The 206,308-nt window shown below is 45.0% G+C and overlaps 1 protein-coding gene across 1 annotated transcript; it reads left to right on the forward strand.

Annotated features, from left to right (window-relative positions):
- The first annotated feature begins 618 nt into the window (after positions 1 to 618).
- Positions 619 to 175,829, forward strand: CASR (calcium sensing receptor). The gene is made up of 7 exons (XM_073310598.2): positions 619 to 786; positions 71,411 to 71,861; positions 102,049 to 102,355; positions 108,561 to 109,442; positions 150,589 to 150,819; positions 159,735 to 159,858; positions 172,548 to 175,829. Exons 2-7 carry the CDS (start codon positions 71,662 to 71,664, stop codon positions 173,948 to 173,950), a joined length of 3,147 nt encoding a protein of 1,048 aa, XP_073166699.1. The 5' UTR covers positions 619 to 786; positions 71,411 to 71,661; the 3' UTR covers positions 173,951 to 175,829.
- The last annotated feature ends 30,479 nt before the right edge of the window (positions 175,830 to 206,308 follow it).

Genomic DNA, 206,308 nt, shown 5'->3' on the forward strand with positions numbered 1-206,308 from the left:
TTATGCCACCTGGCTCCAGTCAGGGGCCTAGGGAGGGGGACGCCCTCGTTGCACTGCTCCTGAGTTCATGTTCTCACGAGTGGGTATCGGGGTCAGTGGTCCTTGCCCCTCCTCCCCTCCCCCCCCACCCCCCAGGCGCCGATGCTGGTAACACGTGCAGAGCCGGTATATCAGTATATTGCATGTGGAGTGTGAGTCCAGTATATTCCTGCTATAGGATGGTTGCATGGGTGTGCTGTGGCAGCTAAGATTTGTGTATGTGCACCTGCGTAGTAGGTGTATTTGCCTGTCTGAACTTGTGCGTGTGAGGAGCTGGGGAGAGTGATTTATTTGTACACTGGGATGTACACACAACACAGTACGTGTGTGGAGCAGGTGCCTCTGTGCGTGCAGGTGTGTGTGTGTGTGTGTGGGGGGGGGTGTAAGTCCACCTATCTTCAGGCGCGTGTCCATGTGGAGCATGTGCCTGGGTGAGTGCCCGCGTGCTCGGGGAAGGGAGCAGAGAGCGGGGAGTGGGAGCTGACCAGGGGCTTCTCCCTCCTCCCTCCCCGCTGGCTCCCGCGAGGCTGCAAGTGCCGCTGCTGCCGCTGGGGGGACCTGCGGGAGATGCTGCCGCTGCTGCCGCCCTGGCCGGCGCCGGAGGAGGGGTAGGAGCGGGGGGCAGACCGAGCAGCTGGAGCATCTCCGCAGCCGCAGCGCGCAAGCTGCTGCCTCCCCTCCGGCCGGGCACCGAGCTGGGCGCCGCCGAGGCAGCGAGCCGACCCCAAGGCAGGCGCGGGGCAGGAGGTGAGCGGGGCTAGGGCGGGGCCGGGAGCCCGGGGGCGCTGCTGCCGCCCGACTGCAAGCAGCGGGTGCCCCAGAGGGGGGACGCGCCGCTTCCGCGGCCGCTCGGGGCTCCCAGCTGGTCCGGCTCGGCTCTCCCGGCAGGCAGGCAGGCAGGCCGGCCGGACCGCCAGGGGCCGCGCTCCCCCCGCGGGGTGGACGGCAGCCTGGGGCAGCCCGCCCTGCTCCTCGCAAGGTCAGCGCGGGATCGGGGCCGCTGACTGGACATGGCCTTGGCGCCCCTTCCCGCGAGCTGCCTTCGCCCGCGGGGAGGGAGGTGAGTTCGCTGAGCAGCCCGGCAAAGGCTGAGGAGCGAGGGCGGGCGGACGGGCACCGGGCGGCGTGGTGCGCCAGTGGCTGCGGGAGAGCGTGCTTGGAAGTGAGGCGCGAGCAAACACCCCCGCTAAGTCCAGAGCTGCTGCCGGTGCAGGGCACCGCTTCCCCCCAATTCGGCTCCGAGCTCCCCTGGGCCAGGGGCACTGGTTTTTAGTGCAGGTTCTGTGGTGCTCGCATCAGCCCAGGACTTAATTCACCTGCTTTTCTTGCGGAGCAAAGGAGCTGGCGGCTGATACGTTTTGGTGGATTTGGAAGGTTTTCACCAATGGGGACAAAAAGTGGGAAGCACAGTGTGAAGCGTACGGTTTTGCACAAAGCCGATTCCAGGTCTAAACGATGTTCATGCCTCTGGTTATATGTACCGGGGTTAAGTGCCAGCCTACGATGCATGGCTAGAAGGAACATGTTGTTGTAGCATAAAATTCCGCTGCTGGGCTTTTCTGGTGCCTCTCTAGAGTCGTCCTTGGATACTTCGGAAAATGGGCGTTTTAGAGCATTTTGAAAGGGGTAATGGTAATAAGGCAAATGATTAATGTGCCATTGAAATAATAGGAATTAAATGGCGAACTATTGCCCAATACTGTAGTCCTTACTCAGGCAAAACTTCCATTAAGGACTGATTTTAAAACCTGTGAATTTGGCCCTAAACTATTTTGTAAATATAGGTGTCCAAGTGAAAGAAAATTCATTGGCAAGCAGTACTATTCATAAACGTTTTCTCAAAGTGGAGGTTTATGGAGAAATTAGTGGAGCTAAGACAATTACCTAAAAATAAAACTATTTAGTCACATAGAAATCACACAGGCTGCAAAAAATTGTCTCAAATATGCTTCATGGAAAATGAATAATAAAAATGGTGTCTCAGAAAATGTACCAAAAGAATCTGCCTGGTAGATTATGATACCATTAGAAGAGATTTCATCCTAAGTATAAGGAAACATTTTGTGAACTAACATATCTTGCTTTGATGTTTTCATTTTGAGCTCAATTTTCATAGAATGTTATTGTAAAATAATCTTGACATTTTTACTTTGATTTTATAAAATATTTTTCTATTTTACTTTTTCTATTGTAGAGAGTATTTCTTGAGGTGGATCCTCCAATTACATGCTCACAGGTTAAACACTCCTTAATTTCCTTGAGTCAGACTCTCTGGTCTGCTAAATCAATTTTGCACTGCCTACTTCACTCATATTGCACAAAGTGAGCTTAATCCTGCTGGAGATTCATCTTGGAGAATTTCCCCTGTATAGAGGCAATCTCTGCCAATGTAGAGACTCTGTTTCCTCTTACACCAGCCCTATCACCTGCCAGAAGAGTAGGAGGGGCAAGTCTGAGGAAATAGGGAGTGTGGCTGGGAGATGGTTTGTTGTGGCTGAGTCCCTGCCTCCCTGAGGTACCTACTGCCAACAACATAAAGCTGCTACCCAGTATTTTTAATTTATGCCAGGGCTCGGCCACGAAGAATCATCTCGCAGCAATCACCTGCCTATCCCACTGCTCCTTCCACTGCACCCAACCTCTGTTCAGATACAGAATTGAGCCCTTAGTCTAAATAAGAAATGCAAGTTTATGCCTTAAGGACGTAGAATCCAGTTCTGCTCCTATTGAATTCAATGGGAGTTCTGTCATTGACTTCAGTGGGACCAGGACTGGGTTCACATGTGTTTTGATTAGATTTATTGAAGTGGTAAAATGTGAGTAATGTGATTATTAAAATTATTTGTAATTGGGCTAAATGACTAGATAGTAAAGTGACTGGGTAGTTGTGCAGCTTAAAGAAATGTTTTAGTAACTGATGTTTAATGGAATAAACTAAAAGCTGTTGCAGTGGTTGTGCAGTGTAGATTAGTGAAAAACAGATCCGTTTAAAGCAAATTGATGGGTGACAAAGAGGATTAGTAATGAGCTACAGAACTAGCTGTTCACCTCTATGTCATCTCTCTCAGTCCGTCTCAGGTATGTAGTGACTTGTGTTTGGTGGCCTCTATGAAGTGACTTTGTTTCAGCTCACTTCCAAGTGGATAGGTGGCCTCATCATAAAAACTGCCACCACACTGTCATCTCAGCAGTCTCCACATGGAGGCCAAGGACTGAATGGACTATGAAGATGGAATGTCTACACTGCAATGTAAGCCCAGGGTTAGTAGTAAAACTTGAGTTAGCACACCCTGGGTTTGTTAAACTAGGGCTTGGGCATCTACACTCATTTGTAACCTAGGTTAGGAATTGTTGATCCCTAGGTCCCAACCTGGGGCATCTGCGTTTACACTGCATTATGCAAGCCCGAGTCTAACCACCCATATCCCAGACTTCCTAGTGCCCTTTCAAAATGTGGCCGCTCTAGCCATTTGTTCCTGATGCAATGTGGAAAAACGTGACTGTCCACCAAACTTGACTCTCTAAAGGACAAAGAAAGTTGGCCCGTGGGATTGTGGAATACTTTTTGCAGACTCCCAGAGCACGAGTCCAGTGGGGCTGTGTCTACACTACAAAACAATAGGTCTTGAACCCTGGGCTTGACTCAGGCTCGGACCCTCCACCCCAGGGGGTCCTGGAACTCTGGGTTAGCATGATTTGTGTGTAGACTGAAGCAGGGTTAGGGTTGAGCCTGACTTCACTTTCCCTTCTAGAAAGGGCAGAGGCATGTTGTTGGGGCAGTCTGTGAAGCTGTTGCCTAAGCTGTACTTTACGTTGTGCTGTAAATATGGGTGTGTCTACACAGCAACACCCCCCCAACCCCCCGCCACTCCTTGCAGCAAAGGTCTAAGGCTGGATCAACTGACCTGGGCTCATGGGGCTTGCTGGCTGTGTGGGTCTAAAAATAGCAGAAAAGGCATTTGGGCTTGGGCTGGAGCCTGGGCTCTGAGACTCTTCACCTTCACCGGGCTTCAGAGTGTGAGCTTCTGCCCAAGCCTGGATGTCTACACTGCTATTTTTAGCCCCTTAGCATGAGCCCTGCAAGCCTGAGTCAGTTGACCCAGGCTCTGAGACTCATTGCCATGGGTCATTTTGTGCTGAGCAGACGTACTATAAGGGGAGAACTTCAGACTCCATGTCTATCAATCTGGTGCGTTTTGCACAGTTTTCAAACCTCAGTGCTTTTAAAAATAATTAATATTTTTATGATTGTTTTATTAAATCAACATCAAACCTGTCAGTGAGACTTTGTGTTGCTTGGGAAAATGACAAAGCCTAGACTGGCCATCAGTAAACTCCCGCTTTATCTGCATGTGTACTGCTGGTTGCAAACAGCTCCTACTGCATAAGTTGATATGCCTCTCAGTCACTTATTAACCGCAGGAGTGAGGAATGCTTTACCTGCGCTAATTGCTGCTGAGCATTGTAAGATCGTTGTCCACCCAACTGTCCATTAATACAGTGGAGCGCTGACAGAACTGGTAGCTTTAGTGTTACTTTTTTGTACCTGTCACATCCGGAGCTATTTCAAGTGTGAATGCCACATTTCTGCAGAGTCAAGGAAACCTTGCCTGCTGAACTTGTTAGCATGCAAAATACACTGGATTGTTGTAATCCGTTCCCATGTGGCTATAATACACGTGATCTAGAAGTTAAGGCAGCAGACTGGGATTCTGACCTTAGGAAGCCACTTCTCCTCAGTTTGCCCCGCTGTAAAATGGGGATGCCAATATCTACTCCCTGGCGTTCTGTCTTGAGGATTAATTGAGGTTTGTAAGGCCCTAGTGAAATCCCCAGGCGAAAGGCTCTATATACAAAGTACTATTATTACTATTGGCTGTGGGGACAGTTTTTCAAATGCTCTTTCAAACGTGCATCTTTGACTTGGTCAGAAGCAGCTCCCAATCCACTCCACACTGAGGTGCTCACATTTGCACATTTGAAAGTCTGACCTGTTATTGCCTAAGGCTTTGGTTCCACTACAGCGCTTACAGTGGCGCAGCTGTATCGATGCAGCGTTGCTGCTGTCATGCTGTGAGCGCAGATGCTCTAAGCCGAGGGGAGCGGTAGCTGTGTCAGCGGGAGAAGCCGACATAGCACAGTCCACACCAGCACTTAGGTTGTTGTAACTTTACGTTGCTCGGAGGGGTGGCTTATTCATGTCCCTGAGTGACATCACTTATATTGACTTAAGCTGTACTGTATACATAGCCACAGAAAGTGTCTTGGAATTGCCAAGTTAAAAGATGCTGTCCAGGCTGGGAAGCTCAAAATTTGAACTTTTAAAAAGATATCACTCTGGAATTCCTCATGATTATAATCACCTAGCCTCATGTCTACTGTAGAGTCAAATTTGGGGACAGGTCCTGACATCTCCAGTTCCTCTTCTCTGGCATCTTCAGGGGCCGTCAACGGACTGCTGTGACCCTTATGGCCAGTTAACTGACCACTCCCCCGTTCTGCAGTCTTCAAGAGGGAGCAGCAAATAGACCCACTGCCTCTGAAAACTTCCTCTACCCTTTGTCTGTCTTATCTATTTCGATTGTAAGTTCTCTGGAGCATGGACTGTCTCTTACTATGTGTTTATATAAGCAGCTAGCTCAGTGGAGCCCTGATTTCCATAAGTTCTAGGTGCTATTGTCATACAAATAAATAATGGATCTGAAAGGTGCTTCTCTGGTCCCACTATTGACTTTTTAAACACTGTTTATACCACTGAGGCCTATTAAAATGCACTGCACAGAATGGGAATCCATGTGAAGAGGGAGCCAACTGTAAACTGAATGAAGTAGGCAGTGCTCAAGGTTTCATACTACATCCAGTGTTGTTTAAAACATTTATTAATGATCTGGAAATGAAGGTGAGTAGTAAGGTGATAACATTTGCAAATGATTCAAAACTATTTAAGCTACTCTTGTCCGTACAAGAATGTGAGTAACTTCAGAGGGCCAGACCAAGCTAGGTGAATGGTGAGCAACACAATGGCAACTGAAGTTCAGTGTTGATAAGTACAAAGCATTGCACATGAAAGGAAAAATATAAACGACTCATATAGCTTAACAGGTTTCTAAATTAACAGTTTCAACTGAAGAAGAATATCTGGGCACCACCATGGTCCCATCAAAAAAGACATCTGCCTAATGTTCACCTGTGATCAAAAAGCAAACAAGATGTTATCATGCATAAGGAATGGGATGGAGAATAATATGAAAAGTATGATAACACCACTAAATAAATCTATGGTTCACACTCATTTGAGAGACCATGTTCAGCACAAGTCACTCCCTCACAAAACAAAATACTGCAGACTTAGAAGTGATTCAGACAGGGGTGATGGAAATGGTGAGAGGCATGGAAAACCTCTCATGTGAAGAGAGATTGAAAAGATTGGGGTTGTTCACTTTAGAGAAGAGATGAATAAGAGGAGGAGCCATGATAAAAGTATAATAAGAGTAAGTATAATGAATGCTAAACAAGGTGGATTGAGAGTGTCTGTTCTCTGTATTGTAACACACGAACAAGGGGATGCTTAATAAAATTGAAAGGCAGCAAATTCAGAATTGATAGAAATAGTTTGTCATACAAGACTGTGGAACACATTGCCACAAGATGCTGTTGATTAGCAAGATTTATAGAGGAACTGGACATTTATATGGATAACAAGAATATCCAGAGTTGTTATAGTTAATAATTCTTTAAAAAGGGTTTTAGAAGGCAGATAAAACTTAACGATTCAGGGTTTTACCCAATTTTAACTATTAGTGGCTAGCATGAAGACTTAAAGGAGACAAATTATCCCACATCTGTCTACTGTAGAGTTTCTTGCACCTTCTTCTGCAATATCTGGTTCTGATCGTTGTGGGAGACAGGATACTGGACTACATGGATTGATAGAGCCATAGATTTCATGGCCAGAAGGGACCACTGTGATCATCCAGTCTGACCTTCTATAACACAGACCATAGAACTTCCCCCAAGTAATTCCCAGAACATATTTTAAAAAAAATCTGATCTTGATTTAAAAATTGTCAGTGATGGAGAATCCACCATGACTCTTGGTAAGTTGTTCCAGTGGTTAATTACCCTCACTGTTAACATTTATACCTTATTTCCAGTATGAATTTGTCTTGGATCATGTTATACCTTTCTCTGTAAGATTGAAGACCGCATTATTAAATATTTGTTCCCCATTTAGTACCTAGAGACTATAATCAAGTCAGCCATTAACCTTCTCCTTGTTAAGCTAAGTATATCGAGCTCCTTGAGTCTGTCACTGTAAGGCATGTTTTCTAATCCTTTAGTCATTCTCATGGCTCTTCTCTGAAATCTCTCCAATTTATAAACATCTGTCTTGAATTGGGGACACCAGAACTTGACACAGTATTCCAGCAGCAGTTGCTCTACTGCCAAATATAGAGGTAAAATAACCTCTATACTCCTTCTCAAGAATTTCCTGTTTATGCATCCCAGGATCACATTAGCTCTTTTGGCCACAGCTAACAGGGAGCTCATGTATTCACCGCATCTTTTTTAGAGTCACTGTTTCCCAGGTTTAAGTCCCCCATCCTGTAAGTATGGCCTACATTCTTTGTTCCTGGTGTATACATTTACATTTAGCTGTATTAAAGCTCATACTGTTTGTTTGCTCCTAGTTTACCAAGTGATCCAGATTGCTTTGAATCAGTGGCCTGTCTTTTTCATTATTTACCACTCCCCCAATTTGGGTTATCTGCAAACTTTATCAGTGATGATTTTGTTTTCTTCCAGGTCATTGATAAACATCTTAAATAGCTTAGGGCCAAGAAGAAATCCCTGCAGGACTCTACTAGAAACAAATGTGTTTGATGTTGGTTCCCCATTTACAATTTTATTTTGAATCTTTCAGTTATCCATACAGAAACAAAAAAGCAGGCTGGTGAAAAGAAACAAGGCTACTGAAGGAATATAGAAGGCAGAACGAGCAATGATTCTGAAGATGAGACTATTTTCCAGTGAGTGATGCTGAATGTGATTAAACAAATAACTAAAAGTTTTCGTTTATTACGTAGAGGCCAGATTCTAGCCTGGACCTCCGTATAAACTTCCTACTGACATCTGTGGGCGAGCTCCTGTGGATCAAGAGCAGTATGAGTTCTAAATATATGCCCTAGCCCATAGACCACAATTAAACGTGGAATTCAACTTTCTCCAAAAATGAATTTGTAGTCGTGAGTGAACCATAAACTTAAAATTTGTTCACAAACATTCCTGAAACAAATTGACAAAAATCAAAGTCTGTTCATAGATAATTCACAGACCAAAAAGTGGCTAAATTATCTGAGTAAGTTGTTCATTGTGAGTTGTTCACCCAGCTTTAATAGCAACATAGAGTAATGGTGAAAATGGGCCAGCATGTACAGAGCTTAAAATTAACTCAATAACCACAACACTACAACTAGTGCTTTGTTAATATATCTCACAATGAATATACTACTGCTATATAATACAGTTATTTAGAATATTCAGCAACTAGAAACACATTTTTTAATTTACATTTACTTGACTAGAAATATACTAATAACTTTTCAAATTATTAACAAGTAGTTATAAATTGCATAATCAGCTGTTTAAGAAACAGTTGAACAAGTTTTTTAAATACACACATTACCTAGAAGAAAAGCAATATCTAAACTTTATTAAGAAATATGAGGGCCAATGACATAAAACATACAAATGAGACACATTTCTAACACAGAAACAAGAACTCTGTTATTACAACCCAGATTTTACTGAGCACTGAGGGATTTTAGAAATCCATGTATGAATTTTTTTTTAACAATTTTAACAATTGCAGCATTCACTGTAGCCATACAAGGTGGGCTGGAAGTCAGAATTTATTTAAGACAATCTAAGGTATTTGTAAGTGCTTATCACCATTTTATCAAGACACAATACAGTAATGTCTATTTATTCACAAACAAAAAGTTGTAAATATGGACAAGGAAGGAAAAATCGTAATTCTTAGTTAAGAATAATGCAGTAGTGACACTTGCACCTCCTAATGATACACATTTCCTCCTAAATGAAATATTTTAAGTGAACAAGAGTTCACATACTGTTATGGGAAGGGATTATGAGATGTATGCCTGTTAATTAAGAGAACAAAATTTTCACTAATAGAGGTGGCAGTGGGTTTGCTAATTTAGAACTGTAATCCTTTCCCTGAGACTCCCTTTAGTATTACAGATTTACAGAAATTAAAGATGGAAAAGGCTTGTTGCAGTAAGTACTTTGCCTATCTCTTCCCATGCATGCAACTTTAACCGAGAGTAACCATTTTGGTACATAAGACATATCCATCTGTCTTGAGGCCTGATCCTACACCCTTGAAGCCATCGGAGTTTTATCATTGGCATCAGTGAGTACAGACTTGAACACTAGGGGCTCAGTCCACAAAGGGGATTTAAACATTAGATATTGTAATGACTAATGTTTAGGCCTCCTGCCACCCCGTGGAATCCACAGCCCTGCGTTAAGTGCCCAGGCTCCCTATACAATGCATGGGGCATAAGAAAGGTATTCTTCAGAAGCCAGGAAGGAACATGAGCAGAGAGCCATCTAAACGAGCTATAAGGAAATGCTGTGGAGGGGAGTGGCCTAAGCATCACCCCTCAAAATAGGGGCACCTCCTTCCACTCAGGATTTGCAGCTGTGAGCCCTCTCCTGGAGGTAGGTGCCTAAGTCAGGTCAGCTCGTTCTCTCAAAATAAATAAATAAATAAGATGAGTGCCCTAACCACTGGTCTGTGGGGGTATTCTGGAGTTTCTGCCGAAGATGTTCCATTGTGAATAAAACACTGAAATATTCTTTGGGATGGCAAGTGAGAATGACTCTATAGCTTGTGGTTAGGGCACTCACTTAAGAAATTAGAGACCCGTGTTCAGTCCCTAGTCTACAGCAGGTCAAGTGGGGATTTAAACCTGGGTCTCCCATATCCCTAGTGACGGCTCTAAAAAGGGAGCAGTTGGGGATGGGGAGACAGTTATACACTAGTCAGCCTCTGAGAATCCCTATTAGATTGGACCTCACTGGCAAGATAGGCAGAGGAATGCCTAGCTTGAAGATCCTGCATGGACTAAAGGCACTGGGTTTTAGACAAGGCCTGATGAAATTCACCCTGCGGTACTTAAGGAACAAGTGAAGCAATCTCAGAATTGTTAGCAATTACCCTGGAGGACAGATTAGCACTGGAGAAGGACAAACATAGTACCTAGCTTTAAAAAGGGGAACAAAAAGAGGACCCATGGAATTATAGACCAGTCAGCCTAACTTCAATACCTGGAAAGATACTGGAACAGACTATTAAACAATCAGTTTGTAAGCACCTAGAAAATAATAGGGTTATAAGGAATAGCCAACATGAATTTGTCAAGAATAAATTATGCCAAACCAACCTGATTTTCCTTTTTGATAGAGTTATCGGCTAGCGGATGGGAGGTGGTGGGGGAAGCTGTAGACATGATATGTCTTGATTTCAGGAAGGCTTTTTGACGCCGTCCAACGTGACATTTTCGTAAGCAAACTAGGGAAATGCCATCTAGATGAAATTACTATAAGGTGGTTCCACAACTGGTTGAAAGACCATACACAAAGAGTAGTTATCAACTGTTCTCTGTCAATCTGGGAGGGTGTATATAGTGGGGTGCTGCTACAGTCAGTCCTGGGTTTGGTAATATTCAGTATTTTCATTAATGACATGGATGGTGGACAGGGTGGATTTGATTTAAATCAAATTGATTTAAATCATGATTTAAACTAGTCAGGAAGACTCGATTTAATCATGGATTTCTACATAAAAGTGTATTCTTGTTGGTTGTTATAACCTTAATACATATTCTTCACAACTCAGAGATAGATGTAGGTTTCATTTTTAGAAGGTACACACTATACATTTTTAAAGTGATGTACTTTGAAAACTTTTCAGATTAGTTTTATGGCTATATCAGAAAATGAATGATTGTTTGGTTATTTCATTTACCAAAGGTAATTGAAGCAGATATTTATGAAATCACTGGGAGGTGAACTATCTCCAATTCAAAAGGTTAATCATTAATATTTGGAGGATTTTCTTGCCATGCTGTATTTGGAGGAGAACATCACCAGACAGACATTTAAATTGTTTTATTTAAGTAAAACAATGTTATATATTTTGGATTTTTTTCTTCAACAGCAAACATATAATATTTTAATAAAACAAGCATATGAATTTTTGAATTTAGTTAAACATTCAAGTTTTTTTTAAATCAGGTTTTTGTTAAATTTAACTACAATAGTTAAATGAAATATTTTTTTAAAAAATTCAAAAATTCAAGCGACTATGTCAGCCATATCAACATGAGAAACTTATAATATTGGCTTCTACAGCTAACTCAGTTGTCTTCACCTTCATTTTCCTGTTTGTTCATAATCTGGAAAAGAAAAACAAGCTTTCCTTCTTTTTCATGATCCAAACGATTTCTCAGTTTGGAATGAATTAGACCAAAGGAAGAAAATATTCTTTCTACACTGGCAGAAAAAGCTACTGCTGTTAAAAGTGAGATTATCACTTCAACAGTATCTGAACTGAAGTGCTTAAGTGACTTCCACCAGTTCACTGGTGTGACTTTCTTTAAAACATCATCAGCAAACATATATTTCTTGAATGGTTCTTATTCCCAAACTGGGTCTCTTTTACAGCCTGCTACCATTATATGTTTTCCCTTCTAGTCAGAGAATGGTATGGTAGATCTCAAATCAAGGCTACACTCAGAAAGACCTCAAGAATTCTGGAATATGCTGCTCAAACAGTTTCACTTTTCTTTCTACTGCGTGTCCCTCCCTTCTCACATTTTTCTCCAGACTTCTTCTCCTTGTCCAGATCTATTCCGCCCCCAGCAATCTTCCATTCATTGAACTTTTTGAAACTTTGCCCTTTTAGAGAGAGGTAAGGGATTGACTCTGTGTCCACAAATTTGCAGAGGGACAATAGGGTTGAGGTCTGTTATTTCTCACCTCTATATTTTATTTATTTATTTATTTATAACATTTTTGCTGTTAACAAGCATGTTATCTCTGGAGACACAAAACCAGTTTGAGAACTGCAAAACTAAGCATCTCTGATGGTATCTTCTAGACTGAGCACTGAGTCCCATTGGGTAGATAGAAAGATTAACCTAAATAATCTATACAGAAGCCCCTGGAACCCCATAAGATTGGGTCCCTAATCCATCAACTATTGGAACTCATTTACAAAACTTTCCTTAAATATTGCATGAATATATTGTCTCATACTATAGAATTATAATTTATAATCCCAATTCCATGATGAGATATCTTTGAGCTATAATGTATCTTAATTAAAACTATCTTCAGTTTTAATTAAAAGAATCTGATGTTTTTGATTTAAAAAAAACCCCATTGATTTTTATCCACCCTGATGGTGGAGTGGAGAGCATGCTTTTAAAATTTGCAGATGACACCAAGCAGGGAGGGGTTGCAAGCACTTTGGAGGTCCGGATTACAATTCAAGATGACCTGGACAAATTGGAGAATTAGTCAGAGTTCAACAAGGTGAAATTCAGTAAAGACAAGTGCAAAGTGCTTCACTTAGGAAGGAAAAATCAGGTGCACAACAACAACAACAACAACAAAAACGGGGGAATAACTGGCTAGATGGTAGCCGTGCTGAAAAGTATCTGGGGGTAAAAGTGGATCCCAAATTATTGGCTTATATACAGTGTGATGCAATTGAAAAAAGGGCTAATATAATTCTGGGGCATATTAACAGGAATATTTTATGTAAGCCAGAGGAGGTAATTATCTTACTGTACTTGGCACTGGTGAGGCCTCATCTGAAGTACTGTGTCCAATTCTGGATGCCACGCTTTAGGAAAGATGTGGACAAATTGGAGAGAGTCCAAAGGAGAGCAGCAAAAATTATGAAAAGTTTAGAACACCTGATCTATGAGGAAAGGTTAAAAAAACTGAGTATGTTTAGTCTTGAGAAAAGAAGACTGAGTAGGGACCTGATAACAGTCTTCCAATATGTTAAGAGCTGTTATAAAGAGGTCTGTGTTTAATTGTTCCCCATGTCCACTGAAGGTAGGACAAGAAGTAATGGGCTTAATCTGCAGCAAGGGATGTTTAGATTAGATATTAGGAAGAACTTTCTCACTGTAACAGTAGTTAAACTCTGGAATAGGCTTCCAAAGGAGATAATGGAATCCCCATCATTGGAGGTTTTTAAGAACACATTGGACAAATATGTGTCAGGCATATTCTAAGTTTACCTGGTCCTGCCTCAACTCGGCATGGGACACAATGACTTCTTGACATCCCTTCTAGCCCTAAATTTCTATGATTTAGGTAGCTTTGTGATTGCCCACTAGCAGAAATTTAAGTATCGGGAATTTGAGTACCTACAGGGTTAGGCACACAGTATTCAAGATGTGGGCAAACCAGGGATTTATATAGAGGCAATATTATATTTTCTGTCTTATTATCTATCCATTTCCTAATGATTCCCAACATTCTGTTAGCTTTTTTGACTGATGCTGCACATTGAGTGGATGTTTTCAGAGAACTATCCGCAATGACTCCAAGATCTCTTTCTTGAGTGGTAACAGCTAATTTAGATCCTATTATAGATTCATAGATTCATAGATATTTAGGCCAGAAGGGACCATTATGATCATCTAGTCTGACCTCCTGCACAATGCAGGCCACAGAATTTCACCCACCACTCCTAAAAAAGACCTCACACCTATATCTGTGCTATTGAAGTCCTCAAATTGTAGTTTGAAGACCTCAAGGAGCAGAGAATCCTCCAGCAAGTGACCCGTGCCCCATGCTACAGAGGAAGGCGAAAAACCTCCAGGGCCTTCCAATCTGCCCTGGAGGAAAATTCCTTCCCGACCCCAAATATGGCGATCAGCTAAACCCTGAGCATATGGGCAAGATTCATCAGCCAGATACTACAGAAAATTCTTTCCCAGGTAACTTGGATCTTACCCCATCTAAAAACCCATCACAGGCCATTGGGCCTATTTACCATGAATATTTCATTACCAAAACCATGTTATCCCATCATACCATCTCCTCCATAAAATTATCGAGTTTAATCTTAAAGCAAGATAGATCTTTTGCCCCCACTACTTCCCTCGGAAGGCTATTCCAAAACTTCACTCCTCTGATGGTTAGAAACCTTCGTCTAATTTCTAATCTAAATTTCCTAGTGGCCAGTTTATATCCATTTGTTCTTGTGTCCACATTGGTACTGAGTTTAAATAATTCCTCTCCCTCTCTGGTATTTATCCCTCTGATATATTTATAGAGAGCAATCATATCTCCCCTCAACCTTCTTTTAGTTAGGCTAAACAAGCCAAGCTCCCTAAGTCTCCTTTCATAAGACAAGTTTTCCATTCCTCGGATCATCCTAGTAGCCCTTCTCTGTACCTGTTCCAGTTTGAATTCATCCTTCTTAAACATGGGAGACCAGAACTGCACACAGTATTCCAGGTGAGGTCTCACCAGTGCCTTATATAACGGTACTAAAACCTCCTTATCCCTACTGGAAATACCTCTCCTGATGCATCCCAAGACGACATTAGCTTTTTTCACATATGTGTCGATGGGATTATGTTTTCCAATGTGCATTACTTTGCATTTATCAACATTCAGTTTCATCTTTCATTTTGTTGCCCAGTCACCCGGATTTGAGGATTGAATTTTGGATTTAGATGCCTAAAATGGCAGTTGGACATCTAAATCTGTGGATCTAGACCTGATTTTTTTTGGGGAAAAGGGCCATATTCCAGCAGAACCAAACTTTGAGGCTGTTTTCCACTCATATGGGTAAATATTCCAATTCTGATTTTGTGCATTTGTGGACCAGAGATCAGAATCTCTAAAATTATGCTGAAAAGTGTTAGGGGGAAACATCCATAACCTTTCATTATCAGGGTTTTAGGATGCAGAATCAACCCAACAAAATCAGGAGAGATCGCAGCAGAAACAGGACAGGTGATAATTTTACAAGAGAGGCCTAAAACAGGAATATCAGTGGGTGCTTGAGGTCACGACTGATCTAAGAAGAAAGGGGGATAATACATAGCTGGAATGGGATGCTGCCAAGCAGGATTAAGATGCACTAGCAGAGCTGTAGATGGGCCCAGGATTAGAATAACAGATGATCCTGTTCAGGATCGAGGTGACTGGCAAAGCTCTGTGTTGGAGCAGCTTGCCTGGTGTTGTTAACCTACACTGTGCATAAATCTAGCCTGTAGTACACTTTCTAAGAGTATCAAATTCATCCTAAAATGGGGGGGGGAATTAAAAAGATTATTAAAAGAAAAGCCTATGGCATAAACATACCAGGTTTATATCTGAAAAGCATGCTGAGAGATTTAGCTCCTCCTAGAAAAGTTTTAGATTTATTAGGCTCTTGTGCCCCTCCACGAGATACAGAGATTTGAAACAGCTAGCTCTAGTACAAACAAGAGAAAAAGTTATTCTTGACTTATTCTTAAGTAACAGCCAGCAGTTAATTCAAGAAATAACAGTAGCCAAGCCACTAAATAATAATGACCACAATATAAGTAGATTCTACAGCCTATGGAGAAGTATGGTGCAAAAAGTGTCACAGTGACATTAAGTTTTAGAGAGGGTGATTTCAATAAGATGAGGATGTTAGTCAAAAAGACCCTAAAAGGCAAAAGTAAAGGTAGTAAAATCCTTACACGTGGCATGGATGCTACTTAAGGAAGCAATAATAGAGTTTCAGAAGATACATACCACTGAACAAACAGGGAAACAGGAAGGCAAGAACATGGCTGAATGGCAAGGTTCAAGAGGCTGCTCATGCCAAACAGAAATTCTTTCAACACTGGAAATTTAATCCTAGTGAAGCCAATAAACCAGAGCACAAATCACAGCAACTGGTATGTAAGAGGGAAATTAGGAAGGCTAAAATAGATTTCAAGGAGCAAATAGGTAGAGGTATAAAAAACAAACAATTCTTTAAGTGTTTCAGAAGCAGGAAGCCTGAAAAAGAATTGGTGGTCTGATGAATCACCAGGGATTAAAGAGAACAATTAAGGATATTGCTGAGAAGCAAAACAATTTATTTGCCTTAGTCTTCACTGAGAAGTATGGTGAGGAGACATGCCTACCCAGGATTTTCTCTTTTCCAGTAATAAGGGTGAAGTTGTCATAGTTGCAGGGCAATTGCATCTGTGTTCCCCTTCTGTGGTCCACCAAGGGAACCCACTTTAGGTCCTCAGTTCCCAGGTGTCTTTCTGAAGGCTGTGACCATTGCATTGCCCACAGTTATAAGTTACCATGCAGCTCCTTCTAAGCAAGCACATTAATTCTTAAGGTAAAAGCATTAGAGAGAAAACATATAAAAACAGTACAAGTTCCTATACACATTGTGACAAAGTTCCTCCTCTACCTTGGTGGGTCTAGCGCTTATTAGAGGATTTGCTCGCCTTGGAGCTTCATGGCAGCCCTCAGCTTGGCTGTTTTTCTGAACCCACAGTCCAGGTCGATTCCTCCTGTGTCTGACCAGGAGTTGGGAGGTTTAGGGGGAACCCGGGCCTGCCCTCTATTCCGGGTTCCAGCCCAGGGCCCTGTGGAATGCAGCTGTCTAGAGTGCCTCCTGGAACAGCTGTGTGACAGCTACAACTCCCTGGGCTACTTCCCCATGGCCTCCTCCCAACACCTTCTTTATTCTCAACATAGGGCCTTCCTCCTGGTGTCTGATAATGCTTGTACTCCTCAGTCCTCCAAGAGTCCCATTCTCACTCTCAGCCTCTAGTGCCTCTTGCTCCCAGCTCCTCAGACGCACACCACAAACTGAAATGAGCTCCTTTTTAAACCCAGGTGCCCTGATTAGCCTGCCTTAATTGATTCTAACAGCTTCTTGATTGGCTGCAGGTGTTCTAATCAGCCTGTCTGTCTTAATTGTCTCCAGAATGTTCCTGATTGTTCTGGAACTTTCCCTGTTACCTTACCCAGGGAAAAGGGACCTACTTAACCTGGGGCTAATATATCTGCCTTGTGTTACTCTCCTGTAGCCATCTGGCCCGACCCTGTCACGACCAGCTAAAAACTTACTGGAGGTCACCCACCAGTCTTATGGGGCCCTTGTAGGTCAAGTCCTTCCAACCCTTCCATAAGAATTGCCTCTCTCCTTTTCTAAAACAGAAGGCCCTGTCTGTTTGCTGGATTAGAATGAAGTCCCCTAGTCAGGCTATTTGTCCAAGAGTCCTTTGTGTAGCTCCCTGGAGAATCCAGTTTGAACTAGTATGTGCAAGTATCCCCAGAAGGTGGTACCTCTCTGGGGGAGTTACAACCTGGCTGATTTGCTATAATCACCACCCACTCTTTATAGTTCCTGGAGGAGCTGTGGTAACCCTCCCCCATGGAGTAGAATACAATCAGACATAAACTGGTCATTTAAACCAATGGACCCCAAAGATACTGCATGGGGTTGCAATGTCTGTCACATCTCCCCCTTTGAGAAGTTACATGAAGTTCCAGCCCACAGTACATGAAATTATTGTATCGAGGTCTTTCAAGGATACACAGAGGTGTTCTCAGATCTCTAGCTGTCAGAAGAGTAGATGCTAGAAAACATGGACAATTTAAAGAAAGTTACAGATTATGAAGTCTTAAATGTGTACCTGGTAAATTTCAAGAAATGATAATTAAAAATAGAACAACAAAACACGTGAAATATTGAGTTATGATATGGTCTAACCAGTACGGTTTCTGCAAAGGAAAATCATGCCTTATTTATCTACTAGAATGCTTTGAACATCTCAATCAAGTAAAGGAGATGTGGTTGACATTGTTTATTTAGACTTTTAAAAGGCCTTTGACAAGCTCTCTCACAAGAGGCTATTAAAGAAACTAAGTAGTCTTGACATGGGATGCAAAGTATTGTCATCTAAAATTGGCTAAGAGACAAGAAGCAAAGAGTAGGATTAAACGGTCAGTTTTCATCATAGCAAAGGTTAACATCATGGGAAAGGAGAAACCAGAAAGTTCTGAAAAAAAAAAAGTCCATTTTGTTTAATATATTTATTAGTGATCTGTAAAGGGGTTTGAATGAAATAAAAAAATTTGCAGATGACACAAAATTATTTAAGTTAGAACCAGAGAGGCGACAAGGAATTTTAGAGGGATCTAAACAACCTAGGTGAATGGACAACATGATGGAAAATAAAGATCAATGTTGATAAATGCAAAGTAATGAACATTGGAGAGATAAATGTAAACAAGTCATACACCTCAATGGGTCTAAATTAAAGGAGGGTATGTCTACACAGCAGCAGGGAGAGTTCTTCCCAGTGCAAGTAGACCTACACGCATAGCTTTGCTCCAGCCTAGCACATTAAAAATAGTAGTGTGACCATGGCAGCACTAGTGGTGGCTTGGTCTAGCACCTAAGTACATACCCAGGGGGTCGGGTAGGCTTGTACTCAGGCTGCTAGCCCAAACTGCCATCCACGCTGCTGTGATCACATTGCTATTTATAACATGCTAGCTTAAGCAGAGCTAAAGTGTGTCTGTCTACCCATGTTGGGAAGCACCATTCCAGCTGCTCTGTAGACATACCCTAAATCAATTCACAAAAGGGATGTAGGTGTCATTGTGGACAACTTAATGAAGACCTCTGTTCAACGTGTAGCTGCGGTCAAAAAAGCAAAGAAGATGTTAGAATATGTGAGTAATTGGATGAAGAGTATTGAAAATATGATGCCATTGTATAACTCAATGGTGCAACCTCATCTCAAATATGTGCAGTTCTTCTCACTCATCTCAAAAAAGACATTGCAGAATTAGAAGAGGTTGCGATGAGAGTAATGAAGTAATTTGAGGCATGGAAAAACTCATATGAAGAGAGATTGAAAAGATTGAGTTTGATTAGTTTAGAAAGGACACAAATAAAAGGGGACATGATAAAAGTGTATTTAAATAATCATTGTTATAAAAAAGGTAGATTGGGAGCTTCTGTTCTCCCTTCCTCATAATACATAAGGTGATTATCAAGGGACAACCCACTGGTTAGAGCACCCCTTAGTACTTGGGCATGACTACCTCAAGTTTTCACATCTCAAGAACCCCCTTTGGACATCCAGGTGCTCCCTTCCTCTTCTGGAAACTATGTCCTCCAGCCAGGCCACAGAATCATAGGGTATGTCTACACTATGGAATAAGGTTGAATTTATAGAAGTCTTTTTTTTAGAAATCAGTTTTATATATTCGAGTGTGTGTGTCCCCACAGAAAATGCTCTAAGTGCATTAAGTCGGCGGAGTGCTTCCACAGTACCGAGGCTAGAGTTGACTTCTGGAGCGTTGCGCTGTGGATAGCTATCCCACAGTTCCCGCAGTCTCCGCTGTCCATTGGAATTCTGGGTTGAGATCCCAATGCCTGATGCGGCTAAAACATTGTCGCGGGTGGTTCTGGGTACATATCGTCAGGCCCCCCTTCCCTCCCTCCCTCCGTGAAAGCAAGGGCAGACAATCGTTTCGCGCCTTTTTTCCTGAGTTACCTGTGCAGACGCCATACCACGGCAAGCATGGAGCCCGCTCAGGTAACCGTCACCCTATGTCTCCTGGGTGCTGGCAGACGCGGTACGGCATTGCTACACAGTAGCAGCAACCCATTGCCTTCTGGCAGCAGACGGTGCAGTACGACTGGTAGCCGTCCTCGTCGTGTCCGAGGTGCTCCTGGCCACGTCGGCTGGGAGCGCCTGGGCAGACATGGGCGCAGGGACTAAATTTGGAGTGACTTGACCAGGTCATTCTCTTTAGTCCTGCAGTCAGTCCTATTGAACTGTCTTATGGTGAGCAGGCAGGTGATACGGATTGCTAGCAGTTACTCTCTTCAGCCCGCCACCTCTCCTCCCGGTCATTTTGTGCTTTCCTGCACTCCGACATTATTTGCCTCCACGCATTCGTCTGTGCTCTGTCAGTGTGGGCAGACAGCATGAGCTCGGAGAACATTTCATCTCAAGTGCGTTTTTTTTTCTTTCTAAGCTTCACTAGCCTCTGGGAAGGAGAAGATCTGTGATCATTGAAACACATGCAGCTGGTGGAGAAAAAAAAAGGGACAGCGGTATTTAAAAAGACACAATTTATAAAACAGTGGCTACAGTCTTTCAGGGTAAACCTTGCTGTTAACATTACATACATAGCACATGTGCTTTCGTTACAAGGTCGCATTTTGCTTCCCCCCACTGTGTGGCTACCCCCTCAACCCTCCCCCCTTCCTGTGGCTAACAGCGGGGAACATTTCTGTTTAGCCACAGGCAAACAGCCCAGCAGGAATGGGCTCCTCTGAGTGTCCCCTGAAGAAAAGCATTCTATTTCAACCAGGTGACCATGAATTATATCTCACTCTCCTGAGGATAACACAGAGAGATAAAGAACGGATGTTGTTTGAATGCCAGCAAACATACACTGCAATGCTTTGTTGTACAATGATTCCCGAGTACGTGTTACTGGCCTGGAGTGGTAAAGTGTCCTACCATGAAGGATGCAATAAGGCTGCCCTCCCCAGAAACCTTTTGCAAAGGCTTTGGGAGTACATCCAGGAGAGCCGCGAATGCCAGGGCAAAGTAATCCTTCCACATGCTTGCTTTTAAACCATGTATAGTATTTTAAAAGGCACACTCACCGGAGGTCCCTTCTCCGCCTGCTGGGTCCAGGAGGCAGCCTTGGGTGGGTTCGGGGGGTACTGGCTCCAGGTCCAGGGTGAGAAACAGTTCCTGGATGTCGGGAAAACCGGTTTCTCCACTTGCTTGCTGTGAGCTATCTACAACCTCATCATCATCATCATCTTCTTCGTCCCCAAAACCTGCTTCCGTGTTGCCTCCATCTTCATTGAAGGAGTCAAACAACACGGCTGGGGTAGTAGTGGCTGAACCCCCTAAAATGGCATGCAGCTCATCATAGAAGCGGCATGTTTGGGGCTCTGACCCGGAGCGGCCGTTCGCCTCTCTGGTTTTCTGGTAGGCTTGCCTCAGCTCCTTCAGTTTCACGCGGCACTGCTTCGGGTCCCTGTTATGGCCTCTGTCCTTCATGCCCTGGGAGATTTTGACAAAGGTTTTGGCATTTCGAAAACTGGAACGGAGTTCTGATAGCACGGATTCCTCTCCCCATACAGCGATCAGATCCCGTACCTCCCGTTCGGCCCATGCTGGAGCTCTTTTGCGATTCTGGGACTCCATCATGGTCACCTCTGCTGATGAGCTCTGCATGGTCACCTGCAGCTTGCCACGCTGGCCAAACAGGAAATGAGATTCAAAAGTTTGCGGTTCTTTTCCTGTCTACCTGGCCAGTGCATCTGAGTTGAGAGTGCTGTCCCAGAGCGGTCACAATGGAGCACTCTGGGATAGCTCCCGGAGGCCAATACCGTAGAATTGTGTCCACAGTACCCCAAATTCGAGCCGGCAAGGCCGTTTTAAGCGCTAATCCACTTGTCGGGGTGGAGTAAGGAAATCGATTTTAAGAGCCCTTTAAGTCGAAATAAAGGGCTTCATCGTGTGGACGGGTGCAGGTTTACATCGATTTAATGCTGCTAAATTCGACCTAAAGTCCTAGTGTAGACCAGGGCATAGACATGTAGGTTCGATGAGTCTGTGATCTGGTCAGAGGGCCAATATCCCAGAAGAGAAATGGGGCCTCAGAAGGGGTGCTTGAGAGATTGGAGACTTGGGGTAGTTACAACTGAGTGCTAGGGGATGCTCTAACTGCTGAGCCATCCCTTATGTTGTTAAGAGGAAGGGAGAACAGAAACTTTCCCTTGTGTGACATTAAATCCCATGTCCAAAATAGACACGCAGTCACACCCACAGTCACACTATCTTCAAGACCTCCTTCCTGGGCCCCAGGACCTCAGGTCATCTCTACAACAAATGGCACACAATCAAAACTCTGAAAAAGATTTGGGGGTTGTTGTCACACACCAAAGTGTAGGTGGTGCAATTTAGTGATCGGAGAAGGAGTATGGCGTCGTGGTTGGAACAGAATTGACGGGCAGAACTGGAGGCATGGTCAGGAGACAAGTCAGTGGTCAGAATCAAGAACCAGAAGAGACCTAAAGGGCAGAGCTAGAGCTGGGCTCAGAAGAGAAGACAGTGATCAGAGGCAGGAGTTAGGAATCAGGTGTTCAGAGGTAGGCAGGGGCTGGTGCTGGAGCCAGGGCAGGCAAGGGCTGGACAGGATGCAGGTGTGGAATGCATCCAGTAGCCACTGTGCTGCTGGTGCTACAAGGCTTAAGTGGTGATCTGTTGGCTCTTCTGACCAATCAGGGAATGCAGTCACTTAGGGATAGTTTATTGGGCCCAGCTGAGCTCATTGGGTTGCCAGGCTTGCAGCAGGTGAGTTCCTGACAGTCATGGTGGATAATCAGCTGAACATGAGCTCCCTCTGTATTTGGCATTGGTGCGACTGCTGCTGGAATACTGTGTCCAGTTCAGGTGTCCACAGTTCAAGAAGAATGTTGGTAAATTATAGTGGGTTCAGAGAAGAGCCATGAGAATGATTAAAGGATTAGAAAACATGTCTTATAGTAATACATTCAAACACAGGCGCCGGCGTTTTCCTTTGCCCGGTGGTGCTCAACTCTGCTCAGCCCAAGGCCCCACCCCTGCCTCTTCCTGTCCCACCCCGACTCTTCTCTCCCAGTTCCGCCACCTCCCGCGAGTGCACGCCATCCCTGCTACTCTCCCCTTCCCCCCAGTGCCTCCTGCACACCGCAGAACAGCTGATCACGGTGAGCGGGAGGCGCTGGGAGGGAGGGGCTGCCGGCGGATGGGAGGTACTGAGGGGAGGGCAGAGCTGGCTGCCGATGGGTGCTAAGTCACCCGCTAATTTTTTCCCCTGGGTGCTCCAGTCCTGGAGCACCCACAGAGTCGGTGTCTATGGATTCAAAAGCTATTTAGCTTAACAAAGAGAAGTTAAAGGTGTAACTTGGTTACAGTCTATCAATATCTACATGGGGAAAACATTTTTAATAATGGTATTTTCAAAGGGGTATTTTCAAATTTCAAAGCAGAGAAAGGAATAACATGATCCAGTGGCTGGAAGTTGAAGCTAAACAAATTTTGTCTGGAAATAAGGCATAAGGCTGACAGTGGGGGTAATTAATCATTGGAACAATTTAGCCAGGGTCATGGCGGATTCTTCATCACAGACAAGTTTGAAATCGAGATTGGCTATTTTTCTAAAAGATGTGCTCTAGGAATTATACTGTGGGCCTGTGTTATATAGAAGGTCAGATTAGATGATCACAATGGGCCCTTCTGGCCTCGGAATCTATGAAAACTCATTCAAATATCTCACACTCTGGCTGAGTCCCCTGCAAAGTCCTGTTACAGTGTCTTAGGCCTGGTCTACACTAGGAACTTACATCAGTATAGCTTTGTCTCTCAGGGGTGTGAAAAATCCACACTCCTGAGAGACATAGCTATACCGACCTAACCTCTGGTGTAGAGAGAAGAATTCCTCCATCGACCTAGCTATCGCCTCTCCGGGAGATGGATTAGCTCTGCTGACAGCAGAACCCTTCCAATTGGAGTAGATAGTGTCTACTCTGAAGTGCTACAACAGCGCAGCTGTGCCACTGTAGTGTTTTAAGTGTAGACATACTCTTAATCCCTTACAAGGCCCTGTGTCAGGCTCACTACAGTGAGAATCTCCCACTTCCTCTTTCAGGCTCAGCCCCTTGTCTTCCTTTTGTCCTCTCTAAGGTTTCCTACTAAGCCAGGAGCCCTGGCCTCCTGCCACCTAGGCATCTCTGTTTCTGGCTTGGCTCTCACGCTTCCCAGTATGCTACAAGCTTTCTTTATAGGCCTGCCATCACAGACACCTTTCTCAAAGGTATCAAGATAATCCCAATTAGGACCAAACACACCTCTTTCCCAGGTGACACAAAGGTGTCCTAATTAAGACCCTGTCAGTTTCATTAACCCTTTCCTAGGTCCTATTCCTTCTTACCTAAACTCCCCTGGGGTATAGAGGTGTTATTCTTTCAGGCATAGGGCTCTAAACCAGCCCTGTCATGAGGACATCTAATGAAATTGAAAGATGGCAAATTCAAAATTGGTAACAGGAAATACTTTTTCACAAAATACAAAAATAAACCATGGAACTCATTGCCACAGGATGTCACTGAAGAGAAGAACTTAGCAAAATCTAAAAAAGGTATTGGATGTTTATATCAATAATAACAAAAATATCTAGAGTTAATGCTGATATAAATGTAGGGGAAAAACATTAAACCTCATGCTTCAGGACTTCAACAAATCTCTAACTACTGGGGGCTAGTGGGAAACCCTGAGGTAGGAGACAAATTATTCTACATCTGCCTACTGTAGGAATTCTTTCACCTTCCTCTGAAATATCTGGTTCTGTCCACTGTCGGGACTGTCCCGATTTTTAGGTCTTTGTCCCGATGAATGGACGGGACGCCATTTGTCCTGATATTGCGGCTTTGGCCACTCCGGCGTGTTTGTTTGTTTGTTTGTTTGTTTGTTTGTTTTGTTTTTTTGCTTCCCCCATGTGTCCTGATATTTTCTCCGTTTCATCTGGTCACCCTAGAGTCAGGATACAAGACTAAATGGGCCATGGGTCTGATCCACTCTGACAATTCTGATGCTCCTATGTAGACTCTCTCAGGTGCTCTTGTGGAATACTGCTGCTCTGTTGTTCTTCCATTTACTCTTTCTGTCTCCCTGTGCTTCCCATTTCACTCTGTTTTCTTCATTCCATCCTGTGAGATAACCCTTCTGGTCATTTTCTTTCTTTTCATTTCTCACCCTTTTTCTAATGACTGTCCCGCCCAGAGGTGCGGTAGTCTGGTAGTATGAGCATGGGAGTGAGATGGAGAGACTCTGAGTTCCAGTGAAAAGAAAAGGAGTACTTGTGGCACCTTAGAGACTAACCCATTTATTTGAGCATAAGCTTTCGTGAGCTACAGCTCACTTCATCGGATGCTCAAATAAATTGGTTAGTCTCTAAGGTGCCACAAGTCCTCCTGTTCTTTTTGCGAATACAGACTAACACGGCTGCTACTCTGAAACCTGAGTTCCAGTGCTGGCTCAGACACTGACTCTCTTTGAGGACTTGGCCAAGTCATATAATCTCTTGGCCTGAATTTCTCCATCTGCAAAATGAGAGTCCTAATGAATAATTATCCACTACATATGGCTGCTGTGAAAATTCAGTATGTGACATTTGTAAAGTACATTAATCGGTTCTGTGTGAATACTAATACTAAAAAGTATTATTAGCCAATACTGCACCTTTGTTTGGTCCTGTCCCTTCAGCACATTGATTTCATCTAGGTGAACTAGAGGAGGTGATATTTCAAGAATTTGTCTAATTCAGTATTGTGGAGAAGAATGGTGTTGAGAAAATGAAGGGCACTTACATGCATTTAAAAAAAAGTTGGGATAAAAACTAATTTTCAGATATGTCCAAGATACCAATAGAATAATCAGGACTGAGCCTCCAAACACAGACATTGGATCTAAAGGCTCTGTTGTAGCTGCTACATGAAGATCAAGGGCTGGAGAAGGGCTGACGTGAAATAACACATATTTTTTGTTCATTTAACACTTGGGAAATAAAAAATTACACATTTTAAAATCAAATCATGAATATAAAGTCATTAAATGAGACTTGCAGGCAATAGCTTGCTCATTATATACTCCCAGATGCAAACGGTGGAAAAGATTTATTTATTTCCTAGTGTTGTTTTGAGGTTTAATTTAATATTATTTGTGCAGATCTCTGAGATTCTTGGAGGGAAGGATAAAGTATCATATATTCTTTTTCTATAATTTTGATGATAATATTTTGCCCTTCCTGCAAATTATTAACATTAATTAAACCTCCTTCTGCGCCCCATTCCACCTCCCCAGTAAGATATATTCACAGATTGTAAGGCCAGAAGGGACCACTGTGATTATCTAGTCTGACCTCCTGCATAACATAGGCCATAGAACTATCCTGAATTAATTCCAGTTTGAATGATATCATATCCTTTTTTTAAAAAATCAGTCTTAATTTGAAAATTGCCAGTGATGGAGAATCCACCGTGAGCCTTGGTAAAGTGTTCCAATGGTTAATTACTCTTCTCAGTTAAAAATTTGTGCCTTAATTCCAGTCTAAATTTTTCTAGCTTCAGCTTTCAGCCACTGGATCGTATGATACCATTCTCTGCTAGATTGAAGAGCTCATTATTAAATGTTTGGTCTCCATGTAGATACTTACAGACCTCAGTTAAGTCACTCCTTAACCTTCTCTTTGTTAAATTAAATAGATTGAGTTCCGTGAGTCTATCACTATCAAGCATGGTTACTAATCTGTTAATCATTCTCCGTGGCTCTTCTCTGAACCCTCTCCAGTTTACCAACAACTTTCTCAAATTGTGGAACCAGAACTGGACACAGTATTTCAGCAGTGGTTGCACGAGTGCCAAATATAGGTAACTCTTATTATCTCTGTTTAATAGCTGGGGAAGTTAAGGTGCCATGTGACTTACTTGAGATCACACAGCAAGTCAGTGGCTGAGCAAGAAACAAAAGTGTATACATATATCCCCTAACTGCCAGCCTGATGCTCCAACCACTAGTCAACAGTCCTTCTCAAAATATCTGCTCAGTGCAACATATTTTAATTAAAGTCTCCTAGACGGTAGTGTTTTTTCTCCTAGACAGTAGTGGTTTTTCTGAGGCTTGGAAAGAGAATATAAATGCTAACATTGGGTTTGTGCCTGTCTTATCTGAAGGACTGGAAGGTTTTGTTTTCCCAAAAACATTTTTTCCTCTTTTTATCATTAGAAATATCAGGAAAGTAAAGTGTGCTCTTTCCTAGAGAACCTGCTATGAGTCTAAGAGGTGACATTTTTGAGCTCTGACACCTTAATTTTGTCTAAATTAGTCATTGAAGTTAAATAGCTGGAAACAAAAAAACAAAGTGTTTCAACAGTCTGACTAAAATCCTTTCCCCTTCTCACTTGCTACATTTTGACTTTCTGGACTATTATGATGTCATCATTTCACTAGCCCTCCAGAATTTCCATAACATTTTTCAGGATACAGAGATCCCGAATTTCTAATGTAAAATACCTTCATTTATTTAGGCCTTCTTTCTACAGCAATAGGAAGGAGGAAAGGGGGTGGGGAGGTTCCCCCCCATCCCTCCTTAGCAGGTCAATTTTAAGGGTTATTTCCCTTTAACTCATATGATACTTCCGCTGCTTCTAAATTCATTGGTCTTTGCTTCAGGACATGGCAGGGATGGATTTGACATGAATTCAAAAAGAACAAAATACTGTGTAACTTTAATGAGGAGCTCTGGAGTGGCTGTAGCATCAGTTTTCAAAGCAGTGGCTGTATTTTCCATTTTTAAATGTGGTGGTCATTGTCAGAAAAATAAACTGTCAGTAAAATGACTACTTGTTATACCATATTTATTCTCCTTCAGTGGCTTTGTCTTTGCTCTACTCAGTTTACATGTCAAAACAAGATTTCTCACCTTTACTGACAGTGCAAATTCAGCCTGCTATCTGAAAATCAAGCAGGGTTTGTTCTGCTTCAATACAGTATCACCCACAGTATAAGCATTCTGGAGTCTGAACTCATCTGGGTTTTTTGATTATGCTCAAGGCAAATACACATGGAGCCTGGACTTCAATGCTCACTCTGCTGACTCTATAGGAAAAATGTCCTTTGTCAGTAAATTAAGTGGATGTGACCTAGTAAATACAGGGAACAGATAGTAGTAGTGTCCATTTTTCAGTTATTTTTCTGATCCTTTTCCCATTTAAAAAAAATTGCTTAATCAACTAACTGGTGACTGTTCTGCTGTGAAATAAATTAGTCTCTCAGCAATTGAAATTTAAAGTCTGCAAGAAAATCATGTCACCATGTTGCCATTTTATGATGATGAGACATTTATCTTATGCCACTTGCATGTTGGCTTTACCTAATAAATCATGGTTCCTGTCACAAAGTGCTTAAACTTAAACTCAGATTAGACAAAACACAAAACAACAGCTCAGATAGGGGAGGGTGTGCGGAGACCACTATTGAGGAAAGACTCATTGAAGGACTAGGCTTGAAGAAGGGAACTGAGAGATCAGTTAGGGAACAAGAGTGAGACCATTTCAAGCAAAGAAGGCAGTGTGATAGAAAGTGTGAAATCAAGAGTGGGAGAAGGAAATGAAGGGAGCAAGCAGGCGGGAGGACTCAGATGAGAGTAGGGAGCAGAAGGATAAGCAGGGTAGATGAGAGCCAACATATAGGTAGAAGTGAGATTCCTTAGGACTATGTAGGGCCCCTTCTTTCAAACAGCATTTCTTATTCTGATGGGACAATCTGTGTTTTTCAGGCCACTATTCCTTAAAATATCCTCATGGCTGCAATATGGCAAAGCAGCATCACAATACACCTATCAAAATGTCCCAGTTCAACAACATTATCCCAGAGGACAAAGGTTAAAGTGGCAGGTCTACTCATTTGTAAAAACAGAACGAATGCTTGAAGTAACGTTGAGCAGACATGATCAAAACTCAGAAAAAATCTCATGACATTTTTCCCCCCACTCATCAAAATGTTGGATCATTAAAATTTTTCTGACTAACTCTACAGAAGAGACAGAAATGCAATAGAGGAGTGAAAGGGATTGAGAGTAGCTGAGGCACTGTCATGCAGCAGAACTGGGCTCAGTTGCCATTCAGCTCTTTCAATAACACCCCTGTAGACCTTCACCCCCATACTTTGCCATGCTAACATCATCACTGTTGAGGCCCAGTGTTGTGGCTGCCACCTTTCTGGACAACAAGGAATGCATAGATCACTCACTCAGCCAGAGACATCACTATTTAGTGATATAAAGTCTTCTCTCCCTCAGGGCTTTCACAGCACTGCCAGCCATTTCCAGACTCTGAAGTGGGAGTCTAGGTTTTGGAGTGAACTTGAGGGGTTTTTCTTTTGCTTTTTTCACTAGAATCACATCGTGAGAATCTTTTTTTAGGAGAAGAAAAGTTATTGGCATGTGACAATTTATATCTTCACTGTCATTCACTGTGGTGGGGAAAGACTCTGGCAATGGGAAGGCAATGGGACACTGCACTGCTAAAAATAGAAGTGTAGACGGGGCAGGCAATGCATGGATGTGTCGAGAGCTGTGTAGGGTATATACCCTAGAGTTCAGGCATGTAGGGCACTCTTCTTTACTCGCCTAAGCAGAGTTCACTGTTGGCACTGCTGTTTATACCGTACTAGCTGGGCATGCAGTGTCTGTAGTCTACACATTGCTGTAAGTGTAGACATACCTTAAACATGCTCTCCACACATACATCCTCCCTTCACAGATACAACACACATGCACACATGCCTTTCCCCATACACAGATGAACACACATACTCCTCTCTCTCTCTCTCTCTCTCTCTCTCTCTCTCTCCCCTACAAAGAAACTTTCCCTGACACAGATACAATCCCACATGCACAGTTGATTTACAGGAAGAAAGCTGGATTGATTTCTTCTGAAATCCTGTTAGTCTGTCAAAGCTGTGGTTTAGTTTTCTGTTGCCTCTATCTTTCCATGGTATACTAGTGAGATAAGAAGGGAAAACAGTGAGTCAGCTGCACTCAGGGTTTGTGACTAGCTCACTTCCAGTTGCTGCTGGTTTTCATATATGGGTAGGTTTTAAGGCAAGAAGATAATCTGATCTCCTGAATAACACAGACTATAAAACCTCATTCAGTAATTCCTACATAAAGCCCATAATTTCAAAATGAGCTAGATCATACCTTTTATGAAAAATATTCAATCTGGATTTAACACAGTGTATCCACCACCACCCAATGTAAATGATTTAGAAGGTTATTACACTCATTATTAAAAATGTGTGCCTTATTTCTAGTCTGAATTGGTGTACCTTCAGCTTTCAGCCATTGGATCTTGCTATGACTTTGCTAAACAAAAGAACCTTTCACTATTTGAAATCTTCTCTTCATGTATGTATTTATAGACTGTGGTGAAGTACCCATTTTACCTTCTCTTGGATGAACTAAATCCTTAGCATTATTTACCAGTCCATCAATTTGGGACTTCCCCACTATTCCTAGATTTGTTAAACATCAGCATCAATGGTTTAGAGCTTCTCAGCCAGTTATTTTAAAACTCTTTGGTGCAAGTTATCCAGTCTTTCAGATTTAAAAATGCTTAACTTAGCAGTTGTTGCTTACCCTACTACCTAGTTATGATTGGAATAGAAAGTATCTCTTTGCCACAGGAAGATGTGAATACATTATCCCTCTTTACAAACATAGAACATTTGCCATCTGCACAAATCCACATAACTCTCCGAGCACAACCCCTAAACACTAATCAACCCAAACATCAACACAACCTGTATTCCAAACACATATAGCTCCTCACCATAGCACACACCATAGAATCATAGAATCATAGAATATCAGGGTTGGAAGGGACCCCAGAAGGTCATCTAGTCCAACCCCCTGCTCGAAGCAGGACCAATTCCCAGTTAAATCATCCCAGCCAGGGCTTTGTCAAGCCTTTGTCACCCTTCATTTGCCACCTGCACAAATCAAAACAAATTTCCCAACACAGCACCACCCATACACAAATCAACCCAACCACCCCCACAATGCAGTCAGCACATACATTAATCCTAACTCTGAAGCCTAGAATGTCTGTTGAGTTAGTGTGAAGCAATGGAAATAGCAACAAGCATAGTTGAGAGCTCTTTTTCTTTAGAATATCACCAGATTCAATCATCACTGGGATTCACAATCTGTTATTGTCCAATTATGTTCTCAGTTATCTTTGGCTTTTTTACATACACAGCTTTATGAATTACACCTGTGTGACAGCACAGGCTTTCAGCTACTACTAATTATTATGATCACTATTATTGATAATGATGATGATTTTATATCCCTGTCTAGTACTGGACCTATACAATTGCTAGGGTTTCTTGTGTTCCGAATACATTTTTGAAATAGATTTTTATTGTCTTTAACTCTACTGGCCATAGACTTTTAATTGATGCCTCTAGCTTCCCTTATCAATTGTAGTCACTGCTATCAACGTCCTTATTTTTCCATTTGTTATGTGTTTTCATGTTGTTTATTGCTGCTTTCACATGTCTTCTTAACAAGAATGGCATTTTTAATGGAAGAAGCCTTCTTTCAAGATGGTAGCATTATGAGGGTTTATGGCATAAAGTTCTCCTAAACATCTCCCAATTATAATTCATACTGTTTTGTTTAAAATCAGTTTTGCTCATGATTGTTTGGCCTTTTAAAATACCAACATTTATATATAACTGGTCAGGATAATAGTTAATTTGCAAATAACAAATACAACTAGATCATGATAACTTGCACTTATGTAACCACTAAATATTAGTGCAGTGATCAGTTCATTTTTATCCATCAGAAGGAGCTAAAATATAGAATAACCCTAAATTAGGCATGAATTTTTATATTAGAAAGTTGTCATCTATAATTTTTAGGAAAGGTTTTACTTACGAAAGCATGAGACCTCCAATATATGTCCTCCAGATTTAAATAATCCAGGTTAATGCAGTTTTTCTTTCATATTATAGATAGATTTTTAAGAAGCTGCTTATCCTGTTCCGTCATCTCACGATCTATCACATACCCCCATCACTATCAAATCTTGTGCATTATCACTTGGAACACTGATCCATAAGCATTCCAAAAGCTACACTTCTGAATTGTCAATAATGCTAAAACAGAATAGCATATCTTTAACGTAAAGTATGACCCCACCTCCCCTTCTGACCACTCTGTCCGTCCTGATTTTAAGATTCCAGTCATGCGAATCCTCCCATAAGGTTTCAATAATGCCAGTTATATCAAATATTTTCTCAGAAATGAGCACTCTTAATTATTCTTGTTTATTACTCAAGATTTTAACATTGGTATATACACAATTGAAGGATTTATTTTCCTAAGTCACTTGATTCATTATGTTACATTCTTTATGATACCTTGAGTATGAGTTTTATGGTTGTGTATTTGTACTATGTTTATCCCCTTAGCACTCTACTCTTTTGTTATTAGTTTTACACCCACCCAACTAATCTAGCTAGTCTGTCATCAGGAGATTGTTCCCCTTCTGCTGAGATGGTGGCTAAGCCAGGCATCTTCCTGTCTCCATAGAGACAGACATCCTCGTGTCTCCAGAGGTGGCCCAGTCTTTGTATTTTCACGTACCTAACCAACAGTTCATTTTTAGTATCTTCTGTTATTTGTCTTCTCTTGCTACTGGGATAGAAATGCTTTCCAAGATCACCTGTACTTTCCTCTCCTTTAGCTCCCTTCTGAGCTCTCTGAAGTTTTCAGCAATCTGTGAATTATTACCTGAAGCTATGTCATTTGTGTCATTATATGTCGTAACCAGTGGGGCCTTGCCTCCTGTCTTCAGAACCCCATCTAGTCTTGCAGGCACATGGCTTGTCTTCACTCCAGGAAGACAACACACTATTTCGTTTGTCTGTTAGGGCTTTGGAAAATCTAATATTAATTATATCTAACCTGGCCAAATGACAACCAAAGGAAGACATCATAACTGTCCAAAGGGATTGGAAGGATGTAAACACTGGGGAGGAAAAGAGATTCTTTTTGGGAAGCCAAAAAATGTAACTGGGAACAGGAGGGCACTGAGCAACAAGACATCAGTAAAGAATTTCCATTGGTGAGCTTTATCAAACTGCATTAGCAATCTCCCAGAGGAAATGGTGGGATACTAATGCTTGGGACTTTTAAATTAGACTGGACAAAGGACAGGAGGATGTTCTGCAGGTAATGGTCCTACACTAGTCCCCAGAGGGACAGTTTAAGTGAATAATGCTGGTCTTGACACAAAGGTGCACCAAAACAACTAATTCAGCTTTAATTCATCCTTTTGGTTATTTCAGTGGAAAGCTGTGTGTGGATACTTTTATCTTAGATTCAGAACATCTTGTTCTGATTTACCATAAATTGGTTAAAAAAAAATCCTTTGCCAAGAAAAAAGGGACCCATCTGGAGATGGAAGAAAGCACTTTTGGCTACTGCTGTGCTGTACTGCTATGCACACATACACCCCACACCACTCTAGTTCCTCAGTCACTGAATATGAGCGGAGGCAGAAACTCCCACCAGAGAGCTTTCCAAGAAGATAAGCAACTACCCAAAACAGTCCTCTGGGATCCTAACTCTAAAAATAAAGAACAGAGCCATAAAAAAGCCAGGGCCTTTCTAGGGGCTTCAGGGTTCCACAATTAAGGAAAAGTCACCAGAACCCTGTGATGACTGGTATCAAAGGCTCAAATAGAGCTAAAAGTATGGGTAGTTGGGCTTTGCCCATCTCTAGGATTGTATATGCCAAAATAATTATCTGTCAAATGGGATTTGTGTGTGTGTGTGTAAAAGCAAATCTTATTCAGCAAGCTTGCTCCACTGCTGGTTTTGCATCCAGATACTTGTTGAGAACAGCTTAGCATATGCTGAGATCTCCCGTCCTTTGGTATTTAGAAATAGACTATTTCCATTTTTTTTCTTTCTTAGGTGTGTGTGTGCATTTTCTGCATTTCGGGATTTATATAGAATAAAGGACAGATTATGGGAGGAGTTCTGGAGAGGACAGCATGGTGCCTTCTGTGAAGCGTTTGTGTAACCAGCACACAGTATCTGGGCTAGGGAGGGTGTACCTTGAGAAGAGAATGGAGCTTGGAACGATGGAATAGAAATGGAAGAACTTGTGGCTTACTACATGAGATGGCAAAATGGATCTGTGTCTTGAATGGCAGTAACTCTTGTTATTAGAATTCCCTTAGTTCTCCTCCCACACATCTAATGAAATCATCCATTAACTCTATGGCTACTGGGAACCATTCAGGGGCGGAGTGAGAGCCTGTAGGTGAGAGGGGGGGATATATTACTGTGGAAACATTGTAGGAAGTGAAACATACATGAAAGCTTCATGGCTTTGCCCCTTTCCTGCTGGCTCACTTGCTTATGATGTTAGCCCTGCCAGTGGCAGCACCAGAATCAGCATAATTATAAACAGAGATAGATGAATAAATGGCTGGTCAAAGTGGGAAATGTTCTTTTTCTTTTCTTTTTTCCGATGGCTTAAATAAGCACAGCAAAGCTGGTTTTTATCACGCTCCTGCTCCTGCATTTTTCCAACCCAATTAGGCCATTACCAGGGCTAAATGAGGCATGGAGCCTCCAAAACTCACACCGTCGTCCTGGAGATGGAACGCGTATTGCTGCAGAGTTGGCAGGCAGGTGAGTGGCTGGGACTCACTGGAGTGTGACCCCGGGTGTTTTTGTGTTCCACCTTATGCAGAAAGATCACCTTCACAATAAGTAAAAAAAAGTCAATTTTCACATTTTATTGGAAAAGACACTGTATGGTGGGTAGATTTGCCTGGTTACTGTCAGGTAATGAGACTGTATTCTCCTGTGCTGCATGCACTGAGAAAGTACAGGTGGTTGTAGCTGGGAGTACAGTGTATTGTACAGATTTTAATGAAGATTATATTAGTCATTGTGCTATGTGCTTTCTGCTCTCATACACCTGCTGTCCCTGACTATTTCAGGCCTATTAAGCTTCCTATGGCCATGTAATTCCTGGGCCCTCACGGCCAATCCATCAGACAGAGTGCCATCCTCCAATTCTCTATCCACAATCCCATCTGACTCCAGAGCTGCTGAGTGAGCCGGCAGGAAGGGGTAAAGCTGTGAAAACATTCACATATGTTTCACTGCCTGTAATGTTTTCAACATTCATTTACCTCGGCTTCCCTTCCCGCCCAGAGGCTTTTACACTGCCCCTGAATGGTCCCTAGAATCCAAAGATTTAATAGATCATTCCACTCAGTGAGGGCAAAGGGGCAAGTGGAATTCTAATGACGAGATTTGCCATTCAAGAGACATTGATCATGAGTTGCCATTCTTTAGCCAGCTCATATATTAATCTAGGGGATTCCTCAACCATTTCCATGATGTAAACCCACACTCTATTCTCTTCCCAAATCCCTGAGCACCTTTTGTGTTGGTTACAGAAACGTATCACAGGAGATTTTCCAGAGCTCCTTCCATAATCTGCCCCTTATTTATTAAAGCCAGAGCTGGAAAAAATTCATACACGACAACAACCTAAGAAACAGAAAAAGACTCTATTTAAAATATCAAAGGATTGGAGGCATAGTGGAGTGGACTGAGTGGAGATTTGGGATTGCATGCTTTCTTTTGCATAAGAAGGCCTCTGACAGATGGGATGGAGGATCAGGCATGATTTAGCACATTAATGTTTTGGTGAATAAGTTGTTACACGCTGAAGTCTTACTGTCACATGCAGTGTTATGCATATATGTTTTCACATGTGGTGAAAGTAAATTAGCATGTACAGTTTTATACATATAACATGTATATGATGAAAAGAATTCAGTACATAAAAACTCCTGCTAAGAATACTTTAAACAAATGATTACATGAGCTGAATAGCGCTTAGTTCTCTCTCTTACCTTCTCTTGCCTCTAGGCCTGATTTGGCCACCCTTACTTGCAATAAGTAGTACGCCACTCTGGAAGTAGACCAAATGGTACTAATTGCAGAGTTAAATACTGCTCAAGGTGGTTGATTCAGGTCCAGTATGGACTTTGCCAGCTGAAATCAAGCCAGGAGTGAGGAGGATACAATTCCTACCTAGGACTAGAGCTGATACACTGATAGCTCTATCCTTGAGCCTATTCTATTGAAAAACACCACACAGACTTGGCCAGTTGAGCATGAGTGCAGACAAAAGGACCCCAGACTTATTTTCATCTGAAGAGAGGAGTGGGAGCTTGTAGCAAGTGGAGAACTGGGGCCCTTCAAGGATAAGCTTTCATAAAATGAAAAGCAACATTTGCAGGAGTCCATGCAGACCTTTTAAATGCTGCAGGAACATAATTGATGCTCCTAATTATGGAGAAAGATCGTAGCTTGAATATCATTAAGGTTGCAACAATGACATTATAAGTCTGATTTTCATAAATCCTCTTGTTTCAGGGCATAAGACAACTACTGACTAGTAGGGTAAGGAAGGAACTTCCCCTGTGGAAGTTATTGCATAACTGTCCTGTAGGAACATAAATCCACTCCGTGTAGAAGTCAAGCACAAGAATTTATTATGCACAGCACTGGCGGAGTGTCACTTTGCTTATTAGGCTCAGAGACACTGCAGAACAATTGATTACAATGGATTATATGGATTTTCCATGGGCGGAGGGAAATGATGGACTAGGCAGTCCCAGACCCCTGAATAGGTCTAGCAGCAAGACAAGATAAGCACAGTAGCCAATGGTCAAAGGTTGCATAATGTCTCCGCCCATGGTTTCAGGTTAACAAGTAACACTTAATTAGTACTTCAATAAAATGTATTAGTATAAAATATATATATATATGTTGAATACAATTTGGAGTCCATAGGAATGAAGTAACTCCTCTGATTGTCCAACAGATATATATCTAGGGATAAAAGCAAAAAACATCTAAAAGTATATGGCATTAAAGATTGTCTTTCAAGTTGCTCATTTGTGTTTTTAAGGCAGGCACTGGTGCCTGGGAAAGGGAGGTAGGAGGAGGCCATATCTTATACTGACGTGCTTGAACTTTTCCTAAACTCAAGGTTGGTGTGTGGGAAGAACACCTCTCTATAGAAGAAACGAACACAACCGGAACATGGCTTCTTTGTTCTTTGCAACTTTGAATAAGATACAATTATTGCCCCCAACATCTGGCGTTTTGCTGACCAGGCTTATTTTAGCAAAAGCAAGGTTATCTTTGGTTTATTCTGCTTCTCTTAGCTAATCACTATTTGCTAGGCCTCTGATTTCTTGACCAAACTCTGGACTTTGGGCCTGTAGAAAAAGCTGACACAATCCATATATCACGTTATTACATAAGCAGCAATGGATTTTGACCCTTCATGTCCACTGTGGTGGTTTTTCACTTTCCTTTGAAGCATCTGTTACTGGCCGCTGTCAGAGACAGAGTCCTAGGCTAAATAGGCTGCTGGTCTGAATAAGTATGGCAATTCCTATGGTCCTACATAGGCTACAAAGTGGATAACGGGTAACTGTGGGAATTGTGGGAAGAGGTAGTCAGCATCAAAGTGTGATTGTTGAGAAAACCTTTAACTTACTTTCCCATCTTGTAGATAGGGAAAATTAGCCAGGGAAAATGTATTTCACCCAAGAGTAGTTAATAGTGTTGCAGTGGAAGCAAGGGGACTGCTATGGAAGTTATGCTGGGTGTTAGGACAACTGGTCCTTTTTGAAATGCCTCTGGTTGTACTGGCTGAGAGTCATATGCCTGAAGTATCATCCCTTTGGCATCCTCAGCAAACATGCAGCCTTGCAGGAAGTTTTCTTTAGTGAATAATTGATAATAACTTTGCCCTTCTACATCACCTTTGATCCAACAGTCTTGCAGTGCTTTGCCCAGGAAGACAAGGGGCATTAGCCCCATTCAGGATTCATTAGACAGCATATGATTGTGTCTTCAGGGCTGCATCATGCTCTCCTGCCCTCATGGAATATGCTGGCACAGGGCCTGTCCTACAGTGAAAAGCAACAGAGGGGAGTCTGCAAAAACAACGCTGCTGTTTTCTTCCAACAGACCCCAATACTGTGTTTGAGGTTCTGTGGCTTGTGATGTGCACGAGGTCAGACTACGTGATCATGATGGTCCCCTCTGGCCTTAAAGTCTATGGATATGTCTACACTGTTATAAAAAACCCATGGCACCAAGACTTAGGCTCATGGGGATTGAGCTGTGGGGCTAAAAATTGCAGTGTAGATGTTCAGGCTCAAGCTGGAGCCTCGACTCTGAGACCCTGCAGTGTAGACATACTCTATGAGTATGATCAGCAGGATAGATCTGCATCCCACTATAGCCACTTCTTCTTCACTGCCCACATCTGTTCCCCCCACACAACTGTAGTCCCTCCTATCTAACTTTTCTCTACTCCTCTGCCATTGGTGTGAGCCCAATAGGCTTTCCCCATTCACTGGCTCACTGAGACTTCTTACCTCCTTCCCACCATCTCTAGTGACCCCTTTCACAGACTCCCTCCCTAGAGAACTCATCTTCCCTGTCCAAAAGACTCTTCCAAGACCCTTTCCCACCATATATCATTATTTCTTGGGAGTAGTAGTAGGAGAGAGATTAGACACAGTGTCCGGGAGCAGAGGAGGGGAGAGATTGGGAAGAGGGTCCAGAGGAGAGAAGAAGAGAGGTGGAGGGAGTAGAGGGAACAATTATTACTCAGTTTAGAAAAATAAGAAAAACGGAAAATGGACACAGAAAAATGGACAAAGAGATATATCAAGATACAGTATATAAAAATAAAGTATTATAGAAAGGAAAGGGGAAGAAAAAAGGACATATAATAAGATCCAAAATGGTTTATTAATAAACAACATAGAATTAAATAAAAAAATTACAATAAACAGCGCAACAAAAAGGGTTTTTAATAAAAGGGGCAAGCTACAGTACAGCAGTTAGGGCTGGGGATAATTTAGGCTCTGATTCAGCATAGTATTAAAGCATATGCTTAGCTTTAAGTATCTGCTTAAGTTTCACTGAAGTTAAATCCCACTAAGGTTAAGCACATTCTTGATTGTTTTGTTGAATTGATGCCATGTTGAAATTGGCTCAGAACAGCCACATGTTTGGGTCCGACCCTGGGAGTAGCACTGTTTTTTTAGTACTACTTTATGGAGTAGTTTTGCCTTCTCATATTTAGCCAGGATCGAACTAATATTCCATTTGACCTCTGTTTTGTGACATTGATGGGACACAATTCCAACAAATTTCTGAAATGGACCCTGACCATATTACAGATTGGGAAACCAAGCACAGGCAAGTGAAGTGACCAGTCCAAAGCTACGTAGCAAGTCAGTGGCAGAGCCAAGAGTATGATGTAGGCATTGGGTCACAGTCCCCTTTTCTAGTACATCCCTTGGCCCGCACCGCTTCCAGCAGCTCCCATTGGCCTGGAGCAGCGAACCGTGGCCACTGGGAGCTGCAATCGGCCGAACATGCCAACGCGACAGGTAAACAAACTGGTGTGGCCCGCCAGGGGCTTTCCCTGCTCAAGAGGCAGAACAAGTTTGGGAACCACTGGACTATACTAACCTGCTATCAGAGCTCAGATAGCGTGTTTTTAAGCCTCTCTGTTTTCAGTTTAAACCAGGTTTACCAAAAAAATCCTGGGTTTTACAAAAAGTATTGTTCATTTTTTTCTGATTTTCACCCTACTTTTGTATTGTTCAAATATACAAAAAGTAAGTTTTTTTTATTAGGAAAGTACAGTACATCACATGAGATATATGTATTACGATACTACATTAGTCTGTGTGTATATGCAAAGCTGTCTGTTGAAGTATGTATTAGTCTAGAACAGTGGTTCTCAAAGCCAGTCCGCCGCTTGTTCAGGGAAAGCCCCTGGTGCACCAGACCGGTTTGTTTACCTGCCATGTCCGTAGGTTTGGCCAATTGCGGCTCCCATTGGCCGCGGTTCACTGCTCCAGGCCAATGGGGGCTGCAGGAAGCGGCGCGGGCCAAGGGATGTAATGGCTGCCCTTCCCGCAGCCCCCATTGGCCTGGAGCGGCAAACCGCGGCCAGTGGGAGCTGCGATCGGCCGAACCTGCGGACGCGGCAGGTAAACAAACTGGTCCGCCTTGCTAGGGGCTTTCCCTGAACAAGCGGTGGACTGGCTTTGAGAACCACTGGTCTAGAAGATACACACAATAAACAAACAGGCACGCACACATGCTTTGAAGTTACTGATGAATCTCACGTCCATCACATACACATTTCAAGCTGCTAGCAGATAATGGTTTAAAGATTTGACACACTAAAATGGGAAGAAAATGAAAATCTATATCAGGATATGTTTCAGAACACAAGGAAGTATTTGAAAGTTTTAAAAAAACAAAAACAGGAGAAAAGGATGAAGTTGAGTGTATGCACTACATATGGTGTGGCCAAATTATTAAATGTAAATATATATAGGCTAATAGTTCTAAGTCTACAACAGTAAACTGTTTATTCAAATGAAAAGTTTTATTTGGGGATTAGAGATATTGTTTTTTTAAACTGAGAGGTGGCATTGTGTTTTGAGTTCTGTTTTAGTTCTGCAGCAAACCACATTGAATTCCATTAATCAAAGTATTAATCTACTGAATACTTCCCCCACATCCTTCTGTCTGCCAAAATAAACCCCGATATTTATCAAGAAAAATTATTAATAGTTTTTCCACCAATTTTCACCTGTTTTTGTTGTTGTGGTAATAAACACTGATAAATTCCTGGGAAAAATTAAATAAAATAAAAACAGAAAATGAAGGACCCTACATGTCTTATAGAAGTGCTACATCTCAAGCAGACTGCTCTTCTAGGAGCTCATAAATACTAAGGCTTTAAAGAATTGTTAATTCCTTATCTAAAGTTTTGAAGAGGCAATTCTGCTGACACATGATACATTTTCTGCATTTCTTTATTTACAAGGAAAGAGGATCATTTGCTCCCACTGCTAAGCTGTAAAATAGGAAACTGATTAAAAATCTGATGATTAACCCCTTAGCAGTACAGGGGTTAATCTGTATGCTCTCATACTCCTCTTCCCATCGATGGCATTATCCTCTCAGCATGATTCCCGTCACTGTCAGACCCACCAGCCACAGTTGCTTACATTGGCCAACTGGAAAGTTCGAGTTGTATTTTGAATAACAATTGTATAAAATTGTATAATTTGTATAACTTATGTACAGCTGCTCTCTGCTCTTCAGTCTCTTTTTCTGTCTGCCTCAATCTTTCTCTCATTGCTCTGTGTTCCTCTCCCCTCACTCAAATAGACAGAAAGGAAACGATTTAAACTGTCCTGAAAATTCTGTAAATCCTGCTGACCAACCTCCTTCTGAGTTGCCTTTTTTTTTCTTTTTGTTTCTGAATAGATAACGAAGGCTGAGCACAAGTGATTTTAAAAGAAGGAATAGGAGGCTGGGGGGATCAGGGAAGTGGCAACAAGTCTCAGACATTTATTTCTTGCCCACCATTTCAAATCCGGCTTACGTCAGCAATACCTGAAAGTTGATGCCTTTTGATTGTTCATTGACCTGTGTGAAATGAGTTGGAGTCTCTTTCTATTTGCTAGTGCACAAGTATCCACATTAAAAAAAAATCACCTGTCACAATACCCACTAATTGATGTTTTATTTGCAGTCTTAGCAAGGAGCAATGACTGAGAAGGCCATAGAGGCTGAACTTCTGTCTGACCCCTAGCACTGTTCCCTCCAAGACGGGACTCAGGCACACTGGCAGATGGTGGGTGTTGGAGAAACATTTCCTGTTGCCTGTGCTGAACCTGCTCAGTAGGTAAATGGAGGACTTTATTCCCTAGGGGTATGAATCTGGCACCTTTCACCAGTTCTGCATTTGCTGAAAAAAATAGAAAAAATTATAAATATTGTACATTAGACAGTAAGAGCAAGTCAGTTAAGTGATTGTGTTAACACCTGTTACTGGCAAAGCTTCTGTAATACATGTAGGAGAAATGGCATGTTTGAGATGCAGGAATGTATATATAATATGCAGGAATGTATTATATACTCTGAAAGGCACACATGTTGAATGCCTGTTTCACCTCCAGGCAAAAGTCTAAACTAATCAAACTTTGAAGCAGGGTGCCTTTCCAAAGGGAATACATATGAACCCAAGGTATGTATCCCTGGTTCTCTTTCATCCTCAACTGTGTACCCATTGGGACTATAGATATATGCTAGAATTGCTATCCACTTTACAAAAAAGACTCTCTCGATGCCTGGTATAGAAGGAGCAAGCCTGGATTATGCCCTGTCTGATGTGGATTGTGGTAATGTCATCCAAAGACAGCAAGGCCAGGGACACTGGCAATCAAAAATCACACTTTTTTGTGAAAATATTGTACCCCCTGCTTTACAAGTAATGCCTAAGATGGATATAAATGAAACATATGAGTGAAAAAATGCTCACTTCTATATTTTTCTGTTTATTTCCTTTCTACCTTTTGATGGCGGGTGTATAATCAGTTTTACTATCTCCTCTGTTTAATCAGTTTCTCCTGCTTATGTGGGTCTTTCACACAGCAAAAGGGAGAGGAGATATAAAAACAGGAAAATACTATTGTAAAATCACAAAAATTGTCAGGGACACACAGAGACAAGCACAGCACCTGAAACTGCTTTTAACTCTTCGTAGAAACTGATTAAATTCAAGTTAATGGTGTCCTTTTAAAGGGGGAGTTCCTTCGTGGAGGAGGAAAACATGCACTTCTTTGGGGGGAAACAACAGAATTTGCAAGCTGTAAAATGGGAAAGAGAGAGGATGAAATTCTGTGCTGCATCTCTTGGAAGTGCAGTGCAGAAGGCTCAGCCCAGATGGAAAAAGGGGCAAAGATGGTTTCACGCCACATTTGCATCCTGGAGATTCTAGGTTGCTCTGGGTTAATGTGGTTCAAAGCATAAATTAGGGGAGCCAGAGGTTGATCTAATTCATGGTAGCTTCCCAAAGGTTGCCTTTAGGCTGTTCTGCAGTCTGTAACTGCATAGAATCGCTTATAATTATTCTGTTCTATTTTGTTCTGTTCTTCTCTGCATTCATCACCATAGTATCTGAGCACATTCCAGTACTGGATTAAGCAGTGTGACTGACATCTGTCACATATCATTTCTTATCGCAGGGGGGGAGAAGCGTGCCCCATAGAATGTTTTGTTTGATTGGATTGTATAGATAGATCAATACATTGCTCTATTTATGTTAGAGAAGGTAAGGTCAAAGAAATGCACCTTGCACTTGGAGAAGAAGGTGGTGAAATTTGTGATGGTCTTTGTTCCTGGAGGAGTTCATTCTGTAAGCTCAGACTGGCCCCTGAGAAAGCTCTGTCTACAGCACAGATGAGCTTTACCCTTATTGTAGTAAGGTCCAGTTGTACCACAGGAGTGAAGTTGTCGACCATTACATTCATCCTGGAGCTTTAGATTATTTTTTGGTACTCGGAGCCCCAGCCTTTGAGTCCCTTGAAGATATATTTGCTGGTGTCCACAAACTCCAACCTTTTTCTGTAATGGCAGCTGAAAAGACTATCTAGCCAGCACTGTATCAGCTGGTAGTGATCCACTGCCACTTAGCAGTGTCTTTTCAGAATACCTGTTCAGCACAGCAGGAGCAAGAGTGACAGATTTTCCTGCCTTCCTGCAGGGACAGAGGAGAAGCTTTTGTGGTGCTCAGTAAACACTCAGAGGCAGGGAGTCTCACAGAGGTCTGCTTCATTCAGTGTCTGAGTCTACCTGATTAGCATTGCACAACATCAGCCAATGCATTACATCACAACCAATTTCAACTTAAAAGTACAGTTCCCCACATCTTCCTTCACCAGCCAAACATAACGATAATCGATTAACAGTAAACATTAATCTAATGCAGAATTTCAAACCCTTATAACCAATCTACTAAGAAAATTTGCAAACAGTGTTCAATTAGTCTTAGCGGAGCTCTGCACTGTTGGTTGGCCCTGTGGAGCTCCCCTGGAACACTGGCGTTACTGCTGTCAGAAAGCAGCAAGTTCACTTCTGACTGTTCTATGCCCTGGGGCTCCTGCTGTAGAGATGTTTGTGTAAGACTATAATTTAGAGATCCTCCCTCATAAGGGACAGTATTATGTATATCGGGATTTGGAGACATGATCTGGAAGCAGGGGTAGAGAGCACAGGGTAGCTGCATACAGCAGTTCTCCACAGAAGCTCTCTAGTTTGTTTTTCATAAAAGTTTCATTCTGTTCTTTTTCACTGGTTTGTTGTTCAATGAACCCCAAGATTACTACTTGGTGTCAGGTTTCAGAGTAACAGCCGTGTGAGTCTGTATTCGCAAAAAGAAAAGGAGTCCTTGTGGCACCTTAGAGACTAACCAATGTATTTGAGCATGAGCTTTCGTGAGCTACAGCTCACTTCATCGGATGCATTCAGTGGAAAATACATTCCACTGAATGCATCCGATGAAGCGTAGTACTCCTTTTCTACTTGGTGTCAGATGTGCCAAATGTGAAAGAGACTGCAGTCATTTTGAGGCTAACTCCTGGTTTTGAAACTGAAAGCAGAGGAAAGGAGACATGTAGAGCAGCAGAGAACAACAAAGATTTCTGTGTGTATTTGATGAGTACATTATTAGCTTGACTAGCTTAAGAAGAGAAGAAAGCAAAAAATGAACGTGTGGGAACCTCCATCCCATTTGCAATTGTCAGACAATGTTGCAGAGAACTGGAAGAAATTCCAACAGAGATTTGAATTGTATTTAGCAGCCACGGAGAGGCGGGGGGGGGGGGGCGGGAGGAGGAGAAAAATGATAAAGAGAAAACATCAATCTTTTTGTTGGGGAGGTAGCACTGGATATTTAAAACAACTTTAAGTTTGAAGAAGGTGAAAGCAAGAAGTTAATTAAAACACTGACTAATTTTAAGGAACATTGCATTCCAAAAAGGAATAAGACACAATTTTTTTACATGCATGCAAAAAATTGATGACACCATAGAGCAACATGTCACAGAATTAAGTACATTGAGTAAAACATGGGACTTTGGTGAGCTGACACAATCTCTAGTCAGAGATAGAATCATTTGTGGCATTAAAAGCAATATGTTAAGAGAGAGACTGCTCTGTGAAGGAGATTTAACTTTAGAAAAAGCTCTCCAGATATGCAGGGCAGCAGAAACTGTCAAAGCAGAAGCCGAAGAGCTAAATTCACCAGAAGTGGTTATCCACATACTAAGTACAAAAGAGTAAGGCCAGGAAAAGTCAAATCTACTCCCTATGAAAGTCACTGCTAGGGGGAAGACTGGATAAAGATGGTTATGTGGAAGGTGTGGATCACAGCATGACCCCAAACAAGTGTTTTGCCTCTGAGAAACACTGTCATAAATGTGGGGAAAATAATCATTTTTGCAAAACGCTACAGATCCCACATGCAAAAAAGTTAAGTGCATTCAGTTGAAGACAACCTGGTTGAGTATTAAAAAAAAAATAAAAATGCTGGGACCAAGCAAACCTGACGAAAGGGACTGGATACCGCCCTGTGAAAGTGAAAGAAACAATTATTCCACTCGGGCACAGGAGCTCAGATTAATAGTCTGTTTGAACAAGATTATGAGGCACTGAAAATAACACTAATTCTAGGACCAACAAAAATAAAAGTAACTGGTTATTCTGAACAAATACACCATGCAGGGGAGGTGCACTGTTAGCATCAACTATACACACGCCATGTACAGACTCCCATTCGTTGTAGCACCAAAGGAGGTGACACCAATTTTAGGCCTGGCCACCAGGTTGATCTGGTAGATCGGGTGCGCTCACTACAAGATCATACTGAACCTGGCAGTGAGGCACTCCTTCAGGAACATTGTGGTTTGTTTCAAGGGTTGGGTTGCTTGCAGGATGAACATACAATCCAGATAAACAAGCAGGTGCCTCAAGTTATCCATTGATGTAGACAGGTGCCATTTGCACTTCATGATAAACTCAAGGCTGAGCTTGCAAGTTTGGAAGCAATGCAAGTAATACAAACAATTAAGGAGCCAATGGAACAGGTGATCTCTGTAGTCTTTGTGGAGAAAAATAACGGCTAGCTACTCATATGCTCAGATCCTAGAAACTTCAACAAGACTATAAAAAGAGAACATTTCAAACTGCCAACAAGAGAAGAGATTATAGCTCAATTTGTGAATGCACACAGTTATCGTATATTGGATGCCTCCTCAGGATTTTGACAGCTAAGATTAATTGAAGAAAGCTCAAAACTATGTATATTTAATATCCCATTTGGAAGATACAGAATCTTATGGCTACCATTTGGCATAGCTTCAGCACCAGAAGTGGACCACAAAACCAAACATCTGATCTGTGAACATATTAACAGCGTTGACACCTCAAGGGATGATATCATCATCTGAGGCTTACCTAAAGAGGAGCATGGCTATAGACTTCAGGAAGTTTTGGATGAAACTAGAGCTGCAAACTTGAAACTAAATAGGGAGAAGTATGTTTTATGGGTTCCAGAACTGACTTTTATTGGAGATATTATTTCCAACAAAGGTGTAAACCTGATAAGAAGAAAATTTTGGCCATTGAAATGATGCCTCATCCCCAGTCAAAGAAAGATGTCCAGGGGTTTCTGGGAATGGTTAATTATCTTGGGAAATACATACTTTATCTACAAAAGCAGCGGATTTGAGAAAACTCCTAGAAAATAAAAATGAATGGTACTGGTGTGTAGAACAGGAGGAATCATGGGAAGGTTTGAAACAAAAACTGGTACAAGAACCAGTGCTGAAGTTTTATGGACCAGGCAGGCCTATTAAAATTTCATCAGATGCTTCACAGTCTGGGTTAGGTGCAGTGATTTTACAGAAACATGAGAATTGTTGGAAACCAGAGGTGTACACATCCAAATCACTGACTGATGCAGAAACCAGATATGCACAGATTGAGAAGGAGCTTTTAAGGATATTGTTTGCCTGTGAGAGATTCAATCAATATATTTATGGCCAGGCAGTGGATGTTGAAACAGACTAATGGCCCTGATGGCATTATCTGGAAAACTGCTAAATGACTGTGCCTTAAGGATTCAAAGAATGATGATAAGACTACAAAAATATGATGTGGTTGCGATCTATATGCCCGATAAATTCATGTTCACTGCAGATGCTCTTTCCAGAATGGTGACTCCTACTACAAAACCAGAAAAGACCTTACTGATAGAGATGCAAGCCTGTATAGATCTGATTGTAAAGTCAATTCCTTTAGCTAACAGGAAACTGCAACAAATAAGAGGGGAAACACAAAAAGATTAATTGTTGGGGAACCTTAAAGCGTTGGGGATGATTAAAGAGTAGCCTGAAGAAGTGAAGTAAGCAGTTGCTGTCCAAGTATAAGAGACTATTGGAACTGCAGACATGAATTTACTGTGATAGATGGGGTGATTTTCAATGGTAGAAAGGTTGTAAATACCAATGAGCCTCCGGAAAGAAATGCTACAGACGATCCATGACGGTCATTCAGGAATTGAGAAGTGCAAACAACACGCACGAGATGTATTGGCTGTGGATCATTCATGACATTACTAATGTGGCAGGAAACTGTTCTCATGCTTGAAATACAAACCATGCCAACAGGCAGAGCCGCTGAGACCTTGCCCAGTTGCACAAAGGCCTTATGAGAAGGTAGTCACTGACTTATTTACCTGGCAATCAAAAGCTTATTTAATAGTCACAGATTATTTTTCTGTATATCCAGAAATTTGCACTGCACAGGACTAATAGTAAGTCAGTGATAGCCGGCATGAAGGGAATCTTTTCCAGACATGGAATTCCAGATGAAGTCTTTAGGGATAATTGGCTGCAATTTTCCAGTGCAGATTTTAGGCAGATTGCCCTAGATTGAGATTTTCATCACAAAACATCAAGTCCAAATTACCCCCAGTCACATGGACTTGTGGAAAGGTTGATATAGACAGTAAAGAACCTTATGAAAAAGACTTTCAACAGTGGGAGTGATTTTCATAAAACTTTATTGATTTACCAAAGTACACCTCTGGGGAATGGCTCTTCTCGAGCTCAGCTATTAAAGGGAAGAAGGATCAGATCTAATTTACCAGTCACTGATAACGAGCTGAAATCCCATGACAATTAAACTGTATGGAAGATGAAGGAAAATCAGAGGGGAAGCAGAAATATTATTTTGAAAGCAAGGGCCCGTGATCCTATCTTAATCTAGGTGATAGAGTGTGTCTGAGGCATCACACTGATAATACTTGGAACCAAATGGGTTACCATTAAAGGACAGCTGCATCCAAAGTCTTACATGGTCCAGATGGACGAAGGGAACATATTTCAGCATAATCAGGGATTTAAGAATAATCACAGAATGTTCCAAAACACTGACAGTCGATGTGGACTCTGGCATTTACCAACTGACTTGATTGTTTAATCATTAATGGACAAAGGCTTTTAGCAAAGCTTTTGACACGGTCTCCCACAGTATTCTTGTCAGCAAGTTAAAGAAGTATGGGCTGGATGAATGCACTATAAGGTGGGTAGAAAGTTGGCTAGATTGTCGGGCTCAACGGGTAGTGATCAATGGCTCCATGTCTAATTGGCAGCCGGTGTCAAGTGGAGTGCCCCAGGGGTCGGTCCTGGGGCCGGTTTTGTTCAATATCTTCATAAATGATCTGGAGGATGGTGTGGATTGCACCCTCAGCAAATTTGCGGATGATACTAAACTAGGAGGAGTGGTAGATACGCTGGAGGGCAGAGATAGGATACAGAGGGACCTAGACAAATTGGAGGATTGGGCCAAAAGAAATCTGATGAGGTTCAATAAGGATAAGTGCAGGGTCCTGCACTTAGGACGAAAGAACCCAATGCACCACTACAGACTAGGGACCAAATGGCTAGGCAGCAGTTCTGTGGAAAAGGACCTAGGGGTGACAGTGGACGAGAAGCTGGATATGAGTCAGCAGTGTGCCCTTGTTACCAAGAAGGCCAATGGCATTTTGGGTTGTATAAGTAGGGGCATAGCGAGCAGATCGAGGGACATGATCGTCCCCCTCTATTCGACATTGGTGAGGCCTCATCTGGAGTAGTGTGTCCAGTTTTGGGCCCCACACTACAAGAAGGATGTGGATAAATTGGAGAGAGTCCAGCGAAGGGCAACAAAAATGATTAGGGGTCTGGAACACATGACTTATGAGGAGAGGCTGAGGGAACTGGGATTGTTTAGTCTGCAGAAGAGAAGAATGAGGGGGATTTGATAGCTGCTTTCTACTACCTGAGAGGTGGTTCCAGAGAGGATGGTTCTAGACTATTCTCAGTGGTAGAAGAGGACAGGAGAAGGAGTAATGGTCTCAAGTTGCAGTGGGGGAGGTTTAGGTTGGATATGAGGAAAAATTTGTTCACTAGGAGGGTGGTGAAACACTGGAATGCGTTACTTAGGGAGGTGGTAGAATCTCCTTCCTTAGAAGTTTTTAAGGTCAGGCTTGACAAAGCCCTGGCTAGGATGATTTAATTGGGGATTGGTCCTGCTCTGAGCAGGGGGTTGGACTAGATGACCTCCTGAGGTCCCTTCCAACCCTGATATTCTATGATTCTAAAGGAGAAACTGTCAAGCAACAAGAGAACAACTCAGACTTTAATGAAAGGCTGATACTAAGAGAGAGAGAGATTCAATGTCCTGAAAGACTTGTGGAGACTTTCTAACCTGCCTGAAGAAAGGGTACTTGAGGAAAGTAAGTGGAAAGTGAGCTGGTAACCTCTCCTCTCTAGGTAGTTGACATGTTGTGTTTATGGAAATTTACTAGATGGGCTGAGAATTTAATGTATGTATTATCAGATAGTTATCTTTATATATATATATATATATATATATATATGTGTGTGTGTAAAAAGATAACTAATTGTTTTTTAGAAGGGACGATGTAGAGATATGTTTGTGTAAGATTATAATTTATAGGGGCTCCCTCACAAGGGAAAGTAATATGAATATACGAATATGGAGACATGTCCTGGAACCAGGGATAGAGAACACAGAGTAGATATGTATACCAGTTTACCACAAAAACTCTCTAGTTTGTTTTTCATAGAAGTTTTATACTTTTCTCATTCACTGGTTTGTTGTTTTATGAACCCCAGGATTATAACACAGGCATTTCAACTTACTGTGGTTGTTTCCTCTCTGAGACCTGCTCGAGCAAGACGGGTGACTCAGTGCCCTTTATCTCCTTCCCTTCTGAGATCTGGAGAAGGTGTCACCTGTTCCTCCTCTGTATGTGTCCACCTGGAATGACAACCTTATAGGACTTCAGGGCTACATCTTCTGATACCACTGCTGTTTGTGACCATTGTTTTCCATCATAGATATGCAGAGTCATGTTCGTTAAATGGTGGCAGCTCCTAGGACCGAAAACCATATTGAATGTTTATTTTGCCTTACCTGTCTCAGTTTTCTGTTGGCCAAAACATCAGCAGGTGACAACCATGCTTCAGTGGTGTCCTTCTGTAATTTAACCGTGCTAAATACAGATCAGAGTCTGACTCTGAAGCTTTTTTCAGTTGGAGCTTTATTATTTTGACACTGTTTTCCATCAACCCATTGAGTTGGAGATAATGAGGACTGGTGGTTACATATCTAAACCTTTGCAAACTGCTTAAACTCATACCCACCAAACTAGCCCTTTGGCAGAAATTACTATGTCAGGTATAGCACGTCTAGCAGAAAAAGATTTGATATGCACAATAATTGGCTTAGCCGTAGTATTTTCTAGTAAGGCTATCTCATGGAAGTGAGAATAATAATCTGGGACAATTACATAGATTTTTCCAGGCAATGTAAACAAATCTATGCCTGTTTTGTTCAAGGGGGGCAATTTTTCCTGAACCACCAACATGGGCCCTTTTGCTTGACGTGTCCTGTGTATGTTTGGCACATACAACAAGCCTTCAGAGCTTCCTCAATGTCACTGGTCATTTGAGGCCAGTATAAAATATCTCTCGTCCATGTTTTAGATTTTTCAATCCCTAAATGACCTTCATGTATCTTTTTTTAACATATGTTTCTTAGGGATCCCTATCATGGTGATTTTAAACAAAATTCCATCTAGGACTTAGAGCTTCCTTTTCAATTGATAATAGGGACTGGGAATATGTTGTCCTGGCCACTCAGTGCAAATAGCTTTAATTATTTTCTGTAGGGTGTCCTCTTGAACAGTAGCTCTGGCAGTCACAGTCCACATTTTGTCTGAGACTGGACAGATTTTTTTTTATCAGATTGACAAGTACAAAATCTAGGTTTGGACTTTGCTCCACTGTATTTTTGTCAAGTGCTCTAGAGAGTGTCTGCACCTACCAAATCTCTCCCAAGTTTGCATTCAGTTTGCAAATCATACATTTATAACTTGATAAAATAGTCCCTGTGTTCTTGGGGGAGTGTCTTCCAGGCCCCTTTTGGTAATGGCGATAAGTGTTTTATGGTCAGTTTCAGCTAACATTGGCATCCTGTAAAGAAATGAAACCTTTTGCAACCATGGCCTAAGGCCAAAGTTTCCTTCTCTATTTGAGCATATTGATACTGAGTTTATGTTAGTGCTTATGACTCATAAGCCACTGGTCTCCAAGTTTGACCAGCTGTTGTAAGAGCATTGCAGCAATGCCCTCCTTAGAGTCATCTATGGACAACTTAGTTTTACACTTACTATCATAGTAACCCATGACTGGGGCCTCTTTAATAAACTCCTTCAGTTTCTCAAACACCTTATTAAGATTTTCATCCCATGTCACTGGGCATCTTTGCACAATAGTGCTCTCAGATTGCTGATTTGGATGGAATAGGCATAGATTTCCCTACATAGTTCATCATTCCAAGGAATCTTTGAAGCCTTTCCTTGTCTGTTGGGACAGGCATGGGCGCCAGGTTTGTATAATTTTTGGTGGTGCCAGGAATGGGTCCAAGCGGAGCCGTCCCATCCATAGGATGGACCGGGACAACCACCCCGGGGCCCCGTGCTTGGGGGGGCCCCATGCTTCAGGGAGATATGGGGTCCAGGGCAGCCTGCGGCGTTAGTGGGGGGCCTGGCACCGGCAGCAGCAAGCCACCTGGGCCCAGCCTGCCCCACTATGCCCCACCAGCTCCTGGCGTCGCTTGGGGGAGAGGGCGGAAGCCATAAAGTGGTGGGGCAGGGGTTTGGGGGAAGGAGTGGAGTGGGGGCGAGGAAGGGGCAGGAAGAGGTGGGGCAGGGCAGGCTGGGGCTGGGTTGCTCACTGCTGCTGGCACCAGGCCCCCTGCTAACTCCTCAGGCTGCCCTGGATCCCATGTCCCTCTGAAGCGCAGGGGCTCCCAAAGCGTGGGGCCCAGGGTGGTTGCCCCGGTCCATCCTATGGACAGGATGGCTTTGAAAATAAAAGCCCAAATATTGATGGAGCCAGGCCCACCTTCCTGAATATTGGTGGAGCGTGGGCACCACGGGCCCATATAACTTGCCGCTTATGGGGACAGGCATATTTGTTCTGGCTTCAACCTTACTGTGAACTACTTGTACACCTTGCTGTGTAGCTTCTCTCCCAAATATATGTTATTTTTGTTATATGGAATTTACATAAAACATTTAAGGCCTGGCTTGGCAAAGCCCTGGCTGGGATGATTTAATGGGGGTTGGTCCTGCTTTGAGCAGGGGGTTGGACTCGATGACCTCCTGAGGTCCCTTCCAACCCTGATATTCTATGATTCTACATATTTGTTTGTTTACTTTAGCTTTGCAGTTCTGGCTCTTTCCAGAGTTACTCAGAGCCTCTGGACCTGTTCTTCTACTGTTTTTCCCCAGATCAAAATGTCATCTATGTAAACCTTAGTCCCCTGTAGACCATCAAAAATGTGTCATATTTTCCAGTGAAACATCTCAGGTGTTAAGCAAAACCCAAATAGCACTCTGAGTTTTTTTGTCCCAGATCCCAATCACAATCTGGTCTCTTCTCAGTGGCAGCCCCCCAAAGTTTGAAGATTGGCTCTTCAGCCTTTGATCACTTAAGCTCTTTCTTTTTGCACTCTGTCTAAAAACATCTCTCTTATATGTTACATTTTTATGTGGAGTGCAGTACTCCTCAAGTTTCTGTATCACAGTTTAATAGTTAGCCTCCTCTGCCTGAGATAACTGAAAACTGTTAAACACATTAAGTGCTTCAGAGCTAGCTATTGTCAGAAATCAGGTGATCTTTTGACTGTCTTCCCTTTTTGCTGGCACCCAATGCTTGCAGATAGAGAGTGAAGTGCTGTTTAAGCCTTCTCCAGTTGTATTTCACATTTCCAGAGAGTTTCAGCTCTGATGGAGCTTTTAATTGCTCCATTCTTCCACTCAAGATATTTTCTTAGTTGGTTTTATTCCTGGCCCCATGTGGTGTTCAGTGACCACTCAGAGCCAAGAAGCCCGACAGAGATCTGCTTCTGTCTGAGTTCTACCTAACTCATCAGCACTGCAGCCCATAAGCCTCTGCATAACATAAAAATGATTCCAAATGGCTCTTGCAGTTCCCCCAGCTTTCATTCATAAGGACTTCATTAGGTCAGGCCTGACAAAGCCCTGGCTGGGATGATTTAGTTGGGGATTGGTCCTGCTGTGAGCAGGGGGTTGGACTAGATGACCTCCTGAGGTCCCTTCCATCCCTGATATTCTATGACTAATAGTCACCTGCTGCCCAGGGAATATACTGTGCCTGAGCATGTAGCTACCAGCTGGCTTCCTAGTAAACAGCCCATGGGTGAGGAAAAGGAGGAGTGCATAGAAGGGATCTTTCAGGAACTTGAATCTATTCTCCACCATGTCTGCCATATTCCCCTGCCTGCATTAAAACCTCCATGTGGAGTGATTAACTTGAGTCACCAATTCAGGATGCAGACACATCAGACACCAGGCACACACTGCCAGCATGGATATTGAGTCAGACTTTGAATAATTTCAGCTGGAGATTCCAGACTAAGAGAGAGTGGGAGCGAGAAAGACCATCACCACTTCACTCGTCGGCCTTCCGTTCAGCGCACTGGGCTGAACTGATTCAGTGCACCACATGCACATGCTGTGGCTCCTACCTGTTCCCTTTGTTTGCAGAACTCATGCATATCCTCCCTTTCTTCCCCTTCACACTTCAAAGTTAACACAGGGTGGGTAGGTTGGGCCCAATTACATTACGTTTATATTTATTGCATTTGACTCGCAGTTCTCAGATCTGGTCACTGTAAATACAAGGGATGAAATGGAGTATACAAGAATCACAGAATTGTAGGGCTGGTAGGGTCCTCGAGAAGTCATCAAGTTCAGTGCCCTGCACTGAATCAGGACCAAGTAAACCTAGATCATCCCTGTTCAATCTGTTTTTAAAAACTTCCAGTGATGGGGATTCCACAGGCTCCCTTTGAAGTCTGTTCCAGAGGTTAAATACCCTTATACAGTAGTTAGAAAGTTTTTTCTAATATCTAATCTAAATAAGCCCATTACTTCTTGTCATACCTTCAGGGGACATATATAACAATTGAATACCATTCTCTTTATTACAGCACTTAACATATTTGAAGACTATTATTAGGTTCCTTCTCAGTCATCTTGTCTCAAGACTAAATATGCCCAGATTTTTAATCTTTTCTCATAGGTCAGCTTTTCTAATCCTTTTATCATTGTTGTTCTCCTCTGGACTCTCTCCAGTTTGTTCATATATTTCATAAATTATGGTGTCCAGAACTGGACACAATACTCCAGCTGAGACTTCACCAGTGCCGAGTAGAGCAGGACAGTTATCTCCTACATCTTACACATAACACTCATGTTAATAAAACCTTGTTACATATGAAACTCCTGTAAATAAAACCTTGACATATGACACTCCTGTTAATAAAACCTTGTTTTCTCATATTCAATTTATGATCCACTATAACTCCTAGATCATTTTCAGCAGTACTACTACTTAGCCAGTTGTTCTCCATTTTGTATTTGTGCATTTGATTTTTCCTTCCTAAATGAAGTACTTTGCATTTGTCTTTACTGAATTTCATCTTGTTGAATTCAGACCAATTCTCCAATTTGTCAAAGTCATTTTGAATTCTAATCCTGTCCTCCAAAGTGCTTGCAACCCTCCCAGGTTGGTATCATCTGCAAATTTTATAAGCATGCTCTTCACTCCCTTATCTAAATCGTTAATGACAATAATGCATAGTACCAGACCCAGGACTGACCCCTGTGGAACCCCACTACATAAGCCCTCCCATTTTCACTGCAAACCATTGATAACTACTCTTTGCCCTGGTCTACACTGGGGGGGGGGGGGAGGGAAGGGGGCGTCGACCTAAGATACGCAACTTCAGTTACGTGAATACTGTCGCTGAAGTTGGTGTATCTTAGGTTGACTTACCTGGCCGTTAGGACGGTGGTGAGTTGAATGCTGCTGCTCCCCCATTAACTCTGCTTCCGCCTCTCACGAGCTGGAGTTCCAGAGTTGATGGGAAGCACGTTCGGGGATCGATTTATCACATCTAGATGAGACGTGATAAATTGATCCCCGATAGATCGATCACTACCCGCCAAAGTGGCGGGTAGTGAAGACCTGCCCTTTGAGTGTGGTCTTTTAACCAGTTGTGGCGGTACCTTATAGTAATTTCATCTAAACTGCTTTTCCATAGTTTGCTTATGAGACTGTCATGTGGGGCTGTGGTCAAAAGCCTTACTAAAATCATGATATATCATGTCTGCTGTTTCCCCATATCCACTAGGCCAGTGACCCTGTCAAAGAGTGAGATTAGGTTGGTTTAGCATGCTTTGTTCTTGACACATCCAGGTTGGCTGTTCCTTATAATCCTATTATCCTCCAGGTGCTTATAAATGGATTAATAATTTGTTTCAGTATCTTTCCAGGTATCAAAGTTAGGCTGACTGGTTTATAATTTCCTGAGTCCTCTCTGTGCCCCCTTTTAACGATAGTACTATGTTTGCCCTTCTCCAGTCTTCTGGTACCTCATTTGTCCTTCAGGAGTTCTCAAAGACAGTTGCTGACAGTTCCGAGATTGCTTCAGCTAGTTCCATAAGTACCTTAGGATGAATTTCATCAGGCCCTGCTGATCTGAATACATCTAACTTATCTAAATATTCTTTAATTTGTTCTTTCCCTATTTTGGCTTGTTTTCCTTCCCCCTTCTTGTTAACATTAATTGTGTTGAGTATCTGGTCACCATTAACCTTTTTAGTTAAAGCAAAAAGTTAGTGAAACAAAATAGGTATCAAATACCTCAGCTTTCTTGATGTCATCAGTTATTAGCTGTCTTTGCCCACTAAGAAGAGGGCCTACACTTTCCTTCATCTTTTTCTTGCTCCTAGATTTAAAGAATGTTGTCTTATTGCCTTTTATGTCCCTTGCTAGGTGTAACTAATTTTGTACCTTAGCCCAGGTCTGCTGATGGGGGGAGGAGGGGTAAGGGGGCAATTGCCTAGGGGCCTGGGTGATTTAAAAGGGCTTGGGGGTGGCGGTTGCAGCAGCCGGAAACCCCGGGACCTTTTAAATCGCCCAGGTGGACTGAAGGGCTCCTAGGCGCGTGTGGGGTGGTACCGGCAGCGGCGAAGGCAGCTGGGCGGGCATGTGGAAGCTCTGGCTGTGCCGGAAGAGCGCGCCCAGCGGCACAGCCGGCAGCTAGCAGGGCACCAGCAGTGCAGCTGGTAGCAGCTCGCTGGACACCAGCCAGCACAGCCCAAATGTCAGACGGGCCTTCCTAGGGAACAAGAGATAGAGTTAAAATATAAATTTCATGGCATAAGCCAAGTACAGATGTCCACTATGGGGTTTCTTGCATCTTCCTCTGATGAATCTGGAACATTGCCACTATCAGACACTGGACTGATTGACTGTTCTGCCCTGGGCAGAGCCCTCCCTAGGGTATGGCAAATCGGCCGACTGCTCCAGGCCCTGTGCTTTGGGGGCCCTGTGGGACGGTGCAATTGGCCAGCGCAGTTGGTCCCAGAAGTGATGGATTCGTCATTTCTGCCTTGGGTCTCACACCCCTCTAGGGGGCAGCCCTGGCCCCGGGGCCTGGAAATGCTGGTGGTGGGCCTGCCTTAGCCTTTCTGATTTTGTTTCTATGCTCTGTACTCTCCCTTAGCAATTTTTCCCACTTTATATAGAGTTCCTGTTTGATTTTCATGTCATTAAAGAGCTTCCTAATGAAGCAATATGTGCCTCTCACTATGTTTTTTTTCAGTGGAGGAGGAATGGACTCAAAATTACTTGACCGCGCTTTTGGAGGACAGATGAACTTAAATAAGCAGGGAATGTGAAACAAGTTGTTAAGTGCACATGCAATCTAGATTTACTAACGTATGTATGGAAAGAGGACCTTGCTTACTAGGAACTTTTTCTGCATTATTGTGAAAGAAATAAGAATTACCTCTTCTTGGCAACTTTTCATGATTTTATATTTTTGTATGTATGCTGAATAAATGCAAAAGTAGATATTAAAAAGGAAATTTACAAGAATACATATTGCGGAAAAGTTAAGGACTTAGCTAGATATGTGGGCTGTGTATGTAGCCTGTTTTTTGTAGAACTGATTACACTGAGAAACAAACTAGGGCTAGATCCACATAAGAATCATGGAATATCAGGGTTGGAAGGGACCTCAGGAGGTCATTGAGTCCAACCCCCTGCTCAAAGCAGGACTAATCCCCAATTTCTGCCCCAGATTCCTAAATGGCCCCCTCAAGGATTGAGCTCACAACCCTGGGTTTAGCAGGCCAATGCTCAAACCACTGAGCTATCCCTCCCCCCTTAAAAAGGATTAAGACATTGCCACTCCTAGGGCACCTGCCACCTAGTAGAATTCTCAGCCCCAAGTTAGGCTGTGCAGGCTCCTCATACGATGCCTGGGGAGAGTTAGAAAGAGTTAGACAAATTAGAGGATTGGGCCAAAAGAAATCTGATGAGGTTCAACAAGGACAAGTGCAGAGTCCTGCACTTAGGATGGAAGAATCCCATGCACCGCTACAGACTAGGGACCGAATAGCTCGGCAGCAGTTCTGCAGAAAAGGACCTAGGGGTTACAGTGGATGAGAAGCTGGATATGAGTCAACAGTGAGCCCTTGTTGCCAAGAAGGCCAATGGCATTTTGGGATGTATATGTAGGGGCATTGCCAGCAGATCGAGGGACGTGATCGTTCCCCTCTATTCGACATTGGTGAGGCCTCATCTGGAGTACTGTGTCCAGTTTTGGGCCCCACACTACAAGAAGGATGTGGAAAAATTGGAAAACGTCCAGCGGAGGGCAACAAAAATGATTAGGGGACTGGAACACATGACTTATGAGGAGAGGCTGAGGGAACTGGGATTGTTTTGTCCGCAGAAGAGAAGAATGAGGGGAGATTTGATAGCTGCTTTCAACTACCTGAAAGGGGGTTCCAAAGAGGATGGATCTAGACTGTTCTCAGTGGTAGTGGATGACACAACAAGGAGTAATGGTCTCAAGTTGCAGTGGGGGAGGTTTAGGTTGGATATGAGGAAAAACTTTTTCACTCGGAGGGTGGTGAAACACTGGAATGTGTTACCTAGGGAGGTGGTGGAATCTCCTTCCTTAGAAGTTTTTAAGGTCAGGTTTGACAAAGCCTTGGCTGGGATGATTTAGTTGGGGATTGGTCCTGCTTTGAGCAGGGGGTTGGACTAGATGACCTTCTGAGGTCCCTTCCAACCCTGATATTCTATGATTCTATGATTCTCCGAAGCTAACAATCTGAGCAATGAGCCGCCTAAGCTAGCCAATAGGAATTACCAAGGAAAGAGGGAGGGCTTAGGGCCCAAATCTTCAAAGGTATTTAAGTACCTAATTCCCATTGCTGTGGGGTTTAGGCACTGGACTGACTGGCCAGAAATAGGCACCTCCTTCCACTTGAGATTCTCAGCTGTGGAGCCTCCCCTGAAGTAAGGCACCTCATCTAGGTCAGCTGTTGAGGTAGCCCATGCCCTGTCTCATGAAACCACAGAGAGAGAGAAATAGGCCACCCCATTATACCCAATAACCTAGTCGTTAGGACACTCGTCAGGAATGTGGGAGACCCAGATGCAAGTCCCTGTTCTGAATCAGGTCATGTAGGGATTTGAACCAGTGCCTCTCGTAGCTCAGGTGAGTGCTCTCAGCTGCAGGCTATTGGTTACCCTGGAAGCTCTTTCTCTGGTTTTTCATGAAACACATCCAAAGGTCTGGGTTTCTCCTGATAGGGCATGTGCTGATTTGGCTCAGGTGTCTAATTCCTGGAGAGCATTTATAGCTGAGGATCCTAAGTGGAGGGAGGTGCCCATCTTTGGCCCCTCAGTTAGGCACCTAAGCCCCTCTCACTGCCCCCTTCCTCTGTATTTCAGTCCTGGTGAGGTTTGGCAGGTGACTGCTTAGCTTGCTGGCTTCTGAGGATCCCTTCCTTAGGCACCTAACTCTCCCCATGCATCATAAGGGAAGCCTGGTACCTGACTTGGGGCTAAGGATTTCATTAGGTGGCAGTGCACCTTGGGGTTAGGCATGGCAGTTCTGAGCAGAGCAATGCCTAAGTACCTCTGATGATCTGGGCCAGTGTGACTTGGTATGCAGGCAATGTGTTTGTGGAAGAAGGAAGATTGTCACCCCAAGGAAGGCTCATTAGGTGAGCCACAGGGACCTTTTGGAGAGGGATGTGTCCTCGAGAGGCGATTGCAAGTGCCCTGTAGTGGTCACAAGAACCTCTGGGACTTTTTGGGGGGTTAGTCCTGGCCTTTGCAATCCCCATATCTATGTGTAAAAGGTAGCTGCAGGCAGGCCAGGCCCATAAGCTTCTTTAAAGCAATGGGGCATTGGCTACGTCTACATTACGAGCAGGGGGTGTGAGTTACAGCTCATGTACACATACTTATGCTAGCTCACTGAGAGAGCTAGTGTGAGTATAAATAGTAGGGTAGCTGCTATAGCAAAGGCAGCAGCAGCATGGCAAACCCAGTGGGTACATACTCGGCACAGCTAAGCCATATTGCCACTGACCATGCTACTGTGGCTACACGACTATTTATACTCACACTGGCTTGTATGTGAGCTGGGAATTACACCTATAGTTCGTAGTGTAGATGTATCCTTAGCGACCTGTGTCAGCTTGGTGTAGTCTTGCATGCACATGTGATCTGTGGGGTGGGGGTGGGGCTTTATTGTGGCTGTGAGGAGTAGAGAGAGGAAGAGGCCAGAGGGAGCAGAAGAAAAGGTGACTTAATGAGCCCTCCCCTTTGGCAGCAGCATCTGGTTTTGTTGTTGGGAGAACGACCAACTGCAGGTGGTGGTGGTGATAGCAACTGCTGCTGTGACTCTTTTGGAGGCCGAGGTTGGTGCTGCTGGTGGGCTACAGGTCATCGGCGGCTTCTGTAGCGACATCTGAGCCCACAGTAGTGGCACAAGCCTCATATGCCTCTGTGAGAAATGGCTCTGAAGCACACTGATGTCCTAAGACCACCGCTACATACGTTTCTGGAAGCAGTGGGGAGTTACCCACTAAGGCTTCTCTGCCACTTCATTGAAGCACTGTCAGACTGTGGAGCAGGCCCTTGTAGATTCATATCTATTAAGACTAGAGAGACAATTATCATTATTTAGTCTGAATTACTGCATAACACGGGTCATAAAATGTCATCTGATACCAAGTCAAATGCCTTACAGAAATCTGAATATATTATGTTAACTTTGTCAGCTAAACTTGTAATCCCATCAAGTATCTATTTCACATTTATAAAACAAAACCTAATTTTCACAAAACCACATTGATTGGCATTAGTTTTTGTATCATCCTTTTATTCTTTACTGATTTCAATCTGTATCAGCTAATTGTCTTGTAGTTCTCCAGGCAATCCTGTTTACTGTTTTTAAATATTGGCACAATATTAGCTTTTCCCCATACCTCTGGAACTTCCCCAATATTCTGAGATTTGTTCACTAATCAACAGCAGTGGCTCTGAGAGCTCCTCAACCAATTATTTTAAAACAATTTGGTACAAAATACCTGGTTCTGCAGATTTTAAGCAGTGTAACTTTAGTGATTGCTGTTTAAAATCCTGCCTAGTTACTGTTTGATTATGCAATACTTTCTCTTCTAGGTAAGATGTAAAAACATCAACCGGCATCTTCCAAGTAGAGAACAGAAAATATTTATTGAACTTTTCTGCATCATTATTAACAATTTTAGATCCTTCCGAGTAAAAGATCCATGCCACTGCTATGATTTCTTTTGTTTTTCCCTCTGCTCCCTCCCCTGATTCTGTGTCTGCCTGCACAGGATCTTCTTCAGCTCCCTCTTCCATTGCCCTCCATCTTCCTTTCTCCCTGAAACCTCTTTAATTCCCTCCACAGGAGTTCAGGCAAAATGGCTGACATTCTATTTTTGCTTCCTGTGGAGTCCAAAACCTGGAGTCTGTGTTTATAAAACAGAAAAAATACTTCGATAAAAATGGAAAATGAAGAATAAGACTGTTTCAAAAAATCTGAATTGAAAACATTAAGGATTTTTTTTAATTCTTCACAAAAAAATCTTAACCAGCTGTGTGCATGAGGCAGACATGTAGAAAGACGAGATCTCAATTTTGAAGAGCTTGCAATATAAATATTTACTTTCTGTTATGGAATAAAGTTTAGACTGTAACAAATATTTGCTAAAGAACGGAAGTAGAAATAGATACAGAGCCTTCTGCTCAATTCAATCACTTGGTAATCTGATCTTTTAATTTGTGTGTTGAAACCACAAGAACAAAATTATTTGTACTAATAGCACAATTTCCACCCTATCCTTTAATACATTTTGATGACTTCAGGCATGCATTAGTGGATAATTCAACCACTGACTGGAAAAAGTTGTCATTAATATGGAAGAGACCGACATTCTTAATGAAATTAAGGAAAATAGAGCCCAAGGAAGATCTGTGATAACAAAAGATGACAGAGGGTGGAGGGGCTGGCTAATTCAGTATGCTGGGAAGAAGCAAGAGCTTTGCATCTACACGTCAGTGTTTATAAACCCTCTCTATGTCTGTGACTGAAAATATTTGATAACTCTTGTGGATTGTATAAAGTGAGTTGGGGAATCTCAGGGCCAGTTTTGCACAGGCATTTAGGCATCTAAAGATTCAGGTAGGTGCCTAGTGAGATTTTCAGTAGTGTGTAAGAAATTGAATGGGAGTTAGGTCCCTGCCCTGCTTCTGTAAATCCCACTAGGCACCTATCTGCATCTTTAAGCACCTAAATATCTTTGTAAATCTGGCTTCCAATCTATTTCCTCAGGGAAAAGTGTTTTATTTGGATAATTCACCTCATTTAGATACATACCAGTTCAGATGAGTGTCACATCTAGTTCGGTGTCTGATAGTGGCCAGTTCCAGAATCATCAGAGGAAGATGCAAGAAACCCCATAGTGGACATCTGTACTTGGCTTATGCCATGAAATTTATATTTTAACTCTCTCATGTTTTCATTATCTGTATTTAAATCTAATCCTTTTAAAAATCTTGTCATGCTCCTGGTCTGAATGATAGCGTGTGGCAATGAGTTCCATGTGCATTGTTTTTAAAAACGCAGGAAAGGGTTGCAGCCTGGTGCAGGGAAGATAAGCATGGGCCACAGTTTCCCTATGCACACAATACTGGTAGGTATCAGGGGAATTTGTGAAGTTCACCAGCAACATGCCCATGCTCATGCCTCCGTGAAGGAGCTACTAACTCACATCCCTGGCATGTGGCAGAACAAGGCTAGGGAATACACTCTCCCACCGAGGATCCCACTTGGTGCCTGGGCAGGACACAAAGGTGAGAGAGTGGATGGTATGGAGTTTAAGCATGTAAAGGTTTTCCATGGGTGGAGCTGGAAGGAAAAATGATTGGATAGGATGCAGCCCTCTTGGGTGAAGAATGGGGGATATCTGGAAGGCCAAGAAGACAGGGCTGTGCAGAAGCCTAAAGTTCTTAACTTAAGTGACCACAGAAGACCTTCAAACACAGACCAGGGTTGCTAGGAGTAGTCCAGGACTTTCTTCTGGAGCCATGTTTTGACCTCCAGGGAGGTTAGGAAATGTGATTCAGGGAAGTTGCAAAGCAGTGAACATTTCATTACAGTTTAAAGCAAAGGAAATCTGTTCAAGTATTTCCTGTCAAATTCTCAGAACACACACAAATGCTATATGCTTTTCATTGTTACAATTTATGCATGTTTTTACTCATACTTTTATAATAAATGTAAAGGATTGTGAAAATGTTTGACTTTGAACAAGGAGCCCCCAACCTGCAAAGAGTGAGAAATACTGCTCTAGAGATTAGCCTGGGTATTCATTTTCACCAGATCTTCTGAGTCCCTGGTTGCAATGATCATAGAATCATAGAATATCAGGGTTGGAAAGGACCTCAGGAGGTCATCTAGTCCAACCCCTGCTCAAAGCAGGACCGATCCCCAATTAAATCATCCCAGCCAAGGCTTTGTCAAACCTGACCTTAAAAACTTCTAAGGAAGAAGATTCCACCACCTCCCTAGGTAACGCATTCCAGTGTTTCACCACTCTCCTAGTGAAAAAGTTTTTCCTAATATCCAACTTAAATCTCCCCCACTGCAACTTGAGATCATTACTCCTTGTCCTGTCATCCGCTACCACTGAGAATAGTCTAGATCCATCCTCTTTGGAACCCCCTTTCAGGTAGTTGAAAGCAGCTATCAAATCTCCCCTCATTCTTCTCTTCTGTAGACTAAACAATCCCAGTTCCCTCAGCCTCTCCTCGTAAGTCATGTGTTCCAGTCCCCTAATCATTTTTGTTGCCCTCCGCTGGACTCTCTCCAATTTTTCCACATCCTTCTTCTGGTGTGGGGCCCAAAACTGGAAACAGTACTCTAGATGAGGCCTCACCAATGTTGAATAGAGGGGAATGATCACGTCCCTCGATCTGCTGGCAATGCCCCTACTTATACATCCCAAAATGCCATTGGCCTTCTTGGCTACAAGGGCACACTGTTGACTCATATCCAGCTTCTCGTCCACTGTAACCCCTAGGTCCTTTTCTGCAGAACTGCTGCCAAGCCATTCGGTCCCTAGTCTGTAGTGGTGCATGGGATTCTTGCTTCCTAAGTGCAGGACTCTGCACTTGTCCTTGTTGAACCTCATCAGATTTCTTTTGGCCCAATCCTCCAATTTGTCTAGGGCCCTCTGTATCCTATCCCTGCCCTCCAGCGTATCTACCTCTCCTCCCAGTTTAGTGTCGATGTTTAGTGTCAGTTTAGTGATGATGTCATCAGCATACACTGACAGCACCAGCTGTGTCTCTGAGCACTAACCTCATCAGCAGTTGATAGAAGAGAGAGAATCATAGAATATCAGGGTTGGAAGGGACCTCAGGAGGTCATCTAGTCCAACCCCCTGCTCAAAGCAGGACCAATCCCCAACTAAATCATCCCAGCCAGGGCTGTATCAAGCCTGACATTAAAAACCTCAAAGGAAGGAGATTCTACCATCTCCCTAATGCATTCCAGTGCTTCACCACCCTCTTAGTGAAAATGTTTTTCCTAATATCCAACCTAAACCTCCCCCACTGCAACTGGAGACCATAACTCCTTGTTCTGTCGTCTGCTACCACTGAGAAGGGTCCAGATCCATCCTCTTTGGAAGGGCTTGATGGCAGTGGAGTAGTTGGTTGGACAGAGGGCATTCCTGATGACAGTTTTGATCAGGGTCTGGTTGAGCTTAAACAAGCATCTGCAGAACTGTATGCCACTGAAAGGAACCCTGCAAAGTGGATCCCAAAGCCAGACAGAAGCAGTGTTCCCAAAAGATAAACATGATCCATCCAGTAAGACACATTTTTCTAGCCAAGTGCCAGAAGGGTGAGGGCAAAGACCATCCCTAGTTGGAGGCTGGAGGTATGAGACCAGTTGGAATAAGTTGTCAAATATAGTCAGTCTGGGACAGAGTAGGTCTGGTTGAGATGAGTCACTACTATCATAGACTTCTGCTGCAGCAAGATTACCCTCCTTATGACTTTAAAGTGCATGCATAGGAAGAATATTAATAACTTAGCGCACAAAAGCTCTTTCTTAAGCAGCAGTGCAAGCACAATCTTTGTGCATGAATGGGGGAGTACTCAGCTCCCCAGTGACCTAGTCCACACAGTGAGAAAGTCTAGACTCAGGATGTCTCAGAACACAGAATCATAAAAATGTAGGGCTGGAAGGGAAATCGAGACTCCATCCCCCTGCACTGAAGCAGGACCAAGTTTACCCAGACCATCCCTGGCAGGTCTTTGTCCAACTGTTCTTGAAAACCTCTGAGAAGGACTCCACAACACCCCTTGGAAGGTTAAGCTATTCCGGAGCTTAACTACCCTTATAGTTGGAAAGTTTTTCCTAATATCTAACCTAAACATCCATTGCTGCATATCAAGTGATTTACTTCTTATCCCCTCTTCAATGAACATGGAAAACAATTGATCACCCCCATCTATAACAGTCCTCAACATATTTGAAGAGTGTTATTGGGTCCCCACTCAGTCTTCTTGTCTCAAGACTAAACATGCTCAGTTCATTTAACATTTCTTCCTGGGTCAGTTTTTCTAAACCATTGATCATTTTTTGCTCCCCTTTGGACTCTCATTTTTCCACAGCTTTCCTAAAGTGTAACATTCCAAACTAGACGCAGTATTCCAGCAGAGACCTCACTATTGCTGAGTAGAGCAGGACAGTTGCTTCAAGTATTTTACTTCTGACATTTTCTTAATATACCCCAGAAAGATATTAGCCTTTTTCAGGATTGCATCCCATTGTTGACTCATATTTAATTTGTGATCCCCTATAATCCCCAGATCCTTTTCAGCAGTACTATTGCGTAGATAGTTATTCTACATTTTGTATCTCTGCACTTGATTTTCCCTTTCTAAGAGCAGTAGTTTGTTAAATTTCATCTTGTTGATTTCAGACCAAGTCTCCAATTTGTCAAGATCATTTTGAATTCTAATCCTGTCTTCAAAGTGCTTGCAACCCCTCTCATCTTCGTATCATCTGCAAATTTTATAAGCACACTCTCCACTCCATTAGCCAGGTCATTAATGAAAATGTTGAATGGTACTGGACCCAGGACAGACCCCTGCAGCACCAAACTAGATATGCCCTCCCTTTTTGACAGCAAACCATTGACAACTGCTGTTTGAATACAATCTGTCAACCAGTTGTGCATCCACCTTATAGTAATTTCATGTAGACCATGTTTCCCTAGTTTGCCTATGAGAATGTCATGTGGGACTGAGTAAAAAAGCCTTTCTAAAATCAAGATATATCATGTCTATTGGTTCCTTCCATCCACTAGTCCAGTAATCCTGTCAAGGAGTTGCCTTGCATGAGAGGAAAGTGATCAGGAACAGCCAGCATGGATTCACCAAGGGAAGGTCATGCCTGACTAATCTAATCGCCTTTTATAATGAGATTACTGGTTCTGTGGATGAAGGGAAAGCAGTGGATGTATTGTTTCTTGACTTTAGCAAAGCTTTTGACACGGTCTCCCATAGTATTCTTGTCAGCAAGTTAAGGAAGTATGGGCTGGATGAATGCACTATAAGGTGGGTAGAAAGCTGGCTAAATTGTCGGGCTCAACGGGTAGTGATCAATGGCTCCATGTCTAGTTGGCAGCCGGTATCAAGTGGAGTGCCCCAAGGGTCGGTCCTGGGGCCGGTTTTATTCAATATCTTCATAAATGATCTGGAGGATGGTGTGGATTGCACTCTCAGCAAATTTGCGGATGATACTAAACTGGGAGGAGTGGTAGATACGCTGGAGGGGAGGGATAGGATACAGAAGGACCTAGACCAATTGGAAGATTGGGCCAAAAGGAATCTGATGAGGTTCAATAAGGATAAGTGCAGGGTCCTGCACTTAGGACGAAAGAACCCAATGCACAGCTACAGACTAGGGACCGAATGGCTAGGCAGCAGTTCTGCAGAAAAGGACCTAGGGGTGACAGTGGACGAGAAGCTGGATATGAGTCAGCAGTGTGCCCTTGTTGCCAAGAAGGCCAATGGCATTTTGGGATGTATAAGTAGGGGCATAGCGAGCAGATCGAGGGACGTGATCGTTCCCCTCTATTCGACATTGGTGAGGCCTCATCTGGAGTACTGTGTCCAGTTTTGGGCCCCACACTTCAAGAAGGATGTGGATAAATTGGAGAGAGTCCAGCGAAGGGCAACAAAAATTATTAGGGGACTGGAACACATGAGTTATGAGGAGAGGCTGAGGGAGCTGGGATTGTTTAGTCTGCAGAAGAGAAGAATGAGGGGGGATTTGATAGCTGCTTTCAACTACCTGAAAGGGGGTTCCAAAGAGGATGGCTCTAGACTGTTCTCAATGGTAGCAGATGACAGAACGAGGAGTAATGGTCTCAAGTTGCAGTGGGGGAGGTTTAGATTGGATATTAGGAAAGACTTTTTCACTAAGAGGGTGGTGAAACACTGGAATGCGTTACCTAGGGAGGTGGTAGAATCTCCTTCCTTAGAGGTTTTTAAGGTCAGGCTTGACAAAGCCCTGGCTGGGATGATTTAACTGGGAATTGGTCCTGCTTTGAGCAGGGGGTTGGACTAGATGACCTTCTGGGGTCCCTTCCAACCCTGATATTCTATGATTCTATGATTCTATGAAAGAAATAAGTTAATTAGGCATGATTTGTTCTTGACAAATCTATATGGGCTGTTCCTTATAACCCTATTATCCTCCAGGTGTTTATAAAGTGATTGTTTCATAATTTGTCCTGGTATCTGTAACAAAAAGTAAGGTACAGAAAGTAAGATGATTGGTTTATAATTCCCTGGGCCCACTTTGTTCCCCTTTTTAAAGGTAGGAACTATGTTTGCCCTTTTCCAGTCTTCTGGGACCGGACTTGTCCTCCAGGAGTTCTCCAAGATAATTGCTAATGGTTCTGAAATTGCTTCAGCTAGTTCCTTAAGTACCCTAATCTGAATTTTGTCAGGCCCTGCTGACTAGAATACATCAAATATATCTAAATATTCTTTAATCAAGGGTTGCTGTTCCCAGCCAATGGGAGCTGCAGGAAACGGCAGCCAGTGGATTACCCTGAGGGGCCACGTGCCAAAGTTTGCCGACCCCGCTTTAATCTATTCTTTCCCTGTTCTGGGTTGTGTTCTTTCCTCAGCCCATGTGACTCAATGGTCTTTTTATAGATTCACAGGGATTTGCTGTTGCACATTAGATGGAGGAAGGTTTCAGAGTGGTAACCGTGTTAGTCTGTATCAGCAAAAACAATGAGGAGTCCTTGTGGCACCTTAGAGACTAACACATTTATTTAGGCATAGGTTTTCGTGGGCTAAAACCCACTTCATCAGATGCATGGAGTGGAAAATACAGTAGTAGGTATATATACACAATACATGAAAAGATGGGAGTTGCCTTACCAAGGGGGGGCGGGGGGGTTCAGTGCTAACGAGACAATTCAATTAACAGTAGAATACCAAGGGAGGAAAAATCACTTTTGTAGTGCTAATGAGGATGGCCCATTTCAAACAGTTGACAAGAAGGTGTGAGTAACAGTAGGGGGAAATTAGTTTTTGTAATGACCCATCCACTCCCAGTCTTTATTCAGGCCTAATTTGATGGTGTCCAGTTTGCAAATTAATTCCAGTTCTGCAGTTTCTCGTTGGAGTCTGTTTTTGAAGGTTTTTTGTTGAAGAATTGCCACTTGGAGAGTTTCTGAGAATTAGGCCAGAGTGAGAAAGAAGCTCTAGCCACCTCCAGTTGCCTATACTGGCCAATTTACCATTGGGAGTTCATCTCCCAGGACCCCACCGTTAGAGCTGGAGGAAGTTTTGTCAAAATGAAATGTTTTGATTTTCAGTGTGAAATGATTGATTGTTTTGAATTTTGAACTTCAATTTTATTTAAAATCAAAAGGTAAAAACAAACTCGAAAATGAAATGGAACATTTCAACAAAAAGTCAAAATTTTGACATTTCCTATGAAATTAAAATTCTGAAAAATGTCATTTCAGAATTAGTGAAATTGTTAATCAAAATAGTTTCATTTTGACAAGGTTGAAATGCTTTGTTTCAATTTTAATGTAACAGTGGAAGCAGTGAAGTTGAAATGAAGCACTTTGACCTTATTGAAAGTGTTTTGATAATTTTTCATGGAACATTTTGACAAAATTATGACATTCTGATTCAACAAAATCAAAATGTTTTGCAGGAAAGTTCTGGTGGGAAGTTTTTGACCAGCTCTAACTAACAATGACCCAAGGTTCCTAGGAAATCAGATGCCTGCTGATAGAAAAGCACTTGCTCCAAGTCCCATATCAGGGTATAGGTGTAGAGGAGGTCTAGTACCAGCCTCTTCACTAGGAGGTCAGCAGGTTTCCTGGTGTGACTTCAGTCACCTCAAGCGCCTGGGGACCTAGGGCTTGGGAGAACAGCATGGCAACCTGACCATAAACATTGGTGAGGAGGCTAAAGGAAACCCTCTCTCCCCACTCCAACCAGCAGCTGCTTTAAGAAGGCAGAATCACATACCTTTCCCATCAGGGAGAGAGTTGTGGCCTAGCCATGGTGGTGAGAAATGGGAGGAAAAACTAAGGAAAAAGACAAAAGGGAAAAAACCCAAACCCACAATAGTATCATGATTCCCTGTGGTACTAGGCCTGGCTTTTAGATCCTGTGCAGGGACACAGAAGACCCAAATGAAGCAATACATGAAAACAAAGACAAATGAAGGGCCATCTGGCAACATTTGTGGGAGTGGGTGAGAAACAAAAAGGTGCAGGGGGCACAGGAGTTTTCGTGTATGACTATATGTGTACATGTGTGTGTCTCAGTGTATATGTGCATAACAAGAGAGTTTCTCCCTCAAGTCTTTGTGTACAGAACAACAAACTTAGAGACCCTGAGCTCTACTCTCAGTTCTTCCACTGTCTGTTATTGTTTCCTGAGAAAGGCAATTTATTGAGAATGCATGAAATACTTCCAAATGTGTCTCACACAATGTTCATGACACTTACAGATTCATAGATCACAGTGGGGCCCCAAGGTTCACTGTGATCATGTAGTCTGACTTCCTGCACAACACAAGCCACAGAGCTTCCTTGAATTAATCCCTGTTTGAACTAGATTACATCTTTTAGAAATACATCCAATCTTCATTTTAAAATGTTAATTGATGGAGAATCCACCACAATCCATGGTACGTTGCTCCAGTGGTTGATTATCTTGTTAAAAATGTGCGCCTTGCTTCTAATCTGAATTTGTCTAGCTTCAGTTTCCAGACCTTGCATCTTGATATACTTTTGCTAGATTGAAGAGCCTTCCATTATCAGATTTCTTTTCCTCATGTACATACGTGCAGACTCTGATGAAGCCACCTCTTAACTTAGCAGGTCTGTTACTATGTTACAGAAGGAAATCTACGGAACACAGATGAGACACAATATGTAGCAGGATGCAGTCCTCAAAGCAGGATTCGTAACTAAACCAGGAATGGTATGATCAGTGAACCTCAGAAGACTCAGAGGTTCAACTTGGAGAAATATCCTGATTTTACAAGGTTTCCAAAGCCATTTTGGGTGGGAAGGCTTATGAGAAAAGATTTTCTTGTTAGCTTCTTTCTGCTGGAGGGAAAGGAATCTGGCCCAAACAGGAAGGTGGTAAGGACTCTGTGAAAATGGGGTGGAAAACCCAAGCCAAACAGTTTACCATATTTCTCTGAGTATCAAATACGTTTGGTCTGAGTTTTGGGCCAAGGTGTAGGTTGGTTCTTACTTTACCTAAGTAGGGTTTCCCATTCTCTACTTGCTTTATGTCATCTCTCTTATCCCAAATGGGATGCAATCTTCCACCCCGATCCCCAGTAACCACTATATGTACTGTTTATATAGGGCTGACTCTAGATTTTGCAAGGCTCATTGTGAAGTAAGACAGGCAGACTTCACAGACGTCAGGCAGACTTCTGTAACCCACTTAGCACATCTGGGGGATGGGAGAATTTGGCAGCTGAGAGGGTCCAGGGTACTTGTTATTAAGGGGTTGGGGATGGTCATGCAGATTTCATAAATTAGAAGTGGGGCAGGGAGCATCTCAGCAACTAGAAGAGGTGGGGCCCCAAATTCATCTTTCAAAGTGGGAGTGAGTTGTTATGGGCTGTTGGGTGGAGGAGGGGCCGGATGTGTCCTGGGAAGGGGATTTGACAAAGCAGGGCCGCCCTTGAACGCATGGGACCCTGTAAAATTTTGCACCTGGTATGTGTCTAGCTAGGACTGGTGCTGCTATGCATACAGAATTTCCATTGATGTTTCATTATGCTGCATGTCACATACTTGCCATGTATAGTTGTAGCATTGTGGTGTGGAGGTGCAGTGGTGTAACACCATCATGACTTTGGGACTCTTCAGTAGCCCAAGAAGTAGGATAAACCCATGAAAACCAGGCCTATACCACATGTTGGGAGGAGTGGTGACCTTTGCTGTCCTGTGAAAACTGAAATAGAGTAGCCATAATGCAGCCAGCGATACATGAATAAAAGGCACCGCACAAAAGTGCAAATAACAATTCTTTGTGTAGCTGGTCACTTTTTGTATCTCATTCTTTTTCAGAAGGTCTCAGAGATGGGCTCCACATAACACTTCAGTTCTGAAGAACCAAGGACTGTAGGATCTAGTGTGCAATGGAGAAGATAGCAGGAGAAATACCAGCCCTGACTCTACCATCTTGTGGCTTATTGTACTGCAGGCATGCACTCCCAACCCAGAGTGTGCTGCCTTAGGGAGAGGAAATACTTGTCAGACGTTACTAGATCCATTTATTTTCTTACATCTTTTTTACTTTTGCATCCTGTAATGCACTTATGAAAAAAGGAATGATGACTTTTTATAGTTGCTGTTTGATTCTCTTGGTGTTTACCTGGAACACCTCTGCCTACGGACCAAATCAAAGGGCGCAGAAGAAGGGAGACATTATTCTTGGGGGACTGTTCCCCATTCATTTTGGAGTGGCTGCCAAAGACCAGGATTTAAAATCTAGGCCAGAATCAGTGGAGTGTATAAGGTAAGCCAAAAAGAAACTGGTAAAAATCTGCAATGCTGGAGCCTTTACCTAAGTCAGTTATAAGTGAGGTGCCTTACTGCTTCAGTAGTATAGCGGTAGCTAGCTATCAAATACAACACATCTTTACTGTGTATAGTATCTTTAATACAATTTGTAACCCAAATGCTTTACAGAGTTAAGTATTTGTCTTTTGCTTTTATGACAAGAACTCAAGCTCCAATTTTGCATTCCATCTACATTATCTTTGCTTTTTGCTACTGATGGGGGGCACCATGTGAAGACAGTAGACTTGCTCCCCACAGAGCTAAGTAATACAAGGCCATGGAAGTGTGTGGTGTAAAGAGAATGAACGGTGAATAAGTGAAAGTAAATGTTAAGAATTATTTAGTGGCTTACAGTGAGAAAGAACAATGCAAGTTATAGTGCTCAATGCTGCCAAATCACAAATACACAAATCTATTCAGGCAACGAATAATGGATGTTTAATAAATAATACATATATACTTTACTTAGAATCACAGCAAATGCAATGGAAGTGACCAAAATTTTTATAAGATTGTCTGACTACAGTTATATGTGGCAAAAAAGGGTTTTGAAATAATGAAATCTCATATTTTTGTTGTGCCTTTCCTCCTCCCTCCCAAAGCACTTCACTTACTGTGAGCTAAATTTTAAAAGTGTTTAGGTGCCTGAAGTACAGATAAGTGGGCATTAGATGCCTAGGCACTTTTGAAAATTCCTCTAGGCACCTGTCTTCCTCTGTAGGCACCTCAATACTTTAAAAAATCTGGCCCTATGGGCCCAAAGCTGAATTCCGTAATCGATCCTTGCTCAACCAAAATTCAATTACTTTTGTGTAAATACTGCCTATAGACTGGGCAAAGTCTTTGGCACTAAGGTCTATGTGTATGTATGTGAATTGCTTCTTCCACTACTGAAATATAGCCAGTTCTGGGGTGAGATGTGGCAGATGTTTAACCTTGCACAGCAACACTACATAGCAATTTAAGATTGGACATTACGACAAAAATTGAATTCAATTGAAACTTCATGGAGGCAAAATGTAAGATATTCAGTTTGGAATTTGGTCATGGCAAAGGGGGGAAACACTTGTGCTCCTGAGCAGTAAAGAGGCATGGGACTTTAATAACAACACGTGGTCAGGGTGTCTGTTTTACACCTTATCTAAAAACAGCATGTCTAGAAGCACACTGACTTCTAATACTAGGCTGGGGAATTAGTTCAATATGGATTCAGAATGATGATAATGAATGCCTGACACCATTCCTGCTTTGCCTAGTGCAGTGGTTTTCAACCTGTGGCCCGCAGACCCCTGCGGGGGAGAGCGCAGACAATGTTTAAGAAGTCCGGGAAAGGTTGTCATTGCGATAGAACAGTGGTTTTCAGCCAGTGATCCGTGGATCCCTGTTGGGGGCACAGACTATGTCAAAGATTTCCAAAGGGGTCTGCACCTCCATTTGAAATTTTGTAGCGGTGCACAAATGAAAAAAGGTTGAAAACCACTGACTTAGGTTTTCTTAGTGGTCTCCCATCCAAATACTTAGCTGGTTCAATCCAACTAGTTTATAAGATCAGACAGAGTCACAGCACATAGTGGTCTGAATACAGTGCATAAGAGAGCAGAAGGAAAGAACTTCAACAAAACAATTCTAAAGCCTCTCTTGTTTTATTCAATACACTTACCTAAAAACTATAGGCTAGATCTACATCTAGGGAAATGCAACCTAGATGGAGCTACCATAAGGTGGGTGCAAAACTGGTTGGGAAACTGTTCCCAGAGAAAAGGAGTACTTGTGGCACCTTAGAGACTAACCAATTTATTTGAGCATGAGCTTTCGTGAGCTACAGCTCACTTCATCGGATGCATGCCATGGAAACTGCAGCAGACTTTATTTATACACAGAGAATATGAAAAAATACCTCCTCCCACCCCACTGTCCTGCTGGTAATAGCTTATCTAAAGTGATCATCAGGTGGGCCATTTCCAGCACAAATCCAGGTTTTCTCACCCTCCACCCCCCCCCCCCCCACAAATTCACTCTCCTGCTGGTGATAGCCCATCCAAAGTGACAACTCTTTACACAATGTGCATGATAATCAAGTTGGGCCATTTCCTGCACAAATCCAGGTTCTCTCACCCCCTCACCCCCCTCCCAAAAACCACACACACAAACTCACTATCCTGCTGGTAATAGCTCATCCAAAGTGACCATTCTCCCTACAATGTGCATAATTAAGGTGGGTCATTTCCAGCACAAATCCAGGTTTTCTCACATCCCCCCCACCCCCATATACACACAAACTCACTCTCCTGCTGGTAATAGCTCATCCAAACTGACCACTCTCCAAGTTTAAATCCAAGTTAAACCAGAACATCTGGGGGGGGGGTAGGAAAAAACAAGAGGAAATAGGCTATCTTGCATAATGACTTAGCCACTCCCAGTCTCTATTTAAGCCTAAATTAATAGTATCCAATTTGCAAATGAATTCCAATTCAGCAGTTTCTCGCTGGAGTCTGGATTTGAAGTTTTTTTGTTTTGAGATAGCGACCTTCATGTCTGTGATTGCGTGACCAGAGAGATTGAAGTGTTCTCCGACTGGTTTATGAATGTTATAATTCTTGACATCTGATTTGCGTCCATTTATTCTTTTATGTCTTTTATGTCATCTGCATCCGATGAAGTGAGCTGTAGCTCACGAAAGCTCATGCTCAAATAAATTGGTTAGTCTCTAAGGTGCCACAAGTACTCCTTTCCTTTTTGCGAAGGCACAAGAAGTAACTCTTCCAATCTATTCCATGCTGATTAGGCCTTAAATGGAGTATTGTGTCCAGTTCTGGGTGCCACATTTCAGGAAAGATATGGACAAATTGGAGAAAGTCCAGAGGAGAGCAACAAAAAAGATTAAAGGTCTAGAAAACATGACCTATGAGGGAAGAATGAAAAAATTGGGTTTGTTTAGTCTGGAAAAGAGAAGACTGGGAGGGGACATGATAACAGTTTTCAAGTACATAAAAGATTGTTACAAGGAGGAGGGAGAAAAATTGTTTTTCTTAACCTCTGAGGATAGGACAAGAAGCAATGGGCTTACATTGCAGCAAGGAAGGTTTAGGTTGGACATCAGGAAAAACTTCCTAGCTGTCAGGGTGGTTAAGCACTGGAATAAATTCCCTAGGGAGGTTGTGGAATCTCCATCATTGGAGATTTTTAAGAGCAGGGTAGACAAACACCTGTCAGGAATGATCTAGATAATACTTAGTCTTGCCAAGAGTGCAGGGGGCTGGACTAGATGACCTCTCGAGGTCCCTTCCAGTCCTATGATTCTACACAGTGGATGTAGATTAAGTGTTGCAATAGCTGACATTTAGGCACCTTGCCACCCAGTGGACTCCACAGCCCTGAGCTAGGTACCCAGGCTCCCTGTACAATTCACAAGGAGAGTTAAGTGCCTGGGAAAGGTATTCATGGAAGGCACCAAGCTGATCAGGGAGAGGCCTAAGCTAATCAGTAGGAAATGCCTACGTCCCATCCCCTCAAGGGGAGTTGGATGCCTCCTTCCACTCAAGATTCACAGCCATGAACCAAGGCAGTCCTTTGTAGCAAAAAAACTGAGGGGGAAGAGGTGCCCCCTGCCGCATACGCAGTGGTTTGAGCACATCCATTCATTGGGCCAGAGAGTGAAAAATGACTCTATAGCCTGCTAGTTAGGGCACTGATGTGGGGGACCCAGATTCAAGTTCCTGTTGCTTCTTCAGTGCAACTTTCATGCAAAGTTGATCAGCTTCAGTGGGAGACACTGAGAGAACCCCAACCCTAAAATACCCTGTACCCCATTGGTTGGGGGTAGATCTGGTTCAAATCCTTGTTCCACCTCAGACAGAGCAGGGATTTGAACCTGGGTTTCCCACAACTTGGGTGAATGTTCTAACCACTGAACTATTCTCCTCAGATCTGCCTTGTGCAGGGCCCAATCCTGTAAGCTTGTTCTGAGGCAGTCTCTGAGGATGACTACTGCATTGGGCCCCACAGACAAGATAGGCAGGGGAATGCTTAGTCTGAGAACCCCACTGTGGCTTAGGCACAGAGCAGCTCAGCAGCAGCAGGAGGTAGGCAGCTTTGCGCATGGCCACTGAGAGAAATATAGGTGTCTCACGGATTTTTCTAGCAGAAATCTAGGTGCCAAGGGAATTTATGCCCCTACAGGGCAGGTGCTGGACTAGGGGTACTGGGGGTGCTGCTGCACCCCTGGCTTGAAGTGGTTTCCATCATATGCAGGATTTACAGTTTGGTTCAATGGTTCTCAGCACCCCAATTATACAGATTGTTCCAGCACCCCTACTTCAGGGTTAGGAAGCAGCTGAGCAGGGTTTTGAGCATCTACATTTTGGATTTAGGTGCCTAAAGCAGCTGTTAGGTCCCTATATTTCCTTGTGGATCTAGCACTAAACGTATATAAAATCCAGCATACCTTCTCTGTCACACTCTCAAAGCAGTGGTACATGTCAGCATTTGAACTTGATTCAGCATTCCTTTACTGTCTTAGATGCAGTAAAATTGTATTTTAAATGTGCAAACTGACATCTTAAGATTCAGCCTGTGCTTGCTTACATAAAGCCTGATCTAAATGGGTCCATTGACGTCAGTGGGGTTTGGATCAGGCTGATATTGAAGCAAAGCAGTTAAGCCATTATGTATCTATGTAGACTGCTTTTAGATAAAAGAAAAGGAGTACTTGTGGCACCTTAGAGACGAACAAATTTATTTGAGCATAAGCTTTCATGAGCTACAGCATCCGATGAAGTGAGCTGTAGCTCACGAAAGCTTATGCTCAAATAAATTTGTTCGTCTCTAAGGTGCCACTAGTACGCCTTTTCTTTTTGCTGATACAGACTAACACGGCTGCTACTCTGAAACCTGCTTTTAGATAAGCACTCTCTAACTGATCTAACTCTGAGAACAAAGGTTCTTTGAGTGCTTGCTCATGTCAATTCCATTCTAGCAATGCCAGTGGCCAACACAGTGGCTGTATTGGGGAGCATGGGGCGTTTCAGTGAAGACATTGCCCCCTTCTCAGTGCTCATCAGTGGCCGTGTTGGAGCGAAGATTGACAGCCCCACTGACCAGTCCACAGAAGAGATCCACTTTCTGGACACTACGGTACTAATAAGTGATGGTCACTTAAAGACGACCCTATACCGGAAACCTACTGACCGCTATGCCTACTTACATGCCTCCAGCTTTCATCCAGACCACACCACACGATCCATTGTCTACAGCCAAGCTCTACGATACAACCGCATTTGCTCCAACCCCTCAGACAGAGACAAACACCTCCAAGATCTCTATCAAGCTTTCTTACAACTACAATACCCACCTGCGGAAGTGAAGAAACAGATTGACAGAGCCAGAAGAGTACCCAGAAGTTACCTACTACAGGACAGGCCCAACAAAGAAAATAACAGAATGCCACTAGCCATCACCTTCAGCCCACAACTAAAACCTCTCCAATGCATCATCAAGGGTCTACAACCTATCCTGAAGGATGACCCATCACTCTAACAGATCTTGGGAGACAGGCCAGTCCTTGCTTACAGACAGCCCCCCAACCTGAAGCAAATACTCTCCAGCAACTGCACACCACACAACAGAACCACTAACCCAGGAACCTATCCTTGCAACAAAGCCCGTTGCCAACTGTGTCCACATATCTATTCAGGGGACACCATCATAGGGCCTAATCACATCAGCCACACTATCAGAGGCTTGTTCACCTGCACATCTACCAATGTGATATATGCCATCATGTGCCAGCAATGCCCCTCTGCCATGTACATTAGCCAAACTGGACAGTCTCTACGTAAAAGAATAAATAGACGTCAAGAATTATAACATTCAAAAACCAGTCAGAGAATACTTCAATCTCTTTGGTCACTCGACTACAGACCTAAAAGTGGCAATTCTTCAACAAAAAACTTCAAAAACAGACTCCAATGAGAGACTGCTGAATTGGAATTAATTTTCAAACTGGATACAATTAATTTAGGCTTGAATAGAGACTGGAAGTGGATGTGTCATTACACAAAGTAAAACTATTTCCCCATGTTTACTTCCCTCCATACTGTTCCTCACAAGTTCTTGTCAACTGCTGGCCCACCTTGATTATCATACAAAAGGTTCCTCCCCTCCCCCCCGCTCTCCTGATGGTAATAGCTCACCTTACCTGATCACTCTTGATACAGTGTGTATGGTAACACCTATTGTTTCATGTTCTCTGGGTATATAAATCTCCCCACTGTATTTTCCACTGAATGCATCCAGTGAAGTGAGCTGTCGCTCACAAAAACTTATGCTCGAATAAATTTGTTAGTCTCTAAGGTGCCACAAGTACTCCTTTTCTTTTTACCTGGAACCGGGAATGTCCTGGCAGATCACCTCAGCAGGACCTTCTCCTCTCGCCACAAGTGGTCCCTCTATCTGGAGGTGGCCAACTTGATCTTCCGACGGTGGGGAACTCCCCAGTTGGACCTATTTGAGTCCAGGCTGACATGTTCTACTCCCTATATGGTGGAGACAGGGGTATCCTGTCGGATGCCTTCCTGATCCCGTGGTCTTCCGCCAGTGCTGCTTATCCACAGAGTCCTGCTAAAGGTGAAGCAAGACAGAATGTGGGTCATTCTCATTGCCCTGGCGTGGCCTCACCAGCACTGGTTCAACATGCTTCTGAATCTTTCAGTGGCCAACCCGCTGCAGTTACCTCTCCATCCAGAACTGCTATCCCAGAACCACAGCAATCTGCTGCACCCGAACCTGGCATTGCTGCACCTGACAGTGTGGCTGCTCCATGGCTAAGCACAGACGAGCGAGGGTGCTCCGCGGCAGTCCAGCAGGTCCTGCTGGGCAGCAGGAAGCCGTCCAGCAGGGCTACCTATGTGGCCAAGTGGAAGCGCTTCGCACACTGGACATTGGACAAGCACGTTCGTCCTGAGGAGGCCTTGATGCAGAACATCCTGGACTATTTGCTGCATCTAAAGCTCCAGGGCTTGTTGCCCCATCTCATAAAAAAGATATATTAGAAATGGAAAATGTACAGAGAAGGGCAACAAAAATGATTAGGGGTATGGAACAGTTTCCATTTGAGGAGAGATTGAAAAGATTGGGACTGTTCAGCTTGGAGAAGAGACAACTAAGAAGGGATGTGACAGAGGTCTGTAAAATCATGAATGGTGTGGAGACAGTGAATAAGGACGTGTTATTTATCCCTTCATGTAACACAAGAAACAGGGGTCATCCAATGAAATTAATAGGTAGCAGGTTTAAAACAAACATAAGGAAATACTTCTTCACACAACACGCAGTCAACCTGTGGAACTTATTGCCAAAGAATGTTGTGAAGGCCAAAAGTCTAACTGGGTTCAAAAAAGAATTAGATGTTTTAATGGAGGATAGGTCCATCAATGATATTATACATGACGGCCAGGGATCCAACACCATGCTCTAGGTGTCCCTAAACCTCTGACTGCCGGATACTGGGGCTGGATGACAAAGGATGGATCACTTGATAATTGCCCTGTTCTATTAATTCCCTTTAAATTTGGCATTGGATGATATGACCTTATTTTAGATGACTGGGTACAACTGCATCTTTTTTATCAAAGGCATGTGTCAAACCATATGGGAAAATTGAGCCCAATCTGTTCATGAGCATTTGGTCAACCTCTCTAAATGAGTATGTCCAAAATGGTACCTTTCTCTTTTTTCTCATTCTTTTCTTTCATTAGACAGTAATAGCAGAAAGCCACCATATTTATTCTGTGGCCGAATCTTAGCCTTGAGAGAGAAGAAAGATGTATGAGTTCCATCCAGCCCATCCCTAGCATTCCAGGTGGTTCCATTGCTCCTTTCTGGTCTATTCTATTGCCTGATAAATGTCCTAACCAATGGGGCTTCCACCCCTTCCATTTTGAAACTATTCAACCTGAACTGCAGTGTTAGGATATTTTTCCTGATATTCAGCCTTGATCAGTTTCATCCTTTTACTCCTATCATATCTTCTCACGATACACAAAACAGTTCCATGCCCACTCCTCCCCATTCAAATACTTGTAGAATTGCCTCCTGTCAGTCTTTGTCTAGCTATCCAATGCCTCTGCATATTCACTGACATAAATTTAATTTGTGTATCTTACATAATATTATCTGGAAAATTTCTCATACTGAATTTAACAGTGGAAAGAAGAATAAGAATTTCCCCGTTGCTCTCATTGTCCCAGTGCAAAATACTTCTCCCTACCTTGGTCTTACCAGTTTGAGGGCTGAGTCCTAAAACCTAAGAGAAAAACTTGCCCACAATTTTCATCCTCATTAGAAATGTAAGATGGGGGTATCTCAAGCCACAGGAATTGCATATTTGCAGCTTGTGTTTCTGAAATATCTTATATATAATTAATTGTTTAAGTAGTGTAAGTATTGAGAGAGTGATGTAAAATTCATCTCCTATGTTGTATATTTGCCTGCAGCTCTACTTAGACTGTTTCCCATCACATTTCTGGTGTATACATTTTGTGTAAAATGGTAACAAAGGCAGAATACATCAGAGAATGAATCCGTCCCCAATGGCCTTATTCATATCCTAATCTCTCTGTCTTTTTTAGATCTCAGAAACATTATTTATTATTAATGTATTATTTGAAATAGCGTAGCATCTAGGCACCCTAATCATGAACTGTTTATATCATAATATTGTGATTTTTTGCAATGACAATGAATCTTCACAGCATTACGATACATCATTGCCTTCTGGTGACAAAATGCCATCGTATCACCAGAATGCAGTACAACAATGCAATATTCTGATACACATGTCCATAATGTGATCGTCCACACTATGACACATTTCCACACTGTAAAACAGTATTTTTGCATCACAGTGCACCGTCCTGATTTCAGGACATTTTAACATCCTTTGCACCCACATTAGATGTTCCATTATAATCAGGACAGGAAACATCTTTTGTTCTGCCTTTAAAAGCTCTAATTTTCTCATGGAGATGTTCACAATCTCAAATGGCGAATTACATGAGTAGCCTGCTATTTGGACTCTACTTCTGAAACCAAATTATTCAGGGGCCTTCATTCTCTCTTTCCTTCCTTCTTCCCTGAGCTATCTGTAATTTCCCAGCCTCCACAACCCCCCTCAGACTCTCCTACTTGTAAGAAAGATCTTTGGCTGATTATGTCCGCTGTATTTAGAGTTTTCACTTTACTTTTCAGAGTAACAGCTGTGTTAGTCTGTATTTGCAAAAAGAAAAGGAGTACTTGTGGCACCTTAGAGACTAACCAATTTATTTGAGCATAAGCTTTTGTGAGCTACAGCTCACTTCATCGGATGCATACTGTGGAAAGTGTAGAAGATCTTTTATACACACAAAGCATGAAAAAATACCTCCCCCCACCCCACTCTCCTGCTGGCAATAGCTTATATAAAGTGATCACTCTCCTTACAATGTGTATGATAATCAAGTTGGGCCATTTCCAGCACAAATCTAGGTTTTCTCAACCCGCCCCCCCCCCCACAAACCCACTCTCCTGCTGGTAATAACTTATCTAAAGTGACCACTCTCCTTACAATGTGTATGATAATCAAGGTGGGCCATTTCCAGCACAAGTCCAGGGTTTAACAAGAACGTCTGAGGAGGGGGGCAGGGTTAGGAAAAAACAAGGGGAAATAGGTTACCTTGCATAATGACTTAGCCACTCCCAGTCTCTATTCAAGCCTAAGTTAATTGTATACAATTTGCAAATGAATTCCAATTCAACCATCACAGGGCCTAATAACATCAGCCACACTATCAGAGGCTCGTTCACCACCAATGTGATATATGCCATCATGTGCCAGCAATGCCCCTCTGCCATGTACATTGGTCAAACTGGACAGTCTCTACGTAAAAAAATAAATGGACACAAATCAGAAGTCAAGAATTATAACATTCATAAACCAGGTGGAGAACACTACAATCTCTCTGGTCACGCGATTACAGACATGAAAGTTGCAATTCTTCAACAAAAATCTTCAAATCCAGACTCCAGCGAGAAACTGTTGAATTGGAATTCATTTGCAAATTGGATACAATTAACTTAGGCTTGAACAGAGACTGGGAGTGGCTAAGTCATTATGCAAGGTAACCTATTTCCCCTTGTTTTTTCCTAACCCTGCCCCCCTCCTCAGACGTTCTTGTTAAACCCTGGATTTGTGCTGGAAATGGCCCACCTTGATTATCATACACATTGTAAGGAGAGTGGTCACTTTATATAAGTTATTACCAGCAGGAGAGTGGGTTTGTGTGTGTGTGTGGGGGGGGCGGGTTGAGAAAACCTAGATTTGTGCTGGAAATGGCCCAACTTGATTATCATACACATTGTAAGGAGAGTGATCACTTTAGATAAGCTATTGCCAGCAGGAGAGTGGGGTTTGGGGAGGTATTTGTTCATGCTTTGTGTGTATAAAAGATCTTCTACACTTTCCACAGTATGCATCCGATGAAGTGAGCTGTAGCTCACGAAAGCTTATGCTCAAATAAATTGGTTAGTCTCTAAGGTGCCACAAGTACTCCTTTTCTTTTTGCGAATACAGACTAACACGGCTGTTACTCTGAAACCTGTCATTATGCAAGGCACTGCATTTAGCCGTATGGAGTGGAAATCTATCAACTGCATGAAAAAACTTGTACAGATACAGACAGACATCATCTTCCTTTCCAAATGCAAACAGATGGACATTGTACCAAAAGGACTGAAGGTAAAAAATCCATTACAATCTACATACCACACAGACTATGCTGACAGCTTGTGCCACACACTCTCAAAGAAACTGCGGAATCACCTGATCAACATCCTCTACAGCAAACAGGGAAAGATTAAGAATGAGTTCTCAAAAATGGATACTCTCATAAAAAAAGAAAAGGAGTACTTGTGGCACCTTAGAGACTAAGCAATTTATTTGAGTATGAGCTTTCGTGAGCTACAGCTCGTGGCACCTTAGAGACTAACCAATTTATTTGAGTATGAGCTTTCGTGAGCTACAGCTCGAGCTGTAGCTCACGAAAGCTCATACTCAAATAAATTGGTTAGTCTCTAAGGTGCCACAAGTACTCCTTTTCTTTTTGCGAATACAGACTAACACGGCTGTTACTCTGAAACCTCTCATAAAAAAACAACCTTCCACACAAACTTCCTCGTGGCTGGACTTTACTAAAACTAGACAAGCCATTTACAACACACACTTTGCTTCTCTACAAAAGAAAAAGGACACTAAACTTTCTAAACTACTACATGCCACAAGGGGCCACAGCAATGGTTCCCTCAACCCACCCAGCAATATTGTTAACCTATCCAACTATACTCTCAGCCCAGCAGAAGCAGCTGTCCTATCTCGGGGCCTCTCCTTCTGCCCCTCCACCCCCACGAACATGATACAGTTCTGTGGTGACCTAGAATCCTATTTTCGACGTCTCTGACTCAAGGAATATTTCCAACATACCTCTGAACAACATACTAATCCACAGAGACCTCCCTACCAACACTACAAAAAGAAGGATTCTAGGTGGATTCCTCCTGAGGGTCGAAACAGCAGACTGGACTTCTACATAGAGTGCTTCCGCCGACGTGCACGGGCTGAAATTGTGGAAAAGCAGCATCACTTGTCCCATAACCTCAGCCATGCGGAACACAATGCCATCCACAGCCTCAGAAACAACTCTGACATCATAATCAAAAAGGCTGACAAAGGAGGTGCTGTTGTCATCATGAATAGATCGGAATATGAACAAGAGGCTGCTCGGCAGCTCTCCAACACCACTTTCTACAAACCATTACCCTCTGATCCCACTGAGAGTTACCAAAAGAAACTACAGCATTTGCTCAAGAAACTCGCTGAAAAAGCACAAGATCAAATCCGCACAGACACACCCCTGGAGCCCCGACCTGGAATATTCTATCTACTACCCAAGATCCATAAACCTGGAAATCCTGGGCGCCCCATCATCTCAGGCATTGGCACCCTGACAGCAGGATTGTCTGGCTATGTAGACTCCCTCCTCAGGCCCTACGCTACCAGCACTCCCAGCTACCTTCGAGACACCACTGACTTCCTGAGGAAACTACAATCCATCAGTGATCTTCCTGATAACACCATCCTGGCCACTATGGATGCAGAAGCCCTCTACACCAACATTCCACACAAAGATGGACTACAAGCCGTCAAGAACACTATCCCCGATAATGTCACGGCTAACCTGGTGGCTGAACTTTGTGACTTTGTCCTTACCCATAACTATTTTACTTTTGGGGACAATGTATACCTTCAGATCAGCGGCACTCCTATGGGTACCCACATGGCCCCACAGTATGCCAACATTTTTATAGCTGACTTAGAAGAACGCTTCCTCAGCTCTTGTCCCCTAACGCCCCTACTGTACTTGCGCTATATTGATGACATCTTCATCATCTGGACCCAGGAAAAAGAAGCCCTTGAGGAATTCCACCATGATTTCAACAATTTCCATCCCACCATCAACCTCAGGCTGGTCCAGTCCACACAAGAGATCCACTTCCTGGACACTACAGTGCTAATAAACGATGGTCACATAAACACCACCCTATACCGGAAACCTACTGACTGCTATTCCTACTTACATGCCTCCAGCTTTCATCCTGACCACACCACACAATCCGTCGTCTACAGCCAAGCTCTGCGATACAACCGCATTTGCTCCAACCCCTCAGACAGAGACAAACACCTACAAGATCAATATCAAGCATTCTTACAACTACAATACCCACCTGCGGAAGTGAAGAAACAGATTGATAGAGCCAGAAGAGTTCCCAGAAGTCACCTACTACAGGACAGGCCTAACAAAGAAAATAACAGAACGCCACTAGCCGTCACCTTCAGCCCCCAACTAAAACCCTTCCAACGCATTATTAAGGATCTACAACCTATCCTGAAGGATGACCCAACACTCTCACAAATCCTGGGAGACAGGCCAGTCCTTGCCTACAGACAGCCCCCCAACCTGAAGCAAATACTCACCAGCAACCACATACCACACAACAGAACCACTAACCCAGGAACCTATCCTTGCAACAAAGCCCATTGCCAACTGTGCCCGCATATCTATTCAGGGGACACCATCACAGGGCCTAATAACATCAGCCACACTATCAAGGCTCGTTCACCGGCACATCCACCAATGTGATATATGCCATCATGTGCCAGCAATGCCCCTCTGCCATGTACATTGGTCAAACTGGACAGTCTCTACGTAAAAGAATAAATGGACACAAATCAGATGTCAAGAATTATAACATTCATAAACCAGTCGCAGAACACTTCAATCTCTCTGGTCACACGATTACAGACATGAAAGTTGCAATTCTTCAACAAAAAAACTTCAAATCCAGACTCCAGCGAGAAACTGTTGAATTGGAATTCATTTGCAAATTGGACACAATTAACTTAGGCTTGAATAGAGACTGGGAGTGGCTAAGTCATTATGCCAGGTAACCTATTTCCCCTTGTTTTTTCCTAACCTCCCCCCCCCCCCCAGACGTTCTTGTTAAACCCTGGATTTGTGCTGGAAATGGCCCACCTTGATTATCATACACATTGTAAGGAGAGTGGTCACTTTAGATAAGCTATTACCAGCAGGAGAGTGGGTTTGGGGGGGTGGGGGTGAGTAAACCTAGATTTGTGCTGGAAATGGCCCAACTTGATTATCATACACATTGTAAGGAGAGTGATCACTTTAGATAAGCTATTGCCAGCAGGAGAGTGGGGTGGGGGGAGGTATTTTTTCATGCTTTGTGTGTATAAAAGATCATTTACACTTTCCACAGTATGCATCCGATGAAGTGAGCTGTAGCTCACGAAAGCTTATGCTCAAATAAATTGGTTAGTCTCTAAGGTGCCACAAGTACTCCTTTTCTTTCCACTTTACTTTGTTGTTCCTTCCTCTCTTGTTTTATTAGTTTCATGCTTGTGGATTTTAAGTCTTGGTGGGTGCAGCTGATGAAGATTTGTTGTTTTTGCACTGAAGTCACTGTGTAACATAAAGATGTTGAGTGTTCCAATAGATCTTCATCTCTCCTCTGGGTCCAGGCTGTGGGAGCTGTTCAAACCAAAAAATGTTTCTGGGCTTCCTTGTAAAAAACACACCAGTGTTCGTTGAAGGTCTAAGGAGGCAAGTGCAAGCAGAACAAATCATCTGGCCCTGAGCTAAGGTGACACTGCTGGGCCCACAAATGAAGATTTTGAAGTGGGGCAGCCTGAAGGGAAATAATTGTGGAGAAGGAAGCTGCAGAGACGTCCATGTTACTGCCTGCTCAGCATGTTGGAGGAGGGTGAGGAGGTTTGTTGAAGTGGCACCTTTATATCTCCTTCCACCTGAGGGTCTAGTGGCAGTGTTTGTCCTCTGTGGGCCCCCTACAAACCTCGATTCCGGGGCCCCTACCAGTGTTGGGGGCAGCAGGAGAATTAGGAGAGCCTCAAGGAAGCAGGGGGTGACTCCTCTCAAAGCCTCTCCCATTCATCTCCCCCTGCCTGTCTCTGGCTCCTGCTCCCAGCTGGTAGCTCCGCTGTCTTGGCAGCTTTGCTACTTAGCTCTGGCTCTGCTTCTGTGTCCACCCCAGGCTCCCAGTAGCTCCAGCCCCTGCACTCCCTTGCCTGGTCCCCTCTGCCTTTAAGCAACTCTCACTCTCCGCCTGGACCTGGCAACAGCATGTACTGGCTTAGAGTATGCTCTGCAGGGGAAGGAAAGGGCCTGACATGGGAGCACAGGAGCAGGAACCTCTGATGAGGGCCTTCTGTTTGGCCTGCCGGGTATCAGTTCCTTCCAGCTCCCCAGTGGGGGGTCTGCTGTAAAGACTGCTTTGCTACCCAGCTCTGGCTTGCCCCAGGCTCCTGGTAGTTCCGGACTTTGTGCTCCCTGGCTGCCAGGTGGCCACTTTCTTCCTGGCTGCAGAGCATCCTCTGAGCTGGGGTGGGGGTGCTCAAAGGCAGGTCAGCATGGGAACACTGCAGATGTGATCGGGCAGGGGCACATAGGTGCTGAAGCTGCCAGCAGCCCAGGGTGGAGCTGGAGCCGGGTATCAGGGCAGTCCTTACAGCAGAGCCCCCAGCAGGGAGCAGGACCTAGTAGCTGATGCCTGATGGGTCAAACAGAAGACTTTTGCGAGTGGGATCTGGCTTTCAGGGGGCTCCTTGCTGCTTAGGCCCCCCCATGATTACATTGGTTGCAAGTGCTTAATGTCGCCACTGTGAGGATCCCACTGTGCTTTACAAATATTAACTAAGTCTCACAACCTCCTATATCAGAGATGGGCAAACTTTTTGACCCGAGGGCCCCATCTGGGTGGGGAAATTGCATGCAGGGCCATGAATGTAGGGCTGGGGCAGGGAGTTGGGGTGTGGTAGGGAGTGCAGAGTGTGGGAGGGGGTGTGGTGTTCAGGAAGGGGCTCAGGGCAGGGGGTTGGGGTGCAGCAGGGGTGTGGCAGGGAGCTCAAGGCAGGGGGGTAGGGGGTTCAGGGCAGGGGGCTAGGGTCTGGGCTGCAAGGGGGGTTTGGGGTGCAGGCTCCAGCCCAGTGCTGCTACTCAAGCAGCTCCGAGGGGCAGCAGCGCGCAGTGAGGCTAAGGCAGGCTCCGCATGTCAGCATGTCCGGCAGTGGCTCCTGGAGGTGGGGTGGGGCAGGCAGCTCCGCCGCACGCTGCCCTCACCTGCGGGTACCACCCCCGAAGCTTCCATTGGCTGCGGTTCCCCGTTCCCGGCCAATGGGAGCCACAGGGGGCAGTGCCTGCAGCCGAGGGCAGCACACAGAACCCTCTGCTCCCACCCCTCCCCCAGGGACTGCAGGGACATGGTGCTGGCCGCTTCTGGGAGAAGCATGGGGCCAGGGCAGGTAGGGAGCCTGCCTCAGCCCCGTGGCGCCACGGGAACTGGCAATCCCGCAGGCCGGGATTGAAAGCCCTGACAGGCCAGATCCAGCCTGCAGGCTGTAGTTTGCCCACCCCTGCCCTATATAGTAGGATAGTAGCATTATCCTTGTCTTACAGTTGGGGACACTTGGTACAGAGAGGAGAAGCAACTTACTTGGGATCACAACATAAGCCTGTGGCAGGAGCAGAAATAGAACCAGTGGTTGGAGCCATGTCTGCTAGGCCATCCTCCCTCCCAAAGTGGGTGGAAAGGGTTGGGGCTGTTGAGATTCACAGAAAGAGGGAGGGGATTGGTCTGAAAACCTGTTCCCACACACACAGTTTATGATCCAGATCCATAGTTCCTTCTACCCTGTGCCATCCACGGATCCCTCAGTGCTTAAAGAGCTCGGAAAAACTCTGCTTTGTTCTGTGTTCAGTTTCAACTGACTGTGCATAACAAGAGCTTCAGAGCAGCTCAACCCCAACTGCCTGTCTGGGAAGCTCTTCAGCCCTTAAAGGCACAGCCCCCAACACCCCAGGCCCTGCTGTTTTCTGGTGCCTGAAATGAGGTCTCATTAATAAGGCTATGTTTTAGTCACGGGTATTTTAGTAAAAGTCATGGACAGGTCACGGGCAGTAAACAAATTCACAGCTCATGACCTGTCCATGACTTGCACTATACACCCCTAACTAAAACTTGAGCTGCGGGGCCATGAGTGCTCTGGGGGGGAGAGGTCTGAGGGCACTGCGGGTGCTGGGGGTGGTGACCCAGGACCCCTGCTGGTGCTGGGGGTGGGAGGGTTGGCAGGGCTGGCAGGCTCCCTAACCGGCTCCATGTGTCCTTGCAGCTTCTAGGGGGAGGGAAAGCGAGGGGTGTCCCCATGCTGGCCCTGCCATGAGCTCCGGCTTTGCTCCCATTGGCCGATAACCACAGCCAGTGGGAGCTGCTGGGGCAGCGTGTGGAGCCCCCTGGCTCCTCCCCCTAGGAGCTTCAGAGACATGCCGACTGCTTCTGGGGAGCCCCCCCTGCACGAAGTAAGCACCGCCCCACACCCCAACCCCCTGCCCCAGCAGCCCTGAGCCCCCTCCCACACCCAAACTGCCCCAGCAGTGGCCGGGGCTACTGGCCCAGGGCTGCCTGATCTGCTGGGGCAGCCCCGGATTAGCCAGCCGCACCGGCCGCTGCAGAAGTCACGGAGGTCATGGAAAGTCACAGAATCCGTGACTTCCGTGACCTCTATGACAGACATGCAGCCTTACTCATTATTAAAGCTGGCTTTAATAAGGAGTCTGTGCAGTAAATGACCAAGTCTCATTCAAGCAATAACTACCCAAGTGAAAGGCATCTCCTGGAGACTAGTGCGCAGCTGGGAGGCCTCAATGGCACAGAGGTTAGGATCTCTTCCAGGGATTCATGCCCATCTTGGAAAAGACAATAGCCAAAAACGCAGAGGTCAGAAATGTGATTGCTTTGGGCATCTCTAGATGATCTAAGATTAGCTGGAAGCATTTTATAATATGCCTTGTATAGATTACTCTATCTAATATCACACCCTAACACCTTCTAAAACTCTAGTGAAGAGAAAGCTTTTCTATGTTAAAATGGGCTAGGCTTTAACTTGGCCAGTTTAGCACATTCTCTTCATTTTGATTGGGATTTTGAAGGTGTTAATTTGAAGCTATTATTCATTATCATTATTTCTCTTACTGTAGTGCCTACCCTAGGAGCCCCAGTCACAGACCAGGATCCCACTGTGCTAGGCATTGTGTAAACACAGAGCAAAAAGATAGTTCCTGTCTCAAAACACATATAATCTGAGTATAACACAGACTCCTGGGGGACAGTAGCAGGAAACAATGAGACAATATTGTATAAGCAGACAAAACAGACATGTGGTAGGGATAGAACACACAAGCAGAGTGAATTATGTGATGGCAGCAAACATCGTATTAGCTCCATGTTAGTGAGCGAACTCAATCTAATATCACACCTTGAAACCTTAGACTAGACCAAGTCAGAGTGTAACTGCCACTCCCTGCTCTAATGGCCCTTGAAGCTTTAATGTAGTGGTGCCCAAACTTTTCCTGTCACTCCCCCCACCCTTACCAGTGACGGAATCTGTCCATCCCCCACCTTCCATTATAGAACAGTTGGCTCAGCAGAGGAGCTTGGGCTGAAGGCAGAGCTGGGGCCCGAACTGCGGCATTGGGGAGGAGCTGGGGCTAGAGGTGGAGCTGGCCTGGGGGTGGAGAGGGAATGAGGGCAGAGCTGGGTTGTGGGTGTAGCAGGGGGAAGAGTGGAGCTGTGGCTGGGGCCGGAGCTGGGCTGGGGGCGGAGCAGAGCTGTGGCGGGAAGCGGAGTGGAGCAGGGTGGTATTCCCTCCCTGCACCCCAGTCCCTGCCGTGAACCCTCCCAACGTTCTAGAGGAGCGCGGGGACCACTGCTTTAATGACTGGGGAATTCACAGAAGAGAAACATTGGATCTTCTATTAATATGATGAGATTCATTGAGAACATTGTTGAAGCTCCTCTCACACATCAAGCTGCAGTTGGAACCTTTGAGAATGTACTTGATTCCAAGCAGAACAACTAATGGTTCTAAGCAGGGCACAGCCTGTGACAGCTAGTAAAAACCTAGGCTGAAGAGTACCTTTTCCTTCTTGAAGAAAAAACATGGTCGATGAAGTGAGCTGTAGCTCACGAAAGCTCATGCTCAAATAAATTGGTTAGTCTCTAAGGTGCCACAAGTACGCCTTTTCTTTTTGCGAATACAGACTAACATGGCTGTTACTCTGAAACCTGGTCACTTGGTTAAGGCACATGATTTGGAGTCAGAAGATCCAAGTTCTGCCACTGACTTGCTGTATTGTTTTGGGCAGGTCATTTTGATTAAACACTTTGGCCAGGATCCACAAAGGGATTTAGGTTTCAGGTGTCGCAATGCTTACGCCATGCCTACACTGCAATCTTTGGTTGACACAAGTTATGTAAAGTGTGTTTATTTTCATCTTGTTTCTTTAATATCGTCGTGATATAACTTGCATTAAACCTAGCACTTTAGTTGCAGCAGGAGGATTTGGAGAGGAGATGTCTGTGGGTACGTGTACACTGCAATGTAAGCCCAGGCTCAAGCCCGTTGGCTCTGTATTTGTGTGCCCAGGCTTGAGCGGCCGCACTGAATATTGACCCCAGTTTTCACACCTGTGGTCAGGCTTCCACACTGCATTACACAAACCTGAGTCAAACCAGCTTGTACCAGGCTTCCTAGCACCCTCTCCAACTGTAGGCACTGTAGCCCTTAGATCGTGGTGCAGTGTGGAAAAACTTGAGTGTCCACCCTGCACATTACAGGAGGTTGTTGCAGCCTGCCAACACAACTTGCCGAGCTGTCTGCTGGATCTACACACTCCTGGCAATGAGAGCCAGCAACATAGAGGAGTCAACATGTGAAGAATATATCTTGCTCGGACTTTAACTCCTGTTTCAGGAAATAGACAGAGTGTCCATGAGATACTAGTGGATGTTTTGGCAGCATTTTCTGAGCTACCAAAGGCACCTGTTGGAGGAGGAAGATGATATAGAAATGACACACTTGAACTGGCTGAGGCTGCTGAAGGCTTTCGGTACAGCCGCTGATGTCCCCTCTGTAGATTGCAGCTTCTGGAGCACAGACTGGTGGGATCACATTATCATGTGCACCTGGGGTGACCAGCAATGGGTCCAGAAATTTAGCATGAAGATAGCTACACTTCTGGAGCTTTGTGAGCAGCCTGCTCCAACCCTCCAGCTTCATGATACATTCATGTGGTCGGCCATATTGGTTCAGAATCAAGTTGCTATAGTCATCTGGAAGCTGGCTACCTCAGACTGCTAGAAGTCCATTGCTAAGCAGCTTGGCAATGGAAAGTCAACTGTGGATAAAGTGATAGCAGAGGTTTCTGGGGCAATCAAGTGTATGGCAATGAGGTGTGCCCAAGGAGGCGGGTGTAAACAATATTCCTGAAGTAACTGCTGGTTTTGAGAGAATGCAGTTTCCAAATTGTGCTGGGGCCATTGATGGGACTCGTGCTCATAGTTCACCCTCCTTAAGGAACACATGAGTACATCAGCTGTAAAGAGTACTACTCCATTATTATGCAGGCTGATTTATGGATGCCAGCGTGGGCTGTACTGGGAAAGTTTATGATACCAGGGTTTTCTGCTGATTGTGAGTCTGTCTTCAAGGTCAGGCCAGGACACTGTTCCCACCAAATGATATTATCATAAATGGAGTAGCTGTTTCCACTGTTATTCTAGGGGAGCCTGCATACCCCTTTTTGCCTTGGCTTACGAAAATGTATCCTGATCTCAAAGGCCCTGGCAAGAAAAGATTCAATAACACTCTCAGTAGGTGTAGAATGGTGATTGAATGTGTGTTTGGCAGACTGAAATCCCACTGCTGCTGTTTACAGAACCATTTGGATTCCATTGTCATCAATGCTGCCTGCATTGCTATGGCTTGCTGAGCTCTTCACAATCTTTGTGAAACCAAAGATGAGTCATTTGCCCCCTGTAGCGGGGTGATCACCCTGCTCCAGCCCTGAAGGGGTTAAAACAGCCCTGGGAGAGGGCTGCCCTGGGGAGAACAGCTGGGGGAAGCTGAGTGAGTAGTTGACCACAGCTGTGGCCAGCTCAATCAGGGCCCAGCTGGCCTTTATAAGAGGGCTGTGAGCCAGGAGCAGAAGAAGAGTCTCACTCTAGCCCTAAAGTGGGAAGGGCTAGCTGCCTGGGAGCAGGGTACTTAGAGCTGGAGCAGTGCTGGGAAGGGCAAAGGGAGCTGGGGTGCTCCAGCCTGGTAAACCCCCAGGCTGCAGGCCTTGGTGAAGGCCTACAAAGGTACTGGGGCTTCAGAGGGGCAGCCTGGGAACAGGCAGAGGCAGCTGGTCCTAATCCCTTGTCAATGATGAGTGGCCATTACACTGCAGTCTGCCCCAGTGAGTGGGTCTTAGATGATGACTGGCAGTAGTCACTGAGGCAAGGTGGATTTAGAGGGCTGGGGGTCCCCCTGGGAGGGGAGACCCAGAGTGTGGGGGTACTGCTGGGGGCAGGACCCTGAGGTAAAGGGCATCAGGATTTGTGAGGGACACGGGGCCAGTGGCAGGCGAGACACCAGCCTGCAGAGGGTGCTCTGGACTGGAAGAGCTAATTCCCAGGATGACCAGCAGGAGGCGCTGCACTGGTGAGTCTCGCTTCAGTACACCTCCCAAATGGACTTTTGACAGTAATAGATCGCTGACCTGGTATACTCAGCCAGTGAGACACCTGTGACTGCTAGAGCAGGTGATGTGCAACAGAAATCAGGGATGTTCTGTGGTCCCATATTATGGATTTGTATGGACCAATGGAAGAAGAACTGTATATTCATGAATTTGTTTTTACAGCAGTGTTAACAGTGAATGAAATACTGTCCCTGTATGCAATGAATGAGGGGATGATTGTCATGAATTTTAATTATGGATGAGATTACTTCTTATGTAATCGGGGGAGGATGCACTGTATGGCAAGAACTATGGATTTTAATTATGGATTGATGTAAATAGATGTATTGAGAAATTGTGTTTTGGACACAACTTTTCAGCTGTGCCTTATGTGTTTTATTGGAAGCACACATTACATGATGTGATGGTAATAAACTTTCTTAATAAAATAAAAGCCTTTATGTGTGAACATGGCTGTATTTTTTTTAAAAAAACACTATAAAGTGTTTTCAGTTAGGTTAGCTGCCATTATAACAAAACAAGTAATACACCAACATCAAAACAGTAATAAAACAAACATTGAACAGGGCAAACAGTGAAACTAGTGCTGACAAGTTCCCTGCTTGTGTGTGTCCCCTGGCATCCCTTTCTTGCCCATTTAGCATTTACTTGGCACTGCTGCACGAGGGTAGAAGACTACAGGGGTACATTTACCCTGTCCAGCTAGTCCCAGCTGCATGGGCCACCCAACCATGGAATTGTCAACTGCATTTCTGGTCTGCAGCTTATGATACCATGGAGGGGACTCGGGATGTGTGGCAGGAGCCTGCACTCTTGCAGCCTATGAGCAGAAGCAGCCTCTCAAACAGGTCTTTCTGCAGGGCTCTATCTTCTTCCCTGAAATGACGATCCTACTCAGCAAATTGCGCTGCCAATCTCTCCCCATGCGCTGCAATTCTGTCCTCTCACTCTGCATCCTGTCCGTACTCTTTCACTTGCCATGAATCCTTCTCTCTTTGGTATTAAACGTGCTTGTTGGCTCTGTCCCACGTGTTCACCATAAGTGCATCACGGGAAACACTTCCTCTTGGGCAACTCCATGACCATTCTAAATCTCAGGCTCCTGGTGGAGTGCAGCCTGTGGAGGTTGAAGGACCTGAAAACATCCATCAAAAATACATTGTTGTCTCAGTACTTCAGAAAAGGTTCAACACATTCACAGAGAAAAGTATCTGTGGACTCTCCAGGCCAAAAAACAATACTTGGTTAAACTCTGCTTCAGTACCTTGGTCAGAGGAACCCTTTGGTTCCCAGAAGCTCCATAGACACAACTGAGTTAATCAGAGTGAAAAGAGTGCACACATAATGGTAAGGTGAAATTTACATACGCTATATGGTTAAGAATTGCAGACGATTGTAGCCTGGGGAGCGGGGCAGGGACAGCATGACTTACTACCCAGCCTTCTCTGTCCTTTCACCATTCCACGTGATGTAACAATCCTGGAGGTTCCTGAATGTAAAGGGACATTCTATTCTGCTGGTGGCAAGTGTGGCACAGAGATTTTGAAGCTTATGGTGACTGAGCACCACATCTATGAATGGAGTGGGCTGGTGTCCTACAGAGATTGGCCCAGAAAATGCACCCTTCAAAATGTGACTTCTTATCTGAACTTCCTACCATGGGAAAAGTTTGCAGCTATCAGCACCTGGGATTAGGTCAAAATTCTTGGGGTAATCAACCGGATGCTGCATTAGCATTCACATGGATTATGGCTTCCCTGCAGCTTCCGATGCAGTCTGCTCTGACTACATCTAGCTATGGACTACATACGAACGCACACAATAATACGGACTCTCAAAGAGCTACACAGTCATTCCCTTCCCTGGCACATTTCTGGACAACAGAAAAAACTCAGTTGTATTTTGAACATTAATTTCATCACCCATGGCCTACCTTGCCCCTCCCCCGTATAGTTATCTGTTTACAGGAGACTAGTTACGCTGTGTCATGGCTGATTTGTACAGAGCAGCATACTAAAAGGGAAGGCCATATACGGTTCTTACTTTTAACACACTGGCACATCTTTGTAAGAATGTGTGAGTATCAAATAAAAATTTCAATATAAATGCTTGTGTAACAGTTGTATTTCACTTTTGAATTCCACCTGGGGGGTGGTGACATCAAGGTGCTGGCACGCATTCTGCCATTAGCAGATACACACTGCTTCCCACAGCTTGTAATCAATTTTACATTGGGTCATAAATTGGAAATCCTTCACATTCCTATACTAATAACAAACATGGTAGCCTGGAAAGTTTTTGGCTCCAGCTTATCAGGTAGGTAACTTCTGCACCGCTTCTGCTGCCATTTCTGCAGTGGACTGCTCCTCCAGGGGATTATCAAACAGCCTGTTCAAGTAGGGACCCAGGATGTGCTGCAGGCAGCAAAGCCTCCTCAGAGATCAGTATAAGCACCTGAGCTGGTGTCTGCTGACTAGATTCGGGGGTCAGAAGACACTATCATGGCTGACCAGGCTATTGTGAAATGCTGGTGGCTCACTGCTCTGAGCAGTACCCAACACCTAATTATACTCTTTGTAAAAGAGGCAGGATGATGCTGAGTTCCCAGAGGTGTAGTTCTCATCTCTGTTTTTACGACAGTTGCTCTTGAGCCATTTAATTGGCCCCCTGCACTGGTCCAGTGAATCTGCAGTGCTGCCAGCTTCTTTGCTATTTCCTGATGCGCTTGGTTGTTCCTGGAACTCTTGCTGAAGTCAAACATTTTGCTCATCTCTCACCAGAGATTCATCAAAACTTGTCTGTGATCCCCTGACCAGATAGCTGTGTGCTCAGCAAAGGACTTCTTGTTAGTGGCCATCTGCAGCTCAGCAGTCAGAATCAAATAGAGGGTTAAATGCTGAGAAGCTGTACTTGAACCAGGGGGGTTGCTTCCATTTCCTGGGAGTCAACTGGCTAATCTTAGGATAGAAAGGACAGGGAACACTGGCCAATAGGATTGTGGGATAGTATTGGCAGACTCTCAGGACATGAGTCTCTGGGACCGGGACATGAGTTGCATCCACATAGCAAAATGATGGAGTTTGGACCCAAGTCCCAGTGGAATTTGGGCTCAAACCCACTCCCCTTGCTTGGTCCCAGGGCCCAGAGGGCTTATTGGCCCAAGTCAGACAGAACTGTATGTAGATGGAAGTGGGGTTTGGGCTTGAGCCTGAGTCTAAACCCAGGCTTACATTGTGGAGTAGACATCTACATCTTAAATAGTGGTCCATCATATGAAACAGTTCAAGTGCCATTGGTCTAAATGAAAATACTGTGGGTCATGTCTTGAGCAAACCTTGAACATTTTAAGAGTACTTACTTATAATACAGGGAACTGTTAAATTTTAAAAGACCATAAAATGATCCTGGAGAAGCAGTAAAGGACAAAAATGGGAACTGGCTAAATTTCTGTGGTTTGTGTTGTACAGGATGTCAAACTAGATGATCTACGGGTCCCTTTGGCCTTAAAAATCTGTGAATCAAAATCAAAGCATTGTGCTTTACCCCCACCAGTCCACCTTTAATGACAATTAAAAGAATGGGGTAGCCATGTTAGTCTGTATCCACAAAAACAGCGAGGAGTCTGGTGGCACCTTAAAGACTAAGATTTATTTGGGCATAAGCTTTCGTGGGTAAAAAACCCACTTCTTCATGCATGGAGTGAAAATTACAGATGCAGGCATAAAGATACTGACACATGAAGAGAAGGGAGTTACCTTACAAGTGGAGAACCAGTGTTGACAGGGCCAATTCAGTCAGGGTGGATGTAGTCCACTCTGAGGAGTAGTAGCAGTTTTGGTGATATGTTGTTATTGCTAATGTTAAACTAATACATAAATAAAATCTATACAACCATCAAGTCAATATTGAATCTTGGTCAGATCAATAAATTAGCAAATTAATCTCACTGAATTGGAATTATATAATAAAATGAGTTAAATCATCAAATTAGTTGTAAAAATTATAAACTACTTTAAGTTCTAAAGACGATTCTTAAGAAGGTAACTGTCCAGTTGGTTATAAACCCCCAACTAAAGAATTTTACTGACCTCAATCAAATCTATGACTTAGAGCTGGTTAAAAACTTAATATTGAAACCAAATTATCTAATATCTGAATCACTACCTCAGAGCCATTATGCTTCTTTCTTAGAATTGAATTCTAGTGGGGTGACTAGAACACATATTATAAGACAGACTCTAAGAAAACATTTTGATAAGCAGGAGTTTGACAGCTCTCTTATGAACCAAAGTGTTTGTTACAGTTTAAGTTTCTTAGGACTTTTAAATATAGAATACCAAAGACACTTCAATGAGTATCTTCACGAGACAAGGATTATGGGAGTTTAAACTTTTTCTCTGGTAACTTCACCATGTGGACGTTGTGGATTCTCATACATACATGCACACAATCACCCTTTTGCATCCTATAATTAGAAAATAAAAAGCCTGGGACATCTCCCAGCTAATAAAAATAAAAGACAAAATAAAGATAACAAGGGTTTGCGACCTCTTCAGCTTTCACAGTCTTTTGGACTTATTGTCTAGGAGCTGGAACCTGCAGTCAAGGAGCAGGTAGTGATGTTCTGCTGGCACAGCACATCTCCGTAGGTACAGGGACAGAGTGCTCAATGGCTGGAGTACCCTGTTTGCTGATGTTGTGACTTCCTCTTTACAAGATGATCAGCCTTGGGGATTCTGGAACATCAGTTTTCTCTCAGGTGGCTTGTTGACTCAAAGGTGAGGCTTCTCAATCTGACCCTTGAGTTTTACAGTTTGAAAACTTCATAGATTCCAAGGCCAGAAGGGACCATTGTTATCATCTAGTCTGACCTGCTTATAACATAGGCCATAGAGCTTCCCCAAAATAATTCCTTTTTGAAGTAAACACATATTTTAAAGAACCCATTCAACCTTGATTTAAATATTGCCAGTGATGGTAAGTTGTTCCAATAGTTAATTACAATCACTGTTAAAATATATCCCTTATTTCCAGTCTGAATTTGTCTAGCTTCAGCAACAAGCCATTGGATCTTGTTATATGTCTGTCTGCTAGATTGAAGAGCCCATTATCAAATATTTGTTCCCCATGTAGATACTCATGAAGTGTGATCAAGTCACCCTTTAACTTTCTCTTTGTTAAGCTAAATAGATTGAGCTCTTTGAGTCTACCACTATAAGGCATGTTTTCCAATTCTTTAATCATTCTCGTAGCTCATCTCTGTACCCACTCCAATTTATCAACATGCTTCTTGAATTGTGGACACCAGAACTGGACACAGTATTCCAGCAGCGGTTGCACCAGTGCCAAATACAGAGGTAAAATAACCTCTCTACTCGTACTTGAGAATCCTCATTTTATGTATCCAAGGATTGCATCAGCCCTTTTGGCCACAGCATCGCACTGGGAACTTATTCTTAGCTGATTATCCACCATGACCCCCAAATCTTTTTCAGAATCACCTCTTCCCAGGATAGAATCCCCCATACTGTAAGTATGGCCTACACTCTTTGATCCTAGATGAATACGTTTACACTTAGCCATACTAAAATTCATATTGTTTGCTTGCGCCCAGCTTACCAAGTGAGACAGATTGCTATACATAAGTGACCTGTTTTCTTTATTATTTTATCGCTCCCCCAATTTTTGTCTCATCTGTAAACTTTATCAGTGATGATTTTATATTCTCTTCCAGGTCTTTAATAAAAATGTTAAATAGCATAGGCCCAAGGACAAACACCTGCAGGACCCCACTAGAAACACACATGCTTGATAATGATTCCCTGTTTATAATTATATTTTGAGACCTATCAGCCAGTTTTTAATCCATTTAATGTGTGCCATGTTAATTTCATATCATTCTAGGTTTTTAAGCAAAATGTCATGCGGTACCAAGTCAATTGCCTAACAGAAACCTATTACATCAATTCACTTATCAGTCAAACTTGTTGTCTCATAAAAAATGTATCAAGTTAGTTTGACAGTATCTATTTTCCCTAAACCCATATTGATTGGCATTAATTTTATTACCTTCCTTTAATTCTTTATAAATCGAGGCCCATGTCAGTTGCTCTGTTATCATGCCCAGGATCAATGTCAGACTGACAGGTCTATAATTACCCAGGTGATCCTTTTTACCCTTTTTATATATTGTCACACTCGCTTTCCTCCAGTCTTCTGGAACTTCCACAGTGTTCCTAGACTTGTGGAAAATTAGCATTAGCAGTCCAGCAAACTCTTCAGCCAAATCTTTTAAAACTCTCGCATGCAAATTATCCAGACCTGCCAATTAAAAAATATGTAACTTTAATAGCTGCAATTTAATATCTTTATGATACAATGTTGGAATGGAAAGAGTATTGTTAGCATCATGTGATATGACCATATCATCTGTCTTTTTCACAAATACAGAACAGAAATACTTATTGAACCCTTCTGGTTTTCCTGTGTTATTATTGACAATTCCAATATTTCTATCTAGTACTGGTCCAATACCATTGTTAGGATTTTTTTTGTTCTTAATATACTTAAAGATCTCCTTACTATTCTTAACTCTGCTGGTCATAGAGTTCTCCTTGTGTCCCTTTGCTTCCCTTATCAATTTTCTACAATTCCAAGCTTCTCATTTATTTTCATTACTATCAGCTTCCCCTTTCTTCAATTTGAAATTATTTATTTGTTTATTTATAGCTGTCTTCTCTTCACTTACTCAGGCCAGGTCTACACTACAGACTTATATCGGTATAACTGCGTTGCTCAGAGATGTGAAAAATCCACATCCTTGAGCGATGTAGTGATACCAACGTAACCCATGGAGCAGGCCATGCTATGTCGGCTGGAGAGCTTCTCCTGTCGTCATAGCTACCGCCTCTCATGGATTAAATATGCTGATAAGAGAATCTCTCCCGTCGGTGTAAGAGTGACTTCAAAGTGTTACAGTGGCGCAGCTGCAGCTGTGCTGATGCAGCATTTTAAGTGTAGACCTTCCCTAAGCCTGGCAGCACCTCCCTCCAAGATCTTTGACAGATCATGTGTGAGGCCTACCTTGTAGTCATGCAGCCTGATCCAGTCAGGTTCAAGTTAGGTCATCCTTTACTAGTGTCAATTCTGGAAAAGTCCTCTTTAAAAAATAATTTAAAAGGGAATTCTTTGCCAGAGAATGTTGTGAAGGCCAAGACTATAACAGGCTTCAGAAAAGAACTAGATAAGTTCACGGAGGATATGTCCATCAATGGCTATTAGCCAGGATGGGCTGGGATGGTGTACCCAGCCTCTGTTTGCCAGAAGCTGGGAATGGGTGACAGGGGATGGATCACTTGATGATTACCTGTTCTGGTCATTCTCTCTGACGCATGTGGCATTGGCCACTGTCATAAGACAGCATACTGGGCTAGATGGACGTTTGGTGTGATCAAGTATGGCTGTTCTTATGTTCTGAATGTTTTCAATTAGCAAGTTTAGCACATCACAGGGATAATGCTCACTCCACCCCAAGGTGACACTCCAGACCTGAATTCCTAGTGCCCTGATGCCCATTTCTGATTGTCAGTGTATGTCACTGTGGAAGCTCAGTCCAGAGCTGAAAAGCAGTCCTGAAATACGGCTTTGCCATTCCAGAGCAGAGTGGCAGCAGCAATCTTATGAGGCACTCCTTAAATATCCATGAGTCATGGAGTTCCCTGCCAAGATCTACTTGCGAGGTTCTGAGCTCCTATCTAAAGGCAACTGCCCTGATCATTATAACAGAGGAAGACTGTAGTTGAAGCACTGGACTGGGACCCAGGACTTCTGTATTCTTGTTACATTTTTCAAAACCATCTAAGTGATTTAGGAGCCTATATCCTATTTTCAAAAGTCAGACACTTGGGAGAATAAATCCGACTTTGGCACTTTTGAAAATTTACACACTATTCCTGTTTTTTCTGTAGACTTGAAAATCACTTCCCCTCTCTGTGCATCCATTTCTCCATTTGTAAAACAGGCAGATTGATACTGACCTATTTTGCATGGGTGTTGCGAGGGGCAATCCATTCAATGTTTGTGAGGTGAATGCCTGGTAATAATTACAGTGCTTGCGTGATAGTTAGTGGATATAACATTTATAAAGGTTTATAAACATACAAAAAGACTGAGCTTCAGGAAAATCGAGGTTCATTCCCTGCAATGGAATACATCCACCTAACCCCAAAGGTGATCCCTGTTCATGACTTGATCAGGAGTAAAACCACAGGTCTCTGGTCAGGAAGGAATTTGATCTTGTCCCCAAATCTGATAGGCCTTTCAATCTTGTAAGTGTGAGCAAGGATCACCCTCTTGAAGGATCTCTTCCCATATGTACCCAAGTTAGATCTGGGGACTAAGTAATTATTTTGTATCTGGTCAGGTCTCCAAGGTACAAGAGATACCAAGCAGCACTTCAGACCTGATCTCCTTCATCTTCCCCAGACTCCGGGGCGGGGGGTGGGGGTGTTAGAAATCCACAGCCAGCCCTGGATGAGAACCAGATCCTCAAATCCAACCCACTCCCAAATATGTGAGTTTGAAATCTTGATCCAAATCTTGCAATTTAGGCCCATCTTTTCCAGGGACCTTTTCCTGCACCTACTGAAGTCAATAGCAAAACTTTCCATTAAATACAATAGGATGTAAGACTGGGCTCTTCACACTATACTGTGATTTTGATTTTCATATCTAAAACCTCCAATTCGCGCTCTCTTTCTCTCTCTCACGCATGCGCGCACACACACAAAATCTCTCAATCTGTTGCTTACATGCTCTCTTGTTCACTATATCTAATATGCACTTGCTTTCTCTCTCTCTCTTTCTCATCCGTACACTGTCTCCCCCTCTCTTTCTCTACCTCCCACTCTCTTATTTTTATTTCTTGCTCATTTGTAGGTATAATTTCCGAGGTTTCCGGTGGTTGCAGGCTATGATCTTTGCCATAGAGGAAATAAACAGTAGCCCGACCCTCCTTCCAAACATGACCTTGGGATACAGGATATTTGATACCTGCAACACTGTCTCCAAAGCCCTGGAGGCCACACTGAGTTTTGTGGCCCAGAACAAGATAGACTCCCTGAACCTGGATGAGTTCTGCAACTGCTCAGACCACATTCCTTCTACTATTGCAGTAGTGGGGGCAACCGGCTCTGGGATCTCCACTGCAGTGGCCAATCTGCTGGGACTCTTTTACATACCTCAGGTACTGCATATTTTTCTCTTATTTAGCTTACAAGGTGGTTAGATCTTAGGGCCTGGCCTGTCTACTCTATAGACTAACCAGGCCAGGGCAAAGTTAGGTGAAACTATTTTGTAAAATAGCTAATTGTTTGTAGTGTGGACAGAAAAACAAATCTACTGAGTCATGTTCAGGAATTGTATTACAACCTAATGTGATCTTAGCTCCTTTTAGTCCTTTCTCCAATATAGACAAAAACAGTTTTAGCATGGAGGGCCTAATTGTAAGCTTTCTTGGTAAGGACTTGCAGTACAAATAGGCCCTCAAAGTGCCATGAGATGGACAGAACCCTTATGTGACTCACACAGACATTTACAATAACATAACAGTACAACCTGGTCAATTTATATGATGTGACACAACCTATTCCTTTCATAAATATTTTGTGTCACGGAGGACTCAGTATTTTTGTTGATGAAATGTGCTATATTTCACTCTCCAGAATTGCCAGGTCTGTGTGTACTGACTGAATAGGTACAGCCTTGGGCAATGGCACCGCAAGCTTCCATTTGCCACTCTCTGCCAATTTGCCCTAGCCCTGCCCTAGCAGGACCACTTTTAGAAGCACAAAAGGAGTTCAGTCCATTCTTTCCTTTACCTGTCTGTTGAGACTGCCAACAAGGTCAGTTACTACAAATTGCATTGTTTGTTTGTGATGTGAACATTTGTGCTGCTGGGAATTGGATTGAAATGCATCCAACTCATTTCATAAAGCCAAAGGCCACCAAGACGCCAACAGATGGAAACAACTTCCAGCCACAAGCAATCTGGAGTAGACAGAACCTATGATTACCAGATACATATCTCACTGACATTCTCTTCAGTGATTTAGTTCCCTGAATACCATTAGTTCAAATAAATCATTTGCAGTTGCCATTCACTACAGACAACTGGCTCATTGCTATAGCTGGGTGAATTTTTTGGTTTGCTGGCAATTCTTAAAAATCAAAAAAAGGTTCATTTTGTGTCAAACTGAACAATACATTTTTCGTCATTTTTGGCTGGTTGAAAACGTGGAAAATAATTCACACAGAGTCCAAACAAACTATTTTGTTCCAATTCAACTCAAAATTTTTACTTTCAGTTTTGGGTGTTTTTAACAGAAGCAAAGGAAGACTAGTTTCAAAAATAAATGGAGGAGCAAGAGGTGCCCTCTTTATAACTTTTAGACCAGTGCATAAGGCACTGCTCTGGGAGACCTGGCTTCAATCCCCGCCACCCACCCCACCCCCGATGAGGCAAAGGTATTTGAACTTGAGTCTCTTGAGTCTCAGGAAAGTGCCTGAGCCACTGGGCTATAGGACAATTTAGTGTGGGATTTCCTCAGTCTGTTCTGCTGAAGCTTTTCCACTATTTATAAATAATTAAATGGTCATTGGATCAGGGACTTGAAATTAGGTCTCCCACATCCTAGGTGAGTGCCCTCCCCCAGCCACACACTCTATAGAATCATTTTCTCTATCTTTTTGTGGCCCAATGACCATTCATTGTTATAAATAGTGGGAATTCATAGTCATTCAAAAACTAACCCAGGCCTTAAATAAACAAAAGCTATTAAATCTCATCATGTATTTTGCTACACAGTCTTATACAAACTCTGCTGTCATTACAACAAACATTTATGGAATTAAAATTTGGTTTATAATATGTGCATTACAACATAAAGTTTTAGCATAACATTTACACTTGAGTACTTTAGCACAAATATAAATATCTTCTTGCCCCTCTGATCTTCCTTCAGAGATGACTTTTCAGTCAATAAATAGTGTGACCTAAAATGAGGTGCATGTCAGCTGTTAGAAACTGGTCCCATAACCCCACTATACAGTTACCAGCCTGTTGCTAGTGGATCAAATAATTGTGCCCCAAGTGCTTCCAAGCCAAAGGAGTTTGTGTAGAATCTGGTCACTATTTCTAGCTCTGAGACTGTAGGGCACACGCCCAGGCTCAGGCCTCTTGTCTGCAGCCTTCTTTGGGATGCTGTTGTCCAGCTGCTCAATAACCTGAAACCAGTCAGTCCTCCTGCCACACACACACACACACACACACACACACCCTGCCCAGCTGCTTATGTATGTCCTCTTGTCTGGACTCTTTGGCTTACTCATTTAATCGCTTCAGGAACAATGTGGCAGGAAAGTAAGGAACCCAGGCGTAACAAAGAGATTTCTTAATCACAGTGACTTTACTCTTAAAATGCTTGACAGTTACAGATTTTTGAAAATAACAAAAATCCTGAGACACAGGTTCCCCTAGTCAGAGCTTAGCTCACCCTTTCTGGGAGCCCAGTGTTCATCACATTTCAGGCTGGGCAGAGTCCTTTCCGTCCTCTGTCTAGTGCAAGTGCTTCCTGTGTGTGGCGGTCATCAGTCCCCTGCGCAGAACAGAACTATTCTACTAAATAGGGCCTCCTTCTCTGTGCCAAGTGCTCAAACGGTGAAGTTTTATATCCATCAGTTATGCTTGTACCTCCCCCACCCTTGTGGGTCCCTGTGTAGAAAGACCATTATTATTTGTATTACCCTAATGCCTAGGAGCTCTAGTCATAGACCAGGACTCCATTGTGTTAGGTGCTGTACAGACACAGAACAAAAAGACAGACCTGCCCCAAGGAACTTATAATCAGAGGATAAGACAACAGACAATAGATGGATATAGACTGATGGAGGAGTACAAGGAAATAATGAGACAGTATTGGTCTTTGCTTGAGACAGTATTGGTCGGCATGATAGGCAGTGATCTCTCCACAATAACAGTCTAACAAGTGTTTTGTAGGCATCACAGCACAGAAGAGTTTTGAGGAGGGATTTGAAGGAAAACAATTAAGCAGCTTTGTGGGTGGTTAATCAGAGCATGTCCCAAGTGTGTGGGGCAGCATGGGAGAAAGCACGAAGATGTTTGTTTGAAAATTTAACAAGTGGGCAGTGGAGGCATTAAGGGTCTATCAGAGACAGAAATCAACTTCTTGATACTGAATGAGGGATGATAGGTGGTGGGGAATAGGCTGTGAAGGCCCTTGAAAGTGAAGACAAGCAACTCATGTTTGATGTGATAGAGAAAGGGGAGCCAGTGGAGGGATGCAAAGGTGAGCGGTGACATGGTCAAAGCAAGGAAAGGCTAGGAAAATGGTCTTTGCAGCAGCATTCTGACTATTCAGAATATGAGTGGGGGAAAGATTGTTTTTGTCAAGGCCAGAGGGAAGGATATTTTCAGTAGTTGAGATGTTAGATGATGAGAGAGCTTTGATGAGACTCTTAACGTTTTGTGTGGATAAGGAAGGCTATATCTTAGAGATGTTATGCAGAGAGAATTGGCAACTTCAGATTATCTTTAATTAAAAAAAATGCATAATACAAAGGAAAAACCCTAAAAAAGTTAAGGAATAATTAGACTTCATCAGTCAAACTCTGCCAACTTAATAAATACAAACATGTTGAAACTGATTCTTTGCTTGCCATCAGTGGTATAAGGTGTAGCTCTTTGGAATTGCACAGAGGAACTCCCCTTCTTAGCACCTTCCAAAGTGAACAGAAGGGCAACTCTTGTCCTGCAGACCTAAAAGTAACAGAAAAAGAGCTCAGCTCCTGAGTACCTTATGAGGTGTGCCGGCATGGGACTCCTCTCCTGTACCCCCGACTCACTTTAGAAGGTGTTAAGGTCTTCAAAAGAGGAGCTTCTCTTCTATAAACCTGAGGGTGGGCAGTGCTGGGAATATTCTTTGCTAGCCAGGCTCTTTCTTTTCTCTCTCAGAAGAGTTGACATCTAAAATTTTAAATGCCAGCATTTTAGCGTGCAAAATTTTACGCATCAACATAAGGCATTTTTTAATCTATCGGCTTTTGCAAAAGAAATAGTAAGAAACAATAGTGCTAGAAAAATCACAGGAACAGGACTGTGATCCACAAAGCCAGCTTAGGTACCTAGACTCCCTATGCAATGAATGGGGAGAAATAGGCATCTTCAAATGTGATCCACAAAAGCAAGCACGTTACGCAGGGAGCTGCCTAAGCTAGCCAGTGGGAATCCAAAGCCTGCCCCTTTCACAGAGATAGGTGTGTATCTCTGCGTGTGATTTACAATCAGGAGCCCCTCTCCTGGAGTCTTATAACTTAGGCACCTGCCTCACTCCACACAAAACAGCAAGTGGTTGTAGAGGTGCCCACCTGCTAGCTTTTAGCCCAGTGGTTAGAGCACTCGCCTGGGATATTAGAGACCCACGTTCAGGTCAACCTTCTACCTAAGGGGGAGAAAGGATTCGAACCTCTCAGGTGCATTCTGTCGCTGCGCAGGTATGGATATTCTGATGTGGGACTTTCTCAGTTTCTCCTATTGAAGTTGTTCCACTGCGTATAAATAATTAGAGAATCACTGGAAGAGGGGACACCGGGTCTCCCAGCTCAGTGCCCTAGCTACCAGGTGACAGAGTCATTCTCTTTCTCGCTCTCTGGCCCAATGACTCTTTAAGTATTTTCTGCAATGAAACAGCTTCAACAGAAGAGGTTGAGAAAACTCTCACCACAAAATATCTCAGTGTTTAGCACACTCTCCTAAGCAGTGGGAGACCCCTGTTCAAATCGTTTCTCCCCCTTAGGCAGAGATGGGGAAATCAAACCTGGGTCTCCCACATCCCAGGTGAGTGTTCTAACCACCGGGCACCACCACAGACCCTTTTCCTGCCAAATTTTGAATGGGACCTGATCCGGTAGGTGGCCTCTGAGCACACCTGTCAGATCAGGCCTTGCATGCAAGATAGGTGCTCCTCTGCCTGTCTTTCCCCAGTTCATGGATCGCTCTGGGGCTTAGGCAGGAGATTGGTGTTTGGACACCTTGAGTGAGGCATGCCCAGAGGCAGGAATGTAGGCACCTAGGGAACTTTTACTGCAAAAACTTTGACACCTACAGCATATGGAAGGAGTTTTGTGAATCACAGTGAAGCCTAAAACTGGGATTTAGGATCCTAAACCACAGTCTTATTCAACTACGTCTGGGCTTTAGGTGCTTATGCACCTTTGTGTACCTGGGCTTTTGTTCTTAAATTCTTTTAGATGAATAAAAATCGGATTTTATGTGGGTTTTTTTCATCTTTCAAAGTCTGAAATGCTAAAGCAAAGCCATTTGTACATTAGACGGAGTCCTCAGAAAAATTAGACATTAGTCCTGAAATTTCAGAGGAATAATTTTCAATTCTTTCAAATCCCTATATTAGTCAATGTTTTTTCTTCTAAGTTTCTAGAAGATTTAATCTATCCCCTAAGAGTAAGTGGTACAAATTTCATTAGGAAAAAACATTTGTTTGCAGCCCTAACAAAAAAATTGAAATTCCACTTTAATTGCAAAACTCAATGCACCGTGACCATGGATTCAGTAACTTTGCCTTCATAATTACCACACTGCTGCTTTTTTGAGATTGACCATGGATATTTTGAATAAACTATTTAATAAATAGTTTAATACGAAATAAACTATTTAATACTATCCACAGGTCCATGTCATTTCTGATTTCTCACGCACTTCTTGCACCGAGACTGAAATAATAGTTGGCGATGGTATCGCATGGAGATCTGATGGCTCATGGCTAAGTCTGCTTAATGGAATGCAAGGAGAAGGGAGTGGAGGAAGGACTTCAGGAGGCCAGTGATGTAGCCGAGGTTGTGATGATAACAAAAGTCTGTAGATGTCACATTCAGGGAGGGAGCATTTGTATTTTATCTGAATTGATATATACATTCTTAGTTTACTCAAATGACAAGTTCTTGTTTTTCCAGATTTGGCAAGAAGTGCAGAGAATTGCTTGTGTGATCTGCCAGTGGCACACATCTCTGTCCATTTCCCCCAGTCTGTGTGTCTACGTATTTCTGCCCCATTTCCCCAGATCTCTGACCAATGAGGTATACATATGTCTGCCCCACTTATCTAGCTCCCTGAGAGCTAGGGACACACTGAGCACACATTTCTGCAAGTCATTTATTACCACAAGAACATACCCACATTTCAGTTTCCATCTGAAAATGTAATTTCAGGCACTATAAATGCCCAAGCGTAAGTGGCTGGCTGAGCATCACCATCTCAGATTACGCATCGAGATGGTGACCCTAAAACAAGACTAGGCAATTTATCTTCATACAGCTTACTTAATGAGCCATACTGCTTGCTCCCTGTCCTCCTACAGGTCAGTTATGCCTCATCCAGCCGACTTTTGAGCAACAAAAACCAGTTCAAGTCTTTCCTCCGCACGATCCCCAATGATGAGCACCAGGCCACTGCAATGGCAGATATCATTGAGTACTTCCGCTGGAACTGGGTGGGAACAATTGCAGCTGATGATGACTATGGTCGGCCAGGGATTGAGAAGTTCCGGGAGGAGGCAGAGGAAAGGGACATCTGCATTGATTTCAGTGAGCTCATCTCCCAGTACTCAGTGGAGGAGGAGATCCAGCAAGTGGTGGAGGTCATCCAGAACTCCACTGCTAAAGTGATTGTTGTCTTCTCCAGTGGACCGGACCTTGAACCCCTCATCAAGGAGATAGTCAGGCGTAACATAACTGACAGGATCTGGCTGGCAAGTGAGGCTTGGGCCAGCTCTTCCCTGATAGCCATGCCAGAGTTCTTCCATGTCATTGGAGGTACCATTGGGTTTGCACTGAAGGCAGGGCAGATCCCAGGCTTTCGTGAGTTTCTACAGAAAGTGCATCCCAAGAAATCCACCAACAATGGCTTTGCCAAGGAGTTTTGGGAGGAGACCTTTAACTGCTACCTCCCAGAAGGGTCCAAGAATCTCCCAGCTTCAGCCTCCTTCCACAAGGGCCATGAAGAAGGAAGTGGAGTTGGAAATAGCACAGCTGCCTTCCGTCCCCCTTGCACAGGGGAGGAGAACATCACCAATGTAGAGACACCATACATGGACTACACACACCTGCGGATATCTTATAATGTGTACTTGGCAGTGTATTCTATTGCCCATGCTTTGCAGGATATATACACATGTACCCCTGGAAAAGGCCTCTTCACCAATGGATCATGTGCAGACATTAAGAAGGTTGAGGCATGGCAGGTAAGTCTTACTTTCAGTATAAAGAGTGCCTATGTATGTATATCCATAGAATAGAGACCAAACTGGACAGGATCTCTCCATTGCTGTCCTGGGAAAGGGTGCCTTTGACAATCTGGGATTGGGAAGAGAAGGGAATCTGAGAAAATAAGTAAGCAATAACACATTTTGGAGTTCACTTTCTCAGTCAATTTCTATGTCTTTTGCAATCCTATAGCATTTTTGCCTACCAGCCAAATTTTAAGTTTGATCCCAATGTCCTAATTAGATATAGGCCCAAACTAGAGAATGTTGAATCCTGGAGGAAAATAATTTGCGACTATTTAGCAAATACTAGGCATTCGGTTTATTTCAACATTCAAGTCTTTTCGCATCTGTGAATTTACAAAACTTTAAAATGGATCTGAAAGATTTGGTCAAATTTACATAGTCAATAGATGTATTCTGCCCAGTGTGATACTTAGGCCTTTGGTCTCCAAACTTTTCACACTGCACCCCCTGCTACCCTGTCTGTGCCCCCCAACCCTGGGAGCTGTGGTCAGGAGCCACGGCCAGGAGTGGAGCTGCAGCTGGGAGCTGGGGCCACAGCTTGGGACAGGGCTAGAGCAGAGTGGGGGCCAAAGCAGGGCTGGGTGGTGCTGCCTCCCTGCCCCCTGTGGGGACTGGCCTTGGTCCTGCTCTGCCTGCTAGGGAGGTGAGTCCCACAGTTTTGGGACCACTGACTCAGGCAATTAATTTTATTCTCTGATACTTTGCAAATACTCCAGATGCTGCCATATGTTTGGCTGTGATATTCAACATTCAATATTTTCTAATATCAAATATATTTTCAAAAATGGTAATGTTTTTAAAGTCCCCCACCCCATATGCCAACATTTTATTCCGCAAATACTTTTTGCCCAGCTGTAGCCTGAATCAAAAGTTTGGATCCAAACACCTCTGGAATCAGAACTCCCCTGAATTTAAGGAGATCTTTTGACTTCTCATGGTACTAGAGCCTGAACTCTAACCCAAGCTTGAATGTCTACACCGCAGTTAAACAGCCCCTTAACCTAAGCCCCGCAAGCCTGAGTCAGCTGGCATGGGCCAGCAGCGGGGTCTAACTGCAGTGTAGACATAACCCCAGAGGCATCTGTCTTTCAATGCCTTTCTGCCAGACTGGCTGTCAGAGCTGCACAAATATGTCTGTACAAATGTCACAAAATTAATATATATTTGAAAATGATTCTCTCAACTCTGTAAACTAGGAGAATAAAAAACAAAGTATGCATAAAAATAATGTATTCAGAAATATGTGATATTTGTTAAATAGATTATAGGAAAGAAGGCAATAAATCCACTTTTGGAGGATTTGTCAGATGCTGAAAAATAGCTACAGCACTTAGCGAAGGATGCTAGATAAGAATAGTAGGTACCAATATTTATCATGGAGAAGAGAACTTGGCAGAAGGAAAGAGTAGATGGGGGATAAAGCAGAGAGTTTGGGAAGGGTTGGAGGATGCAGCGGGAGCCGACAAGTGGGTGAAGCTATATATTAAAGTATATTTAAAATGACAACCATTATGTGGTGGTGGCCATTGGCATTATTTGATATTTGTGCCTTTTTTAAAAAAATCATTTTGACCTCACCTGAATAGCACTAAATGCCAGGTGTGTGATTTGTGTACTCCAGATCAAGTATTGCCTCAGCATCTCCCTACAGGTTTTCACCAGTCACAAGGGAAATGGCTTCAGCTCACATAGATACATCCCCCAACATCTTCAGAGCCCTAGGGAGCATCTCAAAGCTGAGAGAAATTTGTACTTTCCTCCCAAAACCCAATTTCATTTCCATGGACAAAGACAGCTCAGTCAGGATCTGTGCTACCTTATCCAAAAAATAGTGTGTAAACCCTTCATAGTGACTAACTCTCATCTCTGTCACAAGGTGTAAAGAGCCTGGGTTAACATGGCTTGTTACCACTCAGAAAGGTTACTCTGATGAGGATTTCACACATGCTGTAGTGCCGGTGAAGAAAACTTTCTTTACCCTCTGCACAGCCACAACATAAGATTCAAGAAAACCTTTATGCCAGAATCAATCCAATACACAATGGTGCTTCGGCTATTGGCTCTCACCATCTTCTCTTTCACTTAGTTAAAGGGTTTCTGAGTACCAAGGTGATCTGTGATGACAGAGCCAAGAAGGTGTTTAGGAGCTACTATACCAAGATGGCTCCTAGATAACAGGAGCTCAAGATGAAGATAACAGATGATTATAGTGTCTCAAACCACTGGCAAAGTGGTATGTTGATAAGACAGTGTTCCTCCTAAGAAGTCTTGGCTCCATTAGCCTCAGCGTAAACTTCTGGACTCTGTATCTTGTGGCAGTAAACTCTACAGTTTAATTATATGCTGTGTAAAAAAAAGTATTTACTTGTATCAGTTTTAATTGCTTTGCCTTTCATAGAATCATAGAATATCAGGGTTGGAAGGGACCTCAGGAGGTCATCTAGTCCAACCCCCTGCTCAAAGCAGGACCAATCCCCAACTAAATCATCCCAGCCAGGGCTTTGTCAAGCCTGACCTTAAAAACCTCAAAGGAAGGAGATTCCACCACCTCCCTAGGTAACGCATTCCAGTGCTTCACCACCCTCCTAGTGAAAAAGTTTTTCCTAATATCCAACGTAAACCTCCCCCACTGCAACTTAAGACCGTTACTCCTTGTTCTGTCATCAGCTACCATTGAGTACAGTCTAGATCCATCCTCTTTGGAACCCCCTTTCAGGTAGTTGAAAGCAGCTATCAAATCCCCCCTCATTCTTCTCTTCTGCAGACTAAATAATCCCAGTTCCCTCAGCCTCTCCATGTGCTCCAGCCCCCTAATCATTTTTGTTGCCTCCGCTGGACTCTTTCCAATTTTTCCACATCCTTCTTGTAGTGTGGGGCCCAAAACTGGACACGGTACTCCAGATGAGGCCTCACCAATGCCGAATAGAAGGGAATGATGATGCCCCTCGATCTGCTGGCATTGCTCCTACTTTTACAGCCCAAAATGCTGTTAGCCTTCTTGGCAGCAAAAATAAAGGGAAAGAGACGGCTAAGGGGAGATATGATTGAGGTCTATAAAATCATGACTGGTGTAGAGAAAGTAGATAAGGAAGTGTTGTTTACTACTTCTCATAACACAAGAACTAGGGGTCACCAAATGAAATTAATAGGCAGCAGGTTTAAAACAAATAAAATTAAGTATTTCTTCACACAACGCACAGTCAACCTGTGGAACTCCTTGCCAGAGGATGTTGTGAAGGCCAAGACCATAACAGGGTTCAAAGAAGAACTAGATAAATTCATGGAGGATCGGTCCATCAATGGCTATTAGCCAGGATGGGCAGGAATGGTGTACCTAGCCTCTGTTTGCCAGAAGCTGGGAATGAGCGACGGGATGGATCACTTGATGATTACCTGTTCTGTTCATTCCCTCTGGGACACTAGCCCCTGTCGGAAGACAGGATACTGAGCTAGATGGACCTTTGGTCTGACCCGGTAGGGCCATTCTTATGTTTTGATGCCCCATTATGAGAGGAATAACAAAACTTAACAGAGGTCCGATAAATGCCCCAGCCTGTTTCATGAGATGCTTCTTTCTTTTAAAAGAGACCCTTTTATTACAGAGAGTTTTGATAAAATTGTGTCTCATTTTCTGCACACACTTGATTTTGTGTCAAAGGGATGTTTTCTTTTAAGGTGCTGAGTGCTATTTCTGAAATGGCCACTATTAAATCATCAGAGGCTGAACACAGGATATCTTTCCTTTGCTGTGGTGATTTGCTAAGTAATTTTAAAAGGGCCAGGTGTCTCTTCATGTAGCTAGACATGTTTTCGGTCAGCAGCTTTGGTTGTTAAAAAAGGGTCTGATGATAACTCATTGCTTTTTACACCCTGCTGTTGTACTTTTCAAAGTATAAGCCACTGGCTAATCATGAGGGAAAAGCCCAGTTCTTAATCTGTAAGCCTCTCTTGTAGAAGCATTTAAATCCATCCCTAGGTTCGGTGACAAAATTCCTCCTCTGCCTTGGTAGGTCCTGCGCTTTTTGGCAGATTTGCTCGCCTCAGAGGTTCATGGCAGTTTTCAGTTTGGCCACTTTTGCTCGAGGCTCAAATCTGCCGTTCACTCAGCTAACCTCCTCACTGGCCAGCATGGGGGAAATTGAGAACAATCTCCGCAGTCTCTGTTGTCCCACCTAGTGGTTCAGGAACAGACCAGATCCCTTTGCAAATCAGACCTTCCCCTCTGGTGTCTCTCACAGACCAAGTCAACTCCTCCTGTGTCAGATAGGTTGTTGGGGAGATGGGGAGAACCCTCTATACCGGATTCCAGCCCAGAGCCCTATGGATAGCAGCTGTCTACAACGTCTCCCGTATCAGCTGCATGACAGCTACAACTCCCTGGGCTACTTCCCCATGGCCTCCCCTCAGCACCTTCTTTATCCTCACCGCACGCCCTTCCTCCTGAAGCTTGATAACACTTGTACTTCTCAGTCCTCCAGCAGCACACTCACTCACTCCCCAATCCTTGTGCACCCCCTACTAACTGATGGGAGGTCCTTTTAAGCCAGGTGTCCTGATTAGCCTGCCTGCAATAATTGATTCTAGTAAGTTCTTAATTGGCTCCAGGTGTCTTAATTAGCTTGCCTGTCTTAATTGGTTCTAGCAGGTTCCTGATTGCTCTAGGGCAGCCTGATTGTTCCCTGGGAACAGAAAGCTATTCATACAGTGGCCGGTATATTTGCCTTCTACCAGACTCCTGCACGCAACTGGTCTGGGTCTGTCACAGTACCCATAAGGTATTTTGGTAGCATCCTCAAAAGCTTTTAGATTAGGATTAGGCCTTCCTGAGGTACATTTGCTGAGCAAGTGTAGCAATTCATAATTTATCCCTTAGAGCCACCACCGTCCCTTAGGCCATAAGGGCCAGATCCTCCATCCTATTTTCTGACATGTCCGTTTGAGAGCCTCTACTTGGGGGCTTCTCTTTTTAGTTTTGTGTTTTCTCCTTATTGCCTCTTTCATCTTTTAACATTTTTTTTACAAAAAGCCTGGACATAACTTTTTGGCTGCAGTCTGCCCCCAAATGCTGACCCCTGCCCCTTTTGTTTCCCCTGCAACTGCTGTGCAACCCTGTTCTTAACCCTAACACTGCCTCCTCTCAAGCTCTGTGCAGTCCCTTTTGCATTCAGCCCCCATTTATGCTGCTTCTTCTGCACAACCTTGTTACTCACGCCTAGGCATGTTTGTTTAGAGCTACAGGTTAACCCTTGAAAAACTTTCACATTTTTTAAAGCCTTATGTATGTCTTTTGCCCTCTGGAGATCATGTGTGGCAACCCCCAAGACAGAGCCATCTATATATCACCTGTCTCTTCAAAGAACCATAATTTTCACAAAGAGCTTTAACAAAATTTGTCACTAACCCTAAAGAGAGACCATATTTCGCCAACAGTATTGGATATTTCACAAGAAAACATTTTGGTAGTGTGTGAACTTTCAGACCTTGTTTTTTTTATTCACAGTCCCTAAAGCACATGCTCTGTTTTCACTCATCGTTTTTTCAGGGCTTAGTGTGGAACTGGAGGCATGTTTGCATGGTTGCTTTTTACCAGTGATTTTTGCTTTGTCGTTTAACTTGATGTATCTGAGCATTGGGCTGTCTTGATGCTGTGTCTATGGTCTTCTGCTGCTTTGTGGTGTCGTTGCTCAAGGTGTCAGAGCATATTCCTGCTTCTTTGGTCGTTCTGTTCGTCGTGTGTCTGTAATTCTGACTATGGTATCATCAGGAAAGTATACAGGACACTCTGTCTCCAAAAAAAGCTCAGGTTTTTACATCTGCTTTAATATATTGCTTTGTTTCAAACAAAACTTCAATGTCTGTTACCAGATTGTTTTGATCACTGTTGCTCTTAACTAATAGACGTGGAATTTATACATCCCTCCCTGAACATTCCCTTTCGATGTCTCTTGGAGAGAAACTGGCTTTATTTAAGTATTACAGTAGAACCTCAGAGTTACGAACACCTTGGGAATGGAGGTTGTTCATAACTCTGAAACGTTTGTAACTCTGAACAAAACATCATGATTACCCAAATCTGAATATTCATCAACACTGCTTACTGATACTTTTGCAAACCATAATATCTTATTCTGCTGTAATGCTAAGGACTTGGGGCATCTGTTTACACATTTGGTGAAGACAATAAGCCACACCCCAGAAATTTCAAAAAATAGATTGATTAAACCAGGAACCCCTAGTCATATTGATGGACTTGTGTCAGCTGTCTTGTTCTCAAGACATGGTTTGAGATATATAGCTATAAAACATGATCATATTTTTTGCTTTATTTTAAACACAGTTGTTTTTTTCCCAACCTGAATTGGCTACAAACATTCCATCTTTTTGTTGTAAAATAGGTCTTTTTTTTTCTTTTAAGAAACAATAGCTAGGATCTCAGAAGCTCCTTTTTTTTTTAAATCCCCCTTGAAAGCTCCTTTGGGGATCCTTCAAAACCCCCATTTTATTTAAGGCCTCACACAAGCTTTGTAACAGAAACACAGATATGGCCAGATACCTTTTCAATATATATTTTCATTTACAGATGACACATTTTATTTTTAAAAAGAAAAGGAGTACTTGTGGCACCTTAGAGACTAACCAATTTATTTGAGCATGAGCTTTCATCGGATGCATACTGTGGTATGCATCCGATGAAGTGAGCTGTAGCTCACGAAAGCTCATGCTCAAATAAATTGGTTAGTCTCTAAGGTGCCACAAGTACTCCTTTTCTTTTTGCAAAGACAGACTAACACGGCTGTTACTCTGAAACCTGTCATTTTATTTTTATATCACGTTTGTCCCATCACTATTCTCTAACTTTATCCTTTTAGATTTCTTAGAATAGTCTTTTTCCTCAGCAGAGTTCTGTAACTTTTTGTGCAGATCAGGTGGTCAGTATAATGTAATAAGTGGATATCCTTCAGTTTGGTAATTTTGTTTAAACGCTGCCAGAGTCTCTACCAGTTTGCACAGCATTTACCAAGACCACCCTTAGTGCTACATTTTCTTAGGTTAAGCACAGACATTGCATTGCGTACCCTATGGCAATAACTGTGTTTAATTAGCTTTCCAAAAACAGGTCAGCACAGAGGTCCCAAAGCTTGCAGTTTATATCCTCTGAAGTCCAGTTGACACAGTCATGATGCTGCTGGCCTCGTGTGTCTATAACACAGCCCTCACAATCTTCAGAAACCTTCTCCCTAAGACAATAATTAAGGACAGCATAAACAGAAATGCATAGAATAAACTGCTTAATTTTTTTACACTCCCAACATGCCATGGATGCCATTAGCTGTATGCCTAGTGCTTTCCATGGAACCATATAGCTGTCATCCTCTTCATGGTTGATGTCCTCTTGAACAACTTGTCTTGCTGCTGAGCAACAAGTTTGGCCTGATTCATCTTTGTTCTCTGATGCAACATTGTTCAGGGCCTCTGGGTCTTCTAGAAAGGTATCATCAAGCTGTTGAAAGATTTTCAGAACAGAAACAGGTGTAAGTCCCCTGTTTTAGATTTACACAACCTCAGGTCAGATCCTACTGCATTACACCCTCCTTGACTGCCACTTTTTAGAATCTATTTACCTAAGCAACATCTCCTCAGTTCACGTTATCCAATGGTGTCACTGAAGAGGTCTTGCCACCTTCCCCCATGGGTTCAGACATTGGATGGGCATCACGCTAGTCAGTCTGACTCACGATCGCATGGGTCTCGGTGTCAGGGTCTGCCATATTCAGCAATGGCTGGGCTAAAGGGCTCCATTCGGCCACTCTCTCCTCCTCAGAACTGTCTTTAATATTGCACTTCCTTTGCAGGTAACCAAGCACTCTCAGAGCTAAAATAAATGCCATAGTTCTCACAGGGGTGGTGAAGGCTGCCATGTTTCCTTTCACCATTTCCATAATTTCTGAAAACATTTTCTTGAAACATATGGCCTCTTCGCCACAGTGAGGGGCTTCCAGGGATGGTGCTGCTGACCAGCCAACCACTAAACTCCAGATGGTGGAGTTTCCAGCTAAATACTTGTGCTATAACTATTCTGATTGGTACACAGTTCCCATCATGTCCTACAGGCCTAGAACCTGTGTTGATTGGTAGAGTGTAGTTGGAGGAGTCCTTAGAGCAGTGGTTCTCAAACTTTTGTACTGGTGACCACTTTCACATAGAAAGCCTCTGAGTGTGACCCCTCCATATAAATTAAAAACACTTTTTATATATTTAACACCATTATAAATGCTGGAGGCAAAGTGGGGTTTGGGGTGGAGGCTGACAGCTCGTGACCCTCCATGTAAGAACCTTGTGACCCTCTGAGGGGTCCCAAACCACATTTTCAGAACTCCTGTCTTAGAGGGAGCACACAATGCTCTTCCGGATGGGTCAACCAACCCCTAAACTTTCTCTAATTGGTCACTCCCACTCTTGGGGGTGTTCTAGGGGGCTGAAACCCACTCCAATTGGTAAAGGACGATGGTAGAAGTTCTTAGAGGGGTCACATGACCTCCATCCCTCTTGGGGAGGATCTATGGTGCTGAAATCCCCTCTGATTGGTAGATGGTGGTGAGAGAAATTTTTAGAGAGGTTATTTGACACCCCTTGCTTCTGGCCATATTCCAGACTCTACCCTGGAAGTAATACAATGGCAGGGGGGTTCTTATGGGGCAGAGGTTGGGCTTTATGGGGTTAGGAGATGGAATTAAAGTTTGAGTGACGTTGTACCCTTGTATATACTGACTGGAACTGGAGGAGTATATGATTACTAACAGTATAACTGATTAGAAACAGGGAGCAGATTTACTGAGTGTAATGGGGCTAAAATGTATAACCTGCTGCTTAGCTTAGCTAAACTAGAAGAGAAAACATTTACTGAGAATGTGGAAATTCTAGAAAATTGCCTATCCCTAAATGGAGTCAAAAAGAAAATTAAACAATTTCTGAATATGTGACTGGATTAAGGGAATTAACAGAGCACTGCCTGTTCGGAGAGAATTGAAATGGTGCCTTAAGGGACCAGTTGGTTTGTCGTAAGCAAAATAAAACAATCCAAAACCAGCTATTGACGGATTGATTTGACCCTAAAGCATGAATTAGAAAATGCTGTATCAGTGGAGATAGCTTTAAAGATTCCAGGAAACTGTAACACCACCATGTGATCTGTAACAAATAAACTGTTAGTCAAGCAGAAGGCACCACATGTCATCACTGACTGCTTTCATTGTGGGAAACAGTCTCACAATGCAAATGATAGTTGGTTCAAGGACAAACCCTGCATAAACTAACAAATTGGGGGCACACACAGAAAATGTTCAGGTCAGTGCAAAAAGCACAACGACAATACCAGAGGATTTCAAATTCATCAGCTTGCACATGACAACACAGAGTCAAGTGAGAATATTATTTCATCTCTACAACTGTAGTTGACTGTTATGTCATCTCAGACAATAAGTGAAGTGATATTTGGATTGCTTTAGAAGTGGAAGGGTTAAGTGTTAAAATGGAGCTTGATATAGGATCTAGTATTTCTGTAATTTCACACAGGATTGTAGAGACTACTTAAAGAGGTGAAGTTGCAGAAAAATCTGAGTACTACTAAATACATGTACAGGGGAAATCCTCAATCTCCTGGTTTTTATTACAATGAAGGTAACATATAACTAAACAGCAGATGCCAAGAGCCTATTCTGCGACTTGGTAGAGAATAGCTGAGAGAGCTTCAGCAAGACTGGTAAAGTATAAAATGACTGCAGGTTGAAAAAAAATTATGAATTCCAGCCCAAAACAAAAATTAGCTAGACTTTTGTACAAGGCAACTGGTATCTTTCAGGATGCTATGAGAAACTTAAAGCCCATGAAAGCAAATAAAACTTTGCTTGAGCAATTTCTAAATTTTGCAAACGTCTTCCAGTGCCTTTTGTGATACAGCTAAAGGCAGAGTTAGAACTTCAGCATTTACAAGACTCTGGGATTATATCCAGGCTTAACTGGAGTGAATGGAGCACCCTTACAGTGCCAGTAATGAAAAAGAATGGAGCTTTCCCTATCTATGGTGACATCAAGGTTACCAGAAGGGGGATCCTGGGAACTACAGGCCAGTCAGCCTCACCTCAGTCCCCGGAAAAATCATGGAGCACCAGGTCTTCAAGTAATCAATTCTGAAGCACTTAGAGGAGAGGAAAGTGATCAGGAACAGTCAGCATGGATTCACCAAGGGCAAGTCATGTCTGACTAATCTAATTGCCTTCTGTGACGAGATAACTGGCTCTGTGGATGAGGGGAAAGCGGTGGATATGTTGTTCCTTGAGTTTAGCAAAGCTTTTGACACGGTCTCCCACAGTATTCTTGCCAGCAAGTTAAAGAAGTATGGGCTGGATGAATGGACTACAAGGTGGATAGAAAGTTGGCTAGATTGTTGGGCTCAACGGGTAGTGATCAATGGCTCCATGTATAGTTGGCAGCCAGTATCAAGTGGAGTGCCCCAAGGGTCGGTCCTGGGGCCGATTTTGTTCAATATCTTCATAAATGATCTGGAGGATGGTGTGGATTGCACCCTCAGCAAGTTTGCAGATGACACTAAACTGGGAGGAGAGGTAGATACCCTGGAGGGTAGGGATAGGATACAGAGGGCCCTAGACAAATTAGAGGATTGGGCCAAAAGAAGTCTGATGAGGTTCAACAAGGACAAGTACAGAGTCCTGCACTTAGGACAGAAGAATCCCATGCACCGCTACAGACTAGGGACCGAATGGCTAGGCAGCAGTTCTGCAGAAAAGGATCTAGAGGTTACAGTGGACGAGAAGCTGGATATGAGTCAACAGTGTGCCCTTGTTGCCAAGAAGGCCAATGGCATTTTGGGATGTATATGTAGGGGCATTGCCAGCAGATCGAGGGATGTGATCGTTCCCCTCTATTCGACATTGGTGAGGCCTCATCTGGAGTACTGTGTCCAGTTTTGGGCCCCACACTACAAGAAGGATGTGGAAAAATTGGAAAGAGTCCAGCGGAGGGCAACAAAAATGATTAGGGGACTGGAACACATGACTTATGAGGAGAGGCTGAGGGAACTGGGATTGTTTAGTCTGCGGAAGAGAAGAATGAGGAGGGATTTGGCAGCTGCTTTCAACTACCTGAAAGGGGGTTCCAAAGAGGATGGATCTAGGCTGTTCTCAGTGGTAGCAGATGACAGAACAAGGAGTAATGGTCTCAAGTTGCAGTGGGGGAGGTTTAAGTTGGATATTAGGAAAAACTTTTTCATTAGGAGGGTGGTGAAACACTGGCATGCGTTACCTAGGGAGGTGGTGGAATCTCCTTCCTTAGATATTTTTAAGGTTAGGCTTGACAAAGCCCTGGCTGGGATGATTTAGTTGGGGATTGGTCCTGCTTTGAGCAGGGGTTTGGACTAGATGACCTCCTGAGGTCCCTTCCAACCCTGATATTCTATGATTCTATGATTCACCCAGTACTGCATGAGTACAGATAATGGAAAGAGAAGGGTTACATATAAACAGAACTGTAACATGGTTCTTAAGGACTAAACTTAAGAAGAAGAAAAGGAAGACTTGTGGTACCTTAGAGACTAACGAATTTATTTGAGCGTAAGCTTTCGTGAGCTACAGCTCACTTCATCGGATGCATGCAGTGGAAAATACAGTGGGGAGATTTATATACACAGAGAACATGAAACAATGAGTGTTACCATACGCACTGTAACAAGAGTGATCATCAGGTAAGGTGAGCTATTAACAGCAGGAGAGCGGGAGGAGGGGGGTAGAGACCTTTTGTAGTGATAATCACAGTGGGCCATTTCCAGCAGTTGACAACGTCTGAGGAACAGCGGGGGGCGGGTGGAATAAACATGGGGAAATAGTTTTACTTTGTGTAATGACACATCCACTCCCAGTCTTTATTCAAGCCTAAATTAATTGTATCCAGTTTGAAAATTAATTCCAATTCAGCAGTCTCTCATTGGAGTCTGTTTTTGAAGTTTTTTTGTTGAAGAATTGCCACTCTTAGGACTGTAATCAAGTGACCAGAGAGATTGATGTGTTCTCCAACTGGTTTTTGAATGTTATAATTCTTGACGTCTGATTTGTATCCATTTATTCTTTTATGTAGAGACTGTCCAGTTTGACCAATGTACATGGCAGAGGGGCATTGCTGGCACATGATGGCATATATCACATTGGTAGATGTGCAGGTGAACGAGCCTCTGATAGTGTGGCTGATGTGATTAGGCCCCATGATGGTGTTCCCTGAATAGATATGTAGACACAGTTGGCAACGGGCTTTGTTGCAAGGATAGGTTCCTGGGTTAGTGGTTCTGTTGTGTGGTGTGCGGTTGCTGGTGAGTATTTGCTTCAGGTTGGGGGACTGTCTGTAAGCAAGGACTGGGTTGTCTCCCAAGATCTGTGAGAGTGATGGGTCGTCCTTCAGGACAGGTTGTAGATCCTTGATGATGCATTGGAGAGGTTTTAGTTGTGGGCTGAAGGTGATGGCTAGTGGTGTTCTGTTATTATCTTTGTTGGGCCTGTCCTGTAGTAGGTGACTTCTGGGTTCTCTTCTGGCTCTGTCAATCTGTTTCTTCACTTCAGCAGGTGGGTATTGTAGTTGTAAGAACGCTTGATAGAGATCTTGTAGGTGTTTGTCTCTGTCTGAGGGGTTGGAGCAAATGCGGTTGTATCGTAGAGCTCAGCTGTAGACGATGGATTGTGTGGTGTGGTCTTAACAAGTTAATTTAACTTAACAACCTTATAATATGCTGCATATTTGGTTCTCAAGAATGGTCATAAATATTGTTGTCCAAGCTGTTTTCTCTGAGGTCCTGTCCCACACATGAAGGAAGAGAGAAGGCAGAAGACTACAGAATTGAACTGCTGGCTAAGTAAGTGATGTAGGCTGGAGGGTTTTGGTTTTGTGGAACATTTGTCCAACTTCTGTGAGTGTGGGGAACCGTGTGGTTTAGATGGCCTCCACCTCAGTAAAGAGGATCCAATCTCTTTACGGACAGGCTGGCTAGAGTAGGCAGGAGAACATTAAAATAATAACAAAAAGAGAGAGTAAAAAGAGGGAAGATATGAGCACTTGTTTTGCACAGAATTAAGACGTTGAGGATAAAATTAATGAAGGAACCAAAGGACAAAGAAAGAAGAAATTCTTGAATTGCCTATTCATCAGTGCTGGGAGCCTGGGTAACACAAGAAAAACTTGCTTTGATCATTTATGAGAATAAGTTCTATTTAGTTGGTATTACTGAAACCTTGTGGGATGATTTGCATGATTGGAATGTTAAAATCAATGGTCATAACCTATTTAGAAAGGATCGATTGGGCTAAAAAGGAGTGGGAGTAGTGCTCAATACAAAAATGGCATTACCTGTTTCCAAGTCACTGACAACTCGGACAAAAAATATTTTAAATGCTTAAAGGTCAACGTCCTAACCATTAAAGCACAAGATAGGCTACTAGTTGATGTCTGCTACAGACCACCGAATCACACTAAAGAACAGGGTGACCAGCTCCTACCTATAACATGTAGGAAAAAAGCTGTGTGATCATGGGGAATGTCAATTTGAGTGACATATGCTGGAGGTGTCATGTTGCCAACACTAAAAGATGTTTGGAATGTCTAAATATTATAAATAATTTCCTAACTCAAAAGTGTGTTGCAACCAACATGGGGGATTTCTATGTTAGAGCTCGTATTGACAGAGTAAGAGGAACTGATCACAGAACTAAAAATTAATGGTAGCTTAAGTACAAGTGATCATGAGCTGATCACATTTATAATGTGCAAACAGTCCAGACCAGTTCTCTCTCTCTCTATCTATCTATATATATATACACACATATTTCACAAAGCTGAAAAATAATTATGAGGAAGAATTTAATCAGGAAGATGCGAATGAATGAGGAAAAAGGCACAATCCCACAAATGAGGAAGAAGGCTGTGCTGGTTAAAAAACGAAGCTTATAGGGGAAGTGAAGACAGCTGTGTGTATGTATGTGTGTGTGTGTGTATATATATATATATATATACACATACACACACACACACACACACACAGAGCTGATATATATGTGTGTGTGTGTGTGTTGTGACAAAGTTCCTCCTCTGCCTTGGTGGGTCCTGCGCTTATTGGCAGATTTGCTCACCTCAGAGGTTCATGGCAGCCCTCAGTTTGGCCACTTTCGTGGCTCAAATCTGCCGTTCACTCAGTTAGCCTCATCACTGGCCGGCATGGGGAAAAGGAAGAAAAACAATCCCTGCAGTCTCTGCTGATCCACCTAGTGGATCGGGGAACAGGCCAGAGACCTTCCCTTCTGGTGGAACCCACAGTCCAGGTTAACTCCTCTGGTATCAAGTAGGGAGTTGGGGGGATAGGGGAAACTCAGGCCCGCCCTCTACTCCAGGTTCCAGCCCAGGGCCCTGTGGATTGCAGCTGTCTACAGTGGGAGACAGCTGCAATCATATATATACAGCTGTCTTCAATATATAAGCTTTGCTTATATTGAAAACAAATGGAAGAAAGGGAAAGTTGATAGTAATGAATGTAAATCAGAAATTAGGAACTGTAGAAAATTGATAAGGGAAGCAAATGGACACAAGGCAAAAATCTATTGCCAGCAAAGTTAAGGTAAATAAGAAGGAGTTGTTTAGTATATTAGGAACAAAAACAATCGTAACAATAGCATTGGTTCATTACTAAATGGAAATGGTAGAATTATCAGCAATAATGCAAAAAAGGCAGACGTGCTCAATAAATATTTCTGCTATTACTTTATATCTTTGGGCGGGAGGGGAAACCAATGATATAGTCTCATTATACAGTGATAACATTTTTTCCCTTCCAGTAGTATTTCAGGAAGATGTTAAACAGTAGCTGCTAAAGTTAGACCTTTTAAAACCTGAAATTCAGCTTCCAGCCATTATATCATATTATACCATTCTCTGATAGATTGAAGATATATTAAATAGATTAAATATTTGTTCCCCGTATAGGTACTTATAGACAGTGAGCAAGCCACTGCTTAACCCACTTTAGGTTAAGCTAAATAGATGGAGCTTCTGGAGCCTCTCACTAGAAGGCATGTGTTCTAATCCCTAATCTGCGCTTCTTCTCTGAACCCTCTCCAATTTATCAACCAACCTACTTCTTGAACTGTGGGCACCAGAACTGGACACCGTATTCCAGCAGTGATCACACCAGTGCCTAATACAAAGCTAAAATAACCTCTCTACTACTTCTCAAGTTTCCCCTGTTTATGCATCCTAGGATCACATTAGCTCTTTTGGTCGCAGCATCACACTGGGAGCTCATGTTCATCTGATTATCGACCATGACCCCCAAATCTTTTTCAGGGTCCCTACTTCCCAGGATACAGTCCCCCATCCTATAAGTATGGCCTACGTTCTTTTTTTCTCAGATGCATACATTTACGTGTAGCCATATATAAACACATATTGTTTGCTTGTGCCCAGTTTACCAAGCTATCCAGATCGCTTTGAATTCAGTGAATTGTCCTATTCATTATTTAATACTCCCCCAATTTTTATGGCATCTGCAAACTTTATCAGTGATGATTTTATGTTTTCTTTCAGGTCATTATCAAAAATATTAAATAGTGTAGAGCTAAGAACTGATCCCTGTGGGACCCCATGGAAAATGGACCCACTCATTGACTTTTTCCTGTTTTAAAATGACATTTTGAGACCTATCTGTTATCCAGTTACTAATTCATTTAAAGTGTGCCATGTTAATTTTATACCATTCTAGTTTTTTCATCAAAATGTTGTGTGGGACCATGTCACATATCTTACATAAGTCATATGTAACTATATTATGTCAACACTATCGCCTTTCTCATGCAAACTTGTAATCTCATAAAAAAAGATATCAAGTTATTTTGACTGGATCTGTTTTCCATAAACCCATGTTGATTTGCATTAATTATATTATATTCATTCCATTCTTTATGAATCGAGTCCTGTATTGGTTGCTCCATTATTTTGCTTGGATTGAGGCCAGGTTGACAGATGTATAATTACCCTGGTCATCCCATTTATCTTTTTTAATCACTAGCAAAACATTTGCTTTCTTCCAGTCTTCTGGAATTTCATCAGTGCTCCAAAACTTATTGAAAACCACCCGTCCAGTGAGATCCTCAGCCAGATGTTTTTTAAATCCATGGATGCAAGTTATCTGGACCTCCTGATTTAAAAATGTCTAACTTTAGTAGCTGCTGATTAACATTCTCCTGAGATGCTAGTGGAATGGAAAGAGTATTATCACCATATGATGGGACTATATCATCTGTTTTTCCCCCAAATACAGAACAGTAATATTTATTGCCCACTTCTGCCTTTTTTGCATTATTATTGATAATTATACCATTTTCATCTAGAAATGAACCAATACCATTCTCAGGATTCTTTTTGTTCCTGATATATTTTTTATTATTTCTTATTGTCCTTAACTCTGCTCACCAAAGAGGTCGCCTTATGGCCTTTGGCTTCCCTTATCAATTTTCTACAATTCCTAACTTCAGATTTATATTCATTACTATCAACTTCCCTTTTTTTCCATTTGTTATATGTATAAATTTTATTTTTTTACAGCTGCTTTCACTTCTCCTCTAAACAAGGTGTTTGTTTTTTTTTAACCAGCACAGCCTTCATCCTCAGTTGCGGTTTTTGGGCATCTAATAAGGTATTCTTAAATGATTCCAAGTTATCCTGTACATTTTTTTGATTAAATTCTTCCTCCCAGATGATTTGATTCATAATTGTTTTTAGCTTTGTGGAACTGGCCCTGTTAAAACAACACATATACATGTCACTTTGCACCTTATAAATGTGATCAACTTATTAAAATTGTCATTTATAATATTTAGACATTCCAAGGATGTTTTAGTATTGGCAGTATGACACCTCAAGCATATGACACTCAAATTGAAATCCCCCATGATCACACAGCTTTTTTCATATAAGGAAGCGGTCATCCTGCTTCTTGTTGTGATTTGGTGGTCCATAGCAGACACCAACTAGTACTCCATCTTATGCTGTTAGGACACTGATCCATAAGCAATCATTTTCTTCCAAGTTATCAGTGACTCGAAAACAGGTAATGCCATTTTTGATATAGAGTGGCATTCACCCTCCTCTTTTGCCCACTCAGTCCTTCCTAAATAGATTATAACCACTGATTTTAACATTCCAATTGCATGAATCATTCCATCATGTTTCAGTAATACCAACTAGGTAGAATTTATGCTCATAAATGAGGAATTCCAATTCTTCTTGTTTATTACCTGGGCTCCTAGCATTGGTGAATAAGCAATTAAAGAATTTCTTCTCTTCGAGTCCTTTGGTTCCTTGATTTATTTAATTTTCATCATCTCAATTTTATGCTTATGATCATATCTTCCCTCTTTCTACCCTCCCCTTTTGGTATTAGTTAAACCCCCTCTTGACCACTTTAGCCAGTCCATACCTAAGGAGACTGTGTTCCCTTCTACTGAGCTGGAGGCCATTCAAACTATACAGCCCCCCCCTCCTTTTAGAAGGTGGACCAATGTTCCTCAGAACCAAAGTCTTCCACCCTTCATCACTTACTTATCTGGGAATTCAGTTCCAGAATATTCTGCCTTCTGGCTTCCTTTGCTTGGAGAACATGAACGATCCCAGAGATGATGGTTTGGACGTTCCTCTGTTTCAGCATGCTTCTGAGTGCCCTGAAGGTATCTACTGTCTGCGAGATATCCCACAACACAGTGTCATTTGTGCCAATATGAATCATCACCAATATTTCACTAGGAGGGTGGTGAAGCACTGGAATGGGTCACCTAGGGAGGTGGTGGAATCTCCAGCCTTAGAGGTTTTTAAGGCCCAGCTTGACAAAGTCCTGGGTGGGATGATTTAGTGGGTGTTGGTCCAGCTTTGAGCAGGGGATTTGACTAGATGATCTCCTGAGGTCTCTTCCAACCCTGATACTGTATGATCTTTGCCTAGTGACTTCAGAAGCCTATCCAGTCTTAGCGTGATGTCTTGTCTCTTGGTTCCAGATAAGCAGCCCACTGTCCTGTTACCCTGCCTGGCCCTTGCCGAATGTTCTTTTGGTTCGTCTGAGTACTGAATCACCAACAAGGATCTTCTGTCTATCTGATAAAAGGAGTACTTGTGGCACCTTGGAGACTAATCAAATTTATTTGTGCATAAGCTTTCGTGAGCTACAGCTCACTTCATCGGATGCATGCAGTGGAAAATACAGTGGAGAGATTTATATACACAGAGAACATGAAACAATGGGTGTTACCATACACACTGTAACAAGAGTGATCAGGTAAGGTGAGCTATTACCAGCAGGAGAGTGGGTGGGGGGAAACCTTTTGTAGTGATAATCAAGGTGGGTCATTTCCAGCAGTTGACAAGAACATGTGAGGAACAGTTGGGGCAGGAGGGGAATAAACATGTGGAAATAGTTTTACTTTGTGTAATAACCCATCCACTCCCAGTCTCTATTCAAGCCTAAGTTAATTGTATCCAGTTTGAAAATTAATTCCAATTCAGCAGTCTCTCGTTGGAGTCTGTTTCTGAAGATTTTTTGGTGAAGAATTGCCACTTTTAGGTCTGTAATCAAGTGACCAAAGAGATTGAAGTGTTCTCCGACTGGTTTTTGAACGTTATAATTCTTGACGTCTGATTCGTGTCCATTTATTCTTTTACGTAGCGACTGTCCAGTTTGGCCAATGTACACGGCAGAGGGGCATTGCTGGCACACGATGGCATAGATCACATTGGTAGATGTGCAGGTGAACGAGCCTCTGATAGTGTGGCTGATGTGATTAGGCCCTATGATGGTGTCCCCTGAATAGCTATGTAGACACAGTTGGCAACGGGCTTTGTTGCAAGGATAGGTTCCTGGGTTAGTGGTTCTGTTGTGTGGTGTGCGGTTGCTGGTGAGTATTTGCTTCAGGTTGGGGGACTGTCTGTAAGCAAGGACTGGGTTGTCTCCCAAGATCTGTGAGAGTGATGGGTCGTCCTTCAGGACAGGTTGTAGATCCTTGATGATGCATTGGAGAGGTTTTAGTTGTGGGCTGAAGGTAATGGCTAGTGGTGTTCTGTTATTATCTTTGTTGGGCCTGTCCTGTAGTAGGTGACTTCTGGGTTCTCTTCTGGCTCTGTCAATCTGTTTCTTCACTTCAGCAGGTGGGTATTGTAGTTGTAAGAACGCTTGATAGAGATCTTGTAGGTGTTTGTCTCTGTCTGAGGGGTTGGAGCAAATGCGGTTGTATCGTAGAGCTTGGCTGTAGACAATGGATTGTGTGGTGTGGTCTGGAAGAAAGCTGGAGGCATGTAGGTAAGCATAGTGGTCGGTAGGTTTCTGGTATAGGGTGGTGTTTATGTGACCATCGCTTATTAGCACCGTCGTGTCCAGGAAGTGGATCTCTTAGAATCATAGAATCATAGAATATCAGGGTTGGAAGGGACCTCTGAAGGTCATCTAGTCCAACCCCCTGCTCGAAGCAGGACCAATTCCCAGTTAAATCATCCCAGCCAGGGCTTTGTCTTGTGTGGACTGGTCCAGGTTGAGGTTGATGGTGGGATGGAAATTGTTGATATCATGGTGGAATTCCTCAAGGGCTTCTTTTCCATGGGTCCATATGATGAAGATGTCATCAATGTAGCACAAGTAGAGTAGAGGCATTAGGGGACGAGAGCTGAGGAAGCTTTGTTCTAAGTCAGCCATAAAAATGTTGGTATACTGTGAGGCCATGCTGGTACCCATAGCAGTGCCACTGATTTGAAGGTATACATTATCCCCAAATGTGAAATAGTTATGGGTGAGGACAAAGTCAGAAAGTTCAGCCACCAGGTTTGCCGTGACATTATCAGGGATACTGTTCCTGACAGCTTGTAGTCCATCTTTGTGTGGAATGTTGGTGTAGAGGGCTTCTACATCCATAGTGGCCAGGATGGTGTTTTCAGGAAGATCACCAATGGATTGTAGTTTCTTCAGGAAGTCAGTGGCTCAAAGATAGCTGGGAGTGCTGGTAGCGGAGGGCCTGAGGAAGGAGTCTACATAGCCAGACAATCCTGCTGTCAGGGTGCCAATGCCTGAGATGATGGGGCGTCCAGGATTTCCAGGTTTATGGATCTTGGGTAGCAGATAGAATACCCCTGGTCGGGGTTCCAGGGGTGTGTCTGTGCGGATTTGTTCTAGTGCTTTTACAGGGAGTTTCTTGAGTAGATGGTGTAGTTTCTTTTGGTAACCCTCAGTGGGATCAGAGGGGAATGGCTTGTAGAAAGTGGTGTTGGAGAGCTGCCCAGCAGCCTCTTGTTCACATTCCGATCTATTCATGATGACGACAGCACCTCCTTTGTCAGCCGTGGATGGCATTGTGTTCTGCATGGCTGAGGTTATGGGGCAAATGATGCTGCTTTTCCACAATTTCAGCCTGTGCACGTAGGCGGAAGCACTCTATGTAGAAGTCCAGTCTGTTGTTTCTATTCAGGGGACACCATCATAGGGCCTAATCACATCAGCCACACTTTCAGAGGCTCATTCACCTGCACATCTACCAATGTGATATATGCCATCGTGTGCCAGCAATGCCCCTCTGCCGTGTACATTGGCCAAACTGGGCAGTCTCTACATAAAAGAATAAATGGACACGAATCAGACGTCAAGAATTATAACATTCAAAAACCAGTTGGAGAACACTTCAATCTCTTTGGTCACTTGATTACAGACCTAAAAGTGGCAATTCTTCACCAAAAAGCTTCAGAAACAGACTCCAACGAGAGACTGCTGAATTGGAATTAATTTTCAAACTGGATACAATTAACTTAGGCTTGAATAGAGACTGGGAGTGGATGGGTCATTACACAAAGTAAAACTATTTCCCCATGTTTATTCCCCTCCTGCCCCAACTGTTCCTTACACGTTCTTGTCAACTGCTGGAAATGACCCACCTTGATTATCACTACAAAAGGTTTCCCCCCACCCACTCTCCTGCTGGTAATAGCTCACCTTACCTGATCGCTCTTGTTACAGTGTGTATGGTAACACCCATTGTTTCATGTTCTCTGTGTATATAAATCTCCCCACTGTATTTTCTACTGCATGCATCCGATGAAGTGAGCTGTAGCTCACGAAAGCTTACGCTCAAATAAATTCGTTAGTCTCTAAGGTGCCACAAGTACTCCTTTTCTTTTGCGGATACAGACTAACACGGCTGCTATCCTGAAACCTGTCTATCTGATGTAAGCAGGGTGTGAATAAGCTCTCCCGTGACATACTCTGGGGGAAAAGACTTCTGGAGCACATGATAGCTCCATAGACACATCTACTCTGCCTGGGTGTTTGGCAGTCACACCTGCTTTGCCAAAATGATCGATTTTGGGTGGTTTGGGGTTACAGTTCAATTCATATTGAATGCAGAGATGATGAAATGTTGTTGTCCTTATTATATGATTAAAGGGCAGCAGAACTGTACTTAGCATGCCTTGATTGAGGGTGTCACCCTAACTGAACCTCACTTGCTAAGCAGAGGGTAAGGATGGCAAATCCCACTGAAGATGAGAGAGAGATGGGGACTGGTGTTGCTACGTGATGGTGTGGACTCTTCCTAATGCGTCCTAGACACCATTTGACTCTCTCTTCTCCAGTGTTGAAAGACAGAGCTGATTGGACTCAATTGAGAGTCCTTGTTTCTATTCAGTGATTACTAGAGCTGAAATCACTGATGAGCAAATCTAGGGGCTAAGCCTGTAGACCTGGTATAGGCACGGTGTTGCTATGAAATACAACAAAGAGGCAGCAGCTCAGTGTTTCCTCACTACCAAATGAAATCACTAAGAGCTGAAATCACCAAGCTAGGCTAGGTGTGGGAACCTCAGAACATGGCATCACAGTGGTGGCAGTGAGTGGCAAGCAGCAGCAATGATAACAGTGGGAAAGATGAGCAGCAGCAGAGGTAACAGCGAGGCAGTTGCAGAGACATGGTGGCACAATGCCCCTGCCCTGGACTTTCAGGGGTGTGAGGGGGACCCATGTGAATGAAGCTCTGATTCACTGACTAAGGACAATCCACTGTGAGTGGGGTGCGGTGGAGAGCCATTCAGTAATAGCAACCATAATATAATTTAACTGCCTTTTTGTGGGGGGGAGGGGGGAAATACCAAAGAATCCCACCACAGTAGCATTTAACATCAGAAAGGGGAACTACACAAAAATGAGGGAACTAGTTGAAAGGAAATTAAAAGGTATAATCACAAAAGAGAAATGCCTGCAAGCTGCCTGGAAACTTTTCAAAAACACCATAATAGAGACTCAAATTAAGGTGTACTCCAAACTAAAAGCATAGTAAGAGGACCAAAAAGTGCCACCATGGTTAAATAACAAAGTAAAAGAAGCGATTACTGGCAAAAAGGCATCCTTTAAGAATTGGAAGTCAAATCCTAGTCTAGCATTGGCTTTTTCCTGGCTGGTCCATTGAATTAGGACTTCTTAATACTATGATAATGAGCATTTGCCAAAAACCTGATCTCAGATAAAAGCTAATAGCCATTGGAACTAACTGATGCAAGATATTACTAAGGCCAAGAATACAGTAGGATTCAAATAAGTATTAGACATTTACATGGATAATGAGAATATCCACAGTTATGATACATAGTCTCAGGGCATAAGAAATGTTACCTATGGACAGATTATTCCATAATTGGCTGCTATGGGGTTTCTTGCACCTTCCTCTGATGCACCTGATACTGGCCACTATCAGAAAGAAGATACTGAACTAGATTACCATTGGACTAATCTAGTATGACAGTTCTTATGTTCCTAATGCCCACTGTAATGTTGTAGAAAGACCCTCTTCTTTTTCCTGATTAAGACTTTGGAATACATAAGGGAGAGACAAACCCCAAATAAGTCTATCAGGTTTTCTCATGAGGCCCAATGGGAGTGTTTGAGAGTTCTTTGTAGTTCTACAGAATAACTGGGTGTTTTCAGTAAAGTTTTTGGATTTTTATATTTGCATTTAGTCTTAAAGTCAAATTATCGGCTACTCTGACCATTGGCAACCCTAATAAAGTGAGCAGGAAAGCATGTGGGGTATATCAGCCTAGAAATGGCCATTAGACTTAGCCTTTAACTAGTTGTAAAGATGTGGAATCATCTCCTAAGTAAGAGGGGAACCCTATTATTTAGGATATTTAACACTGACCTGGACAAAGCACTGGTTAATACTGGGTAGGCAGTGATCTTGCACTGACCCATGAGAGGATGGACTAGATGGAACCTAACAGGTCTTTTCCATTACTAAATACTCTGATTCAAAGGCATCCAGTGGTCTGAGAAAGGAAAAGTAGCAGAATCCATGGGGTTCTGTCTCCCTACAACCTTGGGAAAAGGTCTGAAGGTGGTAACCGACAGAATGCCGTCTTCCCCACTGGCCTTAACCAGCGTTCAATGGTGTATTGGTCTAATATATTCATCCAACCATCACTTTACTTCTCCAAAATGTCTCTTCCAGGTTATGACCCACATACAGTACATGCTCTTTTGCCCTGGCTGAATCAGAGTCTTTTAAATGTTAGATTGAGTGCTCAGTATTTATGTTTCTATCTTTAGCTACAAAACATGTTTTTGACTGTGAAGGGTTTGGCTAATCATTGATAGGCTGGTGCCTATTTTAAAAAAAGCCCCATAATTACACAATGAAAGAACACAGGCTGCAGCTCTTTCTTTTAAAGTTTAGATCTTAAACATTTCTGGGTTGCTTGAGCCTCTCCTCCTTAGTTTGGTCCCACATTTAATAGTAAAGCACTTCACACATGTCGGCCCCGAACCTTGTGTTCATGATCATCTGAGACTGTAACAAGGCCTCTCCCTTTTCAACTCAGGAGTTGCTTCACGAGATGCTCATCAGAAATTCCAGTATTGGAGGCCAAACATATTGGTAGGCAGGAATCAAAAAGTTTATTCCTCTGGTTGCTGTTCCCTCCTCTCTGGTTTGTATTCTAGGCAGGACTTGCTGCTTCCCTGCAGGAGCTGACTTATGTGGAATCTTCTACTCCTTGGACAGGACTGCAGTTGATACTCTATATACTAGAGAATAAGCCATTCAGTGCAGGTTAATGCTTTTGTACAACTATCTCCCCGGAAATTAGAGGCATCATTTTATACATGAGTTGGTTTGCAAATATCTACGGTCTGGTGACTCTAATCCTCATATATGGTGTATGTGACCGAAGAAAATGTGCTACTAAGGTAATCCTGTAAAACCAACCCCCAGCCAGGGTTATATAATGATTTCTAGGAAGACTAATGTCAGGATGTAAGGCAGAGGAACAGATTAACTGAGATGAATGTGATAAAATAAAGCAAAAGGGTTTCTAGGGAACCCAGACATTTCTCATTAGTTCACCTCACTGACACTATTAACTACCAACATTCTGCATGCCCCTAAAGAGGCAACACTGTGTAGTGATGAGTCGGTACAAGTACTTTTGCAGAATCAAACATCATATCTGTGAACTTGTATAATGTCTATTATCAAAACAATTAAAAGCTCTGTACTTTATACACCCAGAGATCATCAACCCACCACTGAAATCTAGCCAGCTCTAGGGTGGGGCACGGTAAATGTTTAATAGCAAATTGAAACACTGCATAACAGATCAGAACAGAAAGTGAAGAAAAATACTATATCCCAACTCCCTAGGCTTCAAAGCCCGAGCTGCAACTTCAAAGCACTGTCTATACAACTATTTTTAGAGCAGTAGCAGGAGCCCTGCTAACTCAAGTCTGTTGATCTGGGCTGGGAAGCTTGCTTCTGATCAGTCCAAAATGCTATGTAGACATACCCAAAGGGGTCTTGCAGGGAAACCTGGAAATAGCCAAGCTTGGGAGAAAGCTTAATCTGAGGTTTATACTATATGGTTACTATTATGTAGCGCGTAGACTCTCTGATCAGGATCAGGCCTCTGTTGTGCTAGGCATCATACCTCTCAACTGTAGTGCATTTTTGGTTACAGAATGAAGCCAGTTCAAAGTTTTCTGTCATGCATTCCCACTTTGAAAAGGCTATGTTACATATGGGCTGTTGCCTGCAGGCAGCTGCAGCTAGCAGGGAGCTTTTACAGAAGAACTCTATATCTATATATATATATGTAAACAGTTAATAATAGATAAGATACCAGTAGATGGCAGTCAATAATATGTAGTCTAGTTCCTGGGTTTTATAGAACTGATAAAACGTGTTGTTTTGCACGGTAAATGGTTTCCTCTGGCTGCTCTTTACATGCACATCATAACGTGTCAGAAGTAAAGTAGTTTTTAGTGCTTTAATTCATCATTGTGGCCAACCAAAGGCAACAATGTCACTTCAGCAATGGCTGTGAGCCACACTCCACTCCCTGCCACAGAGCAAATGTAAGTGTGAAAACTGTAGTTTCTTTAGAGCCTCACTGGGAAAACTATGAAGTGGATGCAAGACAGAAGAAAGGCAGCAAGGCAATCAGAGTGAATTTGCTGAACACAGCAATTCATTTATATTCATAGATTCAGAGGTTTTAAGGCCAAAAGGGACTATTAGATCATCTAGTCAGAATTTCTATATAACACAGGACATAGAATTAAATCTAGCTACTCGTGTGTTGAGCCCAACAACTTCTGTTTGGCTAAAGCATATCTTCCAGAAAGGATCCAGTCTTGATTTGAAGACTTCAAGAGATGGAGAATTTACTACTTCCTTTGGTAGTTTGTTCCACTGAGTAATCATCCTCACTTTTAAAAATTTGCACCAGATTTCAAATTTGAATTTGACTGGCTTTAACTTCCAGCTGTCGGTTCTTGTTATGCCTTTCTCCGCTAAATTAAAAATCTCTTTTGTATCCGGTATTTTCTCTCTGTGAAGATACTTTATATACCTTGATCAAGTCACATCTTGATCTTCTTTTTGATAATTAAACAGATTGAGCTCCTTAAGTTTCTCACTGCAAGGCATTTTTTTCCAGCACTCAAATCATTGTTATGGCTGTTCTCTGCACCCTGTCCGATTTTTCAATTTCCTTTTAAAGACATGGAAACTGGATTCAGTATTCCAGGGTTCGTTTCACCAATGCCTGATACAGTGGTAAAATCACCTCTCTACTCACTACTCTAGGAACAGAGAACGCAGGCCATACTTACCGGATGGGGGAAGCAGTGACGCTGAAAAGAACTTGGGGAGTCAAGAGGGGTAATCACCTGAACAGGAGCCCTCAGTATGACACTATGTTTGTTTGACCCCCTCAAAGAACTCTAATAGATTAGTAAGACATGATCTCCCTTTACAGAAACCATGTTGACTTTTGCGCAACAATTTATGTTCTTTTAGGTGTCTGACAATTTTATTCTTTACTATTGTGTCAACTAATTTGCCTGGTACTGACGTTAGCCTTACCTGTCTGTAATTGCCAGGATCCCTTCTAGAGCCCTTTTTAAATATTGGCGTTACATTAGCTATTTTCCAGTCATTGGGTACAGTAGCTGATTTAAAGGACAAGTTACAAACCATAGTTAATAGTTCCGCAATTTCACATTTGAGTTCTTTCAGAACTCTTGGGTGAATGCCATCTGTTTCCGGTGATTTGTTACTGTTAAGTTTCTCAATTAATTCTAAAACCTCCTCTAGTGACACTTCAATTTTATGACACTTTGACAATTGCTCAGGTTTGTCACCTATAAAAGACGGCTCAGGTTTGGGAATCTCCCTAACATTCTCAGCCGTGAAGACTGAAGCAAAGAATTAATTTAGTTTCTCTGCGATGACTTTATCATCTTTAAGTGCTCCTTTTCTATCTCGATCATCCAGGGGCCCCACTAGTTGTTTAGCAGGCTTCCTGCTTCTGATGTACTGTCAAGATTCCTTCCCCACTCTGAACTCTGGAGTACAGATGTGGGGACCTGCATGAAAACTCCCTAAGCTTATTTTTTTACCAGCTTAGATTAAAACTTCCCCAAGGTACAAACTATTTTACCTTTTGCCCTTGGACTTTATTGCTGCCACCACCAAGCGTCTAACAAATATATAACAGGAAAAGAGCCTGATTGGAAACGTCTTTCCCCCAAAAATCCTCCCCAAACCCTATACCCCCTTTCCTGGGGAAGGCTTGATAAAAATCCTTACCAATTTGCATAGGTGAACACAGACCCAAACCTTTGGATCTTAAGAACAATGAAAAAGCAATCAGGTTCTTAAAAGAAGAATTTTAATTGAAGAAAAAGTAAAAGAATCATCTCTGTAAAATCAGGATGGTAAATACCTTACAGGGTAATCAGATTCAAAACATAGAGAATCCCTCTAGGCAAAACCTTAAGTTACAAAAAGACACAAAAACAGGAATATACATTCCATTCAGCACAACTTATTTTATCAGCCATTTAAACAAAACAGAATCTAACGCATATCAAACTAGATTACTTACCAAGTTCTAAGACTCCATTCCTTTTCTGTTCCTGGCAAAAAACAACACACAGACGGAGAGAACCTTTGTTTCTCCTCTCCTCCAGCTTTGAAAGTATCTTGTCTCCTCATTGGTCATTTTGTCAGGTGCCAGTGAGGTTATCCTAGCTTCTTAACCCTTTACAGGTGAAAGGGTTTTTCCTCTGGCCAGGAGGGATTTTAAAGGTGTTTACCCTTCCCTTTATATTTATGGCATGTACTTAAAAACATTTTGATATTACCTTTTGAGTTTTTGGCTAGCTGTTCTTCACACTCCTTTTCGGCTTTGCTTATTACATTTTTACATTTAATTTGGCAGTGTTTATGCTGCTTTCTATTTACCTCACTAGGATTTGACTTCCAGTTTTTAAAATATGCCTTTTTAGCTCTCACTGCTTCTTTTTCATAGTTGTTAAGCCACGATGGCTCTTTTTTAGTTCTTTTACTGTGTTTTTTAATTTGGGGTATACATTTAAGTTGAGCCTCTATTATGATGTCTTTGAAAAGTGTCCATGCAGCTTGCAGGGATTTCACTCTAGACACTGTACCTTTTAATTTCTGTTTAACTAACCTCCTCATTTTTGCATAGTGCCCCTTTCTGAAATTAAATGCCACAATGTTGGGCTGTCTTCCCACCACAGGAATATTAAATGTTAAATGCGCAGCACAGTGTCAGAACAGGTAGGGACTAGCCGGCCTTAGCTGGGCAGCACCACCGACGGGACTTTTAATGGCCCGGTTGGCAATGCTGACCAGAGCTGCCACGACCCAGTGCCTTACATTCCCCTGCTCTACTCATTCCACTGCTCTACACAGAAGCCTGGCTGGGAAATGACCTCCTGTTCATCATCCTGGGCCCATGGCCAAAGGGGTCAGAGGCTAAATTTAAGGGGGAATGTTCTCTGTGAAGGGGGACTGTTCATTGCCTCATGCCAGAAGACTGAGCTAAGGAGAGAGAATCAGGAAGGGCTACCTGTGGACACTGACCAAACCCAGGACACACAGGAGGGGTGAGATCAGACTCAAAGAGTGCATACAGAATTGTTTCTTGTTTTCCAAAGATGTGTAACTCTCTAGTGCTCTTTAAAAGTAAATTAGTTGTGGTTAGGAAATTTCTTTGCAAAGCCTATGTTCCTTGCTTGCCTGCCATTATGTCCCTGAAGGGGTTAATCAAGAAGCTCAGACTGCCCACGGTAGGTGGATTCTGGGGTATGTCTACACTGCAGCTAAAAACCCGTGGCTGGACCATGCTAGCTGACTCAGGTTCATGGGGCTTGAGCTAAGCAGCTGTTAACTGCAGTGTAGATCGTAGAATTGTAGGACTAGAAGAGACCTGGAGAAGTCATGTAGTCCAGTCCCCTGCATGAATGGCAGGACTAAGTATTAGTTAGATGATCCCTGACAAGTATTTGTTTAACCTGCTCTTAAAAATCTCCAGTGATGGAGATTCCACAATCTCCCTAGGCAATTTATTCCAGTGTTTAACTACCCTGACGATTAGGAAGTTTTTCCTAATGTCCCACCTAAACCACCCTTGCTGCAATTTAAGCCCATTGCTTCTTGTCCTATTCTCTGAAGTTAATGAGAACCATTTACTTCCCTCCTCCTTGTAACAACCTTTTATGTACTTGAAAACTGTTATCATGTCCCCTGTCAGTCTTCTCTTTTCCAGACTAAACAAACCCAGTTTTTTAATTCTTCCCTCATAGGTCATGTTTTCTAGACCTTTAATCATTTTTGTTGCTCTTCTCTGGACTTTCTCCAATTTGTCCACCTCTTTCCTGAAATGTAGTGCCCAGAACTGGACACAGTACTCCAGTTGAGGCCTTGTCAGTGCAGAGTACAGTGGAATAATTACTTCTTGTGTCTTGCTTACAACACTCCTACTAATAGATCCCAGAATGATGTTTGCTTTTTTTATAACAGTGTTACGCTGTTGATGCTATTTAGCTTGTGATCCACTATGACCCCCAGATCCCTTTCTGCCGTATTCCTTCCTAGGCAGTCATTTCCCATTTTGTATGTGTGCAACTGATTGTTCCTTCCTAAGTGGAGTACTTTGCATTTGTCCATATTGCATTTCATCCTATTTACTTCAGACCATTTTTCCAGTTTATCCAGATCATTTTGAATTTTAATCCTACCCTCCAAAGCACTTCCAACCCCTCCCAGTCAGGTATCATCCACAAACTTTATAAGTGTATTCTCTATGCCATTATCTATATCATTGATGAAGATATTGAAGAGAACTGGACCCAGAACTGACCCCTGTGGGACCCCACTTGATATGCTCTTCCAGCTTGACTGTGAATCACTGATAACTACTTTTTGGGAATGGTTTTCCAACCAGTTATGCACCCACCTTACGCTCCATCTAGGTTGTACTTTCCTAGTTTGTTTATGAGAAGGTCGTGCAAGACAGTATCAAAAGCCTTACTAAAGTCAAAATATACCACATCGAATGCTTCCCCCCATCCACAAGGCTTGTTACCCTGTCAAAGAAAGCTATTAGGTTGCTTTGACACGATTTGTTCTTGACAAATCCATGCTGATTGTTACTTAATAAGGTGATCCTTGTAATCTACTAGGTGTTTATAAATTGATTGCTTAATTATTTGCTCCATTATCTTTCCGGATACTGAAGATAAGCTGACTGCTCTGTAATTCCCCGGGTTGTCTTTATTTTCCTTTTTATAGAGAGGCACTATACCTGCCAATAGAGATGTTCAGGCTCAGGCTACAGCCTGAGCTCTGAAACCCTCACACCTCACAGGGTCGTAGAGGCTGGCTCCAGACAGAGTCCAAACATCTACACCACAATAAACTGCCTCTTAGCCCAATCCCTTCCAGCCCGAGTCAGCTGGCATGGGCCTGCCGTGGGTTTTCCATTGCAGTGTAGACACACCCACAGAGGCTATTGCTGATCATGATTGTATCCTGACAGAACTACTTTATAGAGCACATCAGTGAATCTAAAACTCAGTAAGAAAAAAATCAGAGTGTGCCTGCCAGCAGTGCTGTGTATTGGACACCTTCTAACTGCAGAGGGCGTAAAACCAGGCCCAGAGAAGGTCCAACCATTTTGGACACTGCCTCTTCGCAAAATATGCAAGACATACCGCACTTTGTGGGATCTGCTAGTTATCCATCCAACTTCCTGCCATAACTTTCCCAGATCAAAGTGCCTATGAGGAAATTGACTGGTAAAGATGGGGCTGGGCATCCCAACAGCAAGATACTTTTTCAAACAAATCTAAGAGCTCGTGACTAACCATCTAGTCCTAAAATATTATGATGTGAAGGACTCTCTAACTATTCAGTGTACTGCCAATGAATACGGATTGGGAGCAGTGTTGTTCCAAGATGGTTAGCCTGTAGCATTAGCTTCTAGAACACTCTCTGCTACAAAGTATAACTATGCTTAAACAGAGAAGAAATGCCAACCATTGTCTTAGCATGCTTCAAGTTTGATCAGTATCTTGTGTGACATGATCATATCCATGTGGACAATGACCACAAATCTCTGGAAACCACCTTTAAAAAACCTTTGCTATCAGCTCCACAATATTTTCAAAGGATATTTATGAAAATTCAAAAATATCTCTTGGAGGTACAAGGCAAAAGAGAGTCTCTGATGTTCATTGCAAACTTTTTGTCCAGAACAGCCATGCCCCAAAAGACAGTGACCCTTGATTATGAAATCTTCAGTGTATGTTTTTGCAACAATACATGGCTTCTCCACATGTAGAGACATACCTAAACAGACACTGCATTTCAAACACTTAGAATGGTCATTATGTTAGGATGGGCAAACAGGGAGGAAGAGGTGTCACTTACTATTTATCAATATTGAACAAATAGAGAAGAACTGTAAAGGCAGTAAATACCTAAGGACATGAGTCATGTAATGCTCACCTGCATGCACTCCATGATTTAAAGCAAAGCTATTTAAATCACTGATCTTAATTATTATTCAAATCAGCAGATAGAAAACCTTGATTTAAATAATTGGTTTAATCATGTTTTTCATTTGTACTTTTTAGTTACTTTCTTGAAGAAAGCTTGATTCTCATTAGTTGGTAACCATTAAAACACACAATTTACGACCAAATATAGCTTTTACACTAAATTTGGTGCTTGTTTTTGCTAACAAGGAGAATACACTATATTTTTTTCATATTTATTCAAGCAATTATATAGCTTAATTTACATTTATTCAAATTCTTTGTTTTTACATTATTATGTTAGAAAATTGTGAGCAAAGTATTTCTTATTTAATAGATGAGGATTAATTTTTTTACTTGTGATTTGTGTCGAGCACTATTTGGATAGGAATTCAAATTTAATTAAAAATGTTGAAAAACAGCATTTAAATTTTGTTATTAAATAAAACTACCTCAGCCATGCTGAATATATACAAAAAGAAGTTTATCAAAAATTAATCAAAACATGTTTTGCATTTTAAAATTATTGATTTATTAAAGTAAGTATTATCTGTAGTTCATGAATTACAGTACACTGATTGTTTCTGGTCACTATGTCCTTCAAAATTTTAGAACTAAATGATCTCATCCTCTCACACCTAGTTTTTATTCATAGATTGAAAGAGGAAAACAAGCTTTCCTACTTTTTCACCCCAGGATGGTTTCTTAACTTTGAATAAACTCGTCAATGAACTCTATGAGTTGAATAAACTGACATGAAGAAAATATTGTTTGCATCTGCAGAAGAGGTTGTTGCTATCAAAAGCTGGTTTAGCATGTCAAAAAACTCTGATTCCAGGTGGTTAGCCATCAACTTTCACCAGTTCAATGGTTTGACTTCCTTTAAAACTTGTTGGCAAACACGTACTTCTTAATATTATGTTTTGTATTCAATTTAAATTATTTTAATAGATTAAGATTTTAAAATATGTTGTCAATTTCAAATTTTATTTTAAATACGATTTTAAAAAAAACACCCTGTATTTAATTTAAAAGAAAAATTTCAATTTAAATAAAAAACTTGGTTTTTTTAATCTGTTTTTATTTACTCTTCACTCTTACCATATTGGTGCTGTAGCATGTCTATTGCAAGGCCCGAGATGTTTAATATTGTTAACTTAGAGAAAGATGATTAAGTTCCTAGGTGGACTGGTTGATGCCAGCCAAGTTTCTGAATCAAAGGTTCTGGTTCTTGGTAGTTATTGAAAGAAATATGACTAAGTATTCTTTTTATAAATTGTATTGAAGTTAATTAACAAACATAAAACCAAGAAAACATGTCACTAAGGCTAAACTACTATAAACACTACTAAACTTATCTAAAAATTGAACAGTACAATTATCAAATCAAAAGTCAACAAATCAGAAGCAATACTGGATTGGAATTAAGTCATCAATTTAGTCAAATCATCAGATTAATATAGCAGGTAATCAGTCCTCATAAGTCCTAAAACAGGAATCCAGGAGGTGGCTGTCCATTTAGTTATAACTAGGGCCCTACCAAATTCGTGGCCATGAAAAACACATCACAGACCATGAAATCTGGTCTTTTGCATGCTTTTACCCTATACTGTATAGATTTCACAGGGGAGACCGGCATTTCTCAAATTGGGGGTCCTGACCCAAAAGGGAGTTGCAGGGGGGTCACAGTATTGCCCCCTTACTTCTGCACTGCCTTCAGAGCTGTGTAGCCGGAGAGCGGCGGCTCCTGGCCAGGCACCCAGCTCTGAAGGCAGTGTAGCGCCAGCAGCAGCGCAGAAGTCACGGCAGCAGTACCGCAAACACCCCCTACAATAACCTTGCGACCCTCCCACACACACACACACACACAGCTCCTTTTTGGGTCAGGATCCCTACAATTACAACACCATGAAATTTTAGATTTAAATAGCTGAAATCATGAAATTTATGATTTTTTAAATCCTATGACCATAAAACTCACCAAAATGGACCATGAATTTGGTAGGGGCCTAGTTATAACCCCCCATTAGAGAACTTCACTCACAGCAATGCTCACCAATTCACTCACCAATTTAGCTGGCTGAATATTTTAGTACTGAAACCAAATTATTGTTTACATCTAAGTCTTACAACCTACAAGCCAATTAAAATGTCTTCTTTGGATTTCACTGTTACACTCTCCTTTCTCCATCCCCAACACAGATTCAGACCTTATTGAGACTTCAATAAGCAGAAATTTAACAGCTCTCACTTAACACTCTGTACCTGACAGCATAGCATCTTTGGACACTTGCAAAGAATAAGAACCACACATTCAATGAGTTTATGAGACACGGTTTAGGGCTGTTTTGGAATTGAAGACTCATTCTGTCTGGCTTCTTTCTCGTGTGGGCTCATACACACATGCAGGCAACCAGACACACATTCACATTCTAAATAATAAAAAGGGTGGGAAGTTTCCCAGTTAATAAAAACAAAAGGAAAAAGTAGAAAAAAGGAAAAACAAGATACCTAAGATAAGAGGGGTTTGACCTCTCCAACTCTTGCAGTCCTCAGACTCTTATGGAATAGGAGCTGTAGCTGCAGTTAAGAAACCAGATGATAATGTTGCTTGGACTATGCTTCATGCTAGCAGGGCCTTTTGGATACTGGCAGACTGGTCAGGGGCTGGCATAACCCATTCAATGTTGTCTTCTTGTAGGCTTGCCTCAGGAAGTGGGAGCATCAGTTCAGATGTCATGTTAAGCCACAGGAACCAAGGCCTTCCACCTTTACGGTTGCAATTCTAGCTTGCTCCACCTCATGGCTCCTTCCAGGGTCTAAATCATGTATGAAGTATGCCTTGGACTCCAGCAGCATGGCCCAATTCAGCTGAAGTGAGGCAAACTTTGGCATAATGTCAATTTAGAAAAGCTAGCATTTTTCTTGAAATATCCATTGTTTCAAACCACATGGAGTGGGTATGTGTGAACCCCCAAAATATCAGAAATGAAAGAAGCACAAGAATCAGAGTTTTGCGGAAGTTGCCACAGCCCTCTTCTGGGTCAAACAGTTATGCGCTGATATCTGTTCCCGCCTCAAACATCCATAGCAATATTTTGTTGCAAAAGTTTCTGACAGAAGAAACACACTAAAATCATGCTTTCATCAGCAATTATTAAAAATAAATTCAGACCTCTCATGACAGATGTCACATCTTTCCTTTGCAAACAAGAGAATTTGGGAACTTAACAACCATTATAGTCTAACTGGGTAAAAGGTTACACAGTTTGTGTCCTTTAGTAACTGTCCATCTTAAAGCAGAAAGTTACTTTACAGCTTATGAATATGAATTCCATTTGAAATGGAAATAATTGAAATTTATACTAGATCTGTACTCCCATTACACTATTTCTCTCACAGAGGTGAAAGGCTTCATAAGTCAGTTCATCTTCAATAAATTCCTAGCACATCAATAAAGGGGACTGTGACATGCCGCAGGGTACAAATCTGAATTGTTGGATCATTGTGCCCCCTTAACTTGCCAGTCTGGTGTGCACTATGCCCTGTTTTGCTTTGTGAGCTGCCACTTTGCCAACTTACCCCAGCCTCTGGCATGCAAGTCACCCCCTGACAAATACCAGCATGCTATAGCTAGCCACTCTTGAATTACGTATAGGGTGACACCCGCATTTGCCTAGTCCCCGCCTTGCACCCCAGAAATGTGTGCTTTACACTGCTCAAGACTCCCTTGATCAGAGTAAGCTCATTAATTAGTTTGTCATTGCATCAAAGAGTAAGAATATGTAACCTGAGTAGATTCCCCAGACTTCTGTCAAAAACACGCTGGCTTAGATAAAATATTAAAATAAGTTTAACTACAGAAAGATAGATTTTAAGTGACTATAAGTGGTATAGGCATAGAAGTGCAGAATTGGTTACAAAAAGAAATAAAAGATAAAATCACACTCTAATTCCTAAACTTTATCAAGCTAAGTCAAATTTGAAGCAATAAGGTTTCTTCTTCAAGTGCTTGCTCATGTTGCTTCCATTCTAGGTGTGTGTGCGCCCATTGGAGATTTTTGCCTCTGGAGTGTCGCACTCATGCTGCGGTACACAGGCGCAAACTTTTGTTGGTGCCGGTGGGTGCTCGCACTCCCAGCCCTGCCCCTGGCCCCCTCACTGCCCCATTGGATCCCTCCCCAAATCCCTGCTCTGGCCCCACCTCTTCCCCAAGTGTGCCACGTTCCCCCTTCCCCCCGGCTTGCCATGCAAAACAGCTGTTTCGCAGTGCAAGCGCTGGGAGGGAGGGGGGAGAAGCAGGACGTGTTGGCCCGCTCAGGGGAGGAAGCAGAGGTGGAGCGGAGGCAGAGATGAGCTGGGGCAGGGGGGTGTGGTGGGGATCTGCCGGTGGGTGCTCCACACCCACCAATGTTTCCCTGTGGGTGCTCCAGCTCCGGAGCACCCACAGAGTCAGCGCCTATGCCGCGGTAAATCAGGTGCCGCCAGCCCTACACCCTCTGAGTTCCTTCTTACTGTCCATGGTGGTCAGTCAGAGTTTCTCTCTTGCTTAGCAAGAGCTAGCAGTTGTCTACCATTTCAAGTTTCATGCCTTAAGACTGTTGTATATACTTTGCTTTGCTAGTCTTAAGTAGTTGTCAAGTAGTTCTTAAATAGTTGTTAAGTGTGAGTTACTTAGTAGTTAGGATCCCAGCGGGACTTTGCCCTAGGTGGGACAAGCCCGGGTTCAAGCCCTGCTCAGACTGCAGCAGGCCTATGCCTGTGAGTGACTCCCACAGCAGCTGCCTTAAGTGCCTGGGGGCATCACATCTAAAGGAGCAGTGCCGGATTTGCAAAAACTTTTGGCCCTGCCTCCAGAAGGAGCGGGACATCCGCCTCATAACTCTCCTGATGGAGTCCACACTCTGCCCAGCTTCCGAGCAGGTCGCACCAAGTGCCTCAGCCTCCATGTGCAGCACACCGCCGGCACCCGACTCCTCACGGCACTGTTCGCCAGCACCGGTGCTGAAGGAGAAGGCCAAGAAGCACTCCCCGGCACTGAGCAAGAAGGCCCAGGGGTCATCTATCAAGGGACCCAGGCCTGCCCATCAGACTGCTCTGGTGCCACGTGATCGTGCCTCCCCGGCTGGGGTGTCCAGTCCCCTGAAAGGTCTGCCACCGACTCTTAGGAGCGGTATGGGACCCCCACTCCTGCCAGGGAGCTAAAAGTGGTGCGTCAGGCCTGCCAGGCGTTCTTGCCCCACCTGAAGGGCAGGGTGGTGCAGGTCCTGATAGACAATACAGCCGCAATGTACTACATCAACAGGCAAGGCAGAGCCAGGTCTTCAGCCCTTTGTCAGGAAATGCTCAGTCTCTGGGACTTTTGTGTGCGGCATGCCATTCATCTGGTAGCTGCCCACCTGCCTGGAGCCAAGAACATCCTGGGGAATCGCCTCAGCAGGACCTTGTCATCTCGCCAAAAATGGTCGCTTCATCCAGAGGTGGTCAGCCTCATCTTATGCAGGTTGGGGACTCCCCAGGACTCCCTGCATCCAGACAGAACAGGAAGTGCCATCAGTTCTGTTCTCTGTAGTGCAGGGACAAAGGCTCCCCTGTTGGAAGCCTTCTTGATTCCATGGTTGGGAGTGCTGATGTATGCCTTCCCACTGGTACTGCTGATCCACAGAGTCCAGCTCAAGGTAAAGCAAGACAAAGCATTGATCATCCTCATAGCCCTGGTGTGGCCTTGTCAACACTGGTTCAGCATGCTTCTGAGTCTCTTGACAGCCACGCCGCTGCAGCTACCTCTTTGGCTGGATCTGCTGTCACAAAACCATGGCAACCTGCTGTACCCAAACCTGGAGTAGCTGCACTTGACAGCCTGGCTGCTGTGTAGCTGAGTGCGGACAAATGGGGGTGTTGCACTGGTGTCCAGCAGGACCTGCTGGGCAGCAGAAAACCACCAAGGTGACCTACGTGGCAAAGTGGAAGCAGTTCACATGTTGGGCCTCTGATCATATGGATGAGGCCCCACTGCAGGACATACTTGACTATTTACTGCAGCTTAAGCATCAGGGTCTGTCACTATCTTCGATCAAGGTACACCTGGCGGCCATTTTGGTGTTCCACCTTCTGCTTCAAGGCCGGTCGATCTTTGCCCATCCCAGGACTGGACGTTTCCTGAAGGGTTTGGAGCACCTTTACCTGCATGTCCGAGACCCAGTCCCCTCTTGGGACTTGAATCTTGTGCTGTCCAAACTCATGGGTCCCCCCCCCTTCGAACCCTTGGCTTCCTGCTCCCTCCTGCTTCTCTCCTGGAAAGTCTCCTTCTTGGTCACTATAACTTCAGCCTGTAGGGTGTCCAAAACCAGGGCGCTCATGTCAGAGTTGCCCTATATGTCTTCTATAGGAACAAGGTCCAGGTGCGTCCGCACCCAGCCCAAGATCGTCTCCCAGTTCCACACTGGTCAAGGCATTTATTTACCAGTCCTTTATCCAAAGCCTCATGCTATGGATGACGAGCACAGGCTGCATACCCTGGACGTCAAATGGGCACTGGCCTTCTACGTTGATAGAACAAAGCCGTTCCATAAGTCAACGCAGTTGTTTGTTGCTGTCGCTGACAGGATGAAAGGTTGCCCAGTGTCTGCCCAGAGAATTTCGTCTTGGATCCTACCCTGCATCTGCTTTTGCTATGAGCTGGCAAAGGTGCCCCCGCCAGCCATCGTGACAGCCCATTCGACTAGGGCACAATCAGCAGCCTTCCTGGCACAGGTGCCAATCCAGGAGTTCTGTCAGGCCGCAACCTGGTTGTCGGTCCACACATTCATGTCACACTACACCCTGACTCAGCAGGCTCGAAACAATGTTGGCTTTGGCAGAGCAGTGCTGCAAGCTACAAGACTGTGAACTCTGAGCTCACCTCCATTGATTCTGCTTGTGAGTCACCTAGAATGGAATGAACATGAGCAAGCACTTGAAGAAATAAAAACAGTTACCTACCTTTCGTAACTGTTGTTCTTAGAGATGTATTGCTCATGTCCATTCCATTACCCGCCCTCCTGCCCCTCTCTTGGAGTGGTTGGCAAGAAGGAACAGAGGACGTAGGGCTGGAGACACCTGATATACTGTGGTGTGAATGCAGCACTCCAAGGGGCTCCGCAGCCCTACGGGTACCACTAAGGCAAAAATCTCCTACGGCCATGCAAATGGGCACGCACACACCTAGAATGGAATCTACATGAGCAACACATCTCTAAGAACAACAGTTACGAAAGGTAAGTAACCATTTTTTCTCTTACCCAAAAGTCTACAGCAGTCTGTGCACACTGGAAAATTTTCCAGTTAGGACTACTTCCCCCAAGTCAATGATGTTTCTTTTTTCCAAACAATCTTGTTGCCTTCAGTATGAGTGGGGGACAAGATGTGATCTGATGATGTCACTGTCTCTTACTTTATACTCTCATCCAGATGCTGGAAAAATCTTTGCTGTGTCATGGGTTTAGGAAGCCCCCATTGTCTACGTGTTTCACACCCAGTCCTTCACATGAATTGCAGATTCTTGCTTGCATCTTCCATATACGTGAGGCTTGACATGTAATGCTTGTTTTGCAGTTCCTTGGTTATTTCTAGGGAACTGGTCAGTGGACGTTTCTCAAACTCACAACATGTTTCAGTAACAAACATATAGCAAAATCTCAGAACTTCGTATACAATGATGACACATACATATCAACAGGACAGTAATGTTCAACAGATTGACTTTTCCAGTGATACCTCAGAAGGCATACTTTGTACAAGATTTATCATAGTTTTGTAAAAGTGGTGACCGTAATAGCGTAGACTGTCACAGGCACATACAAAAATACCTGATCAACAAAGCAAATTATGGATTTACATACATAGGGATACCAAGTATACACATTCCTCAGGGTACAACCTGGACTGATGTACAGCTGTGTCCCCTCAATTCTTCAAACTGGGGTGCCTCTGACACTGCTTTGCTGTGAGAGCAACCACTCCCGGTCCGCTCACACACAGCCTCCAGCATGTAAATAATTCCCAGCTAGACTGTCTGAGTGCTATAGCCAGCCATCTATGAATTACATTGCAGGGCAACACCAGCAAACTCCCAGTCTCAGACTTTCCCGCACAGAAATGTGCATCTTGTACTGCCCAGCCCTCTCCTGGACAACACAAGCTCATATAAAGTTCATCATTTCATTGATAGAAAATGATATGCACAAATCTTGTTACCTCAAATGGAGTTTCCCAAATACTTCAATCCAAGTTTATTAACTACAGAAAGAGAGATTTTAAGCGGTTACAAGTAATGAGGCATAAAAGTTAGAATTGGTTACAAAGAAATGAAAGGTAAAATGCAACTAACACCTAACTTAACAAACTAAGTGAATTCAAAGCAAAAGGTTTCTCTCACCACATGCTTTAGCAGTCTTACTGACTGAACTCCTTTCAGACAGCATCTCTGTCTGAAGCTTCCTTTGTCCTTCAAGTGTTGTCAACGCTGTGAGTAGACGGGAAGGGAGAGATGATTTGGAACCTCTGTTCCATATCCAAGGTGAGCTCCCCGCTCCAGATTCAGAAAAGAGGAACTGCTACTGTCTCCATCCCTCTCCTCCCTCCCCACAGCTACACCTGACTGGAAGGCTGAGATAGGCAGGCCTGGTTTTGATTTGATTTGCTGTTTGAGGTTGCATGCATAGGAATGGGGAATGTGCTGCTCATTGGGTTATTTTGATTATGTAATATATTTATAACTGATGTCAAGGGCACCTAGGTGTCAAGATATGTTCTTTTAAGTATGTTATAGAAATGTAATTATTCTCGTAGCTCATACTTATTTATTACTTATTTGAACATCCACAGTTACTGTAAATAGGAGAAAATGCTATAAGGGATATAAAAATCATGCTTGAGGGATTAAGCAGAAACTAACTGGCAGGGATTAGAAAGAAACTTCATATAAGGAGAAGTTATTCCTTATCAATACAGGGTTCCTTGTCCCTTCCTTTGATACATCTGGTACTAAGCACTGTCAGAGACAAGATATTGGACTAAATGGACAAATGGCCCTGTCTGATATGGAAACGCCAGTGTTCCTGGGATTGTTTAACTGCTCACACCAACAGCACGTCGGAGTTTAAGACAGGAAGTGAAGAATACTCTAGCTAAACTGCAGAGCGAATGTACAGAGGCATAATATAATTATTCATATTGCAATATGACTAGGATGCCAGATCCACACAGTTCTGGAAAAATGCCACAAGAACTCTAGGGCCTACAAGTTGTCAAGAGACGTAGTTTAATGTTCCATCTGGAATGCAGTTTATTTTTTACAAAATGAAGAAAAGAGCTTTGAGTAATATCTCTGTGTCAGTCAATAACTGATTGTTCAGTGAAGATCCAAGCGAAGGTGGGGAGTGTGGTTTGTATGTCACAGGCTGGCTAAGTGGTGTGATATCCTCATTTCGTGACTGGTCCACATACAAGACAGGAGCCTGCTACTGCTCTGAGGTAATGAAGTCACCTCAAGTGGTAGGGTTTTGGGGGTATTGTGCTGATACTCCAGAAGGCCTGTGCCTGGGAAGGATGGTTACATGCAGGTGTTCAAGGCATCTTTGTCTCTCTCTCTAGGTACTGAAGCATCTGCGCCATTTAAATTTCACCAGTAACATGGGGGAGCAAGTGGATTTTGACGAGTCTGGGGACCTGATAGGGAATTACTCGATAATCAATTGGCACCTGTCACCAGAGGACGGCTCCATCATGTTTGAGGAGGTCGGACACTACAATGTTTATGCCAAGAAGGGAGAGAGGCTCTTTATCAATGAAAACAAAATCCTGTGGAGTGGATTCTCCAGGGAGGTAAGTGCCATAGATCACCTTAAACCCCTCACTACAGTGCTTCCTAAATCTTTGAAAGTTGAGCCTTTCTTCAAGAAAATTAGAACAATCTCTCTGTCATACACACACACACACACACACCTCCATTGCAATACCACCATGTGTTATTAAGGGCTAATTCATCTTAATTTATATATCTTCCATGCTCCTCGACTAGTGCTTCACTTCTCAATCTCTCCTAATTAAGAATGCTGATATTTAAAATAGTGTTGCCCCTTTTGGCCCGACTAGCTAGCCAAAATGCGGTATAGTCTTGGGTTTGGGTTGTTGTTTTTTTAAGAAGAGAATGTACATAAAGTCCCATTTCCCTGAGCACAGTAGAAACAAACAACAGCATGCAGTTTCCTTGCTCAGAAATCCCCAGGTCTGCCACTCTAGCAAGCTCTGTGCCCAAGAAACTCTATCACATTACTTCCTCTCAGGGAATTTTTTCCTTTCAGGAGGCTAGAAATCTATCTGCTGGCTTCCTATCTCCAATACCCACGATCTTTAATCTATATCCTGATTGAGCCCCTGCATTTACTAGAAGGGCAAACGTCTGTTAATCTACCTAAATTATTTCTGGGCTGCCTTGTTGTTGTCTCAGGCAATAGCCTCCATTTTCTGCAGCTGCTTTACTGTATGTTACAGCCCCTTCTGTTGAGCCTGATAGGTACTTTACACACACACTGGTTTTAATTAGGTTTATGATTAACTTTGGATTTTAGGGCTTGTTTAGATGAACACTTGGTGCACAGCAAACTGGGCTGCACTATTAATCTAGATAGGCTCCTAGATCCAATAGTTGCAGCTATTAGCATCTTTCAGCATAATAATATCATTGTTAGCCACTGACTTAGCGTCTATTGAAATTAATGGGACAGTTCACACCTCAAAGCTATTGTTTCAGTCTCTGAAAGCTCAAGCAGAAGAGTCTGCATCAGTTATACTTGCTTCACCTTTTGAAAGTTTTATTCATTACGAGAAATTTACACTTTTTTAAAATGAAAGTTCAGATTGGCAAACTTTTAAGAGATCCGTCTAGAATCCCCACACTCAGCTAGTCCTTCCCTGATACTGCCTCACGTCACAGTAGCTGAGGGAATACATGTTACACATTCGTAAGGAATGTGAGTGAGAGACTACGGCAGGAGTTGAAGAGCCAGGAGTCTTGGGTTCCATTCCTAGCTCTGCCGCTGACGTATTGATTGGGCAAGGTCATTTCCCTTCTCTCTGCCTGACTTTCTCTATTAATACTGACTTGCACAAGGGGAACAGGAAAATCACTGATGAAAGTTTGCAGAATACTTTGAGATCCTTGGATAGAAGGACCTATACCCATGCCATGGGTCAGTGTTATTTGGAGTAGATGCCTGACTGGAACACTGCTTCAGAGGTTTATGGGACCATAAGCAACAGGCCTAGAACCGTGGAGTTGCATGTCCCAAGCCCTATACTGAACAGTGTTACCTTCAACAGACCCTTTCTCCCTATGATCGTCCAGTTGCTTTCAGTTCCTGCAACTGTCCAATAGGCCCCTGTTAGATCTCTCCCTGCCATCCTTGAGTAGTTGACTCTTATATCCCCTAGGCAAGTTCAGAGGCCAAAGTTCTGGGTCTGGGAGCAGCAGCAATAAATTTCATTTCAAAAGAGATGTAAAAACTGAGGTGCCAGCCCATTCGGATCATTACAGATCCTCTAAAAAAAAGAACAGGAGGACTTGTGGCACCTTAGAGACTAACAAATTTATTAGAGCATAAGCTTTCGTGGGCTACAGCCCACTTCATCGAGTGCATAGAATGGAACATATAGTAAGAAGATATATATATATATATATATATATATACAGAGAAGGTGGATGTTGCCATACAAACTGTAAGAGGCTAATTAATTAAGATGAGCTATTATCAGCAGGAGAAAAAAACTTTTGTAGTGAAAATCACTTTTGTAATGTGCTGGCGATGCCCCTCTGCCATGTGTGTTGGCCAAGCTGGACAGTCTCTACGCAGGGGAATGGATGGACACGGGTCTGACATCAGGAATCATAACGTTCAAGGACCGGTGGGAGAGCACTTCAACCTCTCTGGCCACTCAGTAAAAGATTTAAGGGTGGCAATTTTGCAACAGAAGAGCTTTCAGGAGCAGACTCCAACAAGAAACTGCTAATTGAGTTAATATGCAAACTAGATACCTTTCAGAGTAACAGCCGTAGTAGTCTGTATTCGCAAAAAGAAAAGGAGTACTGGTGGCACCTTAGAGACTAACCAATTTATTTGAGCATAAGCTTTCGTGAGCTACGGCTCACATCGTCGGATGCAAACTAGATACTGTTAGCTTGGGTTTGAGTGAAGACGGGAAGTAGCTGGGTCATTACACACATTGAATCTATTTCCCTATGTTTAGTATCCTCACACCTTCTTGTCAACTGTCTAAATGGGCCATCTTGATTATCACTACAAAAGTTTTTTTCTCCTGCTGATAATAGCTCATCTGAATTAATTAGCCTCTTACAGTTTGTATGGCAACTTCCATCTTCTCTGTATTGTATATATATCTTCTTACTATATGTTCCATTCTATGCATCCGATGAAGTGGGCTGTAGCCCACAAAAGCTTATGCTCTAATAAATTTGTTAGCCTCTAAGGTGCCACAAGTCCTCCTGTTCTTTTTGCAGATACAGACTAACACGGCTGCTACTCTGAAACCTGTCATGATACAGATCCTCTGGCACTTTCCCCAAAAGTTGTAATGTGAGCCCAAATTTTCTGGCTAGATTCTAGATTTGGTAATTACATTCTTCTGGTTTAAGGTCCCCCTGCAGTATCAGTTGAATACAGTATTCATCATCACTTCCTGACCTATACTATTCTGTGGTATTATTATACCCCATGAAATAGCTGTTATGTTCTATTACAGAGGTGGTTGAGTTGGATCAGGATGGATGTAGTAACCCCTATGTTTCTCTATATGTTTTAAGTTTGTAAAGCTTTTAAAGTCCCTTGAGGATGAAAGGCTTCTTTATGTATAACAGTTTATTATTGATTCATTAGTGATCTATTGATCTTTCCAACCATCTATCTGTCTTAGGGTTTTATACAGCTTCCTTATGTAATCAAAAGCAATAGCATTATCTTTTGTGGACTTCATGGAGTCTCTGGCACTTTGGGTCAGTTTTGTAAAGGTAGTTAGGAGCCTAAAGATGCAGCTAGATGCCTAGTGGGATTTTCAAAAGTGCCAAGGGGCTAGATCCACAAAGGGATTTAGGCACTTCCACACCTAACTCCTAGGCACCCTGCTGTTCAGTGGAATTTGCGACCCAGAGTCAGGCTCCCAGACGTACCCTTTTGTGTAAATAATTACATACGCCTTGAGCCAGATGAAGAGAGAAAGAGATTGACTCTGTAGCCTGCTGATTAGGGCACTCAGCCGAGAGGTAGGAAAGTCAGTCAAGACCCTGCTCCTAGTAATATTCAATTATTTCTATAAAGTGGAACAGCTCCCAAAGGACAGATAGAGACACACCCACCCTTGAGCATGGTGATTAGGGCACTCACATGGGAGTGGAAGTTTGAGTCCCTGCTCCAAATTAGGTATTGAAACCTAAGTCTCCTGCATCCCTGGTGACTATAGCAGGTAGCCTAATCTCTGTGCTATTGGATAGATTTTTGCCAGCCCCAAAAGTCCCCACCTGGTTGTCCCCAGCTGTCTTTTGTAGGGTTGGGCATACTGTGAGCACACCTAGCAGATCAGGCCCCACAGATGACAGAGGCAGAGAACATTAAGTTTGTGAATCTTGCTGGGACTTCGGCATGAGCTAGCCCACTAAGCAACTATCAGCATCAGAACGCAGGCAGTTTTGTGCATGGCCACCGACAGAAACTTAGGCACCATGCGAATTGAGGTTCCAGGTGTTTTGAGGATCTCAGTGGCAGTTAGGCACCTAAGTCCCTTTGAGTCCCTAGCCTATGGCACCCAATTCCCTTCATTTCAATGGCAGTTAGGTGCCTAGGAGCTTTTGAAAATCCCCTTAGATGCCTATCTGCAATTTTAGGCACCTAAGTACCTAAAAATCTAGCCCTTCTCCCTTTTGGGGGTTAAACCTTTTCTCAGGGTAGTGTATATTTTTCATATAGTTAATTAATTAGTTTTATTCAATGTTGGAGGGGGGATTTGTGTGGGAGGGGATATTGGGTAAAAGTGAGTGGCAAGAAATCATTTTACTTTGCTTTAGTTACTCGTAATCATCATGCAATATCAAGGGGACAGGCTGACTCAGCGGTTTGTTTCATGGTAACTAGAACCTTTCACCTCTAGGCTGCTAATTCAAATTCAGGCCACTAAGAACTGACTTTTGTTACCAGCTGATAACACTTAGATGTTATGAGTAACATCAGTTGGGCTTCTGTTTTTCGGGGTTTAATAATTTCATTTTTCAGGGTTTATTTTTAGCAATTTTGGGGTTCTATGTAGATGGCCAAAAATTGGATTTTCTTCAAGGCTTTTTCTACATTATATATATATATATATATATATATATATATATGTATATATATACACACACACGCACAGGCATAGTACTGTTTCAAACAGCACTATGTTAGAGCACAATAGAGAACCTTTAGTGTGCGCCAGTAGATTGTATACCAACCAATTAATGCACAACACATTAGTGCAGTTTAGAAATCACACCCCAGTAGTCTGCATTGCTGCTCTGTGTAGACAAGCCCTTATATACAAGCCAGGGAGCAGGGATATCACCTGTATAAACAAACTTCACTGGGAAAGAGGTGTAGTAAGCATGAATTGAGAAACCATTTCTAACTGATTTCATTTTTTTCCTAATCGAGGGTGTTTTATTGGTGTTTATCTGTTAAAAGCTAAAAATAGTACCCTAAATATGAGTTTCCAGTAGAATTAGTGTCCATTATGCAGCAGAGATTACAAAGACTTGTGGTCTACCTTCTACTCCCTGGAAATGGTCCTTCAAACACAAAAGTGGAGAATACTGATAAGGCTGGTTGAGGGAGGACAGTTTTTCGGTTACACATGTTGTCTCAGCAGATTTTAGTCTCCAGGGCTATCAATGACAGGTTTCAGAGTAACAGTCGTGTTAGTCTGTATTCGCAAAAAGAAAAGGAGTACTTGTGGCACCTTAGAGACTAACCAATTTATTTGAGCATGAGCTTTCGTGAGCTACAGCTCACTTCATCGGATGCATGCCGTGGAAACTGCAGCAGACTTTATTTATACACAGAGAATATGAAAAAATACCTCCTCCCACCCCACTGTCCTGCTGGTAATAGCTTATCTAAAGTGATCATCAAGTGGGCCATTTCCAGCACAAATCCAGGTTTTTTTCATTTCATTTCAGGTATTTTTTCATATTCTCTGTGTATAAAGTCTGCTGCAGTTTCCACGGCATGCATCCGATGAAGTGAGCTGTAGCTCACAAAAGCTCATGCTCAAATAAATTGGTTAGTCTCTAAGGTGCCACAAGTACTCCTTTTCTTTTTGCGAATACAGACTAACACGGCTGTTACTCTGAAACCTGTCACTATAAGGCATGTTTTCTAATCCTTTAATCATTCTCATGGCTATCCTCTGAACTGTCTATAATTTATCAACATCCTTCTTTAATTGTGGGTTCCAGAACTGGACAGGTCCAGCTGTGGTCTCATCATTGCCAAATACACAGATAAAATAACCTCTGCACCTCTACTTGAGATTCCCCTGTTTATTCATCCAGGATAGCATTAGAGCTTTTGGCCACAGTGTCACACACTGGGAGCTCATGTTCAGTTGATTATCCACCACAACCCTGCCACCCTAGGTGTTTTTCAGAGTCATTGCCTCCCAGAATACACTCCCCCATCCTGTAAGTATGGCCTCCATTATTTGTTCCTAGATTTATACATTTATATTTAGCCATATTGAAATGCATATTGTTTGCTTGTGCCCAGTATACGAAGCAATCCTGACTGCTCTTAATCTCTAACCTGTCCTCTTCATTATCTATCAGTTCCCCAATTTTGTCCCCACAAAGTCATCTGCAAACTTAATCAGAGATGATTTTATGTTTTTTTCCAGGTCATTGATAAAAATTATAAACAGTGTAGGGCTGAGAACTAATCCCTGAGGGATCTCATTGGAAACTGATGTGCTTGATGACAATTCCCCATTTGCAACTGCATTTTAAGACCTATTAGTTAGCAAGTTGTTAATCGATTTAGTGTTTGCCATGTTAACTTTATGTCATTTCAGTTTTTAATAAAAATGTCATGCGGAACCAAGTCAAATGCTTTACAGAAGTCTAAGTAAATTACATCAACCAAATTTATCTCATCAAAAAGATAAGAAGTTAGTTTGACATGATCCATTTTCTGTAAATCCATGTTGATTTGCATGGGTTGAATTCTTTATTAATCAAGTCCAGTATCAGTTGCTGGAAGGTGATCAGGAACAGTCAACATGGATTCACCAAGGGCACATCATGCCTGACCAACTTGATTGCCTTCTATGGTGAGATAACTGGCTCTGTGGATGTGGGGAAAGCAGTGGATGTGATATATCTTGACTTTGGCAAAGCTTTTGATACTGTCTCCCACAGTATTCTTGCCAGCAAGTGAAAAAAGTATGGATTGGATGAATGGACTATAAGGTGGATAGAAAGCTGGCTAGATTGTCAGGGTCAACCGGGATTGATCAACGGCTCGATGTCTAGTTGGCAGCTGGTATCAAGTGGAGTGCCCCAGGGGTTGGTCCTGAGTCCGGTTTTGTTCAACATCTTCATTAATGATCTGGATGATGGGATGGATTGCACCGTCAGCAAGTTCACAGATGACACTAAGTGTGGGGGAGAGTTAGATATGCTGGAGGGTAGGATTAGGGTCCAGAGTGACCTAGACAAATTGGAGTATTGGGTCAAAAGAAATCTGATGAGGTTCAACAAGGACCAGTGCAGAGTCCTGCACTTAGGACGGAAGAATCCCAAGCACCGCTACAAGCTGGGGACCGACTGGCTAAACAGCAGTTCTGCAGAAAAGGACCTGGGGATTACAGTGGACGAGAAGCTGGATATGAGTCAGCAGTGTACCCTTGTTGCCCAGAAGGCTAATGGCATATTGGGCTGCATTAGTAGGAGCATTGCCAGCAGATTGAGGGAAGTGATTATTCCCCTCTCTTCGGCACTGGTGAGCCACATCCGGAGCACTGCGTCCAGTTTTGGGGCCCCACTACAGAAAGGATGTGGATAAATTGGAGAGAGTCCAGTGGAGGGCAACGGAAATGATCAAGGGGCTGGGGCACATGACTTATGAGAAGAGGCTGAGGGAACTGGGCTTGTTTAGTCTGCAGAAGGGAAGAGTGAGGGGGGATTTGATAGTAGCCTTCAACTACCTAAATGGGGGGTTCCAAAGAGGATGGAGCTCGGCTGTTCTCAGTGGTGGCAGATGACAGAACAAGAAGCAATGGTCTCAAGTTGCAGCGGGGGAGGTCTAGGTTGGATATTAGGAAACACTATTTCACTGGGAGGGTGTTGAAGCACCAGAATGGGTTACCTAGGGAGGTGGTGGAATCTCCATACTTAGAGGTTTTTAAGGCCCGGCTTGACAAAGTCCTGGCTGAGATGATTTAGTTGGGGTTGGTCCTGCTTTGAGCAGGGGTTTGGACTAGATGACCTCCTGAGGTTTCTTCCAACCCTAATCTCCTATGATTCTATTATTTTGTCTGGGATTGATGTCAGGCTGACAGGTCTATAATTACCCAGGTCAATCCATTTATCCTTAGTAAAAACTGGCACAGTATTAGCTTTCTTCCAGTCTTCTGGTACTTCCCCACTGCTCCAAGACTTACTGAAAATCAGCATTAATGGATCAGTGCAATCATCAGCCAGCTCTTTTAAAACTCATGGATGCAAGTTTTCCAGACCTGCTGATTTAATGTCTAACTTTAGTAGCTTCTGTTTAACAGCCTCCTGAGATATTAGTGGAATTGAGAAAGTGTTATCACCATATGATGAGACTGCATTATCTGTTTTTTCCCTAAATCCAGAAGAGAAATAGTTATTGAGCACTTTTGCCCTTTTCTGCATTATTATTGATTTTTCTACCTTTTCTGTCTAGTAATGGACCAATAACATTGTCAAGATTCTTTTTGTTCTTAATATATTTTTAAATGCCTTATTATCCTTACTTTTGCTGGTCACAGCTTTTTCCGTGTGTCCCTTGGCTTCCCTTATCAATTTTCTACAATTCCTAACTTTTGATTTATATTAATTACTATCAACTTCCCCTTTCTTCCATTTGGTGCATCTGTGTGTGTTTTATTGTTTTATAGCTTCCTTCACTTCCCCTCTAGCCGAGATTGTTTTTTAACCTGCACAGTCCTCTTCCTCAATTGCAGGATTGTGACTTTTTGGGCATCTAGTACAGTGTTCTTAAATGACTCCCAATTATCATTCATATTTTTTAATTAAATTCTTCATCCCAGCTGATTTAGCTCATAATTATTTTCAGCTTTGCGAAATCGGCACTTCTGCTTGTGCAGTATAAATGTGATCAAGTCATGATCACTTGTACCTAAGTTAGAATTATCTTTTACTTCTGTGGTCAGTTCTTATTTATCTGTTAGGTCTAATACACAATTCCCCTGTGTTGGCTGCAACATTTTTTGGGTTAGAAAATTGGAGAATATTGAGAGAGAGAGAGAGAGAGAGAGAGAGAGAGATCTTCAGGACAGGTATCTCTCCAGAATTTTATACTGTGCTCATCACCATAGTATCTGACCTTAGCACATTTTGTAATTTCTCACCACAGAGTAGAGTGTGTATGAGCCCCTTCCCCAGCAAGGTTCTGGATCATGCATTTGCATGTTTAACTAGACTGCTCTTTGTCTTGCAGGTGCCAGTCTCTAACTGCAGCAAGGATTGCCTCCCAGGTACCAGAAAAGGTATCATCGAGGGAGAGCCCACCTGTTGCTTTCAATGCGTGAAATGCTCTGACGGGGAATACAGTGATGAAACAGGTAATATGGAAAAGGCGTGTGTGGTTTGCAGATTCCTGTGAGTCGCCACCAATGGATTATATTTGTAAGTGCAATTAATTCCCAGCCACTGTTCTAGTCTGTTAGAATAATGCTGAGCTGAAGCAACAGAGAACATTTCCCTTGGAAAGTCCTCTGAGAGAATATTACATAGGAAAGATGCATGAAGAATTATTCATTCCTTTTTTAAGTGAATTTGTGCTGATGAAAGCTGCCAGATTCACAGACCTGAAGAATGAACCTCTCAATTATCCCCAGAATATGTACAGTACATGCAGCAGCCTCCCTAGTTCAAATTGCCTCAAGGCCCTGCCAATAGACATAATTGGGACCCTCTCTAAAGGGCAGAGGGGAGTTCAGTTTTCAGGGCTCATTCGTTTCCTAACCTCTGCTAAAGAAACCCTGCTCTCAGCCCCCTCAGAGCCATGTCAGTCTTATCCCCTGTTGCACAGTTAGGTTTCCTAAGGAAGAGAGATGGGAAAGGATTTGCTTAAGGGCACACACGAAGCCTGTGGAAGAGCCACAAATAGTACCCAGGAATCGGACATCAGTATTCCTACCACACCATAGCAATAACTTTTGGTCCCCTAACAACCTGTAGGTGAAATGCTCCATAATACAATTCCAATCTGCGTCCACCTTTTCATATGTTTATATATTCCCCATTTTATCAGGAAATAAAGTCCATTCTGTAGCAGAATCCATTGTAATCAGACACCCCTGTATTCACACTGCACAGATGAACATTTCCCTTAATGAAATTGGCTTCCACAGTTTCTGCAGGAAATAAAGCAGATTGATATGACCTGTGGGCACACTTCAACTCTTATTGAAGTGAGAGTCTGATTAAACCATACAGTTCCACTCTGGAGGGAAAAATGTAATAACAGTTTTAGAGCAAATTGAAAATTTTTGATTTTCCAATGTCTCAGTCAGACTGATGCCTCAGGGTTGGCACGTCCCAGACCATGAAACCAAATTATTGTGTCAGCAAATTTCTGCATCCAAAACCATTCTACGCTCCAAAGTACAGCCGTTTCCTTGCCCTCACTGGCATCATGTGTCATAGTCCAGGCTGCAGCATGTGTGTGAATGTGCTACCATGTGTGTACTACCATGTGTGTGAATCACATTCTCAGCAAATCAGAAATGAATTACCATTCTTTAATAGGGGAATATGGTACCATACATTTCTTGATTCAAATACTATAAGAACTTAAAATCAATATTCATATAATAGCTTATTTTGAATTAGATAGAAAGCAGAGATCCTGACCTCTAAAGATCTGAAGTAAAGATCCCCTGGCACTTTTCTCAAGATTTAAGGAGCGGTTTCTGCTGCCCTGGTAAAATTCCAACTTGGGTGATTTCATTCTGCCTTTCTAAATTTCTTCTCCTATTTCAGTTGGATATGTTACTCTTTTTCATTTCCTGTGCTTACCTGTTTTATAGTGTTGCTGTACACAGTTAAGCAACTGCCACTCTTCACCCCAGAGGGGGTGTCTGGACCAGGCCATGGACGGCCCATGTGCACCAGTCAGTTACCACCTAGTGGTCAGGAAACAATTGGTATCATCACAGTTGAACAGGGTCACGAAGTCAGGGTCAGGCACCAAGTTGCAGGTGGGAGGCAAGTGGAGGAGTCAGGGTCAAGCTGGGTCAGGATACCAGGAAGCCAAGGTCAGGTACCAGGTTACAGACAACTGGCAAGTAGCAAAGTCAGGGATGAACCAGGGTCAGAAGCCAGAGTCTAGGATCCACAGCAAGATAAGGTCGGAGCAGAAGCAAGCAGACAGTCTGTGTTGTTGCTTAGGACAACTCCTCATGATGACTTTCTGGTTTATATACCAGCATGAGCCAATCAGTGTCTCCAGGGAAGACCAGACAGTACTGCTCAGGGTTCTCAGAAAACACCAGTATATCATCAGGATAGGTGATCATATACAGTCCAAGATGTCCCTGAACATATTTTTTACAAACTCTTGAAATGTTGTGAAGGTGCTGGTTAAGCCAAACAGCATTACTGAGTATTCAAAGTGCCCGTATCAGGTACAAAAAGCAGTCTTCCATTTGTCCCCAGGCCTTATGTGCTCTAGATTGTATGCGCCCCAGAACCTAGGTGAGTCATCAGGAGGTCCAGCAATTCCAGGATGAGGGGCAAGGGGTACTGGTTACAAATAGTCACCTGACGATAGTCTATGCAGGGGTGCAGTGATCCATTCTTTTCTTGCACAGAGGACTGGTGCCCCTGCTGAAGAGGTGAATCTTGGAATGAATGAAGCCCTTTACAAGATTTTCCTGGATATACATGCATAGTGGCCCCATTTCTGGTTCAGGCATGGTGTATATCTATCCACAGGGCAGCTGTGCCCTGGTTTGTAGGTCTGTTGGACAGTTGTAGTCCCTATGTGGGGGTAATGAATCCATGTTTTTCTTTTCCACCACACCCAGGTAGTCTCGGTGTCTGTAAGGGAAGCTGAGGTTCTGGTCTGGAGTTACTCCTTTCTGGGTTAGCCCCTGCCATCGGGGGTCTCGCTTCCAAGGGTCTTATCTGACCCTGGGGCCCTGGTTGCAGGTAACCTGGGGGGTTGTTGATTTGTTGGAGGCAAACTTTCTGGCAATATTTAGAGAAGAAGCAAATGTTCCTCCACCACCAGGAGATACGCAGGCCATGTCGCTCCAACCAAAGAGTGCCAAGAATTATTGGGAAGAATGGAGAGTGGAGCACATCAAAACATATTATTTCCTAGTGCCCTTCCCCTGCGACCTCTAAAGGAACCGGTCTTTTGGGTCACCAGTCCTGACAGCAGAGGTGACCCATCAACCATTTCTACCAGGTCTGGTGTAGGTTTTGGCCAGAGAGGGATCTGGATGATTTGGGCTACCTTAGTGCCTATAAAGTTGACAGGGACATCTATCATCAGCAGTTGTGGTGGGATCTGCTGCGCCTGCCTGAAGACCCACAACCTCAGCAGCAATTAGAAATGCAGGGAGACCCCATGGTTCCTGGGTCAGGTTCTACTTGAGGGGTGAGGGTGGTTCTAGAGCACGGAGCTCTGGTAATGCCCAAGCTGTACCCCCGTACCGGACTTGGACTGGTCCATTTTCCAAGCTCTTTTGAGCTGGACCGGAGGCATGGGCATGTCCTGGAACCCCACAATACAGAGTTTCAGCTGCCATTGACATTCTTTCTCCTCCGAAGTCAGGTGTCTGCAACCCAGGCAAACCTGCATCAGTTCAGGACTTGGGTCTACAGGCTTTGGTGTAGCAGGCAGTTCCTCTTCAAGTGATGTCCCTGTGGGTGCTCGACTGTAGGTGTGGCAGCATCCCCTGCGCCTGGGTTTGGAGAGCTTAATCAGCAGTGCCCATCAGACAGCACATGGGCACCTCCCCTCTTTTGCACTGCATGTGGGACATTCATATATATATATGAATGAGAGAGAGCGCGCGCGCACACGCTGTGCGATCCAACCGACCCCAGTTCCTTCTCCAACATCTTTGGTCTGGGACGGACTCTACTAGCAGAGCCCACTTCTCCTATACCCTCTTAGTTAGTATTTTCCTCCTATGTTTACAGTTCTTCTCATAATTTAGGTTTCTGTTTTCCGCCGCTTCCTGCCCTTGCCAACCAGGAAGCCTTTTCCATTCACTCTTATGCCCGGCTTTTCCGGGTTTAAGAGGTGTGATTCGTGTGGCGCCGTCTTCTTGATAACAGATGGCCACCTGCAGTGTATCCTTTGTCAGGGAGAGGGACACGTCCCTCAAAAATGTTCCCATTTGTCTTGGCGTGAAACCCAGAGCCAGAAAGAAAGGGACATTAGATTGAAATTTCTCCTCATGAAGAAATCGCTACATGCGACAATGAACCTGGGTCCGGACTTTCCCCAGAGAGGCTCTCATGCTCTGCCAGGTCATCAGCTGATCCCCACTCTCCACACACTGTGAAGAGAAAGTCATACTGTGATTGTGCATTTGACAAGAAATAGGCTTCCTCCTCCTCACACTTTTGAGGCGCAGCCTGCCAGAATACCATCCCCAGCTAGGTCGGTGGCTTCAACCTCATCCGACAGGGGACACAGGTCCAGGGCTCATCCAAGTACCTCTGGTACCGACTCCAAGAAACAGTCTAAAGACCCTATCTGTGCAGACCTTCAGCCCTCAGCACCGTTTCCCAGCTCTGGAGACCGAGGTGGCCCGTGTGCAGGAGCTATGGCACCGACACCATTTCTGGCACCAATGAAGCCATCGACACCGAGTAAGTCCTCACTTTTTTGACAGGACCTCCCACCACTTCTACCCTCCTCTCTGGACTCACGAAATTCCTCCCTCTCTCCGCTGAGAACAGCGCCTCCCTTCCCCAGTGAGGAGGAGGAAATGGAGAAGGAGGATGAGGGTTCCATTGTTCCCTCGACTACTGGACAAATTGCACTGGCTTATCCTTACTATATGCAAACTACCTCTGGCCCGCAATCCTGACAGGGACCACCATGGATGCAGCCACATATACCACTCTATGGCACTCTGTACCTCAAAGTAGCACTCTGGAACCCTCATATTCATCCTTGTCATATAATTATGATATATTTCATACAAAGCATGCCATGTAAGATATCATATGAAAGGTCATGATCTGCTGAAACCCATTGTTCTGTCCAAATATGTATATCATTAGTGTGTGTGAAGTTATGAGATTTTACTGTATGGCTGTTACTGAAATATGTTGTAAGTTTGAGAGTCTCTACTGCTAGGTGGTGATCCACTCCCAGGACGGTGTTAAGCGACCATTAATCAGTAGGGGAGTTGTAAACAAGGAATTTACAATACTGTAAGAGGGCTGCACAAGCCTCACACAATGGGGGATTGCTCAACTCTGTGACTCAGCAAAGCCCACCAGGACATGTCTGGGCTACTGTTTTCCAGACATATGGACTGAGGATATAAAATAGGGGACAGTGGCATCATGCCTTTGCCTTTCTCCTCCCCCACCTACACTGGGAGCAACAAGAACACTGGGAAGACAAAGGCTTGAATTGAGGAGACTCGTCCCAGGTTCAAAGGGGAAGCCTGTGTATTAAAAACTTGACATCTAGTAGGGTGAGAGAACAGATTGATCTAAATACTGCCTATTCTAATAAGGTTTAAGATTTAGACTGTGAGCTTACCTTTTATTTTCTTTGGTAACTATCTCTGACCTTTTGTGCTTACCACTTCTAATCACTAAAATCTATTTCTGTAGTTAATAAATCTGTTTTATATTTTACCTAAAACAGTGTATTTTGGTTGAAATGCTTGGGAAATCTCAATTCAGTTTACAAAGGCTAGTATGTGTCCTCTCCACATTGAGGGAGGGGTGAAGTGGGTAATAAAGTTATACTGGTCAGGCTCCTGATGAGGGCAAGATGGTATATTCCACCTGCAAGGCTGGGTGGTTGGGAGACTTTCACTGTGTGATTCATGAGTGGCTCAGGGAGAATTCATGTAATTTAGCTGTGTGTGGGGCTCCATATGCTGTTGTACTGAGTGATATCAGCACCCGAGGGGTTGCTGCTTTTCACTTGCAAAGCATTGTGAGAGACAGCCCAGGCTAGAGAGTTAAGGGGGTCCAGTGGTACCCCAGTTTCAGGTTGTTTATTCATAGGTGACCTCATCACACACTTCCACCAAACTGGTCGCATTGGGACCCTGGGGCCATGTTCAGGGCACAATTCGGGAACCCTCCCAGAGAGGAAAGCCAGAGACCTATACCTCTCCCTTCTCCATCAGTCTCTCACCTCAGGAAGTCAAACTGCCACTGGTACCCACTGAGGAGGAAAAACAGGAAGAAGGGCACGAAGTGGAGGCTTTTCCAACTTTACGTTTTTCTTCCTCCTCACCTGACGAGATTATGCCTCCACCCCCTGCATCTGCCGATGACTTCAGGCATTTTCAAGATCTGTTCCATAGGATGGCAGACTCCTTATAGATTCCATTGGAGGAAGCCAAAGACCAGCAACATAAACAGCTGAATATGTTCCACACATCCTCTTCCTCAAAGATCACACTACCAATCAATGAGGCTCTTCTCGAACCTGTGAAGGTTCTGTGGCAGACCACAGCTTCCATCTCTCTGACCTGCAAATGTGCCAACAAAAAATATTATGTTCTGGAGAAGGATGCTGAATTTTTATTTTGGTACCCCACCCCACTTCTTTGGTGGTCAGTGAGGTGCAGGAGAGAAGCCGTCAATACCAATCTTGCTCTAGTCATCCAGGCAGAGATTGGAAACGCCTGGACCTATTTGGATGCAAGACATTCTTCAGCCATGCTCCAATTTAGGATTTCAAATTATGAAGCTCTTATGACCAAGTATAATTATCTGAACTACTCCATATTGGAGGCACTCTGCCATGACTTACCAGTAGAGGATTTACCATTCAAAGGTCAGAAGCTATTCTTGGAGCACACAGAAAACTCTCTGCGCTCCCTTAAAGACTCCCCAGCTACACTTCATTCTCTCAGGATATATACGCCAGCACCAAAGAGACGTTCGGCGAAGTACCAACTCCCCCCGCAATCCCAAATTCAACAATACACAATGCTGTCAACAAAGGACTCTGACTAAAAGTAGATAGCCCACTCCTCAAGGGGCTACCTCTCACGCAGTAGCACCAAAATTACAATTTTGAAGGTGTGGTCAAGGTACCAAGAAGCCTTCCCTTGTTCCAGTTATCCCTACCATCCCTGACATTCCAACAGTTTGGTGACCGACTAGCTCCGTTTTCCCCATCTTAAAGTCTCATCACCTTGGACAAGTGGATTCTAGAGACAATCAAGGAAGGATACTCGGTCCCCCTTCTATATATCCCACCCCACCACCTTTCCTCACCATCCCTCTTCAGGGACCCCTCTCAAGGGGAGAAATAAGTCATCTTCTGCAACTGGGAGCCATAGAACAGGTTCCTTCCCAACACATGGGACAGGGCTTCTACTCCTACTATTTTCTGAGTCAGAAGAAGTCCGGCGGCTGGTGTCCCATCCTAGATCTTCAGAATCTAAACAAATTCATCAAGCTGCAATGTTTCAAGATAGTTACCCTCTTCATTATTATCCCAGCACTGGAACAGGGGAACTGGTTCTCAGCGCTTGACTTCCAAGATGCATACTTTAATATTTCCATACATCCTGCTCACAGAGAATTCCTCCAGTTCGTCATGGGCACCGACCATTACCAGTACAAAATACTGCCCTTTGGACTATCCACTGTGCCTCGGGTGTTCTTCAAAGTCCTCACGATAATCATGGCCTACCTAAGGAAACAAGGAATAATCATTTTCCTATACTTGGACTATTGTCTCCTCAAGGCCCCATCCAAAATGGACACTCTCCGAGCCGTCCATGTAACAATGGACCTGTTCACAAAGCTAGACCTCCTTGTGAGCCTAGAAAAGTCCACTCTAACACCAGTACAACAGCTGGAATTCATCAGTGCATAGTTGGATGCCATACAAGCCAGAGCCATCCTACCACCTCACAGATTCTCAGCTATAATGGATCTGATATCCGCCGCATGGTTCTGCCCCCCAGATCTCTCCATGAACATGCCTCCAGCTTCTAGGCCACATGGCAGCGGCCACGTTTGTGGTCAGGCATGCAAGACTGCACATGCAAGGTCTTCAAGCATGGCTCCATCCTGTATACCTCCCCCACAAGCACAGCATTCACAAACTTTTATCTATGTCAAGGACTCACTGCTGTGATGGACACAGCTCAGTGACGTTTGTGTTGGAGTTCCTTTCCTACAACCATCACGGACTATGATCTGAACCACAATGCTTCCCTAATCAGTTGGGGGAGCACGTATACATGAACACACAGTACAGGGCAGATGTTCGTCCACCGACTCCATCTTACACATCAACCTCCTAAGAACTCTGAGCAGTCCGTAATGCCTGCCAACATTTCCTACCTCTTCTCAAACATCATACCATCAGAGTGATGATGAACAATCTCGCCTGCATGTATTACATCAACAGGGCAGGTGGAGCGAGGTCCCACTCTTATGCTTGGAGGCGATCAAACTGGAACTGGTGTATCCAGAACGACATCTCCATTTCAGCCGCATACCTCCCAGGGCACCAGGACACCACTGTGGATGCACTGAACAGGATGTTCTCACATGATCATGACTGAGAGCTGGATATGCAAGCACTTCAACCCATATTCAACTGATGGGGCAGTCCCACCATATATCTCTTTGCCATTCAACACAATGCCCGCTGCGCTCAATTCTCTTCCAGGCTGAATTCTCTTGGGGCACAGATCACTGGAGGACATGTTCCTCATAACCTGGGATGCACCACTCCCCTATGTCTTCCCTCTTTTTTCCCTCCTATTCTGAGCACTTTGCAAAATAGTAGCTCCAACATGGCCACAATAGGTCCGTTATACTTAGCTTCTATGCACGATGGTATGCCCGCTGATCTCTCTCCACCTAATACCATGGTTCCTTTCACAGGACGCATCTCCATCCCAATCCATAGATGCTCCACCTCAAATCCTGGCTCCTCTGTGGTCCCAGGGTCCAGAAATAATCTGCTCAGATGCAGTCAAACTTTTGAATAGCGGGCGTGAGATGACCAGACGAACTTACATTCACAAATGAACTAGATTTCACTGCTGGAGTGCCTCACACCAGGTTGATGCAGCACACACTCCGTGCCCCTTATTCTTGCCTACATTCTCCACCTTAAACAGTCAGGATTGGCCAATAGCTCTATTAGGGTACGCTTGGTGGCAATCACTACCTTTCACTCCTCTATTTACGTCCACTCTGTCTTCAGACACCTGCTCACAAAGTGCTTCTTGAGGCATATTCAAAATCTCTATCCCCATATATGAGACCCAATCCCAGCCTGTGACCCCAGCCTAGTCCTACGTTCCCTGAATAGCCACCGTTTGAACCAGTGGCAACCTGTTCTTACAAACACCTAGCAATGAACACAGCCTTTCTTGTTGCCATCACCTCTGCTAGACAGGTGGGCAAAATCACAGCCCTCATGGCATATCCACCATACACGGTGTTTTATAAAGACAAAGTTACACTATGCTCACACCTAAGATTTTGACCAAAGGTCCCAACAGCTTTTCATCTCAATCAACTGATACACCTCCCTTGCTTTTTTCTGAAGCCTCACAATAATCAACAGGAGGTGGCTCTACACACCCTAGATGTGACGTGCACAGTAGCTATCTACTTGGATAGGACTAACCCCTTCCGGAAATTTCCATGATTATTCCTCTCCACAACCAAAAGATCTAAACTGCTATATTTAAACAATACCTCTCTAAATGGATCTCCCAATGTATACATTTATCTTACAAACTCCACGATAGACAACCTCCTACCTCAATCAGAACACATTCCATATATTTGTTATCTACCTCAATTGCCATTCTTAATAATGTCCCCATTGATGACATTTATAAGGCTGCCACATAGGCAATGGACACTCTCCTTGGAGATGCTGTCCTCTCCTCAGCAGTACATGTCGCTTCAAAGCCCCAGCCTTCCAACAAGGGGCACTACTTTCTAGTCACCTCCAGTGGAGCGCGGACAGGGACATCACTCAGAGAAGAAGTTGTTACCCTGTGCGGTAACTGAGGTTCTTCAAGATGTGTGTCCTTATGGGTGCTTTACTACTCGCCCTCCTCCCCTCTGCTTCGGAGCTGAGAACAAACTCTGTGGCAGAGAAGGAACTGGGGGCAATCAGATTGCACAGCGCTATATATATATATATATATATAGATTATATATCCCGCACACAGCAAGAGAGAGGGAAGGGGCACATGTGCGGTCCGATGGGCACTGCTGGTGAAGATCTCCGATCCAAGGCACAGGGGGCATTGTCACACCTACAGTGGAGCACCCATAGAGACGCGTCTCGAAGAACCTCAGTTACTGCACAGGGCAAGTAACCCTCTTGCACGGGGGCATTAGGCTCCCCTGCTTTCTTCCCTCCCCTTATGTAACTGAGAGTCGATGCACAGGGCAAGATCAAGACCGACCTCTAAGCAAGTGAGGCTTTCAATGCAACTAGCTCATCTTTTACATCCTCACTGAGTCCTCACCAGAACTGGTATAGCTGGGCTGCTCCATTCCATTTGACATCAGCCACAAGCCGTTGGAAATGTGCAGCATAGGAGATGACCAGCCCTTTCCCCCAGTGAAGATTCCAGAGGGCAGCCTCTGTAGAGCAGATCCAATGCGGGTCCTCAAAAATGGTTGAGAAGGCTTTCTGGAAGGCATCACAGTTTAAGAGCACAGGGCTGTTCTGCTCCAATGGGGATGTCCAATCAAGCACTTTGCTGGTAAGAAGACTGACTACTAGCGCCACCTTTGTTTGGTCTGTGGGGTATGTACTGGGGCAGAGCAGGAGAAGCAGCCTGCATTGTTTCAGCAACCCCCAGAATTTCCGGCACTCCCCACCAAGCCATTTGGGCAGTGGGACCGTGGGAGCCGATTCAGGTCCATAGCGTAGCTGTTTCTCCCTGTGAGTGTGCTAGCTGCTCACAGAGGCTCTGTGCTTCGGCAGAGATACCTCACTTGGGCCTTTAGCATGAGGTTCTCTGCCTGCAGGCAGATGACTTGGTCCTGAAAGTCCCAGGCCCTCAGGGAGCCACTGTTGGAGGGCAGCCTGCCCCTTCCATCATCTGTGGAGGGGTTGGATGGAGTGGGGAACCAAAGGGGTCTGAGAAAACTGTCTGACCTGGGCTCTGGGGGGCCTGTGTGGTCAGTTACCAAGTTGCAGTTGAGATGAGCAGCAGAGTTGGGCTCAAGCCGGGTCAGGATACCAGAAAGTCAGGGTCAGGCACCAGGTTACAAGACAACTGGCAAGTAGCTGAGTTGGAAATGAACCAGGGTCAGAAGCCAGAGTCTATGATCCACAGCAAGGCAAGGTCTGGAGCGGAAGCAAGTAGGCTGTTTGCGTCATTGCTCAGACAGCTGTCCATGATGGCTTCTTGGTTCATATACCAGCATGAGCCAATCAGAGGGCTGCGGGGGGCTGCCACTCAGGCCCTGCTGGGAGGTACTTCCTGCAGTGACTAGCTAGGGTTCTCCAGCAGAAACCCTGCCTAGACTTCCAGTGGTGGTGTGGAAGTGTCAGCAGCCCAGAAATTCCATGGTCCCAGGTTCTGATAGGTGGCTGCGTTTCAGTGGTGCGTGAAGTAGTGTACAGTTTGCAAAGGCCAGTGAGATGAAAAGGGCTATAAATAAGTACTATACTTTTGACTGAATTAATGTTAATGAAATACCTAAATTGCACTGTCTGTTCTATATTAACAGGGGTCCTTTTTCTCTATTCACGTTTTGTCACAAGAACAATTTACAAAAGACCAGCTAAACATTAAGAGAGAGATATCACAGAGGAATATTTGTTAACAGATTCTGAAGAACCCTGGTTTATTTATTTATTGTTTTTCACTATTTTAATGGCTATTGTTATTTTTAAGCAAATATAAAGAATAACCTTCTTCAACAATGACCATGGAAGAGTCCTTTGGGCATGCCATGGCCCATGATGTCACCTCTTTTCCAGAAAGAGAGTTTAGAATATTCTGCCCTCATTAGCAGAGCATTACTGGCTGCATTATTAATATCAGTCAAATGCCTCACTCCAGTTTAAGAGCCATGTGCGGTGACTGTAATCAGTACTCAGATAGAAAGCTCTGAAAACAAGAGTGTGAGACAGCAGACAGAGGTATTTGCAGATCAGTACTCAGAATGCTTTGTCAGCTCGCAGCACTGTGGTGCTGATGGCTGAGGTGTAGGTTCTAAACTTATAATGAGCATCCCACCACAGGTCATCCACAGATCTTCAGCACCAAAACCACAAGCCCCATCTGAGTGAAATGCTAGCCATTAGAGGGAGACATAATCCCACACCTACATTCCATGTGTTTTACACAAGCACATTCCGAAAGGCCTGGATGCACCTGGTGGACACCCCAATTTCTGTTCTGTATGTTTTTGTGGGATGTGCTGTGCATGATTAGAACATAAAGACATCAGCTAGTCCGGATTCCCTTTCCCTGCCATTCTGAAGTGAGGGCTTTAAGATATTGGAGGATCAAGGGCACTGATGGTCTGCTTAAAATGAACAGTTTAAATACATCCAAGATTTGCCTCCCTAGGATGTGAAGTGGGATCCCAGTGCAGCTAAAGAAGCTAGCATATTCTTTTGATTTTCATCATTTGTTATCAAGTCAGCCAGAATGACTCAGATACCACCATGATGGAGGAAGTAGGTATGTGAGGTGAGAGATAGAAATTAGGAGGTAGATAGATAGATAGATGGATGGATGCAGAGCTGCAGTATAAAGTGCACTGTTCACCAGTAATTCTAAAATTTGCGCAAGGAATTGGTCTGAAAAGCCAGAGTGCAGCCCCAAAACGTTATCGTGTGGCTCACAAATGGCCTTCATCTTTAATACAGACCTATGGCTCCTGAGAGGCTACAGGTCCCATCATGCAATGTTCCTTCTTCATTCAGAGCATTATATGCTGGAACCTGTAATCTCTTATAGGAAGCACTTCTGTATTTAAGATGAAGGGAGCTAAACATTGCCCCATTTTATTTTGGGTGGCCTTCTAGTCTAACAAACTTGTTCATCCAATGTTATTTATTTTGCAGATGCGAGTGCTTGTGAGAAGTGTCCCGAGGATTTCTGGTCCAACGAAAACCACACATCCTGCATCCCCAAGCAGATAGAGTTCCTGTCCTGGACAGAGCCCTTTGGAATAGCTCTTACTCTCTTTGCTATCCTGGGAATTTTCCTGACCTCTTTTGTTCTGGGGGTCTTCACCAAATTCCGCAATACACCCATTGTCAAGGCCACAAACCGGGAGTTGTCCTACCTCCTCCTGTTCTCCCTGCTGTGCTGTTTCTCCAGCTCGCTATTCTTCATTGGCCAGCCCCAGGATTGGACTTGTCGTTTGCGGCAGCCAGCCTTTGGCATCAGCTTTGTACTCTGCATCTCCTGCATCCTGGTAAAGACCAATCGCATCCTGCTGGTTTTTGAAGCCAAGATCCCTACAAGCCTCCATCGCAAATGGTGGGGCCTCAACCTGCAGTTCCTTCTGGTCTTCTTGTGTACTTTTGTGCAGATCATCATCTGTGTGATCTGGCTCTACACAGCTCCCCCTTCCAGCTACCGGAACCATGAGTTGGAGGATGAGATCATCTTCCTCACCTGCCATGAGGGCTCCCTGATGGCTCTGGGCTTCCTGATTGGTTACACCTGCCTCCTGGCTGCCATCTGCTTCTTCTTCGCTTTCAAATCTCGGAAGCTGCCAGAGAACTTCAATGAGGCCAAGTTCATCACCTTCAGCATGCTGATCTTCTTCATTGTTTGGATCTCCTTCATACCTGCCTATGCCAGTACCTATGGCAAGTTTGTCTCAGCCGTGGAGGTGATTGCCATCCTAGCTGCCAGCTTTGGGCAGTTAGCCTGCATCTTCTTCAACAAAGTCTACATTATCCTCTTTAAGCCTTCCCGCAACACCATTGAGGAAGTGCGCTGCAGTACAGCTGCACATGCCTTCAAAGTAGCAGCCAGGGCCACACTGAGACGTAGCAACGTGTCACGCAAGAGGTCTAACAGTGTAGGTGGTTCCACGGGCTCTACCCCATCATCCTCCATCAGTAGCAAGAGCAACCATGAAGACCCCTGTCCTCTGCCTACCTCCACGGAGCGGCAGCAGCAGAAGCGGGGATGCAAGCAAAAAGTCAGCTTTGGCAGTGGGACAGTCACCCTGTCATTGAGCTTTGAGGAGCCCCAGAAGAACTCTGTGGCCAACAAGAATGCCAAGCACAGGAACTCCCTAGAAGTCCAAAACAGTGATGACAGCCTGATGCGGCACAGAGCCCTGCTTCCTCTACAGAACAGCGAACCCCTAGGTGTAGAGGAGTCAGGAGTGGGAGAAACCAAACAAGAGGTGCAAAGCCCAGAAGAGCCTCCTCTACCGTCAGCAAATTCCCAGAATTTTATAGGTAGCGGAGGTGGCTCTGTCATAGAGAACACAATACGTTTTTAACAAACCAAAAAATGATAAAATCCACCACAGTTCTCCAGAGAAACCAGCTCACCTGCTTTCTTCTTTGGGAAAGACACCGAAGACGCATCTGAGATGTAGCCACCACACCTTATTGTTAGTACAAGCAAAGAGACCCTCACTTCCAAAGGACACACAGGAGGAACAGACTATCAGAAGGCTACATCTAGGGACCCTTGTACTGACATTGTATTTGTTTTAAAGAAATTGGCATCAGGACATCTTGAAAGGACAAGTGAAAATCTTCTCCAGCTCGGTTTTAGTAAAACTTTGCCTACTGCCTTGCCATTGTCGATCCTGCCTGCCAGACGGCAGCTCAACTGGCTGTAAGCATTTAGGCAATTTCATTTTACTCTGCTTTTACACTGATGTATAATACCCCTCTTCCCCATTGTGTATAATAGTCCCTCTGTATCCAACATGTGAGATCTCTAACCATGTTAAACCAAGGAAAGGACTCAGCTGTACTAAAACAGGACTTCCAGTTTGACCCCAGGGAAGGGGTCATTAAAAATAAAACAAATAAATACATAAATATTCTGAATGCTTTGTACAGCCAACAGTCTGAACATGCAAAGTATTTAATATGATAGACGGTCCTCCCTGCTATTTATATAAGATGATGTTCCAACCCCTGCTTCCTGATGCTGCCAGTGTGAGCAGTAGTGAATGCTGGACAGTATTCTTCATAGACATCAGTGCATTAGATCGAATTACAAGTGGCCTGTTGGTTTGTTCCCATTGACATGTTGTCACCCCCAGGCTGCCTATTTTGGTGGAGAGGGAGGACACTTTTCCACCCAAGGGAGAATGTTGTGGAGCTCAATGAGATGTATCCATGAGTGATTATGTTCCTAGTAGTAATATGCTTAATGAAGTGTCTTTGCTGTAATGTCCCATATGACATACATGGCTAAACATTCACATCACAGCCTACATTGTGTTTTGCCATATTAGTTTTTCTCTCTCACACACACACACTTCAAGATGGGGAAACTGTCCCCAAGAAGTGGTTATGTTTGGGTGTAGCCAAAGGAAAGAGGAGTATTAGAGGGGCACACAGACAAGTGGCTGGGTGCGGTATGAGGAAATGCATATGGGCAGCCAGATGTTTTGGGTTTTGTGTCATGCACAGAGGTAATAGTCAGCTGAATATTTTGGAGCAGCTAGGCTTTTGGGGAATTTATAGAGTAGGTAAGCCAGAGCAAGTGCTTCAATCCTGGTCCATCTTGAAGGGGTGTATGGTACAGGACATATCTCCTTTATTTGAAAGAGAAGCTTTAAGGGTTGGGAGGTGAGCAGAAGAGACCTTTAAAGACACTCTCTTCAGTGGCCTTCTCAAGGTTCATGCAAGTGCCTCCAATTTTTGATAAGATGTGCCGACTCCTCTCCCACCCACTTTAAGGATGTTTGAAATGAACTCGCTGATGTGAAAATTTGGCATGTGGATGGATCAGAGAAATAATGCACCTGTACGGCCACACTGCAGACAATGGGCTTATGTCAGGGATTCATTGCCACATAGATTCCAAGGCCCTAAAGGACCACTGACCTCCTGCGTAACACTATCCATAGAAAAGGAAAGGATGAAGTATCATTCATCCGATGAAGTGAGCTCTAGCTCACGAAAGCTTATGCTCAAATAAATTGGTTAGTCTCTAAGGTGCCACAAGTCCTCCTGTTCTTTTTGCGGATACAGACTAACACGGCTGCTACTCTGAAACATGTCACTATCCACAGAATTTCCCCAAAATAGTTCCTAGAGCACATCTTTTAGAAAAACATCCAATCGTGAGTTCAAGTTAATTTAGCGCCCTCTGTGTAACAGTTATCAGCCTGTGTGAATCGATTATACTCTTCTCTCAAAATACTAAAAAATGCTCTTGGTCACTACAGCAGAGTAGGTTGGCCTTAGACTTACCTGGAGGAGAGACAAACAAAGGTCTGTGGAAATGCCTTGGTCAAAACCTCATTATTCTTTTGTTACTATTAGATTGGCATTGTTTGGGGTTTTTTTGGTCAGGGCAAGAAAATAAACCTTCCAGAGGATATTGCCATGTAAGGGTTTGTTGTACTGTCGGTGGTGTTAGCGGAGGAGGAATATGGTGGGGAACACAGGGGTGGCCTGAACGTGGAGAGACGCTTTTTCAAGGTAGGGATTAATTAACCTTTTCATTGCTGTGTGTGCATACACCTGTGCAGGCAGAGCTTCTGCTGATATGTAGAAAAACCTCAGCAAATTAATTCAGTGACCAACATATTAAAATGACATTTGTTAAAAACAATTAAACTGCAGGGAGAAAATTTAAAAATACACACTGTGGAACAATTTTTAAAAGTCGGCTCTGCCATTGAAGCCAAAGGGAACTTCAGGTACTCAACACTTCTAAAAACCAGGCTACATATATAGGTGTTTAAATATGGATTTAGGAGCCTAATTTCAGGCACGCAATTTTGAAAATCTTGGTCTCTGGCTTTAACTGAGTGCAAGGAAATGGCCACTAGATGGCAGGAGTAGCTAAAGAATAAGACAAGTGGGATTCTAGCCTAACCCTGAGAATAGTTTCCAAAGACGTATGTCTTGGTTCAATACATCATCTGCGAAATGGTAAACATAACTGAGACTCATTTGGCAGAATCGCTGCTGCAGACTTTACAAATCCCGAGTCACCAGCCAAGGCACAGGTGCATTCAGTGAGTAAAATTAAAGTATAAGCAGGAACACAAACACAAACATACATATGTCCATGGCCACTGCACAGATGAGATCTGGAAAGTAACTTATGGCTTGCTTCTGTCAGTACTCATCATTTTACATAAGCTGAAAGGAGTGAATTTATCTTTCAATGGATAATGTTCATGTTTATTTCCAAGTTTTGGGGTTTTTAAAATAGTATATATCTACATAAAGTGCAGTTCTACTCTGAAAAGTGACTTTGCTATCATGAGACCCCATATTTATTGGGTCACCAGTGACTCCAGATCACATGTATTCAATTTGCAGGTAAAGAAATGGGTGAAGGGGTGATTCTAATTGTCACCACTACACATTCATCCTCTGAGAGTCAAGCTGGATTCTATCCTTGTCCACCTTCACCAGCAACCCTGATCTAGTTTGAGGTGTACAATAGGTGCAGTTTTGGTGTAATAGACGTCCTAAGGAAAAGAACCCATGTCATAAAGGGGATTGTCATTCAAGTCATCTTTCACCAGCCAAGACCAAGAGCTCTCCACCTGACGACCCCAAGAGGGGAGGAAGCTTTGATAGGACCTGTGTCTAAAAACACCTTGCAGCACACACAGAATACTAAAACTTAAAACAACTTGGACACCCAGCAGTGTCCTTCTGCCAAAAACCCAAGCCAAAGATCCACCATGGTGGCCAGAGCTGTCCACATGAATAATTGCCCCTCTAGATGGCTCCCAGACAGCATAAGAATGGCCATACTGGGTCAGACCAAAGGTCCATCTAGCCAAGTATCCTGTCTTCCGACAGTGGCCAATGCCAGGTGCCCCAGAGGGAATGAACAGAACAGGTAATTATCAAGTGATCCATTCCCTGTTGCTCATTCCAAGCCTCTGGCAAATAGAGGATGTGGACACCATCCCTGTCCATCCGGGCTAATAGCCATTGATGAACCTATCCTCCATGAATTTATCTAGTTCTTTTTTGAACCCTGTTATAGTCTTGGCCTTCACAACATCCTCTGGCAAAGAGTTCCACAGATTGACTGAGCGTTGTGTAAAGAAATACTTCTTTTTGTTTGTTTTAAACCTGCTGCCTATTAACTACTACTACAGCCCTGCTGCTATTTGTAGGATCAACCTGTGGGAGACACTACTGTTACTACAGTGGAGGAGACCCAGAGAGAATATTAGCTTCATACTGGAATTCCATGAAAATCTGGCTGGTGTGCTGGGAATGGTTCCAAGGAAAGCAACTAGTCTTATCCACTGTCCCCTCTCATCCTGACCCCAGCAAAGCCCCTTCTGCATAGAGCCCCAACAAAGTGGTATCTATGGGTTCTCGGGGAGGAGAGGGATGGTGCCACACAAGTGAGACTCTTCCCCACAGTCTACATCTCAAGTAGATCTCCCTCCCCCGCCCCCACCCAATAAGTGGAAGGGCCATATTGGTTCCTGTGTAAAGGTTAGTGTAATTACAAAATTAAGTAAGGGTAATTGGCATGATTTATTTAAAGTCATAATTCTGCATAGGCGTTAGGAAATTCAGAATGGGGAATGGGGAGACATTTTAAGTGTGGGTGGAGCCCTGGAAAGGATCAGAACAATACTGGCTCAGACCAATGGACCATCTTGCCCAGCATCCTGTCTTCTGACAGTGGACAGTGTCAGATGCTTCAGAGGGAATAAATAGAACAGGGCAATTATTGAGTGATCTACCCCCAGCCTCCATTACCAGCTTCTGGGCATCAGAGGTTTAGGGACACCAAGGGCATGAGGTTGAGTCCCTGACTATTTTGGCTAATAGCTACTGAGGGATCTATCCTCAAGGAACATATCTAATTCTTTTTGGAACCCAGTTATTCTTTTAGCCTTCACAACATCCCCTGGCAATGAGTTCCACGGGTTCACTGTGAATTGTGTGAAGAAGTACTTCCTTATGTTTGTTTTAAACCTGCTGCCTATTAATTTCATGGAGGACCCCTGGTTCCTGTGGTATGTGAAGGGGTAAATAATACTTCCCTAATCACTTTCTCCACACTATTCTTGATATTATAGACCTCTATCATATCTCCCCTCAGTCATTTCTTTTCTAAACTAAATAATCCCAGCCTTTTTAATCTCTCCTCGTACGGAAGCTGTTCCATACCCCAAATAATTTGTTGCCCCTCTCTGTACCTTTTCCAATACTAATACATCTTTTTTGAGATGGTGCAACCAAAACTGCATGCAGTATTCAAAGTGTGGGCGTACAATGGATTTATACCATGCCATTATATTTTCTGTTTTAGCTAGCCCTTCCCTGATGGTTCCTAATATTGTGTTATCTTTTTTGACTGTCATTGCACACTCAGATGTTTTCAAGGAACTATCCACAATGACTTCAAGATCTCTTCTTTGAGTGGTAACAACTAATTTAGACCCCATCATTTTGTATGTATAGTTGGGATTATTTTTTCCAATGTGTATTAGTTTGCATTTATCAACATTGAATGTCATCTGCCATTTTCCTGCCCAGTCACCCAGCTTTATGAGATCCCTTTGTAACGCTTCCCAGTCAGCTCTGGACTAAACTATCCTGAATAATTTTGTATCATGTGTAAATGTTGTCACCTTAATGTTTACCACTCTTTCCTAGATCATTTATGAATATGTTGAACAGCACAGGTTCAGTACAGATCCTTGGGGGAACCCCAATATTTACCTCTTCCCATTGTGAAAACTGCCTATTGTGATAGACCCAGGCCAGTTGGGTACAACAGAGTAGTCCTGCTGGTATCCAGGAGGTGAGCGGGCTCAGGCTCTATGGCAGGTGTGACAGCCACGGCATCAGGAGGTCGACGATCTTCGGTGGGGCCCCCGCCCAGGAAGGAGGTTGGTTGCCCTGCACCAACGAGGGGTGCCTCTGGTGACTCAGGTCCCCCTCAGTAGGCTCAGCGGCTATCAGCGGGGTGCCACCTATGGGCAGATGGAAGAATCCAGGAGAACCTCAGAGGCGGGAGCAGAATCAGCGGTTGAGGGAGGGAGCATGGGGAAAGGGGGGACCGGGGTGAGGTCGGCCAGATCGAGGCCTGCTGGCAGAGGGTTGTCCTCCCCCTAGCTTCAGAGGCTGGGGCGGGGCATACAGAGCAGCAGAGGGAAATGGGCAGGGCAGACAAACAAACTCAAGCTAATGAGGGGGCTGGGGCAAAGGGGAGGGCAAAAGGCTGCAAGGGGAAAATGGGTCGGGTAGCAAGGGACAAAGCTGAGGGTTTGCTGGGGTGGGGGGGAGGGGTGTCAGTCCAAGGAAGGGGGAACGTGCGTCCATGTGCGCTTGCAAAAGTCAGTTTGGGCATGCTGCCGCTTCAGGCCCAAATGGTGAGCAGCTGAGTCCCAGAGGCAGGAGCTTGAGGCAGATGGTAAGTGTCCACTGGGGGTGGATAAGGGGGCAGCAATGATGGCAGGGGCAGGGGCAAAGGGAGACACACTCCACACCACACCCTCTGTGTCCCCACAAACACAATCAAAAGCCCCACCACAAGAGCACAGGTCGAAAGGTACTCAGTCTTAGAGGCCCTCTCTATGGTGGTCTGCAGAGTCTCTGTGCGCTCCCCAGCAGCAGATGGTCCTCTTCTTCTCCTCCTCCTTGGGGTTCCAGCAGCTCTGGCGGCTCCAGGCAGCAGTCCAGTGGCCAGGCAAGAAGGGCCCCTCACAGGCGGTGGTGGTGTCCACAGCAGCAATGGCTGGGGTCCCTCACTCCCCTCCTCTGGGGAGCAGGCCAGCAGGCTCCCCAAGGGACTGTAGCTGGAGCAGTAGCAACTGAGGGTGGGGGATCCAGCAGCTAGCCAGCAACCAAGTAGCAGGGGAGCAGTAGCAGCAATGGCGAGAGCCCAGGTCTTAGCAGCAGCCTCTCACTTCCTTCCAGGCCAGAGGAGAGTAGTGAGAGACAGAGCTTCCAGCCACTGGAGAAGCAGGTTGCTGTACCCTGACTGACCAAGGCAGGGGCTGCTCCAGGCTAATGAGAGCACCTGACTCCAATTAACCTGCAAAGAGTCAGGTGAGACCATTAAGTTAATGTGAACACCTGACTCTAATTAAGGCCCTTCTGATACTATTAGAGGGCTCACTCCAGTCAGGCTGAGGAGAGTGAGGGAGAGGAAGTGTGGCTGAAGGACTGAGTAATGATGATATCCTCAAGCCATTAGTAAGGATAGAAAAGAGGGAGAGCTGTGGGGAAGTGGCCCAGGGAAATGTAGCAACTCTGGCAGTGAAAAGTTGGCTGCCAACAGCTGCTACCATTAGGGTCTCTGGCCCAGAACCCGGAGTAGAGGGCGGGCCCAGGTTCCCCCCAACCCACCACTACAGTACTATCTCCTGGAAGGGGAAGATAAGCCCCTGTCAGGACAGGAGGCTAAACTATTATGGAATGAGCCCATAGGGACAACAGAAACTGTGGGAGTTCTCTCACCAATCTCCTTGCTGGCTTATGATGAAAAGGGGCTCAGTACACTAACCCTGGCCCTAGAGAGAGAAGGGCTATGTGGAGGGTTGTAGTGAGCCTCTGAAGCTAGTATAAACTGCCTGGAAGCACCGGACCCACAGGGACAAGGTAGGAGCTCTGTCACACTATTTATTCCTGTCCTTAGTTTCCTATCTTTTAACCAGCTACTGATCCATGAAAGGACCTTCCCTCTTATGCTGTGACTTCCTACTATGTTTAAGAGCCTTTGGTGTGGGACACTGGCAAAGGTTTTCTAAAAGTCCATGTGCACTATATCCACATGCTTGTTGACACACTCAAAGATTTCTAATAGAGTGGTAAGGCATGATTTCCCTTTACAAAAGCCATGTTGACTCTTCCCCAACATATAATGCTCATCTATGTGTCTGATAATTCTGTTCTTTACTATAGTTTCAATCTATTTGCTTGGTACTAAAGGTAGGCTTACTGGTCTGCAATTGCCAGGATCACCTGTGGAGCCCTTTTTTTTTTTTAAATGGCATTTCATTAGCTATCCTTCAGTCATCTGGTACAGAGCCTGATTTAAGTTATAGGTTACATACCAGTTTGTAGTTCTGCAATTTCATATTTGAGTTCCTTCAGAATTAGTAAATACCACCTAGTCCTGATGACTTACTGTGTTTAGTTTATCAATTTGTTCCAAAACCTCCTCTTATTGACCCCCTCAATCTGGGACAGTTCCTCAGATTTATCACCTAACAAGAATGGCTCAGGGGTGGGAATCTTCCTCACATCCTCTGCAGTGCTCCTCTGCAAAAAAAATTCATTTAGCTTCTCTCCAATGGTCTTGTCGTCTTTGAATGCTCCTTTAGCACCATGATCATCCAGTGACCTCAATGATTGTTTGGCAGGTTTCCTGCTTCTGCTATACTTTGGAAAAAAAAAAAAAAGCTGTTAGTTTTTGTGTCTTTTGCTAGTTGCTTTTCAAATTATTTTTTGGCCTGCCTAATTGTACTTCTACGCTTTGACTTGCCGGAGGTTATGCTCCTTTCTATTTTCCTCAGTAAGATTTGACTTCCAACTTTTAAAGGATGCCTTTTTGCCTCTCACTATCTCTTTTACTCTGCTGTTTAGCCCCAGTGGCATTTTTTGGTACTCATTACTGATTTTTTTTATTTGGGGTATACACTGAGTTTGAGCCTTTATTGTAGTGTTTTCAAATAGTTTCCATGAAGCTTTTGTGACTGTTCCTTTTAATTTTGATTTAACTAGCTTCCTCACTTTTGTGTACAGTAGTTCCCTTTTTTGAAGTTAAATGCTACTGTGGTGTATTTCTCTGGTATTTCTCCCCCCTCCCTCCCTCCCTCCCCCAAATGTTACATCTAATTACATTATGCTCTCTGTTACTCAGTGGTTCAGCTTTATTCACCTCTTGGACCAGATCCAGAGCTCCACTTAGGACTAAATCAAGAAACCTCCCTTTGTGGATTTCCGGACTAGCTGCTCCAAGAAGCAGTCATTAATGTTGTCTAGAAACTTTATCTCTGCATCCCATTCTGAGGTGACATGTACCCAGTCAATAGGGAGATATAATGAGGAATTTCAGCTTATTGAGTTTTTGTAGCCTCTTTAATCTCCCTGAGAATTTCACAATCACCATCACGGACAGGTGGTGGGTAGTATATTTCTTCTGGTATACAGTTAATATTTGAGCATGGAATTTCTAGCCATACAGATTGTCCAGCACAGTTGACTATGCTTTCTTTCACCTACAGTGCCCCTCCCCTACCAGCTCAACCTACTCTGTCATTCCTATATATTTTGTTCCCTTGTATTACTAAGTCTCATTGATTATCATTGTTCCACCAAGTTTGTTTTATTATATTATATCAACATCCTCATTTAATAACACTCACTCAAGTTCACCCATCTTGGTATTTAGACTTCTAGCTTTTGTATACAAGCACTTACAAAATTTGTCAATATTTAGTAGTTTGCCTTCATGTGATATATTTGAATAGGACATTTTCACTACCTGTTTCTCTTCAGTTCCTACATGTATTTTATCAACCTCTATCCTCTTCTCTTTTACGAGAATACCAGGGCCGGCTCTACCCTTTTTGCCGCCCCAAGCAGGGTGTCTGAAGACAGAAGCTGCCTCTGATTTGCTGCGGCAGCGCAGCCTGCAGAGTAAAGCTGCCACCGAATTGCCACTGCCGTGGAAAGACGAGTGCTGCCCTGACGGCACACGGGCTGCTGTCCCTTTCACAGTGCCGCCCCAAGCACGTGCTTGGAATGCTGGTGCCTGGAGCTGGCCCTGTAAAATACCGTGTATCCCCTTTAATAAATACTCCCCTAATTGAGGTCTCTGTCCAAACCTTGTGCTCCTCCATGCATGTTGGCTTCCTCCAGCCCTGAGTTTAAAAACTCCTCTATGATCTTTTTAATTTTACATACCAGCAATCTGGTTGTGTTTTGGTTTAGGTGGAGCACATTCTTTCTGTATAGGCTCCTCCTTTCCCAGAGGGTTCCCAGTTCCTAATAAACCTAAATCCCTCCTTCCAACATCATCGTCGCACCCACACAGTGAAACCCTTCAGTTTTGCCTGTCTAACTGGCCTTGGCGGTGGAACTGGAAGCATTTCACAGAATGCTACCAATACCATGAAGGTCCCAGACTTTAATCCCTTACTTAGCAGCCTAAATTTGGCCTCCAAGACATTTCTCCTACCTTTCCCTATGTCATTAGTACCTACATGTACCACGAGCGCTCGTCCCCTGCACTGCAAATAAGTCTGTCTAAATGTCTCATGAGATCCGTAACCTTTGCACCTGCCAGACAATTTACCACACAGTTCTCCTGGTCAACACAAACCCAACTATTTATATTTCTAACAATAAAATCCCCCATTGCTATTACCTGCCTCTTCCTAATAACTGGGGTTCCCTCCCTCAGAGGGGTATGCTCAGTGCAAGATGATACCATGACATCAGCTGGAAGGAGGGCCCCAACTATGAGATCATTTCTCTCCACTCCAGCTTAATGTTCTCCTTCCCTGAAACTTTCATCCTCCTTAACAGCACAGAAACTGTCAGACTGGAGGTAGGACCGCTCTACTGTCTCTCTGAAAATCTCCTTTATGTACCTGTCTCCCTTAACTCCTCCAATTCAATCACTCTGCTCTCAAGAATACATGCTGCATTCACTGCAATAAAATGGAGAGCCCCCACTCTGCTGCTGAATGTCTGCCTGCATTCTTTTTACTCCTGCAGTGGAGAGTGGGGTTCTATGTTTGGAAGGTGATTGGCCTAAATTCGATCAGAGTATGGTTGTCAGGTGCATCTGCTGCTCATGCTCCCCCTCTAAAGTCCCTTGCAGAACTCCTGTTTGTTGCAGTTCTGGTCACTTTTTTAAAACTCCTGTATTCCCTGAGTTAGTCCCTCCCACTTGCCAAGGGATTCTGAAGGGATTAGGGGGTCAAAGTTTCAGAGTGGTAGCTGTGATAGTCTGTATCAGCAAAAAGAATGAGGGGTACTTGTGGCACTTTAGAGACTAGCAAATGTATTTGGGCATAAGCTTTTGTGGGCTAAGCCCACTTCATCAGATGCATGCAGTGGAAAATACAGTAGGAAGGGGTATGTATATGTGTGTGTGTGTGTGTGTATTGTGACAGGGTCAAGCCAGATGGTTACAGCAGAGTGATCCTATTGGGATCCAGGAAGTGGGCGGAGAAAGCCCACCACTGCTGAAGGATCCCCCCCCCAGCCTAAGAGGGGGATCCACAGGACCTGGAAGCCAAATGAGTACAGGGGACAACTAATGAAATAACAGGGACAGGAGTGTGGTCAAATGGTCAAACGAAGAGAACCGAATGGGGACACTGAGCAGAGAACCCTGGACAGTGCCCACTGCTCCTCAAAGGTGTCAAGGGAGTCAGTGGACGCCGCCCAGAGGAACTCTACCCAGATACGTGAACGGACAGAGGATTGGAAATAGGCCCCACAGTCACAGGAAACTCCATCGGCCAACCTCCTCGCCCTGTGTCAAGGTTCCTTCCCCACTCTGAACTCTAGGGTACAGATGTGGGGACCTGCATAAAAACCTCCTAAGCTTACTTTTAGCAGCTTAGGTTAAAACTTCCCCCTGGTACAAACTATTTTACTTTTTGCCCTTGGACTTTTGCTGCCACCACCAAACATCTAACCGGTATTTTTTTATTAAGAAAGAGCCTGTTTGGAAATGTCTTTCCCCCCAAAATCCTCACCAAAACCTTGCACCCCGCTTCCTGGGGAAGGTTTGATAAAAATCCTCACCAATTTGCATAGGTGACCACAGACCCTAACCCTTGGATCTTAACAACAATGAAAAAGCATTCAGTTTCTTAAAAGATGAATTTTAATAAAAGAAAAAAAAGAATCACCTCTGTGAAATCAGGATGGTAAATACCTTACAGGGTAATTAGATTCAAAACATAGAGAATCCCTCTAGGCAAAACCTTAAGTTACAAAAAGACACAAAAACAGGAATATCCACTCCATTCAGCACAGCTTATTTTCTCAGCCATTTAAACAAACAGAATCTAACGCATATCTAGCTAGATTACTTACTAAATTCTAAGACTCCATTCCTGTTCTGTCCCCGGCAAAAGCAACACATAGACAGACCCAGACCCTTTGTTTCTTCCTCCCCCCAGCTTTGAAAGTATCTTGTCTCCTCATTGGTTATTGTGGTCAGGTGCCAGAGGTTATTCTAGCTTCTTAACCCTTTACAGGTGAAAGGGTTTTTCCTCTGGCCAGGAGGGATTTTAAAGGTGTTTACCCTTCCCTTTATATTTATGACACGCTGATTTTATAGATGGCCATTTTAGCCAGGGCCAGGAGGAGGTTGACCAGGCGGTCCCGTGACTTTGTGGGGCTATGGATAAGGAGTGCATAAATAAGGTGAGGGGGAAAGTGTAACCAAAAGCGTAGTAAAATATTCATGAGGAGCCGAAATAGGGGCTGCAGCCTGGCATGCTCCAAGTATATGTGTGCCATGGTTTCCCTCAAACTGAAAAAGGGGCAGATGTCCGGGATAGGGGTGAACCACACCAAGTACACACGCGTGCTCACGGCCCCATGAAGGAGCCGCCAACTTATATCCCCGGCGGGCCTCGGGATCAGGGTGGAGTATAGGCTGGCCCACCGGGGCTCCTCACCCTCTAGAGGTGGCAGGAGGTCCTGCCACTTTGTGTCGGGGCGGGAAGCAAGGGTGAGGACATGAAGGGTGTGGAGCACGAGCGTGTATAGATGTTTCCTTGGTACCGTCTAGAAGTGGACTGGCTGCAGATCATGTAGCCAGCTAACGGTGAATGGGGAGGGTTTCCTTGGTGCGGTTTGGAAGCAGATCGGCTGCAACTCATGCAGCCGGCTCACGGTGAAGGGCTGAGGGGGTCGGTTGGGTCCCCGGGACAGGGGCCCAATTAAAAGGTCCGGTGGGCCTGAGGTAGAGGGTGGGCAGGGTGTGCCCTCATGCAGGACCCGGTCGAGATAAACCCGAGCAGCGGGCGGCAAAGCGGCCTTCACCTCCTGAAGTACGCGCCGGGGAGTACGAGGTCTGGAGAGCCCCATGCGCTGAGCGAGCATCAGGGGATCCAGCCAGTCTCCCGGTCGTAGTCCAGGAGGTCTCCGACTCTTGTGACTTCTGCCAGGACCAACCTCTGGCGCACCGAGCGGGACTCCGCCACCTGCACGCGCAGCTGGGGGTTGTGTAGCAGGGGCTCCGTGAGGAGATCTTCCCCCTCGGTGGCCGCCGCAGACCTGGTCGTTGAAAATAGTTTCCAGGACCAGAGGAGGTCTTGGTAGAAGACCGACAGCCCGGAGAGGTCTCGCGGAAAACCCCTCGGATGGAGATAAAGGAGCTACCGGTCGTATCGGAGCCCGCGGAAGCGGCGCAGGAAGGCGTGTGCCAGTATGCTCCATGCCGGACTACCTGCACCATAAAGGAGCCTCTGCAGAGCCTGGAGGCAGAAGACACGGACCTGAGTGTACAGACATTTCAGGACCTGCCCTCCCTCCTCCAGGCGTAGATGGAAAACACCTGCAGGGACCCAGTGCAGTCCTGACCAAAAGAACTCCAGAATCGATGTCCGGAGGTTGGCCAGGAAACCCGGGGCCAGGACCAGGGTGTTGAGCTGGTACCAGAGCATGGACAGGACTAGTTGATTAAGCACCAGCATTCTCCCTCGAAGGGAGAGGCACCAGAGTAGTCATGTCCATTGCTGGAGCCGATCTATCACTCCGCCCTCTAAATTTTGCCAGTTCTCTGGCAGAGAGGGATGCGTGGCAGAAAGGTAAACGCTGAGATAGAGCAGCGCACATGCACTCCACAGGATGGCCTGAAGCACAGGTGGGAGGGAGCTTGCCTGCCAGCCATCCCCAACCACCAGGCCAGAGCTCTTGACCCAGTTGACCCGGGCAGAGGAGGCTACCGAACAGATGGCCTGGCAAGCCTTAACCCGCGCACAGTCGTCTGGGTCCTGGAGCATGAGGAGCACATCATCAGCGTGCACCGACAGGACCAGCCGCAGCTCTGGCTCCCGCAGCACCAACCCTGTCAACCTCCTGCGGAGGAGACAGAGGAAGGGCTTGATCGCCAGAGCATACAGCTGGTCCAAGAGGGGGCACCCCTGCCGTACTCCTCGTCCAAAGCTGACCGCTTCGGTCAGGGTCCAGTTGAACCTGACCAGACACTCTGCGGAGGCATACAGTGCCCGGAGAAAACCCACAAACTGGGGTCTGAAGCCAAACGCTTGCAGAGTGTTCAGGAGATACCCGTGATCCACCCTGTCGAATGCCTTCTCCTGATCCAAGGACAGGAGATCGCTACAGGAGAGTGATTTTTTTTTTAAAGCAGAAAAGAATTTTATTTATGTAACACTTACAAAGAATCACCAAAGAGGATAAAGCAAAACTATGCAACAAAACAAAGCAAACAGAAGGTATAACACAGCAGCCTTCAGGAGGGAGAAGTGTTCAGGCTAGCCTGGGCCCAGTGCGGGGGGGCTTCCTCGACACTCGTGGTCTTCCATCCGCTCAAGTTACCTAGTGCCACGCCCAGTGTCACCGATTATTCCTCTCCTAAGAGTGCCCGACAAGATGGGCACGGCTGCGGGGTGGGTGGTTTGGGGGTGGGGGGGTGTACACCCACGTGTTAGAGGACCCCTCCTAGGTGACACTGATCACGGTATCCACAGCCGCAATGGCTGGGGCTGGGGTCTCTCGCTCTTCCCCCTCAATCAAAGGGTCAGGCGGAGGGAACCGGACGGGGTCACCGAGCAGAGAACCTCGGACAGCGCCCACTGCTCCTCGATGGCGTCAAGGGAGTCGGTGGACGCTGCCCAGAGGAACTCTGCCCAGATACGTGAATGTACTGAGGATCGGAAAATGGCCCTACAATCGCAGGACGCTTCATTAGCCAACCTCCCCTCTCTGGTTTTATAAATGGCTGTTTTAGTTAGGGCTAGGAGGAGGTTAACCAGGAGATCTCGCGATTTTGTGGGGCCACGGATGGGGAGTGCGTAGATAAAAAGGTGAGGGGAAAAGTGGAGCCAAAAGCATAATAAAATATTCGTGAGGAGCCGGAAAAGAGGCTGCAATCTGGCACACTCTAAATATACGTGCGCCAGGGTTTCCCTCACGTTGCAGAAAGGGCAAGTATCCGGGATGGGGGTGAACCATGTCAAAAACACGCCCGTGCTCACAGCTCCGTGAAGGAGCCGCCAACTAATGTCCCCGACAGGCCTCGGGACCAAGGTGGAATACAGGCTGGCCCATCGAGGTTGCTCACCCTCCAAAGGTGGCAGGAGGTCCCGCCACTTTGTATCGGGGCGGGACACCAGGGTGTGGGCGTGAAGCGTGAGTGTGTATAAATATTTCCGTGGTGCAATTTGAAAACTGACCAACTGCAGTTCATGCAGCCGGCTTGCAGTGAAAGGGTGAGGGATTTGTTGGGATCTACGGGGTAGAGACCCAATGGAAAGGTCCGGCGGGCCTGGGGTAGAGGATGGGCGGGGTGCGCCCTCGCGCAAGGCTCGGTTGACATAAGCCCGAGCAGCGGGGGTCAAGGTGGCCTTCACCTCCTGAAGTACGCGCCGGGGAGTACGGGGGCTGGAGAGCCCCATGCGCCGAGCGAGCGTCAGAGGATCCAGCCAGTCTCTCCAGTCGTAGTCCAGGAGGTCTCCGACCCTCGTGACTTCCGCCAGGACCAACCTCTGGCGCACCAAGCGGGACTCCGCCACCTGCACACGGAGCTGGGGGTTGTGTAGCAGGGGCTCCATGAGGAGATCTGCTCCCACAGTGGCCGCCACGGACCTGGTCGTTAGAAACAGTTTCCAGGTCCGGAGGAGGTCCTGGTAGAAGACCGGCAGCCCAGAGAGGTCTCGCGGAAAACCCCTCGGAGAAAGATAAAAGAGCTGCCGGTCGTATTGAAGCCCTTGGAAGTGGCGCAGGAAGGCGTGCGCCAGTATGCTCCACGCCAAACTACTTGCACTATAAAAGAGCCTCTGGAGGGCCTGGAGGCGGAAAACGCGGACCTGAGCGTACAGACACTTCAGGCCCTGCCCTCCTTCCTTCAGGGGTAAATGAAGAACTCCAACAGGGGCCCAGTGCATTCCTGACCAGAAGAACTCTAGAATCAATCTCCGGAGGTGGGTCAGGAAACCCGGGGCCAGGGTGTTGAGCCGGTACCAGAGCGTGGACAGGACTAGTTGGTTAAGCACCAGTGCTCTCCCTCGGAGGGAGAGACATCGGAGTAGCCTCGTCCATTTCCGGATCCGCTCTATCACCCCGCCCTCTAAATTTTGCCAGTTCTCCGGCGGGGAAGGGTGCGTGGCGGAAAGGTAAACGCCGAGATAGAGCAGTGGACCCGCACTCCACCGGATGGTCTGAAGTGCGGGTGGGAGGGAGCCTACCTGTCGCCAGTCCCCCAGCGCCAAGCCAGAGCTCTTGAGTCAGTTGACTCGGGCGGAGGAGGCTGCCGAATAGATGGCCTGGCATGCCTCCACTGGCGCCAAGTCACCCGGGTCCTGGACCACGAGGAGTACGTCATCGGCGTACGCCGACAGGACCAGCCGCAGCTCCAGCTCCGGCAGCACCAACCCTGTCATCCTCCTGCGGAGGAGACAGAGGAAAGGCTCGATCGCCAGAGCGTACAACTGGCCCGAGAGGGGGCACCCCTGCCGCACTCCTCGCCCGAAGCTGACCGGTTCAGTCAGGGTCCAGTTGAGCCCAACCAAACACTCCGCGGAGGCATACAGAACCCGGAGAAAACTCACAAACTGAGGTCCGAATCCAAACGCCTGCAGAGTGCTCAGGAGGTACCCATGGTCAAGAGACAGGAGGGCGAACGACAAACCATCTCTCCGCCCGACTTCCAAAAGGTCTCGGACTAGAAAGAGGTGGTCAAAAATGCTGCGACCCGGGACAGTATAGGTCTGGTCTGGGTGGATCACGTCCACCATCACGGACCCTAGCCGCAGCGAGATTGCTTTCGCTACGATTTTGTAATCCGTGCTAAGGAGTGAGACGGGACGCCAGTTTCGTAAATCGCGGAGGTCCCCCTTCTTCGGCAGCAAAGCGAGCACCGCTCGCCTGCACGACAGAGGGAGGACCCCGCTCTGCAAGGACTCAGCCCAGACAGTGACTAGGTCTGGGCCGAGAATGTCCCAGAACGCACGGTAAAACTCCACGGTCAGCCCGTCCATGCCCGGAGATTTATTGGTGGGCATGCGACGGAGGGCTTCCGAGAACTCGGCCAGGGTGAGAGGCAGCTCTAGTCGGTCTCGGTCGCCCACGCTGACCGTGGGGAGTTCCTCCCAGAGCACCCTGCAAGCGCCAGGATCGGTCGGATCCGGGGAGAAAAGGCTTGTGTAGAAGTCACGGGCCCTCCCACACATCTCCTCCGGATCCGTGAGGGGGGTGCCGTCTTCCGCAAGAAGGCAGGTGACGTGTTTCTTGGCCCCCCTCGTTTTCTCCAGGGCATAGAAGAAGCAGGAGCTGCGGTCCATCTCCCGAAGGAGGCGGATGCGGGACCGAACGAAGGCACCTCGGGCCCGGTGGTCCTCGAGGGCCCGGAGCTCCTCCCGCTTCTCCCGGCACGCTCCGCAGAGGGATGGGTCCTCAGGACTGGCGGCCAGGCGCCTCTCCATCTCTAAGACCTCCCGTTCCAACTGCTCTATCGCTGCATTTCGCCGTCGGCTGGTGCCCCGAGTGTAGTCACGGCAGAAGAGCTTGGCGCGCACCTTCCCGAGATCCCACCATCGCCGCACCGAGGGAAAGGCACACCACTGCTCTCGCCAGGCCAGCCAAAACTCCCGGAAGGACATCACAAATCTCTCGTCCTCCAACAGGCTGTTATTAAAGTGCCAATAGGCCGGCCCTGGTCTCTCTGCACGGAGGGAGACCGTTAAGGTGACTAAATGATGATCGGAGAATGGGGCCGGCCGAATGGCGGAGGAGTGGGCCTGTGAAAGATGGAAACGGGATAAGTAAATACGGTCCAACCGAGAGTGGTGTGACCGATGGTCCTCCACCCGGACAAAGGTGAACGTGGAGGTGTCATCTGGGCGATGGTCACGCCAGACGTCCACTAGGGAGTGATGTTCAACTATCCCTTGGAGAATATTCGCAGCGGCCGGGCTCGGTTCGGCCCCTGAGCGGTCCCGTTCCTCGAGGGTGGTGTTAAAGTCCCCTCCCAGGACCAGGCACTCGTGCGAATCCAGGGTGCCGAGAAAGTCGGACACCCGCTGATAAAATTGTGGCCGCCTGAAGCTCATTTGCGGGGCATAGATGTTAACAAGATTAACCACGAGCCCCTCCATATGGATTCGAAGGTGAGCAGGTGGCCCGGCACGGCCTCATTGACCCCTAGCACCTCAGGCCGTAGGTTGGGGGAGAACAGGGTCGCCACTCCAGCTTGCCAGGTCGCGAAGTGGCTAAAGTATACCCCGTCCCCCCACTCCAGCCGCCACCTGTCCTCGGCGGCCGGGTCCGTTTGGGTCTCCTGCAGGAAAACTACAGAGTACCTCCCTTCCCGAAGGTAAGAGAGCACCTGGGACCTGCGGAGAGCCATCCTACAGCCCCTGGTATTCAGGGTCACAATAATAAGAGGCGTCATGCGGAGGGCTGGGGGGGCGGGGGTGTTCAGGGCCCCTGGCGGGTTGCGCAGCAACCCGTGACCCATCCCGTGGGTGAGTAGATCGCGTCGGAAGCTGCGGGCTCGCTCGTAGGCCGCAGCACCACGCCTTCCTTGCCCCCTGCCCTCCTTTATAAGGGCCCTTGTGGCCTGGAGGATTTGATCAAAGTCCCCCCATAGCTGAAGAGCCAGCTGTGCCCTATCGCGGGCGCCACGGGTGTGCTCTAGGAACTTCCGTAGTGCATGCCGCAGCTCATGGGGGGGTGGGGTTACAATTCCCAAGGTGTTCCCTGATGGGCCTCTTAATACAGCCTCGTGGTCCGCTAAGGCGGGTAGACAGGGTGCGGACCACCGACGGGGCGTCTGACAGGCTGGGGTTATTAAATTCATTTCACGCCTTGGGGTGGAGGGGGATGGCAGGGGAAAAATTGCCACTCCTAATGGGTCGCGGCTAGAAAGTGCAAAGACTGCTCCCTGGGGGGAATCTGCAAAAGGCGGAAAGGAAATAACCCCAGGGGCGGCATTAACATTGCAGGAGGAGGGGACTTGGGCAGGGGCAAGGCTCTGGGGTTCAGGAAGCAAGCAGCTAAAGGAAAGTGCCTCCTGAGCAGAGTCAAGGGTTAAGGGGTAAGGGAGGGGGCTCCCAATAATGCTAGGCGCTGGCTCCATGGTGGTCTTAGCGGCCATGGCATCAGGTGGTGGACCACCTCCTGCAGGGTGCTCACCCGGGAAGGCAATTAGGGGGAGGGAGCATGGGGAAAGGGAGGCTGGGGTAAGGTCGCCCAGCTCGAGGCCAGCCGGCAGCAGATCATCCCCTCCCTAGGTGACCGGGGTCAAATCTAGGGCCTCAATCTCCACGTACACGGGGGAGAGGCCAGCTCCTGCCACCCTGAGGGGCGTCCTCAGAAGTCTCGGAGGGGGGGGTCTCCCGTGGAGGGGGGATTCTGCCCTCCAATGCCAGTCCGTCTTCCCCTCCCGACACCAGCGGATGGATCTCACTCGTGGCCATGGCGGGAGGCTTGATAGCAGTGCCTCCTTTCCTGGTCTCCCGGGAGGCTTCCACGTCGGATGGATGCAGCGGAGCTCGAGCCTTCCGCTTGCCTCGCTTCCCCTGGACTAGGGTCCAGCCCTCCATAACGTCATCTGGGGACTGCTTAGCAGGGGTCGTGTCGGGGGGCGGAGGTGATGGTTCAGGGGTTCGGGGAGGTAGCGGTGAGGCAACATGAGGAGCGAGGGTTTCTCCTTGGGGCGGGCCCTCTCCTATACCCGGTGATATCCTTGCCACACCCTCCTCCATGGGCTCTGTTGAATTGGTACTAGCAAGGGTGGAACTCCCTTGCTCGCCCGGGCGTTGTAGGGGAGGTATCTCTTGGGCCCGGATGGGAGTAGCAATGGGTCAAGTAGGAGGAGGGCTGGTTTCAGGTGCCGGGCAGCCAGGGGCGTCGGCAGCGATAGGGCCGACGTCCTGCCGGGTCTCGGGGGTTTCGGGTGCCCCTCCCCCCCGGGCCAAAGGGCAGTCTCTGTGGACATGCCCCGCTGAGCGGCAGAGGTAGCACCGGGCCTCTCCGATAGAGTAAAAGACCCGATAGCGGGCTCCCTGGTAGGGGACTAGAAAAGACCCCTCGAGCGCCTCTTCGTCACGCGCCCCTGCCGGCGGTAGAAGCCGCACTTGCTGGCGGAACGAAAAAATGTGACGGAGGGTGGGGTTCTTGCAGCCCAACGGGAGAGGGCTGATGACAGAGACAAGTTTCCCCAGGGTGGAAAGAGCGGGTAACAGGGCAGCATTGGGTAAGAAGGGAGGAACGGAGGTGAGGACAAGGCAAACGCCCAGGTCTTCTAACGGTTCTAGCGGACAAACACCCCCCCCACCGTCAGGCCCCTCTCCATCGCCTCCTGGGCGGCATCCTCCAAAGCTAAGAAAAAAACAACCTTCCCATACATCTTGGAGGCCACCACAATAGCTGTGGGTCCCACCACCTTCGCCAATGCCTGCACGTATGTCTCCACGTGGGGCGAGGCGGGCACCTGGAGGCAACGGACGCCGTGTCTCCTGGTCAAGGCGGGGAAAGGGCCCCGGCCGCTGGTGATGGTGGCGGAGGCAGGGGGGGGGGCGAGATGACGAGGCGGCAGGCAGGGGGGAACCGTTGCCGCCCGGGCATACATCCTGGGGGCCGGGGGAGGGACAATCGCAGAGCTGGTGGAGGTAAACGCAGGGAGGGGCGCCACGGTTGATGACGAGGCCACAGCGGTGGGGGCAGCCTCTGCCATGGAGGACTCAGTGGTTTTAGCGGAGCCCTTTCCTTTCCTCCCGCCCTGGCCCTTCCGGCCAACCCGGGGGGGTTTCCTAGGATCTGGGGGGGTGGTGGGTGCAGCAGCAGCAGCGATCGCCCCGGTGCCTCCTGCTGCAGGGGGGTGGCAAGTATCTTGACAATAGTGGTGTGGGAGGGACCTTGGGGGTCGGGCAGGGGTGGTGGTGGGGGAGGGACAACTAGTTTTATTGAAGCGGCCTCACCCCTCTCATTCCCCGCCATTGTGAGAAGGGAGAGACAGGGAGACACCGGAAGGAGAAGGGGGGAGGGGGACAGGAAAATAACCACTCTTCCCCGCTAGGCTGCAGGCGGGGAGGAGGGGGAATGCCAAGGGGGTTGGACTGAGGGGGGGGGAAACAAAATCAGGGTCCAGTAATAGGGGCAAGCTGTGGGATAGGCAATCCGGGGGGGGGGGGTGTGCAGACCCACACACGTTTGTCCAAAGAGTCTCAGTTGGTCGGCTGTTATGTCTGGTCCGAAAGGCAAAGTTCAAAGCGAACAGCTGGATCCGAAGGGAGATGGCAGGTTGCTAGCAGGGGCAGACAGTGGGGGGGCCGTGATAGTTGTAGTAACGATGGGGGGGTAGGGGCACCGATGAATCGGGGGTGGGGGTCTCCACGCCACACCCCCTGTGCCGCCACAAACGCAAGTAACCACAGTCAAACTCCCCCCCACGAGAGTATAATTCAGAAAATTACTCAGTCTTACGGCCCCCTCCACGATGATTTATAGCTCTCCTGGATTAGTTCTCCTGTCTTCTGAAATCTTCTTCTCCGGCTGTTGGCTGTGGTCCAAGGCCTTCGGCATGCTGAGAACGTTGTAAAGTCCGAGCTGCTAGCAAAACAGCTGGGTCTGGGGGTTTCCACTCCCCCCTCCGGATAGCAAAATCGGCAATCTTCCCCCCCCCCCCTCCAGGGGCTCAGCTGAGGCAAATAGCTGCGCCCGAAAGCAGGTGGGGGGGGGGGGCGGGTGCTGGCGGCAAGCTGAGGGCCGACAGCACGTAGACGGGAAAAAAAAACAAAAAATCAAAAGAAAACAAAAAAAGCGTCTGGCCCGGTCGGGGGGGGACTAAGGCAGGTGCAAAAAGTAAGAAAAATCCGGGCCAGGGGGCTTTAGGAAAGAATAGAAAGCAGATAGCTGAGGAGCAAGCAAAGGATGTTCCGTTTCCCAACAGGGACGGGTTTTTTTTTTTTTTTTTTTTTGAAACAAAAAGAAAGTTTATTGGTAACGCTTACAGAATTACCAAAGGAAACAAAACAACTATGCAACAAAACAACGCAATCAGAAGGTATAACACAGCAGCTTTCAGGAGGGAGAAGTGTTCAGGCTAGCCTGGGCCCAGAGCGGGGGGGCTTCCTCGACACTCGTGGTCTTCCACCCTCCTGAGTTACCTGGTGGCCTAGAGCGGGGGGGCTTCCTCGACACTCGTGGTCTTCCACCCCCTCGAGTTACCCAGTGCCACGCCCAGTGTCACCGATCCTCCCCCTCCTGAGAGTGCCCGGTAAGATGGGCACGGCTGCGGGGTGGGCAGTTTAGGGAGGGGGGGGTAGACACCCATGTATTATAGGACCCCTCCTAGATGACAGGAATGATGGTATCCACAGCGGCACTGGCTGGGGCTGGCGTCTCTCGCTCTTCCCCTCAATCAAAGGGTCAGACGGAGGGAACCGGACGGGGTCACCGAGCAGAGAACCCCAGACAGCGCCCACCGCTCCTCGAAGGCTTCAAGGGAGTCGGTGGACGCCGCCCAGAGGAACTCCGCCCGGATACGTGAGTGTACTGAGGATCGAAAAACGGCCCCACAATCGCAGGATGCTTCATGGGCCAACCTCCTCTCTCTGGTTTTATAAATGGCTGTTTTAGCCAAAGCTAGGAGGAGGTTGACCAGAAGATCCCGCGACTTTGTGGGGCCACGAATGGGAAGTGTATAGATAAAAAGGTGGGGGGAAAAATGAAGCCAGAAGCGTAATAAAATATTTGTGAGGAGCCGAAAAAGGGGCTGCAATCTGGCACACTCTAAATACACGTGCGCCAGGGTTTCCCTCACATTACAAAAAGGACAAGTGTCCGGAATGGGGGTAAACCGTGTCAAAAACACGCCCGTGCTCACAGCTCCGTGAAGGAGCCGCCAACTGATGTCCCCGACGGGCCTTGGGACCAGGGTGGAATACAGGCTGGCCCACCGAGGTTGCTCACCCTCCAAAGGTGGCAGGAGATCCCGCCACTTTGTATTGGGGCGGGACACCAGGGTGTGGGCGTGAAGGGTGTGAAGCGTAAGTGTATATAAGTATTTCCGTGGAGCAATTTGAAAGCTAACCGGCTGCAGTTCGTGCAGCCGGCTTGCAGTAAAAGGGTGAGGGGTTTGTTGGGATCTACGGGGTGGGGGCCCGATGGAAAGGTCCGGCGGGCCCGGGGTAAGGGATGGGCGGGGTGCGCCCTCGCACAAGGCTCGGCTAACATAAGCCCGAGCAGCGGGGGTCAAGGCGGCCTTCACCTCCTGAAGTACGCGCCGGGGGGTACGAAGGCTGGAGAGCCCCATGCGCCGAGCGAGCATCAGGGGATCCAGCCAGTCTCTCCGGCCGTAGCTCAGGAGGTCTCCGACCCTCGTGACTTCCGCCAGAACCAACCTCTGGCGCACCGAGCGGGACTCCGCCACCTGCACACGGAGCTGGGGGTTGTGTAGCAGGGGCTCCGTGAGGAGATCTGCCCCCACGGTGGCCGCCACGGACCTGGTTGTTAGAAACAATTTCCAGGTCCGGAGGAGGTCCTGGTAGAAGACCGGCAGCCCGGAGAGGTCTCGCGGAAAACCCCTCGGAGAAAGATAAAAGAGCTGCCGGTCATATCGAAACCCTTGGAAACGGCGCAGGAAGGCGTGCGCCAGTATGCTCCACGCCGAACTACTTGCACTATAAAAGAGCCTCTGCAGGGCCTGGAGGCGGAAGACGCGGACCTGAGTGTACAGACACTTCAGGCCCTGCCCTCCTTCCTTCAGGGGTAGATGAAGAACTCCAACAGGGGCCCAGTGCATTCCTGACCAAAAGAACTCTAGAATCAATCTCCGGAGATGGGTCAGGAAACCCGGGGCCGGGGCCAGGGTGTTGAGCCGGTACCAGAGCGTGGACAGGACTAGTTGGTTAAGCACCAGTGCTCTCCCTCGGAGGGAGAGACATCGAAGAAGCCTCGTCCATCTCCGGATCCGCTCTATCACCCCGCCCTCTAAATTTTGCCAGTTCTCCGGCGGGGAAGGATGCGTGGCGGAAAGGTAAACGCCGAGATAGAGCAGTGGACCCGCACTCCACCGGATGGTCTGAAGTGCGGGTGGGAGGGAGCTCACCTGCCGCCAGTCCCCCACCGCCAAGCCAGAGCTCTTGACCCAGTTGACTCGGGCGGAGGAGGCTGCCGAATAGATGGCTTGGCATGCCTCCACTCGCGCCAAGTCGCCCGGGTCCTGGACCACGAGAAGTACGTCATCGGCGTACGCCGACAGGACCAGCCGCAGCTCCGGCTCCCGCAGCACCAACCCTGTCATCCTCCTGCGGAGGAGACAGAGGAAAGGCTCGATCGCCAGAGCATACAACTGGCCCGAGAGGGGGCACCCTTGCCGCACTCCTCGCCCGAAGCTGACCGGTTCAGTCAGGGTCCAGTTGAGCCTAACCAAACACTCCGCGGAGGCATACAGCACCCGGAGAAAACTCACAAACTGAGGTCCAAATCCAAACGCCTGCAGAGTGCTCAGGAGGTACCCATGGTCTACTCTATCAAACGCCTTCTCCTGATCAAGAGACAGGAGGGCGAACGATAGACCATCTCTCCGCCCGAGTTCCAAAAGGTCTCGGACGAGAAAGAGGTTGTCGAAAATGCTGCGACCCGGGACAGTATAGGTCTGGTCTGGGTGGACCACGTCCGCCATCACGGACCCTAGCCGCAGCGAGATTGCTTTCGCTACGATTTTGTAATCCGTGCTAAGGAGTGAGACGGGACGCCAATTTCGTAAATCGCGGAGGTCCCCCTTCTTCGGCAGCAAAGCGAGCACCGCTCGCCTGCATGACAGAGGGAGGACCCCGTTCTGCAAGGACTCAGCCCAGACGGTGACTAGGTCTGGGCCGAGAATGTCCCAGAACGCGCGGTAAAACTCCACGGTCAGCCCGTCCATGCCCGGAGATTTATTGGTGGGCATGCGACGGAGGGCTTCCGAGAACTCGGCCAGGGTGAGAGGCAGCTCTAGTCGGTCTCGGTCGCCCACGCTGACCGTGGGGAGTTCCTCCCAGAGCACCTCGCAAGCGTCAGGATCGGTCGGGTCCGGGGAGAAAAGGCTTGTGTAGAAGTCACGGGCCCTCCCACACATCTCCTCCGGACCCGTGAGGGGGGTGCCGTCTTCCGCAAGAAGGCAGGTGACGTGTTTCTTGGCCCCCCTCGTTTTCTCCAGGGCATAGAAGAAGCGGGAGCCGCGGTCCATCTCCCGAAGGAGGCGGATGCGGGATCGAACGAAGGCACCTCGGGCCCGGTGGTCCTCAAGGGCCCGGAGCTCCTCCCGCTTCTCCCGGCACGCTCCGCAGAGGGACGGGTCCTCGGGATCGGCGGCCAGGCGCCTCTCCATCTCTAAGACCTCCCGTTCCAGCTGCTCTATCGCCGCATTTCGCCGTCGGCTGGTGCCCCGAGTGTAGTCACGGCAGAAGAGCTTGGCGCGCACCTTCCCGAGATCCCACCATCGCCGCACCGAGGGAAAGGCACGCCACTGCTCTCGCCAGGCCAACCAAAACTCCCGGAAGGACATCACAAAGCTCTCGTCCTCCAACAGGCTGTTATTAAAGTGCCAATAGGCCGGCCCCGGTCTCTCTGCACGGAGGGAAACCGTTACAGTGACTAAATGATGAACGGAGAATGGGGCCGGCCGAATGGCGGAGGAGTGGGCCTGTGAAAGATGGAAACGGGATAAGTAAATACGGTCCAACCGAGAGTGGTGTGACCGATGGGCCTCCACCCGGACAAAGGTAAACGTGGAGGTGTCATCTGGGTGATGGTCACACCAGACGTCCACTAGGGAATGATGGTCAACTATCCCTTGGAGAATATTCGCAGCGGCCGGACTCGGTTCGGCCCCTGAGCGGTCCCGTTCCTCGAGGGTGGTGTTAAAGTCCCCTCCCAGGACCAGGCACTCGTGCGAATCCAGGGTGCCGAGAAAGTCGGACACCTGCTGATAAAATTGTGGCCGCCTGGAGCTCATTTGCGGGGCATAGATGTTAACAAAATTAACCACGAGCCCCTCCATACGGACTCGAAGGTGCAGCACGTGGCCCGGCACGGCCTCATTGACCCCTAGCACCTCAGGCCGTAGGTTGGGGGAGAATAGGGTTGCCACTCCAGCCTGCCAGGTCGCAAAGTGGCTAAAGTATACCCCGTCCCCCCACTCCAGCCGCCACCTGTCCTCGGCGGCCGGGTCTGTATGGGTCTCCTGCAGGAAAACTACAGAGTACCTCCCCTCCCGAAGGTAAGAGAGCACCTGGGACCTGCGGAGAGCCATCCTACAGCCCCTGGTATTCAGGGTCACAATAATAAGAGGCGTCATACGGAGGGCTGGGGGGGTGGGGGTCTCGTATTGGTGGGGGGGTTCAGGGCCCCCGGCGGGTTGCACAGCAACCCATGACCCATCCCGTAGGTGAGTAGATCGCTGCGGAAGCTGCGGGCTCGCTCGTAGGCCGCAGCACCGCGCTTTCCTTGCCCCCTGCCCTCCTTTATAAGGGCCTTTGTGGCCTGGAGGAGTTGATCAAAGTCCCCCCATAGCCGAAGAGCCAGCTGTGCCTATCGCGGGCGCCACGGGAGTGCTCTAGGAACTTCCGTAGCGCATGCCGCAGCTCATGGGGGGGTGGGGTTACAATTCCCAAGGTATTCCCTGATGGGCCTCTTAATACAGCCTCGTGGTCCGCTAAGGCAGGTAGACAGGGTGCGGACCACCGACGGGGCGTCTGACAGGCTGGGGTTATTAAATTCACTTCACGCCTTGGGGTGGAGGGGGATGGCAGGGGAAAAATTGCCACTCCTAACGGGTTGCGACTAGAAAGTGCAAAGACTGCTCCCTGGGGGGAGTCTGCAAAAGGCGGAAAGGAAATAACCCCAGGGGCGGCATTAACATTGCAGGAGGAGGGACCTTGGGCAGGGGCAGGGGTGGGGGCAGGGGCAAGGCTCTGGGGTGCAGGAGGCGAGCAGCTAAAGGAAAGTGCCTCCTGAGCAGAGTCAAGGGTTAAGGGGGAAGGGGAGGGGCTCCCAAGAATGCTAGGTGCTGACTCCATGGTGGTTTTAGCGGTCACGGCATCAGGTGGTGGACCGCCTTCTGCAGGGTGCTCACCCGGAAAGGCAAAAAGGGGGAGGGAGCATGGGGAAAGGGAGGCTGGGGTAAGGCTGCCCAGCTCGAGGCCAGCCGGCAGCAAATCATCCCCTCCCTGGGTGACCGGGGTCAAATCTAGGGCCTCAATCTCCGCATACACGGAGGAGAGGCCAACTCCTGCCACCCCGGGGGCCTCTCCTCTAGGGCCCGCCTCAACGGCCGCCTCGGGGTCTGCGGGGGGTTCGGGTAGCGTCCAGGCAGAAGGGGTGTCCTCAGAAGTCTCGGAGGGGAGGGTTTCCCGTGGAGGGGGGATTCTGCCCTCCAATGCCAGTCCGTCTTCCCCTCCCGACACCGGCGGATGGATCTCGCTCGCGGCCGTGGCGGGAGGCTCGATAGCAGTGCCTCCTTTCCTGGTCTTCCGGGGGGCTTCCGCGTCGGGTGGATGCAGCGGAGCTCGAGCCTTCCGCTTGCCTCGCTTCCCCTGGACTAGGGTCCAGCCCTCCATAACGTCATCTGGGGACTGCTTAGCAGGGGTCGTGTCGGGGGGCGGAGGCGATGGTTTAGGCGTTCGGGGAGGTAGCGGTGGGGCAACATAAGGGGCGGGGGCTTCTCCTTGGGGAGGGCCCTCTCTTATACCCGATAATATCCTTGCCACACCCTCCTCCATGGGCTCTATTGGGTTGGTACTAGCAAGGGTGGAAACCCCTTGCTCGCCCGGGCATTGTAGGGAAGGTATCTCTTGGGCCCGGACGGGAGCAGCGATGGGTCGAGTAGGAGGAGGGTTGGTTTCAGGTACTGGGCAGCCAGGGGCATTGGCAGCGACGGGGCCAATGTCCTGCCGGGTCTCGGGGGTTTCGAGTGCCCCTCCCCCCCGAGCTAAAGGGCAGTCTCTGCGGACATGCCCCGCTGAGCGGCAGAGGTAGCACCGGGCCTCTCCGGTAGAATAAAAGACCCGATAGCGGGCTCCCTCGTAGGGGACTAGAAAGGACCCCTCAAGCGCCTCTCCGTCACGCGCCCCTGCCGGTGGTAGAAGCTGCACTTGCCGGCGGAACGAAAAAATGTGACGGAGGGTGGGGTCCTTGCAGCCCAACGGGAGAGGGCTGATAACAGAAACAAGTTTCCCCAGGGTGGAAAGAGCGGGTAACAGGGCAGCATTGGGTAAGAAGGGAGGAACGGAGGTAAGGACAAGGCGAACGCCCAGGTCTTCTAACGGTTCTAGGGGGACAAACACCCCCCCTACCGTCAGGCCCCTCTCCACCGCCTCCTGGGCGGCATCCTCCGAGGCTAAAAAGAAAACGACCTTCCCATACATCTTGGAGGCCGCCACAATAGCTGTGGGTCCCACCACCTTCGCCAACGCCTGCACGTATGTCTCCATGTGGGGCGAGGCGGGCACCAGGAGGCAACGGACGCCGTGCTTCCTGGTCAAGGCGGGGAAAGGGCCTCGGCCGCTGGTGATGGTGGCGGAGGCAGGGGGGGGGTGAGATGACGAGGCGGCAGGCAGCGGGGAGCCCGCTGCCGCCCGGGCATACGTCCTGGGGGCCGGGGGAGGGACAATCGCAGAGCTGGTGGAGGGAAACGCTGGGAGGGGCGCCACGGTTGATGACGAGGCCGCAGCGGTGGGGGCAGCTCCCGCCATGGAGGGCTCAGTGGTTTTAGCGGGGCCCTTTCCCTTCCACCCGCCCTGGCCCTTCTTGCGAACCGGGGGGGGTTTCCTAGAATCTGGGGGGGTGGTGGGTGCAGCAGCAGCAGCAGCAATCACCCTGGTGCCTCCTGCTACCGGTGCCCCAGCAGGGGGGGTGGCAAGTACCTTAACAATAGTAGTAGGGGGGGGACCTTGGGGGTTGGGCTGGGGTGGTGGTGGGGAAGGGACAACTAATTTTATTGAAGCAGTCTCACCCCTCTCGTTCCCCGCCATTGTGAGCAGGGAGAGACAGGGAGACACCGGAAGGAGGGGGGGGGGAGGCAGAATAGCCCCTCCCTCCGCTGGCTGTGGACGGGAAGGGAAAAAATGCCGAGGGAGGGGGGCTGGGAGGAAGGGGGGAACAAAATCGGGGTCCAGTAAAAGGGGCAAGTTGTGGGATAAGCAATCCGGGGGGGGGGGGGGGGGGTGCAGACCCACACACGTTTGTCCAAAGAGTCTCGGTTGGTCGGTTGTTAGGTCCGGTCCGGAAGGCAAAGTTCAAAGCAAACAGCTGGATCCGAAGGGAGATGGCAGATTGCCAGCAGGGACAGACTGCGGGGGGGCCGTGACAGTTGTAATAACGATGGGGGGGGGTAGGGGCACCGATGGATCGGGGGTGGGGGTCTCCACACCACACCCCCTGTGCCGCCACAAACGCAAGTAATCACAGTCAAACTCCCCCCCACGAGAGCATAATTCAGAAAGTTACTCAGTCTTACGGCCTCCGTCACGATGATTTATATTATTTCTTCTGTCCAATGGAATCTCCGTCTCCGGCTGTGTTGGCTGTGTTCCAAGTCCTCCGGTATGTTAAGAATGCTATAAGGTCCGAGCTACTGGCAAAACGGCTGGGTCTGGGGGTTTCCACTCCCCCCTCCGGACAGCAAAATCGGCAATCTTCCCCCCCCCCCCTCCGGGGGCTCAGCTGAGGCAAATAGCTGCGCCCGAAAGCAGGCGTGGGGGGGATGGACGGCGAAGGACGTAGACAAAAAAAAGAACACAAAAAATGAAAAGAAAAACAAAAAAGCGTCTGACCCGGTCGGGGGGGACTAAGGCAGGTGCAAAAAGTAAGAAAAATCCGGGCCAGGGGGCTTTAGGAAAGAATAGAAAGCAGATAGCTGAGGAGCAAGCAAAGGATGTTCCGTTTCCCAACAGGGACGGTTCCAGAACAATCAGGAACTTTCTGGAAACAATTAAGGCAGACAGGCTGATTAGAACACCTGCAGCCAATCTAGAGGCTGCTAGAATCTCTTAAGACAAGATTTCCACTCCGTACGGCTACATGCAGTGACTTGCATAATGACAGGTTTCAGAGTAGCAGCCGTGTTAGTCTAAATTGGTTAGTCTCTAAGGTGCCCCAAGTACTCCTTTTCTTTTTGCGAATACAAGTTAACACGGCTGTTACTCTGAAACCTGTTATTAAGGCCCACCTGTTGATCACTTTAGATAAGCTATTACCAGCAGGACAGTGGGGTGGGAGGAGGTATTGTTTCATGATTTCTGTGTGTATATAAAGTCTGCTGCAGTTTCCACGGTAAACATCTGATGAAGTGAGCTGTAGCTCACGAAAGCTCATGCTCAAATAAATTGGTTAGTCTCTAAGGTGCCACAAGTACTCCTTTTCTTTTTGTTATTAAGACAGGCAGGCTAATCAGGGCACCTCGGTTTAAAAAGGAGCTCACTTCAGTTTGTGGTGTGCGTGCGAGGAGCTGGGAACAAGAGGTGCAAGAAGTTGAAAGTGAGAAGGCGTACTAGTGGAAGACTGAGAAGTACAAGCATTATCAGACATCAGGAGGAAGGTCCTGTGGTGAGAATAAAGAAGGTGTTGGAAGGATGCCATGGGGAAGTAGCCCAGGGAGTTGTAGCTGTAACACAGCTGTTACAGGAGCCACTGTAGACAGCTGCAATCCACAGGGCCCTGGGCTGGAACCCAGAGTAGAGGGCGGGCCCGGGTTCCCTCCATCCCCCCAACTCGATACCGGAGGAGTTGACCTCGACTGTGGAAGGTCTCTGGTCTGTTCCCTGCTCCACCTGGTGGATCAGCAGAGACTGTGGGGATTGTTCTTTCTTTTCCCCGTGCTGGCCAGTGATGAGACTACCTGAGTGAATGGCAGATTTGAGCCATGAAAATGGTCAAACTGAGGGCTGCCATGAGCTTCTGAGGCGAGCAAATCCACCAATAAGCTCAGGATCCATCAAGGCAGAGGAAAAAATGGAGGTTGCCATACCAACTCTAATGAGAGTAATCATAAAATATCAGGTTTGGAAGGGACCTTGGGAGGTCATCTCGTCCAACCCCCTGCTCAAAGCAGTACCAATCCCCAATTTTTGCCCTAGATCCCTACATAGCCCTCTCAAGGATTGAATTTACAACCCTGGGTTTAGCAAGCCAATGCTCAAACCACTAAGCTATCCCTCCCCCCAATCAATTAAGGTGGGCTATTATCAGCAGGAGTGGGAAAAAATTTTGTAGTGATAATCAGGATGGCCCATTTCAAACAGTTGACAAGAAGGTGTGAGTAACAGTAGGGGGAAAATTAGCATGGGGAAATAGTTTTTAGTTTGTGTAATGACTCATTCACTCCCAGTCTTTATTCAATCCTAATTTAATGGTGTCCAGTTTGCAAATTAATTCCAGTTCTGCAGTTTCTCGTTGGAGTCTGTTTCTGAAGTTTTTTTTGTTGAAGAATTGCAACTTTTAGGTTTGAAATTGAGTGTCCAGGGAGCCCGAAGTGTTCTCTGACTGGTTTTGAATGTGTTAAATCTTGACATCTGATTTGGGTCCATTCATTCTTTTGTGTAGAGACTGTCCGGTTTGGCCAATGTACATGGCAGAGGGGCATTGCTGGCACATGATGGCATATATCACATTGGTAGATATGCAGGTGAACGAGCCCCTGACAGTGTGGCTGATGTGATTAGGCCCTATGATGGTGTCCCCTGAATCGATATGTGGACAGAGTTGGTAATGGGCTTTGTTGCAAGGATAGGCGCAGATAGGGGTCGGCATCCATTACCCAGAATCTTCAAACCTGGGTCCCTAAACTTAAGCATTTAAATCCTGATATGCTGAGCACCCCAACTTCCACTGAAAGTAATGAGGTCTGAAAATGCTCATCACATCTGAAAAGCAGGTCAACTTGGATGGATAGATTCATGATTTTATACACCCAAGTTTGAAAATGTCAACCATAATCTATTTGAGCCTCAATTTCCCCATCTGTAAAATGGACATAACACCACAGCAGACTTGTGGCCATTAAGTAGTTAACGTTTATAAAGTTTATGAATCTTAAACCTCTTCAAAATTGACACAAAACTTTCAGTGACCCCAGAAACCCAGCATATTTGGCCAAGTGTCCCTTGCAAAACTTTTCCAGAAGTTGGCAACAATACAGAGACCCCAGCGCAAGTAGCTGGTCTCCCTGTCTCCTGCAGCACAAGGTAGGTGGAAAGAGGTCTTAAAGCGTGCTCCCCACCTGCATACACTTTCTATATACGAGTGAATTAAACGTGGGGTCAATGCCGAAGCATCCGCTGTTTACCTGCCGCACTGACCCACTGCAGTGCTGTGATCATGGGATAGTAGGGCTGCCCATGCCTGCCCCCGGGCGCGGGCGCGGGCGCTGCCTGGAGCCGCTTCTCGTGCGCCGGACTGGCCTCGCCCTGCCCGGGCTCACGCAGGGCGCGGCAGCAGCCAGGGGCGAGCGCTCAGGGCTCTTCCCA

Source organism: Lepidochelys kempii, chromosome 1 (assembly GCF_965140285.1).
Source record: "Lepidochelys kempii isolate rLepKem1 chromosome 1, rLepKem1.hap1, whole genome shotgun sequence".
Taxonomy (NCBI): domain Eukaryota; kingdom Metazoa; phylum Chordata; order Testudines; family Cheloniidae; genus Lepidochelys; species Lepidochelys kempii.

Coding starts and splice junctions, on each gene's coding strand:
- CASR (XM_073310598.2), top strand. CDS start 71,662: ATGAAAAAAGGAATGATGACTTTTTATAGTTGCTGTTTGATTCTCTTG. Junction 109,443..150,588: donor AGAAGGTTGAGGCATGGCAG/GTAAGTCTTACT, acceptor CTCTCTCTCTAG/GTACTGAAGCATCTGCGCCA. Junction 159,859..172,547: donor GGAATACAGTGATGAAACAG/GTAATATGGAAA, acceptor TTTATTTTGCAG/ATGCGAGTGCTTGTGAGAAG.